This window comes from Cryptomeria japonica, chromosome 9 (assembly GCF_030272615.1).
Source record: "Cryptomeria japonica chromosome 9, Sugi_1.0, whole genome shotgun sequence".
Taxonomy (NCBI): domain Eukaryota; kingdom Viridiplantae; phylum Streptophyta; class Pinopsida; order Cupressales; family Cupressaceae; genus Cryptomeria; species Cryptomeria japonica.
In genome coordinates this window covers 474,449,068-474,737,425 of record NC_081413.1, presented here as the reverse complement: position 1 = coordinate 474,737,425, position 288,358 = coordinate 474,449,068, and the positions used below count along the sequence as shown (strand labels likewise).

General features: G+C 36.9%; 2 protein-coding genes across 3 annotated transcripts; one reads left to right on the top strand and one right to left on the bottom strand.

Moving 5' to 3' along the window:
- Positions 1-115,267: 115,267 nt before the first annotated feature.
- LOC131075963 (uncharacterized) lies at positions 115,268-243,804 on the bottom strand. 2 transcript variants are annotated; one of them, XM_059211135.1, is made up of 7 exons: positions 243,464-243,801; positions 243,086-243,295; positions 204,132-204,390; positions 203,937-203,973; positions 203,714-203,819; positions 178,877-178,987; positions 115,268-116,012 (listed from the first exon to the last, which is right to left on the bottom strand). In XM_059211135.1, exons 2-7 carry the CDS (start codon positions 243,236-243,238, stop codon positions 115,872-115,874), a joined length of 807 nt encoding a protein of 268 aa, XP_059067118.1. In that variant the 5' UTR covers positions 243,239-243,295; positions 243,464-243,801; the 3' UTR covers positions 115,268-115,871. The 2 variants fall into 2 exon arrangements, with proteins under 2 accessions (XP_059067118.1, XP_057868943.2); XM_058012960.2 differs by lacking the exon at positions 243,086-243,295 and having other exon boundaries at positions 243,464-243,804.
- On the top strand, positions 141,398-144,525 carry LOC131858126 (uncharacterized). The gene is made up of 2 exons (XM_059211134.1): positions 141,398-141,494; positions 141,781-144,525. The coding sequence occupies exon 2, from the start codon at positions 141,802-141,804 to the stop codon at positions 144,118-144,120; it is 2,319 nt and encodes a 772-aa protein (XP_059067117.1). The 5' UTR covers positions 141,398-141,494; positions 141,781-141,801; the 3' UTR covers positions 144,121-144,525.
- Positions 243,805-288,358: the final 44,554 nt, after the last annotated feature.

Genomic DNA, 288,358 nt, shown 5'->3' with positions numbered 1-288,358 from the left:
TTCTTCTCATTCATATTTTTCCCCTTTTTTTCTAGGTTCTTCAAGAGTTCATAGGTCCATCTGTCATAATCCAGTCTCGCCTTGGTAAGTTTTTTGAGGTTATCCAGGAATAACCCGTTATCCACACTTTCCTTGTCCTCGCTTAAACTATCCTTAGTCATATTCTTCTTAGGTTCCTTGTTCCTTTCCCTCTTAGAATTCGCATCGATTTCCTCATTATCCTTATAATCCACATCCTCCATAGGATGGCTATTGTCCTTCCCAGAGCATTCACCGTGGATAGGGCTTTCATTGTCAGACTCATTATCACCACTTTCCTCTTCAATACCCACCTCCTCATCTTTCCAGTTGTCATCACCATTAGAATCATCCATCTCCATTTCGCTGCCTTCTTTTTCAATTTCCTTTGTTTCCATCCCAGGGGTACTCTTTCTTTTTTTGCTAGAAGATGCCTTCTCCTTGCTGGAATCGCCTCCCTCCATCTTTCTCTTCCCCGGGGAGGTGGATAACCTCTTATTTTCCAGCAGGGCGAGGGTTTTACAGTGCTCATAGATGAGTAGCAAGAGCCCGCAATGGAGAACCAGACTAGAGGGATTCTTACTGTGTTTATTGAGGGACCTAGAAAGGGACTTGAAAAGGTAGTAGGGCAGGGATACCTTTTTGTCATGTCTGAAATGGTTTAAAAGAATAAAGTGGTAGGTGTGGGCCCTGGATAATCGACCCTCAACCGTGATATATTCCATTATAGCATTCAAAACCCAGCCCCATATTTTCTTGATATTAGTAGCTTCATAGTAACCTCCTGTGGCTTTGCTAATTCTATCCCTCTCTTTTTCCTTCTGCGGGAACAAATTAACTGCATTGTTGGAGACTTTAAGGTCTCTAAAAAAATTAATCCCAGTATGGGGCATGCCAGTCATAGTAGCTATGAGGCATGCGTCCAGCTTGAACTTAACTCCATAGATTTTAAAGGAACCATTACACCAATTTTCAAAAATTTTAGTAACGGCGAGATTTACCCTACCTTTATCATAATCCACTAGCTTCTCCATAAAGCTTGTGAGCGATCCTTTTTCCAGTTTCACCCACACCTTCGACATCGCTTTCCATGTTGACGTATTATCTAGTTCCTCCCTCCTTAAATCTCCTCCCATCTTTGAATTCGGATTATCAGCTCTATTCCTCTGCAAACTCAACACTTCTTTCCTGTAGTTCCTTGAGATTTTGAACTGGGTGACCCACAAAGCGTGCGACGTATTATAAGAAATGGTTGGGGATCTGTCGCTTTGCCAGGTAATAATTACCTTTCCATCAAGGCATGACTTATTCATATGCTTTGTCATGATTATGCGGTCCTTCCCTTCCCATAGACCTGTCCCTTCTAAGGAGCTCTTTAATGTTTCTGTTGACATCTTCCCCGTGCCAAATCATTTGGGAATCAATATTAACCCCTAGGTTTGCCAGACAATCCGCCACCGTATTTTTTTCTCTAAAGGCATGTTGAATTATAATATCTTTAAAACTAGCAATAATTTCCCTAGCTTGCAAGATAATATTTTTAATTGACCATGATGGCTCTGACTCCCCCTTCAGACACTTAATAATATTAAGTGAGTCTCCTTCGAGCCATAATTTATCATGATTAATATTCTTGGCTATAATTAAGGTGTTCAGGGTAGCTGAGACTTCGACAAAATGACTTGTTTGACTCCCTAAAGGACCAGCCACCGCCACTAAGCAACTTCCAGCAAAATTCCTGACAATGCCCCCATATCCAGCTTTACCTGGATTCCCCTTAGAGGCCCCATCAAAGTTAGCCTTAATCCAACCCTGATGAGGAAAACACCAAAAGAGACCTTCTCTTCCCTTCTCCTTGCTAGTGGTAGTAGTGGAGAGGTTCCACCTGTCTTTGAAGTCATCTTTAGTAGCTGGTCCATAATCAGTGCCATAGATACATTCAAATATACTCCTGTAAATTTCATCCGCCGCCACTTTAGGAGTAGCACTTTTATCCCTGAAAATGCTATTATTGCGCTCTTTCCAAATATTCCAGATAACATTCAGAAGAGTAAGTCTCCGAGTCTCCACAATCTTAGAATTAGAATTGGGGCAGTGCTATTACTGCCAAGTTTCCCCTCGGGAGTTCAGAAAAACCCAGCTCAAGTTCCACCTACTTAAGATGATTTTCCATATATCCCGACTAAAGGTACACTGATTAAGAATATGGTAGGCAGTCTCTTCTTCCCTGCAACAAAGAGAACACCTATTAGGAAAAACAAAACCTCTCTTTTGAAGGTTGTCTAGGGTTAAAACCTTGTTTTGGATGAAAATCCAAAAAATGATATTAACTTTAGGAACTAACTTCTTGTTCAAGACTTTAGCCCAAATAGGAATATCTTCCACAGATTCATTATGGATAGCCACAACTGAGGAGACGGAGTATTTCCCATCCGAGGTTTCCCTCCATATTAGTCTGTCATCTTTGTTGTCTCTAGGAACTTTAGCAGAGAGAGCAATTTGAAGGAACTCAAGCCCCGGACACTGCTAGCTGAAATCAATCCAATTCCCATTTCTCCAGTAGTCTCTGACCAGCTCCCCAAACCTAGTTTTGAACCAATCTTTCCATTCATTAATGATTGGAACATCCTCCAAAGGTTTGTCCAATATCCACCTATCTTCCCAAAATCTTATTCTCCTACCATCCCCAAGGTTCCAAGTTCGTCCTGTAGCAGCCCAACTTTTAGTAGATTGAACAACATTCCATATAGCTGAACCTTCAACAATAAAAGAATCATCTAAGAATTTTTCCTCAGAAGGTTGCATATAGAGATATTTGTTATTCCAGATGGAGTTCCATTCTCTTTCCTCCCCTTTCATTCTCCAAATTTGTTTGGCTAATAAAGCCTTATTCATGGAACTAATATTCCTTAAACCCAACCCACTTGAGGCCTTAGGAGAATAGATTTTATTCCAAGCAATTGGAAGAATTCTATTTTTGACTTCCACCCCCGACCAAAGAAACTTTTTTTGGATTCCTTCAATAGCTTCCACAAATTTTTTGGGGATTTTGAACAAACTGAGAGCATAGACAGGTAGGTTTTGGAGAGTGGCTTTAAGAAGAGTAACTTTGCCCACTTGACTAAGGACAACCCCTTTCCATCTAGCAAGTTTTGAGTTAAATCTATCCACCAGCTTATTCCAAAAAGAATCCTCAGGCTTAATACACAGAGGAAGCCCCAAATAAGAAGAGGGAAGCTCAGAAATTTTGCAACCAAGAATTCTTTCAATCCTTAGTTGCCTTTGAATAGGGGTGTTGATGAAGAACAAAGAACTTTTATCCCAATTAATTTTTTGACCAGAGGCAGATTCATAAGTCTTCAACACCTTCTTCATGTTTTTAGCTTCTAAGATGGAAGCTTCCCCCATAGCAATAGAATCATCAACAAACTATTCATGGGAGCAAGTGACATTGGATGAAGATGGTTTCAGACCCTTAAGATCGCCATCTTCCACATTTTTAAGAATAAATCTACCCAGGCATTTAACTAAAATAGTAAACAGGATAGGGGATATGGGGTCCCCTTGTCTAAGTCCTCTAGAGCTTTTGAAGAAACTAGATGGGGAGCCATTGACAATAATAGCAGAAGAGGAGGTTTCCATAAGTTGAGAGCAAAGCTGAATAACTTTTTCACCAAAACCAAACGCTTTCATGATCCTTAGGAGAAACTACCAGTTCACTCTATCAAAAGCTTTAGCCATGTCTAACTTCAGGAAGAAACCCTGTTTATTTGCCACTTTCAAGGAGTGGATATTTTCATGAATAGATATGATGGAATCCAGAATCTGTCTATCAGGGACAAAGCCATTCTGCTGGATAGAGATAATTCTTGGAAGAATTTCCAGCAACCTGGAGGTCAGAACCTTGGATAAAATCTTGTACACAGAGTTGCACAGACTAATGGGTCTAAACTTATTGAGAGAGTCAGCCCCTGGGATCTTCGGAATAAGGACAATGAAGGTACCATTCAGTTCCTTTAGGAGCCTTCTAGAGCCAAAGAAGTCTTTAACACCATTGCAAATGTCTGTCTCCATGATGTGCCAAAATTTTTGGAAGAAAAACATAGGAAAACCATCCGGTCTAGGGGATTTATCTCCCTAAAAAGAAAACACCGCCTTTTTGATTTCCTGATTAGAGGGAATACAGGATAAAAAGTTATTATCATCAACAGTCAGGGTAGAAGGAATAGCTTGCAAGAGGATGTTTTGATTACTGATATCTAGGTTATCCACTTCTCCCAACAGGGTGCCAAAATACTCCATAGCTTCCTTTCTAATATTATTATCCTCCATTAAGATCCCTTTATTATAGGATAATCTAGAAATCCTGTTAGCTGCCTTATGCTTAAGAGCAGCTAAGTGAAAGAACCAATTATTTTTATCACCTTCCTTCAAGAACAAGGCTCTTGATCTTTGTCTCCAGAATGTCTCTTCATTAGAAATAATGGTGTGGTATTTAGACAAAAGAACATTTTCCGCCACCCTGAGTTCTTCAGACAGCCCAATCTCTTGGATTCTATCCTGAACATCTTTAATTTCAGTTTTGATTTGAATTTTACTCTTGAAAATGTCCCGAAAAATCTCTTTGTTCTAGATTTTGATGTTGGCCTTTAAAATATTGAGCTTTTTAGCTATTCTAAAGAGAGTCATACCCTCAACCTCAAAATTCCACCACTCAGCAATACAAGCTTCCAAAGAGGGGTGGGATAGCCACACTTTTTCAAATCTAAAAGGGAAGTTTCTCTTAGCCGAAAAAGAGTTAGCAGTAAAAGAGATAGGATAATGGTCTGACCCAATTTTGATAACAAAAGCAAGGGAGCAACTATACTTGGTTAACCACTCAGGAGAAATTAAGGTTCTATCTAATTTTACTTGGATTAGGTCAGCTCCGGTTCTTCTATTAGTCCATGTGTAGTTAATGCCTTGAAGATCCACATCCATAAGAGCTTGATCATTGATGAACTCCATAAGGTCTTGTTTCCCATCAAGTTGCAAGGGGAGACCTCCCATATTCTCTTCCTCTTTTAGCAGAGTGTTGAAATCTCCCATTATAATCTAGCTTTGATCAGCAAACTTAAGTCTGTCATCGGCAAAGATTCTCCAATATTTAACTCTCCCGGTTTTGGTGTTAGGTGCGTAGACATTAGTTAACACCCACACAAAGTCATCCTTAATATGCTCAAGCTACACTGAGTTCCTATTAAGAGCAGAGATAATTTCCTTACCTTTGATGGTTTTCTGGTTCCAAAAAATCGCAGTTCCTCCAGAAGCTCCCTCTGAGCTAGATCCTATGACACCATTATTCTTAAAAATTCTAATCTTTTCCACTTTTTCCTTGGACATCTTGGTTTCCTGAATGAGGACCACATCCGGTTTATGATCTCTTATGATGTTTGTATTTGAGATATCATTTTATTCTTACCCTAGTTTACCTTACAACCCCGTAGACAACTTAGGGGTGGGTTGAGAATCAACCCTATGATTGGGAGGTGAGATCCCTTTAATAAAGGATAAGAGAGCCTTCTTGTTTGTGTGTGTAGGTTTTGGGACATATGAACAAATTTCCACTCCTTGTGATAGATTTGTGCTTACACAAATGTTTGGTCAAAGTTGTACCTAGTGTAAACTCATGTAAAAGTTTAGTAAATATATTTGAATGTTTTTCTCATAAGATATTACTATACTATTGAAAATAAGTTAAAACTATGCGGTATATCACATCCTTGGACAATCTTTCTATGTGGTACAATCTTGAACATCAAATTAAAGTAGGTAATAAAATTTTTCATATTCAACTACTTTGGGAAATATATAATCTTGTGCATTATGATTTTTGTTAAAATTCAAGAAACAATATATTATCTTTTATTCATTTGTAAAACATAAATGTTATATATATACACACATATACATGAATGTGTATAAATGATATATATAGACACACATATATGTATTAATGTATATATGTGTATACATACAAATATAGGTATGTGTATGTGTATATATGTATATAATATCTTGGAAAAGTTAATGGCAAAAAAAAATAATTAATATGTTTTTGTTTTGTTGAATGGCACTATGTGAGGAAGGAGGTCATGTCCCTTCCATGGGCATGACCTCCATTGTGGAGGTCATGTCCACATGAGGGTTGTGACCCCCATAATGGGGGTTATTGTCCATGAAAGGAAGACATCCCCCATTAAAAACCAAACTAAAAGAAATATCTTTTTTTATTATACATTCCTTCATTTTTATACTTGCAACAAAGAATGGTTAAAAACAAAAAAAAGTTGTGGATTTCAATGGTTTAAATTTAAAAAAACTAAAAGATGTAATATCCTCTACTAGGAGTAATCCTATTTCCCATAATTAAAAATAAATCATCATCACTTATCATGCCTTCAATTAGGTTATGAACAATTAATTATTCATAAAACAATTAATAATTATTATATTTTGGCCTCATCCTTACTTCTTTCCTAACCCTAACAAAGGATGGGGATTCATTGTCATAGAGTGCTTGGAAACTAGTCTACAAGTAGGCTCCCTCAAGGTTTCAGGACTACATTCATACCCCATCTTGGGCTTACCTATCTTGTGAGGATTTACTCCACCTCTCCCTACACACACCTACCTATCCTCTCAAAGGCAATATCAAATGATTAAAGATTAGGCCATTAATATAATAATCTTTCATGTATTATGAATGCATATGCACATAAATGCAATTAAGTATAAATATGATCTCCCTATTATTAACAGATGCAAATCTTATTGACACTATTGCTTTATACCTATTCATACAAATAAACATAATAACTTATATTACAATTATATATAATTGCTCATTATTCCTGATAGAATGCATACATAACATAACATAATATAAATGTAAACAAGAATATGATCATAAGTAAGGTACAATATGCCAATCTTCTATTCTAATAATGATAGTATTTAATCATGACTTCTTCTTTGATGCAGACTTAATGTCTTTTTCCCTAATCTCCTTTGATATATCTATTTATATGTCCCTTCTTCCCTTCTTGATATCACTCTAGTCTTCTTCCTTTTATATCTCTAAATCCCAATGAAATTATACATCCCTTTGGATGGAGATCTCCTTTCTAAGAGACATGTTATACTAGGTTGAAACCACATTAATGGTTCTAGATTTTACCTGCAAAGTAAATTCATGGGTGTGGGAAAAAAAATCGTCTAGTTCATACGAACTGACATTGTTTGCTTGAACTACCCCCACAGGTCTGAGAGAACCTACTGACAGGGGATGCTTTGAGCGAACCCTATTTCAAAAATAAGTTTACAAAAACCCCAAAAAATATTAATTTTTAGGGGGTTCCCTCGAACTTCCCCCTTTGAACGAACCCCTGATGGCCAATTTTTTTTAATCGACTATATAAACTGAAAAATGATAGTTGAACTATCATTTTCAACTTATCATCTGGGCTCCACTGAGGTGGTTAGAGTGAACCCTATGTGGATATTTCATGAGCGAGTCTCGTCAGCACCAATCAACGCTCCTCAATAGTCGTCATTTGACCTACGTTGTTCTAGGTGCACAAAATTATCCTTATTCTTGTTTAATAATTTTTTTTTTGTATTTTTTTTTATTTTTTTGTTAAATTCATTAAAAAAAATAGTAAATAAAATAGTTTTTGTTTGTTAATTTATTTTTTTAATTAAATAATTGTATATTTATTATTTTTCTCAGCATTTTAAAAAAAACGTTAGGAAAAACTTAGAAAACTTAGACTCTAAATTAAAACTTAGAAAAATGTTAGGAAACTTAGATAATAAATTAAAATGTTAGAAACACAAATAATAAAATAAAACTTAAGAAAAACATTAGAAAAGTTAGATAATAAATTAAAACATTAGAAAAACTAGAACCTCTATAACCCCTTTTAACATCCTAGTACACAACATGACCCCTTAGGACACCATATCAACCCTTAAGACAATATGACCCCTAAGGACCCCATATGACCCCTAACAACACCATAAGACCCCTTAGGATCCCATATAACCCCTAACGACACCATATGACCCCTTAGGACAGTATATGACCCCTTAGGACACTATATGAACCATTAGGACCATATGATGTCCTAATGGTTCATATGGTGTCTTGAGGAGTTATACAGTGTTCAAACACCATGTGTGACCCCTTAAAACCCCATATGACCCTTAATGACACCATATGACCCCTTCGGACACCATATGAACCATTAGGACCATATGATGTCCTAAAGGTTCATATGGTGTCCTAAGGGGTCATACAATGTTCTAACACCATGTATGACCCCTTAGGACCCCATGTGACCCCTAACAACACCATATGACCCCTTAGGACATTACATGAACCATTAGGACCATACAATGTCCTAATGGTTCACATGGTGTCCTAAGGGGTCATATGGTGCTCTAACACCATGTGTGATCCCTTAGGACCACATATGACCCCTAACGACACCATATTCAACCCCTTAGGACACTATATGAACAACTAGGACCATATGATGTCCTAATGGTTCATATGGTGTCCTAAGGGGTCATATGGTGTTTTAACACCATGTGTGACTGCTTAGGACCCCATATGACCCCTAATGACACCATATTCAACCCCTTAGGGCACTATAAGAACCATTAGGACCATATGATGTCCTAATGGTTCATATGGTGTCCTAAGGGGTCATACGGTTTTCTAACACCATGTGTGACCCCTCAGGACCCTATATGACCCCTAACGACACCATATTCAACCCCTTAGGACATTATATGAACCATTGGGACCGTATGATGTCCTAATAGTTCATATGGTGTCCTAAGGGGTCATACGGTGTTCTAGCACCATGTGTGACCCCTTAGGACCTCATGTGACCCCTTAGGACACTATATGAACCATTAGGAACATATGATATTCCAATAGTTCATATGGTGTCCTAAGGGATCATATAGTCTTCTAACACAAAATGTGACCCCTTAGGACCCCATATGACCCCTAATGACACCATATGAGCCATTAGGACCATATGATGTCCTAATGGTTCATATGGTGTCCTAAGGAGTCATACAGTGTTCTAACATCATGTGTCACCCCTTAGGACCCCATATGACCCCTAATGACAATGTATTCAACCCTTAGGACACTATATGAACCATTAGAATCATATGATGTCCTACAGGTTCATATGGCATTCTAAGGGGTCATATGATGTTCTTACACCATGTGTGACCCCTTAGGACCCCATATGACCCATAACGACACCATATTCAACCCCTTAGGACATCATATGAACCATTAAGACGATATGATGTCTTAATGGTTTATATGGTGTCCTAAGGGGTCATACAGTGTTCTAACATTATGTGTGACCCCTTAGGACCCCATATGACCCTTAACGACACAATATTCAACCCCTTAGAATACTATATGAACTATTAGGACCATATGATGTCCTAATGGTTCATATGGTGTCCTAAGGGGTCATACATTGTTCTAACAATAGGTGTGACCCCTTAGGACCCCATATGACTCTAATGACACCATATGAACTCTTAAGACACTATATGAACCATTAGGACCATATGATGTCCTAATGGTTCATATGGTGTCCTAAGGGGTCATACGATGTTCTAACACCATGTGTGACCCCTTAGGACCCCATATTCCCCCTAACAACACCGTATTCAAGCCCTTAGGACACTATATGAACCATTAGGACCATATGATGTCCTAATGGTTTATATGGTGTTCTAAGGGGTCATACGGTGTTCTAACACCACATGTGACCCCTTAGGACCCCATATGACCCCTAACGACACCATATTCAACTCCCTAGGACACCATATGAACCATTAGGACCATATGATGTCCTAATGGTTCATATGGTGTCCTAAGGGGTCATACGGTGTTCTAACACCATGTGTGACCTCTTGGGACCTCATATGACCCCTAACGACACCATATGACCCCTAACGACACCATATGACCCCTAACGACACCATATGACCCCTTAGAACCCCATATAACCCCTAATGACACCATATGACCCCTTAAGACACTATATGAACCATTATGACCATGTCCTAATGGTTCATATGGTGTCCTAAGGGGTCATACGGTGTTCTAACACCATGTGTGACCCCTAAAAATATCACATGACACCTAACAACAGTGCCATATGACCCCTTAGGACACTATACGAACCATTAGGACCATATAATGACCTTATGGTTCATATGGTGTCCTAAGGGGTCATACAATGTTCTAACATTATTTGTGACCCCTTAGGACCTCATATGACCCCTAACGACACCATATGACCCCTTGGGACACCATATGCCCCCTTAGGACCCCATATGACCCCTTAGGACACTATATGAACAATTGGGACCATATGATGTCCTAATAATTGATATGGTGTCCTAAGGGGTCATACGGTGTTCTAACACCACATGTGTGACCCCATATGACCCCTTAATACATGTTTGTACTATAAATATATTGTTTGAATTAGTATATTATGATCTAGTCATTTTCTCTCTTCCCTTAATTTGGATGCTCTTCATGTGTTTTAATTTAGTGATTTTTAATGATCTCTCTCTTTCTCTTTAATAACATTTTAATTTAAATTATGCAAGTTGCATGTTTTAATTTAATGCTCAAGATTAATGATCTCTCTCTCTCTCTAGATCTCCCTCTCTCTCTTTAATATTAAATAATTAAAAAACAATCTAAATTTAACAATTTTAATTTAATGTTTAATTTGAATTTTGTTCATGTGTATGTGTGCATGCTCACGTGCACTTATGTAAATTCTTAACTTTATGGTCCACCTAGATAGATGGAGGATCAGGATCCTCATACATAGTCTGTACAATAGGAACATCCATATACAGGTACCATATTTCATCACAGTGACCACGAGATGAAAAAATTGAGATCCATTTTAGATGATCCACAAATGGATGGCATGTACAAGTGTACATGCCAATCCATTTATGACAGTTTGGAGAAATTGAGGGATAGTCTAGGGAGCCACACATCATATTCCCCATAGGTTATTGATTCCATTTTTAGATAGTTGAGGGATGAAGTGTGGGGTAGACATACCTTAGAGGATGTGCAGAAGACAACCCCCAAGAAAATCATTAAAGAACGTTATTTTCCCCAGTATTAGGAGAGGAGCAAGGTGAGAGCATACCAGGTGAAACGATGCATTGATCCACTAGTGGCAGTGCATATATACCCACGTTTCTTAGCTGCTCATGGTTTTTATCCTAATAACAACCAAATACCATTATAATTTTCTTAGTAGGTGTACGTTGAGGTTCACTTGGGTACGAAACCCAACTACCTTGACCCTTCAGGATATTATAGACATGGGAGGGGTAGAGTTGCTGATAGAGATTTATATCGTAGGGGCGATAGAAAGGCACCCACACTCTTGCCCCTACAACTAATCATGTTGTGATTTCTTCTCAGAGAGAAGCAATTGATACCATTGGAGATATTGCATCAACAACAACCATGATTTCTTCACATAGGCTGGGTAGATATATGATGACTCGACCACGTTCAAGATCATCCACATGTGCATCTTCCAGTCACTAGGTGGCTGATTTGGATCAGTATGTTATTGCTGGCATCCCCTCACCAAATGATGTAGCAGCTATATTAGGAGGTGCTCAACATATATAGATGTGTCATTATTTATTTGAGGACCTCTTACCTGCATACCATTTCATTTCATCCTGACTTTGGAAACCATTGGCTGATGTCAAAGATGAGATTCTTAGAGACACACATGCTACTGCATCGACTCATACACCGAGACATTCTTAGAATTCACATCACTTTATGTATTCTCTCGGTGACCCACCTACAAATTAGTATGTTGCCGTAGAGGAGGAGATACAGGCTGGTCATGTCCATACCACATATGACGACTTGGATTCATTTGAGCAGCAACTTCGGGATTTGGGCCAGACTAGTTATATGGCTATGCTACTAGAATTAGACACTTCATCTGTAGTACCCCTACCGTAATCGATCTCTAACCTTGGTTTAATCTTGATCAGTTTATCGTGATATTATGATTATAATTAGATGCTGATTTTATGCATAGCTATTGATGTGGTTTTCTCACTAGTGGTATGCAGGTTATTCAGTGTACCTATTTCGTGATTTTAGTATTGGACTAACGCTTTCATTAGATTTTATAAATGTATGCATGTATGATCTTTTGTTGCAGGAGATTTCAGGTACGAAGTCGCATGAGTGCGAGGTTCGTCGTCACCTGGTTTTGCAGGTTTGAGTGTACCCCTTTTAAGCCTTAGAGTTGGTTTAGGTGGTCGTCAGACCCTAGTCGACCTTAGTCGTGCTCAAGTGAGCATCGCCAGTCGTCGTCGGTAATCCCTGTTTGTTTGGGTTTGCGAGTCGTCTGTTTGGTTGACCTTCTCGGTTTGCATGCATGGTGTGATTGATTAATTTGGTTATTAGTCTTTAGTAATTATCTTGATTAAATATGCGTTTGTGCATTGATGATTAATGGATTTAATTAATCAGGTATTCGTTATGCGATTTTCGTTGTTAATGAATTGCCTGTTTTAAATTTGGAGTAAGTTTGATTAAATTACCATTTTCGAATATTTAATGCATTTTTATATGCTGTTGAAAAGAAAGTCTGATATTTTATCGCAATAGATTAATTGTATTTCGTTAGATTATTAATTTGAAAGGTTAAATTGATCTGATATGAGAAATCGATTGTAAAACTGAAAAGAAAGTTGTATTGTTGATATTGTTGAAAAGAATTAAATTTTGAGGATTATTTTTAAATAAAAGTTTTTATTCCAAAAAATGGAATTTTTTGGGTCAACTCCTCCATATTACCCAAAATTTGGGGAAATTGGAAGGATGGACAAATATGGAAAATTTTTTTGGAGAAGATTTGGTTGGGAAGAAAATTTTGGAGGTTTTGGGAAGGAATGATGCTGGATCTGGGCTCTCCTTCAGCCATTCCAGGATTGCGTGTTAAGGTAGGATTCTGAACTGCTTATCTGGTTGCCAAATCCAATCTTGATTGCTTTCAGTTTTAATTTGGATTGTGGGTTTAAATCCATGTTTTGGCTGTGTTCTTCAAGGAAATGCATGGCTGTATCATTATGTCAAAATGGATTGTTTTGCCTTGATTAGTTTTCTCTTTATTGAATAAAAAAAAATAAATGAATGAGAGACACTTCAAACTGTGTTTTTTTATGTCTTTTTTTTTTAAGCGCTGTGTTAAGCGCAGATCGTTTAAAACGAACTTTCAATTGAACCTGGGCGTTGTTAATCCAAAAATTATTAGCAAATTTTAGTAGGGGGCGTTATTTTTTTTTAATGAGTTCGGGCCTGGGCGTGTTGGCGTTGGAAAACCCTTTTTGTTTGGGGTTGGAGGGCGGGGAGCGGAGCTCCACCCGCTCCTCCCCCCTTCTCCCCCCGCACGTTCCCCCCCCGCATGCTTCCCCCGTTTCCCCTGGTTCTAGCATTAATGTGCGGCTGTGGCTGCGGCCCACGGCGGTGGCCGCAGGGGCCGTGGTGGCCGCAGGGCGCCGCGGCACCTGCGGGCACCACCGTGGCGCCGCCCACGAAGCCTCTCCCTCTGCGTTGCGGCTAGGGCATAGCCCGCCCTCGCTAGGGTTTTCTTTTAAAATGTGTTTTTCTTTGCTTAAGGCAAAGTTTCTTTTTAAAATCATTTTTTTTAATTTTATTAATGTATTTAATTAGTATTCAAAAAAATAAAAATAAAGAAGCTTATAATATTTTTAAATATTATTTAAAGGCTAAGATTTAATTAGATGCTTAATGATGATTAAGGGGCATAAAAATGATAAACGTAATTGGGTATGGATTAACTTGGTAATGGAGTTTATAGGTGGATTAATTATTCAAACTTCATTTCGTGACTTTGCCCCTTTCTAATTAAGTTTTACAACTGTTATTTCGCAATTGAATATTGTGTTTTTATTCTTATCATTTGAGTAATTGAAAAGTGGTGAAACCTTTATCGTTGGGTGTTTGAATTGAACGATGTGCTTTTGGGAATGATTAGCTTCTTTAGTTTCTCCTTCTACATTTTTATTTCCGTTATTCGCATAATGCATCTGGAAGTGAAATTATGAATCTGTAGAGATTGATTTTTAGTCCAGTATGTTTATGACGTTTGGGATGGAGATTAAATATCTTATTTTAATCGTTTAAACGGTTGTCTGAATTTTAATAATATGATTTGGTTAAAACTCCTTACGGCTTAAATTGCCTGTTCAATGCTTGAACCTTAGGAGTTAGAAAACCAAGAACAACTTAACCCTTGATGAGATAGATAACTGTAACCTGTTTTTAGAACATGTAGAGAACTTGATCGATTTTAATGATTAAATCAATTTGAGGAATATTGTCCTTTCTGATTATTGCCGTGCGAGTTTAATTTTCTGTATTCGCCTTTAATTATGAAATGGCATGTTTTGCTTTGTGTAAAAGGACCCTGTCGTATGGATGATTTGGTGTTCCTGTTTTAGTCCTCGATTTTCGAGTTGACTGTTGTATTGTGATGTTGTCATAATTGGTCATATCCTCTTTGAGTGAGTCGAATAATGATTCGTGGTTAACCTTAGTTGTCAGGTCTCTAGTTAGAGCACCGTCAGTAAGTGATTACCGTTGGGTCGTGTTTGACCAGATGATTGTTCTCCTTCTTGAACTCCGTTCGTCTTACCATGTGTATTCCGTGGTTTGAGTCCGTCTGAGTTAGTCTAGTGTCGTATGGGAAAGTGGCTTTCGATTGGGGGTCGCGCCCAAAGGGGCTGCTGGATAACCCGTCGAAAGTGAGTCTAATAAGTGATAACCTAAGTAGATTAGAAAATAATCTCTAAATAAGATAATGTGCCTCACACATGGGACGAATGCTATCATAGATTCGGCATGCTGTGAGAAGGCCTGAAATGGCAAACCATCTTCCTTGTCTTCACGAGAGGATGTGTGGGTCCACATGAGGCTTGGATGGGCCGGAAGTTCGGATTAGGTTGCCAGGGTTACCAGTGTATGGGCCGGGACCTATGAAGACTTGCCATGGTATCCATACCAGGTCATGTGATGACACTTGTCCCTACGTTCGCTAGTGTGTTGTTGTTTTGTCCTGTTTTGAGTTCCTTTGAGAGTCGTCCCTTGTCTTTGCTCTTGTGAGTGTTGGTTTCGTATTAGACCCTTGGGCGGTGATGGCTCAGTGTTATGGATGCTCTCTTGGACCTCTTGTTTTAGCTTTGATTATGCTCAGCTGGATCCTGTTCCTTGTAAGGATCATTTATGTATTTATTGACCGATGTGGTCGCTTGTATAATGTTTATGTATCGCCTTGATGGCTGGATTGTATGGTGTAACCTCTTGTACTCTTAACCTTATTATTTATCCGAGGGGGTCTTGCAGTTGCGCAGACCCGGAGATGTAGCCCTTTAGGGGTGAACTCCGAGATCATTATGGTGTCATGTGATGTATTCTCTTATGGTTCCTTTATTCAGCTTTTCATGTATGATTAATTTATGTAAAATGGTTAAGTGGATAATGGAATTAACTCTAAATGCTTATATTCAGTTCTATCTTGAATTCCATGTGGATCGAATGCATAATTGATTGAGATGCGATTTATCGTAATGCATGTGTGAATTCGTCCTTTTAATGCAATAAGTTGGAATATGGAATAATGTAACTTAGAGTAATGAATTATACTCAGTTGTTGTTAAGAAATTAAATATGCTTGGAAAGATCTCGGGCTATGATGAAATCCTAATGTATTAGATTGTTAGATGTATAGTTTGTAATTTTAAATTGAAAGCTTGAATGAGGTTGATGAATGGAACTTAATGGATGAATCTTTGTTATGATTTATATTTCCGTCTTGTGAAGAAATTATCTTGATTGTCATTATCTCGTTATTAAGATATTCAGCTTTTGGATTAATTGTGTGTGTTAAGTGTATTGTGAAAATTTAAGTAATCTCGTTGGGAAACTCTTTAGGAGATTGTCGTTGAAGTCTTCCGCTATGTAATCTGAATCTTGTTATCTTGTTGCATCTTATGTGTTGTAACTTTAAAAAAAAAATTTTGCACTCTATTCTTGTTTTTTTAGCATATCCCTTCGGGGTTTCCTGGCGGGGCATTACATCATCAATGCCCAATCATCTACATATCCCCTTACACTCCTCACTCATCCTTACTGCCAAAGAGATATGCAGATGCAAGTGATGTGGCTGATATGATCCCAGGAGATGATCATACTATACCTCCTGACACATAGCTACATGTGCACATATTTTTTGATAAATAAAAATGTCGATATATGTATGTATATTTTTAATGGATACAATTTTTATAATTTAACTCTGAGTATCATGTATTGTTCAAACTAATCCTAAAATGTGTATGTAACAGTTACCTCATGTCACTCCTAGCTTGAGCTTAGAGCGTGTGCTCAGGCGAGATTCTTTCGATGCTACACCTGCTAGAGGACAGGTTGGTTATGGATTTTGCAGATGTACATTACAATATATTTTAATAGTCTATTTGATTTAATATCCATACATGTAGAGATATTTAATTTATATTCTACTTTTGTAGGGGTCGATTGGACATCCATTAGACAATCAAGACTCTCACTCAGAGGGTCGCTTCGTTCGTGGCCGATGTGATTCAGACCCATCTACCACTTTCTAGCATGTGTCGAGCTGTCGTACACATATTTATCTTTATACATATATGAAATTTCATAGACATATTGTTACATTAGACTTACTTTATATAGACTTTCCTAGACATGTGTTGTTTGTTCACCTTTATATATACATTTGATATACTTTATATGTTTGACATTTATATTATAGAGATACCATGTTTGTAGATAGATTAGATGTTTACTTTGAATATATATCATGAACTCATATCCTATAGATTAGATGTTTGTACTTTGAATATATATATATGTCTAGATTAGATGTACATTTACCCATCCAAATCCATTTATGCATGTCGATAACACACATGCACTGTAGTAACCCTCCTCGATTGAACTTGTTGGACTCATGTTATACCGTTGTTTACTTTTAGTGGATACATTACCACTATGTGTTATTCAGACTTATTTGACAGTATTTCATGCTTTAACTGGATATGGGATGCATGCTTTATTTACGATATTTCAGTACTTGTGATTAGTATTATTTTATGGATTATTGTTATAGACTGACATTTTTACTTTACATATGCGATGTGTATTTATATGTTGCATGTTTGCAAGTGTATTGGATGCAAGGAGATGATTTTTATTCAATCATTCTGGCGAGACAAGGAACGCCACGATTCTCTTGCATCGGTGTGTGTGTCATGTATTCTATATTTATATATATATGCATGCGTGGTTCGATGGTGCAGGACATTGCAGGTACAAGTACCGGGTATCGTCTCCACCTGGCTTTACAAGTCCGAGCGTGCCTTATTTGTCCGATGGAAGTGGAGGAGATAGTGGTTGACCCTAATTTTACCCCAGTTACACTCTTATGAGTGTCATCAGTTGGTCATCTTTCTTGTATGTTCGACCTTAGAGTTTTGTTTGTTTGACTTTTTCAGAGTCTTCGTTTGGGTCTTCTCGATTTGTGTGCCCTAGTGGATTAGATTAATTATTTGAGTTTATGGCATCATTTCATAGTTACTATATTTAATTTAGGTATTATTATGCGTTTGTGATTATGGATTTAATTAATTAAATGAAGTAATTAAATTTAGTTTGTAAATTGCATTATATTAGAAATATAATTTTATTTAAATTTAGTTGAAAATAAATAAAATTAATTGCATTTATTGTTCTCTAGATTTTAAAAATAAAATAAAGAAATAAAATAGAGTGAAATTACTTTCCTTAATTAGTTTTTTTAGAAAGTTAATTAAATGGGCATGAGAAAAGAAAAATAAGGAAAGTAATGATTTTTGCAAATTACATTCCATTTACCTTTTTGAGGAAATTAGAAAGAAAATAAAATAAAATCCTTTTTATTATTAAATTAAATATTATATTTTGGGGGGGAAATATTTTCAACCTAAAAGTTGATGTAAAATATATATTTTTTCTTCATTATTCCGGGGAGTTCACAGGAAGGAGGCGACAAACTTTTGGAAGAATTTTTTTTATTTTCTTGGATGCATGTTGGGGAAGTAAGAATCAGAGGTTGGTCGGAAGGAGGGATTGGCTTGGGAGGCTGGTTGCAGGGCTGAGCTCTTCCAGGAAAGCTTCAGAGGTTGGATAGCCTTTGCTTGGTTTTTATTTAAAAGTAAAAGTAAAATAAAATTTAGGATGAATCTCCAATCTCTGTCTGTGGAGATTCTTATGTTTTATTTATTTCCTTTCTATGTATTAAAATAGTTTTGTTGTTTGTGAAATTGTAGGGGTTATGCTGGCAAAATTTTGCCAGATTTACCCTCCATTGTTCCAAATAAATTCTTCCTGTGCATTTTTATGTTCTTCCTGTATGTGGAAAAATTTAGAGATCTGGTTTAAAAATCCTTCCTTATGGTCTGTGTAAGAAGATTTTCCTTTGTAAATAATTTTGGTTTTTTTACCAATCTCTGGTTTGTCTCAGAGATTTGAGTTTTATGATAGATTTATTTACCAGTAAATTTCTATGTTTGGACTATAGTTTTATGGAAGAAATTTTGTTAAATTTAAAAATAAATAAATAAATTTTTATGCTGTGATTTTTTTTAGACTCTGTTGTCTCAGAGTGGGGAAGTTGAGATTTTATTAATCTCTATTAAAAAAAAATTTAAATTTTAAAAATAATTTTTTTTTGAATTTGGGGGGGGGGGGGGGGGGTCGGTAGCCTACTACTGACGGTAGCAAGTGCTATCGTAATTATATATCTGTGTGTGTGTGTGCGTGTGTCTGTATTAATGTGAATATATTTATATGATATATATTCGGTGGATATATAATCATATATATATGTATATATATACATATATATATACATATCTATATATATATATATATACATACATATATATATATATATACATACATATATATATATATACATACATATATATATATATACATACATATATATATATATACATATATATAGATACATATATATATATATACATATTATATAGATACATATATATATATATACATATAGATACATATATATATATGTATATATATATATATATATGTATGTATATATATATATATATGTATGTATATATATATATATATATATATATATATATATATATATATATATATATATATATATATATATATATATATATATAATTCAGAATTTATTTTATCTTCATAAAAGCATATATTTTGATTCTTTTATTATTTAATCATGAATATATGTTAGGGGATTAATTTTTATGTGGTTAAATTTAGCCTTATTGGACAAATGACAACTCTGCTATTCTTTTATTAATAAAGTTGTATTTTCCATTTTTTTGGAATATATGTATTTGCAAGTCTTTAATGCTTTTGACTGTTTTAAAAAGATTGTCTGTTATAGGATCTTTAGTATAAATGGTAGTTTTTGGTTAAAGCATATTTACGTTGTTATCCTGATTTTGAGTTGTCGTCATGTCGTAATGGTTGTTTATACTCCTTGGTCAGGTGTTGTTGTGTAACCCTGTTGATGTGAGCCATTGTGTGTTTTGTTCCATATGGCCAATCTTGGGTTATTGGTTGTGTATCCTTCACCTGTACTTTTGTCAGGATTTGATATGGCTGTCAGTTTCGCCATAGAGTTCTCGTAGAGAGACCATTCCTATTAGTGTCCTATGAGAGAGAGTGGCTTTCGAGCGGGGGCCACACCCAAAGTGGATGGGAGGATAACCCCTCGAAAGTCAGTTAAGAAGTGATAACCTAATAATTGATTAGGGGGTGGGTAGCTGAAATATTAAATTAAGATAATGTGCCTCACACATGGTTAAGTACTTGTATAGGCTCAGGATGTTGTGAGAAGGCCTGGAATGGCAAAACTACCACCTTGTCTTCATGAAGGGATTGTTAGGGTCTGCATGATGCTTAGATGGAGCCAGGGGTTTGAGAGAGGTTACCAAGATAACCTAGGATGGGGGCCGAGACCTATGGAGGCCTACCTAGGTTAACCACCTTAAGCCATGCGATGACACTCTCTCCTTAGGGTCACTAGTGTTTGTGAGTTGAGTCACATGGGTTTTGCGGAGTCATTTTGTACTATCGTACTTGTCTTGTTTTCTTGCTTGAGGGTTTGCTACTAACTCCTAGCACGATGGGGTGGTTCCATATTGGAATCACATGGTCGAGTGGTAGTGCCACTTCCCATCAGATATTTTGGTTTGTACCTTCAGGTGAGGATTGACTTCACTGGTGTTTCTTGGCTCGTGATTCTTGTATCCACTCATGTTCGTGATTATTGTACACTTGAGACCCACATGGTCATTGTATCAGTAAACTATGTAACCTTGGTATTGTAACTTATGTATTTCATGTGTACTATTGGAACCCATGTAATTATTGAATATTGTCATATTAATTCATTTGAATGTATGTTATTTCAGTTATCTTTATTCTTATGTGTAAATGAGTCATTGAAAGCAAATATATTGTAAAACTTTAAATCTTTCATTATGGGATTTAGTTTTATGATTATGTTTTAATTAAAAGCAATTAAGTTCCTAATTAGATGGATGATTTAGTTTTATGATTATGTTTTAATTAAAAGCAGTTAAGTTTTTAACTAGATGGATAATTGGATTAACCTTGATGTTATTATTATTATTGTGAATTAATCTTCATTGGTAACCCTTAAGAAATCAGGTGTTAAACTTCCATTGTGTTAATAAACGTGCAATGTGATAATTAATGCACTTAATCCTTTAAAAAAAAGAATATTTCACCCTTTAGTTGCCTAGTTGTGTTGTTTTCCTTTAGGGTTTCTGGCGGGGCATTACATTTGGTATCAGAGCTCAGTTTCAACACTGGGTACTCTAGGTTTATAGTGAGCCCATTCAGCTTGACCTTTTTGCTTAGGTCTTAATGTTTGTGTTTCCCTTATTTTATCCTTGCCATAGATCTGAACCATTTTTTCTTTTGTAGTGTTAGGTCATGGCTAGGAAAGCCAGGGGAGGTGGCCATGCGGGTGGTCACAATAGAAGTAGAGGTGGAGGAAAGGGCCGAGGTTCTAACCGTCACAGTCCTCCACCACCACCCACGTATGTGAGTGTCAAGCCAAAACAGTCTATTCATCAGGATGCACAACATGCAGGAGAGTAGGTTCCCAAAAGGGAAGAGCTAAGACAAATGTTTCAGGAGGTTCAGGCCAGGTTAGGCCCCAGGCCTGAGGTTGATCAGCCTATTCATGCTCAGGTTGAGGGGTCGCATCAGCAGGTTCCAGAGGAGAGAGAGAGAGAGAGAGAGAGAGAGAGAGAGAGAGAGAGATCAGAAGGAGGAAGATCCCAGCTGATTGGGATCCAGCTCCCATGGGTCATATAAGGGACTTGATGAGGTCCAACCCTCCCTTCTTTGATGGTAAAGGTACCAGTCTCGAGGCAAAGACCTAGCTTATCAGTTTGGATCAGTGTTTGGCCATGTTCCCATATAGTAGCAACACCAAGGCGAGATGTGCTATCATGCATCTCGATAGTTTTACTTCGATCTGGTGGAGATTAGAGGAGGAGAAGATCAGTGTGTGCATTAAGACTGTATCATGGGAGATATTTCTGGAGAGATTCAAGGCATGATTTCTCTCACCCCAGTGGAGGCTGACTTGGACAGATGAGTTCTACACTTTGCATCAGTATGGTATGTCAGTAGATTAGTTTGAGCACAGGATCTATGAGCTTAAACAATATGCCGGAATCGGTAATGATGAGGCAATGCTTGTTCAACACTTCTTTAGGGGTCTAAATGACCACATCAGTGGAGGAGTGAGAGTGTTTGAGCTAGCTTCAGTTGAGGTAGCCATAGTGAAAGCCAGGTTGGTAGAGCAAAACCTTAGCCATGCACATGGTGGTCAGTCAAGAGTGCAGATTGGGAGTGTACCTTTTAGTGGGCCTAGAGTTCGTGGGAACCAGTCCCAGCCAGCTGCACCGTTTAGGAGTCCTCAGGCACCCGCTAAGGGTGGACAACAACAACAACAACCGTCAAGACCGAAATAGTTCCAGGGCCAATAGGGTGGCAATTCTCAGCATAGGAGGAATAGGAACTGGCAGAGGAGGAGACAGGGTCCTTAGGACAATCCTCTCGGGGTGCATCTCACGCCCCTAGTAAGGGAAGCTTCCAGTTGTCTAGTGGACCGACGGGAAGTAGAGGACCAAGTAGGGTAGCTTGCTTCTCTTGTGGGTAGTTTGGTCACATAGCCACATAGTGCCCTCATCATTCTCACCAGATAGGTAGTCAGAGGCCAGCAACATCAGAACCTACAGTGGGAGATGCAGGTAGGTCCCATAGAGTTTTTGTAGTGGTGGATGACTACAAAGATGATCATCAGGGTACATTTATTGAGGCAATAGATGTGTTGTGTGGAATTCCTATCTCTGTACTTTTTGATTACGGTGCTTTAGATTCTTTCATTTCTTCATCCATTATGGAGCGGTGTGGACTCCCATTTGCTAAGCAGACGGATAGGTGGAAAGTAGAGTTGGCTACAGGTGTGCGTGTTTCTGTAGATGCCATTATTCCCAGTTGTGAGTTGAACCTAGGAACCATAGTTACTTCAGTTGACCTTTGGGTCATTCCTTTGGGTTCTTATGGAGTTGTGTTGGGGATGGATTGGCTTTCATCTCTCAGTGCTCATGTAGACTGCCACAAGAAGACAGTGGAGTGTTTAGATGACCTTGGCAGGGAAGTGGAGATTGTTGGAGTTCAAAGACCAATATCCCTACGTATGATTTCCACTATGCAACTTAAGAGGTGTATACGTAAAGGGTGTCAGCTTTTTATAGTTACTCTAGAGGATGTGGATGAAAAAGAGAGTCGAGAAATATCTCTTCATGGTCACCCTATTCTTCAAGAGTATGCTGATGTGTTTCCATTGGATATTCCTGTATGCCTCCAAAGCGAGACATAGAATTTCACATCGACTTGGTTCCTGGTGCAGAACTTATTTCGAGAGCTCCATATTGGATGACTACTCAGGAGTTGAGTGAGTTTAAATTGCAGATGGAAGAATTGTTGGCCAAGGGGTTCATTCATCCTAGTGTTTCCCCTTGGGGTGCGCCTGTTATCTTTGTTAACAAGAAGGATGGATCTCTTCAGTTATGAATTGATTACTGACAGGTGAATAAGGTGACCATCCAGAATCAATATCCATTGCCTCGTATAGATGATCTATTCAATCAGGTAAAGGGAGCCAAGGTGTTATGTAAGATTGATATGAAATTTGGGTATCATCACTTGCGCATTCAGGATGTAGATATTCATAAGATGACATTTTGTACTCGTTATGGTCACTATGAGTTCACAGTGGTGCCATTTGGGTTGACAAACACACCTTCAGTTTTCATGAACCTCATGAACGGGGTTTTTCGCACCTACCTTGATCATTTTTTCCTTGTATTTTTGGATGACATACTAATTTATTCTAGATCTATGGAAAGGGTCACTTGTGACAGGTGTTGAAGTGCTTGAGAGAGAATCAACTTTATGCCAATTTGGCGAAGTGTGACTTTTTCGAGTCAGAGGTGAACTATCTTGGTCATATGGTTTCGGGAGAAGGTGCATCCATGGATCCTTCAAAGATCCAAGCCATTGTTGATTGGCCAGCGCTGACCAATGTTTCAGAAGTTCAGAGTTTTATGGGTTTGGCTAGATATTACCGTCACTTTGTTCAGGGTTTTTCTCGGATAGGTCACCCGATTACTTCTCTTTAGAGGAAAGGGAAGAAGTTTGTTTGGTCAAAGCAGTGTACGTCAGCTTTTTGTACCTTGAAGGAACTCCTTGTCAGTGCTCTGATTTTGGCAGTTTCTGATCCATCTAGAGATTTTATGGTATGCACATATGCCTCTTTAGAAGGTATAGGTGCAATTCTTATGCAGGATAGACGTGTGGTTGCCTATGAGTCTTGCAAACTCAAGAACCATGAGTTGAACTATCCAGTTCATGATTTGGAATTGGCAGTTGTAGTGCATGCTTTGGTTAGATGGTGGCATTTTTTGTTAGGGCGTCGATTTGAGCTGCATAGTGATCACTGCAGTTTGCAGTATATCTTCACACAACCGAACTTGAATGCTCGACAACAAAGATGGATGGAATTCCTCTATGAGTATGATTTTGATGTTCCTTATATTAAGGGGAAAGAGAACATGGTGGCAGATGCTTTGAGTCATAGGCGGCATGAAGTTACAACATTGTCCCTTGGAGTAGACTTGAGAGGGAGAATTCTTGGAGTTCTTCCTCAAGATACTTGGTATCAGGATGTTAGAGCCGTGATGGAGTCCAGAAGGCCTTTAGAGGGTAGATTTTCTGGATATAATCTTGAGGCAGATGGTCTTTTTCATCATCTTGGACGGATCTATGTACCTCCTTTGGAGGGCCTTCACATTGTGATCATGACTGAGGCCCATCGTGCACCTTATTCGGCACATCCAGGTGCCAAGAAGATGCATGCAGATCTTAGATAGATTTATCATTGGGCCGGTATGAAACGTGACATTGCTGATTTTGTGTCGAGATATTTAGAATGTCAGCGGGTGAAGGCAGAGCATCAGCACCCGATAGGGCTTTTACAACCTAATTTGTTACCAGATTGGAAATGAGATATCATTTCCATGGATTTCATTGTTGGGCTTCCTGTCTCTTCACATCGTCATGATTCCATCATGGTCATTGTTGACAGATTGACCAAGGTTGCTCATTTTGTTCCTATTCGAGCTTCCTATACGACAATAGTGGTAGCTCGGGTTTTCTTGGAAGATGTGGTGAGATTGCATGGGATCCCAAGGCGGATTATCTTTGATAGAGATCCTATTTTTTACCTCAGCCTTATGTACCTCACTTCAGCATGCTTTGGGGACTCAGTTGAACTTTAGTTTAGCTTATCATCCAAAGACTGACGGTTAGACTAAGTGAGTGAATCAGGTTTTGGAGGACATGCTTCACATGTATGTTATGGACCAACAGTCGCACTGGGAGGATTATATTTATCTAGTGGAGTTTGCTTATAACAATGGATATCATAGCTCCATAGGTATGTCTCCTTTCTAGGCATTGTATGGTCATCCTTGCCGTACTCCTTTGAGTTGGGATCAACTAGAGGATAGGGTGCGTATAGGACTGGATATTCTTTGAGAGATGGAGCAGCAGGTTGAGCGGATTCATGAGCATTTGGTAGCTGCACAAGATAGGCAGAAGAAGTATGCAGATGCTCATAGGGTAGATCATCAGTTTTCTATTGGCGACCATGTGTTCTTGAGAGTGCATCCACAGGAGAGAGATCCATTATGGAAAGGGTTCTAAGTTGGCGCCTCATTTTGTTGGCCCTTTTGAGATCTTAAGAGGATATGACCTATTGCCTACCATCTTGCCTTACCACCGAGTCTATCCCGCATCCACGACATCTTTCATGTTTCAGTTCTTTGACCTTATCATCATGATGTAACACATATTCTTGATTGGAATGCTTTGCAGGTCGAGGACGGGCAACTTTCCATGGACCCCATGTACATTCTTTAGCATCGGGATTTGACCCTTAGGGGTCGAACCATCGACCAGGTAAGGGTCCTATGGGACCCAAATGATGAGACCTCGGCGACTTGGGAGGATGCAATGAAGATGAGAGAGCTCTATTCTTATCTGTTTTAGGCTTCCAGGAGTAAGCCTAGTTTTGGGGGGGAGGAATTTAGTAACCCTCCTCGATCGAACTTGTTGGACTCATGTTTTACTATTGTTTACTTTCAGTGGATACATTACCACTATGTGTTATTCAGACTTATTTGACATTATTTCATGCTTTAACTAGATATGGGATGCATGCTTTATTTACGGTATTTCAGTACTTGTGATTAGTATTGTTTTATGGATTATTGTTATGGATTGACATTTTTACTTTACATATGAGATGTGTATTTATATGTTGCATGTTTGCAAGTGTATTGGATGCGAGGAGACAATTTTCCTTCACTCACTCCGGTGAGACAGGGAACGTCATGATTCTTCTGCATCGATGCGTGTTCTGTGTATTCTATATTTGTATATATGCATGCATGGTTCGATGATGCAGGACATTGTAGGTACAAGTATCAGGTAGGTATGGGGTATCGTCTCCACTTGGCTTCATAGGTTTGAGCGTGCCTTATTTGTCCGATGGAAGTGGAGGAGATAGTGGTTGACCCTAATTTTACGCTAGTTACACTCTTATGAGTGTCATCAGTTGGTCATCTTTTCTATATGTTCATCCTTCGAGTTTTGTTTGTTTGACTTTTTCAGAGTCTCCGTTTAGGTCTTCTCGGTTTGTGTGCCCTAATGGATTAGATTAATTATATGAGTTTATGGCGTCATTTCATAGTCAGTATATTTAATTTAGGTATTATTATGCGTTTGTGATTATGGATTTAATTAATTAAATGAAGTAATTAAATTTAGTTTGCAAATTGCATTATATTAGAAATACAATTTTATTTAGATTTAGTTGAAAATAAATAAAATTAATTGCATTTATTGTTCTCTAGATTTTTAAAATAAAATAAAGAAATAAAATAGAGTTAAATTACTTTCCTTAATTAGTTTTTTTAGAAAGTTAATTAAATGGGCATGAGAAAAATAAAATAAGGAAAGTAATGATTTTTGCAAATTACATTCCATTTACCTTTTTGTGGAAATTAGAAAGAAAAAAAAAAAATCCTTTTTATTATTAAATTAAATATTATATTTTGGGGGGGAGGGGGGGCGGGGGAATATTTTGAACCTAAAAGTTGAGGTAAAATATATATTTTTTCTTCATTATTCCTGGGAGTTCACAGGAAGGAGGCGACAAAATTTTGGAAGAATTTTTTTTTATTTTCTTGGATGCATGTTGGGGAAGTAAGAATCAGAGGTTGGCTGGAAGGAGGGATTGGCTTGGGAGGCTGGTTGTAGGGCTGAGCTCTTCCACAAGATTCTTCCAGGAAAGCTTCAGAGGTTGGATAGCCTTTGCCTAATTTTGTTTTTAAAAATAAAAATAAAATAAAATTTAGGATAAATCTCCAATCTCTGTCTGTGGAGATTCTTATGTTTTATTTATTTCCTTTCTGTGTATTAAAATAGTTTTGTTATTTGTGAAATTGTAGGGGTTATGCTGGCAAAATTTTGCCAGATTTACCCTCCATTGTTCCAAATAAATTCTTCCTGTGTGTTTTTGTGTTCTTCTTGTATGTGGAAAAATTTAGAGATCTGGTTTAAAAATTCTTCCTTATGGTATGTGTAAGAAGATTTTCCTTTGTAAAGAATTTTGGTATTTTTACCAATCTTTGGTTTGTCTCATAGATTTGAGTTTTTTGATAGATTTATTTACCAGTAAATTTCTATGTTTGGGGTATAGTTTTATGGAAGAAATTTTATTAAATTAATTTTTTTAATTTTTTTATGCTGTGATGTTTTAAGACTCCATTGTCTCAGAGTGGGGAAGTTGAGATTTTATTAATCTCTGTTAAAAAAAAAATTAATTTAAAATTTTTTAAAAAAATAATAATAATAATAATAATTTTTTTTTTGGGGGGGAGGGGGGGGTTCAGTAGCAAAGCTACCATATGGTAGCAGGGCTACCTTAGGGTAGCAATGCTATCGTATGGCAGCATGCTACCATATGGTAGCAAGGCTACACACACACACACACATAGATGTATACATACATACATATATATATATATATATGTATATATACATATATATATATATATATATCTATATATATATATATATATATATACATACATGTATGTATACATATATATATATATATATATATATATATATATATATATATATATATATATATATATATATATATATATATATATATATATGTATGTATGTATGTATTAAACTATGATATTTTATTATTTGAGAATTAAGGAATATTGTGGAAATTAGTTTATGTTTTAATATATATATATATATATATATTCGGTGGATATATACTCATATACATATATTATATTATTATATATATAATTAATTCAGAATTCATTTTATCTTTATAAAAGCATATATTTAGATTCTTTTATTATTTAATCATGAATATCTGTTAGCGGATTAATTTTTATGTGGTTAAATTTAGCCTTATTAGACAAATGACAACTCTTCTATTCTTTTATCAATAAAGTTGTATTTTCTATTTTTCTGGAATATCTGTATTTGCAAGTATTTAATGCTTTTGACTATTTTAAAAAGATTGCCTGTTATAGGATCTTTAGTATAAATGGTAGTTTTTGGTAAAAGCATATTTATGTTGTTATCCTGATTTTGAGTTGTCGTCATGTCATAATGGTTGTTTATACCCCTTGGTCAGGTGTTGTTGTGTAACCCTGTTGATGTGAGCCATTGTGTGTTTTGTTCCATAGGGTCAATCCTAGGTTATTGATTGTGTATCCTTCACCTATAGTTTTGTCAGGATTAGATATGGCTGTCAGTTTCACCATAGTGTTCTCATAGAGAGACCATTCCTGTTAGTGTCCTATGAGAGAGAGTGGATTTCGAGCGGGGGCTGCACCCAAAGTGGATGGCAGGATAACCCCTCAAAAGTCAGTTAAGAAGTGATAACCTAATAATTGATTAGGGGGTAGATAGCTGAAATATTAAATTAAGATAATGTGCCTCACACATGGTTGAGTGCTTGTATAGACTCAAGATGTTGTGAGAAGGCCTAGAATGGCAAACCTATCACCTTGTCTTCACGAAGGGATTGGTAGGGTCCGCATGATGCTTAGATGGAGCCGACGGTTCGGGAGAGGTTACCAAGATGACCCAGGATGGGGGTCGGGGCCTATGGAGGCCTACCTAGGGTAACCACCTTAAGCCATGCAATGACACTCTCTCCTTAGGGTCACTAGTGTTTGTGAGTTGAGTCACACAGGTTTTGCAGAGTCATGTTGTATTGTCGTACTTGTCTTGTTTGCTTGCTTGAGGGTTTGCTGCTATCTCCTAGCATGGTGGGGTGGCTCCATATTGGGATCACATGGTTGGGTGGTAGTACCACTTCCCATCAGATATTCTGGTTCGTACCTTCAGGCGAGGATTGGCTTCGCTGGTGTTTCTTGGTTCGTGATTCTTGTATCAGCTCATGTTCGTGATTATTGTACACTTGAGACCCATGTGGTCATTATTTCATTTGTACTATTGGAAGCCATGTAATTATTGAATATTGTAATCTTAATTCTATTGAATGTATTTTATTTCAGTTATCTTTCTTCTTATGTGTAAATGAATCATTGAAAGCAAATATATTGTAACACTTTAAATCTTTCATTGTGGGATTTATTTTTATGATTATGTTTTAATTAAAAACAATTAAGTTCCTAACTAGATGGATGATTTAGTTTTATGATTATGTTTTAATTAAAAGTAGTTAAGTTCCTAACTAGATGGATAATTGGATTAACCTTGATGTGAATATTATTATTGCAAATTAATCTTCATTGGTAACCCTTAGGAAATCAGGTGTTAGACTTCCGCTATGTTAATAAACGTGCAATGTGATAATGAATGCAGTTAATCCTTTTAAATTTTATTTTTTTTACCCTTTAGTTGCCTAGTTGTGTTGTTTTCCTTTAGGGTTCCTGGGGCATTACATGCACCATAATAGTGATTTCCTTTGAAAAGTAATACTCTGATTGAATCTCTTTTTGATATTCAAAAGAGTAATATTTTGTGAAGTCCACTACTGATAGAATAGTTCCAAGTGGGAAAGTGTCTCTTAATGTTTTAAATTATTTTTCTTGTCACTTGGAAAAAAAACCATGGCATATGTATGGTTTTATCAACTTATGATTTTTTTCATAAATGTTCCAATAGGTATCTCCTCTTCTACATAATCTAACGTTGTACATTCCTTTCCAAATTTTGTTTCAAACTTTTTGTACTTGTAAGTCTTGCAATTTACAATCTTCATCATGTCAGTATCTTCATCTCTCAAAGGCAATTTAGCCAACTCCCCACATGTTCCACAAATTCCTTTTATGCAATCTATTTGACCAGCTGCATTATCATCTGATTTATCACATAAGATGGATGCTATGAATTGACTTGTTCATTTAGGAGGAGCATTTTCATAACCATTACTATCTTCTCTAATATTACGAAACACCTAATAGTACAAATCAAATTCAATGTGATAACAAAAACAACAAGTTTCAAAGACTTTGTTTACCTTTACATAATATGGCCTTAACCTTTCAAACATTGTTTGTCCAATCTTTATATGAAGGTTTGATTTAGTAAATGACACATACAATTCATGTTTTGTTGTGTCTAACAAATGTTTTACATGGAGATTATAACGATCAAGGCCAATCTTATGCTTGATAAAATCTCTACTATTTGATGAAGGACAAGTATTATCATTCCAAAAACTTGTCACCGAGTTCCTAACAACATCTTCAATCCTATCATAATGAGGATCTCTACACATAATTGCCCAATTCTCTTATGAGGTAGTATCATCCAAAGTCTTTCTCATTTTCACATAATTTGGTATTGTCCTTCTAATAAACAAAACTTAGATGACAGTGAAGAGATTTGTCTTCTTTGAGGCATTCTTTCATTTACTAAAGATGTCAACATCACTCTTCTTGAAATGGTCTTATCTATTGTTTGATGTTTTTTACCAATGATCACCAAACCTTTCTTAACATTTTCAACAATAGATTTTTGTAGCTGAGAATTTTTCCTCTTTTTATTTGTTGTATCTATACCCAACAATTTTAATGGATCTATTAACTTATTACGAGTAATTACAATTGATAACAATTGAGCTTTCTCTAGTGTAGCATCAAGATTATTGAAATGAGACATTATTTCTTTTGCATTTTTATTCATTGACCTCCTTTTAGTATGTCTAGGTTCTTCACTGAGACGTTTCAACTCATTCACATCCATTTCAAGTAAATGATCTAAATTTTTATAAGAAATTTATCTTCACCTTTTTAGCTAGATCCACAATATACTCATCCATACCGGTAGGAGGTAAGGAGCCTAACCCCTCTCCTTCAACCTCCATTAATTCAACTTGGGTCTCCTCCCTATGTTCTTCAGCTATAATGTGTTCTTCAACCTCATTTGCCTCAACTCCCACTTGAGAACTTCCTTCTTGTTGAGCTCGTTCTTCACATGCAAAAGATGACAAGTGTATATATAGTAAGATAAAGGTCCTAAAAATATATCCTAAAAAAGAAGAGATCAAAAAAAGACTTAAGGGTCGAGAGAGAGAGAGAGAGAGAGAGAGAGGTAGAGAGGTAGTCGTAAGAAGACTTAAGAGGGGAGAGAGGAGACCTAAAGATTTAATTTAAATTAAAACTATCTATTTTAATCCACCAAAATTTCAAATATATAAATATCTAATCTAGAGAGAGGTCCTAATGAGAGATCCTAAAAAGAGAGGTCCTAGAAATGGACTTAAAGGGGGAGAGAGGGGTACTAAAAAGAAATAAGAGAGAAAGAGGTTTGCAAGAAAACCAAATGGGGCCCTAAGATGATGGATCTAATAAGGGAACCACTTAGTTATATGTTATAGTAATAACTTATTATAGGTTTGTATGTTAATTCTTTTTTGTGTATGGGTAGTACCTCTAAGATGAAGATTGAGTTTAAAAATTTTATGGTTCAAATAAATTTGAAATGAAAGATCCAGGTATTATATAATATTTTCTAGGAATGGAGGTTTATCAAAGTAAGGACGAAAATTTTATTTGCCAAACGAGTATGCAAAGGATATGTTGAAGAAATTCAATATGATTGATTGTGATGGGCATCATCTCCAAGTGCTCATGGGGTTGTGTTGTGTAGAGATAATGGTGCTAAAATATTTGATGAGACAACTTACAAAAGTAAATTGTTTGGAGTTTCATGTTTCTAACCCACACAAGATCTAATAAATTAATTAATCTAGTGTGTTTGCAAGATATGTGATTAGGACAACAAAGAAATCTTTTATGTAGGAGGGATTGTGAATGAAGGAAAATGATTGACGGTGGGACCAAGACTGGTTTTACTGAACATAGACGTGGTTTTTGCTGATACTAACAATGTTTGTTTGAATTTTTTTTGTGGCAAGAAGACACAACAAATAATGAAGACACAATATCTGAAGGTGTTTTTGTCAAAATGATCATAATGTGAATGTTCTATAGGCTGAATCAACCCAAATTTCCACGGGTCTAGCACAATTTAAAACACATCAAACACTTGCTTAGCAAAAGTACTTTGTTCTATGGTGGTAACCTCAACCCACAACCTGGAATCTTCGTTGGCTCAAGTGTAGGGAAACCTTGAGGGGTGTATTCACTAATTTTTCCTTTTTTGTGAGCAGACAGCTAGGGGCCTCCAAGACTGGAAGGATGACCCTACCACCCTCTCATTGGAAAGCTACAAGTAGCTTATGCTAAGCCAAGGATTTATGTCTCATCCCATGAGATCCTTATGGTGAGTATCTTGGGGGGAAAACCAACTATTCCCTTACACTAAAGCTATCGTGATGTTCAGTCAAAAAAGGGTGGGCCACTAATCTAAAGGCGTCTAGTCATGTTTTGGGGCATTTCGTGGCTATATGTGTGGCATTTCACTCATGTTAAATAAGGCCTCCCAGTCTATAGAGGTTACACTCTACATGTTTTATCACACCAAATGGAACTAGAGGAGACAAATGTCAGTATAACACATCGGCACTAGGTGATAAGGGTCTTTCATCCAAAACTACAATCTTTTGTATAGCGGACCAAAACAAAATACCGCTTGGGTCATTCCCTCTCACAAGACGAGAGGCATGCCCTCTAAATATAATAACAATTTCTCTTACACCCAAGATCCAATGGAAGACGAGGGGAGAGGATACTTTTGTTATCACCTTGGGTTCTAAACTAAACACAATGTGCCAAAGGCACAAGACACACCAAACAAGTTAATTACCCTCAACAAACAAAGAAAATGTCGATGAAATTGTGTGAGCCTAATTAGACTAGGAATTTAAAAATCAAAGACACACATTATTTCAAATTAAAACAAGTTTCTTTTTAATTAAAATGAGATTACTTTTAATCCAATCATTTCCAATTTATGAACTTATTACTCTAGATATAAAGGTCCTAATTTAAAGACATCCTAGAAAAAGAGAGGTTGCAAAGAGAGAGGAGTTATAAAAAGATTTAAGTAGAGCATCATAGACTAATTTCAAATTTGATTATTTTTAATTCATTTGGTCAAAATATCTCATAATTTAAAAAAGCACAAACACATGTAACAATGTTTAAGATGGAAGAGTTTGGGGGATTAGGAAGCGACAATGGGAGAATTCAAAATTCAAATTCTCTGCAAGGCAGGAACTCTGGTTCCAATGGTGGGAGCGGCCAGATCGAAGGAGCTGGCCCCATGGGAGAGAAGGACAAGCCTCCGGACATTTTGAAGGTTGTTGAAATTCCACAGACTGGAGGTACTCTGCCAAAGAAGAAAGAGGGTTCTGGGTTTTTGGGGGAGGGGTCCAGCAGGGGGCCCAACCCACGTGAAGAGACCTTGGAGATCGGAAATGAACCTAGAAAATGGTCATCCCTTTTTGGAACAAAACCATCTGGTAAATTCTCTTTACCTCCTGTCAAGAATATTTCTGATCCTTCTGGTGGAAAATTCGCTATCTCTATTCCTGATCTGGTTTTAGATCATAATATAAATAGTATGTCGAACTCCTTGGTAGGAAAATTTATGGGTTCGCATCCAAACATCGAAGTTGTTAGGGCGTATGTCAAACAAAAAAAGGGCTCTGAAGGGCAATGTTGAAATCTCAGCTTTTCCTAAAGGCCTCCTATCTTTTACTTTTTCATGTGAAGAAGATAAATTAAGGATACTTTGTGGAAGTCCCTGGATGGTAGGAAAAATAGCTTTGGTTCTTCGGAAATGACACCCGAATCTGAACATGAACGACTCTCTTTTGGCACAAGTCACATTATGGGTGAAGTTACCAAGTTTTCCTCTTGAATATTGGGAAGAAAGAATATTCTCAGGAATTGCAAGTTCCTTTGGTGAATTCCTCTCTATAGACCCAGTCACAACTTCAAAAAGAAGACTTACTCATGCTAGGTTTTGTGTAGGGATAGCCCATGATGCAGATATGCCAGAATAGATAGATCTAGTTTCAAAGTTAGGAATATGGAAACAACAAATTGAATATGAACCTATCCCCTTTGCCTTCTTCCATTGCAAAAAACTAGATCACTAGGCAAAATCCTATCCATTCAAGCTGAAAGTAGAGCCCAAGCAGACTAAACCTCGGGTTGAAAGTAAAAAGTCTCCTAAAAAAATGGTATGGCAAGTTAAAAAATCAGAGAATAAGGAAGCTGACTATAATTATTTTAAACCATTGGGGGAAAATAAGGAAGTGTCCTCAACTTCTATCTCTAATCCTCCAACCTGGGAAGTATTGAGAGATGAAGCTACCAAAGTAAACATCTTTGTTACAGAGTAGGTTCGAAAAGCGGAACTGAAAGAATAGATTGAATCTTCAAATGACACAACTGAAGTGGTAGCTGACACTTATGCAGGTAAGGAAATGAAAAAGATAGAGGATCAACCTGAGGAAGGGGATATCCCTCTCTCCCGAGAAGAAAAGACTAACTCTTCACCACTCATGACAATTTCTGAAATGCAAGAAGCCCAAAAATGTGCAATACTGGGTATGAACCTTTCAGATTCAAACCAAAATTCAAAAACTATAAACAGTGATTCAAATGGTTTCAGAATCCCTAACTGGGGTAATGAAGATGAAATTTCTAGAATCCTCAGTAGCTTGAAAGTGGCTCTAGAGAAAGAAGTTGACTAGAAAATACCAAAATACAAGAATAAGAAAGGAACCACTCCCTCAGCTTCTCAACTAAGGAAATCTAGCAGAATAGCTCAAGTTGATGTTGGGTATATCTCCTCTTCCCTAGGTTGACCCTCTAACCATAAAGTTAGAGACAAGGAGGCCAGTAAGAACATTGCAGATGGGACCCAGAAGACTCTTAAGGAGTTAGGAATCGGTAAGTAACTATGAAGATTATCTCTTGGAATACTAGGGGACTTAATAATCTATTGGCATTATGTGAACTAGTATGAGGACATGATGACATTGTATGTTGTCATTGATGTCAATATGCTGAAGAAGAGAGAACCAATATAACATTGTGAACTAGTATATGTGCCAAAGTGAAGCGGTGTGTTTGTTCAAGGTGAACCGACATGTGGTTATGGGAACCGGTACATGGATGCTTTGTATGACTACCGGTTGGTAGTCTCAACTTCAGGGTTTCCAGTTGAAGTACTTCAAGCCTGTGTGACTCAACCGGTAACTTTATGTGATGAGTTAGCATTGTAATGAAGAAAATATCATGTTTCCACACCATCCTTGTGCGTGCGAAGGATCTTGCATGAAGGAGATTGTCCCTATCTACCTCGGGAATGTGCAAAGTCTATAAACGGTGATAACGCATGATGGGTTATCAGCCGCCATGAAATCGGTGGAAAATGAACGATGGAGAATGTCTTGAGATTGGTTCAAGACTATTACATTTAATGCAATGTGCTCAACGGTCAGGATTGAACCATTTGAATTGCTTAACCTAACAGGTTTAGGGTTTAGGGTTTATGCTACCGACCTATCTATTTCCTATAAGGTCGATGTTGTGTTTCTTTCTGAGGTTGTTGGCAAAAGTTGTGTGTGTGTATCCAAGTGAAGAGATATGTGATTCTTGCTAGACCAGAAGAGAGAAGTGATACCTGCAGAGTGTAAGTGCAGAAGGTGAAGAGGAGCTAAAGCGGATCTGCATTGGCATTGAGTGCTGTTATCAGATCATTGTAATACCTGTTGATCTCTAACCACTTCAATAGTTGGGAAATCCCTTAAAAGGGTAGCTTTAACTGGCTTACTGTAAATCCTTTAATAGGGTGACTCAAAACCATTGAGTTCTTGAAATCCTCTAACAAGGTTTAACCCTTAACCGGGTATTCTAGCCATCCCTTAACCGGGTGATCTCTAACAAGATCGGTTCCTAACAAAACCTATTGTATTAGTCTTTAACCTGACAAGGCTCCTAACATAGCGGACTTCTAAAGATTTCAAAAATAGCTTGTGGGTATTCATCCCCATCGTGGTTTTTCCCAGTTGGGTTTCCACGTGAAAAATCTGTGTGTCATGTGTGGTGTTATTCATGTGATGGTTTAAGTGATTTGTGTCTGAAGGTAAATCATGTTGATCTAGCTGTTTATATATATCTTTGATGATAGATTACCTGTTCATGCACTAGGGTGAAATGGAATGAAGTATTAGATTGTATGAAAAGATAAGTGTCAACCAGTTTATGCTTGTCTTAGTTATTCTGGGTTTTGCCGATTGTACTCTGTTTAAGATCGGTGTTACTGTTTGTCTGCCAAAGCATAGTGTCTGCTAACAAACCAGTTTAGGATTGTGTTTTTGTCTATACTGATTCACCCCCCCCCCCCTCTCAATACCAGTTTGGTACTATCCATTCATCATTGAGTTATCAATTGATATTAGAGAGTCCTCCAGGTCCTCTGTATTATAAGCTTAACCACTTGAGGAAAAGATCCCAGTCTAATGATGAAGAGGGAAGGTCCAAAGTTCAATAGAGATAATTTCAATATATGGAAAGATAGAATGAATATATACATCAGAAGCATGGGTGCTCAACACTGGAGCTATGTCAAGAATGCTTATGTTGTCCCTACCGATACTCTCACTGATGACCAAAAGAGAGAGATGCAGGAGAATGGGAAAGTCATGGAAGCCCTAATTTGCAGTTTATCTGACATTGAGTTTATTGATGTCCAAGATAAAGTAAATCTCAAAGAAGTATGGGATACTCTTGAAATTATCTATGGTGGTGATGAGCATGTAAAACAAGCTAAGGAAGAAAGCCTTAGAGGGAAGTTTGAAGACATGCAGATGGTTGAAGGTGAGACCATTCAACAGTATGGAATAAGAATTAAAACTATTGTTGGAGATATCAAGAGTGGAGGTGGTAAAATGGAAGATTCCACCGTGGTAAGAAAAGTCTTGAGATCCTTATTACCGCTCTATGCAATAAGGGTTGCTTCTATTCAGGAGTTGAGATCAATAGACAAGACTAAGGTATCCCTAGACTCCATCATAGCAAAGTTGATAGCCTATGAGCTAAATAGTTTTGATGGCAGTGTTCAAAAGACTGAATCAGCTTTTAAAGCTTCTGTTGTACCATCCAAAAAAGGAAAAGAAGCTAGCAATAGTGGTGAACCAAGACAGAGTAGAGAAATGGATGATGAGGAGATTCTGATGGCATTTGAAGCTCTTCTTGCTAGGAAACTTCCTAAAGGAACCAGTAAATATAGAGGTAAGCTCCCTTTGAAATGCTTTTCTTGTAACCAGATAGGACATATTGCTGTAAACTATCCTAATGGTGACAACAAGGACAAACCGAAAAGGTTCAAGAAATTCAAAGGAGGAAACCGGAGAAACTATTTTGTGGCAGTTGATGAAGGTGTCACAGATGAGGAGTCGGAAGATGAAGAAAATGAAGATATTGTGTTTGTTGTTGTCAAGGAAGATGTGTCAGACAAGAAGGTTCTTGTCTCCCACTTTGATAATTCCAATGAGTGGATTATTGACAGTGGCTATTCTCACCATATGACTGGTGACTGGAGCAATTTTCTATCCTTGGAAGAGTATGATGGTGGTGTGGTTTGATTTGGTAATGATGCACCATGTATGGTCAAAGGCAGAGCGTCCATCTCTCTGAATGGAAAGAGTAGTGCTGACAATGTGTATTGGGTTGATGGTCTAAGACACAACCTTCTGGGTGTTGCCCAGCTGAATGATAGTGGTCTCACTCTAGAATTCAAGAATGGAGTGTGCAGAATCAAAGGAAAGAATGGTGAATTAGTGGCCACTGGCATGCAAATATAAGTACATGTCTTATGGCTAAATTTGATGATAGCTGGATATGGCATAGGAGACTCTGCCATGTAAACTTTGATAACATTGTGAAGGCTAGTAATATCAAGGCAGTTAGAGGGTTGTCGGTGCTGAGCAAACCGGAAAATACCTTGTGTAGAGAGTGTCAACTAGGGAAAATATCTTCCTCAACCTTTAAAGGTAAACCTTTCATTGCTGACAATTTGCTTGATCTTGTGGATACTGATTTGTATGGTCCTATGAAAACTAGGAGTGTGTAGGGTGGTAGGTACTTCATGATTCTCACTGATGACTACTCAAGAATGATGTGGGTCACATTCTTGAAAGATAAGTTTGAAGCTTTTGTAAAGTTCAAAGCTTTCAGAGCATTAGTGGAGAAGGAAAGCGGTAAAAGGATCAAGTGCCTGAGAACTGATCAAGGAGGGAATTCACTTCCAGTGAATACAACAAGTACTGTGAAGAAAATGGCATCGAGAGGCAACCGGCTGCCCCCCGGACTCCATAGTAGAATGGCCTAGCAGAGAGGAATAATCGGTCTATGGTTGAAGTAGCTAGAACTATGTTGATTTAAGGAAAGGTAGCTCACACCTTTTGGAGAGAAGTGGTGAGCACTGCAGTCTACACAATGAACTGGGTACTCATCAAGAAAGATAAGGATAAAACTCCTTATGAGTATTGGACCGGTAAGACATCTGTGGTTAGCTACTTTAGAGTGTTTGGTAGCAAATGTTACATCAAGAGGAGCGAACACCAGAGAAAATTTGACGTGAAATGTGATGAGGGAATATTCCTAGGGTATTCCACAAAGAGAAAAGCTCTCAAATGTTTCAATAATAGGACTCAGAGAATTATGGAAATCATCAATGTAAGAGTTGATGAAGCCTCTGAGAAAACTGAGGAAACTGGCAGTGAGAAAGCGGTAAATGAACTGGTTGTAACCTTCTAGGAACCAGTTGTCAGTCAACCAAGTACCAGTACCAGTATTCCTACACCGGTAGATGTAGATGTTGATACTGATGGAGATGAGGATGAAGAAGAAAAACAAGAGGAATCTATCAAGACCATTCCTCGGTATGTCAAACTGAATCATGATCCTAAGCAGATCATAGGAGATAAGGATGCAGGAATCCTTACAAGAAGAAAGGTTAGATAAAACTCATGTATGATCTCTGAATTTGAGCCTAAATCATTCAAAGAGGCACATAAAGATGAAGACCGGTTCAAGGTAATGGAAGAGGAACTTGACCAGATAGAGAGAAATGGTACATGGTCTTTGGTACCCAGACCGAAGCATAAAAATGTCATTGGTACCAAATGGGTTTTTAGAAATAAGCTGAATGAGGATGGCACAGTGATTAGAAACAAAGCCAGACTGGTGTGTAAAGGATATGCTCAAGAAGAAGGAGAAGACTATGGAGAAACCTTTTCTCCTGTAGCCAGATTGGAAGGAGTTCGTATGCTTCTTGCATATGTAGCTTTTAAAGGATTCAAAGTATATCAAATGGATGTAAAATCTACATTCCTAAATGGTGTACTTGAAGAGGAGGTGTATATAGAGCAACCGGATGGGTTTGCCCTATCTGAAGATAGTGACATGCTATGTAGGCTACATAAAGCCTTATATGGTCTAAAGCAAGCACCTAGAGCATGGTATGAATGCCTGCACTCCCATCTTGTGAAGATTGGATTTGAGAGAACAAGATAAGATAGCAATATCTACTTGAAGTCTAAAGGAGATTAGATCCTGATCTATGAGGTATTTGTTGATGACATTATCTTTGATGGAGATGACAAGATGAGTCATGAGTTTGAGATGTCACTCATAGGGGAGATTAAGTTCTTCATTGGACTGCAGATTCATCAGATGAAAGATGAAATCTTTATCACTCAGTCCAAGTATGTCAAAGAGGTGTTGAAGACCTTTAGCATGGAAGATAGCAAACCAGTTGGTACACCGATGGTGACCAGTTGTAAACTATCCAAAGAGGATGACTCATCATTGGTTGATGAGAAGGAATACTGATCAATGATTGGTAAGTTGCATTATGTAGTGCATATCAGACCAGATATTGCACATGTAGTTGGCATTACTGCAAGGTTCTAGAAAAGTCCAAGAGAATCCCACTTGGTTGCAGTCAAGCGGATTCTTAGGTATTTGAAGGGAACTATTGATTATGGATTGTGGTATCCATATAGCAAGGATTTCAACTTGAAAGTATTCATAGATGTTGATTGGGCAAGTAATATGGACGACCGGAAGAGCACAACCGATGGTGCATTCTTTCTCGGTGGTAGACTGGTCTCATGGATGAGTAAGAAGCAGAGTTGTATCTCTCAGTCTATAGCAGAAGCAAAGTATGTTGCAGCTTTCATGAACAACACTCAGACAATTTGGATGAAGCATGTATTAAATGGCTTCAAAGTTCCTCTATCTAAACCAGTAAGTATATTTTGTGACAATACTAGTGCAATTAACATCTCCAAGAATCTGGTTTTACATTCTAGAACCAATCACTTTGAGCAAGTATCATTTCTTGAGGGAAAAGGTTCAGAACAAAGAGATTGTACTGGAACATGTTTCCAGTAAGGAGCAGTTAGCAGACATATTCACCAAGCCTCTCCCAAAGGCTACATTTATGTACTTAAGAGGTGAATTAGGGGTGCTGCCCCTTCAGGAGGTTAACTAAAGGTATATGCTACACATCAGTCAGGTATTGCATAGTCAAATTTTTCTTCAGGATTGATGTGTTGAAGGATGCTACTCCTCAGGGGGAGTAGCATAATGGAACAGGGAAGCTTGTGCCTCTACTTTGGCATTGTTGTCAAAGGGGGAGAAGAAGTGAAGTGGAGAAGATATCTGCAAAAATTGGGGGAGAAGATGTGAAGCGGAGAGATATCTTTGTATATTGCCATCAATGCCAAAGGAGGAGATTGTTGGCATTATGTGAACCGATATGAGGACATGATGACATTGTATGTTGTCATTGATGTCAATATGCTGAAGAAGAGAGAACCGGTATAACATTGTGAGCTAGTATATGTGCCAAAGTGAAGCAGTGTGTTTGTTCAAGGTGAATCAGCATGTGGTTATGGGAACTGGTACGTGGATGCTTTGTATGACTACCAGTTGGTAGTCTCAACTTCAGGGTTTCCGATTGAAGTACTTCAAGCCTGTGTGACTCAACCGGTGACTTTGTGTGATGAGTTAGCATTGTAACGAAGAACCGATCATGTTACCATGTTAGCCTTGTGTGCATGAAGCATCTTGCATGAAGGAGATTGTCCCTATCTACCTCGGGAATGTGCAAAGCCTGTAAACGGTGATAACGCATGATGGGTTATCAGCCGCCATGAAATCAGTGGAAAATGAATGATGGAGAACATCTTGAGATTGGTTCAAGATTGTTGCATTTAACACAATGTGCTCAACGGTCAAGATTGAATTGTTTGAATTGCTTAACCTAATAGGTTTAGGGTTTAGGGTTTATGCTACCGACCTATCTATTTCTTATAAGGTTGATATTGTGTTTCTTTCTGAGGTTGTTGGCAAAATTTGTGTGTGAGTATCCAAGTGAAGAGATACATGATTCTTGCCAGACCAGAAGAGAGAAGTGATACCTGCAAAGTGTAAGTGCAGAAGGTGAAGAGGAGCTAAAGCGGATATGTATTGGCATTGAGTGTTGCTATCAAATCATTGTAATACCTGTTGATCTCTAACCACTTCAACAGTTGGGAAATCCCTTAACAGGGTAGCTTTAACCGGCTTATTGTAAATCCTTTAACAAGGTGACTCAAAACCATTGAGTTCTTGAAATCCTCAAACAAGGTAACCTCTAACAAGGTTTAACCCTTAACCGGGTATTCTAGCCATCCCTTAACCAGGTGATCTCTAACAGGATTGGTTCCTAACAGAACCTATTGTATCAGTCTTTAACCGGACAAGGCTCCTAACAGAGCGGAACCGGCTTGGTACTATCCATTCATCAATGAGTTATCATAATCCTCATAAACATGATATCATTAGGAATATAATAAGGGATAGTAAACCTGATGTTTTTCTTATTCAAGAGACCAAAATGAGGAGAGAAAAAGTTGAATCTTTGAAGTTTTTAAAAAATGGTAATATCAATGGTGGTAGTTTGGAAGGTGCTTTAGGAGACATAGCTACCATTTGGAACCTTAATAGTGTCAAAGGTCATGTTCTTATTCAAGAAAATTTTTTCTCTTGCATTAGAATTGAGCATTTAAAAGATGGAACTTCATGGGTTCTCACTAACATTTATGCTCCCAATACCTTAAAAGCTAGAAATTCCTTCTGGAAAAAACTAATAGAAGTTAGAGATAGCTTCAAAAATCTTAGCTGGATGGTCATGGGAGATTTTACTACTCCTTTGAGAGAGGAGGAAAAATTTGGAGGAAGCCCCTCTCAATTGGAAAGTAGGCTGGCCCTAATGGATTTTATTAACACTCAGGCTCTCAATGATGTGGAGATATAGGGCTGTAATTACATGTGGACTAATAGGAGAACTGGCAATGATCTTATCCAAGTTTGCCTTGACAGGACTCTCATCTCGGATGACTGGTACAAACCTTATTTATGTTCTATGTCTTCCCACATTCGGGTTGGGTCAGATCATTTTCCTATCACCTTCATTGCCAACCCTATTAATAAAAGGAGACACTATCCTTTCAGATTTGAAAAAATGTGAACTCATCACCCAAATATCATCTGCAATATTCAGAAATGGTGGAGTATCCAAGTTGAGGGAACTGCTATGTATAGAGTTGTTAAGAAACTTAAAAGTGTTAAGGACAATATAAAACTCTGGAATAAATCTAGCTTTGGGAATATCTTTGAGGCTAAAGGTAAAGTTCAAGATGACCTTAAAAAAATACAGGCCCACATTTAGAAGGATGGTTTCAGTACTGTGTCCATTGCTGATGAAAATGAGACTCTTAAAAAATACCATGAAATCATTGCTAAAGAGGAAACTTTCTGGAAGCAGAGATCAAGATGCATTTGGCTTAAGGAAGGAGATAGGAATACAAGATTTTTTCATATGTCGACTATCAAGCATAAAGTGGCTAATAGAATAACCAAACTTATTGTGGATAATGGGGAGTTGGTCAAGGAGGAAGAAATAAGGAATGAAGCTAAAAGGTACTTTTCGGATCTTCTTAGGAGGGATCACAGTTTAGATGCTAATGCTCAATCTTCTTTCCTTCAAAATATTCATTGTCTCATTGATGAACAGATGAATGTCTCCCTTTCTTCCATTCCTTTGATCTTGGAAATAAAAAATGTTGTTTTTTCCTTTGATGGTAACAAGCTCCTGGTCCAGATGGTTTCCCCATGTTCTTTTTCCAAGATTTCTAGGACATAGTCGGGAATGATGTCTCCAATGGGTTCAAGGAATTTTTTGGGGCTAGAAGACTTCTGGAAGAAATTATTGGTACTTTCATTTCTCTCATTCCCAAAATCCAAGGTGCAAACTCTATGGACAAGTTTAGACCAATCAGTTTATGCAACTCTTTTTATAAGATTATTTCCAAGGTTCTTACAACCAGAATTCTGACTGCCCTTCCTTCTTTGATTAATCATCAGCAAAATGGTTTTGTCCCTTGAAGACAAATTCTTGACTCCATTATAATTTTCCATGAGAATATTCATTCTCTTGTTAGGGCCAAGAAGCAAGGTCTCATCCTTAAGCTTGATCTCTCCAAGGCCTATGACTGGGTTGACTAGCCTTTTCTTTTGAAGGTTCTTATGGCTTATGGTTTTTCCACTAAATGTATTGGCCTCCTAAGCCAGCTCATTACTTTAGCCTCTTTTACTATTCTTGTTAATGGTTCCCCTTCCCCCTTCTTCCAAGCTTCTAGAGGACTAAGGCAAGGGGATCCCATTTCCCCTATCCTCTTCATCATTATGGCAGAATGTTTTGGTAGGTCCATGGAAAATATGGTTATGCAAGGATCTTTTAAGGGACTCCAACCTTCTTCTGGTGACCTTATTTGCTCCCATCAATAGTTTATGGATGATATTATTGTCATGGGGGAAGCAAGTATCTCTGAAGCTAGAACCCTAAAGAATACTCTTTGTAAGTTTGCCTTAGCTTCTAGTCAACTCATTAATTGGGTCAAAAGTGAAGTTTTTTTCATCAATACTCCAGAGAGAAGACAACAAAGAATCAATAGAATCCTAGAATGTAGGATTGTTGATCTTCCTGTGACCTATCTTGGCCTCCCCATGGGCATTGCACCTCCTGATCCTTTATGGAGCTCATTAGTGGATAAATTTTATAAAAAATAGCAGGTTGGAAAGGAGTCCTTTTGAGTCAAGCTGGAAAGATACAACTTCTAAAAGCTTCCCTTCAAAGCATACCAATCTATTCCCTAAGCCTTTTTAGAATTCCAGTTAAGTATGCTAATGCAATTGAGAAAATTCAAAGAAAATTTCTTTGGTCAGGGGTTGAGGACAAGAAAATAATGTTTCTTGTGGCTTGGGATCAAGTATGCAGACCGAAAAGTAAAGGAGGTCTGGGCCTGAGAATAATCCAGACCTTAAATGAAGCTCTCCTATCCAAGAAAGTCTAGAGAATGTTCCATTCAAATACTAAATGGTGTAAAATCTGGTGAAGTAAGTACTCTCTTCTATCCTCTTTTCTTTCTTCTTTTATCAATTCAGAAATCAGTATTAATGGGTCCCATATATGGAATCATGCCTCTAAGTGCAGAGAAAGCATTGCTAAAGGAGTTATATGGAAAGTTGGAAATGGAAGGAGAGTTGAATTCTGGGAAGACCCCTGTCTTTTTGATATACCCTTGACTGATTTCCCTGAATGAGCCCCTCAAGCTCCCCCTGTATTAGAATTTTTGGCGCCTTAGTTGAAGGGTATTGGACTAGCAATAAATGGCAAAACATTGAAAGTATCCACCCAAGCCTCATAAAGCTCAAGATCCACCTGTCTTTGGTCTAGTTGAACAAAGAGGAAGACTCCCTCATCTAGAAATATGAACCCAAAGGTATCATTACTATTTCTTCAATGTATGGTGTTCTCTCTCTCACCCCTCTTGTTAATCCTTTCTGGTCTAAAGCTTGGATTAAGGGTCTAACCCCCAAAATCAAATTTTTCTATTGGACTATACTTCAAAATTAAATCTTGACCCTAGATAACCTCAAGGGTAGAGGTTTTGCCTTTCCTAATAGATGTGCTATGTGTCTTAAGAAGGAAGAGTCAATGGACCACCTAGCCATCCATTGTTCCTTTTCTGCCTCGGTCTGGGAAAGATTTCTTAAAAGTTTTAGTATTGATTTGGTGTTTCCTAAAACTATCAGTGAGTTGTTCTACTCTTGGAATATCCATTGGTCTAACTCCTTTTTGAGATCTCTGTGGCAGCTATCACTTCCTCACATTCTGTGGGGATTATGGAAAGAAAGAAACAATCGTATCTTCAGGGACACATCCCTCAATTAGGATATTGTGTTCCAGAAAATACAATGGGCGATTGTGGAGAATATTGGGATCAATGGGGGTCCCTATTTTTTGACCAACCCCCTAGAAGCTAATATTTTATGTTCCTGGAATTTGAAGAATGCTGGTAGCTCTGACCCTAAGTAGAACAAAAGACTTGAAGCAAGATAGCAAACTCCTCCTCATGGTTGGTTCAAAATCAATTTTGATGGTGCTGCAAAAGGTAATCCGGGCCCTGCAGGTTGTGGAGCTATTCTTAGAGATGATAAAGGTATATGCAAGGAAATGATTGCAGTCCCAATAGGGAGTCAAACAAACCACAAAGCAGAAGCAATGGTAGCTCTCCAAGGTATTCTCCTTTCTAAAAGATGGAATTGCCCCTTCATATGGATTGAAGGGGATTCAAACAACATCATAAAATGTCTCAAGGGGATCTCTAAGCCCTCATGGTCAATCAGTAATATTATAAAAGCTGCTAGAGACCTCATTAGCACTTTTGAAAAAAGTTACATATCTTATATCTACTGTGAAGCCAATGGGTCTGTTGACTGGGTATCCAACGCGGCAGTCAATAAAGATGAAATGATTACGTGGACAGGAGAACAAGGACTCCTTGAGGATGTCAGACTGATCATTTTTAAGGACTGATATAGTAGCACTCCAAAGATTTTTGATGGACAAAACAATAATGAAATGGACTAAATGGAGTACTTCGAGTTATTATAATAATGTCAACATCATTTATTATAATACTCATTTTATCAATTCCCACGCTTTCTGGGTAAATTTGGTAGCTCCTATAGGATTTGAGAAATACAACCCCACAGTAGCTTGAAGATCTTCTGCAAGCCGAATAACCTGTTACAAGGAGAAGCAATGAAGCAAAATCTGAAGAACATACAAAACACAAGAAAAATATTCTTGAAAAAAAAGAGCTCCAATTCACCAAAAATGTATTGTGAAAAGATAATACAATGAAAAGAAAAAGTAACCTCTAATAGGTCAAGAAACCCTAAAAAGTGAAAACCCTAAGCTTCCACATAATAATTAATTAAAATAATTAATTATATGCATCTAATGTTAGCTTAAGTGTAAAAAGATAATTGGAAACTTAAAGAATTAAACAAATATTGTTTAATTAATCAAGTAAAGACCCAATTAATCTAACAACTCCGAGAAACTTTCTGTCTAAAACTTTGCAAGTTTCATTTTTCTACTCTGAACAACGAAAGCATGGGTGGAAACAGACGTTGATACGAACCTAACAGCTGTAAGGAATGGAAGCAGAAAGAGGAGGTCTGGAATATTCTGCAGAAGGGTGGGTTTTTGAAATTCATGGAGAGATTCCATGGATAGGATGGCATGGTCACCAGTTTCTTCTGCAAAAACTAGAGAAAGGGCACTTTGAAGATGGGAGACCAGTCCATTGTCATAGATGAAGATGTTATCACCCAAGCCACGGGTCTCCGAAGGGAAGGAAGAAACTTCTATAGAGACAGAAAAGTGAGTAAGGAGGCCATTGACAGATATCCTAAAACCGACAAGGAGAAAAAATGCTTGGTGAAGTTAAGTAAAACTTACTATCCCCCTACAGCTTTTGTTAAACCATGGCGGGAGGTCCTCTTTGTTATAATGTGCTATATTACATTGGATGGTAGATTTACTAAAGTATACGGCTACCATTTTGTTTTGCTGAATCATTTTAGGCATGACGAGAAGGTTAATTTTCCTTGTTTTCTGTTATGCTCTATGAATGCCACCATTAAGGCCTATAAAGAGAACCCTATGGGGGACACTGCCATGCATCAAGGCCTAATGGTTCTTATTTATGACCATCTCAAGGCTAATCAGATTGCCCGCCCGCAGCCCTCTATTGATTCTGAGGAGGATGGGTCAGACTCTATTTTTTTTGTGGATGAGGGTTCCGATAGTGACCCAAAGAGTGACTATGAGGAGAGTTTGGATGACTCACAATTTGAAATTGGTAAGAAGAGGAAATATATGCAAACTAGACCTTCTGCCTCAAAGGGCAAAAAACCTAAAGGCAAAAGCCTCCATATTAGCTCCTCCTCCTCCTCGGAGGTCTCCGAAGACTCAAAGAAGGAGAAACCCGAGGGTTCTCTGAAAAAGAAAACTAAAGTCCATACTCAGACTAGAAACAAGCATAAGAGAAAGGTGGAGAATGTGAGGAGCTAGAGGCTCATAAGTAGGAAAAGATTTCAAAAGCTGATCAGAACCTGGAGAAGGTGACCACTGGAGAGGTTCATAGGGTTGATGACATAGTTACTGTTGGTGACACTCCTAAAAAGGAACAAGACAACTCTGATAAGATTGATCTTCCCCCGAACCCTCCTCCTGAGGGCATGAAAGGTTTTATGGATACCATGGAGTGGTTAATAACTAGTTACAAGAAAGTTGTGGATGACAACAAAAAGCTCAGCCACAGAATTCAGATTCTGGAAACCATCAACATTGGGGAAGGGAAGACTATGGCTGAATATATTGAGGATCTAAAAAACACTATTGCAAAAGCTGAAAAATATAAGAGACTCCTTCAACCCCAGATTTCAGAAAATAGAGAAAGAACTGCTGGAGAGGAATAATCTTGCTAATGCTATGGATCAAACTATATCGGGCACTGTCAGTAAAGTCAGCAAAATTGAGGATTGCCTCATGAGTATTGTAGAGAAAAGTTTAGACATCCTGAAGGTTTCTGCTGGTAATACTAAAACTCTCATCAGCAAATTGGACGAGGAGAAGGACACCCAGGATATTGACCTTGACACTGAAGGCACAGGAGATGCTCAAGGACCCAGAACTAGAACCAGAGTTAAAAAGAAAGAAAAGAAGCCTAATAAGGACCTAGATGATCTCAAAGTTGTTGCGGCCACCTATGACCAGTTAGTGAAAAAGCCAGAGGACCTTCTGAAGACTATAACTGTGTAGAGCCTTCCTAGTTTCTTTGTTATTTCTTTCTTTTGCTATCTTTTTGGTTTGCTGGCCTTTTTTCCAGTTGTTTTGTAAGCGGTTTCTATGCTCTAGACTCTTTTATGACTTAAATTTGTTAACTCCATTATAATTGTATGTTAAAGGTTTCGGGTCCTGAAAACCTATTTTTCTTAATTAATCAGAACAATGTTTAATAAAAATAACATAATTTAGAAATAATTAAGACATAATTATTTTAAAAATTATTAATTAAATTAAATTAAATTTATTTAAAATAATTTTCATAGCATTATTATATAAAAAATATTTAAGTACTCAAATAAATACAATTTTGGTACGTAATACATGTAAAATTAATTAGAAATTAAGTAAAGATATATACGTGCATAATATCTTTTCATTCTCAGTTCTCGATATCTTTGTTCTATGTCGGGTGAATACTTCCTTGAAGTCTTATTTTGCCTTCTCTTCTTGTTCCTTGTGCCTTTAAAATAACCTTCATATATCTTCAAATGACTTAAATTTTTCGCCCACAAAATGACCTTCAAATTGTCACCCTTAAAATAACCTTTAAATGTCTTCTTCCATTAAAAAATATGAAATACTTTAATAATTTGTGTTTGAAAAAATTAAATAAATAATTTCTATTTCTAGGAGATTTTTAATTGTAAAAAAAATATGATTTTGCATCAGCCTGGGTTCGTACAAATGTCAGCCGTTACAAAAGGGCATGTTCACATGAACCAATTTTTTACATGGTTGTTTGTGCACCATGTGTTTGATCAAATAGTGGTTCGAACGAATAGCCTAGGGTTTGAACGAACCCCCTTCATACGAACCCGTGTTTGCACGAACCAACTTCCTAGACATCTCTCCCCCAAATTCTTCAAAATTCTAAGAAATTCTAGCCTTGAAACCTCTGGTTCAAGGCTCAAATGAAATAATCTTGACAACCCAAAAATATAGGATGGTAGTGCTTGAAGCAAGCTTTCCAACAACTATAATTTTATTACATTGTGAGTTTATTATGATCATATTTTTTAAATTTTACGAAATATTATTTTTTTAATGAACATGAACTTCTCTGTTCAACACATTGGGAAAAATAGTAAACTAATTCAAAAAAATTATGAAAAATATCTATACCCTAGGTATTGATGTCTTCTTTCTAACAAAAAAATTAAAATTGAATTTCGATATATATTGAACAAGTTACGTGTTCAAACATACATCTATGTCTAAAATATAATTAGTTGGACTTCAAAACTTAATAAAATGAAAAATAATCAACATATCACTATCAAACTAGCTCCATACCTTGGATATTGATGTTACAAACCAAAATTCAAAAAAATTGAGTTTTTATCATTTATAGAAAAAAAGTTATGCGTTTCGGGAGGCACAACACTCTTAAAAAATGTTGTTTGCTTTAAAAAACTACTTTTCGAGGGAGATGGAAAAATTAGATAAAAACATTTTTTTTCAAAGAAAAAATTGAAAAAACAAATATTTAGAATCTACAGACAAGATTTTACAAATCACTAATTTACATCATCTTCAAATTCTTAATGGTTTTAAAGTTACAGGTGTCAGAAAGTGAAGATTATTATAAAAATGTTTATCTCATTGTCAAAGTTGGCAAACAAGTGGGAACCATTATTGTGAGTTCATCCAATAGTAAATCACTACCTTCATTAGTGAGAGGCGTGTCATTCTATCCAATTCTAATTGTTTCCTTCATTAGTGAATATAAATTACTATTTAGTTATGTTGTTATCACTGCTTAAGATACTTTAATTGCTAGGGATCCATTAATTGTTGTTTAGCATGATTTAAATGTTGTCTCTTAATCATCGCCCCTTCTAATAAAATCACGGCCTATGTGTTTGTTCCAAAATTAGCAAGACTTTTTAGTGCAATACTTATCACCTCCTAAATAATTACTTAGATTTCTTCTTCTTATTTTGATTCGTTCTTCCCCTTGATTGTAGGGAACTAGGTTATTGTTAATATTAATGTTATTGATTGTTGCCTTAGTGCCTATTCCTCTAGCCCTTTTAGGAGAACCGTTATCCAAATGAATTTGTGGATCGATGCATCCTCTAGCTTATTCACATTCTTGTCTGTTTGAATTCGATTCAAAAAATTGTGTAGTCTTTGAAAGGATATTTTTCTTTTATTATCATATTTATTGTCAAGGTAGAATATTAATAACATCTAATAAAATGATTATCTCAAGATTTCAGAACTCTACTATCAAGGTTGGTGGCCATTATTATTTGCATTTCTTGTAAATAATCACTCAAAAAATTTAGTAAATAGAATACAAGATTTGGAAAAATAAAAACTTAGATTTTCCAAAGGAAAATTGTGGGTTCTAAAGTACTTTTTTCCTTTCAAAATTTTCAATGCAAATGATCAAATATTCATATAAAAAACCTACAATAAAAAACTAAACAACATAAGAAATAATTCACATTTTTAAAAGAAGGCAAAGATGGTAAATATATGAATAGGTGAATTTAGTCAACAAGGCAACCATGGTGATCATGCCAAATTTATTGTGAAAGCTACCTCTTGCTCTTCCATATTCTTCCACTCTCAATTTTTCAATCACACTCAAATGACAAAATTGAAGAAGAAAATCATTTTCCTTCTTGTTGAGAAGTTAGGGTTGTTTTAGGAGACCCTAAGGATCTAAGGGCTCTCATTGATCTTCATCCAATGGTAGGGATTTAAGGCACAATAAATTATAAATTCATTAAGTATTATGTTTTAATTGTCCCATTTGATTAGAAGACATAATCCGTGGTGGGGTTCCATGTGACTAGGAATCCTCACTTGACTTGTTTTAGATTAAATTTATTTCAATATCTTTAATGAAATATAAAATATTTTATTTGATATTTTATTCAAAGCAATTATTAATTAGGAAGCACATTTATTTAATATAGTTAAATGTTTTTTATTAAGGCAAAATAAAGTTTTGAAGGGACCCGAAACCCTTCACAAATAGATTTTGAATGGATCTAGAACCCTCAACCATAAATTTGTCCTAACATAATGAACATGAAAGCACCAAACAACCATGGGTGAAAATGGCACTCAGAACCAATACATGGTTTATTTTTTTGGTTTTTTTTTCTAAAAGGCTCCCACAACCTAAAACAAAGCTGCAAAAAGAACAACCAACAACCAGCCAAAAGCATCCCCCAACCAAGAACCATCAAGAATTACATTTAGAGGTACTCTTGTGGGAACGAAGAGTCATGTCAAAAGAAGGCTTAGATAACTTAACTTTCTTTCCCTTGACAAAAATCCAACCCTCTTCCACTTGCGTTGCCTTATCATACCAATCCTGCACACCATTATCCTGAGAAATAATGTATGCAGCTATTGTCTCAGAGATATCATCAGTATTCCTCCCTGCAAACATAGCCTTATCAAAAACACCACCAGATTTGACAGCCAAAACACTATCACCTAAAGTAGTAGCCTGAGGCCATATCACTCTCTCTTTAGAGGTTGCAACATGATAATCTTTGACAACTTCAGCACCCCCACCATTTATGACATTCGGAGAGGATGCCCCAAGATCTTGTGATTCCATCGCAACCACCTCAGAAAAACTCCTATGTTTCTCTGATTTCTTCTCAACCGTATAATGCTATTGAGAAGCACCTTCCACTATGTAGTCGTCAATGCCTTTTTCTCAAATCCACATTGTGTAGTCTCATGACCTATTTTATAACATCTTCTACATCGAAAGGGAATCCCTTCATAATCCAAAGACTAAACCCAAAACCCTTAGAAGATTTGAGTAAAATCTCAGCATGCAACCCTTTTTGAAACATCCATTTCAACCAAAATGCGAGCAAAGGTGGTGTGAAAAATATCAGAGGATTCATCATCCACCATCAAGAAATCTCCAAGGGCATCACCCACTTCCTCTAAAAGAGGATCAACCCATAAGTGAAGGGGAAGATTAGGAAGCTGAACCCAAATCAAGATTTTCTTAAACGTTTCGGAAGAAGGGTTGAAATCAGAATGCCAAGGCTTAATTATCAACAAAAATCTGTCCTCCCAACTAAAATTAATGATTACATAATCTTTTGTTTTTGTCTTGAGCAATATCAAACTTGTCAATTAAAAACTCCTTAGCCATTGGGAAAATATGAACTTTACCAATAATATAATTAAATGTTGAACATTATTTTTATAGAAAAATTTATAAATATCTCTTATTCAATTAAAAAAATGGTCTTATTAAAATTTAATCATTTTTAATTATTTATTCATGACTATTAAATTTAAATCAATTGCTAGTGACAAAAGCATCTCTAATTAATACTTCTTTAAAAATAATTTGAGTCAATAATGTAACTAATTAAATATTTTTCAACATGGTCTCATCTTGGTGACTCACACTTGTCATTTAGTTAAATCGATGGGAGAATTATAGAATAATTATCTTGTTTTATTTGGCTTGGTGCATACCTAATCCCAGTAGGTAGTCCTCATCATTAGAGTTTGTAGTAGGGAATTCTTAAACCAAATAGTTCTTCCCTCTCCCCACCTACTAAGTGGTGTGCCGATGATGCCACAGTACATGATGTCACTAGGTGTGCATATAATATTAGTTGGAATTTAATTTATTTTGTACCAATTATCAAAAAATTAGGATTATGTCATCGTTCACAAATGTTAAAATTGGGCATGACATTAGGTATTCGAGGATGGTTTCACACCAAAAACTTTGGGTTTCATTATTGGATGTTTAATTTTTGTCTAATTTATAAATTCTAGATGTTGTATAAATAAAGAAGAGTCCTCACTCATGGTATTGCTTCAAGTGGAGCACATACTCATGATACCCTTCTTGAGTCTCGTCATTCAAAGGTTAGTCACAATTTAGCTTGGTTGGACTTAGGGCCATATATTCTTAACACACTACAAATTTTAGGAGTCATTAAAGAGAGGATGTCACCAACAATGGGAGAACATCCCAATGACCAAGTGTTACCTTCTACTGAGGAACATGCATCCACATGATGAGAGCATTGTAGGATTGCTTTGTTGGAAGTATGTGTTGTTGTGGCTGTCATTGATGTCAAACTTGTTGTTCCAGATAATGTTGTTATGAAAGTCTATGGTGCAGAGATATCTTGTTGTATTGGTGTTGCATCTATTGTATTTGTTGTTTTGGAAGTGTTCGGGTCCAAAGATTGTTATTGATGTTGTTTTATGTGGTTATCTTCATTGGCTATGTTTTGGCAATATGGATAAGTTAGTTTTATGGTCTGGAAATATCTTTGTGTTCTCCAGATGTTGTAGTATGATTCATAGCTAGATGTGATATTATGTGTTGATCCTACCTTTTTGGTCCCAATATGATTTGTGGAAGGTAATTTGATGTGTTATGGGTCTCACCATAGCATATGGAGATCCAGGTAAGAGTAATTTGCAGTGGAGAATATGTTTTAGCTTGTTAATTATTTATATGAACATGAAAAGCTATGGGTAACATTTTGGTGTTTGCGAATTGATGGATTGGACTAAGAAAGATGTGTTTTGGTTCCCTCTTTCTCTTGAAATGGATCAACGTGTGTGCTTTTGGTTTGAAATGTTTATTTTTTCTTTTGCTTGACTTTGCTCAAGCCTTGATGATCTATCTTGTATATAAAGAATGTATGTGATTGAGTTGTGTGAAGGGGGAAGACATAGTGTGTGATGTAGATATAGACAATGTAATTCAGTGAAGAACGAAGAGGAAGAGTTGTGTTTAAATGATATGCAAGTTGTTTGAGACTATAGCACAAATATGAGATAGTGTGTTGACAAATAAGAATTAAGTTGTGTGTGTTGATGTTGCTCGTTTGATGCTGAGTTAAAGGACAACCTCATGATCAAGAGATCCTTCTTTTTAAATCAATTTGTTGTATCTTTCCTTGTTGTAGTTAGCATCGGGTTTGCAATTCATTTTTGCATCTTGCCCCAAGAGAATTTAACCTTGGTCAGCAAGTCCAGAGTAGTGAGCTCTTTCATTGTAATCTGATATACATAGTCGATATATTTTGTGAGCAGGTGCTCACCATGGTTTTTCCCTGTTTGGGTTTTCCACCTACAAAATTCTGGTGTTGATGTGTTGATTATATGATTTTGTTTAATTGATTAAGTGTTGTGAGCTACTACATTAATTTTTTATTCAGGACTAATTCAAACCCCCTCTCAGTCCTGCCTTGGGTTCAACAATTGGTATTAGAGTTGTCAGTGGATATTTTGAAGAAGGTGATGTTGTTCAAAATATCTTGTTGATCCTGCCTAAATCCTACAAAGCAATGAGGTGTGCTATACATGAAAGTGATTAATTAAGCAAGTATACCATTGATCAACTTACTGGTACCTTGTGAACTTTTCCGATTTCAAAAATGGTAGAAGAGGAAAGAGAAAAGAAAGAGGCAACATTTAATGTTTCAAGACATGATGATCCGAAATACAATGGAGACATGGATGAAGTTGAGGAAAACTTTGTGAGAATATTGGAGCAAGGCATTGGAAGATATAAAAGTAAGTCACGTCTAAAATATTTTTTCTTGTGATAGAATTGGACATTATTCTTTTCATTGCACTTACAGAGAGGACTATAAGAAACCAGATGATAATGAGAAGAAAATCAAACCTAGAAGATGTAACTTTAACATAAGAGAGAAAAAGGACTTATGTTCAATAGAGGAGCACTCATCTGAAGATGAACTTGATGATGAATCAAATGAAGAATCCTATTTTTTTCACAATTGAAGAAAAGAAGAATGTGTCAAAGAAACCAGAATAAGAGGAAACAATCAAGACTACATTGCACACAAAAATAGAAGCAAATACATGGATCATTAATTTTGGATGTTCAAACCATATGACCAGTGACAAAGACAGGTTTATTAATCTCAAGAGATATGATGGTGGATTGATGAAATTTATCAGAGAAGATGGTGCAGCTATTCAAGGAATTGGAATTATTTCTATTGATGGTAAGCATAAAACTGATGATGTTTATCATGTTGAAGGATTAAGATATAGTTTGTTAAGTATTGGTCAAATGTGTAGAAAAGGCTATGAAGTTTTATTTAGTAGTACCAGATGCATGATAAAAAAAGACTTGTAAAAGGGTTGTAGAAGGAGTTAGAACGAGTGGAAATGTGTACTACATCAAGGATAAAAGAGAAAGAAAATGTTTTCTAACATAGAGTAATTAATGTTGGTTCTGGTACAAAAGAATGGGGCATGTCAATTTTGATAATATGATTAAGATTTTTAGATCTAAAGTAGTTAGAGACTTACCTAGACTTGTGAAGCCTATTGATATAGTATGCAAAGAATGTCAATTGGGGAAGCAGGAAAAGACAAGATTCAAGATTAAGGAGTATTCCACTACAAAACCACTATAACTGATTCATATAGATCTGTGTGAACCTACAAGGATAAGAAGGTTAAATAGAGAGAGGTATTTCATGTTACTTATTTATTATTATTCTAGAATGAGGTGGGTTACATTTCTAAAAGATAAATCTAAGGCTTTTGATAGATTCAAAATTTTCAAATCCATGGTTGAAAATCAATTAGACGCTAAGATTAAGTGCTTAAGATTAGATAGAGGAGGAGAATTCACTTCATGTGAGTTTGATAATTTTTGTAAAATACATGGGATTATAAGGCACTTTTATGCTCCAAGGACCCCTCAGTAGAATGTTGTTGTGGAGAGAAAGAATAGGACAATTATAGAAATAGCTATGACTTTGTTAAAGGATGCTAACCTAGCAAATGTGTATTGGAGAGAGGAAGTACATATTGTTGTATATCTTCTTAGCAAGGTACAAATTATGAAAAATCATATTAAAACACCTTATGAACTGTGGAATTGAAGACCGCCTACTGTAAAATACTTCAAAATTTAGGAAGCAAATGTTATATCAAAAGAGATGAGGATAACCTTGGGAAGTTTGACACTAGAGAAGATGAAGGGACCTTTTTGGGATATGCTACAAAAAGAAAGGATAAATAGAATAGTAGAAAGTATGAATGTGAAAGTGTGCAAAGAATGGAATCAAATTGAACCTAACACTGAAACCAAGGTTGAGATTGTTTCAAAAATTATAGAGTTGACAAGTGATTCAGAAGAGAACAAGGGGAAGGAAAAAAATGAAGAAGAAGAAGAGGAAGACGCAACAAAAACTCCCACTAAGCATGTTTGGAAGCATCATGCAGAAAATTGGATAATTGGAGATAAGGCAAAAGGTGTTCAGAGAAGAAGGAAAATTGCAGAAGCACAAGAACAAGCCAACTACTATTTTTTATTGATGACTGAGCCGAACACTTATGAGGAAGTAAGTAAAGATTAAAGTTGGGTAAAAGAAATGGAAGAATAACTAAACCAATATAGAAGAACACGACGTGGGAGCCGGTACCCAAATCGGTGGACAAGAATGTGATAGGAACTAAGTGGGTATTCAGGAACAAACTAAATGAGCAAGGACAAGTCACAATAAATAAAGCAAGACTAGTATGTAAAGGATATTCACAAGTGGAAGGCATAGATTTTGAAGCAATTTTTGCTTCGGTAGCAAGGATGGAAGCTATACATATGTTTCTTGCATTTTCTGCCTACAAGAACTTTATCAGATGGATGTCAAATTAGCATTTTTGAATGGAGACCTAGAAGAAGATGTATATATTGAGCAACCATATAAGTTCATACTATCAGAAGATCCAAATATGGTGTGCATACTGATGAAAGCATTGTATGGGCTCAAATAGGCACCCAGTGTCTGGTATGCAAGATTAGACAAGTATTTGCTACAACAGAACTTCAGGAAAGGTACGACATATAGTAATATTTATTTCAAGATTGATGGAGATAAGTTACTAATTGTTATAGTTTATGTTGATGACATTATATTAAGAGGAAATGATAACTTTAGGAAAGAATTTGCTAAAGAGATGCAAAAAGAATTTGAAATGTCAATAATTTGTGAGTTATCTTTCTTTCTTTCTTGGATTACAAGTTATTTAATATGAAAATGGAATTTTTATCTCACAAAGAAAATATGTGAAATAAATGTTGAAGAAATTTGAGCTGGATGGTTGTAAACTTGTTACAACTCCTTTGATTGTTGGATGCAAGCTGAGTAAATATGATGAGTCTTCGAACGTTGATTAGAAGAAGTATAGATCAATGATTGGTGAGTTGTTGCATTTGTTTGCATCTAGACCAGATATCATGCAGGTTGTTTATTTGGTGGCTAGGTTTCAAGCTAATCCGAAGGTGACACATGAGCAATCTATGAAAAGAATTTTTAGATATTTGACAGGGACTGTAGATGTTGGAATTTGGTACAAAAAGGGTGGAGATTTCATGTTGAAGGCTTATACTGATACAGATTGGGCTGGAAGTGTGATGACCAAAAGAGAAATAGTGGTGGTGCCTTCTTTTTATGGGACAGATTGGTCTCCTAGGTCAGCAAGAAACATAATTTAGTTTCTCCATCTACTCCCAAAACAAAGTACATTACACCAACATCTTGTTGTACTCAATTAATATGGATGATATAGACACTTAAAGGTATCAAGGTAACATATGATGAAGCAATTCTTATTATGTGTGACAATACAAGTGCAACAAACATTTCAAAAAAATCTAGTTATGCATTCAAGAACAAAACACATTTTAATCATATATCACTTCTTAAAGGAGAAGGTTGTTGAGAAGGAAGTTCAATTAGAATATATTTCTACAAAGAAATAGGTTGCAAATAGTTTCACTAAGGCATTGGAAAAGGATACATTTGAGTTTCTTCTGAAGAAGCTTGTGGTTATTGCCCCTCCTTCTAACTAGGTGCATTATGAAGGTACATCTTTCCAGGGAGAGCTTTCATGACTATTTCTTTTCCTGGATTGATATTGTGGTTTCTTTTAGAGGGAGAAGTGGAGTGTATGATGGTTTTTTGGCCTTTGTATTTGATGGCAAAGGGGGGGAGAAAGAGAAAGTTACTTGGGAGTGGAAGAGAAAGCAATTTCTGATATAGCAATATGTTTTGTAGTTTGGTCAAGTGTTTCTATCATTGACAAAGGGGGAGATTGTTGCAAGTATGTGTTGTTGTGGTTGTCATTGATGTCAAACTTGTTCCAAATAGATGTTGGTCTAGAAGTCTGTGGTGTAGAGATAACTTGTTGTATTGGTGTTGCAACTATTCTATTTATCGTTACGAAAGTGTTCGGGTCCCAAAATTGTAATTGATGTCATTTGGTGTTGTTACCTTCATTGGCTATGTTTTGGCATTATGGATATGTTAGTTTTGTGTTCCAAAAATATATTTGTGTTATTTGGATATTGTAGTATGATTCATAGCTAGTTGTGATATTCTATGTTGATTTTACTTTTTTGGTCCAAATATGATTTGTAAAAGGTAATTTGATGTGTTGTGGGTCTCACCGTAGCATATGGAGATCCAGGTAAGAGTAATTTGCATTGGAGAATATGTTTTGGTCCATTTGTTGTCTATATGGACACGTTACACTATGTGTAACATTTTGGTATTTGCGGATTTGTAATAAGCCACCATGTTTAACCCAAAATTTGACCATTCTTTTTTTGTTTGTTTAATTTAATCATTTGTGTTTGATTCAATCACATACTCTAGGCATCCATCCATTAGGATTAGGCATTCATCCATCCAGGATGAGCATCTAACCATACGAGTTAGGCATCTGTCCATACGGGGTAGGAGGTTTCATCTATCCAATACGAGATAGGCATCTACCCATACAGGGTAGGCATCTAGGATAGGGGGTGCTCTGGCGAGAGACTTAGACTCATCGGGACCATTCGGGTCCTGAGCCACTCACTAAGTACCACACTCTTCTAATAGGAGTGCACTAAGGTCGCCATCCTTAGGAGTAATTATATAACATAATACAAGCTTGAATTTCGCCTCAGAATTTGGCTTAAAGCCTTAGGAAGTCAAGCGAATCCATACGGGATTCCTTCCGAGTATGCATCAAATTAATTTTTCCTTTTTAATTACACTTATCTTCCAAATAGGATTCTACTCAATCCTTCTTCTTACCAAACCTAGACCCACCCATGAATGCCTGAGTACTAGGGACAACTCCGTCCCAAGACTGCCTACATACCTGTTTCGGCACGGGCTCAAGGCGTTAAGTATGTAGTTCTATTTTTTACTCTAAGGTTTGGTGTAAACTGATTAGTGGGTATGCAACCCTTTCTAGGGTCAATGTCCCAGACAGTTTCTCTGTGGTTGCTACCCACGGTGGTAGCACTTAAGCAAAGGCTCAAGATGGCCTATTGCTTGTAGCCTAAAAACAACTAGCTAATACCTATCATAAGCGTCACCCTTGACCAAATTGCCAATCGCCAATATCTCTTCAAGATTAAGTCAATTTCATAAAAGTATTTCATTCAATCAACCCTAACAGGGGTTTACTATGGTTTAACTCAGCGAATGTAAAATCATTTAAGGATTATCTTATTAGATTATCGATCCAAGGGGGATTACCCGCCCCTTGGATTTTAGCTTCGAATTTTCCCTTATTACTCCTCGACGATTTATAGGGACGATGCCACATACGTCGTTGATGCATCTTTATTAGGCGTTAAGTGCAGTAGTTCAACATGACGGCATTACCCGTAAGTGTGGCCCAGAGGCACTGTATATACCGAACACTGCTAGGTTTTGGTTTTCCAACTTCCTTTATTTAGTTTTCTTAACTAAGAAACTTATGAAAACATCATGCTTGAAACAATTATGACTTGAACATGCGTAATTAGACATTGCAAAGCTCAATTAATCGAAACAACTACTTGATGCTCTACGTGGAATAAAAAAATAACTAAAATTATTTAATATTCAAAACTTGAAATATAACTTACATAATAATGATAATTATGAACTCGCATATTTAATAATTAAACGCGTAACTTACATGGAGATGATGAAGACGTCAGTAAATGCAATAAATGTATAAGTACTTTGCATGATGCAAAAATAGTGCAGCTTACATGCAAGATTAAGCAATGATTTATTCCTACCACGGGAATAATTAGTTATAGAGTCACCAGTTCCAAAATAGTAATTAGTTTAGACAGACAAATTTGGGGTCAAATCATAATAATATGACTTAATTGTTTTAAAAGAACCTAAAGTTACCGACCAAGTAACCCAATAAATTCCAAATGGATTGAGAGATTCCAGTTGTATTCCTTAATTTAAAATTACAAATTTATTAAACAAAAATCCTAATTATTTATGAATTTTATTTTTCTAGGTTTAATTTACTTAAAATTTAAGCTAAGGCAATTATTAATCCCTAAGTTTAATTTTACTAACTTAAATTTATATCAAATAAACTTAAAATTTAACTAAGCAATTATTAATATTTCTTAAATTGAAATTTAAATAAAATAAAAAACTAAATAACTAAAAAGGGGTATGAGGTTTGTTGAATTTAATGGGGAGTGGAGGGGGGCCCACGGGTCCCATCATCACAGCGGACCTGCGGGTGCAGGCCCACAGTGATGAGTGGACCGTCGTGGTCCCCTCCACTACCCCGCGGTCACTGTCGTAGCAGTGACCATAGGGTAGTGGGGGTTACCACTCCCAGCGGTTACCGCCTCCCCTGCACGCTTCCCTATTCAAAATACGTCTGAAAATGCTTTGTGATATTCATTTTTTTATTTTGGTATAAGTTTAATAATATGTATATATATTTATTTTGGTATAAGTTTGATAAAATGTGTGTGTGTGTGTGTGTGTGTGTGTGTTTATATGTGGGTTTTTTTTTCTTATTTCCAGTTTATTTAAAAACATAAAGAGATATAAATATGAATAAAAGATATATGTACAAAAGGAATATTAATATGGGGATATGAATTTAATCACAGAGATGAAATAACACAGAGGGGTTAATACTTTTCAGCAATGTACAGATAACTGAAATATAGATGATTATGCTGAGATAACAAAGTTTTCAAGAAGATTTCCAGGAGCTAATATTCACGGAGGGATTTATATTTTATTTCCACAGAGAATAATGGATACATCGAAGTTTATTTCTAGATGTTTTCCTATTCACAGAGAAGTAGGACTGTTCTTAAGGAATTAAGATTTATGATCACATCTTCATTCAAAGAGAGAAATGGATTTTTACTCATAGGAAAAAGAAAAAGAAATATTTAATTAACTTTATATGCAGAAGATCAAACTTGTATTTGCACAGAGGTATGATTATTCACAGGGAGGTAAGATTCAATTAAAGAAAATGATATTTACATTCTGTTTTCCAATCCAGTAATGAATTTAAGAGAAGAATAACAAGGATAAGATTCATACACAAATGGCTATCATTTAATCACACAGGGAATATTTTTTTTAATCTTAGAAAAAGAATTTTAAATAAGGGAAATATGATCTTTGCACAAATCTAGAATCTTTGAAAAGAAAAAGCAAGATCATATGTATATTTTTCTAAAGGAAATAAAATAAAAAATAAAGCTATCTTTTACATGCATTATGTGAAAGTATTTTATCAATATTTATTCCTAAATAAGAAGAAAAGATTTACAATAAAGGAAGATCTAGAAACTATATTAATTTGATAATGCAAATTTCTCATATGTAAATGAGAGATGACAAAAGGAGAGAACCTGGCTTATCGAAGCTTGATGTTGAATCCTCTAGCTATCCTTTTTAGATCCTACATTGCAACTTGAGAGAAATCTTTAAGAACAACTTAACAATCCTGTGACGAAAAATGAGACTACCAAGAAGATCCTACTACTAACAACAAGGAAACTTGGAATTTTTTTTCAAAACATAATCAACTCCCTCTTTTGAAAACTTACATACAATATATAGAAAAATCCTTAAATTCCACTATCTAGAGAAATTAATTAAAAATGAGATTCTTTTCCCATATTGGACTCATGCAAATTGATTAAAACTTAGTGGGGGAGTTACATGCAAGGCATTGAAGATTCCTCTAGAAGCTTCTAATTCCTCCTACAACATGTGCCATAATTGAGTGGAAAAATAAAAATAAAAATAATTATATTCTCCAAGTGTGTGTGTGTGTCCATTTTTATTCTTTTATATTATTTATTCAATCATTTTCAATAGCTCAACCAAAAATTATATAATAGAATTGTATCAAATCAAAAAGTGATAAAGGAGGGTTGTGACAGGATCGATCGATTGGACTTAGGAAGATGTGTTTTCATCTCCTTTTTCTCCTGGGGTGGATCAATGTGTGTGTTTTTGGTCTAGAAAGTTTATTTTTGCTTTTGGATGACTTGGTTCAAGCCTTGATGTTGTATCTTGTATATAAAGAATGTATGTGATTGAGTTGTGTTAAGGGGGAAGATAGAGTGTGTGATGTGGATATAGACAATGCAATTTACTGAAGAACAAAGAGGAAGAGTTGTGTTTCAATTATATGCAAGTCATTTTTGTATCTTGCCCCAAGGTAAATTTGCCTTGATCAACAAATCTAGAGTAATAAGCTCTTTCATTGTAATCTAATATACATAGTGGATATATTTTGTGAGCGGGTTCTCACCATGATTTTTCCCTATTTGGGTTTTCAACGTACAAAATTTTGGTGTTGATCTGTTGATCTGTTGATTATGTGTTCTTTAATTGATTAAGTGTTATGAGTTACTGCATTAACTTTTTATTCAAGACCCGATTCACTCCCCCCCCTCCCCCAATCCTACTTTTTGTTCAACACCCTTCTTGTATCTACGATGTCCATGTTGAGGATGACGTGGATGATGGAATGATTTCTTCAGATGTGATGGGCAATTTTGGTGATTTGGGTGGAAAAATGAATTGTTGATGCACGTTGTGTAAAAACATCTTTATTTAGTGGCTTCTTGTAGAGATTTAGGCGATGTACATTCATCATCAATGAAAAGTGAATTGAATCTATGGATGTGAGTTGGATAGCTCCATTTGGAAATATTTGTTTGATTTCATGAGGAGCTAATCACCTTGTCTATATTTTACCTTTATGGTCCTTATAATTGGAGTCATATATCAATGTGTTGTCACATTCATGAAATTCTTAAGTTTTTATGAACCGGTCATGCCATTTAGTCCTTTGTTTTTGTATGATCTCTATATGGTGGATTTCCTCTAACCTCAATTCATCTAATGCATTGAACTAGTGCAACCTGTTGGTTCCCAAATCAATAGATCCACAAACCCTAAAGATTTAGCCACTCTCTCATCAATAGGTTCAAGGCTAGATTTGGCCAACAAACGAGATTCAGTCATAGGACTGAAATCTCCTGCACTTTTGGCTCTGTGAGACCAAGGCAGGTGTACCTATGTAATGCCTAAACAACTTACAACTTCCCACACTCATGGCATTACAAATTACAACATATATACCAATATGTATATGCCAAGGAAAGTGTATGAATCTTCAGATTTGGCTACAATCCTAGCTTCTAAACTCTCACTCAACATTTGGGATGGGTTTCTATACTAAACCTACTCCTAAAACTAACCCCTACAACAAAATAAAAATAACAAAAAATACAAGATACTTTAAGAGAATGAATTGATTCTGAGAACTAGATGCAGACCCCATTACCAGCGCCTTCATCAGGGCAACAGAGTCAAGTTGTAACTAGTAGACATTAAACCCAAATAGACTAACTATAACCAGTGAGTTCTCAGTATTGATGCATTACATCAATACCTCCTATTACAATTCTATTGCAACCATTCTTACTTATCCTACATGCATACAACACCATCTCATTATCTTGTAAAAAACATTTTAATCTCTTCCTTGAAGAGAAGCATAAACAAGATAAACACCTGAGCTTGCAAGGACAAAACAAAAGGATCCTTAATCATCTATTTCATAAAATAGTGAAATTGCATGTTGGAGACAGTTACAATTATAACTTTAAGATTTACATGCATTCTAGTTATACAATATGGCAAAATGACTACAAACTAAAAAATGAAGCTCTAGCTAACTCCTAACCTTCGACTATACATGGAAGGCCTGCCTCCTAGACTTTTAAAAAGTCACCTTCAGAATCCCATCTCATTGGCCCTGAATTATCTTTTATAGCACAAGGGAGAAAAAACAAGCTACATGCCAAATATGACACTTGTCAAAATCAGAATGCCTAATATTACAAAAAATCCTGCAAAACCATCATGGGAAAGCTTCTCAGGCAGTGAAAAAAAAAGTCCTTCTATTGATTGGACACCATCATTAATTCCCTCAACTACCATCTTGGATCGGTTCCTAAGAGAAGATTATTGTATTTAGTCATTTGCATCTATCTATAAGATCTAATATCTTCTTAGTTAATAATCTCAAGCTGCAAAATAGTCTGCAATAGGATCTTCATTAATGCATTCTCCATCCTTTGTCGACCTTCTCAGATTAGATAGAAAACTCCACACATTTCAAAATCCACCATCTTTAGGCACCCAACTCTACATATTAGATCTCATATTTGACCACCTGGAAGCCACGTGTCTTCATATTCATCATCTAGATCATTTGGTTAAGCCTAGTCAATAACCACATTGACAATTGAGCCTATCGACATGTATGCTGGAATGTTTGATAGATCAGATAACACGCTCATTATGCGTGCTCATGACAACAACCCTCCTACGGATTGGTAGGATGTATATCCTCATTTGCCTTTTGTCTCCTTGAGAAACCATTTCTTTTCACCTTCTCACAGTGCAGGATAGCGGGGACACCAACTCTCCCCATGCTCCTTTTACCCCACAGGAGCACTTGACCTTAGCTTCAAATGTTGCGGGTGTTAGGCCCAATATGGAAAGCTAATGTACTGAGAGGGGAGGGGTGAATCAGTACTTCAAAACTTTTCTTCAATAAGAACTTTACTGTTATGCATAAACTGAATAGTGCAGTAACATAATATAAAGCTAAAACAAATAGCTAACAATCATACATGATTCACTCCATAACACATATATTTTGGTTACGTAGAAACTCTTGGTTGGAGAGAAAAATTGCGGTGGGGATTGTTGGCATTATGTGAACCGACATGAAGACATAATGATATTGTATGTTGTCATTGATGTCAATATGTGACATGATGTGAACTGGCACATGTGATAGGTGAATGATAGGTGAGAAGAGAGAACCAGCATATGTATGAACCGGTATATATGCCAAAGTGAAGCGGCATATTTGTTCAAGATGAACCGGCATGTAGTTATGGGAACCAACACATGGAAGCATTATGTGACTACCGGTTGGTAGGTAGTTTCCACTTCAAGATTTCTGGTTGGAGTACCTCAAGCCTATGTGACTCAATCAGTGATCTTTGTGTGATGAGTTAACAGTATAACGGGGAACAGATTGTGTTGCCACGTAAGCTCTGTGTGCGTGAAGGATCTTGCATGAAGAAGACTATTCCTATCTACCTCGAGAATGTGCGAAGTTTGTCAAATGGTGATAATGTGTGATGGGTTATCAGCCACCATGAAATCGGTCGATAATGGACGATGGAGAATGTCTTGAGATCAATTCAAGATTGTTGCATTTAATGCAGTATGATTCAATGGTCAAGATTGAACCGCTTGAATTGCTTAACCTAATAGGTTTAGGGTTTAGGTTTTTTGCTATCGACCTATCTATTTCCTATAAGGTCGATGTTGTGTTTCTTTCTAAGGTTGTTGGCAAAAGTTGTGAGTGTGTATCCAAGGGAAGTGATACGTGATTCTTGCCAGACCAAAGGAAAGAAGAGATACCTGCAAAGTGAATGTGCAGAGGGTGAAAAGGAGCCAAAACGGATCTGCATTAGCATTGAGTGTTGTTACCAGATCATTGTAATTCTTGTTGATCTTTAACCACTTCAACAGTTGTGAAATCCCTTAACAGGGTAGCCTTAACTAGGTTTGATGCAAAATCCCTTAAGAGGGTAGTCTTAATGGGCTTGATTCAAATCCTTTAATAGGGTAACTCGAGGTTAATGAGTTCTGAGAAGCTGTAGAGCTCTAGAGATCCTTTATCTATTGAGTTCCTAAAATCCTCTAACAAGGTAACCCTAACCGGGTTTAACCCTTAACCGGGTATTATAGCCATCCCTTAACCGGTTGATCCCTAATAGGATCAGTTCCTAGTAGAACCTATTGTAACGTCTTTAACCGGACAAGGCTCCTAACAAAGCGGACTTCTAAAGAGTTCAAAAAGCAGCTTGTGGGTATTCATCCCCACCGTGGTTTTTCCCAGTTGGGTTCCACGTGAAAAATATGTGTGTCATGTGTAATGCTTTTATCTTGTGATGCTTTGTTTTTACCTGTTGAGCATATGATGGTTCTATGTTTTATGCCTGTCTATAAAACATATTGAACTCACTGTTACGAAGTTCTGATGTTAGTTTACCTATTCATGCATGAGATTGTAATGGTACTAAAGTATTGAGCTAAGAGGAAATCTCAGTGAGTGACCGGTTCATGATTATTTGAGTTGTTCTGGGTGTTACCGGTGGTACTCTATTTTAACCAGTATCCCTATTTGCCAGTCATTTGGAGTATTTGTTGTCAAACTGGTTTTGGACTGTATTTGTGTTTGTATTGATTCACCCCCCTCTCAGTACCAGTTTGGTACTAGTGGTTCATCATTGAGTTATCAATTGGTATCAGAGCACTCCAAGTCCTCTATGTTGTAAGCTTAACCGCTTGAGGTAAAGATCCTAGTCAAATGATGAAGAGGGAAGGTCCAAAGTTTAACAGGGAAAATTTCTGTATATGGAAAGACAGGATGAAGATATTCATCAGAAGCATGGGTGTTCAACACTAGAGTTATGTTGAAAATGTATATGTTGTCCCTACTGGTACTCTCACCGATGACCAAAAGAGAGAGATACAAGAAAATGGGCAAGTCATGGAAGCCCTCATTAGTAGTCTATCTGACATTGAGTTTATTGATGTTCAGGACAAGGAAAATCCCAAAGAGGTATGGGATGCTCTTGAAAATATCTATGGTGGTGATGAACATGTAAAACAGGCTAAGGAAGAAAGCCTGAGAGGGAAGTTTGAAGATATGCGGATGGTTGAAGGTGACACCATTTAGCAGTATGGAATAAGAATCAAAATGGTTGTTGGAGAAATCAAGAGTGCAGGTGGTAAAATAGAAGATTCCACTGTGGTAAGTAAAGTCCTGAGATCCATGTTGTCAGTCTATGCAATAAGGGTTGCTGCTATTCAGGAGCTGCTCGATCAATAGACAAGTCTAAAGTATCCTTGGACTCCATCATAGCCAAGTTAACAGCCTATGAGCTAAATAGTTTTGATGGTAGTGTTCAAAAGACTGAATCAGCATTTAAAGCCTCTACTATACCATCCAGAAAAGGAAAAGAGGCTAGCACTAGTGGGGAACCTAGTCAGAGCAGAGAAATGAATGATGAGGAGATTCTGATGGCATTTGAAGCTCTCCTTGCCAGGAAGCTTCCTAAAGGAACCGGTAAATACAAAGGTAAGCTACCTTTGAAATGCTTTTCTTGTAACTGGATAGGACATATTGCTATAAACTGTCCTAATGGTGAAAACAAGGATAAACCAGAAAGATTCAGGAAATTCAAAGGAGGAAATCGGAGAAACTATTTTGTAGCAGTTGATGAAGGTATCACAGATGAGGAATCAGAAGATGAAGAGAATGAAGACATTGTGTTTGTTGTTGTAAAGGAAGATGTGGCAGACAAGAAGGCTCTTGTCTCCCGGTTTGATAATTCCAATGAGTGGATCATTGACAGTGGCTGTTCTCACCATATGACTGGTGACCGGAGCAAGTTTCTATCCTTGGAGGAGTATGATGGTGGTGTGGTTCGCTTTGGCAATGATGCACCATGCATGGTCAAAGGTAGAGGGTCTATCTCTCTGAATGGAAAGAGCAGTGTTGACAATGTGTACTGGGTTGATGGTCTCAGACACAACCTTCTAAGTGTTGCCCAGCTAAATGACAGTGGCCTCACTCTCGAATTCAAGAATGGAGTTTGCAGAATCAAAGGAAAAGATGGTAAATTGGTGGCCATCGGCATGCAGACCAAAGGTAACCTATTTCATCTGAATGCAAATATAAGTACATGTTTTATGGCTAAGCTTGATGATAGTTGGATATGGCATAGGAGACTCTGCCATGTAAACTTTGATAACATTGTGAAGGCTAGTAAGATCAAGGCAGTTAGAGGGTTGTCAGTGCTAAGCAAACCAGATAATACCTTGTGCAGAGAGTGTCAATTGGGGAAAATGTCTTCCTCAACTTTTAAAGGTAAATCTTTCACTGCTGACAACTTGCTTGATCTTGTGCATACTGATTTGTGTGGTCCTATGAAAACTAGGAGTGTGCAGGGTGATAGGTACTTTATGATTCTCACTGATGACTGCTCAAGAATGATGTGGGTCACATTCTTGAAAGACAAGTCTAAAGCTTTTGTGAAATTCAAAGCTTTCAGAGCATTAGTGGAGAAGGAAAGTGGTAAAAGGATCAAGTGTCTCAAAACTGATCAAGGAGGGGAATTCACTTCCGGTGAATTCAACAAGTACTATGAAGAATTTGGCATCAAGAGACAGTTGTCTGCCCCCCGGACTCCACAGCAGAATGGCCTAGCAGAAAGGAATAACCGGACTGTGGTTGAAGCAACTAGAATCATGTTGATTCAAGGAAAGGTATCTCACACCTTTTGGAGAGAAGCAGTGAGCACTGCAGTCTACACTATGAACCGGGTACTCATCAAGAAAGGTAAGGACAAAACTCCTTATGAGTATTGGACCGGTAAGACACCTATGGTTAGCTACTTTAGGGTTTTTGGTAGCAAATGTTACATTAAGAGGAGTGAACATCAGGGCAAATTTGAAGCTAAATTAGATGAGGGAATATTTCTAGGATATTCCACCAAGAGTAAAGCTTTCAAGTGTTACAACAATAGGACTCAGAGAATTATGGAAATTATCAATGTAAGAATTGATGAATCCTCTGAGAGAACTAAGGAAACCGGCAGTGAGCAAGCTGTAAATGAACCAATTACAATCTTCTGGGAACCGGTTGTTAGTCAACCAAGTATCAGTAACACTGTTCCTGAACCGGTGAATGTTGATACTGATGAAGATGAGGATGAAGAGGAAAAACAAGAAGAACTAGTTAAGACCATTCCTCGGTATGTCAAGTTGAATCATGATCCTAAGCAGATCATAGGAGATAAGGACGCAGGAATCCTTACAAGAAGAAAGATCAGAGAAAACTCATGTATGATCTTTGAATTTGAGCCTAAATCATTCAAAGAAGCTCATAAAGATGAAGACTGGATCAAGGCAATGGAAGAGGAACTTGACCAAATAGAGAAAAGTGGTACATGGTCCTTGGTACCCAGACCAGAGCATAAAAATGTCATTGGCACCAAATGGGTGTTCAGAAACAAGTTGAATGAGGATGGCACAGTGATTAGGAATAAAGCCAGATTGGTTTGCAAAGGATATGCTCAAGAAGAAGGAGAAGACTATGGAGAAACCTTTTCTCCTATAGCCAGATTGGAAGGAGTTCGTATGCTTCTTGCATATGCAGCTTTTAAATGGTTCAAAGTATATCAAATGGATGTAAAATCTGCATTCCTAAATGGTATACTTGAAGAGGAGGTATATATAGAGCAACCAGATGGGTTTTCCCCATCTAAAGACAGTGATATGGTGTGCAGGCTACATAAAGCCTTATATGGTCTAAAGCAAGCACCTAGGGCATGGTATGAGCGCCTACATTCCCATCTTGTGAAGATTGGATTTGAGAGAACAAGTGAAGATAGCAATATCTACCTAAAGTATGAAGGAGATCAGATCCTGATCTATGAGGTTTTTGTTGATGACATTATCTTTGGTGGAGATGACAAGATGAGTCATGAGTTTGCTGATGAGATGAAGAAAGAGTTTGAGATGTCACTCATAGGGGAGATTAAGTTCTTCATTGGACTGCAGATCTAGTAGATGAAAGATGGAATCTTTATCACTCAGTCCAAATATGTCAAAGAGGTATTGAAGACCTTTGGCATGGAAGATAGCAAACCGGTTGGTACATCGATGGTGACCGGTTGCAAATTGACAAAAGAGGATGATTCCACACTGGTTGATGAGAAGGAATACCAATCAATGATTGGTAAGTTGCATTATGTAGTGCATAGCAGACCGGATATTGTACATGCAATTAGCATTACTGCAAGGTTCCAGAAAAGTCCAAGAGAATCCCACTTGATTGCAGTCGAGCGGATTCTTAGGTATCTGAAGGGAACAATTGACTATGAATTGTGGTACCCATACAACAATGATTTCAATATGAAAGTGTTCATAGATGCTGATTGGGCAGGTAAAGTGGATGACTGGAAAAGCACAACCGGTGGTGAATTCTTTCTCGGTGGTAGACTGGTCTCATGGATGAGTAAAAAGCAGAGTTGTATCTCTCAGTCTATAGCGGAAGCAGAGTATGTTGCAGCTTTCATGAACTACACTCAGACAATTTGGATGAAGCATGTACTGGAAGGCTTCAAGATCCCTGTATCTAAACCGGTAAGTATATTCTGTGATAACACAAATGCTATCAATATCTCAAAGAATCTGGTTTTACATTCTAGAACCAAGCATTTTTAGCTTAAGTATCATTTCTTGAGGGAAAAGGTTTAGAATAAAGAGATTGTACTGGAACATGTTTCCAGTAAGGAGCAGTTAGCAGTCATATTCACCAAGCCTCTCCCAAAGACTACATTTGTGCATTTAAGAGGTGAATTGGGGGTATTGCCCCTTCAGGAGGTGAACTAAAAGTAATTGTTCCACATCAGTCAGGTATTGCAAAGTCAAATTTTTGTTGATTGATGTGTTGAAGGATGCTACTCCTCAGGGGGAGCAACATAATGAAACAGAGATGCTTGTGCCTTCACTTTGACATTGTTGTCAAAGGGGGAGAAGGAGTGAAGCAGAAAAGATATCTGCAACAAATGGAGGAGAAGATGTGAAGCAGAGAGATATCTTTGTATATTGCCATCAATGTCAAAGGGGGAGATTGTTTGCATTATGTGAATCGACATGAAGACATAATGATATTGTATGTTGTCATTGATGTCAATATGTGACATGATGTGAACCGGCACATGTGATAGGTGAGAAGAGAGAATCATCATATGTATGAACCGGTATATATGCCAAAGTGAAGCGGCATATTTGTTCAAGATGAACCGACATGTAGTTATGGGAACCGACACATGGAAGCATTATGTGACTACCGGTTGGTAGGTAGTTTCCACATTAGGATTTCCGGTTGGAGTACCTCAAGCCTGTGTGACTCAATCAGTGATCTTTGTGTGATGAGTTAATAGTATAACGGAGAACAGATTGTGTTGCCACATAAGCTCTGTGCGCGTGAAGGATCTTGCATGAAGAAGACTATTCCTATCTACCTCAGGAATGTGCGAAGCTTGTCAAACGGTGATAACACATGATGGGTTATCAGCCGCCATGAAATTGGTCGATAATGGATGATGGAGAATGACTTGAGATTGATTCAAGATTGTTGCATTTAATGCAGTATGATTCAACGGTCAGGATTGAACCACTTGAATTGCTTAACCTAACAGGTTTAGGGTTTAGGGTTTTTACTATCGACCTGTCTATTTCCTATAAGGTCGATGTTGTGTTTCTTTCTAAGGTTGTTGGAAAAAGTTGTGAGTGTGTATCCAAGGGAAGTGATACGTGATTCTTGCCAGACCAAAGGAAAGAAGAGATACCTGCAAAGTGAATGTGCAGAGGGTAAAAAGGAGCCAAAACGGATCTGCATTAGCATTGAGTGTTGTTACCAGATCATTGTAATTCCTGTTGATCTTTAACCACTTCAACAGTTGTGAAATCCCTTAACAGGGTAGCCTTAACTGGGCTTGATGTAAAATCCCTTAACAAGGTAGTCTTAACTGGCTTGATTCAAATCCCTTAACAGGGTAACTCAAGGTTAATGAGTTCTGAGAAGCTATAGAGCTCTAGAGATCCTTTATCTATTGAGTTCCTGAAATCCTCTAACAAGGTAACCCTAACCGGGTTTAACCCTTAGCCGGGTATTATAGCCATCCCTTAACCGGGTGATCCCTAACAGGATCAGTTCCTAGCAGAACCTATTGTAATGTCTTTAACCGGACAAGGCTCCTAACAGAGTGGACTTCTAAAGAGTTCAAAAGCAACTTGTGGGTGTTCATACCCACCGTGGTTTTTCCTAGTTGGGTTTCCACGTGAAAAATATGTGTGTCATGTGTAATGCTTTTATCTTGTGATGCTTTGTTTTTACCTATTGAGCATATGATGGTTCTATGTTTTATGCCTGTCTATAAAACATATTGAACTCACTGTTATGAAGTTCTGATGTTAGTTTACCTGTTCATGCATGAGAGTGTAATGGTACTAAAGTATTGAGCTAAGAGGAAAGCTCAGTGAGTGACCGGTTCATGATTGTTTGAGTTGTTCTGGGCATTACCGGTGGCACTCTGTTTTAACCAGTATCCATGTTTGCCAGTCATTTGGAGTATTTGTTGTCAAACCAATTTTGGACTGTATTTGTGTTTGTACTGATTCACCCCCCCTCTCAGTACCGGTTTGGTACTAGTGGTTCATCATTGAGTTATCAGGGATGGCACCCACAACTTCACTACTTCAATAATAAAGAGTGCTCGGTTAGAGCTACATGTTTAGCTATTTCTGATAGCTTACCCTGTTAGGAGTAATAAGATCTGTTAGATCTACCTTGCTAAAGGATTTTACAACACTTAAACTAAATTCTACACCTGGTTAGAGGCTTTACAAATTATAGACTTGATTAGAGTCTTTTACCCTGTTAAAGGTTTCTCTCACAACTTCAAAATATTACAATAAAATCATTACAAATATCTGCAACTTTACATCTAGAATATTATAGCAGATTCTATGTGCTCAGAATATGATTACCTTGCTTATAGCATACCTCGGTAACCCATATAGTAACTCATTAAACCCTTCTGTTTACTTTGTTCTTTAACTGTTCTCTGAAATCCTTCTCGGTGACCTCTGTGTCTCTATAACAGTCTTCTTACACTCGTGCACACACCTTGCTAATTCTTAACTCATGCTGTATAAATAGATATCTTATGTCGGTGATCCATTCATTGCTTCGATCTTACAAATATGATTTATCGAATGAATAACCATGCAATATATTTCATTGGTTAGATGACCTCAAAATCATACACAATATTTAAGTGCAATTTCCAATGTGATAACGGTTAGATGTTCCTCGATCTTGTAACACGTTTTCATATGTATGTCCAGGTTCAATGAATCTGGTAACACGTTTAACTCAATGTGTCATCTTTGCTGCTCGGTAGACATGGAATGATACTCGGTAGACAACTCGGTGTAAACTATGCTCTGAGACTACTTTCTTCTGTAACTGACTAGACTGTGCATATCGACTGAATATTTTGGTAGTAGTAATTGACTAGAGTATATAGTATTATTTTGACATGAAACTAATAGCAACTTGATAAGTAGTAATAGCGGGATAGTGGGGGAAGTCCCTCACTATACCTCCATGTTACCCCGCAACTCATCTTCTTATCGCATTTCATACTATGAGGTGGCAAGGTCCATATTCTTCTTTTGTATGTTATCTCGCACTGCACTTTGCTTTACCTTGGGTCCTTGTGGGGTAAGTATTTCATCTTCCTCAGCAATACTTTGTTATCTCACATGACCTTCATTTTGTACCTCTTTATTCCTACGAACTGGTGATAACCCTTCATTGGCCAAACAGTTTCTAAGTTACACCAAAAGGAATCATCTTCATTGTAACTCCCATAGGTAGACACAAAGCACTTTGGGTCATATCAAAACCATATGTTATATCAAAAAAGAAAAACCATGTGTTTAACCTTTATCGATGTGACAATAAACGTGTCACATTGAAAACTCCTTGTCGCTATGTCTCTAAGGTTTGCAGAGGGAAGGAAATCATCTTGTTGAAAGGGCAAGTTTGGCTGAAAAGAGGAACCATGCCGCCATGACACCTTTTCTGCTACACCGAAAAGATCATATTGGTGTATCGGGATTTGACCAAAATTTAGAATCTTGGAACTTTTTTTTGAGGTTTTGAAAGAGGGTGATATCCCAATAAAGCATCTTACCACATTCCAACTCAAGACCCACACAAACTTCACTTGGTTAGACTAAGCCAAAGAACTACTGCCACATGTGTGCCTCTGTGTACATAAATGGAGTGGGCCTGATTATCGGGGGTCAAAGATCAGGTGGAAACTCAGAATGAAAAGAAAAACCACTTCCTCTCTTCTATTTGGGCACGATAGGTCGCTACAAGACTAAGGCACCCTGGTGAGGCTCACTATCAGAGGTCAGAGGTTGACAAGAACAAGGCTCGATAGACCAACATAAGCCAATAACAACACATCCATTGAGTGACAAGGGGGTCAATAGACAACAAGTTAATGAAGCAAGAGTGGGGACCATTATTGGATATCGGGGGATCGAGCAAAATGAGAGTCTTGAAAACAACACAAAATAATGTTGCTCTTCCATTTACGGGCGATGGCCTAATATTAGAATGAGGTCGATAATACATGGGTTTCTTGCTGCAGTATTTCTTGCGTGTGTCATCCTCGTACAGTTACCTATCCGAGTAGAAAATCCCATGCTTTCTCTCTTCACCTTCATGAGTGACTAATATGTTGTTCTCAAACTGACTACTTGCTGAAGTTGCAATATAACACAACTTGTCATCCTACAAAGGGGATTTTGAGTGCAAAATCAAAACTTTGAACCTAGGTCTTCAAAATTTGACAAATTTTTTGAAGTCCCAACACAACCGGTCATTTTAAGACTCGCTAAGATTATTTCTCAATCGTATTATTGCCCTTAGTATTTTGTATTCAAACTCAATTGGCATGATAACCTTCTTTTGACAAACTAACTCATAGAGTGTAAATCATGTAGTTGTTTTCCATGTTGTCCTATATGCCCAAACTACTTCTAGTAATCAAGATGTTCAGTCTCTTATGTTTAGTTGAACTATCTTAGTAAGGATTGATTCAAGTTCTTTGTTTATAACCTCAGCCTCAACTTTTTGTGTTTGATTTCATATTCCTTTTAAACTAATTGTTGAATCAAAAGTAAAGTAAATTGGGGTCTTTGGTTCATAAATATCTCCCTACGCACACCATATCTTATGAATATATCTTCATATATAAGAATGTGGATACCTTGGTATCTATACCAGTATTTAAAGCTTTGACTTCAACCCACTTAGTCAAGTAATTTGTACATACTAGAATATATGTCTTGGTGTTGGATGTTGGTTCTATTGGCCCAATGAATTTGAAGCACCATTTGTCAAAAGGTGAAATTTCTATCTATGATTATAGGAGCATTTTATCACTTATGGTAGGTCTCCCCATCCTTTAGCGAAAATCACATCTTTTGGTATATTGTTTCTCATACTTATGTATTGTTGGCCAATAGTATCCTATGTCGAGGATCTTGAGTGCTATCTACTTGGTTGCAAATTGTCCTCTGCAAGGCTCATAATGGCATGCCTTGAGGATGTCATAGAATTCATCCTCTCTTATGCACATATTCATAACATTATCGAGACCTATGTAAAATAAATAACTAGCTACCCAAGAGTATGGAAAGTTATGTTCAACTAATTGGTGTCTTTCCCATGGTGACAAATGTGGTGGTTTTTTGATGTTTACATACCAAGTTGTATTCACCATTAAATCAAATGAGTGTTCATCAGGAAAGGAATCATCCACAATCGATTCCTTTGTTTTAATACTTAATCTAGATGGAAAATCAGCTACAACATTTTTTTCCCTAGCTTATCCACAATGGTGATGTCAACTCTTGTAGTAGTAGAAGTCATCTAACAATTATTCCACTAACCATTGGTTTGTTCATCAAATATTTGATTGTTGTATGGTCAATATGAACAAAGACAGGATAACTAGGGATATAATGTCTAAATTTATTGGTTGTGTATATAATAGCTACCATCTCCTTTTCTGACACTATATAGTTAAGTTCAACACCAAACAAATTTTTACTGATGCAATATATGACATATTCCAAGTTTCCCTAAAACAACCCCAATTGAAAAATAAGAGGCATATTTATGATTGTGAAAAGGAATTTTCCAATTATGTCCTTTCAAAGCAGGTATTTTGTAAGAGATGCTTTTAATGTTTCAAAATATCATTAGCAAGTTGGTGTCCATTCAAACTCAATATCCTTAGTTAACAAGATAATCAAGGGGGTTGCTATCTTTCTAAAATCCATAATGAACCTTATGTGGTAATCTGTATGGCCAAGAAACTTCTCACATCCTTCTACTTATTTGATATTGGTAGAGTGGATATTATTTCTATTTTGTTGGGATCCACTTCAATTCGCTTGTGTGACATAGAGCAGCCTAAAACAACTCCCTCCTCCATCATCATGAAAAATTTCTCATGACTAAGAGAGAGGTTATGATCTTGTCATATTTGAAGGACATTTTTTATATTTGTCAATGTTTCTTCGTAGGAATCCCCACAAGTGGTAAATTCATGCATGTATATTTCCATAAAATCATGAGAAAAGTCTAAGAATATGCTCAAGATAGCTCTTTGGAATGTCATTGGAACATTACATAATCCAAATGGTAGAACTGAGTATGCATAGGTACCCCATGGGCACATGAAGTTTGTTTTGTCTAGGTTTTTAGGATATATTTTGATCTAGTTATAACCACTAAACCCATCCAAGAAAAAAAAGTATCTTCCTTGCTAATAAATCTAAAACTTGATGAAAGAAAATGAGAGAGAAATGATCCCTCCTAGTGGCTACATTTAGCTCGCTATAGTCAACACACAATCTCCACTTCCCTGCTTTCTTGGATGTTGTGACCAATGGAGAGACTCACTCACACTCTGATATAGGATATATGAACCTTGCATCCAATAATTTTTGTAGTTCATCCTCCACTATATCTCTAACAACTAAGTTCATTCTACACTATTGTTGTCTCATTGGTCTACATCCTTCAATAATGTATCATATGAAAACAAAGGTTAGGATCTATGTCCTTCAAGTCATGGTAATCCTAGGAAAATACAAATGTGTGAGCTTGTATCATGTGCATCAATTTAGAATGTTGGGATGTTGTCAACCCATTGCTAACATTAAGTGTCTTACTAGGTGATACTTCCATCAATGTTGCAAATGTCAAAATAGAAGATATATATACATCATGTTGGCATTACAGTAAGAAAGATTGTTGATATTCAATAAGGATATTGAGAAGGTTGTTGAAGATTATTGATATAACTGAAGAAGGATGATAATAATCTTTATAACATTATTTTGTCATTGATGTCAAGAAATTGATTATCTGATTCAGTATGATGTTGCCATATCTTGAGAAGATTGATTAGAAGAGAATTAAGATGTCGGTAAAAGACACAGAAAGAATGTGATGAATAAAGGGAGGAATAAGTTATTCAATGGGCAACTAATTACTGAGTTAGACAATGATGAGATCATGATGTTTAGATTGTTTTGATATTCTACATATGTTGCGGATTGTAAGGTTAATACTATACTATGCAACCGAGCAAGGAACCTAGTCGGTAAACCCTAAGGAACCTAGTCGATAAACCCTAAGGTTATCGATATCAGTTAATAAAGGAAAAATGTCTACTGAGTAAAGTTTAGTATTTACCAAGTTGCAACCGAGTTATGACAGTGCGCATTGGATGGATAAAAGCATTATTTAATAAAGGACAATGATTAGCTGGAAATGTATAAATGATTGGTATGACGTGCATGAAGTTTGTTAAGGATCTATGGCAAAGGAAAATCGGCAGGAAGATCTACAGCGCAGATTGAACTGCAATAACCTTGTGCAAGTTCCTAGAAAGGACTACAAGTCCCGAGGCAAGGTAAAATGTTTTCAGATCGAAAGGATACATTGAACCTAGTCAAGTTTGAAGATATGATGGCTAAGATTGATCATGGGAAATGTGATCAAGGAGATTAAGTGGTTAGAAATTGTTTATAAATAAGGAATTGTTGATAAACAATGTATGTGGGCAAGTGTATGCATAGGGGATGCTACATAGTGATTACCGAGCACAGAAGCTTGAAGACCTGTTTGAATAACAGAGTAAAGAGCCTAGCAGAGAGACAAGATAAGTCCTATGACTAGATTGTTTTGAGCAAATAAGAATCTGCTTTAGCATTTTAGATGTGAAGTTGCAGATAGATTTTTATTACTGTTATTTTGTAAGTGACAGAAATCTCTTAACTGAGTGGACTTAATAGTCTTATTTGTAAACCCTCTAGCAAGGTAACATTCTAGTTGAGTGTTTCAAATCCTTTAACAAGGTCACTTCTAACAAAGTGAAGATCCTAACAGATCTGAGGGAAATCCCTTAACCGGGTCACATCTAGCAATGTGTTTGTAATCTTTAACAGGATTTTCTTTTAATCGAGCATACTCTAGAAGAGTCTATTTCTTAGTGGGTCTGAAATCCCATAGTGGTTTTTCCCTATTTGGGTTTCCATGTTAAATCTGGTGTTATGAGTGTTATGATGATTATGTGTTTGTGAGTTTGCATGTTTAGCAGTTTTGGTTAAGTTAATGAAGTATAAGTTACCAAGGTTGAATCTATTGTTTTTTATGGAAGATTAAGTTTGTATGATTCAGCCCCCCCCCCCCACCCTCTCTCATCTTGTTAGCTATTGGCATCTGTACTTTACATTAAGTATCAAAACTATCAATTGGTATCAGAGCTTTGGACTCCGGAAGAAAATTTTAAAGGTACTTGAGGCAAAGATCTGAAGATGTATAAAAGGGATGCACCGAAGCTGAACAAGTCAAGTTTCTCCACATGGCAGAAAAGGATGAAGCTGCATTTATCAGGAATTGGAAAATATGCAACATATTATCTAGAGAATGATTATATTGCACCAAGCACCAACCCTATGACCCTGTAAGAGATAAAGGCAAAGAAAGAACATATTCAAGCTATGATTGAAATAACATCAGCATTGACCGACTCTGAATTTAATGATCTAGAAGGCTATAATGATGCAAAAGCAATGTGGACTAAGCTCATATCTGTGTATGGAGGTGATGAACATGTTCAAAGAGCAAAAGTAGATAGTCTAAGAGGACAACTTGAATCCATGAAAATGAATGAAGGTGAGAACATAACACAATACAGTACAAGACTAAAGGAGATTGTTAATCAAATTAAAGGAGCAGGTGGAACTATTGAAGAAAAGGATATAACAAGTAAGTTGTTGAGAACCCTTCTACCAACCTATGTTATTCGAGTCTCTGCAATCAATGAATTGAGGTATGTACCTAACATGCCAGTTTCTTTAGATGCTACTATTGGTAAGCTACATGCATTTGAGTTAAGTAATTTTGATAACAATGGGTCTTTGTTAAATAAAGTTGAATCTGCATTCAGTTCTTTTCATATTAGGGAATCTGATGATTACAATGATAGAATGAGTAAGTACTCTGAAGGGAATCACAGTGGAGCAAGTGAAAGATTTCATAAGAACATGGAAGAAGTGCACAAACTGTATGAGGAAATCAAGAAACAAGAAGAGTTTGAAGCATTATTAGCCAGAAGGTTACAAAGAGGAAAAGGTAAGTATAAAGGGAAGCTACCTTTAAAATGTTTCAATTGTGATAAAATAGGACATATGACTTCTAACTGCCCTGACAAAGAATCTAGTGAAAAGAGAGAATACCGAGATAACAAGCAGAAAGACTACCAATACAGGGGACATCGAGACTTCAAAAGGAGAGATAGAAAGACATGTCTAGCAGCTGATGAGGAATCCAACGATGAAAAATCTGATGAAACTTATACTGAGGAAGTTGTTTATGTGGCTATTAAGGATGGATCTGATGAAGAGAGGTATGAAGAAAAATCTCTAATATCTCACATAAATAATAATGATTCTTGGATCATAGATAGTGGATGCTCACATCATATGATAGGTGATAAACACAAGTTTGTTAAATTAGAAGACTATGATGGAGGCTATGTAAGATTTGGTAATGATGCACCATGTCCAGTGAAAGGTAAAGGATCTATAACACTTCTTGACAATGCTAAATGTGATGATGTATACTAGGTTGAAGGTTTGAAATACAATTTGTTGAGTGTAGCACAGCTAAACAATACAGGATACCGAATAGAATTTCAGAAAGGAATTGTCAAAGTTCATGACAAGCATGGAAAGTTAGCTGCTACCAGGACACAAACAAAAGGTAATACATTTCATCTTGACTCAACTCGGAACAAGTGTCTTTATGCAAAGATAGATGATACCTGGTTATGGCATAAAAGGTTTTGTCATGTAAATTTTGATAATCTGATCAAAATAAGTAAGAAGCACCGAGTGAGAGGTCTACCGAGTCTTGAAAAACCTGAGAATGCTATGTGTCGAGGATGCCAGATGGGTAAGATGACAAGATCAAGATTTACAAGTAAGTCCTACACTTCTAAAGGAATTTTAGATCTAGTTCATACTGATCTTTGTGGACTTATGAAATTTCAAAGTTATTATGGTGATAAATATTTCATATTATTTGTGGATGATTACTCAAGGATGATGTCAGTCATGTTTTTAAAAGAAAAATCAGAAGCTTTTCAAATGTTTAAATGGTACAAGGCAAGAGTTGAAAATGAAATAGGAAGACAACTGAAATGTCTTAGATCTGGTAGAGGAGGAGAATTCACTTCTGATGAATTTAACTTATTCTGCAATGATCATGGTATAAAGAGGCAAGTGTCTGCACCGAGAACACCTCAGCAAAATGGGATAGTCGAGAGAAGAAACAAATCAATTGTGGATTGTGCAAGAACCTTGATGATAGAAAAGAGGGTACCTCAAACATTTTGGAGAGAAGAAATCAACACTGCAGTTTACACCCTGAACCGAGTTCAACTGAAGAAAGGAACTATGAAGACACCATATGAGATCTGGTATGACAAGAAACCTAATGTAAGTTATTTTAAAATCTTTGGAAGTAGATGCTATGTTCACAAAGATGACAGAAATGGAAAGTTTGATCAGAAAAGTGAAGAAGGAACATTTCTTGGTTATTCTTCTAGAAGCAAAGCATTTAAATGTCTGATCAAATCATCTAACAAAATAGTGGAAAGTGCAAATGTGAAAATTGATGAATTTGCAAAAATAAATGATGAAGGAAATTCCAAAGAACCAAAAGATTATGAAGAATTTGTTTATGTTCAACCGAGAAGTCCTATTGAGAAAGCTGCTGAAGAAAATAAAGATAATGTTCAGTTACCGAGTGATGAAGAAGATCATACAGAACCTACCGAGCCTATATTAGCCAAATATGTCAGAAGACATCATGCATCAAGTTAGATTATAGGAGATAACGATGATCCAGTGATGACAAGGAACAAACTGAGACAGAACACATGTTTGATATCTGAATTTGAACCGAGAATAGTGAAAGAGGCATTTAACAGTGAAGATTGGGTAAATGCTATGACAAAAGAGATTGATCAAATCAAGAAGAATGACACATGGACACTGATCCCAAGACCGAATGACAAAAATATAATCAGTACTAAGTGGATTTTCAGAAACAAGCTAAATTTAAAAGGTGAGGTCATTCGCAACAAAGCAAGACTAGTTTGCAAAGGTTATGCTCAAGAAGAAGGAATAGATTATGGTGAGACTTTTGCACCTATGGCTAGACTTGAGGGAGTAAGAACATTGTTGGCATATGCTACTTTCAAAAACTTCAAGGTATATCAAATGGGTGTTAAATCTGCATTTTTGAATGGTATACTAGAAGAAGAAGTTTTCATTGAACAACCTGAAGGATTTGTTGAAGACGGGAGTAAAGATTAGGTATGCAAACTGAACAAAGCTTTATATGGTCTGAAACAAGCACCTAGAGCATGGTATGAAAGACTGCACTCTTATTTGATCAAGATTGGTTTTATAAAGACAAGTGAAAACAACAATATGTACATGAAGAAAGATGAGGACAATGGAATATTGATCTCAGCCATATTTGTTGATGACATTATATTTTGTGGAAATGATTCTCTATGCAAGAATTTTGGTAATGAAATGTGCAAAGAATTTGAGATGTCACTAATCGGTGAGATAAAGTATTTTATAGGTTTACAGATACTGCAAATGAAAGATGAGATTTTCATTACTCAATCCAAGTACATAAAGGAAATCTTGAAGAAATTTAGAATGGAGGATTCTAAACCAGTAAGTACTCCTATGACTACTAACTGTAAATTATCAAAGAATGATGAATCTACATCTGTTGATGAGACACTTTACCAATCTATGATTGGAAAATTGCAATATGTTGTGCATAGTAGACCGGATATAGCACATGCAGTAGGTATTGTAGCAAGATTCTCTGCAGATCCCAAGGAAACCCATATGACAACAATCAAGAGAATTTTCAGATACCTGAGAGGCACTAAAGATTATGGCTTAGTATATGAAAAGAGGAATAATTTTGATTTAAAAGTTTATACTGACGTTGATTGGGCAGGCAACATTGATGACAGGAAAAGCACAAGTGGTGGAGCTTTCTTTTTGGGAGAAAGACTAGTAAGTTGGCTTAGCAACAAACAAGGATGTATCTCACAGGCAACGACAGAAGCTAAATATGTTGTTGCAGCATTGAATTGTACCAATATAGCATGGATCAAACAACTATTGGAAGGTATAAATGAGAAAGTTACCGAACCAGTAACTATATTTTGTGATAATACTAGTGCCATTAACATTTCAAAGAATCCTGTGATGCACTCTAAGACAAAGCATATATCTATAAAGTATCACTATCTCAGAGAAGAAGTTCAAGAGAAGAAAGTTGTGCTAGAATATATCAGTTCAAAGGAGCAATTAGCAGACATCTTCACCAAGCCATTGCCAAGGGACACTTTTGAGTATCTCAGAAGCAAGTTAGGGGTCCTACCCCTATCTTCTACTCACTGACCGAGTTCGGTGAAAGCATCAATTCGGTGAATCTATAGAATATTATGTGTGGATTGATGTTGATTTACGCACTTTAGGAGGTCACCTAAAGTTGTGTAGGAAAAAGTGAATAGAGACAAGTTGATCTGACCAAGACTGAGATGTTACACAGCAAGGCAAATCAATTCATAGAGGAAGAAATCATGATTTAGTTCTTTTACTTTTTGGCATTGTTGTCAAAGGGGGAGAAGACTAAATGGTTGAAAGACTAAATGGTTGACTACATGGTAAAGCCCTGAATGATGGAAATAACAGAAGACTAATGACAAGGGGGGTAGATTGCAAAAAGGGAGAAGACTTCAGAAGATTTTAACAGCTCAAGGATAACAGGAGAAGTCTAACAGCAATCTGAATCCGAATCAATTTGAATATCTTGTTGGTAATACCATTTAATTGTTGGTTTTGCCATCAATGCCAAAGGGGGAGATTGTTGGCATTACAGTAAGAAAGATTGTTGATATTCAATAAGGATATTGAGAAGGTTGTTGAAGATTATTGATATAACTGAAGAAGGATGATAATAATCTTTATAACATTATTTTTTCATTGATGTCAAGAAATTGATTACTAATTCAGTATGATGTTGCCATATCTTAAGAAGATTGATTAGAAGAGAATTAAGATGTCGGTAAAAGACACAAAAAGAATGTGATGAATAAAGGGAGGAATAAGTTATTCAATGGGCAACTAATTACCGAGTTAGACAATGATGAGATCATGATGTTTAGATTGTTTTGATATTCTACATATGTTGTTGATTGTAAGGTTAATACTATATTATGCAACTGAGTAAGGAACCTAGTCGGTAAACCCTAAGGTTATCGATATCGGTTAATGAAGGTGAAATGTCTACCGAGTAAAGTTTAGTATTTACCAAGTTGCGGCCGAGTTATGACAATGCGCATTGGATGGATAAAAGCATTATTTAATAAAAGACAATGATTAGCTGGAAATGTATAAATGATTGGTATGCCATGCATGAAGTTTGTTAAGGATCTATGGCAAAGGAAAATCGGCAAAAAGATCTAGAGCGTAGATTGAACTGCAATAACCTTGTGCAAGTTCCTAGAAAGGACTGCAAATCCCAAGGCAAGGTAAAAGATTTTCAGATCGAAAGGATACATTGAACCTAGTCAAGTTTGAAGATCTAATGGCTAAGATTGATCATGGGAAATGTGATCAAGGAGATTAAGCGATTAGCAATTGTTTATAAATAAGGAATTATTGATAAACAATGTATGTGGGCAAGTGTATGCACAGGGGATGCTACATAGTGATTACCGAGCACAGAAGCTTGAAGACCAGTTTGAATAACAAAGTAAGGAGCCCAGCAGAGGGACAAGATAAGTCCTATGACTAGATTGTTTTGAGCAAATAAGAATCTGCTTTAGCATTTTAGATGTGAAGTTGCAGATAGATTTTTATTACTGTTATTTTGTAAGTGATAGAAAATCTCTTAACCGAGTGAACTTAACAGTCTTATTTGTAAACCCTCTAGCAAGGTAACATTCTAGTTGAGTGTTTGAAATCCTTTAACAAGGTCACTTCTAACAAAGTGAAGATCCTAACAGATCTGAGGGAAATCCCTTAACCGGGTCACATCTAGCAATGTGTTTGTAATCTTTAACATGATTTTCTTTTAACCAAGCATACTCTAGAAGAGTATATTTCTTAGTAAGTCTGAAATCCTACACTAGTTTTTCCCTATTTGGGTTTCGATGTTAAATCGTGTGTTATGAGTGTTATGATGATTATGTGTTTGTGAGTTTGCATGTTTAGCAGTTTTGGTTAAGTTGTTGAAGTATAAGTTACCAAGGTTGAATCTATCATTTTTACGGAAGATTAAGTTTGTATGATTCACCCCCCCCCTCTCATCTTGTTAGCTATTGGCATCTGTACTTTACATTAAGTATCAGAACTATCACATCAAATATATAGTTAATTTGAAAAGATTAATTTATTTAATTCATTTCTTGTTCTTCTATTAATTAATTTAATTGAAACATTTTATTAATTAATTCATTTAGCATTTCTTCTAATCAATTAAATATCTAATATTTAATGACTATTCCTTTATCCATTATGCTATAGTCTCATTAATTAAATAATTTCTTAATTATTTAATCCATTTTCCAACTCACATCATTTCCACCTCATCTCCACTTTGCCAACTCATCCATCATGTGGCTAAATTAATTCAAGAAAAGAAAAGAAAAATAAAATCATTTATTAGCCACTTATCTTCAACTTCCAAAATAAATGAATAATTTGTACGTACACATATTTCCCAACCTTCTTCTATATTCTCTCCAATATCCCTATATCATAGGAGGACTTGAGTCCACTTGTCCTCTCATTCTTATATCTTCTCCAACCTAACCTATATTCTCTCAAGTCTTCAACCCAGTCAAGGTGAGATGAGTGACACTTATCTTCTCCTTCCCCCTTTCTCTCAACCTTCAACCTCTTGCCCATAGCCATTCAATCTACAAGATTTGATCATGACCATTGATCTTTGCCACCTAAGCTCATGCACTAAAAAATTATAAATAGAGGTCTTCTAAGCCATTTATGAAACTAATAGTCTACTAGGAGTCTTTATTTTGCATCCGTGAGTTTGAGTTTTTGAAGCAAATAGCATTTTTAGAGTTTTTGAGCATAAATCATTTTCATATCATAGTATCGGTTAACTAGAAGTCCATTCTTCATATTCAATCTTGGAAGCTACTTGTCCTTGTCCGCGAGAAAAATTATTTGCAACCAAGAACAATGGAGTTAGGACACAATGAGGTGTAAATAATGGAAGGTATAATCTTGTTTATTTTATTTACTTCATGTTACTTCATTGGTTGAAGCTAAGTTTTTCCTATAGCTTTCTTTTATATTTTATGATCGACTAACAATTTTTAGGATATTTCTTTGGAGTTCAATTTTAGCCTTAACATTTATGGTGCCTGCCGTGGGGCTCAGGCATCACACAAACTTCTAATATCATGTATTTTTCTTGCTAAAATCATGTTTAACGCATTTGTAACCTGTTTCACGCTTGTGTGAAATAGGACAATTCTTTTGTGCAGTACGTTAGTGCTTCCGTGCAGTAGAATAATGCTTATGTGTAGTAGGTTAACACATTTAGGAATTAGCTTAGCGCTTTGGTTGAAAGATCATACATTTAGATTCTCAAAGCAGTGTTTTCATGCATCAGGTTTGCACATTCGTCATTTAGGTTAGCGTTTTTGAGTTATAGCATAGCACATTCACTAGATTGGCGCTTTTGTTCCATTCCAAGGCAATAATTTGAATTTTCATTATATGCTAACAAACTTTTTTGCAGGTTCGAATGTCCAAGAACTGAGAATTTAAAAACAACTGACATATGTGTGTGCAGGGTTTATTTTGAAGCAAATTTCATGCATTTACACATCTAATTAATTAGGAGTTATTTTGGAGAGTAACATATTATATCTTGCTCATCTAGTCTAACTAGGACGATAATCAACAACATGCAACTTGCATTTGAGTGTCTTCTTGAAAGTAGTTGCATGTAGATTTTAGATGGCTTAAAATAAACCTTTGTCCTCCATGCCTATTGAAGTAGTAGGCAAGTATGCTCTCACCCTCATACGATGATCAAAAAAATAGACCTACTTCCTTTATGTGTAACTTTTAGAGGGTCTCCCTTCCTCAGTTGCCTTGAGGGGGCTAGTGAGAGAGGAACGACCCAAGTAGAAACATGCTAATATCGAGTCCTTCTGATCCACTCTAAATAAATTGTGTCTATGACAAAAGTCATAGACAACATGTACTTATTAGTTCATACCGACACTATGTTTCCCCATAAACCCTATGGAGTGTAACCTCTATAGGTTGGGAACCTTATGTATTTACAGTGTAGAGTGTTGCATGTATGGCCACATGACCAGAAGCCCTTACTAAAACCCATTTGTATTAGCTGCCAAAATCTTTCTAATTGTTGGCGTAGGAGGTTGAACCTTTAAAGTGGCTCACACACATACAGTTCTTAGTAGAGATATGAAGTTTTCCATGGGGAGTTTTCATGGAAACTGGTGCTTGGCCACCCTAGAGATGTGAGTGCCAAGGGTGGAGCCAGTGGGTTCAAGCACCTAAATATACACTTTGAATAGCGTATCCTCGCGAGAAACCCCATGTGAGATTCAACAATTATTTTCTCGACCTACCATAGGATTTGTGCTTGCTTGTGCACTCTGTTTTCCAAACATTGTGTCTTTTGTGTTTGCAAAACATTCTCAAAATGGTCAAAAACTTGAAAAATCATCATTCTGAAATGAGTCAAAAATCTGACAACTTGCTGGAAAATTGAAAAATCTTCTTAACACAGTCAGAATCATGCATTTGTTGCGTATAACAACGCTTTTAATCCCTATAATCATGCATTTGACTATCAAAACAACGCTTTTGCACCATAGTTTAGCACATTTATGATATAGAGCAACACTTTTATCCCACAGAACAACCCATTTCCCTCGCAAGTTAGTGCTTTTGATCAATAGGTTAGCGCAAATGTTTTCTCGCATCTGAAACATAGAGCATTTTTGCATATCAGATCAAAATTTCAACATTATTTCTAGATACCCTTTTTTGAGTAGATTTGTCTTCAACTATCATAGGTCTTCAAACTAGTCAGATAATCAAGTTATCAATCAAATAGGCTATTTTCAAAGGTTTTCATAAGCATAAAACATCCAACAAGTTAGTGATTCAACCATGTCAAGTGCAAAAATCAACATCATTATTAGTTTCTTATCAGGATACATCAAATCCTCTATCACGAAACTAGATCTTATCAACCTTTGTTCATTATCTTGGATATATCACTCCCATTTGGACCTAGGTTCTATCAAAATCAAGATTGCACTCACATTGGAATAAAAAAAACTTGTAAAGCATCATATGCTTAGATGGCTTTTAAAAAATCCCCAAGAAAAGAAAAGCTAGTTATAAGGCTACTCTGAAGAAGGCAAGATCCTTGTACATCAATCGCAAAATCTTGTTAAAACATAGGACATTCCTACACCATTTTCATCACTATTTACATGCTTACGAAACATAATTTAATGGAGAACTTTTGCAAAGATGTGTTTTTCAACAAAGAGACGCTTTATCACAATGCACTAATAACAGTGGTAAAATCAACTAAGCTTATCTTCCTAAACCAATAATCACTTATTGAGTTGCATTTAGAAGATCAAAAACTTAGGAAGTTTTGAAATCAACCATATGTTGGTTTGGACTAGAGCTCAACATGAGCAATTCAGAAGAAGACAAATGGAAGAGGAAAATCCATTGTTTCGTCAATTTGGATAAACAAATGTTGATGAAGCAGTCAATAACACCATTAGAGACCTTGAACAAGATTATAAATTTGACAAACTGATGGAAAAGTTATTGGAAAAACAAAAGGAGAAGTACATCCTAATGTTGGAAAATTCAAGAGCTAAATTGCCACAAGAATTTAATGTATAAAGTTTGAAAAAAGATGCAGGAAAAAGTAACAATCAAAACACTGATGATCTCAATAACAAGCATGTAAATCGAGTAAATCATAAGGAAACAAGAGAAGATAGAACAATAAGAGATCATGATAATGAAAGGAACCAAGGTGAAAGAAGAAGAGAGCATGGTGACATAAGAACTTATGAGGATGCAAGGAGAGCCCGTGTTGATAATCCTTTGTTAACCCTCGCTCAAAAAATGCAAACCTTGCAACAACAAATACAGGATATGCAGAATGGAACAAGTTCTCAAAAATATTCATTAGAGGACATCTGCCCATATATTTTTTTGACAAGAGTTTAAACATGATACCATTCCCACAACATTATGAAATCCCTAAATATGATAGGTATAGTGGAAAATACGATCAAGATCACATTAGGGAATTCTGCACCATCAGTATGGAATTTGCACGTGATGAAACTTACTTGATGCGGCTATTCCCTAGAAGCTTAAGTGGACAATCAATGGAATGGTTCTCAAGACTACCATCTAGAATTAAATCTTTTGAAGAACTTATGAACATATTTAACTTACAATACTCCTACAACATAAGAAATGAGATAACCATTCTAGATTTATGTAACGTCAAGGAAAAGAATGGTGAACCATTCATGGTCTTTTTACAACAATGGAAACGAATGTTCAATAGATATCCAAGAGATGTACCCGATCAAGAGAAAATGGACATATTCATTGACAACCTTACCAGTGAAATGAGTTACCATCTTTAAATGCAATGTCCTCCTCCTTTTGCTAAAATGATTGAAAATGGTCTAAAGATAGAAGATGCAATGGTAAAGAAAGGAGAGTTAAAACTCTAAAACAATTCCTACAACAACAACAATCACAACAATCACAATGACAACAACAATGGTAACAATAACAATGACAAACCTAAATTTTGGTCGAAGAATAGGAATGTTACCAATGGAGGAAATGATGACAGCAATGCTACCAAACAACAACCAATCTTCAACTTATCAGGTCAAGTACCAGACAATAACAATCAAGAGAACAATAGATCTAAGTCTTTGTTTTCCAATCCTCGCAAGAAATTTACAAACATTGGGGAACTATTGGAATTAGATTTAAAGACTCTTCTTGCAAATAAATTGATTATCTTACCAGAAGCAAGAAACTATGAGCCTCAAGTCAAACCTAATTTGTGGAAAGACAATCATTTTTGCAATTATCATCGAAACAAAGGACCCCAAACAAATGATTGTCAAAGATTGAAGCACCTTATTCAAGACTTGATTGGTAATGGAACTATCATAGTGGGCGGTTATAAAATAAATGAATCACACTTAGCATTCAAAAATCCACTTCCAAATTATGAAAAATGGTGAACAATCCAAACCAAAAGATGACAAGGGCAAAACTAAAGTAAACTACACTTATACATATGACGATGTGGTAAATGTCATCATTGTTAAAGACAAAACACATTCAGAACCAATCAATGTTATCACAAGAAGCTAAGCGAAGGTTACATTTCCAGGAATAACAAATGAATCAACATCCACTTCAAGACAATACAATTTAGTGGAAAAATTACAAAAGATACCTGCTCAAATTTCAATTTTGGAGATCCTAAAAGTTTCACCTATGCACACGAAAATATTGGAGAGATCTCTAACAGAAATAACGGTCTCAAAAGACCTGGATGTAGATCAATTCCAAAACATGGTGGGACACCTCATAGCCCCTCATCGCTTATCCTTTTCTGAAAATGATGATGCATCCTTGCAGCACCCTCACAATGCTCCCCTGCATATTGAAGTCACCATTCACACAACCCATGTCAAACGCGTACTCATAGATGGCGGAGTTGGCTTAAACATTTGTGCATTAAGTTTAATAAAGGCTTTGGGATATTCAGAAAATGCAGTAGATCCAAACAAGAAAATAAATATCAAGGCTTATGATGAGGAAGATCGTTCTTCTAAAGGGACTATAGTGCTACCAATCAAAATAGGACCTGTGGAAAGAGATACATTGTGTCAGGTTCTAGATTTTAATTTATCTTATAACATTATTCTGGGAAGACCATGGATTCATGACATGCAAGTAGTTCCTTCTACATATCATCGATGTGTTAAGTTTTCTCATAATGGACAAGAAATCATTATAGTCGCAAACTCTAGTCAATATTGCAATAATTTGAAACCAACACAAGATGCAAGAGTTCCACATAATAGAGAAGCAGTCTATCCCACCAAATAAACTCAAGAAAAATTATGGGAAACCTTTGAGAAAAAACTAAAGCTAATGTAATGCCCCGCCAGGAAACCCCTAAGGGTTTAAGTTAAAAACACTCAAATAGAGTGTAAATTTTTATTTTTTTTAAATAATAATTAAGAGCGTTAATGAAAAGTTACAATATTAAGATAGATTGAAGTTATCTCAAAATTATCCCTAACTAGATAACACAGCGGAAGGCTAAAACGATCCTAAGGAGGTTTCCCAACGCGATTACATAACCTTACACCTAACTCAACTTGCGTCAAAAGATCCATTAAACTGGATATCTTAATTATGAGATGATGCATAGATCTTGATTATATATGTGTTCAATGGTTTGACATCTTATAACTTTAGGGAACGTTCATTTACTTTGGGTGGATTGGAGGCCTTTGATAGGTTATTTGTTCAATGCACTTAAATTCATAATTTTCATTTAGAGGCCTCCAAATAGGTTCCAAGCGTTTAATATAATGAGGTTCATTCATTAGGTTTTTAAGATAACCATCCACCCTTGACGTCATCCTTTAATGCTATAAATATGCTTAACGAGATTCATTCATTTTTAAACTACGATTAATAAAACGAGGATTCCTTCATTTGATCTTAAAATATTCACCCACATTTGATATCTCTTTTAAAATATTAAACAGTATGGTTAATAATAAAAATTCGTTTCTTAAGGATTAAACTTCCATTAGTAGAGTGAGGTCTCTTCATTTGTTTTCATGCATAGCCAACTAATGAGTTGTAGATTCTTCTGTGAAAGATAAAATGTGAGTAACCATAGAATTCATTTGAAGTTTTGATGATGCAAATAATTGGACTAATTTTCATTAAGGTGGGTGTGTATTAGGGCACACGAGAGCATCCTTTAAATTAAAATATCATTAGCTATATGAAAATTCTTCATTTCAAGATTCGAATAATAAGACCATAGTGATGTTCTTCCATTAGGATTGAAATACAATTATCTTGTTGCATACCATTTTTTTATTGTTAAATGAAGATAATATGAGAGAGATTCTTTTACTAGATTTAATGTATCAACAACTAATTGAATCCCTTCTTTTTCAGTTCATCTTTAGCAATCATAAAGAAATTCATTTATTGGGGTTATAAATATCGAAGACTAGTTGAGATAACCCAATTTTAAAATTAATCTGGTGGGAATTATTGATTATAATTACAACATGAATTATTAAGTATATTCATCCAATATACAACATGGATGCCTAGTTGAGTCCACACGATTATCAAATTAATCTGGTGAGGATTATTGGTTATGATTAAAGCGTGAAATAACTTAACAAATTCGTCCAATATAATGAAATATAATTAACATGGCGTGATACATTTACTAAGGTAAGAAGTAGATATTTATATGATGTTTATCCTTTAGAATCCAGCTTAGGAATTATAACATTAATTCTATCTTTATTTTCCCCTACTCATTTGGTCAATTTACATGCTTAATAACAAGTTAATTCATTGATGTAACCTAGCAAGATTCTTTCCACTATTACCACGTTTAATTAACCTTATCAAAATACTTCTTTCCACAACTTTAATTACAATATTTTATATACTTTGCCATAATCATAATTCACAATGTTTTATGAACTTAAATAACTACATTTATCCGGATGAATAATGTTATGCACCTAGATTTTGAATTTATTAAATTTCCACCATACACTTATGCAAGAAATACAACCATCCATGATAATTTAAAACATAAAACAAAGTAAACTAAAAACATCGCATAACACAGATATGATCTCACAGTTCACCCCTAAAAGGGCTACATCTCCGGGTCTGCGCAACTGCAAGACCCCTTTGGTATTTAATATAGTTAAGGTTACATATTTACATGTCTTTACAATCTTGCCTTTTAAGCGATCACAACCATACTACAAATGACCATTTCGGTCAGTAAATACATCTCTACAAGTTTTCCGACTAAGTTCACATAAATGTACGCATTTCTCGTTCGGGTATTTTACTTAATCCTTAGATAAACATTACTGACATGTTGGTCTAAAACTATACACTAGTGCCCTCCCCAACGATTTATAAATCCCTTGCATATATGTAAAACAAGTATATGTGAATCTCAATTTATATCTAACCGATTAAAATTATCGTCTGAACACTAAGGGTTAATTCACGGACTGTATATGAGTTATCGAATTTTCAATATTCACATTTAACCATAGTTTATGATTAGTAATTATTAATGCCAGTTATATAAATCAGAGTGTGGCAAAAACATATATCTCTATATGAGTTATCAAATTTTCAATATTCTAAATTCCATATATTATTTATTACTCAACTTAAATAATATTAAATAAATAAGGAAGAAAAGTCTAAATTTAAATATAAAAAAAAAAAAAAAACTCCATATAAAATCAATATAATTTCTTTCTCCCTTTTTTTTTAATTTATTTATTACACATATCCTTAATTTATTATTTTATTGTTTCTTTCGTTTAAAACAATTAAAAAAAAAAAAAACTAATTAATAAATAAAAAATTTTAAAAAAGCACATTGAAACTGGGGTTACCCACGTGGAACACCACGTGGGCCCCCTTGGTAGCCACGCTACCATTGGTAGCGCTGCTACCAAATGGTAGCAGGCCGCTACCCTTGGTAGCGCTGCTACCATTTGGTAGCAGTTCTACCAGAGGTAGCGCTGCTACCAGCTGGTAGCAGTAGCTACCGTGGTAGCCACGAAACCTCCCAGCAATGGGGTTAATAAAATATCCCTTTTTTTTAATATTTTTATTTTATTTTATTTTATTTCATTTTTAACAGAAATCTCTGGTAAAATGGCATTACCAGACCCAGACCAAAACTGCCAGAATGCACTCATAAATTTACTAGATGTATATATATATTTTTTTAAAAACAATATATGTAAGCAATACAAACAAAATGTATGATTATCTCACCAAAACACAGTCTGAAAACACAAACTCAAAGTATTTTCCAGCAACCCCATTTTTTGAAAAAACAAATACAGTCACAGCCATCTCTTCTCCATTTTTTTTGTTTCTTTTTTTTTTCCAGATTGTTTAAACTAAGAATGGAGAAGATTTTCTCTTTCTCAAAATATCCCAAAAAAAACATGGCCAATCTTAAAACCAAGAACAACCAAGCCTTCAAACAAACTGAAAACTAAATCTTAAAAAAAACACTCATGGGTAGCATTCCTTTCTATTTTTCCAGCATTTCATGGAGAGCATAACAATAAACAAAAGGTTAGATTAAAATTCCTACCTCCAAACGCATTCCAGGAAGAGATTTCTTTGATGAAGAGCTCCACCTGCAACTCCCATGCAAATCCCCCCATTTTTCCCAAAAAAAACTCCCAAGCCAAAGAACCCCCAAAATGCTTACAAAACTAGGTTAAAAAGAGAAACCCTAATTTTGCCCTAATTTTCAATTTCGAAATTAGGCATTTATTTTTAAAATAAAATGAATGAAAATGAAAATGGAAGTCATTCATTTACATTATTTAATACATCTTATTTGTTTTCCTTATTAAAATTATAATGCTTCTATTTCTTTTTGAGTTTTAAAATTTTAATTCCTCAATATTAATTTTAGGCCTACTTTTTTATTTCGAAACTATTGACCGGGTAAGGCATTTGATTAATTTAATTTTCTAAAAATCAAACTTTTATACTATATCGACTTTACAAGTAAAAAGGAAATAATTTCGTTTAATAATAATAATTTACCCCTTTTTTCTTCCAAAATGCGGAAATGAGTAATTTATTTCTATCTCCCAAATGACTTTAAAATTTTTCCTTTCTAAAACGCATAACTCAATAAATTCGTTATTTTAAAATTAGCTATTAAATTAACTCGCTATAACATAATAAAGCGACATTTTTAAATAAATGACTAATCTAATGCAAGAGTTTTATTTATTCTAATTTCTCAACTACAAATGCGTAAATGTTACAAATGCGTAAATGAGCACGCTAACCCAAGTTAAATACCTTAAGCTTGCTACATTAATAATTTAAGGCAATCTCTTAAATTAATGATTAATCATATAAAGGAAACTACCCATTTAAATTTCTAAATTACTAATGTGCACGTCTACTCATAAATTTGAATTTAATACTTAGAACAACAAACTCCGCTTACCTCGTGCAAGGCGCGCAAAACGAGGAAGTCCTCCAAATCTCTCGACACGCATCCCAATGAAAAGCAAGCTCCACAAATCCACGCACGATGCTCACCTAACCATGGCTAAGGCAAGACAAGAGTTATATGACCACCAAATCCGAATTCTAAAGATGAAAGAGGCATACTCAACCTTTCAAAACCCAAAGGAGATGAACCTTGCCCTAAGCGGTGTTGCACCTGCCATCTCCTGCACCCATGAATTCATACAAGCATGCATATACATATACATATTAAATGAAGGCGTTAGCTCAAGATTTATCACAAGGGTTAGGAATAGTTGCATTTGCACGAGAATCGATGCAAAAACACAATAGTAAGCATGCACAGTTATTTATATTACCTAAACTACACATTTCACCATGGTTAACCTACCTTTCAAGAATGCCACATAGGAAGTCAATCATGGTCAAACGGGTTTTACAAGTCTAACTAGGGTATGGGCATTACAGCTAAATGATGAAGGAATGGGAAAATATTCTTTACATAACTTGCCACTTTCACCTAAATCATATGGAAAACCTACAAATTCTCAACCATGGATTCCAGAAAAATCAGTTGAAATGTTTGATGGAGCATTTGTTAAAGTTAGGACACTTGCAGAAGAAACTAAAGACAAGGACATTGTTAGCTGGATGTACAAAGATGAAAATGAAACTATAGCAACAACTGCAGAAGTTAATATTCCTAGAGAACAATATGGCAATGGTTACAAGATCATGCAAAAGATGGGATATGAGGGAAAATGACCAATTGGCAAGCGACAAGAAGGTATTTAGGAACCTATCTATCCTCACACACAATCTAAATAAGATAAATCCAGACTTGGGTATCCTAAATCAAAGAAAAAGCAACATAATTATCAACATACAAGGTGGAGAAAGAAAATAGTCCCTAAAGAAGAACCATGACACGAAAGACTACATCAAGCAGCAAAGACAATAGCGAACAAACAGAAACAAGAAGAATATGAGAAACAACAGGAAGAACTTGCTATCAAAAGAGAAGAAGAATCTTGCAAACAAGTTCAAGGAATACAAGCAAACACAGAAGTTGATCAAGATATTCTAGATACAGTAAAAGACAGATGGCCAAAATTAAATAACTCTTCTCACCATATAGCATTCATGTCAGTTATAGTGGTGTGATTCTAGACAATGATTCATAAACATATTCAAATGAATATAAATGGGTTCAGATCTATCATCTAATATATCAAGTGAAGAAAAGGATGAAGGACAAGTAGCTATTACAAATGAAGACTCATCTTTCACAAAAAAAAGAATAGAGTTGGAAAGAAGACAAGAAGAAATCAGAATTCAGAGGAAAGAGGCATATGCAGGACAACAAAGGAAAGAGGATGAGAAGGATCAAGAAATAACACCACAAGAAACACAAACAGTCATCAATCAATCATCAAAAGATCAATAGAATATCAGATCTATATCAAATGTTGAGAAAGTGATACCAAGGTATGGAAGAACCATAGAAGAGCTAATAGGTAGTCAAGAAGGACTGACTACTAGTCCAGAAGAAGTTGAGTTCAAGAGAAGACATAAGATAGCAAGAGAATCCTCTATGTCATGTGCACAAGTATGTCGACTTCAAGCCACAAATGAATATATTGAAAATGATCAAGAGGGAAACTATAATATCAAGGATGTATGTGTTAATATAATCCATTCATTTGAGGGACAAATGCCAGATGATGAGTCACTTGAGAGCAAATCACAAAATACTAATCATGATTTCGTTAGAGCTAACTGGAGAGAACTTAGGAGAGATTGTCCTCAAGAGAGTTATATCTATGGCATTACCTATTCTACACCAAACTATGAATATTACATCATGAACCTTGAAATATCTAATAATGATAACGATGCCTATGACCTACCCTTGCCTCATCCAAAGCTAATTGATTGGGATAACCTAGAGAACCTTGAATTGGATGTCTTTTCCAATGACCATGACTTAGCCGTATATCTTAATGTCGTTGAACCAATAACACCTAAGATATCTTTCAATGGTGAATCAAGTAACACTTCTTGCAGTCAGGAGAGTGCCAAACTTTCCAGTCGCAAAATTAAAATAAAACAAGGAAAAAGACCTAGTGTTGAAAACCATTTCATGGCAACATTAGATCAATTAAGAGGAAAAATAAAGGACGTATCTAATGGTGAAAACCTCCTTGAGGCGCCAAAAGATGGAAATTTTTACATCCTCCCTGCATATTTTTCAAGAGAGATCTGCTATTTTAATAGAGTCAACAAAAGCAATAAACATTGACACATCAAAATATCCCAAGGGCCTTCATTCTACTGCATCACTATCAGATGAAGAAAAGAAAGAATACATGGAATTATTCAAACAAAGATAGATAAATTTTCCTTGGTCCTATGCGGACATGCCAGGACTTGATCCAGATCTTATCATGCATCATCTCAATGTGGATCCAAAAGCAGAACCAGTTAAACAAAAGCTAAGGAATATGCATCCACACATCGCTCTCCTTGTAAAAGCAGAGCTAAAGAAACTATTGGATGTGGGTTTCATAAGACATGTTGCCTATCCAGAATGTGTCTCAAGTATTGTGCCAGTGTCAAATCCAGATAAAAGCATAAGAGTCTGCACCGATTTCAAAGATTTAAATAAAGCATGTCCAAAAGATTATTTCCCACTACCCAACATTGATATAATTGTAGACTTATCAGTAGGACATGAGATGTTTTCATTAATGGATGGATTCTCGGGGTACAATCAAATAAGAATTGCTCCTGAAGATCAAGAAAAGACAGTATTCACTTGTGCATGGGGTACTTACTGCTGGAATGTCATGCCATTTGGGCTTAAAAATGCAGGAGCAACTTATCAGAGGGACATGACAACAATTTTCCATGACATGATGCATACAATATTGGAAGATTATGTAGATGATATACTTGCAAAATCCCATACAAGGAAAGAACATTTGAATATCTTGGCCAAGATCTTTGACAGGCCTGAACAATATCAGTTAAGATTGAATTCAAAGAAATGTGCATTTGGAGTAACCTCTGGAAAATTTATTGGGTACATTATATCAGCTCATGGAATTGAAGTAGATCCTGAAAAAGTCAAAGCTATCATGAAAATGGAGTCACCTAGGAACATAAGTCAATTGTGTTCTCTACAAGGGAGATTGCAATCAATCAGAAGATTTGTCTCTCAATTAGCAGATAGATGTCATCCATTCACTCATCTATTACATAAGAATGTTCCATTCAAATGGGATCAGAAGTGTGAAGAAGCATTTTTGCAGATCAAGGAATATTTGGCAAATCCTCCAGTGCTTGTATCACAAATCAAAGGGAAACCATTATTGCTTTACATTTTAGTAACAAATGTATCACTAGGAGCTCTCTTAGCACAACATGGTGAATAAGGGAAATAAAGAGCAATGTATTACATAAGCAGAACACTTGTAGGCTATGAATTGAACTATACATCAATTGAGAAGACATGCCTAGCAGTTGTATTCGCAACTCAAAATTTGCGACATTATATGCTGACTCATTCTGTGAAATTGATAGCAAAAGTAGATCCACTGAAGTATTTGTTAAGCAAGCCAAATTTGACAGTCAAATTGGCTAAATGGGTCATGATACTAAGTGAGCTTGATATAGAATATATTGATCAAAAATCTATCAAATGACAAGTCATTGCTAATCAATTGGCTGAAGTACCCCTGCAAGATGACACACCATTGCACATCGAATTTTTTGATGCAGACATTATGACAGTTAGCACAAATTTTTGGGAGTTGTATTTTGATGGCTCCTATACACAATATGGATCAAATGCTATAATTTTGTTCATCACACCTCAAGGACACACAATTCCAAAATCATATAGATTGTGGTTTCCATGCACAAACAACGCTACAAAATATGAAGCATTGGTTATTGGGCTCAAAATGGCTATTGAATGGAACACCAAGGAATTGCATTTTTATGGTGATTCACAACTTATAATCAACCAAATAAATGATTCTTATCAAACTAAGGATGACAATTTCATGCCCTATAAACAGTTGGTTGAAGATTTTAAAGAGCACTTTCAAGAAATATCATTCACTCAGATCCTAAGAAATGAGAACAAAGCAGTAGATGCAATGGCTACAATAGCATCTCTTTTGCAGAATCAAGAGAATCAACAACATTATGAATTCCTGGTGGAAGATATCTTGAATCCTACTGGATTCCCAAAACACCCACATGATTTGCCATATATCCAAAACCAATCAATCCTTACAGCCAAACTTATCAATACCTAAAGGAGAATATCCTTCCTCCCGATCTATCCCGCAATCAAAGAAGGAATTTTATCCATCAATCATCCTGCTATACTATCATTGTTGATACCTTATATAGACAAGGTCTAGATAGCACTCTACTGAGATGTCTTGAACCAAAGAAATTTGAGAAAGTTCTTACAAGGTCCATGTAGGTATTTTTGGCACGCACTCAAGTGATTTAACACTGGCTAAGAAACTTATTCGCTTGGGTTACTATTGGCCTACTATGGAGAGAAATCCATTTACATATGCCAAGAAATGCAAACAATGTCAAATCCATGGGAATCTCATCCACGCACCGGCACAAGAACTACATCCTATGGTAGGATCATGGCCATTCTCCTAATAGGGTCTTGACTTGGTAGGTAAGATAAATCCTTCATCCTCTAATGGACATAAGTTCATTTTGACTGCTACCGAGTATTTCACTAAATGGATTGAATCAGTGCCTTTGACAAGAGTGACAGGAAAGCAAATATCATCATTCATTTTTAACTACATAATTTGTCGCTATGGAGTCCCTATGACCATTATCACTGATAATGGGAGACCATTTAAAAATCAAGACGTAAAGGAACTATGTGAGCGATTTCATATCCAGTATATGTTTTCTATACCATACTATTCACAAGGAAATGGTCAAGCTAAGGCATCAAATAAAACAATCTTGAAGATCCTAAAGAAAACAGTTGATGAAGCTAGTAAAGACTAGCATATTCAACTAAACCCTTCTCTATGGGCATACCGAACCAGCATTCGCACACCAATGGGGGAAACTCCATATTGCTTAGTCTATGGATTAGAAGCCATATTACCAGTAGAAGTAGAGATACCTTCTCTACGAGTGTCCTTGAACGATCTTATACCAGAAGAAGAACAACGAGTCTCTAGACTTCAAGAACTTGAGCTGATTCAAGAACGTCGCCAAAATGCTATAGATCACTTGAAAGAATATCAATAGAGAATGGCAAGAAGTTACAATCATAGAGTTAATCCACATATTTTTCAAATTGGAGATCTAGTTCTAAGGGAAAATCCAAGAAATCAGCAAGATCGAGAAAAGAAAGGAAACTTTGAACCGAACTGGTTAAGTCATTTTGTCATAGTTGCAGCATATGGCTCAGGAGCATACAAGTTATCTATGCCTGAAGGTGATTGGTTTGATGAGCCCATCAATTATATCCATCTCAAGAATTTATATGCTTGAGATATATAATCCTGAAAAAATCAGTACAAAGCATATAAAGTCTTGAAAAAAAAAGTCTAAAAATTAGAAAAGCAACAAAAGTCCCTAAAAAGCAGAAAAAGAGAAAAATACAAAAACAATCAAAATCAAACAAAAAATCAAATATGGAAAAAAGCAATAAATTTAGATAGTGAAAACCTGGTAAACAGGCGCTATCTAAAAGTGAGTTCTTCCATCTATGAGATCACTTCGCTAATCTATCCATCCTATCACATCTATCACTTCCATCTATCCTAGTCTATCCATTTCATCTTTTGCATCCATTGCTCTGAACCATTAGTAGGAAATATGTAGCTTATCAAGAGTTATCAGCCTTTGACATACTTAGCCTAGTTACTATATTTGATCTATCTGAGAATCATATCTGCATCGCATCCCACCATGGTTTGGATCATTTTTCATACATACGTAATAAAGTTTGTTTCCGCTGGGGGCAAAATCCTAAAATCTTTTGCTAAGGTGATCTTTTAAATCTTTGAAAATCCGAAAAACTTATAAAAACCAAAAACATAGGATTTTTTGAAATAGATAACGAGCAACAAGACAGTGAAGATCAAGGCATTTTGTAACAACTGAATCGTGAAGCTCAAAATATAAGGAATCAACCAGCAAGTAATGAAGGATTATCAATGATTATTCATCAAGTTGATTATATCAGTTAATGACCATGAGAACATGTGTATGACATACAAGATTTAGTGTTTATATCTTGATTTTTTCTAATCATGTACTCTATGCAACTCAAGGATGTCCATGACTAGAGTAGCTATGATGTGACATGATTATTTTCTTTGTTTGTTGTATGTGTTTTATCTCTTAGTAAGGTATGTACTCATCGAAAGATATGATCAACAAAAGATCAAGGAGGACATTCTGAGTCATGCATGAAAGGGGATAATCCTTGTTTGTTCTGCAAGAAATACTCAGGTCAACTTGATTCATCATATCAAGTTGCTTGTATAAACTTGTTATATCAAAATCCATGTAAGAAATACTCAAGCCAGCTTGAATCATTATGTCAAGTTGCTTGTATTTTTTTATAACATTTAAAAGCTCAATGATGAAATCAAGCACTTTTATAAGACAACATATGAGGATTGGAAGTATCATTTTAGTTAGATCATTCTAGATTAGCTCATGATCATCTGCATTATAAGCATTCATTATCAGTTATATTATAAGCATTTCATCCCATTTCATTTAGAGATCAACAGTCAAAAAAATAAAAGATTGAGTATACTTGGATAAACAAAAAATAATTTGCATTTGATCATATTAGGTTCATTTTAACTTTAGAATCATTAGGTTTTCATATTAATTGTTTGCATTCATTTCATTAGTTTGCATTAAGTGCATTTCATTGATCATGTGTATTATATCAATATTATTTGCATTAGGTTCATTATCATTCTGGTTCACTTTATCCATTAAGGTCATTTGATTGCATCTTTTGCACTTAGATTCATTTATCATAGCATTATAAGCATCTCATTGCGATCATAACATCACATCTATAAGCATCACAATACCATCTCATTAATATAAGCATCTGCATCATAATATAGGCATTCATCACATTAGTTTAATCAGGCATATCATTTAAGTTAGTATTATAAGCATTTACATCCATAACCATCATATTGCATTTTAAAATCATAAAAATTGAAATCAAATACATTTCATGTAGATCATTTCATCATTTCATTATCATATGCATACACATCAAGAGAATAGAAATCAACATTCATTTGCATACGTCATCATTATTAGCATTTTCATATAGATCATTGCATTCACATAATTTAAGTAAAACATTATAGAATTATTTTCATTTGCATATAAATCATGTAGACATCGCATCATATAGATCATCATCATATCATCAAGACGTATAGATCATCATGAAATATACAGGAAAGGAAAGATCATCATCATGCTATCCATGAACAAAGATCATCATAACATCATCCATCTAATCACTACATAAATAATCTATGTAATCAATGCATATAAGCCATCATCATCATCAAAGTAGCATGCATAATAAATCATGAATCATCAACATCATATAGAGTCCATGTCTGCATATCATCATAAAACAATTAAAAGTCCAAGTATACAATGATATCATCATAATCAATAAAGTACAACTGTCTCAATGATACAAGATGAGATCAAGTCTAAAAATCATGGCTGCCCTATACCACTACCAACTGACTCTTTCCGTCTCTGTGGTTGTGGATGAGAAGACCCACCAGATGGCCTTGCTCCTTGATCCCAATCCCTCTGAGAAGGCCCCATAACCCCACCACTATTTGTATCCATCCTGACTGTAATCGCATAGCTACCTGCTCTCTGGCTCTCTGAGACCAGATCCTCATATAACCGCCACCAATGCATTGTCTCCTTCCTAGTACGGACCAATTCTCTAATAGTGTCGGCTGAGAGTGTGCCAAAACCAAACCCCTATATATGATCAAGTGTATCTCGTACATCTCATCATCTCCTCAAAGCTATGTCCCTCTCAACAGTGAGTGCATGTACCTGTGTCCTGAGCTTCTCTATCTGTGCTCTGAGGTCGTCTATGGTCTCCTGTTGTGGCACATCCTACTGGGGTACATCCTGCATGCCCTCATCCCCACCTATCTCTCAACCTACCAGAGTCTCCACCCGAGTAGCTCTCATGATCCGCTATTGAATGAGAAGCACATGATCCTCTGAATCCTCCTCTCCCTCATCCCAACCACCCTGAGCTGCAATAACCCCTAGATCTAGACGAATCTGACCAAAATCAATACCTCCCTCGGCCCCTGTCCAATCCTCCACCTCTGCCTAATCCTGGAGAGGGTAATCCTCTCACTACTCCCATCCCTCCTCTGCTTGTATCCTAACCAATCGACCCTGCATCTCGGCTTGTTGGAGGAAGTTCTCCTCCTAACCTCCCAGCCCTGCCTGCATCTCTCCCTACCATGGGAAGTGGTCTCCCAACCTTGCCAACATGTGCAAAAGGTCCTCCTCAGACTCTCACCCACCCTCCCCTCCATCCTCGTCTCCCTCCTCTCCCATCTCCACCATTATCCCCCTCATCTCCCCTGGCTTCTTGTGCAGCTCTCAACTCTCATCTGCATCTCTGTCAACAAACAATAGGATCATTTGAATCCTCCTCCTCATCCCCTGAGTTGGGAAGAGGGTCTGTTGGATCAGTGATGCATGGAAAAGGGTGTACAAGCATATACTAAGCATAATCTGCTATAACCTTTGCATCCAAAATGTGTAATCTCAAATCATAAGCAACCATTGGAACATCCAAAAACTCTGCATGTCCTATCTCAAAAGATAAGGAAGGGCCCCAATCTCGCCTATCCTTGTATCGTCATGCATACATGGCGACACCAGAAGGCATGTGTTGAATAATCCCGAACTATCTCAAAATGCGACCAAATAACCGTCACTCAATAATATGAGGAGTACAACCAATCAAGTACCTGCTCTGCAAAATTAATGGCAAAGTCTGTGTGTCCTCCATCCAAGGCTCACACTCAATATAAGGTCTCCAAATCACAATGTCCATGGAGCCTAGAACCCATCGCCAATACTCCATCTTACCCAGCTTCGGCTGAGTAAGGATACCTCCGTATAAATATACATATGGTTGTCCATCACCGTGAACTCTATGATGAATAGGTTGGGTAATAGAAATGTACTCCCAACACCAAACCTGTAGAAGTGTGCATCTAGTTGACAAACTATCACTATCATCATAAACAACCTGATGAAGATCATGATATAAAGGAGCAAGCATACAGACAACCCAAGCATAGCGAGTCCGATGTTGCATCATTCTCTGTAAGATCCCACCCCAACCAACAACAAAACCTCGAGATCTCCTATCAGGACAAATAAATCCGCCAATCAAGCTTGCAAGAATCACTGGGAGAGTCTCATAGTGCATAATCATATTCTCCCATCTAATCTCCCCTCCATCAATGCTCTCATCACCAAACATGGCTTTGCAAGCCTCTGTCCCTCCAAGATCTTGGTAATCATACTGGACTAACTCACCAGTCATGGGGATGTGTAAGATCTGGTAGACATCCTCGAGCGTCACACTAATCTGACCAGTGGGTAGGTGAAACGTGTTGTGCTCGCTATGCCATGTCTCAGCTAATGCAGTCAATAACCCCCTGTTATGCATAATGTCAAGCATATCCAAGAGGTGATGCAATTCACACGCATCTATATGTCTAATCTCATCCTGTGTCAGCTCTAGAACTAAATGGTGCATAGCTAGGAATTTCTCCTGACACTGGAGAACATCAAGTTTCTCCTGTTTAAACAAGAGAATTTGATCTCTATCAATCATCTATCTATCAAATCTAAGAGATCACTAATCTATCAATAAATCAATCAAACAGTCAATCACATCAACAATCAATCAAATCTTTTCTACCAAGCAAATCAGGCTATCAAATCAAACCTAAAACCATCAATTATGGTTTTCTATCAATCAATCAATGCGTTTAATCAAATCTATCATGCTCTTCATCAAAGACTGAATTGGCCTCTTAGAGCTATCAAATTAAATCAAACCATCAATTATGGTTTTCACTCAATCAATCAATCGATCATCTATCTTATTGATCAGATTTATCAAATCCTTTATCAATCAGACATCAATTGTCTATCAAACTATCCAATTACACATCAAATTTCATCAAATTGAATTTTAAACATTGACAAAATCAAACAGATTTAATTTTTAACCAAATGCACTATCAATTCAGTCAAATGCGCTATTCTATTCACCACAAGCACCAACTCATTCAAATGCACTATCCAACATTGCAAACGTGCTAAACAAATAGCCACAGGCGCTAAACTATAAATATGCACTAACCCATTTATCAAAAGCGCAGCCAAAAAGCACAAAGGCATTAAACCTTCAAATGCACTAACATGTTAATAAAAAACATGAACAAATAGAGCATAAGCGCTAAACGAACAGAAGCATTGACCAAATTGACAATAGCACCAAACTACGATACAAATGCGCTAAACCTAAATGAAAAAATAAAAAAAAATTGAAACTAGCCATAACGCGTGCGAAAAACATGAAAATTTGTACGAAAAGATGCAAACAAGCTTGGGATAGGTCACTCAACGGTGGGCCATACTCAGGGGGTCTCTGGTAACGTCACACGCGCTCCAATCGATGGCTCTCGAAGGAGATCACCATTTTTCCGGCTCAACACCAATTTCTTTTCTCTCCCAAAAGCCGACAAGAATGCAAATGAGGATAACATTAACTTAGGTTAATTTTATTAATACCCTTTTTGATTTTGAAGGGGTAATTAATGTTTCAAGTGGGGCAATTTTATTTATTTTTTAAAAATGAATTTAATTGAGGGGCCTATTTTCAAATCTTTTTAATCAATTATTGTGAGATTAATCGCTCAATCAAATTCTTCAAAAATTTCATGATCAATCTCCCGAGGGGGCAGACAATCAAGATTTTTATCTTCGTCAAGTGCATTATCAAGACTTGATTTAATCTTTGAAACAATGTTGTCTCAACATCATTTCAAAGGGGCAAAATGTATACACATAGAATTGGCTATGAGCAATTAAATAAATACTTTATATTTATTTAATCATTATTCTTCTATTAAATAGTTAATTTGAAAAGATTAATTTATTTAATTCATTTCATTTCATTCATTTCATGTTCTTCTATTAATTAATTTAATTAAAATATTTTATTAATTAATTCATTTAGCATTTCTTCTATTCAATTAAATATCTAATATTTAATGACTATTCCTCTATCCATTATCCTATAGTCTCATTAATTAAATAATTTCTTAATTATTTAATCCATTTTCCAACTCACGTCATTTCCACCTCATCTCCACTTTGCCAACTCATCCATCATGTGGCTAAATTAATTCAAGAAAAGAAAATAAAAATAAAATCATTTATTACCACTTATCTTCAACTTGCAAAATAAATGAATAATGTGTACTTACACATATTTCCCAACCTTCTTCTATATTCTCTCCAACATCCCTATATCTTAGGAGGACTTCAGTCCACTTGTCCTCTCATTCCTATATCTTCTCCAAACTATCCTATATTCTCTCAAGTCTTCAACCCAGTCAAGGTGAGATGAGTGAAACTTGTCTTCTCCTTCCCCCTTTCTCTCAACTTTCAACCTCTTGCTCATAGCCATTCAATCTGAAGATTCAATCATGACCGTTGATCTCTTCCACCTAAGCTCATGCACTCAAAATCTATAAATAGAGGTCTTCTAAGCCATTTTTGAAACTAATAGTCCACTAGGAGTCTTTATCTTGCATCCGTGAGTTGGAGTTTTTGAAGCAAATAACATTTTTAGATTTTTTGAGCATAGATCATTTTCATAGCATTTTAGCTTAATATCATTCGCATATCATAGTATCAATTAACTAGCAGTCCATTCTTCATATGTCATCTTGGAAGTTACATGTGCTTGTCTGAGAGCAAAATTATCTACAACCAAGAGCAATGGAGTTAGGACACATTGAGGTGTAAATCATGGAAGGTATAATCTTGTTTATTTTATTTACTTCATGTTACTTCATTGGTTGAAGCTACGTTTTTCATGTAACTTTATTTTATGTTTTATGATGGACTAACAAGTTTCGGGATATTTCTTTGGAGTTCAACTTTAGCCTCAACAGTTGCAATTGTGTTGAAGTGCTTTGTGGAATATATTGAAAGTAGACTCTGAAGCATTGGATAACATGCTTTGTAATGTACAAGTTAGACATGATAAGAATTGGTCTCGTTTCAGGTCCATTCCATAATAATTATGTATGATGTTGGCTATAATTTCATCCTCATCCTAAATGGCTATCATGGGACTCCTTTCAATGGTCATGAGTGTTTGGAGAGAATATTGGTCTTCATATTCCAATTTTAGCCATATAGACTGATCTACATAAGCATGAAGTTGGATAGGGGATAAAGGACCATTTTCTTTGTTACATTTCCATTAGAAATAACCATATTTCAAAACCCACAACCAATAAAGGCATTTCTTGTGGCCAACCATGGCCACCCTAATACCAATAGGTATCCTCCTACATTGGTGTTGGGTTGCAGGACAATGAATTTGGTAGGTATTCCCATGAGTCAATTATAATAACCAAATCTTCAATTATTACTCTTGGTTTGATAGTTGACCTATTTGCAAGTTGCAACACTGTGGGTGTAGGCTTTAGGTTCATCAATTGCAGATTGTTCATTGTTTCCTTGGTTGTTACGTTAATGGCTACTCCAAGAATAATCAACGTGTTTTTAATAAGTATTCCATTAAGGTGCACGTCCACTACAAGGCTAGCATGATTTGAATATTTAGGGACAACTAATTTTCCTACCATAATGTCAGCTAGTAGTCCTATAACAAAGATTGTTTGGGGATATTTTTGCTTCCTCGTTGGTTTCTTGAGACACAATTCCTCGATAGCATTCGTGTAGATTAGCACGTCCTTCATGGCACGGATAAGAGAAATTTTAACACAACCATTTTTTAGTTGGCCTAAGAGGTCAAATTAAGGTTTAGGATGAAACATTTGTGTGACCAACCTTTTGGGAATGGTGGTAGCTTTCTCATGAGATCTTCATGTGGTTTGTTTTGTTTAGGTTACCCATTGTTAGTAACTTCAATGGCTAGTTTCTCATCAGATAATTTTGTAACTTGTGGGGAAGCAGAGCTAGCAAAGGTTTTTCCTGAAACATAAATGAACATCACTAAACTACATAGGTTTGATATTAGATGGTATCATTAGTATAAGCTTGTTGAACATGCTTGTTGTTAGGATTTGGTGTAGGTTGAGTAGACAACTGAGTTGCTTTAGGTTGTGTGGGGGCTAGTGTACCTAGATTATGCATAATTGTTGGTTGTTGTAAAGGTCGGTGTGGATGTGAGTAAGTTGCATTTAAGTTTTGCCACTATTGGTTTATTCGTCATTGTTGTGATAGTGGATGTTGAGGAGATTTCCATTGTCGGTTTAAACGAACTAATATGGTTGTTATTGCCACATCCCCTATTGTTGGTTATGGCCATGGTTGGTTAGGCATAGTATTACAAGGTGGACTATTCCAATAAGAGGTATTTGTATTGATCCTATGGAAAGAAGCATTATAGGATAGGGGGTTTTCAGACACTGTCTTCGCTACTAGGGTTTGCACTGAGCAATGTAGAAAACTTGCCCTTCATCCTCCAAGTTGTAGAACTTTGGTCCTCCTTACTTTCCTTCAAAGATGATAATTTCTTCTTGATGTGCAAAGTGTCCTGTGAGTCGTGAGATGGCTTACAATATCTTCTTTCATGTTTGATAGAAGATTTCTAAGATCCACCCTAGAAGTTCACCAATAGATGTTTTGGTGGTAGGATGGATTCTATAGCTCTTAGTTTTCTTCAAATTTGATCGTGAGTTCCTACAAATTTAACAAATTCCATTGAAAGATAATGGGGAGATGTCCCCAACTCCAATCAAGTTCATGGCATCGATGTAGTCCTCATTTACTCTTACGAAAACCAACTTGATAGACTCTAGGGAGATCTTATTTTGACGTGATTTCATCAAACAAACCTGAACCTCTCCACATAAATTTCATGTGGTTCATCCTCCTTTTGTGATGTTTGGTAGATGTCATCTCTCTTCATGTCTTTCCCATGTCAACAGTCTTGTTATTTGTAGGAGAATTTTTCTTTCATTGTGTCCTAGCTTGTGATTGCATTCTTACCTAGCCCCATAAACCACTACAAAGCAACATCTTTTAGATTGGCTAGAAAAACCTTTAGCCTATGGGCATCCATTGTATAATCATAGCTCTAACACAATGAAAAAGAAAATAACTAGTTTCTTGATGAAATGGAAAACTAAGGATGATATGGCAAAGCTCAAGATTCCACAAGAGGTAGTGATAACCAAGTTGGTTTACAAAGGGCATGCAACCCTAATACAAAAAGAAACTTTCTAAAAATTATAATAAGAGGGAAACCATTCATTGAATCTTTTAATCACAAAAAGTCATTGCTCCTCCTCATGCACATGGTAGACTCATTAATTTGGATCCCTGCCATCATAACAATTAATCTTCAAGATTATCTTATGGGTGGATTCTCTATTGTTTTAATTTAATTGTACATAGTAATATGCCAATAAATCAAGTCAACAAAGTGTCTTGTGGGTAGGAGACTACCTCACCAAATTTTATTTGACAAAAAATTGACAAGCCCCTTATATCATTGTCCTAAGGTATAATAACACAGTTTTATGAAAAAATAATATTATTGTTTTCAAATTATCGACAAACCCTTATATCATTCTCATAGGGTATAATAAACAAGAATTTGTAAAAATTGTATTATTGTTTTCAATGAAGCTCAAATTTTTGTTGTAAATTAATTGTAAATTCTATAGTCCACCTATAAGTAGATTGTGTTAATTTTTCTATTTTGGCATTATGTTTAGAAAACTTGTAGTTACCAATCAAAATTCATATTTCATAGAACATACAAATGCATAGAGGAGATGAAGAAAAGGCATTGCATCCTTGTGGAAGCACTCCTTCCACAAAACCATGCCTCCCACTCCTAACAACCTTAGGCTATACTCCCACATGTTTCACCCTTCTTATCCCATATAATTTTATCACTCAGATATTTGTCTAGTAATTTGGGAGAAGCTACTAGTTGTTCCCTTTCAAAGATGCAAGCATCCCCATTTGTAGTAGAAGCTACATAATATTAAGATATCAAGTGACTTGGAAGGCTTCAAAAGATTTTCAAATCTACAAAACAATGTGCATTTAGTCTAAGTTTCCAAACCATCCAAACACCTAGATGATTCTAGATTTGATATGCTATAGAATTAGAATTAGAATTGATTTACCTATGGATTTGGATAAGGCACAATTTTTTTAGCCAAATTCATTTGGAATTGTGCCTACTCATACTTGGGCAATTACAATTGTGTCAAGGTGATTTGGGGGTAATTCCAAGAAATGCACATCATTTCCAACATCTTTGGACCAATTTCGCTTTTACTTTCGACCATCAAAATGATGCTTTGATCCCTAAACCAATGTTCATAAATAGTACAAACATAAACAAAAACACATTTTTAGCTGCTCATACTTTTCTATGCCATAACTACCAATATTACATCCTAATTATATTTATGTTTATATCATTGCCAACTACACAACCTTGTTGCTACTATCTTTACATCTTACCGCTTTCGTACTTTGATCTTATTGCTTGCTAAGTATATTCCATTCTTGTTGCTTCTATGATTCAAAGTGTTAATAAGCCTATATTTCTCAAGTGGAATTCTAAATGAACAATTCAAGTAAATAACTTCCATCTAGAAAATATTTAGCCTCCAAACTAAATTTTCTTTAATAATTTCTCAAAATGGCAAACTGTTTTTTTCATTCTTGTACATTAGAAGTTTGAAATTTTAAATAGTTAAATGATTTAGCTTTTAGAATCTATTTCCAAATTTTCATTTGTTTTGATTCTACAATGTGTTGTTCAAGCTAATTTTTTAAACTCATTATCTTTGGAATCACAATGACACCCAAATCTAGCTTTGTAAGCCAATTTCCTTCAAAATAAACTCAAGTTCACATTTGTCGAGACATGTACACATGTCTAGTTATGTAGTGACAATGATCAAACATATACAAAGTCATACGTGGAATGAAAATGCATTGCATTCATAGCATGGGAATCAAAACTTGCACTAGAAATAATTGTGTACTTGTGGCAACTCACAAAATAATAGAATATATCAAAGAGGAAGAGAAAACAAGTGTGGCGTTGCCCTCAAAACAAGTCATCTATTGAGAAGATTAAGAGAGTCTTGAAGGCCCCCTACTTTCTCTATCTCATAGTGGCATCCCTAAATTTGTTTTTGGGAAAGAATGGAGAAAAGTTTGATAATGCAAAAAGAACAAAAAGAACATTAAAGAGTGCATTTCAAAATTATGTTGGAGAAATTGTTGATCAACTATTACAAGAATGCCTCTATGCAGTTAGTTTTCCCTTCAAAGTTGTTTGGTCACCATTTGGCAACATATGATGAGAAAAATAAATCATATTCAAAAGGATACATGGGCCAAGCTAATTATGATTAGGTGAAGAGGACAAAAATATTGAAACTTAATATTCTCACATTAGGCTTTGGTGAAAATGGATGAAAAAAATGTTAAAAATTAACTATTGACCAATGCGATTACAACGTGTCCTAACGGAACAACGTTCTTGAAAATTGCAAGTTTTGAGAGACAAGTGAAGGATGCATAAATTATTCTTAACATGCTTTTACAATGCATTGAAGAAATAGGTGATCAAAATGTTATTTAAATCATAACTAACAATACAAAATTACAAAGCAACTAGTATGTTGATTGAGGCACGATATTCACATATATTGTGTGCCTTATGTTGTCAATTAACCCAACCTCATGCCACAAAATATGTTTAAAAAATAAAATGAATTAAACAAATCCATATTAAAGTTGAAGAAATTCAAATGTTCATCACAAATCACTGGATGTTGTAGTTCTTTTTTGGATAGTTGGCACTGCTAAAGTGCAAAATTTAAAACTTTATATTTTACTTTAATAAAATAATAATAATAAATGTAAGTATATTAACTTTTTTCTTTTTTATTTTTCAAATAAATAATCGATGCCTTACTCCCTCCAACACAATCCTCTTAACACAATTTGTAAAAAGACACTTGGTCATTAACCAACCTTGGTTTGTATGGAAGCAATCCAACATTGACAAAACAAATAATGTATAACAAATAATCCTGGATGACGCTTGGTTGAATCATGTGGATTACCTTCTTAGTTTCATCATGCTCATTATGAATATTATCTATTTTATGAGCATGGATAAGTCATGTTTGGGACAAGTACATGATGCGTTGATTAGAAGATTGGGAAGATGAAGTTGATCATAGATACAAAAAAAACTAGATCTTCAAGAAATAGGTGCAAACAATTTGTGTTGAGCAATGGAACAAAATCACCAACCCACTATATCTTACCTCTATATTAACTCCCAAATATTACAAAGATGAGATCCTTTCTTTGCTAATGAAGGTGAACATATATATTGAGAATGTGTTTACAAATGAGTGTTGTTTTTGTTGCCTCCAATGGTCAAAGTGTGTGTGCTTTCCATGCCAAGTGTAGGAAGGATGCTTACTTTGGGTAGTTACCTTAATGGCCATAAATTGCCACAAATCAAAATTTTATAGTATCTTTTATATTGCAAACTCTTTTAAATTTGACTTGTTTTCATTTTTGAAATTATTGTTTTCAAGTTTGGAAGTTTGATTTACAATTTAATAACTCTCTCTAAGTTTAGTTCAATATATTTCTAATTCCTCTTTGTCTAAGCAGAATTGGAGCACAGTCTCCTTCATCCACTCAACAAAATGCAATGAATTAACATCAAAGAAGGTTGATGAGCTAATTTTCAGACAATGGAAGTAGTTAGGTGGTCTAAGGTTGTTTTCAATGACATGAGTGAAAGAAACATGGATGAAATAAAACAACAAATGGATGTGCAAATTGAATATTTCCTTGACTGCATGCCCCACGAATACCAAAGTGATAAAGGCTTTTGTTATGGATAAGTTTTGCAAGCAAATATGGGAAAAAGTGCTAGGGAAAAAGAAGAAAAAATATCTTGAGGAGTTCAACCCCACGTGCGATCATAAAAAAAAAACGGGGGCTAGTATTCCATGGAGAGCCAAGATTTTGATTGCTCAACTAAGAACTAACTCTCATCAACTCCAATGTGAAACAAAGTGGTGGAAAAGACCTAAAGAAGCATGGGAAGAAATGGTGTGTATTGTTTGCAATACCAGGGCAGTTGAATCAGAAAAACACTTTATGGAGCATGATACCTTTAAAGACATTAGGGACAAACATGCCAATATCATGTCAGTTGTTTCTTGGTACAATTTATTCAACGAAGAGACTGTTGAGAAGTTGGGGGTGCTCATCATCTCCTTGAATAGAAAAATGATCGTCTCATAGACTATTTTAAGCCCCTTGGACATTAAAAGTTATTCTTCTTCTACATTCCAACTTCAACCTTCTTTCACACAAACATAATGAACACAAGGGGTAATTATATTATTTCTTTATGAAACCTTGGATATGATATGGCTGATTTACAACAAAACAAGCACAGTCTCCATAAAACAGAATAAATTCAAAATTAAATTCATCAACTCGATACATAATTGATAGAGACTATTACACGTCTGGCCCATTTCCACATCAGGCATAAAGGAAGGACTCACACCTCTATCTCCAAAGAAATGTCAGAATACTTTCATAAGCAAGGAAACTTCCATCCATGATGTAAATAATGATGTATTGTTTTAATGAATTTACAAACACATCCCACAGCCATATCCATTCCCCATCTTTCCTGCGCTCTTAATGCATATTAGGTTAGAGGTTCGTGTATCCAGCAACAAAGTCACAACAGCATTCATTTTACAATATGACATCACAAGGTGGCTTACTAAGTCCATATGGTATTTCACATTCAAAAACGTGTTATATATCCCTGGGAAACTTGAGCGATGTACATTTGAATGATCTGATGCTCTAAAGTTATTGTGTTGCATTACAGATACATTTAACTTAAAGTTCACAAATTAAAAAACTAATCAATAGAGAAACAATACATAGAGAGCATATATGCGGAGGAACAATTACACTATAGGAGAAGCACTAACAAGATAAGAGCTTTGGTGCATTATGAAGTACCCAGAAACTGTCCTGAAAATGAAGCAAGACAAGAAGCTTCTGGAGATTACTATACACCATACACCGATTGCATTTAGAACAATTACAGGGGCACACAAATATACATCTTTAGGTTAACCATAAGAATTTGCATGATGATGGAACTTCATTATTCATATAACGGTGCACACAAATCTTCTTGTTTCATGTTCTAAATCAATTAAATGTCAAACAACCCAATACCAATTACTGGCACAAGATACAGTTCTTCAATTAAACTTATTTTATCTTTTACTATTATTGGAAGAAAGTGAATTATGAAGTAGAGAATCTTAATAGTCATTCATTCTCAAGGCGACATCTTACACCAAGAAGATTTTGGAAAATGATGATATTGTTTGAGATTTTTGAGCTCTGAGATGTCAAAATGTAATATGCAGGAGATGCTACAGTACAGATACAACAATGGAATTGTAAACCAGCCAATGCCAGCGTCTGTAGTACAAGCTGAAATTTTGTACTACAATTCACATCTATGGTATGATGTGAAACATTTTATTGCTTTCCCAAACCTGAAAATATGACGACTATTAGTTTGGAGGCCAATTTGGTACAACAGCATCCTGAACTGGTACCAAGGGCAATCTACCTCCATAAATTTCAGGCAGTTGGCTTTCATCAATATCATTCAACAGAGTTGTTTTTATGTCCTTGTTATCAATCATTAATATCTGAACAAAAACAAGAAATAAAAAATTATCAAAATGTCCCTGCAATTATTCCAATTGAAAATTGAAAATGGAATAAACAAAAATAGAAAATATGCATGCGTTTGTAGTGGGTAAGCCATCCATGTAAGAACTACCAGCATAAAAATCCTTTTCATCCTAGTCCTCTTTAACATATACTTGAGTCTTGAAACGATGACTGTCAAAAGATCTTGATTATATGCAATTAGATTTTATGATTTCGGAGTTTAAACCATTGATTATTCCTCTCTTGCTCTGTCTTTGCTTTAGTTTTGTGTTTAGTTAAAAATATAGCCTTGGGTCCCTTCACCACACTTCGTATCTATAGTAGTAGGTGTTTTTAAGTCCCATTGACATATTTAGTCACTTGCAGTTATACACGGACATGTCCCTGAGGGTTTGCTGGGAGTTCCCTTCCCCTGGGCATATAAGAGATGTAGGGATGGCCAGGAATCGCCCTCTGGACTGTCCCCGAAATTCCCTACAGCCTGAAACATCCCCAGAATGGTATTTCTGTAAAGGTAATGCCACTTTTGAAACCCCCAACTCCTATCCTTTAGAACACTGTACATTTTGATATAAAATATCCTAGATAAGGTTAAGTTGTAGAAGGTCCACTTGTATTTTTTATATCTTAGATTTTGTAGTCTTTGGACCTTCTGCCGTTGTATATTCATAATGAAAACGATCAAAAATTTCATGTATAAATATACCTGAATCAATGAATCTTTATGTATTATGTCTACACTTGAATATTAATCAATTTAAGATTTTCATGATATCGTATACTTGAATTAATGACAGTTTTAATTTTCATGGAATTATACTAGTTTTTGGCGTTGCCATAATTTCGTATATTTTGAATTCTATAATTAATTTATTCTCCGTATTGCATAAGCTGCCATTCTCTACCATTCTCAAACAAATTATCACTGCCCTCCCCAAAACACATCCCCCTGTTTCCTGCTGTCCCTGTCTCAGAAATGCCATCGAACATAGGTTGTTAATAGACACTGATATAATATTTTTTCTCAAAACAATGCAAGATAGACACAGCATGAAATTTATTTCTATTTATTGTTTCCCTATTTCATAAGTTGTCATCCCTTAGCATCCAGCAAAAAGGCCTCATCAATGCCAATCCCTAGACACATCCCCCAATTACATGGGGCCTGCATCTCAGAAATGTCATGGAACATAGGTTTTTTGTAGACATCAATATAATTATCTCTCTTTCTCGAAGTAATGTAAGATACACACATCATCAAATTTATTTCTATTTACCCCCTATAATCTTTTATTATATGTGCCCTGTGCATCATAGAATTTTCATGTCATCAAATTAAACTCCAAAGCTGAATTTGATTTCTGTAATTTCCATGCACAAGAACGCTCCATTTATGAGGATAATAGATCAAGAAAAAGCTTCCTTCATGTCTTTCCTTAATATGTTAATTAATGTTTCAATAATGCAACTCATAACAGAGATCCCGTTCAAGAGAAAATTAAAGCAAGCATGTTTAGGGAAGAGTTGAGATGACAGATTCCGAGAGGTAAAACTGAATTTTGATGGATCTGGTTGTGTGTTATGTAATAACAAAGATGATTTTGTGCTAAACTGTTCTATCTTCCTAGGGGAGCAAACCAATAACTGTAGAATGAGAAGCATTGCTTGCTGGTCTCAAAGCAAACTATGGGACAGCTTTTAGAGAGGTGGAAGTTGAAGGTACTCTCAAATTGTTGTTAATGTGATAAAGAAGGGTGAATATCCCAATTGAAAATTGATAGCATTCTTCGAAGTGGTGTTATTGTATCAATTGAAATTTCTTTCTTTTCAGATTTCTCATTGCTATAGTTCTCAAAAGAGTGTTCTGGATTTATGACTTATCAAGGGGCAATGCTAAAGGATTTTATCTTGTTAGAAAATGAGGAGATTAAAGACTAGGATAATTTAGCTTCTATCCTAGAATTGGATTGACCACCATAGGTTGTTATTAAATAATAAATATGTTTTATGTTATTGTGATAGGATGGGCTCGCGTCACAAGCAGAAGAGCAATTATAACCTTGTAGGCAGCTCACACACTGCAGTACATGATAGGAGATATGAGAGGTGCTCGATTATAATGTTTTGTAGTAACATGCTAGTTATTGGTGCTTGTTGCGGTGGTATTATAGAAAGTATGTTTGGCTATCATGGATTGGCTTGGGTTGTTAGTGCAAGGCTCCTGGTCTGATCTGTGTGAGTAATCTCCTTACCATGGGAAAGGGTAAGTTATATAGAGATCCATTAAGGCAAGGCCCAGTCTCAAACCACCATATTGAATGAATGTTTAACTGTGACGAGGCAGCTAGTGAAGGCTACCTTTGGTGGGGAGGATTTGGCTGATGATGGCCATTTCAGATCACATGCAATGATTCTAGCAGATTATAAGCATAAGTTGAAATAGTCAGCGAAAAATGCGGAAACAAGGATGGTATAATTAAGATGTTAGTCCAGGTTGAGGGGAATAATGAAGTAAAGGAAAGTGAGATGTCTTGGTGAACCTACATATGCATCTAGAAAGCATAGGCATCAATCCCCAGGTTTTGTGCTCCAAGCATCAATAATGTATTTTCAAGAGGAGGTGAATGATTTCCAAATGGATAATAAGATCTTGGAGAGTTCTATCAGGATTTGTGCATGGGCATAATGCATACGGTGGATCATTTTTACAATGACACTCTGGAATCACTAATGAATTCAAAATGCCAATGCTGCAGAATGGATTGTTGTCCAGGACCGTGAGGTGAACAGAGGTTATTAAAAGGGGTTAAGGTTCATGAAGAAATGACAGATACTAGAATGTTTGCACCCATGTTGGACATCATAGCAATTTCAGTAAATGATGCGGCATAATTTATGTTTTATATCATTCACCATATGATAGTGATTGAAAGACTTTGTGGACTCAAAGTATACGCAAGGCTGATGCGGCATAATTTATGTTTTATATCATTCACCATATGATAGTGATTGAAAGACTTTGTGGACTCAAAGTATATGCAAGGCTCTAAGATATTGATATCCTGAGGTTAATTTATTTCTATCTTGTAATGCCATACCATTGAAGGTATAAAACAAACACCCGTTCCACTTAGGAATGTTTTTTACATAATTTGTATGTACCTCTATTTGGTTCACACTACAATTTCCTAATGTTGTAATTTTCTATTAATAATAATTAAATCTATTTTGAAATTTGTCCTGTACATTATTTGAATTGTTCGTTGTACTATTTACCATTGTCTCTAAAAAGTGGAAGGTGGCACATACGGGGAGCTCCAAATCTTGGGAGCATATTAGTCTTTATGTTTATGCTTGGCAGTGTCAGATGCTGATGGTGGTTTATATTGGTCTTTTTTCTTTTTGTTTGTAAGTTTTTGTTGCTTTGTATGCCCTGCTATTTGGTCATAGGTGGCAGTTTATGTATTAGTTTCTAGTTGTTTTTAGCAGTAGTTTCAGGTTGTACAGGTGTGTATCTATTTTGCTATGCAGGAGAGTGGTTACTTTTTGCAGCATAGTACTTGCTTGTGCATTAAGGTTAAATGGTGTAAGGTATGTTCTTTATGTCGCTGGGTGGGGACCTGTTGGTGTACGTTTTATCATTTACTGAACATTAGAATAAAATATCCAAGGATACTCTACCCTCTTTTGAACAAAATCACTACGTGTACCAAGATTGCGAGAAAGACCACATGGCGACTCCAAGGTTTACATGTGCGAACGGGCGACTTTGTGTTGGATAGCTACCTTGGTTATGTATGCTGAAATACAAGGGGGACTTATGCTTGGCTTGTTCAATTCACAATGAAGATCCATCGTTTGGGTTTTGAACCATGGACTTCAAGAAAATTGAAAAGGAGATAAGGGTTAAGAGGTTCTAATCTATTCCTAAGAATTCAAGAGACGGTATTGACTAGGTGAACCCAATAACAACACTTTGCTTTGCCACGCTAGGACAACTACACAAAGTGGGTGCAATCTTCAAGGGATGTGCTTATGCTTTTCATGTCATGAATAACTACCATCAAATCGAACAATTTTTATCCAGACAGAAGTTAAGCATCCACAAAGTAAGCTCAAACTAACTTTACACAATGAACAAAAATCATCTGTTCATCAAAAGTATGAGTGGAAGATTAACCATAAATCAATACTTATCAAATCTTGCATTCATATAACATACATGAAATAAAATCTAAACTATGATGAAGGATAAGAACCATGCAAACTCCAAAATTAGAGAAGTAATCACCATCAATTTGAACAATGCATTACTTATTACTTTGGTAGTCATAAACAACAATTTGCTTATCTCAACATGTTTTGCAACATGCTCCTATGATTTACAAATGAGGGGAAAGCTCAATTTATAGGCTCCCCAATTACAATTCAATGGTCAGGATTGATTTCAAATCAATGGTCGAGATTACAAAATAAAACCCTAATTAGGGTTTGCTACAACTAGCTACCCCTCGACCAATGAGAAAATTACATTTGGGGACACTTGTCCTTCTTGCTAAATATAAACCAATAATAAATAGAAGGTTGTTACATTGTGAAGTTTGCCTTCTAGAAGCTTTTGGATAAGTGAAAGATCCCTGATAGATCTTTGCTATTAACCTGCTGTAATTTTTTTATTTTTAATTCTGTTTTCCTGTTTATTTAAGTTTTTCTTACAGAACTAGACAGAAGTGCAGAAAGGGTTGTTTACTTTTGTGTTTTTGATTGTTTTATAGCATAGGAAGGAATAGATAACAGCAAATATGAAGCCATACTGAAATAAATGAGTTATACAGCAAAAGTCAGAATTATTGCAAATCGTACCAGGCAGATTTGTCTGAATTACAAAGCCAAACAATGAATCCAATGTATTTCCCAAGCTCTCATACAAATTCGAAGTCAAACTGGAAGATGAAGAATGTTCTCCAAACCCACATACACTGGAAGTGAATACAAGCAATACCCTATACACCACGTGGTGTATTTGCAAATGGCATTCCTCCAGCTGCAATGAACCACGTCTCCACTGGAAAGATGGTAGGCTACGCTGAAACCCTACTGAGAATTGATGCCTCTGTCCTTAATCACCACGCACAATGCCTTATAAGTCCGGTGCCAAAGATTGCTGAGGGCTACGTCCCAGCCAATCCTAATCCTGGGGTTTGCGTCCCAGTCTAGAAATCGCTCTCCAGAGCAAATTCATACAAGTTGTCAAATATGCAAAAGATGATCATAGAATGAAGCTCCTATCCCCTTATAACCCCTCTCAATTGCAAATCGAACCCTAATTATCTCCAAGTGGCATGGTCTAGTGGAAATGTTATAATTTCTTATTTTAAAGTGGTCATGTTACTAGAAAATGACCTTTTTCCTCATAGACAGAAATCCGCTCACTGAATTGCCCTGAGACCAAAGAGAAAGATTTAAAGAATTTCAAGATCTTTCCAACGAGCTATCACACAATAGGGTGCGCATCCAGATGAGGCCAAAAATCCCCTTATTACTCCAAAATGGCTAACAACTTAGCCTTATTTAATTATTAAACGCTAACTTAGGAAATATTAAAAATATAACCCAAATAGCCATAAAATGCCCAACTGACATTACAAACCCTAAAATCATCCTGTCACCTGTCTGTGACTGAAGTCGGAAATCAAGGATTCACTGGTAGTCTCATCCCTAAAATCTAGGGATGCTCCTAAAATTTAGGAAACAAGCCCAATCTCTCTGAAACTGAACCCAAAGAGGCATCTCATGGAGACCCAACCTTGGGCATGATCAAACCTCCTAAAAAGTAGGAACTGCCTCCTAAAAACAAGGAATGTCTCCCAATTGATCAATAACTGCTAGAACACCAAGTCTCCAACACTGAATAACCATACCGGGTCTCTGTCCAACCCTGTCAGCCTACACGACCCCATAATAAGCTGACTCACATGTCTCTGCTAGACAGAGCTAAAGAGGGGACATGACAGTCCTCCCCTCTTGGAGATGCTTGCCCACAAGCAACTGAAACACCAATCCTCCACCATCCCAAATAAGACGTAAACAAATCATTGCATGTAACTGTTGCTCATCTCTGATATAAACAACATGCAATACCTCGATCTGGAATGGCTCCTCAAAATGCTGAAGCACCTGTGCTGTCAAATCAACACTGCTTGGGTCCCAGAGCGAAACATAGCTCCCGCTGAATACCTCAAGTGAGCAATGGAAAACTATATCATCTCCATAGATCAAATATCCATAAATTCCAAGATCACTAGTGTGTCGGTGATCACCAACATGCATAACATCTGTCATAAGATCTAATGAATGCCAATCCATGGAAGACCCTCTATGATCTGACCCCATTTGACACAAGTGACACACAACTGCCACACACTGCTGCTGATGTGCTGGAAGATCTAATGCCAACTCACTAAACAATATATAATACTGACTAAAATCATCACTGTCCAGACTGGCATCTAAAAATATGTAATCACCAACCAGCAATGAAACAATCACCCTGTCTAGAGAATCAGGTGAAACTGCCACATCAACTAGCTCAAAGTACTCACTAGGAGTAACATCACATAACTCATCCACGTTAGCTATCTGATGACAATCAACCTGTGGATCAATTGTTGTCCCACTCTGCTCGATAAACTGAGATGGATAGTGGGTAAACTCCAGCTCCATCCTCATGAAATTCCGAACATACCGTCCAAGTGTCAACAACCACTGTACACCCATGACTACATCTATACATCTGAAGTGAAGCAACCCATGTAGGATCCACGAAAGAAAGGTATTACACATGTCTATACCATGATCCCACACAAACCACCTGTAGGACATAAACTGCTCCTGCTGCTCTCCTCTGATATAAGTGCCATATAATCTTAATATTTGGAGCAACATACTATAATCCCTATAAGATGTTTTATCAAATGAATCAACACCTGGATCCCAAATAAAACTAAATCCACATCCATCTGTCATGAAGAGACAATGATAGTAAGAGGCATCCTCGATACCGTGTCTCTCTACAGCCACTGTGAAACTCTCACACCTGTGATAACCATCCACAACAACACACCTGCTAATCCATGCATCATCCTTCCCCCATGATCCTGGATGAAGTCTCTGTGTCAAGGAGATGAAAAACTCTGACGGTCGCTGCTCATCATAACGGTTGATTGTTTGCTGATCCTGCAAACAATCCATCCCAAACTGCTGGATCAGGTGCCTGCAATCAATAACTCTATCCTCTGAAGATGGGAGAGCACTATCGCAACACGGATAGTATAAGTCCCGAACCAACTCACATCTGCGAGCCATCCAATCATCTACAATTGGACTAAAAGAGAAATGAAGTGCACTCCTCACGAGGTAATCTAAATGGACTCTCGTAGGCTCACTCAATGGCTCTGTGTCATAATCTTGTCCATCAAACTCATCATCACTCCCACTGCTCTCAAACCATGAATCCGAAGACAACTCATATGTCTGAGATCCAAAATCGATAATACACCTCAACTGAGCACTGTGGCTCTGCAGTGTAACATACTGGTTTCCCTCGTCAGCTGTAAGAGGTGTAAAAGAAGATTTGCTTTCCAGAGAAGGAAACAAGTCAACAGGAGTATCATACTCCCAACCAGCTGACAAACTGCTAGTCGCCTGTGAAAACAATGATGGAGTAATATCGTGAGTCAAATCACAACTCTTTGGTGAATCTCGTAGTGTCACAATAGAACACTGTACTGTATCTATCGCTGATGATGTCTGTGCCACTCTCAATCTATCAGAAAGCTCCTCCAATCTGGAGTTCGCTTCTTGAAGGGACAACTGGGTATCCTCCCATGCAACAACAGTCGCCTCAAGCTCCTGAGAGAGGATATCAACTTCCTCCTCTTCCCTCAACAAAGCACCATAACTAATAAAATCCCTCTGAAGGAGATAATCTCGGTCAGCCACTAACTGTAAATACTCATGCTTCAATATCCCAATGGCTCCATAAAGAGCCTGAAACTCTGGTAAGGAAAAATCACTGCTGCCCTGCTCATCAATCATGAGGGTGCTCCAACTATGTGTAGCCAACAACTGGCGAGTGACATCGAAATGCTCAATAACTGTGTCTATATGCCTGTCATCAACCTTGAGTTGTCCAATCAGGTGATGAGGAGTCCGAAAATGTTGGCTCTCCTGTAACTGTACAAACTCAAAATCTACATTGTGGAAAGAATTTGTATCTGTATCCTGTACCTCTCTGTAGTCAACATCATGTATGCACTCGGCCATGGATACAACCTCATCCAAAGTACTGCTGCTCTGTGCCTCTGAGAACACCACATCTATCAATGATGATACTGCTGAAAATGCACTGTCATCACTCTCTTTTGCATCCCATGTGTCCGCACAACCCACTGGCTCACGATCCTGGGGTCCAGTGCTACTAGGAGAACATACTGGGCTGGATTCTAAGGTCTGATCTATAAAATCAGAATCATGATGATATGAGTTCTCAACATTCCAAGCATCATTGGTACCCGAATTTTGAATACCTTCATGTGACAGCCCATTGGCACCATCTTGCACAAGTGTAGACATTGATACCTCAAGCTGATGCAAAGGTACCTCACTGCTGTCATAAAAATCAGAATTGCTAACCTCTAAATCAGTTGCCTCTTGGGAAATCCCCTGCATGGAAGGTGAGGACAATTCATTATCCAAAGCTGTCCTAATGTCTCCTTGAGTTGAATCCACATGTCTAACAAAATCATCACATAAATTCTTGTCCCACTCATCGGAACTTGAGGGCACCAAAACATTCTTATGTAGAGGTATATTACCCCTAAATGAAAGTTCTCTGTCCATTCCTAATTCCTGCACCCTTGATTCTTCTTTCCTTCTTTGCCACTGACCTGAACTTGTAGCTACCAAGTTATTTTCGTCTGCTCCGGGTACACCCATAAATTGTGTGAAGGAAAGGAGCTCACGTATCATCTTAGGAAGAGAACAATACTGATGATAGCTGCTCATAACTGTATCATTAAATATCTTGGCAGGAGGCATCCTTCTTTTACGTGCTGGAGAAGATGAAACTTTTGAGTGCCCAATTTTAGTTCTAGCCATGGTATTTACCTGTAACTAAACTAATATCCCAACGGATCTTGAAAGTCGAAATAAAAGTTTGTTCTCAACAATTTTGGGACTTTGGCCAACGTATTGTCTTACTAGCTGTCGACTGTAAGCATAAATGTGTAGGCTGACAACTACCCGGTTGCTGATATGAATTATCAAAACCTTTTATCCAGTATCCAGATGCTGAAATGAATTATCAAAACTTTTTATCCAGTACCCAAATGTGATAATTTCTCATAAACCCTACAGGCTGGCAGGATGCAGGCTCTGATACCACTGAAAGATCCCTGATAGATCTTTGCTGTTAACCTGCTGTAATTTTTTTATTTTTAATTCTGTTTTCCTGTTTATTTAAGTTTTTCTTACAGAACTAGACAGAAGTGCAGAAAGGGTTGTTTACTTTTGTGTTTTTGATTGTTTTATAGCATAGGAAGGAATAGATAACAGCAAATATGAAGCCATACTGAAATAAATGAGTTATACAGCAAAAGTCAGAATTATTGCAAATCGTACCAGGCAGATTTGTCTGAATTACAAAGCCAAACAATGAATCCAATGTATTTCCCAAGCTCTCATACAAATTCGAAGTCAAACTGGAAGATGAAGAATGTTCTCCAAACCCACATACACTGGAAGTGAATACAAGCAATACCCTATACACCACGTGGTGTATTTGCAAATGGCATTCCTCCAGCTGCAATGAACCACGTCTCCACTGGAAAGATGGTAGGCTACGCTGAAACCCTACTGAGAATTGATGCCTCTGTCCTTAATCACCACGCACAATGCCTTATAAGTCCGGTGCCAAAGATTGCTGAGGGCTACGTCCCAGCCAATCCTAATCCTGGGGTTTGCGTCCCAGTCTAGAAATCGCTCTCCAGAGCAAATTCATACAAGTTGTCAAATATGCAAAAGATGATCATAGAATGAAGCTCCTATCCCCTTATAACCCCTCTCAATTGCAAATCGAACCCTAATTATCTCCAAGTGGCATGGTCTAGTGGAAATGTTATAATTTCTTATTTTAAAGTGGTCATGTTACTAGAAAATGACCTTTTTCCTCATAGACAGAAATCCGCTCACTGAATTGCCCTGAGACCAAAGAGAAAGATTTAAAGAATTTCAAGATCTTTCCAACGAGCTATCACACAATAGGGTGCGCATCCAGATGAGGCCAAAAATCCCCTTATTACTCCAAAATGGCTAACAACTTAGCCTTATTTAATTATTAAACGCTAACTTAGGAAATATTAAAAATATAACCCAAATAGCCATAAAATGCCCAACTGACATTACAAACCCTAAAATCATCCTGTCACCTGTCTATGACTGAAGTCGGAAATCAAGGATTCACTGGTAGTCTCATCCCTAAAATCTAGGGATGCTCCTAAAATTTAGGAAACAAGCCCAATCTCTCTGAAACTGAACCCAAAGAGGCATCTCATGGAGACCCAACCTTGGGCATGATCAAACCTCCTAAAAAGTAGGAACTGCCTCCTAAAAACAAGGAATGTCTCCCAATTGATCAATAACTGCTAGAACACCAAGTCTCCAACACTGAATAACCATACCGGGTCTCTGTCCAACCCTGTCAGCCTACACGACCCCATAATAAGCTGACTCACATGTCTCTGCTAGACAGAGCTAAAGAGGGGACATGACAATAAGTCAAGTTCATTGAACTTGGATATGTTGACTTGGAACAATCTGATTGTTGGATGTCCTCCTTGGTTCCTTTGTTCTTCTTCCACGTACTTGCCTTAGAATATCTTTCCTTGCAGACGACTCTGTCCTTTGCACTTGCTTCTTTCTAGCTTTGATCTTGGTTTTTTGATATTCCTCTTAATTCTCCAATTTGTGTCAAGAAATTGTCTAAGTATGGATATCTGTTTGGAATGCTCTTCTTGTCACCATTTGATTTTGATTGGGAGCTTGTCTTTAATTCTTTAGGAGATGAAATCCTTCGAGAAGTTGCCCTGATTGCTTCAATAGGTCTGGGATTGTAAATGAAATCCTCCAAGGAATTTCTTTCTACATTTTTGCCAAGTTTGAAGACTTTCCTTTCTTGATACCTTGAAATTCTTTTATTTGCCCTGAATTTGGAGAACTCCCCTGTGCCTATGCCACAATGGAGGAAATTGGAACTTTCTTTGTGAAGTATTTCCCATAATTGGCCAAATTTTGGCTATTCAATTTCATTTTGTAACACCTTCATGTGGACCTTCCAAGACCTAGCCAAGATTTTGGCCATTTGTATGCTCGGATGCACTTTGCCTATGGATTTGCCCTCTATTTTGAATTTGGCTTGTGCTAAGTAGGACAAACTCCACCGTCGGAGAAGGATTTTATTCATTTCCTCTTTACTTTTCCTCTTTATGCTTCTTCTTTCTTCTTGTTTTCTTTCCAACACTTTGTCAAAATTTGACTCTTTTGTTGTGGAAAACTCCACACTTAGCCATTTTTTAATTTTATTTTCTCCTGGCAAATTCCAACACTTGGGTCGAACTTTGGAAATTTCTTTCCTTCCTTGGGTAAGACTTTAGCTTTGGTCAGCCAATTCACACTTAGCCAACTTGTCCTCATCTTGGTCATGTATTCTAAAGAATTTCTTAAAAATTCATGTGTTCAAAAATTTTCTAAGTGTTGGGCAAATTTTGAAAAATAATTCTAAGCGTTGGATTGATTTTTCCAACCTCAAACTGGATTGATCCTTGGCCAATGGCGGATTTACCCATGTATTCTGCCATTTTCATATGTTCTTTGGCGGATCTGACAACTTTGTCATGTCATTTAACTTCTCCTTATGGCATGCTTTGATTCATATGTTAGGCCAAATTGCCTTGTCCTAGGCGAAATTCACCTTCTTCATGTCATGGGCGGACTTGGTAGCTTGTTTGCACATTTTCATGTGTCTAGGCACACTTTGGCAATGTCATGCCACTTTTCACATGGGCGGACTTGAAGACTTGCATGCCATGTTTTCCTTTCCTTGGGCGGAGTTTGCTCTTGATATGTCATGTGGAGGGTGGACTTTGCAGCTCTCTTGCCATCTCCCCTTGCTTTCCCTTGGGGCAGACTTCACCCTCTTTATGCCACTATCACTAGACACTGAATTACTTAGTGTAGGTCAGACTTAACCAATGTTTAGGTCGTGCTTTCTTTTTGATAGACACTCTCTTTGTCCTATCTTTTTCCAAGATGGACTTTAGATAGTCTTTGCCAGACTCTTCACCATGCTAGGCGGACTCTGCCTTGTGCTAGACGTTGTGCTACTTGGGTAGGGTGGACTTTACCCCCTCTTTGGACATATTTTTTCCTTTTGCTTGTGGGCAGGCCTTAGGCTACCTTTTCTATGCCTTCCTTAGGGCGGACTTTGAGCTCCATCTGCCACGCATGTCTAGGGCGGACTTTGAGGCTGTTTGGACATTGAAACAAATGTCAAGGCGGACTTGGCCTTTCTCCTACCATCTCCTTCATTTCTCTAAGGCCAACTTTGTCTTGGTTTGGACATTGCTAGAGCGGACTTCAAGAGTGTTTAGCCATTGTCCAATCTCCCTTGGGTGGACTTTCTCATCATCAAGCCATAGGTGGGAGGCCTTTGCTCTTGTTGTGCCATCTTTCCTTTGCTTGGGTAGACTTCCATGCTTGTTGGACAATATTTTCATGTGGCGGACTTGAACTTGTGCCGGACAATCAACCTCTTGAGGATGGCGGACTTGATGGCTCCCTAGCCAAGGTGGACTTTACCTTCCTCTTGCCATGCCAAACCTTAGGTAGGGTGGATTTCAAGAGTGTTTAGCCATTGCCCAATCTCCCTTGGGTGGACTTTCTCATCATCAAGCCATAGGTGGGCGAACTTTTCTCTTGTTGTGCCATCTTTCCTTTGCTTGGGTAGACTTCCATTCTTGTTGGACAATATTTTCATGTGGCGGACTTGAACTTGTGCCGGATAATCAACCTCTTGAGGATGGCGGACTTGATGGCTCCCTAGCCAAGGTGGACTTTACCTTCCTCTTGCCATGCCAAACCTTAGGTAGGGCGGACTTGATGATTGCTTAGGCCAAGGAGGACTTTGAAGGTGTTTGGACATTGCTTTTTCCTAGCCTTAGGCGGTCTTTGAGGTTGCTTTGCCATTCTTCCTTAGCTGCTGGTCGAACTATACCTTCTTCCTGCCATCTCCCAACCTTTCTTCCATTGCCATGCTCAATTTTGATCTGCCATGCTGATGTTTGATCTGCCACATTTTTATCTGGATCATCTAGAACAAACCCCTAGCCTAGGGTTTTTACCATGCTTTTTACACTTAGAGACATAATTTTTTGATTCTGAAGACATGGGTGTTGATGCCATGACCCGAGGGACCAAACCCTAGGTCTACTTTAAAAAAACTAGAAAAAAGCAAAAAACAAGCCAAAAAAGTTGCTTCTCCGATTGGTCCCAAAGTGTCAAAAATAAAAAAACAAAAAAGCAAAAAAGTAGAATTCCTAAAAATAGGAAGGTGTTAGAATTGACTCAAAGCAATTGCGATTTTCGTCCTTCGGGCCTTCTGAGTGCTTTGGTGATGTCCAGACACTAATTGGGGCATGATTTCTCTATTTGGCTCGGATGACTCCTCAAAAACTCTAACTCTTCATCGTAAAAAGACTGGTGATTAGTAGTTGCGACGCCAAGGCAAAACCCTAAAAATAAAAAAACAAGGGGGCCCCATTTGCAATGAGGCAATGTGTGAAAAAGGTCACAACAGGACCCTTATATATTTTCCCAATAATGTACCTAAAACTTAAACCAGGGATGATCCTGTGTTAATGGGGTAAATATAAAGCTTCTAAGCATAATGCTACCTATTGGACACCTCCTAAAGTTGATATTTACAAAATGAATTTCAATACTTTAGCTACAGGTAACTAGGATGGCAAGTGCAGTAGTGTTTCAATCCTCTTTGTGAAAGGTTCCTTTTAGGAATCAAAACCAATAGCAGAACAAAAATTTTGGCAGTTTTGGAAGGCCTTTGACAAATGGAAGTGTAAGGGGAACCACTGCTAGTAATTAACAGTTTGAGTAAGAGCCTTTTTAAGGACTGGAGATTAAATATTATTATTGAAGATGCTCATATGGGCTGGATGTAGCTGTGGTGATTGTGTGTAGAAGTGCAGGAACCCAGCTGTGGAACTCTTTACCATCCAATCTAGCATCTGGGTGGCAATGTAATTAGGTATGCATTTCGAGAAAACCCTATTCACATTTTAATTTATTAGCTATCTTGGTCTTTCTAGAAAGTTATTGGTATAGCTTGTTTATTATACTTGTCTCACAGTGAAATCATTTGAGACCATAAATTGGGACAAGTACATATTTATTTTGAAAATAAGTATTGTGCTATTGGTATATAGCTGTTGCTTGCTCATTTGTATATCAAGCTGAACCTGAGCATGTGTAAGATCTTTATTTCATTGGAAGCCACGTGCATACTTGTGCTAAATTTTGTGTGATTTGGAAAAGGGTTGTCAGCTATATCTAATCTCCTGCAAGTGCTTGATTTGCTTAGTACCATGATTTAATGGTTTATGAAACACTAGTAGCTATGTGTTATTTCTTTGTTTACTTGTGAATTCTTATTGGAGTAAACTTAAAGTCTCATATAAGCATACATGTGGAGCTCACTCTGTTTTCCTTCACCGTGCATGCTCTGCATTCTTAAAAAAGGATTGAAATTTTATATATATAGTAACATCCAGACTTATTCATTTAACCATTACAGAAGTCACCGTCTTTTGCTTGCAGGGGCATTAATGCATGTGAATTCAACAGCGAGTCTTGTAACATGCAAGGGTATGAAATACAAATACATGTGAATTCAGCAGCCAGCCTTTTGCACACAGGGTTAACATTACTTGTAAACACAACAGTTATTGTCTTTTTATGCAGTAGTATGGTTTTGAGTTTGTAAGCTTTTGCATTTGCCATGTAAGAAGGTTTAATCACAGAATAGTATGTACTATGTATCACAATCTTTTTTCCCTGTAAAAGTCATGAAAATCATCAACTGGTGAGTTTGACTGATTTTAACCCCATTTTTTTGTGCAATTAAACACATTTTAATTTTTTCTCCATACAGTAAACTTTATGCATGATTTCTACAACTTTCTTTACAGATTTCAATGACTTTTATGGGTCCATGGGCTACATTATCCACATAAGTTAGGGTTTCAACATTTTTTTAACTGCTTTCAAGGGGTTTTTCTTCCACAAGAAATATTATCCATGCATGCTATGGTTTACATCTACACAATAAACTCCTTAGGTAAGTGAGTGCATCCCAATTTTTATATCTCTGGTTTTTTATTGTGTAGTTCTGGTAAGAGAGCCAGACCAATGCCCAAGGGTTTAAACTTTAGAGCCAATTTGGGGTTGACACCTTTGTCAAATACAGGATAGCCATTTTCTCGAGGATTTTATATCTTATATCTTTATTTTTCAAAAGTTTGTTATATATTTTGATTTTTATAAAATATTACCGTGTTTTCTTAATAATGTGAGGGAATTTTTTATAGTTAATTAAGATTAAAAATGATTAGTTTGAATATATGATTAATTATAAAAAAATTAAAACATTTTAAAAATTAATCTAATGAAACTTTCAATTTTAAATTAAAATATTTTTTCAAATTAAGTAATTTTGACACACCCAAACTCATACTTATACTTGAGGCCCCGAATCCATACCCATTCCCATATTAGGGCCAGCAACTTATTTTTGTGGTTTGTTTAAACTTTAAAGTCATTTTACCTTCTTTGGAAACCTCTACAACTATTGAAAAAATTTCAGGTGAAGCATAATTGTAGGATTTATATCTACTTAGGATTGCATTGACTCTAAATGTTTCATTTGTAGGTTAACTATTAGGTTTAGGATCTTATCTATTTCTAATATTGTAATTGAAAGTCATAATTATTTTATTATATTAATATCATATAATTATCAATAAAAGACTGAATAAAAATTTGATAACAGTGAAATTTAAAAGTGTAGAAATCAAGCATTTTTTCAAAGGTTTGAGGCAGTCTTAGATCTTGGTTAAAAATGATAAAATTATGAAAAATAGCATGCCCCATGTAATGTCCCCTTCTCAAGCATAAGTTGTTGGTGACCCTTAGCCTATTTTCCTAAGTTCTTCTTGTAGGCTATTGGGTGTTGGAAAAGGGAAAATAAGTTAAATAATTAAATTAAGCTGTCGAAAAAGGTACCTTTGATTAATATTTTGACTTGCATATTAAATCTAATTATTTTTAAAAGTGTTTTAAAAGTGCAAATAAAATGTCACTAGGCTCAAGGTGCTGAAAATGGCCATAAATTTTTTTTATCAAATAAAAATGTTTTTCAAAAAAAAAAAACCAAAAAGTGTTTTGTCGAAAAAGCAGCAGAAAAGAAAAAGCATTTTTTCAAAGCAAGGAAAAAGCAAAAATATCTTTTCCTAAAACAACTCTAAAAAAGTTATAAAAGAAGGTTGGATCATAAGACGGGTTACTGCTTATTCATTTCATTTTCTTTGGTGAAAGAACGCGAGTTCTCCCTATTTGCCTAAGGACAAAAGCCTTGCTAGTTGGTTAAGTGATTTCATCCAGATTTCACCACTGTGTTGCATGCTGATTTTTTGTCCAATTTGTTATTGATAATAGAGATTTTTTGTGTTTTGAGAAATTTTGGTATGCAAGTTGTTAAAGATAGAACCAAAAAGGTAAGACACAGAAATCTGAAACTTAGAAAATCTCACAAGAACAAGTTACACAGAATTTTATCCTAGGAAAACCCTCCACCTAAGGGTGAAAAACCCAGCCACACCAAAAATCAACCTTTATTATTGGCACAAATCTGATACAATGTTTTCACTTTGACAATCAACAGTATAAGCCAAAAACTTCTGAAAATGATGGCTTCTACCATATATACGACATTATCTTGCAGAGTTTGCTTATTATAAGATTGTATTTAGTAGTATTGGAACAGTCCATTTTCATACTGCATTATACTTTCTTGTATTGCCCACTTCATTTTGTACTCCAATACTCCCGCTGAATAAGTGGTTGAGTGATATTTTGTTATTCCCAGTCCTCCCACTGAATAAGTGGTTGAGTGATAGATTTGATATTCCAAGTCCTCCTACTGAAAAGTGGTTGAGTGATTGTCATTTATTAATTTCAGATTTCTTGGTTTGTAATTTTCCCCACTGATAGTGGAAGTGGCTAGTTATACCGCCACGTTGTTGTTAATTTCCAGCATTTCTTTATCCCGCTGAAAAGTGGAAGTGGCTGGTCCAACCGCCAATATGTATTGCTCTCAATATTTCATCTTACTAACGCTAATGGGTGAAGTTATTGTGTTTAGAAATTGAAAAAAATTGTGAGGGGACATTTCAGTGGTATCAGAGCTGGTTTTCCTGCCAGCCTGTGTGTTAAGTTGACCAGAGCACAAGTTCTCCCTGCCATTCTATTGGGTCGTGGTTTTTTGGTTGCATATCAAAGTTTGGAAGAATGTCTACCTCAAATAAGTTTGTGTGAGTTAATGCAAGGATTTATTAATTTGATGAAGGATCTAGATATTAGAAGGGGGTTGGTAAAGGTTCTTGCAAAATCCAAACATAAGAGTCTGAAAATAATATCTTTAATACAAAGACAAATGATGGAGTTGGTGCTTTGACACATAACTTTGAGACACTACTTCATGAAGACTCTTTGGTGATGCATTCAACTATTGTTGATGAGGTTGTCATTCAAGAAGAAGAAAAATCAATGGTTGAGGTTGTGCACGATGAGTTTACTAATGAAGAGCATGTTACGGATGATTTAGGTGGCATCATTGAACCAGCTTATGACCAGTACCAAAGTGATGATGTCGGTGATGATTCCAATGCGCTTGTACATAATCATGTTGAAGATTTGGTGATAAATGGTTCTCCTCTCATTGCTGCCCCAACTTCCCAAGAGTTTTCACAAGAAGACCTCTTTGGTATGCATGTGACTACTAAATATGAGATCAAAGATACACCTATAAACGGTGGGCTCATTGAAGGCAAAAGGGATAAAATATTCAAAACGGCTAGCATTGATGACTCTTTGCTTCATTATAGTGTTGGTGGTATGGATGGTCTTGGGTTTGATTATCAAACTAAGCTTTTGGAGAGAGATACTTATGAAGATATCAGTTTAAGTGAATTGGGAGGTGACTTATTCAATGAGTCAAGACTCCATAAGTATGATAAGCACTTTCCCTTTGATCAGAACAATCAGCCCTTTTGCACTTGGGATCTGGGTGTGATGGCACCTAGCGATGACAAGGAACCTGTGTGGGATGAATTTCCCTTTGATCCGGATGATGAAATGGAACTTGATGAGGATTCTATATCAGCAAACAATGGTGACGTTACACTTGATCTTGGGACTGCCTTCTCGTTTGATCAAAGTGACAATGAGGTGGAAGCCGATTTAAAAGTCTATAAGGCTCCTGATATTGATGGTTTTGATGGTGTTCTTGAACATAAATCAGATTTATTAGTGCACAAAGCTAATCATCATCTTGGTGTTGAGCAACGTTATCACAGGGACGATGTGGGTTGGACTAGGGGCAATCAAGGAGTCGTTGAAAACAAGAATGAAAATTTTGATTGTAATCAAAGGCTTGAAGAATTAGTGGAGTCTAATCCTATTTATGATATTGAGCATTTTCAGCTAGTTGGTGGAGTTAGACAAGAGTCTTGGAGCAGCCATGGGGGCAACGATTGCAAGAAACAAAGTTCTGATTTTTTCTTGCTGCCTATCAGCAGTACACCATCTCTGCATTCTTACGAGTGGAATGGTCAATTCAAGGTGTTTGTTGAAAAATAAATGCAAGCTCTATCCCAATTTGATCACACACATAGTTTGATTGAAGAACTCTATTGGAAGGCTCAAATGGATGAGAGACAAAAAGCGGTTAAGGATAAAGTTACTCTCCCTAATCTGCAACTTATCAAAGACTCTTTGGATATATTGAAATCAGATTACATACATTTGATTGAAAATCGAGACATGCCTTCGAACTTGCAAGGAAGACCACTAGTGCATCCCAAGGTAAAGCGAGAAAGGTTAATGAGCTTACTCTTGAGCTTGAATCAACAAAGGACATGTTAGAAAACATTCAGTTGGCTCTAAGGGAGGTAGAAGGTTAGTTTGTTGATTTCAAACATTTTAGGGAGCAAGAGAATCAAGCAAGTAATTGGTGAGCTTGATAGTCTTCGAGAAGAGTTTGATCTCGAGAACTTCACAAGAAAAACAAAAGTTGCATGTGCAGATTCGGATTAGCAAGATGGAAGTGAGCAAGGGGAAAGGGATGGCTTCCAAGTTCTTGATAACCCTCTCTTTGAAGTGGGTATCGAGAAAAGTTATGAAAACCCTCTCTTTGTGATGGATGATAAAACATATGGTGAAGCGATCGAACATGAGACCAAGTATGGTTTCTGGTGTATGGATGATGTGATGTCAAACCATGAGGGTGTGCCACGTTTTGTGAATAGTAATCTTCTGAGGCTACTTGATACTGAATGCATAAGTGGGGTTGAGGATGAGGACTCCACTTGGGAAGTGTTGTATCAAGATGATTTCAACATCTTTGGCATCAAGGTGTCGTCTAAACACTGTTTAGTAGCCGTCTATGGTTTCATTGCAGCAGCAAGGAGTGAAGATTTCAGACTTGTTACTCATGAAGTGGGGGAGAAAGAACGACCAGAACGTGGTGATTGCATGCTTGATAACCTATTCCTTGGGTTGAATAATAATAAGGCTCATACTAGTCCACTTTGGGAGTTGGATTTGAGGACAACATTTGTCCCCTACTCCAATGTTGTTGAAGCTTTCATGGTTAGGTTTCAAGGGTTTGCTAGAGGAGACATCAATTTCTTAAGTATGCACTTGGTCCTTACTAGCACTTGGGGATGTGTTGAGATTTATTTTCAGTGTGTTGAAAATCACTTTCGGTTGGGTATCCAAGCTCGAGATTGTCAACATGGTCTGATGGAGCTTATCACATGTGGAAAGAAGGATCTTTAGAGGGATAAGGAACAAATTTTCAGTCTTGATGGCGTTGTTTCCTTCTTTACCAACCATTTGCTGGTTCCTTTTGCTCATCAACTAGTGGATTGGGAAGATATTCTGAGCAAAAGATGGTTCCATGTGGAGTTGGAGTCACTAGAGAGGATATTTCCAGCCTTCGACGTGAGCAGATGTGTTGTTTGGGATGACGATTTCTTGTGTTGCAGTAGCTGTTCATCTTCTTGGATGCTGATTTTCCCGAAATCATATCTCAAGTCAATCATTTCAGACTTGGTGGGCTGCTGGTGTACTTTTTTTCAGACTTCACAGTCTCCTGGCAGGACGGGTTTGTGTTCTTAGATGAGAGGTATGGCGAGTTGGGCCAATCAGTATCCATGTATGGGAAGTGTTCAAGCTCTAACTAATGGTTATCCTTATGCCCTCTCTTCTTCTTATGGTTGGGACAACAAACCTTTGCTTTCTTTGGTTCACCATTCTGAAGTGCTTGGAGTGGGAACTGTTAGAGTTTTTAGAAGTCTCCATGGTTGTATTAGAATAATTCAATTGAGGCCTAGTAGATTTATGTGGAGTTATCAAAATGAGTTCCTTGAGCTCCTGCAAAGGATTGTTTTCCTCCTTGCAAGGAGATTTGGAGAAGTCACATTTACAGTCATGGCACTGCTTGACACCTTGGGGAGATATATTGTGGAGTTTGATTGTGAGTTAAGTAGACTTTATTTCCTATTGCCCAGGCTTGTGATAGACAGTGGCATTGTTGATATTGATGACTCAGAACTTTATGGGCATGAGATGCTGCATAATATTGATTTCAGTCCTTCAACATTTTTCAGTTTCAGTATCATGGATGGTAACATTTTGGAGTTACAAGGGAGGTTAGTGCAGTTTTGGCGTGATGTTTTCACCGATGTGATCAGCCTGGCATAGCATCAACATGGTGGGTTCTCCCTGAGACGGTCATGGCACCTTGGGATCATACTTGCTTTGGTGTGGATCACATTAAAATTTTCTAGAGTTGTGGTGGCATTGCTTGAGGACAAGAAATTTTGGGAAGGGCGCAATGTAATGTCCCCTTTTTCGCTCTAGTTTGTTTTGGGGACAGTTGGCCAATTCCGAGACCCGTTGGTCAGTCAGAGGCAAAATTAGGGTTTCCTTTTTTCTAGGACGATGTTTTGACATTTTTGGTGGCTTGCATGTTAGATTTTTACAGTTTTGATTTTGGATTCCTTCTGGGTTTTTTGAAAGCTTCACAATGATGGTACATGTGTAGCAATCAATGGAGTTTGGTAAACTTACTATTTTTAGTAAGTGGGGGCGAGGCCAGCTTAATTTGTTGGGTATTTCTAGGTTTTCAGAGAGCTTTGTGATGGTGTAACATGCAAATGAATCTAAAGACTTTTCCAGACTTACTATTTTTAGTAAGTTGCGACAACTGCTCAGAATGTGGTTAAAATGCATTTGGACACACTATTTTTAGCAGTATGCTATTTTTAGTAAGTGCTTTTTTTGGCAGGTTTCAATGGTCCAATTCAAAGGCTATTTCTGGCAATGCAGTTTTCAGTACTTTTGGCCTTCAATTCACTTTGGCAGTTATTTAGCACATGGAAAAACTATTTTTAATATTTTTTAATGCCCCCCTTGGCCTAGGCATATGACTTACGTATTTTTGATTATGGCTTAAGAGGACGATTTGAGGAGATAAAGTATTATTTTATGTCATAAGGTTTGGGCGATTCATTGTTGAGGAAAAATATTTTATAGAGTGAAATATTAATAAGGCAAGATGGACGGCTTATGGAGAAATAAGTTAATTTTATAATATGTTTCACTTAACTACCTTGGATGCAACATTATTATTTTATTGTCATTTTTAATAAAGTATTTTTGCTACCTCTTGAAGGTCGATTTGGGAAGAAAAGGGAAATGAAATGCAAATTTCAAATTAATGTAAAATGATCTTGCATTTGGGTTTGGCGTCCATTTGGGGGGAATGTGAATTTGAATTTGGAGGCACCAAGGTTATAAATAAGAGTGTTGGGCTCTTATTTTTGGGATGCTAAATTTTGATAACGAAGTGCTACTGAATTGCTTTCAAAGTCTTGGCTTCGGGGTTGCATGCCCTCCTAGCTCATCTTCAGTTTCGAGTTTGAAAGATAACTCCTAGCTGACAGAGTGATCTCATTCAGAGATTACCAGTGGATTTCAAGAAGTTTGGTGTGATAAATTGGTGAAGAAACCCTATAGCTGATCCGCTTTTCTGCTCATTCTGGTTGGAGCTTTCATTCAAATTTTGTGGGCATGGATTCAAAAGTTTCGTATGCTCTTGGCACCCATTTGCTCGGACTTTGGTGGAGCAGTTGATTTCATATTTCAAATCGAACTTCTTGTTGTTTGCCCTAGTTCGATTTTTTGTTTTGGAGAGTGTGCCCTCGCTGAGACCATTTTGGTGGCGTGTTTCCTTGTCCTTCCTTGGCCGCCTAGCTCTTGTGCTTCATCTGCAATTTACTGAAGCTCATTCAAAGGTGTTTCGATGGAGATATGGACTTCATAGTGCTGATGGTCTAATTTTGGTGATGCTGGTGTGTTATTTCAGATTTGGTAAAGTGTTCATTTTGGCTTGTGTTTTCCAGTATTCTTGTTTGTAGCTTCTTGGAGTACCTTCTTGTATCCATTACAGGTTGGAGCTTCAATGTACTGACAGTATCTTGCAGAGTTTGCTTATTGTAAGACTGTATTCAGTAGTATTGGAACAGTCCATAAATTCATACTGCATTATACTTTCTTGTATTGCCCACTACATAAGTGGAAGAGGCTTTCTTCGCCGCCTATCTCTATTTCATTTTGTACTCCAGTCCTCCCGCTGAATAAGTGGTTGAGTGATAGCTTTGATATTCCTAGTCCTCCTACTGAAAAGTGGTTGAGTGATTGTCATTTACTTAATTTCAGATTTCTTGGGTTTGTAATTTTCCCCACTGATAGTGGAAGTGGCTGGTTATACCGCCAAGTTGTTAATTTCCAGCATTTCTTTATCCTGCTGAAAAGTGGAAGTGGCTCGTCCAACCGCCAATATGTATTGCTCTCAATATTTCATTTGGCTAACGCTAATGGGTGAAGTTATTGTGTTTAAAAATTGTGAGGGGACATTTCAGAGTTTTTTTTAACAAAACCCATTACGAGGGCTATTTTGTTTTCAGAATTCCAAATCTAATTCTAAATCTTTGTGTATTCTCTTTTTTTTTTTTAAATAAGAAACTAATTGTTTCAATACTTTATTAAATCTTTTTTTGTTTGTGGAGGTTGTCATTGTTTCATTGTTAAGTTGCATCTCTGGTTGCTTGCAGGTTTTAACACATCTTTTCTTGCAGTTTTTTTTCATAAAAAGAGGTTTCATTTTGATTAGTTCATTTAATCTCTACGTAATAAGTATCTCTGGTTTTTTCCAGCTTTATATATTTCAGGATTTTGTCACCAAAATTTTAATTATTTAGTTCTTCAGATATCAAATCTTGATCTTTGCGTTAGCATTTTCTATTTCTTGATTGAATAAGTCTCGGCTCTTTCTTTCTTTCGTTCTTTTGGTTGGACTTTCTCCATTTGTAGCTGGTTGAACCAACACCTCTCCACCTTGCTATGTATCATCTCTGTTTGAATCATGCACTAAATTTGCATCTTTGCCCATTTTTCAAATTGTTCTTTCTACATCGTTCTATTTCTGCACTTTTCTTTCAGTCAGCTTGACCATGTTTAATTGACATTAAAGTATTATATATATATATATATATATATATATATATAAAATATTTCTACCGTATCCTTGATTACCGTTTTTCCTATTTTCTCTCCACATTTCTGCATTCTTTCTATCATTTCAATAAACTTTTATCCTCTGCATTAAACCTCTTTTGTAGAGTATCCATATTAAGTGAGCCTTCATGGTGAAGTGTATCCACACAACCTTGCCTACGGCTCTGCATTAAGCATCTTCCTTTACGTTTTTTATTCCCTACGTTGACTTGTCTCTAGTGCACTTTCCATTTAATTTTTGCTGCCTCCCACCATTTTTTTTTAAATATGCCTCTATGGTCTCTGTGGATTATCATCAACATAACGTTTCTTCTGTTTCTGTCTCTGTCTTCATTTCGTTTCTATCTTTTTTGGAGGTTCTTATTCATTATAAACCTTTCTTTGTATCTGTCCTATTCTTTCTCATTTCGATAATGTATTTTTTTTTCCTTTTGAGCCTCTGAGCTCTCGCCGCGCACCTCATCCATTCCTGCCTCTTATTATTCACTTCATAATACGTTTTTCACGGCATTTGTTATAATCCCTTTCTTACCGTTCATGCATTTTGATTCATTAAAAAGTTTTTTAAAACATTCACTCATACTTAGTAAAGTTAGAAAAAGAAATTTTAAAAACCTTATATCATTCACGTAGTAAAAAGTTTTAAAGTTTATAAACTTTAATATATATTAAAAAAAAAAGGTTTATAAAATTTAAAAGTTTATTAATTTTATTTTATTTTTAAATTTAATAAGTATTTAATATAAATAGTTTTATTTTATTAAAGAGTTAAAGTTTTTTTTAATATAGAGTTTGTTTAAATCAGTGAACCACGGGGACGCGTCCCCCCCATTTTTGGGCGCGTCCCCCCGTCAGAGACGTCTCGGGGACGCGGGGACGGGGACGCGACGTCCCCCGCCGTCCCGCCACCGCCACCCAAACTCCGCCGGGACGGGGAGACGTCCCCGACGCGGAGACGTCTGGGCGTCTCCTGGGGGACGTCTGGGCGTCTCCGTGGGAGACGCCTGGGCGTCCCCCCGTCCCTCGAGAGACGCCCAGACGTCTCTCGAGGGACGGGGGGACGCCCAGGCGTCTCCCGCGTTCGCACGGGATAAAAAGCGCAGTTTTCATTTTTTTTTTAAATTTTTATGACATGTGCTTTTTGGGGGGGGTTAAGGGGTAACCCTAATTGGACGTGGGCCCCACCCCACCCCCCAAAACAACACAAAAACATGTTTAGTTTGGATTTCACTCTCATTATGCAAAACTGATTTTTTTTCCAGCAGCTTGAAGAGGAGGAACAGCTTGAAGAAGATTGATTGAAGACGTGAGAAAAGTGACTACAAGTGTGATAGGAGCTAGAAGAAGCAAGAAGAAGAGGAAGAAGAAGATTCTTCTACATTTTGGAGAGATTTTTCAAGCACAAGGTAGGGTTTTTCAACTTCTTGTTGTTTTTTTTTTGTTTTACTTTCTGATTTTCATTGTTCTATGTCATTTTTGGTTTTTTTAATTTTTTTTCCCTATTCATCTTAAGACTCAAAATGAGGTTTGATGTTGAATCTTGAGGGCAAAATGATTCATCATTTTGCCCTCAAGATTCAACATCAAATCTCATTTTGAGATGAATAGGAAAAAAAATTTAAAAATTTAAAAATATATTGTTAAACAAGGCTGATTTTATTTTTATTTTTATTTTTATTTTGTGAAATGCAGTGTCAATTTGAAAATTTCACAATGAGCTCCCAAGGCACGAGTCAAGATAACATGGAAATCCATTCTCATAGTGAGAATGATTCAGAATATGAACCTGAAAATGAGGGGGGTGACCATGGGGCTGATCCTGGAGCCCAATCTAGTTCTATGGCAAGTGCAGCAGCTAGTACAGGTTGCCCTTCAGAGTTGTTGGCACCATATGCTAGGGGTCATTTTGATCCTAAGTCTCCTCTAAAACAGTTTGCTTCACAAATATCAGTACAAGGCACTACATCACATTCAAGTGGGGGAACAAGGAAGTGGAAGTGCAATATTTGTGACAGAGAATGGTTCGGTAGCATTAGCAGGGTGAATGCACACTTTCTATTTTGGAGAGGAAAAGGCGTGAAACATTGTAAGTTTTTGGAGGAACCCAAAAATTTACAGTACAGAATTGAGTTTAACAGGCTTTGGGGGGTTCCAGATGACACAAATATTTCAATGCCTACTACTTTGTCTGCTAGGGCATCACTTCACGACAGCCGGAATGTGCCAGTGCCACATACTTATCATGCTTCGCAGGCGGGAGGAATGATGTTTGGATCTCCATCTACTTCCACTTCTACTGTTGCCAGGACTGGGAAACGTAAGTTGCATACACCACAGAGCAACCCCATTGCTGATATGTTTAATGTGCAGCTGAGAGATGAGATAGATGAATCCATTGGCAATTTCTTCTTTGCCAATGGCATTCCATTTCATGTTTCACGGTCTCCTTATTATAGGAAGATGATAGATATGGTGGCCAAGGGAGGACCATCTTATGTGCCACCAGGGGAGACGAAAATGAGGACCTCGATCTTGGATAAAAGCTATTCCAAGATCAATATTTTGATGGAGAAGATGAAGGCATGTTGGGTGGCATTGGGGTGCAGCATAGTTATGGATGGGTGGACGAACATTAGCCATCGTCCACTCATCAACATCATGGTCACATGTGCAGAGGGCCCATACTTCCTTAGAGCAGTTGATTGTACAGGGCATCGTAAAGATGCTGATTTCCAGTTTCAGGTCCTCAGGGAGGCTATTGAGGAGGTTGGGCCACAAAATGTGGTCCAAATAGTGACAGATGCAGCATATGTGTGTAGAGCAGCAGGGAGACTCGTTGAGGCAGCCTATAGACACATTTGGTGGACCCCATGTTGTGTGCATGCCATGAACAATGCACTCAAGGACATGGGGAAGATTGACTGGATTAGAGGAGTGGTCACCGATGCGAGAGATGTGCAGATGTTTATCTGCAACCACCACATTTCACATGCACTATTCAGGACCTTCGCGAAGAAGGAGTTCTTGAAACCAGTTGAGACTAGATATGCATCCTATTTCATTCTCTTGGAGAGAATGATTGAGTTGCAAGAGGCATTGCAACTCATGGTTATGACTAATGAGTGGAATAGGTGGGCTGAGGCCAAGACAGAGCAGGGGAGAAGGGTGAAGGAGATAGTGAAGAGTGATGTGTTTTGGACTGATACGAAATACATTGTCTCCATCATTTCTCCAGTATTCCAGGTGATCAGATATGGGGATGGGGATGCACCTAACCTTGGAGAGGTGTATGAGTGCATTGACTCTATGCTTGGCCAGATGAGGGCTGCTGTGCGAGTGAAGGACCCCTCTCTAGCATTCTACAATGAGCAAATCCGGCCTATCATTCAGAGTAGATGGGACAAGTTGAACACTCCTTTGCATATGGCTGCCTTTGCCTTGAATCCTAAGTGGTACAAGGCTAGACCGGGTAGAACGACACCGATTGAGGATGATGAGGTGAAGGCAGGTTTCTTTAGGTGCATAGAGAAGATGTTTGATTCCAGAGATGCCGGTACAATACGCACTGAGTGGGGAAGATTTGCCACTCTTAGAGGTTATTCAGATGCAGCAAAGATGGATATAGACATTATGGCACAGGAGGACCCACTTTTGTGGTGGAAATGTCATGGCCCGAAATCTTTGACCACCACTCTAGCCATCCGTCTGCTATCCCAGGTTTCCAGTTCTTCAGCTGCTGAGAGGAACTGGTCTACATATAGCTTCATCCACTCTCTTAAGAGGAACAGACTTACCTCTAAGAGAGCAGAGAAGCTTGTGGCTGTACATAGTGCTTTGCGTCTCATTGACCGCAAGACACTTATGTACAAGGAGAGTCCAGCGGCACGATGGGATGTAGAGCCAGAGGAGCCTTCACAGATTGATGAGGATGATCCTACCACTTCAGATGCAGGGCTAGTTGGTGTGAGCTTGAGGGACCTTGATCCTCAGGAGTCCAGCAGTTCCAGTGAGGAGGAGTTTGCAGATGATTAGAGGCCTCCATTAGCTACAGTTTGAGTTTTCACTTTTCAGTTTTGTCATTTTGTATTTGACTCGTCTCTTTTGTAATGCTATTGCTACACGTATTTGTATTTGGCTACTCATTGTAATGATGAATCATGTAATCATCTTTATTATTATAGACTTTGCAATGGCATCAGATATTCATATTTTTCGTTTTCCTTTTTCGATATTCATATGATAGAAATGAGAAATCTCCAATTTGACAATTTCATTTGTCAAATTTTATTTACTTTTAGTTTTAGCAATTAGCAATTAGTTACGTATCACTAATCTAAGTAATCTTGGTATTTCCTATAGTTTCATTTGAAATCTAATTCTTATACTGTTATACTGTTATACATCTTTTCAAAACTAGTTTTTCAAGTACTATATGTATATATATGAGCACCACCCCCCCGCCGCCGTCCCCCCGCCGTCCCCCCCGCCGTCCCCAAATTTAGGCCCTTGGTCCCCCCGTCCCCGAGACGCGTCCCCCTCGTCCCCCCGTCCCCCCGTCCCGGACACCCGTGGAACACTGGTTTAAATAAATTTTAAGTTTTTTTTTTAAACAATTTAAATTTATTATTAAGGATTTGAAAATAGTTTTTTTTGATAAATAGTTTTTTTTTAAAACAAATTTTGTTATTTTATTTAGAACTTATTATTGAAATTTGGTTCAATTTTAATCAAGGAGGTTATTTTTTTCGTCTATTAATCAAAGGGAGTATTTTTCTTCCAAAGCAAATAAAATTGAATTGGTAAGCTTTGTCAAGATTATAAAATTTAATTTTATAAACATATGTGTCATATGATTGATCCAAAGCAAATAAAATCATTGTTAATGCTCAATTATAATTTGTTCAAGTATTATGAGTTTACTCACAATTTTGCCTTGTGAGTTTTATTATTGATTTCAAGGATTAGCATGTAATGCTATCTTTTTTGCCTTGTTGCAAAATTTCTAATATGGTACTATACCATCTATTTTTATGCACATAGATGCATGTTTTTCGGTAAGATGTGTAGGGAGCCCTTTCTATAAGGTTAGCCATGAAGAGAAACTTAGTTGCACCTTATTCATAGTAGCCTTTTTTTGGGACCCATGGGGAATACCTCCATCCAGAGCATGGTATGCACTTACATTTATTGATGATTATGAACTTTGATCTCTTTCCTTCTTCGTAAGGATCATGTTCTTGATTTTATTACACTGACTTTCTTATATTTGTTGAAAGGCAATCTAATTTTAAACTCATAATTCTTGGAGCTAAAAATAATAAGGCATATTTCAATTATGCTTTCAATGGTTGTTTAAAATATTTTGGTCTTCATCATGACCTATCCATTCCCTATACAACTCAACACATTGGTGTAGCAGAAAGGAAGCATTTGGTATTGGTATAGTTTATCAATTCATCTCTAAACCTCATCAATCTCATTTTGAGTGACAAAGAGAATTCTAAAATTTGTTAAAGGTGCTCTTCATGTTGGTTTGTTTTATTATGCAAATTGTGGATTTATTTTAAAAGGATATTCTAATGCAAATCTAAGGGGAGATCCCAATGTTGGGGGATTCACTTGTGGTTTTTTGTTTCTTTGTAGCATCAGATTCAATCTCATCGAATTGTAAGCAATATCAATCTACTTCTCTTGGATCTACTGAAGTTGAATATAAAAGTTGTAAAAGTTCATTGAAAGAGATTTTATGGTTAAGAAGATTACTTGAAGACTTGTCTGCAACCTCATTTCTCTTCATTACAAATCAAATTTGAAGACAAACAAGTTTCACTTCTATATTGCAAGGGCAAACATCAAGTTGTGGATGTTCTATCAAAACCACTTTGTAAAGAGAAGTTTCAATTTCATTGTAAACTTCTTGCTTTGCAACCCATTGAAGGGTTTGATGTAAACTCCCGAAGTAAAGCTTAAGGGGGGGTGTTAGATTATTTAATCTTTACTTGGCTTAGGTTTATTTGTACTTAATTTGGGATATTCCTTTGGAATCCCTACATGTAATTTGTCCTCTTGTACATGTGTGAGGACAAGTCATTTCTTTTATTTTCCTTTATTAAGGAATATTAGTTTTTCCTCCTTATGAGGATTGTGACACATTGCACACACATAGGATGATAGATGGCATCCTTAGACTTGGGAGTTACATTTGAAACTCCTCTCTCACCTCTATATATTTGAGGTGCCTCTCTCACTTCTTCTATGGAAGCATTCCTATGCTAAGCTCATTCTCTCTTTCTCTCATTGTATTTTCTTAGATTTTATGACATCTTCATAATCATGGGGTTTTTATCTTATCTTTTTCCCCTTTACAAATCTTGCATCTTCTTCTTGGATTATAGTGTGCTTGCTTTTGGTTTTGGCTTCTCATTTTATGGTAATACTCTACCTTCAAACAATTGCTCATTGATTAGTTCTTTCTTGATACTTCATGTTATTTTCCTTTCAATATGACACAGCTAAAGCACTGTGTGGTAAAAAGTAAAAGTAATTTGGTTTGTAAATTGAAGAGCACTATTGATAATGATCGTTACATTATTCTTAATAATCACTGAAAAACAAATGTATTAGTATTGTTCTTTATAATTGTTGTCTCATCTTTTGTTGATAAATTCATTGTTATTAAGAACTGAGTCATTGTCTTTAAGTTCTTGTTTATAAAATGTTCTTTGTTCAAAACAGATTGCTTGCTAACTATGCCACCTGATCATGCCCCTCAATCATGCCAGGCATCATGGATGATGCAAATGCTTACAGATTACTTCTTATTTATATATATGCATTATCACTATCTTCCATCAATTGCTATACTTCATGATATATTCACCTTTCATGCTTAAATTCATTCCACAAAGCCTAATGCCAAAACGACAGCCTTGCATGGTTTAGTTCCTCCAATGAAGTATCCAAATTCATTAACATCAAATGCACATAGCACTTTTGGAATCGATGACTACATTGTCTTCTCACTTTCGACATCAATGACAACATCCAATAATCTACCTTTGACATCAATGACAATATTTCCAAAAATCTCCCCCCTTTGTCATTGATGGCAACATAATCTTCTCACTCTCCCCCATTCTATTTCTCTCCCCCTTTGACATCAATGGCAAAGGGATGTTCATCAAACTTTTGTCCATGAATGGATCATAAGAAACATCTAGTTGTATACTCACATTAAATGCACAAGATATACTTCTCCCCTTTTCGGAGATTCTCTAGTGCTCCCCCTTGCTTTAATGCTCCTCTTTCTCTATCTCTTGATCTTTTGTGTTATGATTTGCTTGGGTCATCATTTTTTCTTTGTTGTAGCTCTTATTGAAGCTTTCCTCTTTTATTAACTTCAAGGCAATATACTCCTCTCTAATGCAATTATTCACAATAGGTTTGGATTGTTCATGTGACACCTTGATTCACTTGAGCTCTTTTCATGCTTAAGTTTCTCTTGAAGATTTCTCTAGTAATTCTTGACATCAATGCCATCATTCTCTCTTTGTGGTAACTCTCCTCCTTTGATATTTGTGATGAAGGAATACACATCATACCTCTATCCATGTCTTCTATCACTTCTATGACATCATTATATCAATACAAACTCCTTTAATGTGAAGTTGAACACAAGCATCCAACTTTCCTCTATCAATCTCATATTCTTTTGCCAACACATGATCGTCAAATGCAAATATTGTTAGAATCACTTGTCTATGTTGTCATTGATGTCAATTTGCTAGTCCGGATTGGTCCAGATTGATGTGGAAGATAGTATGTATGTTGTATTGCAGATTGTGGAAGATAGGTATGTATGATGCAGATGATACAAATTGTTGTATTGGCAGTACGAGAGTTTTGGTTCTCCGGAAGTCTATGCAGTAATCAAAATATTTGACATTTGCAAAGGTCAAGACTGCTCCGCATTTCATATTTTCTTGTTGAGCGTTTGAGATTATAATGTTCTTACATGTGTCTATGCTATTTTGTCTTGGCACGTGTTGTTGTTCTCTGGAAATGTGTTTCTGATCATGATGTTTCTTGGTTCGAATTGTCCTCGGATGTTCCATCTCTTGGTCCGGTGATTGTGCTGTTTGGTAACGTGTTGTTGCATTGTGGTGTTGTCCAATTCTCATTCCTTTCCACCGCAAGAATACTTAGTGGAGACCTACTCTTTTGAATTATGGATTATTGTCTCCTTGGCCAACTGGAATGATATATTTTGGAGATCGGTATATATAAAGATCACTTGTAATGAAAAATTATGAAGAAGGTTTTCGCAAAAGGAAGTTGATTGTAAAAGGAAGATCTATCTCTAGCAATATGAAGTGGTTGATCAGTGTGGTTGTTTTCTAATGCTATTTGGTACCGATGGCTGTGAGCCTAAGGTTTCTTCCGGCATTGCAACAAAGTGGCAGTTGTGCCTCTCGTGGTGGATTCTTTCTTTCTTTCTTCCTCTGGGCAATGAGCCCTCCTTTTTCTAACGATTTTAGCCCACCTGCAGTGAGAAATTCTTGCAGTGAGCCATCTTGTAAAAATCACCTTAATTGGTGTCACCCTAACAGGTGTTTTTATATTGAGAACTAACATTCTCCGTGGTTTTTCCCTTCTTGGGTTTTCCACGTCATATATGGTGTCTCTTGTGTGTGTTCTTTTCATGACATCATTTGTTCATGGTTTTGCATCAGAAATCTATATTTGTCAGATTTGTTGCTGTGAAAAAATTAATAAGTTTAATTGATAACTGATTCACTCCCCCTCTTAGTTATCTAGGACATTCAACAATTGGTATCCGAGCTTTGGTTCCTAGAAAGTGAGTCTAACCACTCGAGGAGATCTGATGGCACATAAATTGACTATCCCTACCTTTGAAGGATGGAACTATAGTTTCTAGAGAATAAAGATGAGAGGATATTTGATTTCTCTAAGTTACACGACCTAGAAGGTTGTGGAGAGTAAGTATTCAGCACCAACAAATGGTCTTATTGATGTGTTTTTTACGACTACGTCGAACATAGAATAAAGTTACCAATGGCCACCTTACTCTCTTGATCAAAGTACGATTGTATGCTAAGATTGCAAGAAGTTCAAACAATCAACTCCAAGGTCTCTTTATGCTTTGAACGTGACTCAGTTGGCTGATGTGATATATTGGTAATTCAAGGGGCCTTACGTTTGGATCGTTCTTTCACTTCTTTGCTATGGCATGGAACTTCATCATCGGATATGGCAATTCTGTGATGCTTCTGCTTCGAAATCAACTGAAACTAAAAGGGAAAGGGTTTAGAAGGATCTAAATCTACTTCTAAGGGCAGTGATATCAATAGATGGTGCTCTAGTGGACAAATTCCAAATAAACCAAGCTTTGCTTCGCCAAGATAAACTACAACTCCGCAAAAACTGGTGCAATCTTCTGAGGATGTTAAAGGATTTTCATATTGAGAAAGTGCATTTGAATACCCAACACGACGCAATCCAAATGACTATTCACTATCAAACTTAGCACAAATTTGGGGGCTCGAGCTAACTTTACACTACAACTTACAATCAACAAGATGCAAAAAGTATGAACCATGGAAATTCATCAAACACCATTACATTCTCCATTGAAATCAAAGCACTATTCTATCTCTACTCTAAGTGAGGAAGGTGAAACCATGCAAGTTTTGAAAAAATAACTTAAGTGGACACCATCAGAGAACAATGTTTCATTGTTATTATCTCAAAAAACTTATTGCAATAATTTCATACAAATCTCCCTCTTTTACAAATGAGGGGGGTCACCGCTTTATATAGGCTTCAAATCTTGGCTACATGCAAAACCCTAATTAGGGTTTTCCCCTAAAAGATTCCCCACACATGATGCAACAAAGGTAGGAATCAGCAATTAATGACCCATCATGCCCATATACAATTAATTTTACGTGCCCAAAATGGCATCCATTTTGCATTAAATGCACCATTTCTTTCAAATTCGCCCAATGTGTAATAAATGCTCCATCATCTCCTAAACACGATAGTTACATGCAAAAGATGCTCCACCACTACATTAAGTATGACCCACCATGGTCAAATATTCCAGCAATGGATGCACCACTATGCCTTCAAACGACGGCTGCATGCAAAAAGATGCTCCATTGACTCAACATGCCTTGGCCTGACTACCACTTGGCGAGAAACCCTTGGAGAGAGAAAACTTCAGGAGAAAATTTTGATCCATGACAAATTTTCTTGAAGTTTTTCGAACTTTCCTTGCCCTAGAGGAGATTTTTAACACTTTTCCACCATCTCCTATTTTTTAGGAACTTTCCAAAACTAGGGTTCCAGGTTCCATGAGAGAGAAAATTATCTAACAAATCCAAATCTGAAAGAATTTTGAAACTTGGATATGATTTGATGCCCGAAAATGGATTTTTCAAAAAATTTCACAAGGGGGAATTTCTTGTTCAATTCATCATTGATTCCTTCCTTGCCTTGGAAATTTTATCTTCAATTCATCCTTGGGTGTGATTTCTTCCTTGCTTGGAATTTCGTCCTGAAGGAAGGGAATTTCCATCACTTAGCCAAATTTTCACCTTTCCTATTTTTTAAGGAATTTTTCCATTTTTAGCTCTGGGATTCAAGTTAGAGAAAACTTCTCTCACTTGGTCAATTTTTCTTCTCGTCTTGAAATTTCTTTATTCTTTGACGAATTTCCATGCCTGGGAGGGGGGTTTTGAATTCTTCCCTGAGGGGATTTTCCTTCTCTCAATTTCTTCCTTGACCTTCAATTTCCTTTCCTTGGAGAATTTTCTTCGATTTTGACTTGGGCATGGAAATTTGACTTCAATGGACGAATTTTCATCTTCTTCAAATTTTCATGATTCCATCCTTTTGGCGCCCAATTTCATCACATGGTGGAATCTTCAATGCATGTGGAATTCCCCTGATTACCTCAATTTGGCGCCCCTCTCTGTGCATGGGCATTGTTTCTCCTTGGTGAAGGAATTCAATCTTCAAATGCATTTTCCTTAATGCTATGGTTTTGGTGCCCCTTACTTGACTTGGGCACCATTCACCCTTGATGGAGGAATTCTACTTTCAAACGTTTTTCCTTGCTCACCTTACTTTGGCGCCCTTCTTTGCGCATGGGCACTATTTTGCTAGTGTGAAGGATTTTCATCATTTTTAACATTTTCCATGCCAACATGAATTTGGTGCCTTTCTCCTAACTAGGGCATCGTTTTGCCTTGGCCAAGGAATTCTTCAACTTTGGGATTTTCTATGATACTCCTTGTTTGGCACCCTTCTCTGACCTTAGATGCTATTTTCACTTGGTCGGGGAATTTGACCTTCCTTTGTCTGAACAAAGCCAATTTCAAACTTCTTCCATATTCAGAATGCCATTTCGGGGAGTTGAAGTGATTTTCCACACAAAGAATATTTTCATGTTGCTTTCCACTTTTGGAATGGATGCCCACACTTAGCCATTTTTGATCCATTTCGCCTTCTTTTTTACTTTCTGGATTTAGGAATGTTCATGAATATTCAATCTCCAGTGTCTGCCTGCGAAAAACCTACCACAAATAGACTTTCCAAAAATCGAAACTCTTTCAAAATGTCAAAGTTAGGGCAAAACAGGAGGCAGAGACACTAAAAATAGTAAGTTTGATTTTCGGCGAAATTAGACCAATCCGGAAGGCAATGAAATCTCTAAAAAATAGGAACTTTCTAAAAGTTGCTTAGAATTCACTCAAATTTCACATGTAGGTTTCTTAAAGGGACTTGATTTCAATGCAACACTCAGTTTTCCTAAAATCCTAAAGGAAAGGCCTCAAAATCAAGTCCGAAGATCAAAACCCTAAAACAAACAAAACAAGCTCCAAACTTGACCAAATTTGCTCAAACGAGTTGTAGACTTGATCAAACTAACCCCCAGACACTTGCAAATTCAAAGGAATAACGAGATTGCTAAGAAAAGACCCAACAACCAAAACCAAAAGACCGAGAGGGGCTAAGAAGTAGGGGGTCCCCATTTGCAAAGGGATGATGTGTGAAAACGTCACAATAGGTCCTACTACACCGGATGAGATTGAAGCTTATGATGAAAATGAGGGAGCAAGGTATGTTATCTTTAGTGCTTTTGTGATACAAAAGATCATGAGAACCTTACCAAAAAGCTACAGTGAAAAGATATCAGCTATTGAGGAAACGTATGATCCAACAAAATTCACTAGAGAACAGTTGTTCGGCACCTTGACTATATTTAAGATGAGGAAACTGGGTAGAGACAAAGCAAAATCAGAAACAACCTTTAAAGTATCAAAAGTTGCAAATGAAGATTCAGATGAGAGCATGGATGAAATGGAAGCAAACTTTGTAAGAAAACTAAAAAGAGCAATTGGGAAGTATAAAGGTATGTTACCCCTTAAATGTTTTAAATGTGGAAAGATTGGTCATTATGCATCTAGATGTCAGGAAAGAGGATCAAAACAAAAATTTAAGGAAAGTAGAGCAAAATTCAATAAGAAAGCCTATTATGTTAGAGATGATATTGGTATTTCTGATGATGAGTCAGATTATGAGGATGATGATTGTTTGTTCACAGTAGAGAAAGATGGACCTAAAAGTGATAACTCTAAGATTGTTTAGACTGTTGCTTCAACATTGCATGTTAGGAGAGATAGAAATGAATGGTTGATTGATAGTGGATGATCAAATCATATGACTGGTGACAAAAGTAAGTATGTAAAGCTTGAAAAATATGATGGTGGTTCTGTTAGATTTGGAGATAATCAGACTGCTCAAATTGTTAAATTTGGTTCTATCACTTTTAATGGAAAGCATAACACTGATAATATTTACTATGTAAAAGAATTACATCATAATCTTCGGAGTGTTGGACAAATGTGCGAAAATGGTTACAATATTGTCTTTTAGGATGGTGGTTGTGAGATTTGGAAGAGATCAAGAACTGTCATTGCTACGGGGAAAAAGATTGGTCGAAACATGTATCAATTGAAAGCCGCTATAGGACATTGTTTGTTATCACAGATCAATGAGAGTTGGCTTTGGCACCAGAGGATGTGTCATATAAACTTTGACAATTTGGTGAAGATTAGTATGATAAAAGCTGTGAGAGATTTACCAAGATTAACTAAACCGGATATTAGTATTTGCCGAAAATGTCAAGTAGGAAAACAAACAAAAGGAACATTAGAAAAACCGGATTGTTGGATCTGATATACATAGACTTGTGCAGTCCGACTAGAACTAGAAATCTACAAGGTGAAAGGTATTTCATGCTCCTAATTGATGATCATTCTAGAATGACGGGTTGCATTTCTAAGAGAAAAATCAGAAGCATTAGAAAAGTTCAAGACATTTAAAGCTAGAGTTGAAAATGAAGCAGATAGAAAAATTAAGTGTTTGAGATTTGATAGAGGAGAAGAATTTATTTCTGATAAATTTGATACTTTCTGTGAGAAATATGGAATTAGAAGGCAATTATCAGCTCCTAGGACACCCCAGCAAAATGGCGTAGTTGAACGAATGAACAGGACTATCCAGGAGGCGACAAGAACTATGATCAAGGAAGCAAACCTACTGAAAATTTACTGGAGAAAATCTATACACATTGCCGTGTATACCCTTAATAGAGTCTTATTCAGAAAGAAATTTGGGAAGACATCATATGAACTACGGTATGGAAGGATCCCATCTATGAAGTATTTCAAAGTTTTTGTAAGTACTTGCCATATCCAGAGAGATGAAGGAAACCTTGGAAACTTTGATAGCAGAGCAGATGAAGGCATATTTCTTGGTTATTCTACAAAGAGCAAAGCTTATAGATGTTACAAAAAAAGATTGAACAAAATTGTTGGAAGTGCAAATGTGAAGGTTGATGAAAACATTTCAAAAGAAGTTGTTATTCAAGCAGGGTATGAATCTGATGAAGGAGAAGAGAAGAATAGAGATGAAGAGAAGCAGAAAGAAACTCAGATTGCTCCGACAACTATATCAAAAATCCCTAGGTATGTGTAGAAAAATCATTCTGAGAATCAAATCATAGGAGATAAAAACAGAGGAGTCATTACAAGAAGCAAAGGTGTCGAAGAACAAGTTTTTATGTGTTTACTTTCTGAGACCGAACCTAAGACTTTTGAAGAAGCCTGCAAACATCAGAATTGGATGAAAGCTATGAAGGAAGAACTGGATCAAATAGAGAAAAATCAGACTTGGGAATTGGTACCTAGACTGGCAGAGAAGAATGTTATTGAAACAAAGTGGGTATTTCGGAACAAGCTGGATGAAGATGGTTAAGTCGTAAGAAACAAAGCAAGGTTGGTATGCAAAGGTTACACACAGATTGAAGGCATTGATTTTGAAGAAACTTATGCTCCTTTTGCTAGAATGGAGGCTATTAGAATGTTTTTGGCTTTTGTGGCATATAAGGATTTCAAAGTCTATCAAATGGATGTAAAGTCAGCATTTCTGAATGGAGAATTAAAAGAAGAAGTCCACATTGAACAACTAGAAGGATTCAAGTTATCAGATGATTAGGATGTTGTTTGCAAATTGAAAAAGGTGTTGTATGGATTGAAGCAAGCGCCAAGAGTTTGGTATGGAAGGTTAGATAAGTATCTACTGAATCAAGGATTTCTAAAAGGGTCTGCTGACAGCAATCTCTACTTCAAAGTTAAATTAAGATCTTAATTGTTGTTGTTTGTCTGGATGACATAATAATTGGTCGTAATGATGATATGTGCAAGGAATTTGCTAGTGAAATGCAAATAGAATTTGAAATATCTATGATTAGTGAGTTGAATTTCTTTCTTGGATTGCAAGTAAACTAGAGCAATAAAGGCATTTTCATTTCTCAGTCAAAATATGTTAAAGAACTATCGAAGAAGTTTGGATTGGAGAATTTCAAACCGCCAGTATGTACTCCCATGACTACCGAATGCAAGTTGACTAACTATGACGTATCACCTAAAACTGATGCAAGCAAATACAGGTCAATGATTGGAGGATTGTTATATTTGACTACTACTAGACCAGATATCATGTATGTTGTTTGTCTTGTAGCAAGATTTCAACAAGAACCAAAAAGTCACATGTTATTGCAATAAAAAGGACATTCAGATACTTGAAAGGAACAAAAAACTACGGATTGTGGTACCCCAAAGGATCAAATTTCATTTTGAAAGCTTATACTGATGCAAATTGGGCAGGAAGTATTGATGACAGAAAAAATACAAGTGGTGGACCGTTTTTCCTTGGTTCCTGGTTAGTGGCATGGCTAAGTAAGAAGCAAGATTTGGTATCTTTGTCAACAGTAGAAGCTGAGTTTATTGCAATTGCTTCGTGTTGTACTCAAGTGCTTTGGATGAATGTGAAGACCCCAAGGCCTTCAATTGAGATCTTCTGGAATGTATCATTGAGTATTGTATGGTTTTCTAAATTTTTGGTGTTTTTTTGTTTTTTGCAAGAATATTAAATGCATAGGAAACACACTCAATGCTGGTAACTAATAAACTCAATTTGATTGCATTCAAGAACAGTGATTACAATGCTAATATGCTGAGCTAGCCAATTTATATAGTTCTACTAGATTATAGAATCAAAAAAAGCAACTACAATGTTGAATTATGAACCTGGTATAATGCAGCAGCAGACATAATCTTGTTCGATTTTCCCTTTGAAGAGCTTGTATGAACTTCTAAAGTTCTGTGCTAGCTTCCTTGGCCCTCCAAGTCCACTCTAAAATAAATTCAGATTTTTAAAAGCCTCCTTCCTCAAAATCGCAGTAACCCTAGGGCGCTCAGCTCAATGAAAATTTGGCATGTGCAATCTGCAGCTCTACGGCCTGGGAAAGATTATCAAAACCCTGCAAAGGCTGCTTTTGTCCTGCTCTTTGATCATAACATTAAAATCCTTCCACTTCTGCCTGAAACTTTTATGATTTTTTTCAAATTTAGCACAAACAGAACCTCTGTGTGAAGTTCTCTAGAATACCACTTTCAATGGATATCTCACCACCTCGATATGGCTGCAACACTAAAGAATTTATCGTTCTCCAATGGCTGGCTAGAGACAAAAACCCTTGGCTTCTTTTCGCAAAGAAAATTCTTGAAATAAGATGCACAATAAAATGAATGGATCGATTCCCAAGGCATTTATGTCTCCAAGAAAAGGTTGATTATCCTCAAAAAGCACATTAAATGCTCATTAAAATGTTATAACATTTCACTTTAATATTTATTGTTTCTCTACCTTGGAATAGGTGCTAATAATTAATTGAGTATTTGGCCCCCTTTTAATGACAATTAGACCCTCAAGTTATAACTTATTAATATCTCCTTTTAATAATTAATATCATTTAGACCATTAAAACATTAATAACTCCTTTAATATTCATTATTTCTCAATCCAGTCCGAACTAGGGGGTCAACCACTGTATCCACTGTGCACCTAACTATCTTACTAAAAAGAGTAAAGGTCCCTCTCAAACATCCTTTGACTTACTATAAATAGTAAGTATGAGAAACTGAGCCCTGAAACCCATAAAAATGCCAAATCTGAAACCACTAAGCTCAAGAGAAGAAGAAAAACCCATTCACTGACTAGGTCTCTGCCCCAAAGGACCCTCTATCAAACACCATTAGCCTACGAGGGTCACTGATAGGCTAATTCTACGAAGTAATTGATGTCTAACTAGGAGGGGGCATCACAGTCTGCCCTCCTTGAAATTGCTTGTCCCCAAGCAATCTCAACTCTGGATGATGCAAGATATCCTCACTCTCCCAAGTGGCATCCTCTACTGGCAAATACTTCCACTTAATCAGATATCCCCTGATGAGCTGCCTCCATAACTAACTCTCTCTGAAATCCAAGATGGCCTCAGGAATTAGAATCAACTTCCCCTCATCATAAGGGTGGTAAAAATGCAGAAGGAACAACATGATGTCCTAACGCCTTCTTGAGGCGTGACACGTGAAAAACATTATGCACTTTGTTGTCAACCGGTAAATCCAACTCGTAAGCCACCTCACCCACTTGTCTAACAATCCTGAAAGGACCATACTAGCCTGGGTTGAGTTTCTTTGCACCACTCTTCCTGAGAGTGGACTGACGATAGGGCTATAGCATCAAATACACCATATCCCCTACCTCAAAGGATCGCTCAACCCTCTTATGATCCACATACGGCTTCTGCTGGATTTGAGCCTTTTGAATATTCTCTTTAAGAGCCCTCATAATGTCTTGATTCTCTTGTAATAGATTGCCAGCACTAGGCACTCTACTGTCAATCAACAATAAATCAAGGAAACTAGGCGCCTCATACCCATACAGCGCCATGAAGGGTGACATCTGAATCGACATATGGTGAGTAATGTTATAACAGTACTCACAAAGATAAATCCATTTCACCCAAGCTTTCTGCTACCCAGCTATATAATTTTTGAGCTATCCTTCCACCTATTTGTTTACAATCTTCGTCTGACCATCTGTCTGTGGGTGGTAACTAGTGCTCGGAGTAAGCTCAATTTCACAAAGTCTGAATAATTCCTGCCAGAAGTGACTCGTGAACCGACTATCTCTGTCCCTGACAATACTTTGAGGTAAGCCATGTAACCCGAATACCTCATAGCTGTATATGTGGTTGTAATCGAAAAGAAATGGCCATACTTAGTGAGCCGGTCAACAACCACATATATGTAGTCCCTACCTTGGGCGATCGGCAAGCCCCTAATGAAATCCATAGACAAACATTCCCACTTCCTATCAGGAATTGGAAGTGGTTGGAGTAACCCTGCAAGATAGGTATGCTCCTATTTATTATGTTGGCAAACAGCGCATTCTCTCACCTATCGAAGAACATCCGACTTAACACCTTTCCAAGTGAAACGCTCCCGTACCTGTTTGTAAGTCTTAAAATATTCAAGATGTCCTGCCATGGGCACAAAATGAAAAGTCCTCAACACTCTATTCTTCATCTTCGATCCCCAGGTCAAGAAAATTCTTCCCTTGTAAATGATAAGATCATTTACAACTGTGTATCTGCTATCCTATACTGACCCCTCAACAATGCCAGAGCCCAAGTGTCTTTGGCATACTCTGCTATAATCAGATGTCTCCAATCCTCTGAAATCTCAACTATGGAGCTCAAATGTGATCAGCGAGATAAAGCATCAGCAACAACATTTTGTCTCTTTGACATAGACAATGTCAAAGTCATATGAGTGTAGCTTACTAACCCACTTTTGTTGACGATCATTAAGATCTCGCTATCCTAGGAAATGTCCCAAGCTGTTATGATCTGTTTTAATGCTGAATTTACTACCAACAAGATACTACCTGAATTTGGCCAATGCATGCATGGTAGCCAACATTTCCTTATCATAGATACTGAAGCTCCTCTCAGGTCCTCTAAGCTTCCTACTATCAAATGCAATAGGGCGCTTATCCTGCATAAGCACTACACCAATGCCCTCACTCGAGGTGTCACACTGTAGCTCAAAGGGCTTAGTGAAATCAGGTAATGCGAGGACTGGACAAGTAGTCATCAAGCATTTGAATTTCTCAAAACACTCGTGCCTCAGGAGTCCAAACAAACGCCCCTTTTTTCATCAGATCAGTAAGTGGTGTTGCATGTTGTGAATACCCACAGACAAACATGCGGTAGAAGCCACACAATCCCAAAAATTTGCAGAGCTGAGTGAGGTTCTCTGGAGTAGGCCACTCAATAATAGCTTGAATCTTATCAGTATCCATCCGAACACCCTCCGCACTAAGAATGTGGCCCAAATACAACAACTCCACCATACCCAAATCACATTTGGATTCCTTGGCATACAAGGATTCCCGGTCAAGAATTCCTAACACTATATCCAAACGGCCAAGGTGCTCCTCCCACGTTTTGTTGTACACCAAGATATCATCAAAGAAAACAAGTACAAACTTCCTCAACTGAGGTTGAAAGATCCTATTCATTGTAGCCTAAAATGTAGTAGGAGCATTGGTTAGCCCAAAAGGCATAACCACAAACTCAAAATGGCCACAGTGGCACCTGAATGCTGTCTTCTCAATGTCCTGCTCTCTGACTTTGATCTGGTGATATCCCGACCTCAAATCTATCTTCGAAAAGAAACAAGCACCATGAAGCTCATCAATCTATGGGATGGGATATCTATTCTTAATTGTTCTCTTATTTAGGAGCTTGTAATCAATGCACATCTAAAGGGTACCATCTTTTTTCTTCACTAGAACCACCAAAGAAGCAAAAGGAGGTTTGCTAGGCCTAATGTGCCCTATAGCAAGTAGCTCCTTAATTGTTTTTTCAATTTCATCTTTCAGCCGCTTTGGGTGTCTGTAGGGAGTAATCATCACGGTTTTTGCACCCTCCTCCTATTCAATGATGTGCTTAATCCCTTTGTCTGGAGGTCTACCTGGTGGAATGTCACTAAACACCTTAGCGTGCTTAATTCTCAATTCCTATATATCTGGATGGTAAACTGGTTTTTGTTGTCCCTCCTGTGATGGCACCAACATACACTCTACTGCCCACTCAACCATGTCATGGCGCATAAGTCTCTCCATCCTCCTGAATGATATCATCCTGAAACTACTATCTCTAATGGCCTTCAACACATGAGTCTTGCCATCTATCTTGAATCTCATCTCCATCTCTCGAAGGTTAAGAGTAAACTCCCCTATGTCATGAAGCCATCTCATTCCCAAAATTACATCCATGTCTCCCATAGTCAAAACATAAAAAATATGCCTTAAATTCATAGTTATTGACACACAAAGGGAACCCTGAAATCATCCCGTCACACTTAAAAGTGTAACCATCTGCAACTCTTACCCTTATGCCTTCAAATTCCTCAGTCTGAATCCCAGGTCTCTCAACCAATCTAGCATCAATAAAATTATGAGTGGCACCTGTATCTAGCAAGGTGATAACCTTTTGACCAACAAACACCCCAGGCATCCTAAATGAGCCCTCCTGCTGAACACTAGTGAGACGTGCCCTCTGTAATTTTACTTCCTCTTCACGCACACCCATTTTTTCTAACTTCTCAAGCTCATTTTCAGACCTTTCTAGCTCGGATTCCTCTTGATCAAATTGCTGGTCTAAATTTTCAAATTCGGAATCCTCATAAAATGACCACATTACACGATTAGCCTTGCCCTTAGGCCTCAAGGGACAATGATGATTTGCATCATAGGGGCCCTTGTAGTAGAAACACATTTTTTTCTTACACAAATCATTGAATGTTTCCCGGTCAAATGGTGCTGCTGATTTCCCTTTTTGATCCCCCTTAAAATCTGATTTTCCTTGTTTCTTAGGAAAGAACTTGTTGTCCCTGGATGATGAGGATCTCTTTGACAAGAACTTGCTTAGCGAAGCTACAAGTTCCACGCTTCTAGCCTTCTTCATTGCTTCCTGTAGTGATGGTGGATCAAAAGTCTTTACCCATCCTCTCAAAGGTTCCAATAGGCCCTCAACAAACAACACAACTAATCTCTGCTCAGAAATGTTGGAAACCATAAATAATAGCCTCTGAAAATCTCCAATATAACTCTCCAGACTCCCAACTTGTTTGAGCTTAGCAAAATCTCTGAAATGTGACTTTGGATCCTTCTTATCAAAGCGAACAACCAACCTATCAGCAAACTCTTGATATGATATTATGAAGTGATGAGGTTATGTTGCAAAGTAACCATTCCGTTGTGCCACCGATCATGAGCCACTCCATCTAAATACAATGTAGCAAATTTAATTGCATCCCCCTCTGTCATAGGACGTAAGTTGAAGTAAGTGTCCAACTTATGTATCCATGACCGTGTTGTGACCTTCCCACTTCCATCAAATAGTGGTAGGGTAAGTTTACTAGTAGCATGTTCCAAATGCTTGTTCTGATTCCTTGGTCTTCCATCTTGTCTAGCTCTAGTGTGCTCCCTCCTTTGACTCATGTAGCAGTCAAAGTTTAAATGTTCCCTTACATCAGGGGATAGTAAACTCCACTCATCATGCACTGTCATGACATTATCAGCAAATATAGCATCATCATCTTCCCCAACACCTTCTTCTGGTTCATTCCTCAAGAAAGTGGGTCGGGTGGGCTGATCAATGGTGTGTGTAGGAGTCCTACGAGCCCTGGGACTCCCAAGCACACTCCTATTATCCTCCTCATGATTCTGTCTTCTAGGATTAGCCAACTGTTGTATGGATGCGGTGAGCTGCTGCAATGTATCAGCTACACGCTGATGTCCATCATATAACCCTCTCAAGGTTTCCCTTACTTCTATAGCTTCGTCTTGTGGTGGACTATTCTCTCTTCTGTCACCCATACTTGCAACCTGTTCAAAATTCCCAGAAGACTCCTGATGAGTACCAATCAATCCAGATACTATTTTTCCTTCAGGTACTTGCAGTGGTTGCCAACTTTTATGGGCTTCCCTCTGATAATACCTTCTTTCCCTGTCACTTGGTTGCATTAACAATCTGATTTAAACCCAAAGGATGGTAGGAAACAGCTTTGATACCACTGTGAAGACCCCAAGGCCTTCAACTGAGATCTTCTGGAATGTATCACTGAGTTTTGTATGGTTTTCTAAATTTTTGGTGTTTCTTTTTGTTTTTTGCAAGAATATTAAATGCATAGGAAACACACTCAATGCTGGAAACTATTAAACTCAACTCGATTGCATTCAAGAACAGTGATTACAATGCTAATATGCTGAGCTAGCCAATTTATATAGTTCTACTAGATTATTGAATCAAAAAAACCAACTACAATGTTGAATTATGAACCTGGAATAATGCAGCAGTAGACATAATCTTGTTCTATTTTCCCTTTGAAGAACTTGTTTGAACTTCTAAAGTTCTATGCTAGATTCCTTGACGCTCCAAGACCACTCTAAAATAGATTCAGATTTTTAAAAGCCTCCTTCCTCAAAATTGCAGTAACCCTAGGGTGCTCAGCGCAATGAAAATTTGGCATGTGCAATTTGCAGTTGTACGGCCTAGGAAAGATGATCAAAACCTTGCAAATGCTACTCTTGTCCTGCTCTTTCATCATAACATTAAACTCCTCCAATTCTGCCTGAAAATTTTATGGATTCTTTCAAATTTAGCACAAATAGAACCTCTATATGAAGTTCTCTGGAATGACACTTTCAATGGATATCTCACCACCTCAATATGGCTACAACACTAAAGAATTTATTGTTCACCAACGGCTGGCTGAAGACAGAAACCATTGGCTTCTTCTCGTGGAGAAAAATCATGAAATAAGATGCACAATAGAATGAATGGCTAGATTCCCAAGGCAAAGTATTTATCTACAAGAAGAGGTCGATTATCCTCAAAATGCACATTAAATGCTCATTAAAATGTTATAACATTTCACTTTAATATTTATTGTTTCTCTACCTTGGATTAGGTACTAATAATTAATTGAATATTTGGCCCCCTTTTAATGACAACTAGACCCTCAAGTTGTAACATATTAATATCTCCTTTTAATAATTAATATCATTTAGGCCATTAAAACATTAATAACTCCTTTAATATTCATTATTGCTCAATTCAATCTGAACTAGGGGGTCAACCACTGTATCCACTGCGCACCTGATTGCCTTACTAGAAATAGTAAGGGTCTCTCTCAAACATCCCATGACTTACTATAAATAGTAAGTATGAGAAACTGAGCCCTGAAACCCATACAAATGCGAAGTCTGAGACCACTGAGCTCTGGAAAAGAAAAAAACCCATTCACTGACTAGGTCTCTACCCCAAAGGATGCTCTATCCAACCCCATTAGCCTACAGGGGTCACTAATAGGCTAATCCTGCTAAGTAACTAATGTCTAACTAGGAAGGGACATCACAACAAAACAAACATTGAAGGATATTGGCGTATCATTCTGTTTTGCATTCCAGAACAAAGCATATTTTTATTCAGTATCATTTCTTGAGAGAGAAAGTAATGGACAATAAAGTGAAACTTGAATATGTTCCTACCAAAGAGCAAGTTGTAGATATTTTAACAAAGGCGTTGTGCAAGGATACTTTTGAGAATCTTCGATAGTTGTTAGGGGTTATTCCCCTTCCTTGTTTGAACTAAGTGAATTTGACAGTGCATTAGTCCAGGATAATTCATGCACATTTTTGTCTGGGCTAATGTTTGGGGCTTCCTCTCTAGAGGAGCAGAGTAGTTTCTGAGCTGTGTTGCTCTCTACCTTTGTCCTTGATGTCAACAGGGGAGAAGTTTGAGAAGTTTGTGCTTGAGAAGGTTGAAAGTATAGTTTTTCCTTCTAAGGAGGAGAAGTGTTTGAGAAGTATTTTGAACATGTTGTTAGAGAAATTATTTGTCGTTGATGAATGTTGCCATCAATGACAAAGGGGGAGATTGTAAAAATCACTTGTCTATGTTGTCATTGATGCCAATTGGGTGGTCCGGATTGATGTGGAAGATAGGTATGTATGTTGTGTTGCAGACTATGGAAGATAGGTACTTATGATGCAGATGATACAGATTGTTGTATTGGCAATATTAAAGTTTTGGTGCTCCAGAAGTCTGTGCAATAATCAAAATATTCGAGATTTGCAGAGGTCCGGATTGCTCTGCATTTCATATTTTCTTGTTGAGCGTTTGGGATTATAATGTTCTTACATGTGTCTATGCTATTTTGTCTTGACACGTGTTGTGCTCCAGAAATGTGTTTCTGATCATGATGTTTCTCGGTTGGAATTGTCCCTGGATGTTCTCTCTTGGTCTAGTGATTATGGTGTTTGGTAACGTGTTGTTGCATTTACATGTGGTCCACTTCTCATTCCTTTCCACCGCAGGAATGCTTAGTGGAGACCTAATCTTTGAATTATGGATTATTGTCTCCTTGGCCGACTTGAATGATATATTTTGGAGAGATCAATATATATAAAGATCACTTGTAATGAAAAATAATGAAGAAGGTTTTCGGAGAAGTAAGTTGATTGTAAAAGGAAGATCTATCTCAGGCAATATGAAGCGGTTGATCAGTGTGGTTTGCTAATGTTGTTTAGTACCGGTGGCAGTGAGCCTAAGGTTTCTTTCGGCCTTGGAACAGAGTGGCAGTTGTGCCTCTTGTGGTGGATTTTTTCTTTCTTCCTCATGAAGTTCTTTGAATTAGAGATTGTTTTTGTATAGTGTATCATAGGTTGAATCCATATTTAACGAGATTGGAAAACTTCTATTGTGTTTTGACGCTGACATCATTTGATTATTATATTTTACACATTAATTTTATCCAAGTTATTATAAATTCTCAGGTGAAGCTGCAACTAGTGAAAAATCTATATATCCTTCTTCAATGCCATTATAATTCTCGAACCCAAGTAAGTTTATTACTTACGAGCCAAATGAATTGACGGAATTTGAAAGTACGCAAAAAGTGAACTATCAAAAGAAAAAAGAAAAGAAAGAAATGCAAAGAAATGAAATATCTAAATTGGCTAGTGGGAATATGCGAGTAACTCCACCGGGGCTATAGACGCCTGGTCGGCAGTGGAGCAATATTCGTGAGGTTATAATCGGCCGCTTGCGAAGTATGGACATCTTACGTAGCTAGTCTCACTGGATCCTTTGACTTTACAATATTCTCATGAAGGTAATGAACCCAATTGCACACACCTGGATAATCAATGACTAAGTAACTTGATACAATTCTTGGATTCCATCTTTTCAAATGAGTTTTCTGACCTTTTTGCTATGTTATGCAAGGATTAATTGAAGATTCCAAGTGTCGGATTGAGCTTTGTTCTTGAAATGTTCTGGAACATTTCCTTAGTGGAGTCGCCAGATGTTGTGACCTTTTCACACATCGCCCCATTGCTAACAGGGACCCCCTCTTTGTCGGTTTTCTGCGTTGTTAGGTTAGGGTTTTGGCTGCTTAGTGGGCAATTTTGCGTTTCCCGTGCCCGAGTCTCGGAGTTTTGATCATACCTAGTGTCGTCTAGGGTTTTTGAAGTTATAGGATCAAGTTGTAAAACATTGATATATTAATGATCCTAAGTTTTTGCTAAGTGTAGACCTATTGAACGTTAACGTGTTTTTAAACACGCGCATCAGTGATTTTAAAGTGCCAAGATATTCACAGACCTTTTAGAGTTGTTTTCTCGCTCCTAAGGTATTATTTAAATTGGTTTCACACTTTATTCCAATATTTTCCTAGCGTTTCGCTCATTTTTTTGGAAAATTAGCTTAGTCCAGTCAAATTTAATGTTTCTAAGTGATTTTGAGTGATTTAAATGATAAAATCCTAAGGGAAATTCATATTCCAAGGGTTAAAGGGTCAAAATCCATGCTAAAGGTGCTTTTCCCCTCACATTCTAGACTACCCAACCCATTCCCCCACTCAAAATCCATACTACACATGGGTTTCCCCTTAAATCCATACTAGCTACTATTTTCCCCCACTGTTTATCCATACGCAAGTCGAATTTCCCCTGGAAGTGCTAAAATTTGGCTACGTGTTAGGATTTATCCAGACTGCCATCGATTTTCCACCAGGACTGCGGACTGGAGTGCGGACTGGAGTGTGAGGATGATTCCATGCCTGGGTCGATTTTCCACCAGGATTTTTGTGACAACTAAGTGCGGATTTTTGTTCGGATTTTCATCCAGACAGAGGTTGATGTTCCCCTGAGAGCATTTGTAAGGATTTTTGTCCGGATTTTTATCCAGACAGGGATCGATTTTCCACTAGGAATATTTGTAAAGAGTTTTGAGTCCGGATTTTCATCCAGACTGAGGTCAAAATTCCACCAAGGAGGTTTTTTCCAAGTCAAGTGAGTTTTGAGTGTGGATTTTTGTCCAGACTAATATCGAATTTCCCCTGGGGGTGATTTTTTGCAAATAGAGTGGATTTTTGTCCAAACTCATATCGAATTTCCCCTAGGAGGTTTTTTGTGTGCATTTTGATGAAGTTATGCATGGATTTTTGTCCAAGCATGGGTCGAATTTCCCTTTTGGGGTAAATTTTGACATTTTAATGATTTTTGAAGGGATTTTTCAATCCCAACCTATATCGATTTTCCCCTGGAGGCTTATTTTGGATTTAATTTGCAATATTTTAATAGATAAGCCCCATTTAATTGCTTTTAAATAATTATTAATGATTATTTAAAATTTAAAAGCAAAATTTAATAACTTGCAAATAATCATTTAATATTTGAACCTTCTAGAAGCAAGTTAGGTTTTCACCAAGCAAGTATTTATACAAGTGTTTTATCCCACTTTGCTTGTGTGGTGAAAGTGAGAGGTGAAAGTGAGTATATGAGAGGAGACTTAGCATTATTTTATTATTATTTCTACCAGGTGTCTCCATGAAAGCGATTTTTCTCCAAGTTGGGCAAATTTTTTTTAGCAAGGTGTTTTTGTGAAGTGTGGGATTGAGGATTTATTTTCCTCCAATTTTTCCAGCTTGCTAATCTATTCCTCTTGGCTGCCATTAAAGACCAGTTTCAGAATTTTGATTTTTGCTAAGTTTGGCGATTTTTTCAAACTTTAGCATTTTTTGGTAAAAATTGGCAATTTCATGTTTGGAGACTTAGGCGATTTTTCCTCCATTTTGCTTGTTGTCCAGACCTTCATTGCTGCAGATCAAGGCTGCCATTAACAACATTTTTCAGAATTCTGAAAATTTCGATTTTTTGCTAAGGAAGGCGATTTTTTGTGTTTGGGGTATCCAATCCCAACTTGGGCGATTTTTCCAGATTGCTGCCATCCTTGCTACTGCAGATCTAAGCTGCCATTGACATCATTTTCAGATTTCCATTTTGGCACCATACTTGGGAAAATTTCAATTTTGCTTGGGAAGTGATTTGGTGCCATATTTTGGTGATTTTCATGCATTCTTGGTGGCTGCCATCATTTCCAGCCTGCTGATTCGCTTCAGATCTGAGGTTTGCTTCAGATTTTGACCTCCATTAATGGCTGCCATTAATTTTCAGACTTAAGTTTTTATTGCCCAGCCAATTCCAACTTAAACATTTAGCATTCGGAGGTACTTTATGGAGTTTTCTATGCATTTTTTAGACCATTTTATCACTGTTGCAGGTCTGAAACTCCATTGTTAGGCAGTTGTCCTCAGAAATTTTCATTTCCAGCCACCTTACCATTTTTGGCGAATTTGCTTGGGGCTGTTTCCTTGGCCATTTTTCATCATTTTCAGGGATTTAAACCACTTTGCAAGGTGTTGGTAAGTCTGAAGTATCCGATTTTCAGACTTGTCCTCAGAAATAAATATTTTACCAGCCATACTTACATTCCAGAAAATGATTGTTTTGATCATTAGAACAGATTTCTATCAAGATTATGCACATTTTGAAGATTACAGTATGTTTTAAAAGTCTGATTTTTAGGTTGTCTTCAGAATTGTTGACCTCCATTGTTGACTGCGGAAGGTGTCTTCAGACATTCGTTGTGTGAAAGCACAAACCTTTCACACCTTTCCTTAGTCCTCATCAATCCGGTACTCCTTTGCATTTTAGCTTGTATATTTTCTAAACATAAAGAGGTATAAATGAATTTTATGAAAGGCTTCCATGCCTTAGTGTTGTCACACTTTGAACTTAATTGCTAAAATTTACCAAGTGTATGGATTATTTTCCTGACTCCATGCTCTGAATTAGCTAAATCTTTAGAAAGTCAAGAATTTTATTAAGAACATTATTTATTTTCTTGTCTAACTTCGAGCTTCGTACAGGTGCGATGTCAAAGTCGGGATACAAGAAAAGAAAAGAACCATTGAAGACGCTGGAGACTAGATTTTATCAAGAGTTTAAGATTTCATCCAGATGGAAGGAGATCGTTGACACAAACATACATTTCCTGGACTTCGACCAAATGCAGCGTCGGATGTTCGGAGTCAGAGATCAGGTTCCTTCCCCAGCATATGCGAATATTATGAAGAGTGGCATTTTCCATGCCGCTGGATTTCCACAGTCCATACAGTGCAGTGAGCTTATCCTAGAATGTGCACGATGTTACGATCCACTTACAAGAATGATCAAGAGTCCTAAGGGCGTTGTCATCGCCTACCTTGCTGAGGATGCCATTGCAGAGGTGTTTGGAATTCCACGCGGAATAGACATGAAGGATGTAACCAAGGAAGATTATGCAAAAAGATACACGAAGAAGATGGGTGTATGCAAGAATTTAATTAACAAAGAGTGGATGATTGAACCTAGGTCTCATCATTCCAAGGCTCCCAAGACACTCATGTGCATAGATTTTGAGGAGTATAGTGATTTGATATTCCTACTCAATAGAGTGATGGGGATGCCGCAGGGAGCAATATTTGATGGATGGATGTTCTACCTCATCCAGGATTGTCTTAGAGGAACACTAGTGAATTGGTCCAAGATTATAAGTGACAATCTGGATTTTCAACTGAGGAATGTAAAGCGGTCCAAGTCATTCGCCATGACTTCTTACCTGGTATACATGCTTGCACAGTTCGTTTCATACAGAGGATTAATATGCAAAGGTGAAGTCGGGAATGGGCAAGGACAGTTCAAGAGTTACGAATGCTACCCCCAACTGAGCATGTATAGAATTGAAGACTATAAAAGAGTGAATGATGCATTCACTATGTACATCACACGGATGCTGCAAGGCGGAATCCACAGAAGATTGTCCAAAGAAGCAACAGAGTTAATAGAAAAGTATGGATCGTGGTATATACAGTTTCCCACTTTCACATACCTCGGGATTCATGGGTTTCAATCTGAACCCTACAGACTTCCTAGGTATCCTACCGAAAGAATGATATTGTTGGAAGTGATGAGATAGCTTCTAGAGTTCGATGTTATCCAGAGAGAGAAGCACAGGACAGGAATGACATTCCCTATTTCAGTTGGGAAGACGTCAAAGGTTTGCCAATCCGCCATAGCCGCCAACACTGCGAGTGAGGAGCTTGCATTCTATCGATTTGCTACATACGAGAAGAGAGAAAGATTCGATCCAGACAAGAAGGTCAAAAGGATCAAAGGAGAGAAGTTCACTCATAAGATTGACATAGAGGATTATTGGGCTAACCTGATGGACGAGCAAGCAGTGAAGAGAAGAATGTGGTCCAGAATGTTAGTGGATTTCATGAGGAAGTGTGAACTTTTCCTCATTCCTGATCAAGTATTAGATGATAGAGATCATACACATCCACAATATGAGAGTGAAATGAAGAAGGCAATCCTATTGCCTAATTGGTCAGAGTCAGAAGAGATTGACCTGAATACATTGATGAGAGAGATCTTGAATTTCTCCCGCCTATGGGTAGATATACAAATGAATAAGTTAGTTGACATGGGTGTTCCCTTCACTTATAAAAAGATGAAGTTGGAAGAGTCTACTTCCGAGGATGATCAGAGGACTGTCAGTGATGTCAGGATTCATGCAGACGAGGAGAGTCAAACTCCCAAGAGAAGGAAGAACACGCCAGGAGAAGTCAAGGCCAGAGGGAAGAAGATTGAGGATGTGAAGAAGAAACAGAAGACTATGATTCCACTTATCATTCCTTCACCCCCTCCCAGTGTCTCATCAATCGAAGTGATTGAAATAACAGAACAGAATAAGGAGACTCAGCAGTGTTCCAACACAGCGATACTACCAGAGAATATTCAGGAGTTCCATGCCACAGCGACATCTGCACCTCCTCATGAGAATAATGATCAGACGGATTCCCCTAGTATCCTTTTGGAAGTTAGCTTGGGAAATGAAGTATATGATTGGACCAGGCGTAATCCTGATGATAATGAGGATATTATCTCGGCATTGAAAGGGCTTGATCGAGAAATATGTCTTGATGATGGTATGGAGATGGCCGCTATTCCTGAATGGCTGAGGAGAAGTATGGAGAAAAGTAAACAAATGATAGAGGTACAGCCTATTGATGATATTGATGACTACCTAGCTAGGAGTGCTAAGGGGAAGGAGCCCAAGAGAGCGGAGATTTTGTCGCACATAGCTAGAGATGAGACAGGAATGCGGATTGCACAGATTGTTGTTCCTATTACAGGAGTGACAGCGGACATTTCTACTCCTATGGATTTCCAGATCACTTCAATCGCCCTTGGTCGTTCATCCAGAGAACAGGAATTTTAGGAGATTGGTGAAAACCTCCAGGCAATCAATGCAAGGTTAGACAGAGCGGTTGCGGAGAATGAAAGGTACAGAGAAGAAAATATTAGACTCAAAGAGTATATTGCAAGGACAAGGCGTGGAGATCCCACCCTTATTTCCCCTATTGCAGTTGACCATGGAATACATTCACACTGCGAGGTAGCGAGAGATACACACTCAAAGGTGGAAAAGTGGATTGAAAGCACAAGAAAGCAGGCAGATGATTTTCTTACTCAGTTTGTTCATGCATATGACAGGACAACAGGGCTTATATTCAAAATCTAGTATTTTGAGGGAGTTTGGGAAGAATTCCGGCCTATTCAAGACAAGACTATTCCACGCCTCCAGGCATTGAAGAAGATTCCTAATTCCACCTTGGTCAGCGAGAACATTGTGCACAGTGGAGACAGATACGATTTCCATGGCTGGTATTGTGCATTAGCTATGAAGAAATCAACTTATGAGAATGCCCAATTGAGTTGTATGGAGATGGAAGGATTAATTCAGGACATTCAGATGAAGATCCTTGCCTCGATTGAGGAATTATTGGGTATTGATGTTAGTGATGCTAGTGGTTTACACTTAGCCGAATTAAGAGACAAGATGAAATTTATGTATTTTTGCCAGTTGGACTCTTTGAAGAAGAGTCAGATAGATGACTTGGTCTCTTTGTTGATTCACGTTCATAGTTTGCATAAGCTCATGCCAGAATGGGAGAACACTTTGAATGCTTGCTTGGATTCACTGGACGTGATTGATTTACAGCAGGATACCTTACCTAGCATTTCCATGGAGGAGTTAGATTCAATATTGGCTAGATTATTGGAGTATGCTAGGAGAGAGAGAGATGCAAGGAGGAATCTTCTAGAAGATTCCCTATATGATGACTAGGTATCTTTTCATTGGGCCATATGTTGGTGGCGCCATTTTTTATGTAACCCTAATTAGGGCAATTCTAGGGTTTTGATGGCATGATCTCGGCTGTTGATCTTAGATCAATCTGGGCCATCCATTTTTGTAAGAGACTCTATATATGCCTCCTTGTCTCTCATTTGTAAGACAGAGTTTTTGTAGAATTGTTGGTATATGCTGCAACTATTTGAATCCTAATCATTGTTCAATTGTTGGTGATTTTGCTCTTCAAATGTTGTTTTTGCATTCATGGTTCTCAATTCCTCCAAGTTAGATTAGAATTTAGATTAGAATTTATTTTCATGTATGTTAGATTGAGTGGAAGATTTGTTGAATTCATTTGTGTGGAATCCTTAATCCATACCACTAGCCTCTTGTCGCTGGTAAGTGCGCCTTGTGTGGTCAACTGGAATTTGAGTAAGCATAACTTCAACTATTACGCATCCGTTGACAAGTATCAACTTGGATGGTGTCTACGTTTGATGGTGATAGCCTGAAAATCTTTAAGTATACCTTAGACGATTGCACTAAACTTGGGTCAATACTTGATTGTGAGACTTTGCCTGGTTTGATTCCACTAAATCCATTCATCATTTCCTACATTCATAGTCTTAGAATAGATTTCCTGAACCCTATTCTTTTTTCCCCCTTTTTTAGTAAGAAGTAAATCCAGAGCCATATTGATAAATCTTAAGTTGTCAGCACACCTATATTCCGCATCATTCATGATAATCCAAACATTTGCGTAAGTCCCCAAGTGAAACACGGCAATTCACATCAACCACTGAACTTACCCACTCGTCAAGACCTAACATGTAGAAACCGTAGAATCATTTTAGTTGATCTCATTCTTAGCATCTGAGGTGATTTTGTTCAAGAGAGGGTAAATTATCTTGGTAATTTATTCTGTATTGTTATGTGCATAAAAAACACATCAACAGGTAGCAAGATCTGACGCAAGAGAATAGGGAATTGATCATTAAAGGAAGGCGATTTTCTTTGTGTTCGACTTAAGCCTCAACAAACTCATCTTCTGTTGCAGCTGAAGGTTCATATTCATCAACGGTGCGGCAAAATTACATGATACATAAGCAAAAATACCATAGATGGGGGAAAACTCATTTGCGTGAAGTATAGGCAAGGATGCGAATAGTAATGGTAGCGATCAGATTCTCATTCTGATACAAAGCAGTGAGTCGTAAAAATTAAGATATCATTCATAATTGAGATTCCTTTGCAGATCACGGAGTCTATAGTGTCCTCTGGAATCGAAAAACAGAAAGAAGGGCATTGAACAGTAATACAAGAGACTGCAGCGACTAAGCAAAACAATTGCTTGCCGAATACATCAGAATGTCAAGAATGTGGTGCTGACTAAATTAATATCAGTGATATTATTACCACAGCAGCAAAGAAATAATATTGGATATTTTCACAGATGGTGGCTTGCATGGAAATCAGTGTATTGGAATCGGGAATACTTGGCAAGCACACAATCTTCTATCAATCTGAATAATGTATCGAATTTACCGTTGAGAGCAGCATGGAACCTAAATACTGTCTATAGAGAACAACCATAGCATTGCCAAAGCAAGATTACTCTGGTCCGTTAAATGTCAAGGTTCGAGTAATGCCTAGCAAATATTACGTAGCATGGTAAAGTATATACACAGAAAATGGAGTGATTATGAAATGATTAAAGGTGTGACTATCGACTATGCGGTGTTAAGCATATAAGGTGCAATTAGAATCCCTTACGAAAATCGTGATTCTTTTCATTACCGTAAATAAAGAAGTTGATTAAAATGGTTAACAAAAGACATAGTCATTACAATCGTTTGGTTGTAGGGATGCAAACCTTTCATGAAAAGCCATGTAAAAGCTATATAAGGAAAATAGAATCAATTTGAGGGTTTGTAGTGTGTGTGGACGTGTGTATGGAGTGAGGAGCAATTAAAAATAGTATGTACGCATGAAAGAACAATTCTAAGATCATAACTCAGAAAATAAAGAGTTCTCAGTAGTGTGTAGAGTATGAAATAAAAATAATCTCTGAGAAAACAGTAAGTATATGGAATAAAAAGAATATCAAGGTGTGCATAGAGTGTATGTCATATAAATGGCATATATATGAAAAAAAATATACAGGTGTTGATGAAAGGAATATGCTGATATCATGCAGAAATAAAGGAAAATATTTGTGTGAAAGATAAGGCAGAATTTGTGCAGAAAGAGTATGTGTGTTAAGATTTGAAAAGAAGATTTAGAGCTATTGTGAAGACATTTTAAAGATAGGTGATGAGTGATGGCGAGAGCCGAACGCCACGCAGCCATCAGATCATCGTTAGATGCTTCAGTGTGATCAATTCAAATGGATGGAAATTTCAATGCTGAGCGAGTTTAGGAAAGAACGTTGGTAGAGGAAGACTAACCAATTAAGAGATAAGTTCTCATGGTTGAATAATGTTCATGATTTTTTCATATAGTTATTAATTCATGCTACAGCAAACTATATATGATTCTAGCATTGATATTTCTCTTCGAGATAGTCATGGACCATTATTAATCTCTCTAAATGCCTTCAGGACGGAGATTGCATTCAAGGGTGGATGAGCTTGATACATCCTGTGAGGAAGCATCACAGGCTACTGCCATGAAATTGAGTTGGTGGTTGGAGACGTCTCTTCAAAGAGGAAGAATCAACAATTAGAGGGAGCCTAACATTTCAGCTTCAGAAGCAACCTTGGACAAGAGGTCAAAAGGTTGATATCAGGTTCAGAGGGAGTCACATCAATTTTTTTGATAAGCTTGGTATGGTGGAGAATGAAGCCCTAGCTGAGATTGAGTCTCAGCATCATTGATCTATTTATATAGTAATGCATTCTTCTCTTTGAGAGAGAAGTTTGAAGTGTAAACTCTTGTTAATGCATTTCTCTTTGAGAGAGACTTGAGGTGTAAGCCCTTATGTCCACCCTCTAATATGGTTCATGGTGGATGTCATGTGTGTGACGCCATGACAACACCACGTGAGAGAGTCCATGGTGGTTTTTTATTTGTACTTGTGTGTTTACCCTCTGGATAAGCCATGGTGAATATCATTGTGAGGTGACGATCTCACAATGATGAACACTTGTGCATCTTACCATCATTGTGAGGTGACGATCTCACAATAATGGTTGATATCTTGTGAGGTGATATCTATGGATAAGCCATAACGGTGGATATTATGTGAGGAGATATCTATATATAAGCCATAATGGTGGATATCACGTGAGGTGATATCTATGGATAAGCCATAATGGTTAATATCACGACGAGGTGATATCTCTTCTTTCACCATCTATGGGAGTAGCCATGCTGGTCAAACATCACAATGAGGTGATATGACTTGTAAATATCAAGAAGGATTCCTCCCTAGCTAAGAGGGAGTGTTGAAGATGTTATAACTAAAGTCGGATCCTTCAAAGGGCCAACTCTAAATATGCAAGTAGTCATTTGACTTTGCATATTTAATATATGCCTCTCTTGTCCATGTTGGATCTATCCTATGAGAGTAGCCATTGTGGTTGACATCTTGATAAGGTGATATGTCTTGTGCAGCTGGAAGTATCCTCCCTAGCTGAGAGGGAGTGTTGAAGATTGGTAGCGTCAATCATCACTTCCAGCCTTAGGAAGACAAATATGTAAGTGGTTTAATCGGCCTAATCGGCTTAGAGGGAATGTTGATGCCATGGTCGGATTCTATTGTAATAATATTATTATGTGATAATATAGTTATATTATCACATAATAATAGTATTATATGTTAATATAATAATTATTATATTATATATATATATATATTATAATTGGTGCCACTTGGAAGAGTGGCATCCCTTGGTGAAGGAGCACCACAAACGGTATAAAGGAAGATTAATCTTCTCTCTTGAATGAGATAGAGATATAACACACAATCTGCTATATTAAGAATAAGCAGTGCTCGGGTGAGACAATCGTGTATTGTCTATGGCTGGGAGGGCAAATCAGTGTCCGTGGTTAATCAAGCACCCTAAATTCAACAATGCCCAACATCATGGATGATGCAAATGCTTACAGATTGCTGCTTATTTATATATATCTGTAATCACCGTCTTCTATCAATTGCTATACTTCAAAATATATTTTCTGTATGCATACACCTTTCATGCTTAAACTCATTCCACAAAGCCTGAAGCCAAAACAATAGTCTTGCATGGTTTAGTTCCTCGAAGAATGTATCCAAATTCATTAACATCAAACGCACATAGCACTTAGAATTATCTATCATTGAATGAAATTAGTACTGATATATATGAATGTGATTAGGCTTTTCATTTTTTGTGTTATAATAAGACAACATACTTTGGAAAGTGATTGAGTTGTGAGTTTAAATCTACATTAGATCTCCTATATGTGCTAATATCAGGACAGTCAAGGCATAATATGGTGTTAAGAATAGGATATTTATGGCATTTTTCTAGACCAAGACAATTTATAAGGATCTAAATCTCTAATTAAACTTACTATATAAGATTTGGGTATGCGTTTTTGGGCCAACTATGTCTAGTAATTTGCATTTCCTTGATCAAAGATAATTGATGTTAGAACTCTGTTCTTTTGTCCCAAATAATTTAGGATAATAATTTCATTTTTTCAGAAAGAGATCAATAAGGTTGAAGTATTGATATTCATAAGTCTAGTCAAATGTTTATTTCTTCCCAAAATCTTTAAGAGTCTAATGCTAGCAACTTCTTTAACCACTTTAGAACATCTTCATAGTTTTTTTTCTCTCCTACATTTATTGTCCATAAATCATGCACATGAAATTTGCTTTGATACGTTTGGAATAGAAGCAACCCAAGATGATATGACACGAGATGAGGTACCTGGCTATAGATGGTGGATGAGCTATGGAGCACAAAATCCTAAACTACAACACTTTGCCATTCGAATATTGAGTGAGGGAGTGAGTTGATCAGCTTGCGAGAGGAACTGGAGTTGATTTGACCACATCCATTCCAAAAAGAGGAACAAGTTGCTGTCCGGAAAGTTGGGAGATCTTGTCTACATTCGGAGCAATTTAAAATTGTTCATGAATAGATCAGCAAATGACTCCACATCTTCTTCACAACAATGAATTTCAGAAGACATGGTAACTGGTGTTGTAGATGAGCCTGACTTTGTGGATGATGAATTGGGCAGTGATACTGATGATGATGATGCTACAGCAGCAGCTCACCCATGTGCTCTTGATGACCTGGAGATTTTTTGAAGCTCTCTACTCTTGAATTTTGATTATACCTTTTTGACTAAAAACATCTTCGCAGTCTTGATGACTTGTAGCTTTTCTAAAGTCTCAACTTTTGATTGTATCTTTTTGATTAAAAAAAACTTGACAATCGTGATATCACATGTTTCCTATAGTTTATATTTTAAGAATGTTGCATCTTTCGATAATGATTTTGAATCTATTCTACAATCTTAAGTATATTGATAATTTGTTGGATATATCACTAATATTTTTTAAAAAATTATATAAGGAGAATTTGATGCGGATTTTTTTTTCCGAACTTTTTGCCCTTGCCGAACTTCATCCGAACTCGAACTCGAACTCAAACCTTGTGACTTAGCTTATGTTTATGGAAAAATCGTATGATCTCCTTGCTAATAATCATCAGATTATCTACAATCAAATTGACTATATTCTAGATTTATGTGGAATACTTGCAAATGACAAATACATATAATTAATCATGGTCTTTATTATTCCTACACCAATAATCAAATTTACCTAATTATTGTGTTATTGACTATTATAGGGATTCTATTAATTGGAAATCTACCATAAACTATGTCATCAAAATAAATGGTGCAGATGTTATTCCATGGATGCAGTAATATTTTAAAAAAGGTATCTTCTATGGTTTATTAATCAAAAGGCTAAAATACAAAATTAGCTTTAAAAGAATCGATGTAGCTTTGAAGATTTATGAATGAATTTCAACTGGATACTAGTAAAAGTACCATCTTACCCTTTGATAACTAGAAATATTTTAATCTTTGCAAAAAAACTCTCATTTCCTAAAAAAAGGAAAGAGATAAAAACACATTGAAAATCAGGGCACTTCACTCAAGGGAACTCATACCATCATAAATTTTCAGTCTAGTTCTATTCATATAATTATCAAGTGGTATACTATGATCAAGAAGAAATAGATTGGAATCTCAGACATCACATATCAAACCTTTGTGTAATGATTGGCCTTAAGGTGATGACATTTTGGGAGAGTGTGTATGTCAACAACACCACCTAGTGGCTAAATCCTAGATATAACACCTAGAATAATATAATACCTTTAGGCATTATATGTTCCAAATTCATCAATTCTTGGCCTTAAGTGATGCCATTAAGGGGGAGTGTGCATGTCAATGACACCACCGAGTGGATAAATCCTAGATGTAAGACCTAACATGTATAACATAAGACCTCTAAGCATTATTTTTATAAGTCCTTTGGACATATTGTAAGTTCTTCTCTCTATAATCTTCCACTTGTAAAAGAATTATATTATATAAGACCTATGGGCACTAGGTAATGAACCTGGGGAGGCTAGTTTGAGGAGTCTTGGGTTCCAATAAAAACTTTATAAAGACTCATATAAAGCATCATTTTTAAAACATTGGTATTAAATAAATTGTGACAAGAAAACTTTCATGTAGTCTGGAATACATACTCTTCATTTTGGCATATATTTGTGTCCTTGTTTATAACTATCAAAGAAGACCTACATTATTGGGGTACCTCATTTTTTCTTTTATGGAAATTGACTTGTGATGCCCCCTATTGACATTAAGGGGGAGATATGAGAACAATAATAAACCTTATATATCTTTAATGAACATATCTCATTTAAAATAACTATTATTATGAATCGTGGTTTTGGATAGGTGTGACTAATACCCTTTAAGATATTTTGCCACCCTTTCTCCTATATTTAAAGAGGTTCCCTCTCATTGAGAGGGTACGAATTTGGAGATTAATAATGAATTATGTCATCATGCACAAAAGGTGTTATTGACCATGTGGAAGTATGTCAAGGAGTTTCCCTAGGTTCAATCTATTTTTTAAAATACTATTTTTTGTAAGTGTTTTTATAACATGATGCTTTATGGGGATTTTTATCCAAAAGGGTTTTTCACATACATATCTTGTGTAATGTGTAAAATCTATGATTGTATGATTCTCATTTTATTTATTTTATATTTTGTTTACAATGATTAGTATCTTGAGATTCTAATTTCTAACAATTGGTTCCTTGGCTAATTAGCAAGACCAAGGAGCAATGTTAGCAAGGAAAGAGCTGAGTGCTGTATTTATAAGGTTAAGGATGGAAAATGGGTTGAAGCATTGTCATGCTATGCTAGGATATTAATGTCTTGAAAAAGTAGAAGGCTAAAAGCCACTTACTATTTGGGAGCTAAAATTCACTCCCAAGTTTCTAATATTAATGGTAGTTTGTTTAAAGGGATTAATTATTTTTAGTCAAGGTATATATTTAAGAGAGAGGGAGAGAGAGAGAGAGAGAGAGAGAGAGAGAGAGAGAGGCTCTTAGAGCAATGCTATGATTATCACTGAATTGCACAGTTTTGAGTAATAGGTACCTTTTGCCGTGTCCTTTTGTCAATAAAAGGACATACTATATTCCATGCTGCCCAGAATATATATGGGAGATGAACAAGGTACAACTTCCCTAAGCGCTCTGGATAATAATCCTGCCACATTTCAGGTTCATTAGTTTAGAATCAATGAATGCCTAGAATGGCATGCCATATTTTGTCTTTCTAATATTTGAGACAATAAAGCTAGAGTAATCTTTTTTTAGTACATGCCATAAATATATACAGATCAGGAAGCAAAAATTGTTTCATTAAACAAAGAGATCAATTCCTTATTGCCTCTGTTTTTATAAATGAATGCAATTGGTTTTTATGCATGCAAATTGTTATAATCAGAGACAGTACACTATTGCTCACATTATATTTCTATGATCAATGGGCTCTATCCTTTAAACTCATTTCAAGCAGTTAATAACTTTTTTAGATGTACTCCCAGACAATATTTGAGAAAACAGCAACCTTGCTATTGCCAAACATGTCATATGATAACACTCACAAATCATCTCGTGCAAAATTGTTTCAACTTACAATATATAAGAAAAGTATACTTAATTTTAATAAATCAAGGCTCATGCACGTAGAGATGTGCAGAAATAAGAAACAGCAACATAGCACATATCTACGATAAACCCACATGCAACTAAGAAGTCCCTCACAACATTAAACAAACCAGTCTTAGGTGAACTAAACATAACCTTGCATGATGCTACCCAGCACAGATACAAATTGTTGAATAGATAAGTCCCTTAAATAGCAAAGAGTTGTTACAGCCTCAACAATAAAGAAGAAAAAGAAAAGTAGAGGGTTCATTTAACACAAAGAAAGAGGGCATCTACGGCTTCTGGATTACACTTCTGCTTCATTTCATTTCATTGACAAAATGATGATCAAACTACACTTGTTAATTACACATTATACCATGCTACGATTGTGCTTTTCTTCATAAGAGTATTATCCCTTTCAAGTTTTGTGATGGCTTGCAGTTCTTCAAGCTGTTAAATTTTGGGATCAGAATTAAAATTGCAGAGGTGTGGAGCAATATCTCTGATATTACTGTTCTAATTCAGAATTAAAACTGAAATATTTGAAGATATTCATTGTTCTTACAGCAGATATATATACAACTGATTTCACACGTATAACAATGGCATAACATTCATCGACTATCACACATATATGAACAGAATATAACTCCTTACAGATAATGCGAATGTGCACAACAATATCTTCACGGACAATACACGTACATATATACAGCAGAATCTTCGACGGGTATTACACGAATATATACAACATAATCCACAGAGAACAACATAAGTACACAGCTATATTTTATATGCACCACACAGCAATATATATCATAGGTATTGCACGTACAGCATTTAATTCCCCAATCATCAACTCTAAGGCCCCCAATTGAAGGAGTAAAATACCCATCCAAGAAAGGTGAAAGGTCATGACTCCAATCGGGGTGACACATCATACAAAGGGGGTGCAACTCATACAATAGCCTGATAGAAAACAATCTTTAATCATCTATTAAGGAAAAAATAGAAATTATAATTACATGTTGAAAACTAACACAGTATTAAATAAGGAGATCGCAGAAGTTAGTCGGCAATAAATAGTATTAATAATGATTAATACAGTAGTCAGGGGAAAGATATCTCCTGCTGCTATAACATCAACACTCCCTCTTAGCTAGGGAGGTATGATGGTATCTTTCCATATATACATGTCATAGAGTCTCTCAACATGACATCCACAATGGTTACTCCCATTTGTGAAAAGGGTTCATCATGGAGTCACTCAACCTGATGTCCACCATGGCTACTCCCATGTGTGGAAGGGCATATGTTCACAAAAGCTCATCACGGAGTCACTCAACGTGATGTCATCATGGAGTCACTCAACATGACATCCACAATGGCTGCTCCCATGTGTGGAAAAACACAAGTACAAAGGATTCATCACTGAGTCTCTCAACGTGATGTCACGGAGTCACTCAACATGACGTCCACCATGGCTACTCCCAAAGGGTGGATAGAACCACATCTTTGTCTCAGAGATGGACAAGAGCTTTCACCTTAAATTTCTCTGTCTCAAAGAAAAATGCATTAAAAAGGGCTTTTACCTCAAATTTCTCCATCTCAGAGAAAAAATGCATTAACAAGGGCTTTCACCTCAAATTTCTCCATCTCAGAAAAAAATGCATTAATAACAAATAACACAAATTACTAATGCTAAGCCTCCCTCTCAACAAGAGCTTCAAGTACTAGTATCAACCTCCTGACCTTCTCATCCAAGGTTGCCTCTATTGGTTTGTCAGACTCCCTCTAAATGTTAATTCCTCCTCTTCGAAGAAACTGATTTGACTTTAGAATAAGAAACCTTCTGAATCAACTTTAGAGCTTGGCTCCTTCTAAGATGTCCCCATGGCAATTTCCGAAGTAGAAGCAAGTTGTGTAGGTCTTAATTTGCAATCTCGAGCAAAGTGACCATACTTGTCACACCTGAAACACTGAATGTGACATAAATCCTTCTTCTTCGAATCTTGGGCAGAATCTGAATCTCTGTCTCTATTCCTTTTTCTTCTTTTGCCTCTTTCTCTAGAAGTATGTGTAGCAAGAACTTGATTTTCTACATCATGATGGTTTCACCCAATTCCTCTTGCTGCCAACCTGGACTCTTCTTGAATACAATCAGCTCGAAGACGATCAAACTTGGGCAACTTTGATCTCCCACTGATGCTTTGGATGAAGGGCTCCCAAGATTGGGGAAGACCATTTAGTGCCAACATAACAAGATCTATGTCTGCAATTATATCCCCAATAGCACTCAACTGATCTCTCAAATCAGCAATCTTCATAAAAAATGAGATGACTGAATCTTCTTTATCCATTTTTACATGGTGAAGTTGTTGTCTCAAAGCAAGGGCTTTGTTGGTGTTGTTGATCTCATACATGCCTTTTAGAGTATCAAACATTTCTTTAGCTGGCTTCGACTTGGAGATGATCAGTACTAGGTGATTCATCACAAAGTCTATCAAGATCTTCCTAGCTTTTGTGCCATTCTTCTTCCATTACGTTTTATCAGTCTCATCGGAAGGCTCGGGCACTTCTTTCTCCACAAACTCGAGAATATTGTTTTCTTCTAATGCAATTAGAACTCTAAACTTCCAAGAGGTGAAGTTAGAGGCACCATCAAGTCTATCTTCGACCTTGAGTCTGTTCACCATTCTCGATGCTAAGATAGATGTCCTCGAGAAAAAAGAAGAGTATTTTGGTGTTTAACTAATTCTGATCACGATCTTTTCTTAAGCCTGCTCTGATACCATGTTAAATTTTGGGATCAGAATTAAAATTGCAGAGGTGTGGAGCAATATCTCTGATATTACTCTTCTAATTCAAAATTACAACTGAAATATATGAATATATTGATTGTTCTTACATCAGATATATATACAACTGATTTCACACGTATAACCACAGCATAATATTCATCGACTATCACACGTATATGAACAGAATATAACTCCTTACAGATAATGCGAATGTGCATAACAATATCTTCACGGAAAATACACGTATATATATACAGCAGAATCTTCAACGGGTATTACACGAATATATACAACATAATCCACAAAGAACAACGTAAGTACACAGCTATATTTTATATGCACCCCACACAGCATATATATCATAGGTATTGCACGTACAACATTTAACTCCCCAATCATCAACTCTAAGGCCCCCGATTGAAGGAGTAAAATACCCATCCAAGAAAGGTGAAAGGTCATTACCCCAATCGGGGTGACACATCATAGCAAGGGGGTGCAACTCATACAATAGCCTGATAGAAAACAATCTTTAATCATCTGTTAAGGAAAAAATAGAAATTATAATTACATGCTGAAAACTAACACATAGTATTAAATAAGGAGATCACAGAAGTTAGTCAGCAATAAATAGTATTAATAATGATTAGTACAGTAGTCAAGGGAAAGATATCTCTTGCTGCTATAACATCAACACTCCCTCTTAGCTAGGGAGGTATCTTTCCATATATACATGTCATAGAGTCTCTCAACATGACATCCACAATGGTTACTCCCATTTGTGAAAAGAGTTCATCACGGAGTCACTCAACGTGATGTCCACCATGGCTACTCCCATGTGTGGAAGGGAATATGTGCACAAGTGTTCATCACGGAGTCACTCAACGTGATGTCCTCATGGAGTCACTCAACATGACGTCCACGATGGCTGCTCCCATGTGTGGAAAAAGTAAAAACACAAGTACAAAGGATTCATCACGGAGTCTCTCAACGTGATGTTGTCATGGAGTCACTCAACATGACGTCCACCATGGCTACTCCCAAAGGGTGGATATAACCACATCTCTGTCTCAGAGATGGACAAGAGCTTTCACCTCAAATTTCTCCGTCTCAGTAAAAAATGCATTAACGAGGGCTTTCACCTCAAATTTCTCCATCTCAAAGAAAAAATGCATTAACAAGGGCTTTCACCTCAAATTTCTCCATCTCAAGAAAAAATGCATTAATAACAGACAACACAAATTACTGATGCTAAGCCTCCCTCTCAATAAGGGCTTCAAGTACTAGTATCAACCTCCTAACCTTCTCGTCCAAGGTTGCGTCTATTGGTTTGTCAAACTCCCTCTAAATGTTAATTCCACCTCTTCGAAGAAACTGAATGACTTTAGAATAAGAAACCTTCTGAATCAACTTTACAGATTGGCTCATTCTAAGATGTCCCCATGGCAATTTCCAAAGTAGAAGCAAGTTGTGTAGGTCTTAATTTGCAATCTCGAGCAAAGTGAGCATACTTGTCCCACCTGAAACACTGAATGTGACATAAATCCTTCTTCTTCTTCGGATCTTGGGCAGAATCTGATTCTCTGTCTCTATTCCTTTTTCTTCTTTTGCCTCTTTCTCTAGAAGTATGTGTAGCAAGAACTTGATTTTCTACATCATGATGGTTTCGCCCAATTCCTCTTGCTGCCAACCTGGACGACTCTTGAATACAATCAGCTCGAAGATGATCAAACTTCGGCAACTTTGATCTCCCACTGATGCTTTGGATGAAGGGCTCCCAAAATTGGGGAAGACCATTTAGTGCCAACATAACAAGATCTTTGTCTGCAATTATGTCTCCAATAGCGCTCAACTGATCTCTCAAATCAGCAATCTTCATAAAGAATGAGATGACTGAATCTTCTTTATCCATTTTTACATGGTGAAGTTGTTGTCTCAAAGCAAGGGCTCTGTTGGTGTTGTTGATCTCATACATGCCTTTTAGAGTATCAAACATTTCTTTAGCTGGCTTCGACTTGGAGATGATCAGTACTAGGTGATTCATCACAAAGTCTATCAATATCTTCCTAGCTTTTGTGTCATTCTTCTTCCATTGTGTTTTATTAGTCTCATCGGAAGGCTCGGGCACTTCTTTCTCCACAAACTCAAGAATATTGTTTTCTTCTAATGCAATTAGAACTCTAAACTTCCAAGAGGTGAAGTTAGAGGCACCATCAAGTCTATCTTCGACCTTGAGTCTGTTCACCATTCTCGATGCTAAGATAAATGTCCTAAGGAGAAAAGAAGAGTATTTTCGTGTTTAACTGATTTTGATCACGATCTTTTCTTAAGCCTGCTTTGATACCATGTTAAATTTTGGGATCAGAATTAAAATTGCAGAGGTGTAGAGAAATATCTCTGATATTACTATTCTAACTCAGAATTACAACTGAAATATATGAATATATTGATTGTTCTTACAGCAGATATATATACAACTGATTTCACACGTATAACCACAGCATAATATTCATCGACTATCACACATATATGAACAGAATATAACTCCTTACAGATAATGCAAATGTGCACAACAATATCTTCACGGACAATACACGTATATATATATACAGCAGAATCTTCAACGGGTATTACACGAATATATACAACATAATCCACAGAGAACAACGTAAGTACACAACTATATTTTATATGCACCACACACAGCATATATATATCATAGGTATTGCGTGTACAACATTTAACTCCCCAATCATCAACTCTAAGGCCCCCGATTGAAGGAGTAAAATACCCCTCCAAGAAAGGTGAAAGGTCATGACCCCAATCGGGGTGACACATCATAGCAAGTGGGTGCAACTCATACAATAGCCTGATAGAAAACAATCTTTAATCATCTGTTAAGGAAAAAATGGAAATTATAATTACATGTTGAAAACTAACACACAATATTAAATAAGGAGATCGCAGAAGTTAGTCAGCAATAAATAGTATTAATAATGATTAATACAGTAGTCAGGGGAAAGATATCTCCTGCTGCTATAACATCAACACAAGCTATAGATACATCTCACCAATAGAAAGAGCAAGAGAAGGATTCTTAATTTGCACAACCTTTGGTTAAGCTTCACACAAAAATTCATAATATTTACAACAAATTCAACACACTTTGTGATCATTATTAAGTGCCTCATTCTTACCAAATAAGTCATCTTGTAAGGTTTTCCTTGGATAAATGGAGGTTTCACAATAAACAATATAACAAGTTAAATCCCATCAGATACAAACCTTATAATAATATCTAAGCAACTGGGAAAAATCCCTTCAGCCTTAATCTGCCTCCAAGCTCAAGTTGCATGAACCATAGTTGGACTACTTGGCAAGACAAACACATAGTGAGTTTTTGCCATGTTAAGTCGCTGATTTTTTGGCAAGTTTTCGCCAAAAACTTGGCAAGTCTGCATTAAAAATTCCCCGAATACAGCAAAAAAGGCCCGCGTGGCAAAAAGAGTCATTTTACATTAAAAAAACACATGCTATTTTTGTTTTGCAAGGCAAAAAACTCTCGCCAACAAAAAAAGCACAATTTGTAATGCTTTTTCCATCGAGGACGGAAGATCTTTTGGTGAATTTTGAAGGCAAATTGGAAGCACGTGTAGGTTTTCTGTTTTTCTTTTTCTTTTAAACATTTTACTTCATTTTGGCTGCATCTAGGTTAAAAAAAAGTCATCAATGCTAAAACTAAGTAGTATATTTAGATTTAAATTCCGCAAATAAAAATTCATCACCATTTTTTGTCAATTTTTTCTGATTTTCTCGCTATTTTTCCATACCCAATCTTTTATTTAAATCCTTCTTTTCTGAAGGAAATGTTTAGAATCTTTAGATTAGAGTAAATTTTTACTGATATAAACTAATTTATGCTAATGTTTTAGTAATTTATGTATAATTTAGGTTGGTTTTTAGTATTTAAAACTAAAATGTTGTGCTTTCAATTTGTATGTGTACGTTAAATACTTCATAAAATGGCAAATAGAGAAGCTTCTGCATCAAGTTCAGCCTTGGGCTCCACAACATTAGTGTCACCACCACAACAGTTTGTAGGCACTTATCCTGCAGGAGCTAGAGACCCTACTTAGAAATATGCCTATTGAAATCCAAAACTTGGGTTAGCTTATTGCATAAACCGTCTCAAATACCATCTTGTAGGCATTAGTCATTGTGATTCCAAGGCTTGTCCTAGGACCACCGAAAAGAAAAAGAGTTGAATAGCCTAATTTCAGCCACAAAAGAGGGAAAATTGCAAAGGGAGAGGGCAAAGGCAGCCATGGTAGCATCCATAGGTGCTGGTTAAGGTGCTCTAGTCCAACTAGAATCAAATGGAGATACATGCCAGGGCATAGTGGGCTCTCTTCATAGTCCATGCATCCAAAACAAATGCACCACCACCTCCACTTCATCCACTTCTAGTGAATGCCAATAGCAATGCCTACACTGACATGCACACCTAATAGGTTATTTTTCCTACCCAGGAACACACCTGGAGCACACCATCATTGGAAGCTATTGGGTGGAACAAGGAGGTGCATGAACATGTAGATATTGCATGTGTTATTTTTTGGTAATTTAAACATTCCTTCCAATGTGGTGACTAGTCCTTATTGGGGCAATTTGGTTACAACATTGATAGTTGCAGGAAAAGGCTACAAGGTGTCTTATTGCAAAGACTTGAGTGGAAGGTTAGTTAATTTAAATTCTATGGTAATTTATACTTATAGTAATTTATGATGAATTTTAGACTAAATTTATGTTCTTTGATTTATAGTAATTTATGTTGAATTTATTAGGCTCTTTTAAAAAAAATTAAAATTGTGTACTTAATTTCACATTGTACTTTAGGTTGCTTGTGAATCCAACTCAAAAGGCAAGGGTAATGGTGGAAGAACAAACAAGGAATGGAAAAAATATGGCTACACTATTCTTTTTAATGGGTGGACAAATGGAAAAAAGTGCACCATTATCATTTTATTGGTAACTTCAAAAGGTGAGTTTGGTTTTTAAAAATCAATGGATGCCTCCAACAAAGTCAAAAATGTAGAAACATTGTCTCAAATGTTGGAGTAAGTTGTCATGGAAGTGGGCATAGAAAATGCAGTGCAAATCATAATTGATAGTGTAGCAGCATATGTGGCGGCTGGGATAATCCTCCAGGACAAACATAGAAAACATTTTTGGCTACCTTGTGTAGCACATTGCCCTAACCTTCTTTTGGAGAACATAGGCAAACCTGATTGGGTAACACACAATGTAGATGATTCAATGAGTTTCACAAAATTTATCTACAATCAACCTCGGGTTAATCATTTGATGAGAGATCACACCCAACGGAAAGAGTTGGTAAGATCGGGTGTCACAAGGTTTGCAATGGTTTTCTTCAAATTGCAAAGCATTATTGGTTCACTGATGACTTTGAAACAAGTGTTTCTGAGTCAAGAATGGCTAGACTCATTTTATTCAAAGAAGCCTGAAGGAGAGAGGGTTGCAAGCATAGTCTTTGACAACCTTTTTGCATAAAGAGCTACAAAGACTGTGAAGGTAACTTCAAAACTTTGAATCTAAATTCAAATTGAATATTTAATTTTTTTTAATTTAAGTCTTTCATTATAAATATGTAACTTTAATCTTTTTGTATTTTTAAATCGTAGGTGTCAAACCCTTGGCTCCATCTGGTAGATGGGGATCAAAAGCCAATAGGGTATATTTATGAGGCCATGCATAGGGCCTGTTGGCTTGATGATGATGTTTTGATGTAAAGAGTTGATTGGTGACTTGTTTTATGTTGTCATTGATGGCAACTATGTTTTTATAGTCACATAAGTCTTGTAAGCCAACCGGTAGAGAAGACAGTTTAATAGTGAAATGGCAAATAGGTCTTCAACCGGTAAACAGGAACAAAGTTGCATTCAAGCAACCGGTATAGGCGATTGATGAAGAGTTGGATGATGCGGTTTTACAGGAGTGATGGAGATAAGTATTTGGTACTATATTTATGACTGCATTAGCAGATTCAACAGGATGATAGAGATTTGATGTACAGAGCAGGCTACCTAGAAGAACACTTAACCGATAGTGATAAAGTCACTAAGATCGGTAAACCGGTACAGTTTTTGTTTTATTTTTGGTTTGTTATGTCGGTGGCCGACATAAGGCGTGTAATGTAAGTTTGTCTAGATTCATTGAACCTAGGAAATTGTTCCAAGGTTATCAGCCGACTAAGTTGATGTCTATAAAAATGTGATGAGTTATGAGATCATTAGCAAAGGATGCGAACTTGATTGTGCGTTGATTAGTGAAGCTCTGTATTGATGTGTTGTTGAAGTTTTTGGAGGAATTGAAGCGGATCCTATCAGACACAGAAGTGTTATATGAAGATCATTGAACTGTTGTTATCCTAACAATTGCAGCAATCAAATCCCTTAACCGAGTAGGTCCTAACAAGCCTTAATTTGTAAATCCCCTAACAAGGTAGCTCAACATCTGAGTTTAAATCCTCTTGCGAGGTTGCTCCTAACAGGACTCATCATAGAAAATCCTTTCACCGGGTGACTCCTAACAGGGCGTATTCGTAAGATCTTAACCGATCAGAGATTTCTATTCTGCAGATAGTGAATCTTGTGGGTACTAACTCCCACCATGGTTTTTCCCTTTTGGGTTTCCACGTATAAATCATTGTGTTATGATTGGCATGTTTTATGTAGTGTTTTCTTATGTGATTATTTTCCTTGCATGCCTATTGATTTTAAAGTTGTTAAGAGGTGTAATCAGATTCTTAAGGTTTTTGCTTGCACTGATTAACACCCCCCCCCCCCCTCAATGCCTTATAAGTTTATCAAGGCCAAACAGTCTATCGGAAATTATTATAAGGGGGCTCGCCTCAAATTTGAAACCATATGGGAGATTATCGATAGGATGTGGAACAATCAACTCCACCAACCCATTCATGCAGTAGGATACTTCCTCAACTCCCATTTTTTCTACTTAGATTCCAATAAAGAGGTTATGGAAGGTCGCACTGTTGATGTATGTAGCTAAGTCTGAGCCCTTCTAGGGCCGACCTAGCACACCTAGCACTTTTGGATGACTAATGGGCCCGTGGCCTTAGTCATGTCCCATAATCATATCTTGCTTGAAACGTGTAAGACTAATTCAGTTTTTGGCGCCAACATTATTCATTGAGTTGTAAATAAATGTATTCTTCTTTCAAGTCGACTTGGGAAAGTTAAAGGGCTAAGTCACCTATAAATACAAGGCATCAATCATTGTTCAAACACATCATCTCACTCAGCGAATATATCCTATCAGTGAACTACTTTTGTGATCAGCGAATCATACTTGAGAGCAGCGAATCACTCCTTAGTAACAACAAATCAATCTTCAATGTGACCGAACCATAACACAAGGTCAGCGAACTGTTGCAAAGACAGCAAATTATTTCCCTAGGACAGCGAACTGGTTTCAGTAGCAACGAATCTTACTGTAGGGTCTGCAAACATCATCTTGAAGACAGTGAACAGTTGATAAGATCTGCAATTCACCTTCCAGTGACAGCGAGCTCTAGCGAACTCCCCTGTGGCAGCAAACATCTTGTGTTTTGCAGATAAGTTTATCATCTGTGTGTTTACCCTAACTTGCAGACTTAATACTATTGTGCTGATGTTAAATGCTTCATGTGCTGAAGCTAAATTGTAAAGATACCTACTAATTATTGAATAATAAGATCTGAGAATTGTTGCTAGGTTTTTCACCTCCACGAGGGAGGTTTTCCCAGGGTATATTGGTGTTCTTTGTGTGCTTAATTTGGTCATCTGTTCTATTATCTAATTTTCTACAGTCTGATCTAAAACTAACATGGTATCAGAGCTTGGTCATAGGTTCGAATCACGCAGGCCGCAGCGAGTGACGCTAGGAGGGGGGGGTTGTTGGCGGTGGGCCAACGTCCCTCATAGGGATTCGCAACATGGTTTAACAGCCTCCTATGGATTCTATAAGTCTAGTGGTTGTTGGCGGTGGGCCAACGTCCCTCGTAGGGATTCGCGACATGGTTTAACAACCTCCTATGGATTCTATAAGTCTAGTGGTTGTATCAGGCATTGATAGGTTGATCTTTTGGTGCAACAGCAACCCTAGTTTGTAACAAGTGGTATCAGAGCTTGGTTCGAATTGATTGTGATCAGATTGTTAGCATCACTTCACCTTCTTCTTGCCATTTCCAGCATTGAAGATGGTGACCGGTTTAAAAGTTGAAGATAGACTTACGGAGCTTTGAACTTCACCTCGTGGAAGGTTAGAGTTCTTATTGCACTTGAAGAGAATGATCTACTTCAGTTTGTAGAAGGAAAAGAGCAGCCTGAGCCTAAAGATCAAGTGGAAAAACTCCAATTCAAGAAGAATACATTTAAAGCCAAGAAGATCCTGATTGACACCGTGAAGGATCATCCTATTCCTATCATCTCCAAGATGTCTTCAGCCAGAGTTATGTTCAAAACATTGGAAGGGATGTATGAGATCAACAACACAAGTAGAGCACTTGCATTGAGACAGCAACTTCACCAAGTCAATATGGCAAAGGGAGAATCGGTCATATCCTTCTTCATGAAGATTGTAGAATTGAGAGATCAACTTAGCGCCATTGGAGATGAAGTTGTGGACAAGGATTTTGTCATGCTAGCGTTGAATGGCCTTCCTCACTCTTGGGAGCCATTTATCCAAGGCATAAGTGGGAGATCTAAATTTCCCAAATTTGATCCCCTTCGTGCTGAATGTATTCAAGAAGAGTCAAGGTTGATTTCAAGAGGAATTGAGTATAATCATTATGATGTGGAAAATCAAGTCCTTGCTACACATACTTCTATGGAAAGAGGCAAAAGAAGAAAGAGGGATAGAGACAGAGGTCCAGATCTTGTTTCGAAAAATGACTTATCTCACATTCAATGTTTTAGGTGTGACAAGTATGGCCACATTGCTTGAGAGTGCAAATCTAGGTCGACTCCTCTAGCTTCTTCTATGGAAGTTGACATAGGGACACCTCAGGAGGAACCAGGTCAAATATCAACTCAAAAGGGTTCTTGTTCTAAAAGGAGGAAATGTCATTTTCAGCTTCACAGGGAGCCTGACATTTCAGCTTCACAGGGAGCCTGACATTCCAGCTTCAGAGGGAGCCTCGTCATCATGAAGATTTGGTTAATGCATTTTTCTCTGTGATGGAGAAATTTGAGGTGAAAGCCCTTGTTAATGAGTTCTTCTCTGTGAGGGAGAAGTTCGAGGTGCAATCCCTTGTTAATGCATTCTTCTTTGCGAGAGAAGTTTGAGGTGAAAGCCCTTGATCCGCCCTCTGTGAGTAGGCATGGTGGTAATGCACTCATCTCTGGGAGAAGTTTGAGGTGAAATCCCTCTTCCACCCTCTACGAGTAGGCACAGTGGATCCACCCTCTGCGAGTAGGCATGGTGGATGTGATGGAAGAAATTCCATGATGTACTTGTGTTTCTCCACCCTCTGCGAATAGGTATGGTGGACCCACCCTCCGCGAGTAGGCATGGTGGATGTTATGATTTAGCACTTGTGCTTGTTCATCCTCTAGGAGTAGATATGGTGAACCTCATCCATGGGAGTAGCCATGGTGGTTGTATTCATTTACATTTTCATGGGAGCAGCCATGTATCTCGGACCTTGAGAAGGTCTCCTCCCTAGCTAAGAGGGACTGTTGATGTATGTAGCTAGGTCTGAGCCCTTCTAGGGCCGACCTAGCACACCTAGCACGTTTGGATGACCAATGGGCCCGTGGCCTTAGTCATGTCCCATAATCATATCTTGCTTGAAACGTGTAAAACTAATTCAGTTTTTGGTGCCGACATTAGGCATTGAGTTGTAAATAAATATATTCTTCTTGCAATCCGACTTGGGAAACTTAAAGGGATAAGTCACCTATAAATACAAGGCATCAATCATTGTTCAAACACATCATCTCACTCAGCGAATATATCCTATCAGTGAACTACTTCTGTGATCAGCGAAGTATAAATCAAGGACAGCGAATCATACTTGAGAGCAGCGAATCACTCCTTAGTAACAGCGAATCAATCTTCAATGTGAGTGAACCATAACACAAGGTCAGCGAACTGTTGCAGAGACAGCGAATTATATCCCTAGAACAGCGAACTGGTTCCAGTGGCAGCAAACTTTATTGTAGGGTCTGCAAACATCACTCGCTGCATGCATTTAGAGGATGGCACCCCAGGTTAAGGTGACAGACATCATTGTCGATGAATCGCAAAGTTACAAGGAAGGGGTAGGCTCTTTTCTTTGAAGGTAGATAAGCGAGGAAGAACCACTCAACACCAAGTATAAAAATTGGAGTCTTTCACATGCATCTTACAAGTTACAAATTTCAAATTTACAAGTTTACAACTATTGATAATTTGATAAAATATGTTTTGACTTTATAACTCTTCAATATTTTATTTTGTAGAGTCTTGGTGAACAAATTGGGGTGGAAATACACCAAATCTCCAAAGATGTGTCCTCCACATCTTATGCCAACCTTGTAGTGTATCTAAATTGTGAATACAATTGGAGCTTGTTTGAGGCCATCCATACAAAGAAGAGGAACAAATTAGCGCAAAAATGCCTCAATGGCCTTGTCTATGTGCAATACAATCTTCAACTATGCACAAGAAAGGTAGAGGACATATCAAATGATCCAATTGATTTAAATGAGATAGATCCTTATAGTGATTGGACAAGGTAGGATGAGCAACCTCCGTTGTTTACCAAAGATGAGATGCTTGATTTGGAGAGGCAAGCATTGAAGGAGGTGGGTGCAGAAAGAGATTTGGGATTGGATGACAATAATGAGGCTGAGTCATTGCCATAAACATCTACATCTAGGATGGAGGTTGAGCCACAACTTGTCATGCCAAGCAAAATGGAGGAACCACAACAAACTCCAAGGAGAAAATCCTCTATTTCTATCTCTCCCCTAGTTTTTAGTAGATTAGGGAAGAGTAAGATGTAAAATGTTGTATTTACTTTTGGTTTAAAAAAATCCAGTTTACTATTTTTCATTTTGTTTCAGTCTATCAGCCATCAACACTTTGTATGAGGATGGCATTTTGTACACAATTTGGATTCAAATCAATCAAATATAATAAAAATCACTTTTTTAATCATTTTTGGACTCATTGGATGCATCCTCTCATTGAGTTTTGCAAAACAAAATATATTTCTAATTAAATTTAAGCAATATTTTAAGTTGTCGTGGCTTTTGTTGAGTTTTTACTGAGATTTTGCCGAATTTTTGCCAAGTCAAATCTTTCGGGCCTAGCGAGCTTTTGCTAAATCCGTGTTTTCCAACTATGGTATGAACCATCTCATTTTGAGGTGGTTTTTATCAATCATCCTACAATTACTATTCATCCTCTCATTGAGTTTTGGACTCATTGGATGCATCCTCTCATTGAGTTTGCAAAAAAAAATGTGTTTCTAATGAAATTTAAGCAATATTTTAAGCTGTCGTGGCTTTTGTGAAGTTTTTACTGAGATTTTGCCGAATTTTTGCCAAGTCAAATCTTTTGGGCCTAGCAAGCTTTTGCTAAATCCGTGTTTTCCAACTGTGGTATGAACCATCTCATTTTGAGGTTTTTATCAATCATCCTACAATTGCTATTCCCATTTTTCAACAAATGTATAGAAGATATCACATGCTCGGTTTTCAAACTCAATCACAAGAGGAAAACAACTGCTTACCTTATTGACTACAAAGGTACTCTACCAATAGCAATCACAAAGGCAACCTACTGACAAAGACCATGTGATAATCTAATTCAGCTTTTCCTAAAAGTTTCCAAAATCATGTACAAATTAGGGACAATTTCTTCTAAGTAGGAAGTAAATGATAAGGACAAGTGGACAACTAAGATAGTATACTTCCTACAAGTATTTATTAGCTTATGTAAGTGGATTAGTTGAGTTATTCTAAGTGTAGATGGAAATAGATTAAAAGAAGGTGAAGAATTGGATGTTTGTAGATAGGAGTGGCAAACATTAGATATCAATGTAAAAACATTAACCTATAAATAGGCCTATCTCATGTAAATTGGCATTTAAAAAGGGAAATCATTCTCAAAATCATGTTGAATAGAAAGTAGGAGAACTCTTAGGAAATGAAATTTGTACATGATTGAAGAAACACAAGGGAAGTAGGTTACCCTAGTCCCTATTGACAAGCTGAAATTTTAATCCATGTCAATGAGTCCGTATAGGAGAGTGTTAATTCATACAAGAATGTTAATCTCCTAACAAACCTTGAGATGGAGGTGTAGGAGAGCAATATAATTGTGAACGATCAAAACTATATAAGAAACCTAACAAAAGGAATCTAAGGATTTAGAGCAGCATAAAGAAAGCCAAATGAGATAGCTTGAAAAGAAAATGGTTTGAAGCAAGCCACACACTTAATTCATCCATCATGCAAATTCTAGATTGAAAAACTAAGAATGAAGAATTTATGACTTAACCACATACAAATTACAAAGTTATGATGAAAACTATATAGTGTTTACCTCACTGGGTAAACAGGAAGAATACAGAAACTGAACAGCAATGCACAATGCAAATACAAAAGAAGTGCCAGAATAAGCTTGCCATTAATGTCAAAAGATGTTCATATTATAATCTGTCGTCAACATTACATGTCCTCCAACACCCGGAGGTGGTACAATATATGACAGCCAAAGGGGTGCAACACAACCGTCGCGACTCCAACTACCTACCCGTCGGCTAACTAACTTACCGCTGTAACTCATTATTACCGACGACAACATAAACATAATATAACAACATAACATAATGATTATTCCCGACAACATCATCCCCCCCAAGAAAAGAAGTCGAATCCAACGACTTAATACAAAATAGAGATGAACGGCAGGAACTACTGACGCCAATCGGGCCCGGATCTTATACACTTGCTGCGTCCTCGCCTGAAAACCCTTTTCTGCTACCATCTGATGCTCAAGTGCGGATTTCACCAATATTGCTTCCTTTGCCATCACAGTTCTCCTGGGCCTAACCCAAACTTGTCTGCAAAACACGTTTTTCAGTCTCAGCTTCCACCAACTGCTACTCAATTGATACTATCTCCCTAGCCAATTTGTCCTCAATGGCCACCCGTGCTGCTCTCCCGGCATCCAACTCCTGGGTACGCTGAACTAAGTCTCACGCGACTATTGCCTCCAACTTGGTGGTCAGCTCCTCCCGAGCCCTCTGTGCATCCACCAAGGCAACCTCACGTCCAACCGAGACATACTCCGAGTTCCTCAAAGCGTACCAGTCATGCCTGGAGGTGGCCACAATCCGTTGGCACAAATGCTAGGAGCCAACTCAAATCCTCCATCACACTCCCCAAAGGCTAAAAACTAAACTGAATAACTCCCTGGTGTCATACAACTGCACAGACTTGCAATGCCTTCCATCAAACTCTGTTTGTTCCCAACCTCCAAATCCGTCTCCCTCTACGGCTTATGGCTTCCCTGCCAATGCTTAGCTGCAAGCACAACACTTCCCGTGGTCTTTTGTAGCTCAAAATAAACTGGGGGTCTGGGGGCAACGCCCCCAGCGGGGTCGAGGGGCAGCGCCCCTGCGGGGTCTGGGGCAGCGCCCCAGGCAACCGCCAACACCAATTTACAACCTTCAGAACCCCACGAAAGTCCATGGCGCGAATCATTTCTGTGATATTTTATGATGTCAAAACCCTTCTTCTACACTCCAATATTTTCAGTGTCTAGGCTCCAGATGTCATCGAATCATTTTTCAATCCGTCGTCGTTTTTTTTTTTTTTTTTTAAGGCACTGTAATGTCCCGCCATACCACCTCCAATCGTGCAGCTGCTTGGTCTACCTGTGGCGATCGTTTTGCCCTTACGTGGCTGTGTGGAATTGTGCGAAATCCCGCTCTCCCTAAGCGGCGGATCAATCTGTAGGAACCCTCGACCCCATCCGTCCGCTTCACTCCCTGCGGTAGCTCGTGGGCTGTGTGTATTGATCCGACCGTGCGGTGCATCCCTTTCCCTAGCTGCGCGGTGATGTGCCTTCGGCCGTGTTCGGTGTCTTCTTCCTCCGCGGGGTTTTATTGCCAAAGTCGGCTGTGCGGTGTGGTCGCTTCTTCCTTTCCTCGGCGGTGTGCGGCGTTTTATTCTTCCGCGGGCTGCTTGGTGACTGCCTTCGGTGGCTCCCACCGCACGGTGGTGTCACCGTCGGTGGTTCCACCGCACGGTGGTGCCACCGTCGGTGGTGTCACCGCACGGTGGTGTCACCGTCGGTGGTTCCACCGCACGGTGGTGCCACCGTCGGTGATTCCACCGCACGGTGACCATTTTCCCTTTTCTTTTTCTTTTTTTTTCTTTTCTTTTTTTTTTTTTTTTGACCATACAGTCGCTGTCGTACGACCGTGCGATTTTTTCCAAATTTTTTTATTTTTTATTTTTTTCAAGTTGTCTAGAGAGTCTTCGGCTCGAGTCCCCTGTCTCTGGGATCGCTCTTCATCCTTCTCGGTTTTCCTCGCCCAAAAGTCTCCTGCTTTTGTCCCGTGCCTCTCGAGTCGCTTGCCCGGCCTCTCAGGTCCACTTCCATCCTCTCGAGTCCCCCTCCGGACTCCCGGGTGTCCTTCCGGCCTCTCGGGTCCCCTATGCGCCTCTCATGGTAGGGTTTCAATTTGAACCTATTGGTGGCAAGTTTATTTTCCATGGCCATCCGAAGACCTGGAACCACAAATTCTACAGGGACCATGGTCTCCTTCCCGTACATAAGAAGAAGAAGAATAATAAGGATTTTGAAGATTGCGGTCTTCCACACAGGGTTCCAATCGTTGCCAACACTCTTCGGATTATTTACGTCGCCAGGGTTTGGGGCGTCTCCCTTCCAATATTCTTTGTATTCCGGCAGGTACACCTCTATTGGTTGCTCTGGTTCCTCTACTTCGAGCCTGTAGCTTTGGAACATTTCGTAATCCTCCATTTGCCAATGGAAGAGCCCGTTAGTCGAGCATACCTCATCTTCAGAACATCCCTCCAATTCTAGCACCCCTTCACTATTCGGCTCCATCGGGTTCTTGCCCTTACTTTCATCGGGACCCCCTTCCCCTTTATTAGAGTCCTCCGAGTCGGAAGAGGCGAGCTCTTCACCGACATTTTGGGTGTGTAGGTCAATGGTATATTTTCGCCCTCCCTTCTCCATGGAAAGTGTATTTTTCTTCCAGTTGTGGTTTACCCTTGCGTTGATCAACCACTCTCCCCAGGATGGCGTCATAGCCTTTCTTCTTCGAGGGAATGACCACGAAATCTAACAAGAATGGTTGCGTACCAATTGTCACTTGCTGGGCCATCAACAGGCCGAGTGGCTTAATGTCGTGTTGGTCCGCTCCCACCAGGTTGAATGTGGGTGGCCATAGGGTGGGCTTCCCCAGCCGCTTCCATGTTTCTTCTGGTAGTACATTCACCCCAGATCCACCGTCCACAATGGTGTCCTTCAGAATGGTCCCACGGATACCCATTTCTACCACAGCTGGGTGTCTACCACTGCTCACGGCTAGTAACATCGGGTCAGTCGAAGGGCTGACGGAAACCTCCACCTGTGGTGTACTCTTCGTAGTGGTGGCGGGAACCCCTACCTGTGGTGCACTCGACGATGCGGTGCTTTGCACATTGGTGAGGATGGCAGTCCTCAATTGTGGCATAGAGTCTAGAAGGTCTTTTACCTTTATCGGCACCTCTATCTGCAAGATTTGCTCAATGATGTTATTTTCCGCTTCCGTACGGAATGATGTACTCGCCACCTCGTTGTCCCGTCGTTCGGTCGTCATCTCACGTTCAATATTGGCCTTTGCCTCCCGTAATCTCTCCTTCTCCGTACGGGGGTCGGGATAAGTGGCTTTTTTCGTCTGGGCGCGGGTGATCGCTAGTACTTCTTTCTCACCAATCTTCTCAGCCTTCTCAATGTTGAGGAGATTAACCCCTGCCTGCAGGCAATTTGCGTCCTCATGGTCGCCTGGCCCACACCAACGGCAGAGGTGCTAAGGGGTGGCTTCCTTCGTGCAATCACGGGCGAAGTGCCCCCACTGATTACAGGCCCTACATTGGATAATTGGCCGGCCCTTGGCGTCATACTGGAGACGGCTTCTGTTATTGTTCGTATTGTTATTATTACCTCTTCCTCGCCTGTTGTTTCGATAGTCGCCAGACGAGGCGTTGTTGCTCGCAGGCTGGGACGTGTCGGCTGACGCAGATGGTTCTGTAAAGAGAACCTGTTGGTTACGGGTCCTCATATTGTACGGACACTCCTTGGTAAGGTGTCCGGCAATCTGGCAAATATCGCAAAATGCTTTTTTCGGACAAGACCCCTTCGTGTGTCCGTCGGTACGGCAGTCCGTGCACCATAAATCCCCTTCGTCGCCTTTGCTTGTGCTTCCTTTGGTTGCCTTTATCTCTCTCATCATTCGCTCCATATCTTTCTGGAGAGCCCGTACCTTCCGATTAGAGTCGTCATCACTGCTATCACTTTTGTCAGAAGAGGAATCATCATCCGACGAGGATTTATTTTTCTTCTTCTTGGACGTCTTCTGTTCACTTTCTAAATCCATTGCCCTGTTATAGGCGTCGGAGTATGAAGAGGGAGGTACTATCTTCATTTTTCGTCTAAGGGATTTCTTTAGACCTTCCACGAACCACCCTTTTTTCAGTCCGTCTGCTGGTTGGTTCTCCATCTTTCCTAGCAGCTCTTTGAGCCGCCGGTTGTAGGTTCGAACAGTCTCGTCCTTTCTCTGTTTCGTGCCGTAGATTTCGGCTACAATCTCATTATTGTCTCTTAGGAGACGAAACTCTGCTTGAAATTCCTTCTTCAAGTCTGGCCATGTGCCAATTTTAGCCTTATCTGTATCCGAAAACCAGTCGATGGCTACGCCCCTCAGGGTTGCAGGAAACTGTGTTACCCACTCGTCCTCATCGGTAACACCATTCGCTCCCCAAATTGTTTCACAAGTGCGACAATGGCGGACAGGGTCTTCTTTCCCATCCCCATGGAACTTTGGAAGTTTTTGTTTTTGTGCCATGCCTTGTCTTTTTACTACTGGTGGTTGTTGTCCTACTCCGGATGGGTCGGATTCTATAAGGGGTGCTTGACCGCCGTGCCCCGGTGTCCCTCCGACACTCCTGGCAGCCCCGGTGTCTTCTCCCTCTCCTGCCTCCTCCCCACTCCTTGGAGTTTTCCTAGCCTCTGGTGTGTGTGGCAAGTCCCTCAAATCCCTCAACTGAGTTTTGGTATACTCTATCCTGCGGCGAGTTTCCGCAAGTAACTCCTCCCAACTCCGTGGGTGGCCGCTGGCCTCATCGTCCCCTTCGGAGCGTTCCTCCTCTCTTCGCTTATACCTCTGTCGCCTTTCCGCTTGCTATTCAAGGATCAAGGCACGTTGGGCTACTGCACGTTCATCTATATATTGTGGCTTATTTTTGTCTTTATTCAGTGTATTGGGCATTAATTCCCAGACAGCTTTCTATATACTTAATGGCATACTTTTATTCATTCATAATGTGGAAGACAAGTTTATGCCAACAATATGACATAATTATTACAATAAGTGTTTTTTATTCCACCCCATATGGCTCACGGTTCAAATGCCCCTGACCTGGCGCCATCTCGTTCTGCTTCCCGTTCCTCGTACTGTTGCAAAATTTCTTGGCGTCGCTCCTCCCGGGCAATCTCCTCCAGGCGAGCTTGTTGTGCCAACGATGCTTGTGCTAGCAATCGGGGGAGATGGTTCATCAACCGATTTACCTCCGGACTCACTTCCAACGCTGTCCAGACGGCACTTGCGCCTCCGCCGCCTCTCGTCGAACGTAGGTCTGAATGGCTACTTGGAGTAGAATTGAAAATTCTCTCGTCGCGGTGTCTTCTCCTACATAGAGTTCTGTTTGGGTATCGTCAACTTCTGGGTTTATTTCAGCAACGGGTAGGCCCATTGGGTTTGTGCGCCATCCGTGTCTTCCATTCCGAGTTCGTCTAGGCAACGGCGCCAAATGTTTACCTCACTAGGTAAACAGGAAGAATACAGAAACTGAACAGCAATGCACAATGCAAATACAAAAGAAGTGCCAGAATAAGCTTGCCATTAATGTCAAAAGATGTTCATATTATAATCTGTCGTCAACATTACATGTCCTCCAACACCCGGAGGTGGTACAATATATGACAGCCGAAGGGGTGCGACACAACCGTCGCGACTCCAACTACCTACCCGTCGGCTAACTAACTTACCGCCGTAACTCATTATTACCGACGACAACATAAACATAATATAACAACATAACATAATGATTATTCCCGACAACATATAGTTCACCAATTTTTGGGACAAGGATGCAAAGGAACAAGGAATTCAAGTGAAAGGATGGCTAGAGGGATCCCCAAATTCCAAAAGCGACACATGGAGGGCTACTAGGGATCAAGAAATAAGAGACCCCCTATAACATATTAGGAATGTTTTGAAAATTGTTGGATTTTTACATGGCAAGAAGGTGCAAACAGATTGAGGAAGCAAGGAATCCCTTGATTCTCCCAAGGTCACCTTGACAGCCTCATCAAAGTTTGAGGTGTCTCAAAGAGGCCCAAATGCCCCCCACAAGGGCCAAGAACATCACAAAGAGGCATGAAAATCCTTGACAACATCCCAAAGATGCCTAGATGTATTACCATGAGAGACACAAAAGTGCCATAGAACAATCAAAAAGTTCCTAGCTATCCTCCCATTCTAAACAAATGATGAACTTAAAATGCCCTCCCAATGTCCCTCCACCCCTGCCCATCCTTCCCATCTCCACCCCAACAATTTAGCTCTATCTAGGAACATCCTCACAATTTTTTCAAATCACAAGGGGAAGAAACTGAGTCTATGTTCCCAAAAATTTGCATATCCTCAAATAAGGGTAGTCAAAACATCAAAGATCCAACAACTATATAATACAATAAACCAAGCCGTGCATATTTTTGACAGTTCCTTGTATCAATACTACTTGCATGTAATCCTTTTGCAATTTCCAGAGCATGACCAATTTCTCTTATATGGAGTTGGTTGCTTTCTCTCCTATGGTGTTTGCAACTTTTACTATGGTGTTTCCCAAATTAATATCTTGGCTGGGATTGAATTAGTAATGCCTTAAAACTCTGATTAAACCTATTTCACTACAATTCAAATCAAAAACTATTCAAAGATATGACAACTCTATACTACAATAAACTAAGCTATACAGCTGTTCAAGTTTCCTATACAACTACCACTTGCACCTAATTCTTTTGTAGTTTTCCAAACCATGACTATTTCTTCTCCAATGAAGAGTGCAACTTTTTTTGTTTCCTAACCCCTCTCCACCTTTTGGCAACATTCATCCCAATACACTTAAAATAGAAGATTACGATGCCAAGTTGCAGTGCCCAAGCTATTATTCTAATAGGGATTGAATTTATATTGCCTTCAAACCCTAATTATACCCATTCAACTACTCTCCAATCAAGACTACTAAAACCATCCTCCACAAAATGTTGATAGGCATAGATTAAAAACCTGAAAAGAACTCAGCTAACTCGCAAAAAAAAAATTGCCCCAAAAAGTTAATTGTACCCATGTCACTCACCCAAAAATCTCAGGAGTACTTTTTTGCAGAAAATAAATGAGTTAATAGCCAAAAACGTGACAAAACTCATCAAAAGACTCGTCCAAATCTGTGAGGACACTGAAGGAGTCACACTATGTGAAGACACCCTAGACCATGCACATGCCAAGTACCAAAGAAATGAAATGACATAGGCACATTTTCCAATCGCAGCTCCTTGAGGGCACATCTTCCAGTCAAGGGCACATTATCTAATCATGTGCAGGTGATTAAACATCTATTGTTTGTTTGAGCGAAGAAGGATGTTGAAAATTTCCAGTTATGCAAAGGCAGCTTACGGTCACTTGCCAAGTTGCTGAGTTCGGGTCAAATTTTGGCCTCCCAAGTTTTGCAATTCATGAGGTTTTAGACTATAGTAATTGGTATAAATCAAGATAATTTTACATAATGTGGATGGGGCAATCAATGTCCTGTTTTCACTCAATGAATTCCTATTTCTTGGCCAAATATGGTCAAGCATCAAGGAAATATGTCACCTCAAGTACTCTCAAGTAATACCTAAAAACTGCCAGATTGCACTAAAATGGAACCTTGGCCAATTGCTATAAACATCCATCTATTCACACCCAGACCACAACCAAATTGGCATGGGTGGGGAAAACTAAGTTGCTATAATGATTGCACACTAGCCTTGTGACCCCCACGGTTAGGAATTTTAGCCTTGTGAAAAGTGGCAGTGGCAACTTCCTATGTCTAGGTGACAATCTAAATTGCCACCACCTTTATCTCTAGAAGTTGTCAAGAGTATGATAGTCAACTTTTGCTTATGCCTACACTGTTGGGTTTGTTTCTCAATCCATAATACAATATTCGACATATGGGGGATTGATGTAGACAGCTTGATATTTGTATTTGTGGTGTTTTATACAAGTTTGGCCATGCATAATTAACACTAGTAATATTCTTTTTTAAAATACATGCATACGTATGTGCATACATGCATACATACATACACGCACGCACACACAGACACACACAAACATGCATACTTATGTATGTATGTACACACACACACACACACACACACACACACATAAACATGCATGCATGCATTAATATGGTGGGGATAATTAATTCCTAGAAACACTAACATATGATGTTCAAGCCATTCCTCCACTCAACCTTGCATGTCTGCTGCATAATGTACACTCTTCACTTTTCCTTTGACTTCCACCAATGATTTATACAGATGGACCAAGATCGAAATCTAGTCATCTATTCAATTGGTTTAACTTCTCTTATACTTTTCTTCACATATAATATAATCATGTGGTAAATTTTTAAGCATGTATTATTCCTTATGTACATTGCATGATATAATCGCTACAGAATGACTAGTTTTTGTTTTTTCTGATTAAATATAATGAAGCTAGTGCAATAAGAAGGTGATGGATGAGCAAAGTGTCAATAGAATTGCCCCACTACAACATTGTGTTTTGAATACAAAGTTTATGATCTTGGCATCATGTTTATGAACTTTATGGCTTCAATACCTTCTTAAATTTAAAACACGCATGCACGGGAAGTAATTACAACAAGAACATGTAAAATAAACAAGTTAGACACCAGGCAACACTGTGGCATTAGTTACACCCCGTAAAAACATACTATATACAGGTGTTTGGCAGAGGAATCTCATTATATCTTTGACAGAATAAAAACCTCAGAGCACAAGTATAAAAAATATGAGCATTTAAACATCTGCAACACAACCTGTAATGTGTCCACAGCTGCCAGGGCTCCACGAATGTCTACATGCTTGAACATCCAACCATCAAAATCTCCTATGATGGAAAATTTTTCCTGTCCTCCTTGTGTACTGTAATAATTGCTCAAATATAAATATCTTATTAAATATTTAAATGAAAAATGGAATAATTTAGTTATAAATTCTTTAATTGACCAACAGAAATAAGTTACTTTAAGGCAGGAATACCTAGAAGACATTTTATCAAGAGTATAGACGAGAAGACCTGCACAAAATTTATGAATAAGTTAATATTATACAGGAACAATATCATCAAATGACTTAAAGAATTAGAGCTTAAATTTGTTTTAACCATATATTGGAGATCTTAAAATTGTAACTAGCCAATGAACCAAATTAACAGCAATTGAAACTGTGACCTACGTTTAAAATCTTCTATAGTCCTGTGGCAAGGTTTATGCCTTGCCAAGTGAACAACTGCGATTGGCCTTCCTTTTTTGTCGAATCCTTGCATGGATACAAAGTTCTTCTTAAGTTCATTTGAGATCATTGTCTCTGAGACATAGCCAAGTGGTACAAAAGTCTGTCTCCATTTTCTGTACTTCAGATATAGCTCGCTAGCTTTTTGCACATTCGATTCTCGAGCATTTAAGAAACGCCGAAGAGTAGCATCATCCACAAGCTGCATGGAATTTAACACTTATGAGATACATAAGTGATGCATGAGAGAAATAACATGTCAAAATAGGATAACATTTAGGTAAGAACACATGAAAAATACAGTTGTAAATAGGAAAAAGGTGTCATTTTTTCCACAGAAAACAAAAATTTGAAATAGATAGGCAAATGTAGTCATTCCATTAAGGCAGGGAAATTAATCTTAGCATTGATCATAATTCAGAGTAAAAGATTAATAAAGTAAACCAGCTCTGAACTAATTAGAGGCAAGCCCAACCAAAATGGAGGCAAGATCTGCATGAAGGACAATTGGCATGACATCACAGGTTCAGAGCCTTGAAAAAGAATTTATTTCGGAGTCCAGACCATACAAGTGAAGCTACCATTCTCTTATGCTAGCATCAATGTGCAGTTTTGCTTCCCCTATACTTGCATTTCTAAGATCTCATAATACTGATTAATCCTTGAATTTGCAGATCTGGAACTTCACATTAGGCAGAGCTTTCACATCATAAGGATATCATAAAGTTGCACTCTTAATTAATATCACAAATGAGGAAGGTAGCTTGCTTATATATGAAATTCTAACTTTAGATTGATAAAAGGCCAACTTAAAATAATCATTTTTTCACATTGAATATAGGTCTAGAAATAGCAAGACCAACATATTATCCTCTTGACATTTTGGCCAAAAAGCATGGGACGCTATTCGTCGATTGCCAGTGTCCCAACAAAATAAGCCCAAATTTTTAGGGTCGCAAGATAATAGAATAGCGATACTAGATATATATTTTATATGAAAATTATGATATTTAAGTGGGATAAAAAATGTTTTGAAATTTGAAATGGGGCAGGACTCATAATGAATTAAAATGATAAAATATAAAGGGCACACTTTGAAATAAGGGCCCAAATAAGAGTGTGATGAGATTTAAAATAAGAAAGGACTCATATTCTTGAGTTAAATATTAATTTAATTTTAGAAAAGGTCCTATAATGCATAAAGGAGTGGGAAACACTAGAATGAGTGCTAGGAGAGTGTGGAATGGGCCCCATAATTAAAGGAGTACAATTTACGACAATACAAGTATTTTGCAATTCATATTATTGATCTCTGGTGAAACCCTAGGGGTTTTGGAATCAGACTTGGTTCAAAACAGCCTGCCTACTCAAGGACGGAAACCTTGGATAAGAATAAGCTTAGTGGTGAAAGATCCAACCTAGTTATTGCAGTGTAGCTCATTTAGAGTTGCAACTTGGGCAAAAAGGAGTTTGCGGGATTCAAAGTTGAAAAGTTTGATCATTTGCTCAGTTCTACCAAGTTTGCAGTTGAGGTTTGTGAAGTCATTCTACGCAGTGTTGTGTGAGCTGTAAGCAAAATGATTGAATAATTTATGGTAAGCTTTGGATTCTTTTTTCCAAAATGCAATAATATCCACATTTTGGTGATTTTCTACCATATTATTATTGCTGGTCAGTATATTCTTAAGTATGAGTTGGGCTTTGAATTCATATTAAAGCAAAGATACTAAATAATCTATGATGTATGCTCTAATATAAGGAAATTTGTATGTTCAATTTAGTTAGAGCCCTTTGTCATTAGAAAATTTAAGCAATATTGGTACACATTGTCTTTTTATATGATTTTTTAAGTAAAAAGCAAAACAAAAAAATTAAGAATTAGAAAATATTATCCATTAAGATGAAGAAGATTATTTTATCTTATAAAATGATCAGTTTGTTTCTTTTTATTGTAGTGACATTATTAGTTCTACCGTATAAATTGATCACAAGATAAACTATACAAAAATCTTTTAGGTTGTACATATGGAAAAAACTAGTATTACATATGGTCCAAAAGAAGTTGCTATCTTAAAGCATTATTTAGCAAAACATGTAAATTCAACATTTGATAGCATAGAAGGATCAAGCAAATGAAACCCATCTACAAATAGAAGTTTAGTATACTAAAGGTCTAGAAAAGTGTTTTCATAACATTTGTATGTTGGGGAAAATAAATGGAAGGGGAGCGTGGATAGAATTTTTTTATTTAACTATGAGATAGATATATAAGCAAATGCTTATTTTTTACCAAGTGGTGAAGAATCTAAAAGCACACTTTTTAAAGAGAAGGATGTTACAAGCGATACAACAATTATAATTTTAACTTTTATCTTATTTTATACAATATTTATTAAATATATTTTATCATTTTTAACTAAATTAAATATTTATGTTCTTAAAATTCTCTCTCTCTCTCTCTCTCTCTCTCACACACACATACACACACACTCCATGTTTCTCTCTCCCTATCTCTAAATTTATCTCTCTCATTAAGACACACACAAACACTCCATATTTCTCCCTTCTTATCTCTATCTCTATCTCTTTCTTTCCATCTATCCCTCTCTACCTATATCTTTATTTTTTTATCTCTTTTTCTCCCCCTCTCTCATTGTCTCCCTCTTTCTACCTTTCCCTCTCTCCTAAGTTATAGCTATCTCTCCGTTTTACCACTACCTTTTCCTCTCCCTCTCTAGATAAAGTTATCTCTCCCTATATATAATGAACTATTTCTCCGTTACTCTCCCTCTCAACTTTTCTCTCTCTTTACTCTCCTTATATGTAAATATGTAAAGACAAACCCATTATAGACAAATCCGAGTAGTCTAAGGCCTATACTATATATGTCAACAAAATATTTGGGAAATTTTGAACCAATGTATTTGATAGTAGAAAGTGTCAAAGGTTTAATGATAGACATTACTTCTAACTATATTTGAACGTAGTTTATGAACTTTGAATCTCTTTTATATATTGTTTATACTAGTGTATAGCTAAATGTAAAGAGGTCATCTTTAGATATACACATATATTTGACCTCCCACACCTCTTCGGCGTACCATTGCACACTGAGTTGCAATTGCTAGTGATATTTAAGTGGGATAAAAAATGTTTTGAAATTTGAAATGGGGCAGGACTCATAATGAATTAAAATGATAAAATATAAAGGGCACACTTTGAAATAAAGGACTCATATTCTTGAGTTAAATATTAATTTAATATTAGAAAAGGTCCTATAATGCATAAAGGATTGGGAAACACTAAGATGAGTGCTAGGAGAGTGTGGAATCGGGCTCCATAATTAAAGGAGTACAATTTACGACACTACAAGTATTCTGCAATTCATATTATTGATCTCTGGTGAAACCCTTGGGGTTTTGGAATCAGACTTGATTCAAAACAGCCTACTCAAGGACGAAAACCTTGGATAAGAATAAGCTTAGTGGTGAAAGATCCAACCTAGTTATTGCAGTGTAGCTCATTTGGAGTTGCAACTTGGGCAAAAAAGAGTTTGCGGGATTCAAAGTTGAAAAGTTTGATCATTTGCTCGGTTCTACCAAGTTTGCAGTTGAGGTTTGTGAAGTCATTCTACGCAGTGTGTTGTGTGAGTTGTAAGCGAAATGATTGAATAATTTATGGTAAGCTTTGGATTCTTTTTCCAAAATGCAATAATATCCGCATTTTGGTAATTTTCTACCATATTATTATTGCTGATCAGTTTATTCTTAAGTCTGAGTTGGGCTTTGAATTCATATTAAAGCAAAGATTCAAAAAAAAAAGAATGCGCTAGAAGACAGAAAGAATAAGGATAAAATTTGATAAACAGCTGAGGCGTGTGAATATTTCTTGCTTGTCAATCCTTGCAAAGGACAAAGGAAGAAGAGAATTTAGTATACTAGAGTAGAACTAGGAGTATTTAGTATGCTAGCCAATTTGATAATGGAAATAGGCGGTGAGATGAGCAAAAGGACAAATCTGATCAAGTCATGGGTTTTATGAGAGTGTGTGCAAGTTAATGTGTGAATCAATTTGATGACTTTGGGTAAGGGTTGTCAAATCTATTATGGTGTGGCTACGGTAATTAGATCATAACTATTTATTGAGGAATTCTGGTGTGATAATTTTAGCCGCTTCATCATTGTAAGTTGATTCCTCTACTCTTATTGTTAATTGACTTGAGGGGAGGTTGTTGTTGGGACTTGTTGTTGCTAGTTGGTTCTCCTATCTTGCCGTTGAGGAGTATTAGAAGGACGTGAGAATTTGTTAGTAAACGGATTTGTCATTGCGAACGTTTCTTCAAAATGACCCTGTTTACCCTAAGCAGCAACGAATGTTTACAATAGTTGGAAGATCATTGTGGAATGTCGATCTCCCTTTGCATTTGAGAGGGGCAGCTCCCTCATAAGATAGGTGTATTTTGTAGTTTTGGGGTTTATAAACAAAAATGCGTAAGATAAAGGAATAGGAAATAAACTATCTTTCAAAGTCCCACATATTCAAGTTGAGATACCAAAACTCGATATGATAATCTTGTTCACATACATCATTAAAGGAAGCAAAAGCTATTATTGACGAGACATAAGAAGCATTAACAATAACACATGAGAACGAATTGAACACACATCCAAAATTTGTTCTCTATTTGCTTTTCTACTTGAATAATACTATTCAAGTCCTTCATACAATGCCTTATGAAAAAGTGGAACCCCAGTTACATCTTATTGAAGCATATATATAAGTGTGGGAGAGTTAACCACTAAGGATAACTACCCAACTACTTTTCATAACCACTTAAAATAACCAATTAAGGTAACCACTTAGCGAAACTACCCAAGTTGGTCACTTAAGGCAATTACTTAGAATAACTACCCAAAGTAGTTTCTTAAAATAACCACCTAGGTTTGCACTTAGAATAACTACTAGCTTAGAAACAAGCTAGGGTAAACCTAACTTTTACAATGAAACAACCCAAAATCCAACTTTGATTATGAAAAAAAAGTACAAGTCATGTTACATTAGTTATAATCAATCAAAATCATGACTTGAAACCAACCCAAAAACTATACAAAAGACACTATCAACATTCCATAACCCCTCTATGTTGGTTGATGGGATCCCTGATATATTTGCTAATGCTGATGTCTGGCCTTGCTGAGGAGGGGACTTTTCCTTGAGGATCCTGAAAAGTCTGACAGCAAGAGCAACTAGTTTGTTCTTTGGAATGATGACACTAGATATCCTCATTCTCCAAATCTTCAAACTCTTGTGAATTCCTTCCAGTTCAAGTTGTGAATCCCGTATGTGAGTGACAGAAAGCTTCAAGGCTCCAAAAATATCACTAAACCTTTCCATTGCGCCTTTGTTGAGAACTTCCCCACCCAAGAGTTCCTTCTTTATCATATCCTGGTAGTTCTTTTGTATGGTTTGAATTTCTTCCATCTGTGACACATTGGGATAAACGGATGAGAGCTCATTTGAACCTTGACTTGTATCTGATCACAAGTCACTACAAGCCTTTCCTGGTCTGCTAATACCTGGCTAATAACTACCAACTTCCATTCAATGTGCTCAAGCCAAGTTTCTGAGTAATTTTCACCAACACTTGGGAATATTTTCTCTGCCACTAGGATTGGGAATATTTTCTCTGCCACTAGGATCCTAGCATCTATTTGTATCATCTCCCTGAGTTCCCCAAGGATTCCTTCCCAAATTGCTTCTTCTTTCTTGATATTGCCCAAATCCTTCTCAACGGCCTCTTTCCTAATTCTTGCTTTGTCATAGATTGCCTTCACCTTTATAAAGAACTTGGATGCATTTGTTTTCACCTTTTCAACCCATTTTTTTGTTGCCCTTCCATAAGACTGGTATTTTTGGAGGCTTTCTATAACTCCTCTTTCAATTTCTCCTTCTGGCCCTGTGATGACCGACGGATGATCTATGTTCAATGGCAATGTAGTTGTATCCACAATAGACTTCAAGTAAGAAGCAAGGCTCTGCACCTATTGTTTCAGCTGATCTTTAGAATGCTTCTCCTTTTTAGTCCTTTCTACTAATTTCGCTGCAACCATATTGAAATTGTGTATATCACCTTCATGGATAGAAGGTCCCACGTCAACTTTGGTCATGAAAAATTCACCAGGAGTGGCCCCATTCACATTCTTTTCTGAGCTAGGTTGAGCTATCTCCAAGCACATGTTCCCTGATGTTGGAAGTGTATTTATCCTCGAGGTAGCTTTTATCTTCTTTTGCTTCTCGGGCCTCTGGAAAAGATTTGAAATTGTATCAAATTTTGGAACAACCAACTCTGCCATTTTCCTTTTCTTCATCATCAAGCTTTGTTCGACCCATGAAAGAGAAGGATCTTGGGAAGACTTGGGCATGTCATTATGTTGAGGATGTTGTGGCACGAATGAAGTATAAACATCTTGTCCTAAGACATCTTCTAAAGAAAACATTGTTTTTGTAAAAGATGGGGGTGGCATATTCAATACAATGTCCTAAATTTCATGTTGAGGGGAGTCGATGAGGATAGAAGGGGACATGGTGGGTATCCCTTCATTGACTCCGATGTCATCCCGAACTTCATTCAAGTTTATTGTCCTATTCTCTTCTTGTGTAGAGCCCATTATTTTTTCTTTAGACTTAGATTTCTTCCTCTTTCCCTTGGGGTCATCGCTACAGGTGCTTTGGAGATTATTCCTCCTTGGTAGATCTTCATCACCGCCATCTCCTTGAGCACTTTGTTGAGAAGAGTTGCTTGCAACTGGGGTTTGAGATGGCACTAAAGAGGTAGTGTCTCCTTGATGACTACTCTTTCTCCTTGAAATCTCTTTCACAATTGGAGGTTTTGTCATAGTCATCTCAGCTATCTTCTTTTCTATGCAAGCTTCTAACCTTTTGATCACAAAGGCTGTCCTCTCACTGATCACTCTGGCTTCTGGATCTGCCCAATTGATAGTCGGGAGGGGTTGAGCTTGAACTTTCTCAAAATAGAGAGGATCTACTAAGTCTGATCCATCGTCTTCTATCTCGTAAATGACCCAATCCATTCTGAATTCTCTCATCTGACTTACAGTTAGCCTTGTCCAATCTCGTCTTCTAACTTCAAAGTCATCTTCACAATCCTCCCAAAAGTCTTCAATATTAGGGAAGTGGATGTATCTAGGGCCTAACTTCAAGTTATCTCTGACATATCCCTTGCTATCAAAAGAGAATCTCATTTTGTAACCGTACAAACTGATTTTGACTAATGCTCTCTCCACACTTTTTGCATCCGAGATGGACCTACAACTGTTGATGTGTTTTTCACGCACATGTGAACACAGAATAAAATACCCAAAAGTATCTTATCCTCTCTTGAACAAAGTTACTCAAATGTTGAAGATTAGCTTAAGGATCACTTGAGGCAACTCCAAGGTTTTGGTATGTTGGGTCACGACGTGTGGGTAAGCTGAATGGTTTGATGCGATTATGCTAGAATCACAAGGCGACTTACACTAGATTGTTGAATGTTTGAATTGTTCGAACTAGATCATCTGATGTTGCAATCTTGTAATGCTTTTTGTCCTAAACTAGCTTGAGTTGAAAAAAAGAACAAAAGAGAAAGGGTTGATAAATTCTATCTTAAAGCCTAGAATGAAAGAGGATGGGTGAATAATTAGATGGAATCCTACTGGGCAAGGTCTCACTATCAAATTGAACGATTTGACACCAGCTCAGTGCAATCTTCTAGGGGATAATTCAAAGATATTCAAATCATTACCATCAAACATTGATTACCATCCAAGTTAATGCATAAACAAGGGACGCATAACAATTTGAAGTTAAGCTCGTATCATTCCAGTTGACCACCCAAGGCACACTTACAATCAGCAAGAGGCTAGTGGTATGGACTAAACGAATTCCACACAAATGCATTCAACATTCCTCCATTCAATCTTATCATGAAAGCTAAGATATCGGTTCTTGGCAAAATGGTCTGGGTCCGGGTCCTAGTTCTTGCCCAGTCCTGGTTCTCCCCAGGTTCTCCCTGTGGAAGGATCCACAGAGAACCCAGCCACCTGGGCAGGACCCGGGAGGAACCCAGGGAGAACCCGGGCGGACCCAGGAGAACCAAGGCCCGTGGGTTCCCAAAAACGGGGCCCACGGGTCATAAAAACACAAAAAACAATAAAAAAATACCCTTTTAAATATTTTTCAACATCTAAACCCTAATTTTGCCCCTTATGATGCATGAAATGCATCAAAACATATATATAATTTTGATGTTTGAACATATATATAATATATGTATGCATATATATATAAAATTAGAATATATATATATATGTGTGTGTGTGTGTGTGTGTGTGTGTGTGTACGGATGTACCCATACCTATCCCCAAGAAAGAAAAAAAATTGTCGAACCAGCGAATATATACCCGAATCGGTAACTTACAATGAAAGCAAATGAATTGAGAAGTAGAGACCATGCAAATTGTTGAAATAACACATTAATCCACCATAACTTCAATGAAATCAATTGTTCTTTACAACAAGGTTTAGGCGATAATCTTTGCCTTCTCCTAATCTAACTTCTACTCTAATTGCTCTCTGCTATTGAACTATTCTCTATTCTATTCTTCTATTAACCTTTACAAATGAAGAGCTTGAGCTTTATATAGAGAGCTCATTACAATGAGTGGCCGGGATTGATTTGAGATTAATGGGCGAGATTTTACAATGAAACCCTAATTAGGGTTTGTTACAACAAACTCAATTCTAGCCAATGAAATAATTACAACACTTTGACACATGTCATCTCTGGAATATTCAACCAATAGATAATAGGGGTAGGTGCCTCGAAGTTTGTGCCATCATGGACGAGTCAAGTTCATTGCATCTCGATGTGCTAAGGTGGAACTTCTTTGATTGGTGGAGTAGTGACTGGGATGATGACTAGGATGCCACTTCAACTTGCACTTGTAGACTTGATTCGTCATCATGAAGGGATGTTGAGAGATATCTCTTGATACTCAACATTTCAAGTTCGCCCAATATGATGATGATGGGAAGCATTGATGTAGTCGAGTCATTCCCCCATCCTGACCTGCTTGCCTTGGGGTGATTGTATGATTTCTCCTTCGCACTCCTTTGATCTCTTCATGTCTCCATGGTGTGGTGAGAGTTGAGATTCCTCTTAGGCGTTCTCATGCTCGTAAATGAAGTTCCCCCTTTACATGGTGGTGTAGATCTTACAATCTTTCTCCTTTTTGCTTTGCAATCACCATCCTCTCCCATCTGCAAAACAAAACAAACATGATATCAAACACAATATATAACCTTGATAATTCTTCTAGCTTGATATATTCTCTGGTTTTATGTGATTTGCAGATTTGATAAGAGGATTTCGCTCCCAATAAGGGGCAATAGAAGTTCTCTCAAACCTAGTCCAATTCTGCCCTTCATCACTTCAGGTTTGAATACTTTATCCTTCATGCAGGTGGAGGCATCAAATTAACTTGGAAGAGGGCTCTACAAGCAATTTCACTCCTAAAGTGGAGCACTTGAAGTTCGCTCTAGGAATGGTGCACATGAAGTTCGCTCCAAAGATGGTGCACATGAACTTCACTCCAACCTTGATGCACTTGAAGTGATCTTCAAACTTGTCATTGAACTTGCTTTCACTCATTTCCCCTTATTCTATGGGTTCTAACATTGAGTCCTTCAACCATTTATTGATGAAAACATGACAAATTAACTTTATCAAAGGTCTCTAGAGGAATTTTGCTCTAAGAGTGAAGCACATGAAGTAAAACTCGCTCCAACTTGGATGCACATGAAGTTCATTCGAATGAAGTGACCCTCAAACTTGCCTTTCATCATCTTAACTCAAAATTATTCTTTTCTAAGAATCAAATTGGCTCAAGGCAATGATTTTATAAGAAATCTCACATCATCTCTTGGGAAAATGAGGCAAATTTGCTCTTAATTAAGAGCACCCGAAGTAGAATTCGCTCCATGATCCATGCACTCGAAGTTTGCTCCAACTCTCATGCACCTGAAGTTCGCTCCTGAAGTCATGCACCTGAAGTTCGCTCCTGAGGCCATGCACTTGAAGTGAATTTCAAATCAAAATAAACTTGCTCTCAATCATTTACTTGCTTCATCGACTCAAACCTTGGGTTTTAAAACATTCATTGATGAAAACATGTCAAAACTCACCTCATGGAAGGCCTAAAAGAAAAATTCACTCCTATCAAAGAGCACTTGAAGTGAAATTCGCTCCTCTTGAGGAGCACTTGAAGTTAATTCCAAATCAACACTCTAACTTTCCTTCTCTCACTTACACTCACTTTCTCAATTCCAACACGTCATAGCATGCTCAACATGAGGTTTTAGGAAGAATTTCACTCTGAGTCTTGAGCAGATGAAGTTCGTTCCAAAAGGGGTGCACATGAAGTGAAGTTCGCTCCAAAGTGGATGCACATGAAGTGAAGTTCGCTCCAAATCTCATGCACCTGAAGTGGATTGAAACATGACACTTAGTGTTTTCTTGCTCATTCCCTTTCATCGCATTCATTCAAGCTTGTTGAAACTAGGCTCATGGTGTGTTGTAGGAACAACTTTGCTCTCAACTAAGAGCATCTAAAGTAGCTTGAAAATGCACTTTTGAGTTGAGTCTTATTACTTTATGCCTTAGTTTATACCTCTATATACTATAAGACCTCAAAACTCACCTTGAATATGATTTCACCTTCAACCTAAGGCAATAAGAGTGAAATTCGCTCTGAGAGAGGGGCACTTGAAGTTGCCTATGTACTTAACCCAATTGATGTTTCCTTGCATTGCTTGATTGAGCTTGATCTTGAAGAGTTCTTCCATCAGACCTCTTTCTCTTTATGTTCATTTTGACCTCATTTCACCCCCAAAAGAAGAGCTATCCTCCTGACTCCAGGCCCCTCGACCAACTATGCCCCTTCAACATAAAGGCTAATAGAAAAGGACTCTAACACTACCCTGCAAAGCAAAAAAAAGTGGGGATCCCCATTTGCAATGGGGCGATGTGTGAATACCTCACAACAAATTCTCTCTCCACATTTTCTGCATCCGAGATGGACCTGCAACTGTAGCAATTGAGCCTGACAGGGAATAGGATACCAATCTTCTTTTTATCTCTGCATTTCTTCTGAACTGCAGCTAATTGCCTACAAAGCTTAATCAAGATGAGCTTGTCATCAACATATCTCGGCAGCTTGAATGGGTAGCAATCGAACCCACCTACCCGTAGATATGTGAATTTTGGAAACTGAATAAAGAAACTCCCATACTATTTCACCAGTGCAGTTGCTTGCGTTGATATCCTCATAGTTTTATTTCCCTGGAGTAGCCTTACTGCTAACATTGCGAAGGCATTGTTGACTCTCCTGAAATGAATGTAGCTTTCCTCCAACTACAACTATTTATAATAGTCATATACCTGTGTTGTTTGGTTGAGCACATCTCTAGTGCTAAGCCTTGGCCAAGGTCTCAAATTAGCAATTGCATAAACAAGGTAAGAAGACATATGGAAGTGTTGACTTTCTTTAAAGTGGACCAACTATTCATGCAAGCTATCACTAATGAGACTACCCCAATCAATGAATTGCTTCCCTTCTGAAACAACTAAGATGAAAAGGTACATCCATATTTCAAAATTTATTGAATCCACACTTCCCATCAATCGATGAAGTAGTACTATCAAATTGGAGACTTCTTTGATGAAGAGGGAACGATGAAGCATCTTAGGGAGTTGAGACTTCCCTCCTTTGGGAGATACCAACCAGTTTTTAGCTAGGTTGTTTAAGCATTTACTTTTGTTCTCACTAAAATATTTGAGGGCCTTTTGTTGATCAACGTAGTGAAACGTTTCTCTATATGGTAACCTGAGGACTATGGCCATAGAGATTCCATCAATTGGCCATCGACAATCCTAATTTCTCTGGCTTCTGGGTTATACCCCTTTACATACTCCAATACCAAATCAGGAGACTGCACTGCTACTGGAAACCTGTTGTGACATATTCACACATCGCCCCATTGCAAATGGGGACCCCTACTTTTTTGCTTTCTAGGTTTGGTCCTCTTAGCTTAGTTCTAGGTTAGTGTTGAGTCTTTCGCTATGAGCCTTTGCATTGAAGAGGTATAGTCGGTCAAGAGGTCAAAAGTTGATCAAGTTTGTCTCTTTAAGATGAACCGAGGTTCAACACTTCCTTCACCTAGCCAAGATTTTATCACTTCCACTTCTCCCGACACTGCCCGTGGGTGCCCAGGCCCGATCACTCTCATTTCCATTCCTCACCTTCGCCATCACCATTCCACCCTTTCATCCTTTCATCTCTCTCTTCCTTCCATAACCCTCCATCTTGACGGCTTTCCACTTCCCCTTTCCTACCATCACCATTTCACCCTACCCTTTCCACTTCCATATCCCTTACCTTCTATCTCTCTTTATCTTTTATCACCTTCACCTAACATACTCATCTACTACCCTTCACCTGCATTTAGTCCTACCACTACACCCTCACCTCCCTTCGCTTAACTTTAACCTACCCTTCCATCTTACACCCTCACCTCCCTTCACTAACTTCCTTTCCACCTTACCCCTACCCCTATTTTATCCTAACATCTCCCTTCCCCTCATACCTTCTATCTCACACTCCCTTTAGCCTACCATCCACACTAGCTTCCTTTCCCCCTTTATTCCCCTAAAATCACCTATTCTAACCCACATCCCATAAGTCTCACTTCCTTTATTTCCCTAAGCTTACCTCTACCCCTACCCCTAACCTTCTTACCCATCTATCCCACCTTCCTTCCCCTAGTCTAAACCTCATCCCATTATAACCTACACCCCTCTACCCTTTCATTACCCCCTCATACCTCCCATTACATTTTACTCCCTAACCTTCCCTAACTCCATCCACTACCTCTTATACCTCCTAACCCGACGCATCTCCTACTTCCATCATTTATATCCCTTATGTCCCCCTTTCCTCCAACATCCCATTTCCCCTCTTTCTCCACGTAGCAGCTTCCCTTACCGCTTCCCTCACATTCCTCTCATCACCTTTTTGGGCCCCACTTTAAACTCAAAATGGAGAATTGAATTAACTTTTTATTGAAGACTCTTGTTGGGACCGACCAACCACTGGTTTGGGGAATTTAAATGTTTTTTTTGTCTTTGATATTAAACGGGCCCCACCAGAATTTTTGGAATGAAAGAAAAGTTCTTTTTTTTAATAGAATTTTTAAAAGGGAGAGCATCCACCTCACTCTACCCTTCCACCTTATTCCCCCGTGGCACTTCCTTACAACATCACCCCATCCTCTTTGCCACCACATCCTCTTTGTTGTTACACCTTTCATCCCTTCTCACATTCGTGGCATGTTTTGGACTTCACTAAGATTCAGCGGTAAAAAATATAAGGCAATTCACTTCAAAGTTGATTCAAAACTTCTAGGTTTGTACCTACAGATCCACCTTGAAGGGAGATATTAATCACTGATTGGCTCCAAAGGAGAGAAGATCTTCAAGCAAAAATGAGGTGACTTATAAGGGATAAGCTGTGTAAGAAGAAATTCAAGCAGGCTGGTTCCTAATCACGGGAAAATTTGTCAGATCTTCAAAAAGAGATCAGGCCTCATTCACTCTTGGTTAAATGCAATTTCCAGTGGATTAATTTCTCTGAGTTTAGACCACAATCAGATCTAAGTATTATTTCATACTCAGAAATATGATTAATGTACATGATAATTAATTCCAGTTTTGTGTCTTTGCAGGTATGGTTGTAAACAAATAATGGAGCACAAGGAATATAAGATGATGATAAACCAAGAATGGGGAATCCTCCACATGAGGGAAGAGATCTGATCTGTGCATCTCCACATGAAGAATGCACTCAGATAGAATTAATCCTGCAAATGCAGAAAGTCCTAAAATCAGACCAAAGCTTATGAAAATCAGGCCTGATTCAATTGTGCAAGCAAGTGAATTTGATTGATCAATCATCTGCTACAAAAGAACCTCTGATGGCCGATTCAGTGAAGAAGGTTTTGACAACGAAAGATGAAGTTTTGACTGATGTAATGACCGATTTGCCTTAGGGATTAAAATTTGATGAACTTAGTTTCTAAATCTGGATGAAGCTTTGGAAAGCAAATGGATTTCAAAGGTCTTCTTGAGGTTAATCTGCTATGGATGACTAAGACTTAGGATCTGAGTTGATGGAATGAGTTTCGTCAAGTGAAGAAACTGTCCAGTATTCCCAATTTGAAGCGAAATCCCTCCTAAGGCCTTCTTTAAAAGGTTGATTTGATATTTTTCACATTGGAGTGACAGAGACTTGTTTGAACGAGTTATTGATCATGAACAATGAGGAAAGTGAGCAAAGAGAGAAATTTCGCTCCTGACCCCTCCAAAGGTACAGGAGCGAATTTTCTTAGAACACCACCTTGCTCCTTACTTGGATCCAAACTCACGCTTTCAGGGCTTGATTGAAAGAAATTTGAGTTATGTGTGCCTTTAGAAGTGAACTCAAACCAAGTTGAATGATGAAGTCTGGAGAAATTGAACAATATTGCCAATTTCGCTCCTGACCCTTCCAAAGGTAAAGGAGCGAATTTTTCTTAGAGCCCTCCATTGCTTCTAAGTTGGACCAAAATCCTTGCTCCTATGGCGTGATTGAAGAGGAAATGATGTATGCATGCCTTGAAATTGAATTGAAACAAGTTTGAATAGCAAAACATGAGGAATCTGAGCCAAGAAGCAAAATTTCGCTCCTGACCCTTCCAAAGGTACAGGAGCGAAATCCTTGAAAGGTCCTAATTTCTCACTCAAGCAATTGAACGAATCTTATTAGGGAACAAACTGACTTGATCATGATGGAAGAAAGATTCAAAAGCTAAGTTCAAGGTGAAGTATTGAGGAATGGTGAAGGAATTGAAACAAAAGAAGAATTTCGCTCATGTCCCTCTCTAAGGGTCCAGAGCGAAATCTCTTGGAAGGACCTCCTATCTCACCTAAAGCTCTAAGAGGATCTTGTTTTAAGCAAAGTTGGGAGTAGATCGACTTGAGCACGATAAGAAGAGAATCTGGAAAATCAGGTCTAACGCAAAGTGAAAAGATTTGAGTGTGAAGTGAGCAAAGAGAGAAATTTCGCTCCTGACCCTTCCAAAGGTACAGGAGCGAATTATCCTAAGGGTCCTATCCCTCTCTAAGATACCAGAGCGAAATTGTTTTCAAGGACATGTACCTCTTGAAGGTACAAGAGCGAAGTTTGTTGAGAGTAAAGTGCTTTGTGATAAACCGAAAAGATCAAGAGAAGACTAAGTGCAAGTCAACCTAGAAACATTTGATGCATTAATAAACCAATCTCACTTTAGCGGCAAAAGCAAATTCGAATTTTTAAATAGAAGTCGGCCAGCACTAAGAGGGATAATTTACAATTTTGTTTACACTAGATCAAGTCGGCCTTGCATCCCAAAGACATGTCTCTACCCTAGGCCACATATATAAAGGATTTCATTAGATCATTCTAACATCAAAACAAAACAGCATCTTTTCCATCAGCGAATTTTGTAAGCAGCTCCAGCAGTCGGCGAAAAGAATTCAATCATTAGCAAGGCGAATTTACCAAAGAAGCAATAATATCATTCTCACAAAGGCAAATCAGACTTTGAAGGTGTAGACCTGATGATCAAGGAAGACAGATCTCATCATTAGACAGCTCAAATTCACCCTTAGACAATAAGGATACTTCATGGATAGTGAATTCACTTATCGAAAGGAGGAATCTCCCCTATAGAAACACATATCAGACCTGCAAATGTAGAATAAGAAATCAAGTCAAAGTGGGAGTGTATATAGGTTATTTATCATGTGAGATTGATACCCATTTGTTTGTTTTGCAGGAAGCAAGGAAAGAAATCAAATGGACCAAGTTAGAGGAAGATTGGAGTAAGGATCTAAAGGAAGAGATCATGCAATCACCCTGAGGCAAGCAAGCAAGGATGGAAGAAGGGCCCAGCTACATCAATAATTCTCATCATCATCATTACATTAAGCAACTGAATAATGTTGAGTATCAAGAGATATCTCTCAACATCCCTTCATGATGATAAATCAACTCAAGTCTACAAAGTGCAAGATTGAGGTGGCATCCTAGTCACTACTTCACCAATTCGAGGGTTCCACATCAACATGTCTAGATACAATGTACCTGACTCACCAATGATGACACAAACTCCGAGGCACCTACCCCCATTATCCATTGGTCGAATATTCCAGAGAAGACATGTGTCCAAATAATGCAATTATTTCAATGGCTAGAATTGAGTTTGTTATAACAAACCCTAATTAGGGTTTTCATTGTAAAATCTCAGCCATTGATCTCAAATTGATCTGAGCCATTGAATTGTATTGAGAGCATTATAAAAGGCTCTAGCTCTTCATTTTGCAAAGGTTAATAGTTAGTCAATAGCTAGAAGGTGAATAGTTAGTTGATAGAGGTTAGAATAGCTAATGATTAATAGCAAATAGAATAGTAGTTAGAGTAGAATAGAAATAGAAGGCAAAGATTGTTGCCAAGATGTTGTTGTAAAAGACTTGTAAACTTCATTGAAGAAATGGTGAATTCTATGGGTCGATTCAACAATTTGCATGGTCTCTATACTTCTCAAATTAGATTTCATGTTATTAGATGAGAGGAAGAAATGTGTTTGATTGATGGTGAAATTTGTATATCCATACTACTAGCAATTTGTTGATTGCAAACTTGCCTTGTGTGGTCAACTGGAATCATTCAGCTTAAGCTGAACTTCAATTGTCGCTTCTTCACTGATATGCATCAGCCTGATGGTGTCTATGCCTGTAGCAATGATCTGAACATCATAAAGCTTTCCTCCGAAGATCGCACTACCTTGTGGAGATGGTCTTGGGATGTCAAAACAAGACTTAGTTAGAATTTCATCAAAGGTCATTCATTGCTCCTACATTCTTAGTGTCAAAATTAGATCCTTCCCTCGCCTTCATCCTTTTTTCCTTTTTTCAAAAATCTAGGCTAGTGAAATCCTGTGTTCCAGTAGCATTTAAAGCAAATCAGACGTTCAAATCATCGAGTGTAAGTCCCCTTGTGATTCCAGCAAAATCACATCGTACCACAGAGAGCTTATCCACGAGTAGAGATCCTACATACAAAACCTTGGAGTTACTCCGACTGATCCTTCGGCGAGATCTTCAGCAGTCGGAAGCTTTGTTCAAGAGAGGATAAGGTACCTTTAGGTATTTTATTCTGTGTTTGGTTGTGTACAAAAGACACGTCAACAAAACCCTGCGGCAATGAGCTAGCCCACTATCATAGATCCTGCGTGCCAATGTTGAGCGGTTTTCATCTGTCACTAATTCCCAAAAGCGCTGCAAGCTAATGTGACCAAGTTTGGTGTCGAGGATATTTGAAATGGTTGTATCAATCATGGGAGCATACTCATACCCTTGGTAGTCGGACTTCATGATGCTGATTTCTGATATTCAAGGCTTTACTTATGATGTTGCAAACAAAACTTGGAACATTATGTGGCTCACTTTCTAGAAGCAATTCGTGAGTCTGGCTGATTAATAAACACCCTATGTAGATCCCGTCTCCATCGTATTCAATGAGATAAGCTCTTCTTTTAATCATTGGCTATTCAAACAAGTTACAGAGCTTGTCAATGTTTTCAACTTGCACACACATAGGGTTGTGAGGGGACTTGAATCAAAATCTTTCCACCCTTGATGTTTTAAAAACTAGTTATATCCTTTGTTCCAAAGTTCTTATTATTCACAGTCATAAGAACATATTGTTTCTTTATTGAATTGTTAAACAATTCACATCCTTGTATATGCTTCTACATTCTATGGGCTATGAGGGTGTTACGAACTTGTTTTCACACCTGTCAACTGCATTTTCTTGAAAGTTCCTGGAGTTATCTCAACAAATCTATTTCGTTCCCAGACTGCAATCATTTCATTTTGTTCTTTCAAGCGACAACTCTTCTATCAAAAAAACATGTGTTATTTTATGGCTTTTGATCTAGTTACAAAAAGCAATATCTTTGGAGATATTTAGCTTTTATTCATACATGATTTACAATCACCAAGAAAATACATTCACACAGCCACAATAACTTTGTTTGGAATCTTCTTAAGATAGCTACCATAAGTATGAAGATTTGTTTGAAAGTTCCTAAAGCCTCTCAACAAATATATCTTTCGCATATTCTGCAATTACTGCTTTCCATGAGATGTCTCCTAGAGATAATCTGATAAATAGTTCATGCACCGCTTGCGCTTCACATTTTTCATGCATGTTCACTGGAGCATCTTGTTGGTTGAAAATTTTGTACACTTGGGGAAATATACAAAATTGTGGTTTCAACCACAGCACACGAGTAAAAACTCTCCTAATATAAAGAAGGCTCCCCCTATCTAACTAAAACTGAAATAAAAATAGGATGGTACAGCAGTCTTCCTTCTTTCTTCAAGAAAGACAATATCCTTTTCTCTTCACAGAAAAGGATAGCGATTGAATATGAACAGCAGTAACTACTTTCAAGTGAAATGAGAGAAAGGAAATGAAGTTTCCTGAAAGCGCAAAGACTTTCGTCACTTCCTTCGGGACGGGACAGCAATATCAAGCTCAAAGACTTGACTATTGGAAGTCCTATCTACCCTTTGCTATACTAAATTTTATAACGAATAAAAGATAACAGCTGAAAGACTGGAATAATCTGTTCTTTCAACACAAAGACAAGAACTAATGCAAGCTCAAAGACTTGCTGCTATTTCTTATCAAACAGTAATTTTTCCTCAAGAATAGACGCAAGCTCAAGACTTGCTGCTCCTTCAAGAGAGTTTCCTATTTTAATTAATCTTCTCTACTTGCAGCTCAAAGACTTCAAATCAGATTGGACTAAGCTCCTTTAGAAACACTTTGCATAGAAGAAATAAAAAGATTCAAACTCAAACATGTAGCTCAAAGACTCAAAACTTGAGTAATCCTTCTTTATTATTCTTCAAAAACTTTCAATCCACATACATAAACTCAAAGACTTCTTGTTGTAAATTTGGCAGAGTTTTTGCTTGCTTCCCAAAAGATGATAATTACAATGGACTCCTCAAGTATTTATAGAAGAGGAGCCTTGAAGAAAAGGTGGAAGGATCCTAACTAACTTGAGAGATTCTCTCAACCACCAAGACTCATTCAATAACTAACTGAGACTTCATTAACTAACTAAGAGTTACTCCAACTAACTAAGACTTATTCCAACTACAGTCCTAATCGGACACAACTTGTAGTTGCCTTACATGTAATTACAAAAGTGCAAGTAATGTGTAACTTGCATTTTACAAAAAATACTTTTACATGCAACTTGTCAAAACTAAATTACAACTAAAAATTACAAAAAAGGGAAAATTCAACTAAGTGTTAAAAAACACTTAAGTTACATTTTGTGAAGACACAAATCCTTGAAATTTCCGGATGCTCGCTTGTAGTTCCTCAGGATTCGGTTCATGGGTGTTCTTGGCAACAACCATAGTCTTCACAATAGTGTTGTGACAGCGGAGGAGCACAGAATTGTTTTTATCCAGGATAGACTGGATTTCATGCAGAAAGGCTTGGTGTTTCATCAATGCTTGAATCCAAGTTGCCGGGAATTGTTCGCTCCTCCATTCATTATGAATCCTCATTTGTAAATCAGCAAGAACTTCTTCTTTTGGAATCAGCTCTCCATCCTGACTTACTATGTTGCAAGAGGCCCTTTCACAATGTGAGACAATACCTTGGTAAACTTCACCCCGGAATCTCCTTGCATCACCGATCTCCTCAATGAGGGATTTAAGAACAAGGGTCTTATTTTCCATGAGTTCTTCAAATTCCAAGTACATGACCCTGGAAGAGATGATGGCATGCTCCTGCAAAATACTCAGCTGTTGTTGGGGCATGGTACGCCAGATTGTCAAACTTTCTTCAACACTTTCCAAGTTCTTTTTGAAAGTATTAGAAGTCTGATCCAGTTTCTCCTCAATAGTCTCCAACTTAGACATTATCTGAAAAATGTCTTTCATTACTTGTACACATTGATCATGAAGATGATCAACCGAGGAATCCAGTGCTTGTACTTTCTGAGCAGCCCTTTCCACTCCACGAATCGATTCTTGGGAACCAGAAGAACCTATGGAGTTACTCCCTTCAGCAGTAGGTTTTGTGATTTTATGAATGGCTGCCATAAGCTATCGGTTTTCCTCTTCTAGCTTGTCTTTCTTTGCTAGAAGATCATCACACCTTTGCACCAATGAAGCAACAGAAAACTGAGCATCATGTTTAATGACCTCATGCGTTTGCTTGCCCAACTCTATCCTCGTAACCTTAAAATCAACAGTTGACATCTCATCAAGTGGCTTATCTGCAATAGGTTCCACAATTTCAGCTACTTTCATCTTGTTGCTATCAACAGTTACCCTAGAGATAGTCTTGGCCTTCTTAGCAACTTTAGATTTGGACTGTTTCAATTGCTGATAGTCAAAGGCATCAGGTGAGATCTCTTGCTTCTTCCTTTTCGGGGTGAAAGAAATAAGCCATGGAGGCAAAGTCATCAACTCACTTCCAGTAACAGCCGTAGGCAAAGGAGAAGCAGTTTCTGTTTGAATTACTGTGGTCACCCTGGGAGGAATATCAGTTGGGACAGCGACCACGGTTTGCTCAGTTACCAATGGGCATGAAGATTGCCTCATGAATTCTTCAAAACCAGAAGTGGAAGTATCAATTTCTGATAACTGGATGCCAGTAGGAATATCCGTAGGAACTTTCAACACACTTTCTTGTTGATGATCAGGAGATGGCTCGTATGCTGAAATGGGAATTGCATTCTGAGGAGACTCATCCACGAGCAAATCAGGAGGAGAAAGAGGCGTCTCAATGGAAACTGGAGGAATGACCTCATGAGGCGAGTCTGAAACTGGAGACTTAAGAGCATCGTCAGATTGCTGCCCCTCTTCTGGATTATCCAGATCGATCACCTGAACATGGAATCGTGATTTTTCCTTCCCACGAATAGTCGTCTCCTCAGGGGGAAGCACTACTGCATGACTGACTCGTAACTTGATCCTTGTGCCCGAAGATGAAGCACCCTCCTTGTTGTCGATCTGAATCTCAGATTTCCGTCCAAGAGGCCCCGTAGAATCATCTTCTTTACCAAACTTGATTTTAATAAGTCAAACAGCATTACTTTTTAGCCACGCGTTAGTGTTGGCCAAGATAGGCTAAAATCTGTCAAGGATGGAGATGCACTCTTTGTGTGACCATTGGATCAAAGGAAGTGGAGCTTCCTCAACCCTCCATGAAGTGTATTCAGGATCAAGTATATGCCCGTCATCAATCATCCCTTGTAGGATATCCGCCAAGTTAAAGTCAACAATTTGCTCAACAGTGAGCCTACAATAATCCATCTTGAGGACTTCGGCTTCTATGCGGAGATCTACCCAGATGTCTTCAATGCGATGAACATGCACAAAAGATTTCTTGATCTTCTCCTTCATACCTCTATAATCAAAATCAGCTCTAGGTTTGAACCTTTTAAGCTTGATTTCCTGCAATTCAACCTCCATGGCTTTAGCCTTCACAGATGTGACCAGGGAGTATCGACCAATTTTCAATGGGTATGTGGTAGAGATCCCCATTCAAACCTTGTGTCTAGCAGACTGAAAAGTGTGAACAGCCATGATTTGTCTTCCCAACTCCATAAGAATTATCTTATCGGTTGGGTATCTTGGAAGCATATATGGCTGTCCATCATAGCATCCTATCCTCATATAGGTGAAGGTGGGAAATTGCAAAAACAAACACCCATACTCAGACACCTTGACCCATGCCTCATCTGATACTCTTTTGTTCCTGAGATCCCTGTCAAACTGACACATGAAATATCCGAAGAATGCATCTTGGACCCTTCTAAAATGCAGTCTGCTGGGTTTCAATGGCAACTGGTCATAATATTCCCAAACTGGTATAAGCGAGCGATCACCCTTGGTAGAAAGACCTGGAAAGTGTCTAAGTGATGCTGCTAAATATACCAAATAAGAATTCATGAAGAAGGTCATGGTGGTAGGAACTGCTGCAAGTTGTTCGCACAAGGCATCACGGATGACTTCCCCCCATGAAATGTGATGTGACTGCTGTATGAACATAATGAACTGATACATCCATGGCTCAAAGACATTGGAATGCTCAAGGCCCATCATCCTGCTGAGAAGAGTGATGGTGTCTCCTATCTCCCACTTGAAATCACAACGGTACAACTTTGCCCACCTTGAGAAGGAAGGACGTGGCTCTTGGATCCACCTATTGATGTGCCACTTGCAATCTTTTTCCCTCTTCACGTAATATTCCGCTGCACTTTCTTTGGTGATTTCCATATAAACAGGAGCAGGAGGTATTCTGAAGACCACCTCGATTGTATCCGCATCAAGACAAATTATAGCTTCACCATCATCATTTTTGATGACTCTTGATTCCTTGTCATAATGATGGGCGCACGCAAAAACAAACTCAAGTTCTAGGGCAGCCACTGGGAAGGAAGATGCATGATGGATATGGCTGTCCAACAGCCGCTGCAAGTTATTGTTCTGTGGATCTTCTACCGTGTTGATGAATTCTGTCATATCAACGTGCCCTATCTCCGTGTCTCTGATGCGATCCAAAGGAGAAGAAACCTGGGAAGGTGCGACCTCATTCTGATATTTGTCATATTTGTATTTCATTTTCTTTGGAGTTGGAGATGCCGGCAAATCTGACATTGATTGTGAACCTGGAATACTGTGATGAAGACTTAAAAGAGTTAAGGCAACATCATAGTCAGCTGCAAACATCATTCTTCTTTCTTCCAATGGGTGAAACTTTGATTCTTGAATTTCGCAATTTTGTGAGAGGAAGAGGGGAAATATGTAGAAATGGGAAAATCTTGACTTTGACCAATTTTGGATCTTGGGAGAATTTTCGCAAGTATACAAGTTGGAAAGGACATACATGCAATCGGGGTTTTGAAACCTGAATACAAGTACACTTGTAAATTCGAAAATGGAGAAATGGACGAAAAATGAGATTTTGACTTGCGGGAAATGATGGAAATGGAAAGTATGGATATGGGGAACATGAATGGATAGAAATGGGAAAATCCGAGAAAGTCATTTTCATGAAAATGGGAAGAACTCTTCAACATGTAATCCGGTTTTTAAAACCCGAATTTGCAAGGGATGGGTATTTCACACTTTTAGCTTGGAATTTTAACCAAAAATGGTTAAATTCCTTAACCGTAGGGGAAGAACAAGAATTTCCAGCGAACTTGTAATCGAGATTAAAAATCCCAAATACAAGTAAAGAGGGAATTTTAGGAAGAACAATGCAATTCAAAAATTACATACCAAGGGGAAAATTTCTCTCACAAAAACCGATTTTTGGGGGGAAGAACAACACATGCCAAAAAAAAATGCAACTAAGAACGAAAATAAAGAAAACAAGAAAATAATAAAATGAAGGAAAGAAAGGAAAGAGAACATACCTTTCTTGAAAATGCAAATGCTTCTCCAATAATGCAACAATTCTTGGAATGAAGAAGCAAAACCGAAAAAAGGAGCAATCCGTAATGCCAAAACCCTTAACACGTTTTTGTAAAAATGCCCCAAACTGATAAATGTAGCAGCAATCCCAAATTTGGAAGATCAAATTGCCAATGAGGGAGCACGCCTAAAAGGATTGGAGCAAAACGCCTAAGGAGGAAGTAGAAGGAATGATGACAAATGTTGCAAAACGTAGCCAAAGGGGGTCACGTGGGAAAAACGTGGCCACCATTTCAACCTCCAACGGCATCATTAAATAGCTCAACAAACCTCCTAAACTTCACGCCTAGATGGGAAAAAGCAAAACGATTTAGGAGAGTGAAGTTTGTTGGAGATTTAATCCCTCAAAAAATGGCATTTATGAAAAACGTGGTTGCTGATTTAGGGCGAAACCCCAGTCAATGCAACCTCCATTTGGTGTGAAAGATGTCCATGAATGCATGAAAATAGGGTAGAAGCAAAAACGCCTTTCATCCCTAAAAAATCTCCACAAAAAATTGCTTTGAATTCTTCAAAAACCGTTTTTTTCTTGCATTTCGGGTTTTTTGAAATGAAAGACAAGTTCGATTTTGCATAAGGGAATGCAAATCGGGTTTTTTAGAGAGAATAACAAGTTTTATTTTCACTTTTTCCACTTACAAGCCAAAATCGGGTTTTTTTAGACAAACTGCAAGTTTTATTTTTTACTTTTTCACTTACAAGCCAAAATCGGGTTTTTTTGGACAAATGACAAGTTTAAAATTGTCAAAAATCCACTTGCAAGGCAAAATCGGGTTTTTTGGAACAAACTGCAAGTTTTAATTACTTGTAAAAGGGAAATAAAATCCCTACAACAAGTTAGAAATACTTGCACACATGTAATGGGGATTTAAAATCCCTATTACATGCAAAAACCATTAAAGTAGGGGTTTTTTGACCAAACTGCAAGTTTACTTGTAATTGAGTCAAAAAATCCCTATTTTAACTAAAAAAGACCAAAAAACAATAAAAAAGACAAAAACAAGAAAGGGAAATTTAAAACAAATTGCAAGTAACATATTTTAATAAAGATGCACATGTAATAAGCTAAAAATTCCCCTACAACATTCAAAACAATGAATATCATTAAAACTTGCAGTTTGAAGAAAATTCTCCACCTGCAGTCGAGGTTTTAAAACCCGAAATTGAAGGAAAGACATAGCAAACGAACCCAGAATTTGACGAAATTCGAAACGTAGTTCGAGGATAGACTGAGAATTAAGCCAGTCCAAGGATTCGTCAAAATTCTGCCTCGAGAAGCATGCCATAGAGTAAAAATTTTTATTTTTTTTACAAAAATTTCATGTAGTGGTCCTTCATTTTTGGAAACAAAAATGAGGACAACACATCTCCAACTATAATACCTGCCTATAAACCATTCTCTTCTTTTGCTTTGGTGAATGTAATTTTTTCTGCACCTACCAATTCACATTTACTTGATGGATTCAGTCAGAAAGTTAGCATTCCTCGTCAAATGCTCTCATTTTCTATAGGCAAGGAAGTTGTTGAGAAAGGCTGTGGAATTTGATATTACCCTTGCGTATTGCATCTTCTTGAAAGATTCTAGAGCTATTTCAGCGAATATATTTCGTGCATATCTTGAATTCGTAGGATTCGATGAGACAAGGTCTCTTTGAGGCTGTTTGCAAAATGTTTCGCATGCTTTGTCTTACAATTTGTGTTTTGCATGCACTTCAATACTCTGCACTTTGATGCATGTTCACAACTTGGTGCAAAGCTTACATTTCCACGTGTAAATGAAAGAGATGTATTTGCTTAGTTTTTGAGATAGTCACAATAAATGCCTTATCTTTTCAGCTATTGGCCCTTTGCAATGCTTTCCAAATTGTCTAAAATGGCCAACAAACTTCAATGAAAACTCGAATACATCGAGCCTTTTTTGTTATCGGGCCTTTGGAGACATCCATCGAACAAGCCATGGACGAGCTTTCACATTTCGAATACATATCTGTGTGGGCACTTGCAACATATAACATTTGATAAAATTCCTCTGCAACTTCATACTTTGGTGGACGCCTATAGCCTGTTCCCGAACAACTTATGTGCTTTCTCTACGATGCGCATGCATGCCATCCATGGCATTCCAACCACAGTATTTGATGAAGCCTACATGAGTAATTTGCCAGGTTGTGAATTTACTTTTCTCGCCGTTCATCGCATTGGCTGAGGATTTACAAAGTTTTTTCAGCTACACTATTTCCTGCGAGCCATCAAGTTAAACAAGCAATGCATAACGGTTACGTAACCGTTTAGTTTTATCATTGCACATGGACTCGCTCTTTGGTTTATCGGTTATTTGGCCTAGTTTGTTAACTTGTCGATAAAACTAAAAATATCTGATTGATATTTGAGGGATGACACAACTGCCACTTCTTTTGTCGGCTATTTGAAGAAGAATCTGATATGTATGCTTCTCGGTGACTTTCGAAAGAGTCACAACTTGCCGATGAGGAACAGCCAGTTAAGTTGCCGATAAACATGGATGATGGAGTGACTATGTTGAACTAATTTTAATCTCATCGGTAACTTTCAAAAGTGCCACAAGTTGCCGAAGCTTTGAATGAACAACAAAACAAGTGCAATCTTCACTCTATTGGTGACTTTCGAAAGAGTCGCAACTTACCGATATCAACATTATAACCTCGCTTACTCATTATTAATCACTTAGCATGTGTTTTGTCGGTGTTTTCGCTATCTTTTCAAAGTTACCGATAAAATACAAATTTGTTTTCGTTTTAAGATCATATCGATGTTTGGAGAAGGTTAAACAAACCACCGATAAGGTGTGTTGAATTCTACCAACAACTTGCCTCTAGACCAATGCATCGGGTCCTTTGTAAACCAAGAAAACTTGTCAATAGACCAATAAAATCATGAATCTTAATGCTTACTTCACGCTTCGAAGAAGGTGATGTGTCGGTTATAAAAACTACCTTGCTCTCATGCCATCGGTATTTTAAATCACTTAGGCAATTAAGAAGGCTGATTGATATTTCATCACCGTCAATTCAAACATTTTGATAAATCCTAGAAGGTGACCAATGCAAAACATTTATATTGGTAAAGAGGTTATTTAGGTCACTTTGACAATTACTTTGAAAGTCTAAAATAAGCATTATCATTCCTTAATTGTTACACTAGCCATCTTATCCAACTTTTGATGGTCAATATGGAATTAAAACATTGGATTTGAAATCTTTCAATCTGCAAGTAACTATCAAGGTGAACACCAATTATTTCGACACTTTGACATGAGTGATCAAACTAGATGTTACCATTGATAGTAATGGATATTAATTTTCACATAATTTTTTACGCTTGTGACCACATGAGAATGCCATAAAATCCTCTTTGTCAATGCTTTAAAACCATTTGAGTCACTTCTTGATATGAAAAACGAATATCATCCATTACCTTTGTTTTGCCAACATATTCAACTACAAAGCCAGATTTCGATCACTCTGAGGGCTTCGGCTGGAATGAAGGATAGCCTCTCTTTGAACTATTATACCTTCCAAAGTAAATTGAGTCAACAATGATCATCTGAAGATTCATGAAGACAATGAAAACCATGCGAAACACATGCGAGTATCTTTTGACAACTTGTGAAAATTTTCAATGGCTGACCATATTTATCGTTTTGACACCAAAAGTTTAAATTTTCACTAATTCAAAAATGGGGCAAACAGAATTGAAACTTCTGTTGAGACACCTTAGTTGCTAGTTGGTTCACCTATCTTGTCATTGAGGAGTACTTGGAGGGTGTGAGAATTAGCTAATGCTGATATACTTCCTCTTCCTTGGTGTGGCTTCCATTACTTTGGTGTGGCCTTCTTTTCCTTGGCATTACCTTGGCACAAGCTTCCTTCACCTTAGCATGATGTTCCCACTCTCTTGGCATGTGGTTATCTATATATGGATCACATTATTACTAATTCATTGAAGCTGCTATGTACTTTGGAAGGATTAGCACTTGCTTGGAAGGTCAGCATTTTGTATTTCTATTCTTACAAGTCTTTAACAACTCTTCAATATTAAAGTACATAGTTCTTTCAATTGTTTGCAAATACACAACTTAATTGTTCAATCATCATATCTTCGGGCAAAGAAATATGTTCAAATGTATTCCAAACATTGCCTTATTCTTTCAAACGGAAAATTACTATCAAGCAAACTATTTGACAAAATTACTCAGAGGGTAAGAGTAAAAAATTGGGCAAAAATCCAAAGGGGATCTTACAATCTTATGCTCTCCAAGAAAGTTGGAGTTCTCCCTTGCTCACAATTAGCCTATGGGAAAACTCGGAAAATAGGCTAGTTGTTCTCAAACTGATTATGCTTGAGAATGGGACATTACAATGAATGATGATAAATATAAGATTTGTACTTGATGACCTTGAACATATGTATCTCCTACTTCTTTGGAGGTTGCAAGAACCTAAAAGGGCTGCATACCTACAAATCAATGACTTTAGGTTAGGTTGGAATTGAAATTTACATATATTACCAATTGACAGATTGTTAACAGTCATAGATCATTAATTTATTTTGGGGAACTACATGCCTCTAATTCCTTGGATGGGATAATAAAGGAGTCTGTAGTACCCCTCCTCGATCAGACTCTTTTTGGACTTATGTTTGACTTCAGTTGACTATTCTGTGGATACATTATTGTATACTGATTCAGACTTTATGCGATGTTATTTCATGCTTTTACTGGATATGCGATGTATGCTTTCTTACAGTATTTCAATACTTATGATTAATGCTATTTTTATGGATTATTGTCATGGACTGACACTTTTACCTTACATATGCGATGTGTTATTTTTATGTTGCGTGTTTGCAAGTGTATGGGATGCAAGGGGATGATTTTCCTTCACTCACTCCGTTGAAACAAGGAACGTCACGATTCTCCTTCATCGGTGTGCGTATCGTGTTTAATTATATATTTGTATATATGCATGTGGTTCGTTGATGCAGGACATTGCAGGTACAAGTACCGGGTAGGTACAGGGTATTGACTCCACCTAGTTTCACAGGTCTGAGCATACCTTATTTGTCCGATGGGAGTGGAGGAGATAGTGGTTGGACCCTAACTTGACTCACAGTCGCACTCATGTGAGTGTCGTCAGTCGATCGTCTTTCACGTTTGACCAGTATGCGAGTCGTAGTGTTTTAGTATTTTTGCTTTGTGAGTCGTCTTTTGATCATTCCTCGTTTTGCATGCTTTCAATTATTTAAATGGTTGTTAAATTGAGTGAATGATGCTATTTTTGTGTTGGCGTAATTAGTTGTTTAAATATGCCTTGAGTAAATAATTTAAATTAAATAGATAAAGTTGCTTGAATTGAATGTTAAAAATGGCTTAATATATTGTGTTAGATCGTATTAATAAATTGGGCAAATTAGTAAGTATATTCCTTTCTATTTAAATTTCAAAATGTCATGTTGAGTTAAAATCTCTTAGAAATGGTAATGAGAAAAATAAACAATAAAGTTTTTTCCTCTCTACCTTTCTTTTTGACTTTTGGTATTGAATTGTTGGAAGAAAAAGATTAATTCATGAGAATAAAGTAAATCAAATTTCCTTATTTGTTTAATAGCTTTATTTTGATTGGTTGGGGAAAAACTTCTCAACCTAAAAGTTTCGGTTGAAATATTTTTGTATTTATGCCTGTGAGTTTCTGGGAAGGAGAGGATTCATTTTTGGAAGGAAAAATTTGAAAATTGTTTTGGAAGAAAGAACTGGGTTTGAGAATTTAGTTGCAGGGTTGAAGCTCTTCCACAAATTGCTTCCTGGATAGCTTCACAGGTTGGATAGTCTCTGCTTGTATTTTCATCGAAGAATTTAAATTTCTTCCTCTTCTTCTTGTGTGTTGTTTGAAATTTTTGAAAATGATTATAGTTGTTTTGGAGTAGTTGCTATGAGATTTATTGGAAATTTCAGTTCATTATTGATTTAGAATGCTTCTCCAATCTCCTTCTTTGGTTATTTCATGTTTATATTTTAGCTTGAAATCAATTCCTTCATTTATGTCTTATGGATGGAATTGATTTTCTGTGTATGTTTTAGTTTTGATTTGTGAAATTGGGGGGTTTATGCTAGCAAAATTTTGCCAAAATTACCCTATTGTATTTCCAATCAAATTTCTTCCTGAGTGTTTTAAATTTAGAGGAATGAGGAATTTGAGTTAAATTTCCTCTTTCTCCATTCTTATTATATGGCCCAAAAATTTATTTGGGGTTTGCCAATCTCCTTAGTTTTCAGCCAATTTGACTTTGTGGAAGAAATTTTTTATTAAATCTGAATTTTACTACTCTCTGTTTTGTCACAAAGATTTTGGGTTTTTTTTGTATTTTTACCAGTCATAATTTTTTGGGTTGTTTAAAGTTTTATTGAAATACTTTATTAAAAAAAAAAATGGTTTTTAAAAAGAGTTTTAAATAAAATATAATTTATTTTTTTGATTTGGGTTGCATGGCGGGGAGCCGGGCTCAACCCGGCCACGCTACCCCAAGCAGCGAGCTGCTATCACAAGCATGTGGTATCAACACGAAGCTGCTACCACATGCTTGTGGTAGCAGGCTTCATTGCCCTGCTATCACAAGCATGTGATAGCAGTGCAGCGCGCTGCTGTCACATGGTTGTGATGGCAGGCAGCGGACCCACCGCCATTCAATTTTTTCTTTTTTCTTTTTTTTTCTTTTTTTTTTTTTTAAATTAATAAATTTCGAATTAAATTTTATAATAGAATTTTAATTAAAGTATTAAATAGTATTTTAATTCTTTTGGGTAATTAAGTTTTTTTCGTTTTTGTCTTTTTTGTTTTTTTTGTTTTTTTTAAATGAAAAAATTTAGTTAATTTAATATTATTAATACGTATTTAAGTATTAAGTAATATTGCCAGTTCGTTAGTGTTGTATTTTTAAATTGGCAAATTATTAATTATTAATTATTAATTGATTATAACAATTATTATATACATATATATTTTGTTATATATAATAATTGTTATTAATTTATTAATAATATAATAAAGTGGTTTTATTTGTTGAGAATAAATCAATTTTAATTGGAAAATATTTGTCTATTATTTTCGTTATGATTTTTACTATTTCAAATTAAACGAATTTAATGGATTATTCTGATTAGTTAGATCCTTAGCCCTATCAGTACAATGATGACTTGATTTTCTCGTAGTTTCATGATGTTGATGATTTGTTTAATTTGATCAATGAAAATTGCAAGTTTATATATGATTGTTGTTCTTTTAAAAGATTGACTGTGTTGGGTCTTAGTGATCTTAGCTCTTCTTGCAAGGGGGTTTAATTGGTTGTTATCCCTCGTTTATGTCAGTCAACCTGTTGTGACATATTTTGGTATTCCCTGACCAAATAATGTAGTGTGACCTCGTTGTCGTAACCATGTAGTGCTTGATCCTTATGGTTGGTCAGGGGTTAGAATGTCTTTGTTTTGGCCACTTGTATTTGGATAGTGGTGTTATGGCTTTTTGTGTCGCCATAAGGTCCTCGTAGAGTGACCATGTTTGTTAGTGTCCTATGAGAGAGTGGATTTCGAGTGGGGGCCACACTCGAAGTGGTTGGCAGGATAACCCCTCGAAAGTCGGTTAAAAAGTGATAATCTAATAATTGATTAGGGGGTGGGTAGTTGTAATATTAATTAAGATATTGTACCCCACACATGGTTGAGTACTCGTATAGGCTCAAGATGTAGTGGGAAGGCCTGGAATGGCAAACCTACAACATTGTCTTCACGAAAGGTTGGTAGGGTCCGCATGAGACTTAGATGGAGCCGGGGGTTCGAGAAAGGTTACCAGGATAACCCAGGATGGGGGTCGGGACCTATGGAGACTTACCTAGGGTAACCATCTTAAGCCATGCGATGACACTCTCTCTTTAGGGTCACTAGTGTATTGTGAGTTCGAGTTACATGGAGTATTGTGGAGTCATTTTGTATTGTCGTCCTTGTCTTGTTTATGCTTGCTTGAGGGTCCTCTGCTATCTCCTCACACGATGGGGTGATTCCATTTTGGGATTACATGGTCGAGTGGTAGTGCCACTTCCCATCGGATATTCTTGTTTGTACCTTCCTGCGAGAATTGGCTTCGTAGGTGTACCTATGGTTCGTGATTTTGTTCTAGCTCATGTTGGAGTTTATTCTTATGAGACCTATGTGGTCAATTGTATCATTAAATTTATGTAACCTTGTAATTGCTATTGATGTTAACTTTAAATGTATATTGGAAGCCATGTATTTTTTATGGTCAATGTAATCCTAAGAGTGGGAAGTTATTTATCAGCTTTCATTATGATATGTATAAATGCTTTATTTTAAAGGAAATTATATTGTTACTCTTTCAATCTTTTAATGGTGTAATCCGTGATTGTATATGATTAGTTATGTTAATTGAGTAATGTTGGATTAATTGGATTAATCGTAATTGTTTAAATTAACTTTTAGTTTTTATCTTAGTTGGTAACCCTTTAGGAATTCTAGTGTAAGTCTTCTGCTTGTGTTATTTTGTGCAATGTAGTAATTAATGCACTTAAGGTGTTTTATACTTTTTTAAAAATATATATTTCACCCCTTTGTTGCCTAGTTTTGTGGTTTTCCTTTGGGGTTCCTGGAGGGGCATTACACAGTCCATGTTGGATGGACTCAAAGAATTAGATTGAGTCTAGGGGCTTGGCGTGATATCAAGCACTTCCGTTATTTAGTACAAGAATAAAAGTTTGAGCACGCTAATTGTTTATAGAATGATGACAAGTGTAACATATCATAGTATAGTATGAATTGGTTTTCATAAAGAAAAAATTATATGAGGAAAGTTGACATAAAACAATGTATTTATTTACCCATTAGACCAGATTATCATGTTACTTACACTAGATCCATTAGACTAGGTTACCACATTACATACATATCATAGCATAGTATGAATGGTTTTTCATGAAGAAAGATATATATAAGAAAAGTTGGAATAAAACAATGTATTTATTTACCCATTCGACCGGGTTATCACATTACATAATACAAACATTATAGGCACCTCAAAATTAATCTCTTAGTGCCTTTTAAATAAATGTATGTAAAATAACAGTGCTCATTTATAATTTATTAATCTATGATTATTATAATATTATTTATTATATGTAAATTAATTAGTTACAATTATAATATATAGATTATTTTATTTTCTATTAATCATTATGATATATTAAATAACTATAATCAAATTAAATTCCCTAAATTTATATTTGAATACTATAATTATGTATTCACTATTAATAATATTATTAGTTTGAAAGGGTATTTAGTGTTTTATATTTAAATTTTTTTTATAGTTTTAAGTAGATTTTAAAAAAATTAATTGTTTTAAGTTTTATTAGCCAACTACTGAATATTTAAATTTTTCGTATGTCCACAACAAAGGGGTTTTTTGTGAACACACTACTGCCATTACAATCCCTTAGCTGTCACTGTAGTTATGCTTCTTGGTCTGATGATATTTGTCAAGAGCTTGTGCAGAAGTTGGATCTAAAATGTATCCCATATCCAAATCTATAAGGTTAGCTGATTACCAAAAAGCAATCAAGCATTGATGATTAAAGTTTAAACAGTATAAGGTGGATTTCCATATTGAGAGTTACTAGGAAAAAAAAGTGTGTGATGTGGTAGCTATGGATGGATCCAGAGTGTTGTTGGGAAGATGCAGGCAGTACAACAAGAAACTACAATGAACTATGTAAGATAGAACACCTAAAAATTCTCCATTTGTGAGAATAACTTGGAAATGTTTCTCTTGAATGAAGTATTAGGAAAAATTATCGAGTTGACGTTACTTTAAGGGAAAAAAGCGCCTCCAAGAAGCTGAAACATCAGAAGTTCTTTGGAAGCAACAGGAATCTAGAATGCAAAAGAAGGCTCCAATAGAAGTCGACCCCTTGATGGAATGCAGCATATAGAGAAGGCAAACAGGCAACAGAAAGACTTGCTGGATATAGGTGCGATCAGGAAGGAAGAAGAGTGGGGCATCATCCTTAATTTCAAGTGTATTGTGTAAACTTTAAAGAATTATTGCAAGATATGGATAAGATGAAAGACATCTTGGAATAGCCTAACTAAAAGAATATTGCAGAAATGCAGTTTGAGAAACAGCTGGTGGAATTGTCTAAAACTTTAACGGAATGTAGAAGCCAAAGTGTAAACAAAGTACATACCAAAGGTGCATGAGAAAGTGATTGCAAAGTGAAAGCATTTACTCTTGAAGATGGAGAATTAATAAATCTCAAAAAATATAAATTTTCTCAAAAAATATAAATTTTCTCAATAGTATAACTAGAAAGTAAAAATAAATGAAAGTTATCTCCCTACAAAATGAAGTTTCAAAATTTGACATTGCCCACCAAGAAAATCAGAATAGAGATATAGGAAAAAATGTTCGAAGATATAAAAGATGCTGGATAAAATACTTGGTAGAAAAAAATGGCGATAGGAAGATAACAGATCAAGAGAAACTACTTGGATGTTAGAAATTGAACATGGCCAAGATGGTTGGCTTTCTCATTTTAAACCAACTATATCTGTTAGCTCTTCTTATAAAAATGATCTCTCAAATGCATTAACTACCAAAGGTTACACCACAAGAATCGTGAGAAACATCAACAACAACTTCATCAATGCAATGCTCCCTCATACATACCAAACTTAACTTTGCATCATTTGGTAACCTCTAACTTCACTCCTTGTTTAGATAACTCAATGAATAAGTACTAAGAGCATATGTAACCAACCCAAACTTGTCCGCCAACTCTTTGGAAATCAAATTTATTTATGATCAAAAAACAAAAAGAGCATCAAGTTTCATCTTCTTAATTTGAATTTTGACATGAAAGAATTGGTAAGAATATGGTACGTTTGTTTTCTTGTGAATCTCATTGCTAACTAAGCATACCTCTCTTTGCATAGAAGTGCACAAATCCTCCAATCCACATCGAAGTTGCTCCCTATTTTCCCCCCTCCATAGAAAGTTGTAGCCTTCTTTCAGTTTTTATAAGGAAGCGATTCGTCTCATGTGGATCACTATCATTGCCACAATGCAGACAATATTTATTAGATTCTTTCTTTGCATAAGTATTAGTATCATTACACTTACCTTTCCACTTGCCTTCCCCATTTGGCTTGAAACTACCTTGCTATATATGTCTATGAAGAAGATGTTTGACTCCGTGTTAATCTCAAGACAGCCACCTTAAATGCAAATGGAGTTCTCCAATACAATTCATCACCATTTCATAATCTTCCACATCTTTATTTATTGGGACATCCTCCTTACAAAATTCACTTGTTTAATCCTGAATGCTTTGGCCTTATTTTGTCTAAAATATTGTCAATTAATAGACTTCTACTATTCATTGTGATAAAAAATAAAATTGCTTCACAATCAACTTCTTACATTCATCCCATTCAGAAATTGAGGGAGGATTCTAATAGCCAATAAATAAGCATAACTTCCAAACCAAGTTGAAGCATAACTACCAATTTGAACCTTGCAAAAGAAATTTGTTTTTCCTCAAAGTTGATACCAACTAAAATTTACTTCAAGTTGGGTTAGCTAAAATCACATTTTTTGTGCTAAAGGCAGAATTTTCATCTTGGATTCCCTTCTCATGGGTTTAAGATTGCTCATTTGTTAATTCTTCATTTGCTTTGGGAACCTCCACAGAAATGCCTAACTTCCTCATGTGATCTTCAATGATCTTCTCCTTCTTACAAAAAGCTTTTTGTTACAAGCATTTCCCAATTTGTTTATAATACTAAGAGGACAGTGTTTATAAACAACTCAGCTGTTTCCATTTGAAATGGGATTCATTTTGGTGACGTGGCTATTTAATATATTTGCTAATTACTGTTTTGTAGATTGATAACCATGAGTAGAAAATCTTGTGCAAGAAGAGATTAATTACAACAAAGGAAGATCTTAATTTTCTCAATAATACTTGCTCAAAAACTTTAGATTGTCCCTTTCCAAAGGATCCAATATCTCAATCCTAGGCACAGTCTAATTGCATGTCAAAAGATATGAACCTTCTTCAATTTGTGTGGCATTTATCCCTCCACTAAAGTTTACTTCTTTTAAGTCAAATTCAAGCTGTAATGCAGCTGGTAATGCTAAAATCTAAATAAGAATGGTTAAGAGTTTCCTACAGGAATATGATACAGTTGTCTCACGCTTCAGCAACTGTTGCTGACAAAGATTCAAAACAATCTGCAATAAAGTGGTGCAATACAAGATAAAAAAATTTACCTATTGGCTATTATATTTCTAGAACCTGCATTTGGAAACAACCATTTAAAAATTCCCTCAGAAATATCACTACACGAGCTACAATTCAAGGGGGGTTGGGGAACCTCTCTACAATTTCAGCAGCCCCCTGACAGGATTTCTCTATGGTCAAAAGAATATAAAAGAATATAATTAAATATTAAAAAAAATTAAATTAAAATATAAAAGAATATAATTAAAGTCCCCTGACAGGATTTCTCTATGGTCGAGATTTTATTTAGTACTCTTTTCAAACCTGTAGTAGACTTCTGTAATGTCCCCACTTTGAAATAGAATTTAAAGGTAAATAATAATAATAAATTTAAATACAAAAGAATAAAAATAAAATTTAAATCAAGATATAAAAGAATATAATTAAATATAATTAAAATTTAATTAAGTTTTTGAATGGTCAAAAGACATGGAAGGAAAAGTTGCGACTCCCTCAAACATGAGATATAAAAGGGAGAAGAGAACCTCAGGGCATAATTTGGGAATCAGAAGTGCAGATCAGATTTAAATAAGAAGTGCAGATCTTATTGTGAAAAGTTGTGTCCCTTTCAAAGGGCAGAAATAATGAAGAGTTGCACTCTTTCAAAGGGTGCTAATGGTGAAATGGTGTGTCTCTTGCCAAAGGACATACATGATGAAGAGGTGTGACCTCTCCCTCACACTGAGAGATATAAAGGAGAGGTATCAAAAGCCTCCAGTGACAACACCATCAATCAGATCAGATCAGAACTGTTGTTAAGTTACAGGCAATAACATCCTTGTTCTTGGTGGTATGCATGGGGATGTGCTTAATATGTATGCTTTATATGTGAAGCCTGATAATGTTCTTATGCAGAATTTAAGAGTAATATTAATATAGACTGCAATATGTATAACAGTCATACTTAATTTAATATACATTCATAGTACAACAAGATATTGACATATTTACAATCCCAAGCTCTTAACCAGTTCTAATTCCTTTTTCCTGAGGCTGTGATGCTATTAGGGAGAGGCGGAGTAAAACCATCTCTCAGTAGATGAGCCCCAAGGGTTAATGGACTGAGGTTCTGGTAATCTGGGCTGCATTAGGGAGATGGTATCATCGCGCCCTAGACAAGCAAGTCTCCCATCCAAGATTAGAAATTAGAAGGGGATTAAGATTAGACCTGAATAAGGACAATGCCTAAATGTACTATGAGCAACCCTAGTCATTATTTTGTAATTACTGTAACATGGTAGGTAGTAATGTATGTTACCCTTTGGGAATTGACAACCTATAAATAGGGAACGTTACAATTTCATTTAGTACTTTTTTCAAACATTGTAGTGGACATTCTGCATATAAAAATAAAGAGCGATCACTAGATCCATGGATCCCAACATGTAAACTCAATTTATTTCACTTCCAAATACAGAAACACCAAATGACCAAAAGGCGGATTTTCATTGAGGCACATATAGCTTCCAACTGCTATGTTTTTCTTAATATTGAAGTTTGGTTGACATGGAAAAGTTTTCAACCGCTGCTATGCTTTTTGTAATGTCGAATTTGTTGGTTGACACATGTAACCATAGTTTCCAGGTTCAAAAGATTCAATTTATTCAGGAAGTCAAGAAACTTGAAGTCCGAAATTTTCAATAACATTTGGCAAAATTTCCAAGGGAATTGATCCGGACCAAATCGTACAAATTCTGCCAGACCACAATACCCACATCTGGCAGGATTTGGTAACAACGAATGTAAATAGCTTAAACCCCGTATAAAACTGCAGTTTAAAATTTGCCTTAGCACTCGACATTTTCAAATTTTCACACAGTTGTTTCTGATATTCAAGCAAAATCTACATGATGCCGAAACATTATTTTTAAGAATGTTTAAGCTTACACAATCCACATTTTTTGTTTAAGCGAATTCACAAAAGAACATGTACCGACATTTGCTGCAACTATCTGTGGCTTATCAAGAAAAGCTGCAATTTTTATGCTAAGTCTATTAAACAATCCTTTCTACTCTCAGCATAACATAAAGATACCCAAAAACATCGTTTCGTATTTTCGAGCAAGACCTCAAATGTTCCAAAACACTACGAATGATGCTTATGGGCAAATTTCAGACCTTTCTTTGTATGGTCAGAATTAGTTAATCTATTGTAAACCCTCTAAAAACGAAAGTTTATATTTACTAAAAACACCAGAGCATTTGTGAGGCGAATAAAAAGTGATCAGCCACTACATGGACCCCAACAAAATGTAAGTTCGAATCATTTCAATTGTAAACATAAATCCATACCAAACGGCCAACCCATGATTTTCAGAGACCTAAAAATGTTAAAAGAAAAATTTGGGCTTCAACCCCGGAATGGGCATATAACTCATGGGAAAGTCCCGAGTTCGAGTATTAGCTTATCCATCCAAAACAACAGACAAAGGAAGGCTTCACCCATCTGTGGATTTTCCTTTATAATTGAAGGTTTGGCCAGCATTAATAACTAACTCAAACCTATAAATACCCATCTGAAACTTGCAACGTCACTGCTATCCCTTTTCTCATTCTGAAACAAATACATAAAAATCCTAGGAAATTGTACCTATTGAGAAATTCTAAACATAAATTTAAACAGATAGAACCAACTAATTTATCGTATGTTTTAAATTTACAGAAGCGCTTTGAAATTGAATCCTTTCAATTGTAAAACTATGTATTAGCCATTGAGTTTCATTAATTTTAGAGCCAATTTCCAATGTGGTTGAAAAAAGAAAGAAATTTCTATTCAGACAAAGCGCCAGGAGGATAGAAGGACCTGTGAGTCGGGAACCTCTCCCTCGATCATGTCTCTCATCGACATTATCAATATCCTGTCTTCATCGGAAATGGATTGAGTAAGGGTTTGATCTGAGTTCCAACTCCCGTGTACCCCATTTTGGCTTGGGTTTGAGCTGGTTTCCATTTGCATTCTCTACTTGGCAGATGGAGCGACATCGCCAATGCCGGGGCAATTATCTTCACGGCGCTGCGTGTTCGTTGGAGAAAATTAATTGTCTTAAAGCTACTGATTATTACAGAGAATGGTGTTGCCACAGAGAACATTTGAAGGTGAGATTGGGCATTAACTAGGTTGATCACAGGCCACGGCACATTAATTTACCATAATTCAACTGTCGGATGAGAAGAATTTTACCAGGAATGACGTTTGCTGCACAGAGCATTTGAAGGTGAGATTGGGCATTAATTAGGTTGACAGAAGGCCACGGCACATTAATTCATCATAATTCAACTGTCGGATGAGATGAATTTTACCAGGAATGGCGTTTGCCACACAGAGCACTTGAAGGTGAGATTGGGCAATAAATAATTAGGTTGATGGAAGGCCACGGCACATTAATTCATCACAGTTTTCAACAAAAAGTGTCAGATTGCGATTGCAAATAGAAGAACTGAAATTTACCAGGTCATGGGATTACAGAGCTTGACATACAAGTTTTCCGATTTGTTGATTTTTGTAAGTTTGGCGAGGTTTTTATTTTTCAATCATGTAATTAACAAGTGTCACGTAGAGGCTGCCTACAGTAATTGAATAATTATTTTTTTCAAATAATTAGTAAATAGAAGAGATTATTAATATATTATATTAATTATAATCAGTAAATAAATAATCAATCAAATTAATACATATCAAAAATTTCATTATTCATCCAACTAGTCATAATCAAAACATTTTTATATCGTATTTTCATTATTATATTGTTATTAATTTATTATAATTATAATATAATATTATTATATAAATTTTAATATATAATATACTATATTATTGATAATATTATTGTATTATATAATTTTTATATTATTAAATTATATGAAGATAACTAAAATAATACTATTAGTTCATGTTTTTAATATTATATATATGTTTATTTATATATATAAAGTTTTAAAAGATATAGATTCTAAATAATTTGAAAAGAAAATTTAAACATTCTAAATATTATTTTATTGTACCTAAAAATTTGTCTAAGAAATTTCATTTATCAAATTGTATTCCCTCTTTGAATCCTAATTTGAACTATAATCATAATTTAACCCTAATTCAAAAATTTATTTTATAAAACCCTACTCCTAGTTAAACTCTAACACTAAACTAATTGAACATAAATCTAACCCTAATTGAATTATAATCCTAACCCTAACTATAATTATATTTGAACTATAATTATAATGAATGTATTTGGTAATATCCATTTTTAAATTATTCAATTCGTCTTATTTAAGTGGAACATATTTGGTAATATCCATTTTTAAATTATTCAATTCGTCTTATTTAAGTGGAACATATATAAGATAGTAGCATCCACACGCACAAGTGAGAAGAAATTAAATAAAGAAACATTTATTAATTTACAAGTATAATAATTTATTTAAATATTGGAATTAGAATGTATAGTCCTTAAAATAAACTTTTAATAAATCAAATTGAACACTAAAACAAATCTTGATAAATTAAATTAAACTAAACCAAATTGAACACTAATAAAATTTGCATTCAAGATTAAGGGTTAGAGTTTAAATAACACTATTAAGTAATCAGGATTAGAATTCAACTAAGGTTAGGGTTAAAGTTACAATTTTGGTTATGGTTCAATTTGATTTAGTGTTCTAGTGTTCAATTTTATTTATAGTTACAGCTTAATTTGGTTTATTGTTATGGTTAGGATTTCATATGAAATTAGAGTTATACTTGGTATTAACACATTAATCTTACTTTAATAATAGTTTTGGAATAAAGGGGTAAAAACTTTATTGAAGAACATAATCAAGAATTACAACAAAGAACCAGAGTCTCAGAGCCTCATGAGGGGAACACAAGCCCAACCCAAGAGAGAACCATAGTCTCAAGGCCCCAGGGGGGATGACAAGCCCAACCCAAAATCAATCGGCTTCGTAACTATCCATATCCTCAGCAAATATTTTATGCAGGTCCTAACAGTAATCTGGGGAGAGTAGCTCCCAACCTTCAACTTTCCAATCATCATTATGTTATGAGGCCCACTTAGCCAAATAATCAGCTACTTTATTCCATTCACGAGGAATGTGGATGAAAGACACCTTCTCCATCATAGAACTAATTTCAAGAATCTGGTGAACGATCCCTGCCAACTGCCAATGCACCCCACTCACCTTTTGCTCAATCAACAAGTTAACAATAATTTGTGAATCCGATTCGCAGATAACTTGTCGCCACCCCAACTCCAAGGCCCGCTGCAGGGAATAGAAAATTGCTAATCCCTCCAAAAAGTTATTAGACTGCCACCCTTTATGCACCGAGAAGAAGAAAACCACCTCACCCATACTATCCCTACCAACACTGCCAATCCCAGCAGAGCTCCGATTACCCCTAGAGGAGCCATCAGTGTTAATCTTGATGGATTCATCTTGAGGGGGCATCCACCTTCCCATCCTTTGAACCTTCTTCATCACACATCTACTTCTCCTGACACATGTCGAGGCGGGTGTCATCTCCTGTAGACCCAACCTACTCACAATATCAGCCTCTCCTCTATCCAGAGGAAAATTCACCACACATTTAGCTTTCACTGTCTCCTGAATCATACCAATGATTCTATTCCACACTTGTTGAACTAACAATCTGACCTCCCTAAAGATCCTCCTATTCCTCTCCAGCCAGATCTACCACAGAATGAAAATGTGCCCAATATACCAGACAGTGTGGAGAAAAGAGGACAAGATAGGAGGCCTACCCAAACTGCTCCAAAACTCCACCAAAGAATCTGTGTGAACACAAGGATGCTTCCACACCCCCCTCTTACGAATGTTGTCCCAAGTTAGACATCTATTCAAAGCCAAAGTCCAAGCGAAACAGTTACACTTCGGCCAAGAAAAATTATTCCACACTTGTTTCCACCAAGACACCTCCCTCCCCTCCAATCTTCGGGACAACAGCTCCTGGTAACCACTAGCAACAGTGAAAATGCCCTTAGGATTCAGGGACCAAGCAAGTCTATCCCTACCCTAAGGGAGCTACAGTGTCTACTTGCCAAAATGCCATACAGCTCAGCACACTCTTCATCCATACCAGCAATCGACCATTCATTAGGAGACTTCCATCGCTCCAACTCCAAACACCCACACCTATAAACAGCCTTAAAGTTGCTCACCCTAGACCATACTGCCTCCAAGAACCTTTGGAAAAGGTTCCCAAGACTGGGAAATTGATCAACGATGGGGGGATACCCATCCCAAGCATCGAACCAGAAAAGCACCTCTTCCCCCCTCTTACATATCCAAAAAAGTCATGCCTTTATAAGAGAAGCCCCTTTCTTGAGAGTACTCCAAATAGAAGAACCTTTTCCCTCAAGTGGATGCCTTGGGATTTCCTCCTTCGGGATCCTCTGCATGTATTTGCAGGCCAAAATCCTACCCCAGCCTCGATCTTGTTCAACACACCAGCTCCAGTACAATTTAGCCACCAAAGCCTCCCCAAATAAAATAGATTGCCTTAAATCAAGCCCACCCGACTACTTCGGGATACACACCAAGTCCCAATTGACAAGACACCATTTGTAGGAGGACAAGTTGCCTACCCATAAGAATTGCCTTGCCAGAGAATCCAATCCCTTTAGGAACCACTTAGGAGCCACTTGGAGCATACATCGACAAATCGGAAGAGCTTGAACCACCGACTGGATCAATTGAACCCTCCCAGCAAAGGATAACCATTTGTGTGTCCAGTGTTCAACCTTCATGCAAAATTTGTCCAAGATACCCTGCCACGAATCCCTGGGAGGGTTACTAGTAGAGATAGGAATACCCAGGTAAGTCAAGGGAAGAGAACCAACCTGGAATCTCAGGATATGAGCAATCCTCCTCTGAATATTTCCTAATGTGTTGAAAAAGAGAATGGAAGATTTATCCTCATTGATCAACTGCCTCGAGGCGACAAGATAAACATCCAAAACTTTGCACAGATTTGAGGCTTCTCTAATCTGGGCTAGTCCCATCATGGTCGTGTCATCGACAAACTGCGCATGGGATTGAGGATGCAAGTCATTTCCCCAATTCCAATCTTGAATAATACCCAAACCCACATTATGCTTAATCAACCTCCCTAGACACTTAGCTAGAAGAATGAATAAGTATGGGGAGAGGGGGCTCCCCTGACGAAGACCCCTAGAAGCACCAAACAACTCTATATGATCTCCACTGATTAGCACAGAGAAGGAGGTAGACATAACACAACTCATTACCCATTGAATCCATTCATCAACAAAGCCAAAGGCCCTAAGGATCTTTTGGAGAAAGGACCAACAGACTCTATCATAAGCCTTAACCATATCCAACTTAATAAACATAGCTTTTTCCTTGAAAGCTGCCATAGAATGAATGGTCTCAGTAGCAATGACCACACCATCCAGGATTTGGCGACCTTCCACAAACCCACTCTACTCCTCAAAGATGACATCCCGAGCCAGTTCTTCAACCTCTCCGCTATCAATTTAGATATGATCTTATAGATCACATTACAGAGAGAGATAGGACGGAACTGGCCTAACTGGTCAGCCCCATCACACTTGGGGAATAGTGCAATGAAAGTCGTATTCAAAGCACGAAGCATCTGCTTATTCCTTTTAGACTCTTGGACCACCTCCAATAAGTCCAATTTGATAATGTAGTCACATAAATCTGTCCACTTAATTAAATGAATATTTAATATTTATTTGATTATTTAACCATCAATCAATAATTAATTAAATTAATATATTTAATTAATTCATCTTAACCCTCTTCTCTTATTAATTAAATAAATTATTCAATTTATTTGATTTAATTCACTTAACAAATTCAGACCATTAATTAAATAAATAAATCATATTTATTTAATTAAATATTCTCTCACATTTAAATAAATTAATATTTATTTAAATCCCCTAAAATCCCACCTCTCACATTTAAATAAATTAACATTTATTTAAATCACCTTTATCCTCCACCCACTTGTATTTTCCTACAAATGCAAGTTGCACAACTATTTTAAATAAATCATTTATTTAAATCACCTTTATCCTCCACCAAGTTGCACAACTATTTTAAATAAAAAAATTATTTATTTAAAATCCTATTTATCCTCATCCACTTGAAACCTTTAATGGTTTCCCTTAAAGTCTTCAAACTTAATGGCTTCCTTCTAGAGTCTTCTTAAGTCTTTAATGGTTTCCCTTAAAGTCTTCAAACTTAATGGCTTCCTTCTAGAGTCTTCTTAAGCCTTTAATGGTTTCCCTTAAAAGTCTTCAAGCATTTAATGCTTTATCTTCCTTTTTCCCATTTAAATAAATTAATATTTATTTGAATATTTATCCAAATGCAACTTACACCATTTAATTGAAATAAATGATTTTATTTTAATTGAAAATACCAAAATTCCTCCCACTTGCATTTTCCTACAAAATCCACTTGCATGCCTAAACCCCTTCTAGATTCTCCTAAACCCTTCCTAATTAACCTAATCCATCCCCTAAATATTGTCACATTCCTAAGCAAATTGAAGTCACTTCTCAAAGACTCCAAAGTCTTTGAAAAGTAATTAATGCTTTGTGTGTTCAACAAATTAACCTCTAAAGTCTTCCAAACCACGTATGGCTCTTACATGACCATTAATGGTTAATTCCACTTGCACCCATGGTTAAGGACTTTGACCCCTAACTTAACCCTCATATAACCCATGTGTCTCTTCAAAGCATTTATTTCTTTGACGAGGGTAACCATCATGTCCCCTCAAGCATTTAATGCTCCTTATCTCTCCTCTCAAGCCTCCTCGTGGTGACACTTGTCAACATGGGATTGGGTTGAAAGTCTCACATGGATTGAATATCTTTCAATCCTAACCCTTGTTAAGATTGCTCAATCTTAACCCTTCATTTCCCCATTTCTTCTATAAATAGAACCCTTCTCCTCAAGCAAAGAAGGAAGCATTAGAGTATTGTTGTTATATTGGTATTAGCATAGAGTTTTTTCATAGCATCACTATCTACACTTGCATAGCATTTGCTTATCATATTCAACCATCTTGAATCTCTATATGGCATCCATGGCTAGTGCTAAAAGCTGAGAGCTACACTCATTTGGGACTTGGAAAGGGGAGAAACAAGGGAGAAGCATCAAAAGGCATCATGGAAGCATCTTAGGGAGGCTCTTATCCTTTCTTTTATTTTGTTAAACTTCTTTCATGCTTTTTGAAATCTTTTTTGATATGTTTGGAATGGTTTTTAGTTCTTTGTTTTATTTTTATGGTTGAAACTAACTTATTAACATTGAACTTTGTTGTTGCCTTGTCCCCATTTCCATGACATTAGATAATATCCCAAAAATCTTGAAAGAACTCAATTGGGAACCCATCTGGACTAGGGGCTTTTCCTTTCCTCATAAGAAAAATAATCCTCTCAAGTTCTTCCAGCAAAATAGGACCCATAAGTTGCTCGTTCATTTCCCTAGTAACTATAGAAGGAATACAAGCAAGAACCTGATTCTCCTCTTCTGATTCCCCCTCAGTATCCTCGCTAAAGAGGGACCAAAAATACTGTAAAGCCTCCCTAGAGATCTCCTGCAAGGACAAACAATGCTCACCTCTATCATTGACCAGAATAGTAATAGAATTGCCATGTCTTCTTGATTTCACTGAATTGAAGAAGAACACAGTATTCTTGTCCCCCGCTTGAAGCCAATCAATACAAGCTCTTTATTTCCAATAGATTTCCTCCTTAAGCTCCCATTCCTCTAAATCTTTGACAACCCTCTCTTCCTCCCTAAGCAAGGCTTCAGACAAACCATGCTCTCTTATTTCCCTGGTAATGTCGTTCAACACTAATTGAGCAACTTTCTTAGCATGAAAATATTCCAGAAATACTGGCAGTTCCACTATTTAAGTTGAACCTTAACAAATTGTAGTTGCTTGGCAAAAGTGTACATAGCAATGCCAAAGGCTAGCCTCCCTTTCCTCCACCACCCTGCAACATGTTCATGCAAAGAAGGATCCTGCAACCACATAAGCTGGAATTTGAATGAAGGAATGCGAGCGACCCAAGCCGAAGAAGACACCAACTTTATGGGCTAGTGGTCCAACCCCATCCAGTCAAGAATCTCCGAACATGTGGACCACCCCCCACCAACCCAAAAACTAGAAACCAGAAAGCGGTCCAACCTCTTCGCAATCCAATATTCCCCTACCCTCATGTTGTTTCGAGTGAATAGACCATTACCAATATTAATGTCAACAAGATGCAATGAAGATATACTATCTCGGAGAAGGAAAGAAGAAGGTTCCAAACGCATAACACCACCCTTCTTCTCACACAAATCTAAAATGGCATTAAAATCTCCCGCCATAATCGAGGGATGAAAAGGGGATAGCCCTCGCATAAAAGAAATGTGAGACCATAAATTATTCTTACCCTGAAGATCAGTGGGGGCATAAATGATAGTAAACAAGATATATTCCCCAGTCTCAAGACTAGAGGCAACCCCAGACAAAGAAGATCTGGAAGCAACCCACAAAATAGGACGAATCCTCAAGGGGTTCCAAAGGCAGGCCACCCCTCCAGAGGAGCCACTTGCCCCAACACACTGACACTCGCCTTGCCCCCATAGCTTCGGCACCACACCCATCATACTTTCCACAGAAAGTTTAGTTTCCTGCAGGAACAAGACATCAGGAGAATGACTCCTAATCAATTCCCAAACAACTTTTTGTATAGGGCCACTGTTCAAGCCCCTTACATTCCATGATAGCACAATCATTTCGAAAGATTGGAAAAGTGAGAATCCAGAGTCTTTACTGACTCTGACTCAACCAAATTCTCCCCCATCAATTTGATCTTATCCAAATCCTTCTTTCTACCAACCTTTGAATTCTTCTCTGAAGCACCTTTCTTAATATCTTTCTAATGAAGACCTAGGTGTACAGAGGTCTTATTACTTTTAACCCCAGCAAGTTCCAATTTATGAGCTGCCGAAGAACCCTCCCCCAAAGCAAAATTTACTTCCACACCAGAAGTGGTTCCCAACTGGACCACTACTGGTTGATTCATCTCCATTTGTTGGCTTCCAACCACTTGCAGAGCCTGGGTAGAGTCCTTGATCACGCTTCCCGAAACCACCCCTAAAGCACCTTGATCCAAAGGGATTAACCCCAAATTCACTTCCTATTGGCTAAGGTCATCCAAGCCTTCAAATCTGTTAAAGGTATCCTCCTCCTGTCTCTCCTGCAAGGACCTCTTTTGTCCTCTATTCCTATTCTTTGTCTTAACTGAGACAAAACCATCAACACTCACTACCTCATTCGACATAGCAGCCTTTCCATTATCAGCCCCATCTAGGTTATGGACCGGTTGCTGAGGTTGGCGGACCACTAGTTTATATCTGGGGCACTTGCATTGTAGATGACCATACTCATGACACAAACAACATCGAAATGGTAAAGTCTCATAATCCAACTATTGAACCCAAGAATAAGAGCTCACACACATATCTATAGCATCTGGCAAAGGTTTACTAAGGTCAATTTCAACACAGATACGAGCAGAAGTCATTACCTTTCTCCCCAGGGTTTGCATTGAAGATCCCACTGGCTTCCCAAGCAGTGAGGCAAGCATCCATAGCACATCCTCTCGGCAGCATTCCACTAGAAAACGCGGTAAATGAACTCACACTAGAACCCTATTCAGGAGCTCCTCCGAAGGGTTAAACCCTGCATGCCAAGGTTTGATGAACAACCCCACCTGGTTGTAAAAATACGGGCCTCCTTCAAAAACCCTATTGCGATCCTCCATGCAGTTGGAAGTAACCATGAAGTAGTTGTTTGCCAGCAGCATAATCTCCATTTCCCCTTCTGGTGCCCAAGTCCTCTGCGCCCAGTTTTCCAACCACTGAAGAGAAACACTCATCCCCAAAAATTTGTAATATAGTGAGTGTTTTGAAAAGTATTCAACATCTTCAGCTATCATTTCCAGAGGAATAACCAACCTCAGCCTCTCACTGCATCTCTCTAGATGGCCATTAATCTTCGTAATCCAAGAGCCACCAGCACTACCAGACCCTAAGTCTGAGGAAAAAATATTATTATTAAAAGTATTCATACTTTGGGATGGGGATTTTGGACCCACCGCAGCATGAAAATCCATGGCGAGAAGTGCCTTTGAGGCCTCTCCACCAATACTCGACATTCGAACTCACACAAAAAAATAAAAAACCCACACCCCAAAGGGGGCAAGCAAGAAGACCCGACAACCAAGGCCCCACTCCTCCCAAACACCATTGAAAGACATAGCCAACCGTAGCCCCCTGTCCCACTAGCCAACCACAGACCTGCAAAGAAACCCAAACCCCAGTCGCGCGCAACACAACCCCCCGCCCGTAGACCACCGTTCGACCCCCAGCTCCCGCAACTCCACCCCTCCTTGCATAGCCTCCACTGCCCTCCCCCGACGCACCAACAGACTATCGGCCCCCCACGAGCTAGGGCATCGGTGCCCTAGCTCGACAACCTGCAATCTCTCGCACGCACGACATCCTCTCCATAAAACATAAAATCTCACTGGAGTAGGAAATTTGTACTTTAATAATAGTTACAATTGAATTAGGTTTAGTGTTTAATTATATTTAACGTTGAGATTCAATTTTGTATAAGGTTAGGGTTAGGGTTATTGTTAAATTTGGTAATGGGTTAATTTTGTTTTGGGTTAGGGTTAATTTTGGTTATGGGTCGAGATTAAGATTTTGTTTTGTTTTGTGCAAGGTTTGGATTCAATGAGCATTACTATTAGGCAAAATATTATGTATAGATTATGTAACTTGACTTAGTTTTAAATTATTTTTTAAGTTAGTTCATTTAATCTTAACTATAATACCTATAAATATGTGTAATCTTATTGAATACTAGAGAATCCATTTTTAAAATTATAATTAATTTTATAGTTTCCATAATAAAGCCAAAATTTATTTGTGATGGTAGTAACATATATCAAATTAATGAATTTTTTATATTATCAAATTATATGAGGATAACTAAAATAAAGATCTAAACAATTTAAACATTTACATATTCAAAATAATTTGGAAAGAAAACTAAAACATGCACTAAATATTATTTTAGTGACCTAAAAATTGGTGGAAAATTGGGTGCAACCGATTGCAATAGTAGTACTAACAAATATTTCTTTTTAAAATTTGCATTAATCAAATTTTGAAATATTTAACATTCATATTACTAGTCAAATTCTAAAATAATTAACATTCATATTACTATTAACAATAATTAAAAATATATATAATTTAAATTGGTTTCACTTAAAGATTTAATTTTTTATAAAGTGTAGACACCTAAAATTGTCCAGTCTAATTAAATAAATATCTTTATTTATTTAATTACTTTAGCCTAATTCTTCTATTAATTAAATAAATCTTTATTTATTTAATTAATTCATTTATCCTCTTCTAACCTTATTTCTTATTTAAATAATTACCTTTATTTATTTAAATTATCCCTTTTCTTAAATTAAATAAATATCTTATTTATTTAATTGATCCCACTTCTTCTATTGATTAAAAGAATCTTTATTTATTTAATTAGTTCATTAACCTCTTCCACTCATGACACATGTCATTCATCTCTTAATTCCTACACTACCTACCCTCTCATTATTTTCTTATTTCCTCTACCTACCCTCTAATCATAGCCGACCATTTATCTTTTACACCTCTCAATTTTATCCCTCCATTTCTTATAGTGTCTTCTATATAAGGAGATGCTTCCTTCATTATCAAAGCCCCTGGACATATACATTCTAATCAAGCATCCTAGCATTCGAACTTACATAGGCGATCCTACTTTCAAACACATTTCCGTTCTTTGTTGAGCTCTTGTGCACATATAAAATCTGAGAGCAAATATATCAAGCAAGATCAATGGAGATAGGAAGAATGGAGATCAAAACCCTATTGGACATATGATGGTATAATCTTTGTGATTTCATTTGATTTGCATTGTCTTAGGTAATCTTCATATGTTATGGTGGATCTTTGTTGTTGTTAGGCTAGGGTTTTGTGGTTGAATTCATTCAGTTTTTCAACATTGTTGTTATCCATTTTCACTGTATACATTTTGGCATGCCCAGTGGGACTTGTCCCTTTTTGCATTTAACATCTTTTGTTGCAGATTTTGTGTTTTTGAAGTTGTAGATCTAATATTTCCGACAATATTCTGATATTTCGCGTCTGCGTACTTTCGGATTGCGTTTTTTATTTTCTGTCACATCTGTGACATCTAGAATCGCGTCTGCGCCTTTGATAGTATTTTTTTTTTTGCAGATTCCAGGAAACGCGTCTGTGTTCCCTAGTCACATCTGTGAAGTCTTCAGGCGCGTCTGTGTTCAGGAACCGCGTCTGTGTCAGATCTAATCACGTCTGTGTTCACAAACCACGTCTGTGTCAGATCTAATCGCATTCGTGTTTCTAGTAACCGTGTCTGTGTGCAGTTGTTGCATTTTGATTTCTTTGATTTGGTTTTTCGTCATTAGGATTTCAAATCTGGTTTATATTGAGCTAACATCTTCAGATCTAGGTAACGAAATTGGTGCAGCTTGTCTTGAAAGCAAAAGAAGAAAAGAAATCGTTTTGTCGAAGGCCCCTATTTCACAAAGTCTTTTGGATCTAAAATTTACCTAACTTGTGTGCTTGCAGGAAGGAGTGATCATTTGAAACTACTAATAGATCTTTGTTGCAGAGCCTTGGCAGGGGTTTTTATTGTGTGCCTTATTTTCATAGATTAGCAAACACTTCAATTGGTGCACTAAAATTGAACCATTGTCTTTTGTGTCTTGAGAAATAGGCTCTTTTTGTTTCATCTTTAGAGGGCCTGTCTCCCCGTGTGGTCATTAGGACTACTAGTGAGGAGAGAATGACCCAAGTGGTAGCGAGGAAAACCCACCTCTTCCGAACCATTATAAACAACTGTATCCATGGTGAAAACTATGGATAACGTGTGCTGATTAGTTCATACCGACACTATGTCTCCCCATAAACCCGTTTGGTCAAATTTATTTGATCAGTTGTAGGGCATAACCCCTACCGGCTGGGAGCCTTTTGTATTTACAAAGCTGAAAGTGCCACATGTATGGTCACACGAGTGGATGCCCTTACTAGAACTTTTTTGTTATAGAAGCCAAAATCCTTCTAGTTATTGGGGCAGGAGGTCGAACCTTTGGAGCGGCCCACACACATACGGTTCTTAGTAGAGATACAAAGTTCGCCACGAGGAGTTTTCATGAGGACTGATGCTTGGCTGCCCCGAGAAGTGAGTGCCGAGGGTGGAGCCAATGGGGTCAAGTATCTAAGTATCCGCTTTGAATAGCGTAGCCTCGGGGGAAACTCCATGTGGGATCAACAACTATTGTCCTGGCCAACCATAAGAATTGTACTTGTCTTATTTTGAACAATCAAACATTCAAGACCAAACATTGAAACATTGTGTCTTTTGTGTCTTCAAGTGTATGCAATTTTTTTTTACATCAAACAACACACTTTCTTTGAGTCATTTTGAGTCTAAACACTTGCAAACATTGAGTCCTCATCAACATTGTGTCTTCTTGTCACGGAAAATAATCAAACATTTAGATTTGGTCACAACAAGTCACTTCACAGATTAGAAAAATTGCACAAAGTTTTCAGAAACGCGTCTGTGTCTGACAGACCCGCGTCTGTGAAGGGCGAAAACGCATCTGTGTTCTCTTGAGCAACATTGCACTTACAACATCTCAGAAACGCGTCTGTCTCTGACAGAACCATGTTTGTGTCATTTAAGCACGTCTGTGTCTGATAGAATAGTGTTTGTGTCATTTAAGCACGTCTGTGTTCAGAATTGAAAACTTTCATAATCCAGCAAACAAAGAACAGTCAGTTTCAGACTTATTGAGCTTCCTTGATATCTCTCTTGGTTTTCATCTAGCATTCAACCTGTCTTTGGGTTTCACAAAATCCATCATTGCTTTACACCTTACATTACATTCACATTTGTCCAAACTTGAGTCAAAAGATCACTTGCTTGTCCTCATCTTACTTTGTCAACACACTACATACAACAACATTTTTCTAATTGGTCCTTCATCAAGGTCTATCACCTTTGGGTCTCATTTGGTCTTACTTAGAGTCAAGGTCAACTTACCTCATCAAGAGAAACTATCATCTCTTTGGAAGTCACACCTACTCTACTACATACATACTTGGTCTTACACTTTGGACATTGCAAGTAAACCTCATATTCATTTACATTACATCCAACTCTTGGTCTTTCATATCTTTCCATTTTCATCTAGTCTCACACATCTTGGTCAATACCTAGTTCATGGTTGAAACCCGTTCCCAAAAATATAGGAGAGAAACTAAAGAGGCTCAAGAGTCCGCAAACATGAGTTCCTATGAGTTTGACAATGATATCTTTTTCAGTTCTGATCATACTACATTACCTGACATGGTTTCTTATAGAAACATTCCAAATGTTGAGAACATGGACACTACAAACAACAATGATACACACAATGACAATATGGACAACATTTTCGTACATTCAACAGAAGTGGAAGACACCATTATGGATCCCCGTTTCAATCGATTGGTTGAGGAAATAATGAGGAGAGATAGACAATATTTCTTACAAGTGATGGCACAAAGTGGAGCCAAGATCCCTCATGATTTTGACATGTCTCAAATAATGGAAAATCAACCTTTGCAACAACCTCACCTCAACATGGATCAAAGGAGGCCTAATAGTGGAGGCAATAAAGGACCACATATGGTGCCTGAATCACCATCATCTTTGTTTCAAAAACCAAAGGTCCCATACACACATGGTCAAGCATATGATACTCACCTTCGCAGACCATTATGGAAGTCTTATGCAGAAAAATATACTAATTCACATACCAATGCTAAGGATCAACCACCAAAGCAATTGGATATCCAAAGGCATGTTCAAAATTTGGACACAAGGAAACCCCGTGTCAAATTTGGGGGCAACACATTTGAACAAACTCATGACATTCCTATAGAGTATGGTATACAAGGACAAAGCAGATATTATATTCCTCATCATGACTCTATACCAAGTGGTCCATATACGCAGCATCATTATAGACCTCCTCCACATGAACATGTGTATGATCAATATCATCCATATATGCAACATGCTCCTCCTCCACCCAGTGGTTTAGGCATGGGGTTTGGTCCAAGAAGTCGATCTCCACCTAAGAACAATTTGGAACAGCAAATCAAGGACTTACAAAAGAAAATAGAGGACATAAATACACCGAAGCCAACGTACACAATTAGAGACATATGTCCTTATCCAGTTGACAAAAGCATTCCAATGCCTCCATTTCCTACACACTTTATGACACCTAAGTTTGATAAGTACAGAGGAAAAGGGGATCCTAAGGCACATATAAGACAATTTTTCACAGCTTGCATTGAGGTAGCAGTAGAAGAGACATATTTGATGAGATTATTCCCACAAAGCTTAGGTGATCAAGCTATGGAATGGTTCTCCCAACTCCCACCTGGAATTAAGTCATGGGGTGACTTAGCAGAGGCATTTATTCAACATTTCTCATACAACATAGAGACAGATATATCAGTCACTACTTTGTGCAACACCAAACAAAGGGATGGAGAATCTTTTTCATCATTTTTACAAAGATGGATAAATTTGGCCAGCAGATGCTCTTGTGAAATTCCACAAAAACAAATGGTAGAGATGTTCACTCAGAATGTTAACAAAGACATTGGTTATGACCTAAGAAAATCTTGTTTGTCCACCTTCAAAGACATCATTGAAAAAGGCTTAGCAATAGAGAAAGTACTAATTGAACAAGGAGTCATTAAGATATTCAAGGAAAACAAAGATGACTTTAAAGGAAAAGATAAGCCAAGATTTTGGAATAAAAACAAGAACACAGTCAATGATGGTGTTGTGGATGCCAATACAGTACGACCCAAAATCATTTTTTCTGGATCAAGTTCTACAAACAATCAAGTGAATACTCAAACAACTGGAAAGTCATGAAGGAAGTACACCCCATTGGGAGAACCACTAGAATCAGTCTTCAAAAAGCTAGTGGCAAACAAAATAATAACAATTCCAGATTTTCCTCCATATGAGCCAAAGGTCAAACCAAATTGGTGGAATGATGATGAATATTGTAAATTTCATAAGAGCAAAGGTCATAAAACAGGAAATTGTCATCGACTGAAGAACATCATACAAGATCTTATTGATAGAGGTGACATTGAGTTTGAAGGACACTCATTCAATCAAGAACATGAGATGTTTAAAGAACCATTCCCAAAACATGACAAGGGAAAATCTACAGCCACAGATGACCAAACCAACTATACCAGAGCATCTTATAACTATGATTCAACTATCAATCACATTTCGATGGACAATTATGTCTCTACCATTATCATCAAGGACAAAATGCCTGAGAATTCTACCCAAAGACCCAAGATTGTCCTAAAAGGAATTGGATCTTCTTCCGAACCTACCTCTGAATGTAATGTTACAACTCATCAAGGTAAATTCACTTTGCAAGATGCTCCAGCTAAAAAAACTGCTTCCTCATCAACCAAACCTGAGTATGACCTTGTAGAACAGTTGGGGAAGACACCCGCACTTATCTCAATCCTTGATCTCTTACGCATATCCCCCGCACATAAAGCCATTCTTGACAAAATCTTGAGAGACACTTTTGTCCCTACTGATTTGAACGTGGACCATTTTCAAGCCATGGTGGGATACCTTTCTGTTCCACACTCCCTTACATTCACAGAAGCTGACGATGCCTCCGTAAGTCAACCACATAATACACCATTACACATTGAAGCCTTCATACACAAACATCGAATAAAACGGGTCCTGATAGATGGAGGAGCAGGTCTAAACATTTGTACATTGAGCACTATTAAACAATTGGGATATTCTGATAAAGCTGTGAATTCTACATACAAAATTACCATTAAGGCATATGATGATGAAGAGCGCTCATCCAAGGGAACAGTCACCTTGCCCCTTAGAGTTGGGCCAGTTACAAAGGATGTGGTTTGTCAAGTCCTAGACCTGGATCTCACATACAATATATTACTAGGACGCCATTGGATTCATGAAATGAGGGCAATTCCATCTACATATCACCAATGCATTAAGTTTCCTCACAACGGAGTTGAAATAACAGTTAATGGTGATCCTAATCCATTTATATATTGCAATAACTTGAGACCGAAAACTGAGACGATTATTCCAAGTAATAGGGAAGTTGTCCCTTTTTCTACATACATTGATCCTAAATCATTAAAGCCTTCGACGTCAAAACAAGGTGAGCTTAAAGGGAAATTTCAAGACAAGGGCATGGGTGAATACACTTTGAATCAAACCATGTGCTTACAACAAGTTATGAGTTCACCAAAAGAATATGGAAGACCACATCCTAATAAGCAGGTGTCTATCATTATACTCAAATGGGACCCTACTATCTTTCAAAGATGGGGTGAATTGGAAGAAGAAGACTAATACAAAATGTTCTATAAAGACCCTGAAAATGATACACAAGATCACATCAGCCTACCATGTGAAAAGTATGGCAAAGGATTCAAGATCCTACAAAAATTTGGGTATGATGGCAAAAGTCCTCTTGGCTTAAGAAAGGAAGGCATCATTGAACCTTTACAACCTGAATTGACATTCAAAAAGGAATGCTCGAAAGGACTTGGTTTCATGACTTCCAAGGTAAACACTCAAAAGATAGAAGAAGCATTACAAATCAAAGCTCCCAGAAATTAACAAGAGAATTTCTATTCCACAGACTCTAATGAATGGGAATGGGATTCAGACAAATCCTCCAGTGACTATGAACTCACTGAGACATTTAGAGAACCAGGTAAACCCACATAAGAAGAAGGATTTTATAGAAAATTCAAAGTTGGTCAAGAAACAACCCCTGAGGACCCCATACAGTCCTTGCCTCTAGGTCAAAATGTGAGAACACCTGTCCTAGAATGCCCTACTAGTGATGATAATTTGGATTCATTCATGATCGAGACAGATGAGGAGAGTGCCAACGATGGCCTCGATGATTACCTCGACATACCTGAGTATAACTGAATTTTCACTCTTAGCCCCGCTAACTTCGAAGACATTAAAGGCCTTGCCCTTGTTCGCCACCAACTTATTGACTGGGACCATGAAGGACTTGCACAGTTTGAAACATTCCAAAATGATGAAGCCTTTATTGATTATCTAGGCATATGGGATGATCTTCCCCTTGGGGACCATAAAGCAGGATACACTATAGAACTCAACAGCGTGGCATATTTTGGTGAGGGTGTTAGGCCTTCCAGTCGCAAAATAATAAAAATAAAAACAAATCAAGGGTCTTATGGTGAAAACCACCTTGTGGCGCTGTCTGACCCCAAAAATGTAAAAAAAAAGGACGTATCTGAGGGCGAAAACCTCTCTGAGGCACCCGAGGATGGAAGGCTCAACATTCTCCCAACATCCTATGAAGAAAAATCATCTATGTTGGTAGAGGAAACCATCAAAACAAACATTGGTATAGAAGAAAGTCCACATAACATATTCCTGGCTCAAACTTTGACAGAGACAAAAAGATCAAAGTTCATAAGTTTCTTCACAAAGCAACAAATCAATTTTGCATGGTCATACGCTGATATGCCTGGATTGGATCCATATTTGGTAATGCATCATTTGACAGTTAAACCGGGGGCAAAACCAGTGAAACAGAAATTAAGAAAGATGCATCCACAAGTGGCATTATTAGTCAAGGTAGAGCTTGAAAAATTATTGGATGTCGGATTCATATGCCCAATTGATTATCCTGAATGGATCTCCAAATTAGTGCCTGTCAATAACCAGATCGTAGCATCAGAATATGTACAGACTTTAGAGACATCAACAAAGCTTGTCCTAAGGATGACTTCGCATTACCAAACATAGATTTGATTGTAGATCTCACAGCAGGTCATGCAATGTTATCTTTGATGGATGGATTCTCTGGTTATAATCAAATAAAAATTGCATCTGAGGATCAACACAAAACAACATTCACTTGTCCTTGGGGAACTTTATGTTGGAATGTCATGCCCTTTTGGCCAAAAAATGCAGGCGCTACATATCAAAGAGCCATGACTATTATCTTTCATGATCTCATGCACGTTACTGTGGAAGATTATGTTGACGACCTCTTGAGCAAATCAATAGACAAAGATACACATTTGGACATACTTTCAGTCATCTTTGATTGGTTGGAAAAATACAAAGTAAGATTAAACCCCAAGAAATGTGTCTTTGGAGTAACCTCCGGGAAGCTCTTGGGATTCATTGTATCAAAAAGAGGAATCGAAGTCGATCCAACAAAAGTCAAGGCCATCCTAGAGATGCAACCACCACGAAACATCAGACAACTTTGATCTTTGCAAGGGAGACTCCAGTCCATACGAAGAATCATAGCATAACTTGTGGATAAATGTAATCCTTTTCAACACTTGCTACATAAAAACATCAAATTCAAGTGGGATGATAATTGTCAACAGGCTTTTCAAATACTCAAATATTATCTTCTGAATCCGCCAATATTGATGCCACTAGTTCCACATCAACCTCTATTACTATACATATCAGCTACTTCAACAGCACTGGGGGCACTCTTAGCACAACAGGTTGCTGAGGGCAAAGAAAAGGCAGTCTACTACATCAGTCGCACATTGGTGGGATATCAGCTAAACTACACACGAATCGAGCGTGCGTGTCTTGTTGTGGTCTTTACTTCACAGAAATTATGACATTACATGTTAACTCATAAAATTAAGTTGGTCGCAAGGATCGATCCATTGAAATACCTTCTCAATAAGGCAACGCTTACTGATCGACTAGCCAAATGGGTGATGCTCCTGAGTGAATTCGACATTGAGTATGTGGATAGAAAAGCAATAAAAGGACAAGCCATCACAGATCAATTAGCGGATGCTCCCATGATAGATGATGTCCCTCTAACTTCAAAATTCCCAGATGAATCCATCTTGACAGTGTCACATGCAAAGCCCTGGCAGTTATACTTTGACGGCTCATACACACAGCATGCGGCAGGAGTTGGTATCCTCTTCATAACTCCTCAAGGGGATTCCATACCAAAATCATATCGATTATCATTTCCCTGCACTAATAACATAGTAGAATACGAAGCATTAACAACTAGATTATGGATTGCAGTTCAGTGGAAGATCCAGGAACTTCATGTTTTTGGGGACTCTCAACTTGTAATTCATCAAGTGACTGATGCCTACCAAACAAAGGATGAGAAATTAATGTGTTACAAAAGAATGGTGGATGACCTGAAACAACATTTCATGAAGTTAGACTTTGAGCAGATACCAAGAGAGCAGAATCGAGCCGCAGATGCTATGGCTACAATTGCTTCACTAATCGATCTACCACATAATGAGACCCACTATGAGTTCTTGGTGGACAACCTTTTAGTTCCCTCGTATGAGATCACTCCTACTGAGATGATATGTGTCGTCGGTCCTAAGTCTCAGTTATATAGTCCCATTTTCACATACCTTCGTGTCAATACCCTTCCTCCTGACCTATCCAATAACCAACGTAGCACTTTCATTCGCCAGTCTTCTCGATACATCATTTTAGCCAATATCTTATACTGTCAAGGTCTAGATGGCACTCTTCTTAGATGTTTAGAAGGGGACGAAGCTCAGATTGCGTTACGTGAAGTTCATGAAGGGATATGTGGTCCACATTCTAATGGTCCTACCTTAGCCAAGAAACTCATTCGAACTGGGTATTACTGGCCCAATATGGAAAAAGACTTATATCAGTTTGTCAAGAAATGTAAGAAATGTCAAATTAATGGAGACCTCATTCATGTGCCAGCACAAGAACTTCAGCCAATGGCGACTCCTTGGCCCTTTTGTCAGTGGGGACTCGATCTCATAAGCAAGATTCACCCTCCTTCCTCCAATGGTCATAAGTTCATCATCACTGTCACAGAGTATTTCACAAAATGGATCGAAGTCGTGCCTCTTACACAAGTCACTGGAAAACAAATTGCTACATTCATTCTCAACTATATCATTTGTTGATACGGTATTCCTATTTCCATCATCACCGATAACAGGTGTCCCTTCAAAAATTAGAATGTTCATGAACTCTGTGACCGCTTCCATATTACCCATCATTTTTCCACACCTTATTACCCCCAAGGTAATGGTCAAGCTGAGGCATCTAATAAAACAATCCTTAAAATCCTAAAAAAGACAGTCGACGACGCTGGCCGCAATTGGCATATCCAACTTAATCCCGCACTTTGGGCTTACCGCACAAGCGTCCGAACACCTACAGGAGCCACACCCTATTCACTTGCTACGACACTAAAGCTATCTTGCCTATTGAGGTCAAGTTACCCTCTTTACGAGTATCTTTGCAAAACATTATCAGTGATGAAGACTACAGGGTCTCTCGCTCACAAGAACTTGAACTATTGGATGAACGAAGACAAACTGCTTTTAATCACCTCAAGGCTTATCAACAACGAATGAGTCGCAGCTACAATCATAAAGTCAAGCCTCACACATTTGAGGTAGGTGACTTGGTTCTCAGAGAAAATCCTAAAAATCAGCAAGACAGAGAGAAGAAGGGCAAGTTCGAACCAAATTGGCTTGGTCCTTACATCATTATAACAACCTATGGATCGGGTGCATATCAGCTCTCAACCACATAGGGCGAACCTTTGGAGGATCCTATCAACAACATGCACCTTCATAGGTTTTACACATAGTTCTTCAGAGTATCCTAATTCAAAAATAAATAAATCAAAAAAAAAATCATAAAAATAAAAAATCGTTACTTGGTGAAAACCTGGCAAACAGGCACCTTGTGACAACAAATAAAATTGAAAAAATAGAAAAACATTTCGTCCAATGGTGAAAACCACTTCGGTGGCGCCCTGGGCAAGTACCATGGTGAAAACTGGGTCACCAGCGCCATGTGTAGAGACATCGCTCCTCCCTCCTTCAAGATTCACTTTTATCCTTCGCTTTTCACACACTCACAACCTATCCATTCATAAAAAACTTACCTATTCCCATCATGGCTTGTTATTGATCTACCTAAGATTGGTTAGCCATTCCTAATAATCCCTCCTTTTCACCCCTTTCCATCCATAATAAATCAGCTCCTATATGTGGCTAAGGCAAATCCTACGTCTAGTGATGGGTGTGAAACTAAGAGCATCACATGTTTTGAGGAGTACAATTTTTCCCAACTTTCTTCAGTCTATCCATGCACAATCCGTAATAAAGCAACATTTGCATCGCCAATCCACAATAAAGTTTCATCTTCTTCGCAATAAAGTATCGGTTGCATAGATTCAGTCATTTTCAAATGAGACAAACAACAATGGGCTTCAACAAATCAAATATTTCGACAGACTCAGACAACACATGGTTCAGTGCTATCTATCCTTTTTGTGAAAGTAAACATTGTGACCACAATCAAATAAGACTTATACAAGTGACAAGAGACACTAAAATTGAGGACTACAGTGAATGTTGGTGTCGAGTCTTGGTTTTCTTTTGATTTTTATCTTTTGGTGACATGTCTTTTAGCTTTTCCGGGATGTCTTTGACTAGAGATTCTATCTCCAGGATGTCTTTGACTAGAAAGGCGAGGATGGGGTATTGTCACCTATTTTTCTTTTGTTGTCTGCAGATTGTCTCTTAGTAATGCTATGACTTGTCCAAGGATATGAGGACACTGTGAGTCTAGTATGAACTAGGTTATTCCTTGTTTGTGTCTGTCTTATCTCCATGCAAATGGGTACAATGACTTTCTAGGTCGAACATATGTCTTGATTGTCATAACCTATTTGCCATAATAAAGCTCAATGATGATAACGCACAAGAGGCTCTTCCACTTTCATATCTTCTATCTTCCATCCCCCTTTCTTGATTGACTTCCATCATCCTTCTTGAGTCCGTGTAGCCTGCTATAACATGACTGAGTATAATGACACGCCAAAAATATTTGCATTTCATGTAGTTGCACCTGCATTACCACATATTAGGCATTTCATACATGCATATAGATATCACAATTGCATCACATCCTACACACAACACATGTTCGCACATTTTACATTTGCATTATCATATTCATCTGCATTATATACATTCACATTTGCATCATGCATTCACATATAAAACATAAAAGAACAAAAAATATATATATTGCATCATATACATATTTGCATCCATATCATAACCATCACATAGAAACATACATCATGAAACATCTCATCACATAGGTACACATGCATATAGCTACCACAAGGATGAATCATCTCATATATATCAAAATCATAAGTGTCATGATACAATGATGTCAAAATCATATGGCTACAATCACCCGAAGGTGTCTACATCATCATACAAAATGGTACAAAACTGATACATAGGGAGCCCTCTAAGGCTATGATGAACTCCCTCCCTCAAAGCCGCCTAGCCTCGACGGAGTCTGAGCCCTAGAAGGACCCACCCTAGCATCATCTCTCCTGTCCCCTCTATCTAGTGGTGGTGGAGGACCCATAACCCCACCGCTGGATGCCACTCTCCTGTCCCTACCTCCAATGGTCGTCGCTGTCTGCGATGGTCTACGGAAGCTCCTAGCTAGCTGCTCTGGTGGCACAGCTCCATAGTATAGGTCTCTCCAGTAGCCTATCTCCTCCTCGGCTCGCAAAACATAAGCATAACCAGCTCATGTGTCCTTTGTTGCCTGCCTCCCTGCCCTCACTATCGTCTCAGCCTCTGTATAACGCTGAATGACCTGATCCCGCTCCCGCTCAGTGTCCCTCAACTGTCTCCTGCTCTAGATCCTGGATCTCATCTGCCTGTCCCTGGCAGACCTCTCTCAACTCCAATAGCTCATCCTGCTCCTCCTCCTCTCCCCCCTGTACCTATGGCTGCTCATACCCCTGTACCTGTGGCTGCTCTTGTGGCTGCCCCTGCCCTTGTCCTCGTCCCTGTCCCTGTACCTATCTGGGACCCTGTGCTGCTGGCACCTATAATGGTAAACCACCTCGACCTCTCACCACCCGAGCCTGTCTCTCCTCCCCACCCTCTCTCCGCAGAGCCACTCTCCTCTCTCCTATCATCCCTTGCCTCCTCCATCGGCCTCTACCTCTGCCATCTCCATCATCATCCTCATCCCCCCCCACCATCTCCATCTATCTGCTCCCCTGGGTCTGTCAGTCGTGGAAAAGGATGCTCAGCCAAATATGCAGTATCTCTACATCCATCCCTGCATCCTCTATCTCTGGCCACATATCCCAAGGCATGGGCACCATCTCTACCAATTGCATCATTGTTTGATCATATGACAATAATGGCCCGAAGTGTGCCTAATGCCTCACTGTCCGAGCATACATCCCGAAACCCCATGGCATCCGCTGAATCTTGTCGAACTGTCTGCAAACCCTGTCAACCAACTGCCTCTCCAATACATAGGGCGTCCGCCCAATCAGATACCTACTCCTGAAGGTGTATGGCAGCTCCACTGCATCATCCTCCCACTCCTCGCACTCTCGGTATGACCTCCATACTATAGTGTTAATCTCATCAATGACCCTGCACTAGTGCTCCAATCTCCTGATCCGCGACTAAGATGTAATCATGTCATATAAGTGAACAAAATTGCGCCCATGGCCCCTACCTCTGAAATGAATCGGTCGGGTAACCAGCAGATGCTCATAAGCCCATACCTGCAGTAGTGTCATTCTGCAACCCAATCCTACGGATCCATGGTATACAAACTGATGAAGCTCATATTACAAGTGTGCCAGCACGCACGGTCCCTAGGCATATCTAGTATGTTGTGTCACTAGTGTCTCCAATGTGCTCCCCCAGCCCACAACCAACCCTCGTGTCGCCCTATCCGGACACAAGAACCCACTGATCACTCCTACCAGTACTGCTAGTAGTGCCACGTGTCCTACCCTCATCTCCAGTCTGGGATCCTGAAACACTCGTCTCAGAGCGTCTCTGTCTCTGTCTCAATCGTAGGGAATCAACTCCCCATCGATCGGTATCCTCAGTATCCTGTACACATCCTCCAAGGTGACTGTCATCTCACCCATCGACAAATGGAACGTGCATGTCTCAGAGTGCCATCTCTCAGCCAAAGCAGTCAGCAACCCCATGTTCGCTCGAAACTCAGGCACATACAAAATGAATCACAAACCTATAACCTCAATCACGGCTCTGTCCTCAAATGTCAGCTCTGGTTGTAACCTCTGAGTTGATGGGAATCTCTCCTGTGACTCCAGTATAGGTAGGTACTCTTGTAGTCAAACAAATCAGCTGTGTCAGTTAAAGTGGTATTCCTTGTTCATCACAAAATGCTGCTTTTTATCTCAGTGCTTATGACACTCTATCCTAGTGACACTCACTGTTCACCACAAAGTGTTGTTGTTTATCCTAGTGGTACTCCCTGTTCATCACAAAGTACTACGTGTTTTTCACTCCCTGTTCATCACAAAGTGCTGCTCATATTTGCACTCCCTGTTCATCACAAAGTGTTGCTCATATTAGTACTCCCTATTCATCACAAAGTACTATGTCTTGGTACTCATTGTTCATCACAAAGTGCCTTGATCTATCCTATCCTAGGGCCTCTGCTTGAGTGTATCCTCTTGAGTAGTTTCCTAATTGGCAATGTATGTTCTATCACAAAATTGTCAATCCTAGCCCTATCTGCTATTCTAGTCTTCCCTAGAGGACCTGCTTGCGTGTATCCTCTCAACAACTTATCCAATCGACAACGTATGTTCATCACAGAACTATCAATTTGTCCTAGAAGACATAAATGCACATTTTAGACACAAACGCACCTTCATGACATAAACGTGCTTACATACTACACAAATGTGTCTGCTCTGCACAGACGTGCCCACATAGCATAGACGCGCCTGCACAACGCAGACGTGCTCGCATTTGACATAGATGCCTTTTCATTCACAGACGCGCCTCGATGTTTTTTGACCTTGTTTGACATACCTAAAATGCATTTATTGTGCTACCTAGCATGCATTAATGACAACATTTATTGTGACAAAGTACAAGGAGGTTTTGTGGTACTTACCGGCTCTCCTGCATCTGCTGGCCTTTGATATCGGCGAACGCGATCGAATCTATGAACCATTGCCATCGCTACTGACTGCTACTGCTCTATTCTCTCTCTACACTCTGATCTCTTGGATGTGTGGATGACAATGAGGATGTATTCCCCTCATGGTCTATTTTATAGACTGCCCTAGCCCTAGCCCTAGCCCTAGTTTTTCGAGTCAGTCTTCATTATCCCGTGACTCTATCACTCTAACCTATCTGGTCAGTCCATTCTAGCCTTTCTTTCTTATCAAGAGATTGTCTACGATCTTTCCAGATATTTTCATCCAATCTCTCGAGGGGGCATATCATTCCCATCTTGGGACAACTTTGTATCAGTTCATCTTATCTTCTTTGAAACAACGTGACAAGCTGCATTGTCTCAAAGAGGGGCAAAATGTAGACACCTAAAATTGTCAAGTCTAATTAAATAAATATCTTTATTTATTTAATTACTTTAGCCTAACTCTTCTATTAATTAAATAAATATTTATTTATTTAATTAATTCATTTATCCTCTTCTAGCCTTATTTCTTATTTAAATAAATACCTTTATTTATTTAAATTATCCCTTTTCCTACATTAAATAAATATCTTATTTATTTAATTGATCTCACTTCTTCTATTAATTAAATGAATATTTATTTATTTAATTAATTCATTAACCTTTTCCACTCATGACACATGTCATTCATCTCTTAATTCCTACACTACCTACCCTCTCATTATTTTCTTATTTCCTCTACCTACCCTCTAATCATAGCCGGCCATTTATCTTTTACACCTCTCAATCTTATCCCTCCATTTCTTATAGTGTCTTCTATATAAGGAGATGCTTCCTTCATTATCAAAGCCCCTGGACATATACATTCTAATCAAGCATCCTAGCATTCAAACTTGCATATGCGATCCTACTTGCAACCACATTTCCGTTCTTTGTTGAACTCTTGTGCACATATAAAATCTGAGAGCAAATACATCAAGCAAGATCAATGGAGATAGGAAGAATGGAGATCAAAACTCTACTGGACATGTGATGGTATAATCTTTGTGATTTCATTTGATTTGCATTGTCTTAGGTAATCTTCATATGTTATGGTGAATCTTTGTTGTTGTTAGGCTAGGGTTTTGTGGTTGAATTCATTTAGTCTTTCAACATTGTTGTTATCCATTTTCACCGTATACATAAAGTACAATTAAAAAAATAATAGATCAATTTGATTTCACATAAAGATTTTATTTTTCATATTTGTTAGGTGATTCATTTATGATTAAATTACTAATATTTCTAAACAACGTAAAAAAATTGTGAACTTTTCAATTTTATAAATATCTTAGAATGGTTAGATATAAAATTAAAGTGCTTTTATTATTTGAAAATGAAGTATTCCTAAATTGGTGTTACTTGTTGAAACAACTATCCAATCCTTAGGATGTACCAAAATATTAATACCCTTCATTCATTATTAATACATTGTAATAGATGTTTGGTGCATCCTAAGGGTTGTATAGCCATTTTCAAACATGTTTGAGATAAAGGTGATCTAGTAGTTTGGCAACAATTGTCATATGAAATCACACACACACACACACACACACACACACACACACACATGTAGATGCATGCATATTGCATATAGATTGTTTTCTAACATAAATATAGTGTGCGTTATGTCTTATTATATGTTCAATTGTGCATTATATCTTACCATCGGTTAATTGAATTGTGCATTATGCATTATGTATTATGTATTATGTATTATGTATTATGGGAAATTAACTTATGGATATGCATTTTGCCTTATGATTATTTAATTATGAAATTTATTTTAATTAAAAAAATAAAGATTTGTCTTTTGTTAGATAAAATTAACGTTTTTAATATATATATAGCAATTAATTTTATTATAAAATTTTTAAAATTAAATATAAATATATCGATATATATTTAGCTCTTAATATAAATTATATGCAAGATTGGCTTTTATTTAAAAATGGGTCATGTAAAATTGAAAAGTGATATGCATAATTGAAGTAATACCTCAAAAATTAAAATTAAAACAAAAAAAAATAAAGCCTTGAAATGGACTTGCCCAAGGTGCATGAAAAAACTTGATTTTGCATGAGCCTGAGAAGCTATAAACATTAACACAAGCTCAATGGTTAAGCACCTAGTAGAGATACTTCCTTCCATTGCATAGGAGGTCAAAGTAATTGGAATCAATCATTTACAGAAGGTAAGCAAGGAGGTCCTATAGGCAGCTAAGGAGGGCACAAGGTGTAGGTGTGTTATATCCTTGTGCAATCCTCCTCAGCGTAGTAATACCTACTATCATAGTCTTGTCTTTTCTTGGGGTTTGTTGCCATTTTATTCAATTTCCACTGAATAATGTGATGCATTTTTTTCAAACTTCCAATAATAATATATAATTCTTACTTTCCTTGTGCAATCGTAACTACACACACACACACACACACTTTTATGTATATTTATAAACAATGTCAATTACATAAATAGGTATGTACCTATGATTATGTGTGTGTGTGGTTATATGTTATGTTTTTGTTATGCCCTTAACTCTATAGTGTGTATTGTGTTATGAGTAGTCGGTTTGTGGCTACCATAACTCTTAAATAAGCTACGTAATTATTATTATAATCATATATATGCATTTAGGTCATCCTAGGAGTTATATTTGAGTATTTAAGTCGATCTAGGTGGTATCCAAGGCATAAGTATGGTATATATTGGAGGTATAGGTTAATTATTATCATCATGTTGAGTTTTAAGTTATTACTGAAAACTACTAGAGGTATCACCCTCAAAGTGGATTAGGAGGTTGCCCCCTCAAAGTGGCACATTATTATCAAATATTTGTAGCATATTTCCAATTATTCTTGCTATTATTACAAACGGTATTAGAGCATCATCTTGGCACCATGAAAGCAAGACTTTTTATCAATTTTGGAGGTCATTTTGGAAATCACATATCTTTCAAATATAAGGGGAAAAAAATTCTAATTTTTGAAGGTTTTTTAGGAACATATTAAATCATCTTCAAGCCAATTTTTATAGCAATTGGAGCAAAAATGTGAGAGTTATTACAAACTTAGTATTTCTACTTTAATTTTTTGTAGAACACATATCTCATAGATCAGAGAAAGTTTATTCTTAATTTTTAAAGGGTTTTTGAGGTCATCAACAAAGAACTTATATAGTCCAATTTGTAGATAAATTGGAGTAGACATAAGTGAGTTATTGCACAATTTGGTTTTCCATCAATTTCACTCTCGGGGCTACAAATCTACTAATTTCTTGGAGATCTTTTGTGGAAAGTGATATATAGGCTTTACAAAATAAGAGGAAAAATAAAAAAGAACAAGTGCAAGAAGTAGAAGAAGAAGAGCAAGAGAAAAAACAAAAGAAAGAGCAAGAGCAAGAACAAAAGAAAGAACGAGAAAAAGAAGGAAGGAGAAGAAGTAGAAGTAAGAAAAGGAGATGAAGAAGAAGAAAATGAAAAAGTTAGCATTGAGGACATTGCTTTTGTAAAGGGGGGCAATGTTATGCCCCTTTTCTGCAATGTGTATTGTGTTATGAGTAGTTGGATTGTGTCTACCTTAACTCTTTAATAAGCTACATTATTATTATTATTATTATTATCATATATGCATATTTAGGTCATCCTAGGAGTCATATTTAAGTATCTAAGTCTTCCTAGGTGGTATCCAAGATATAATATGGTTTATATAGGAAGTATAGGTTAGTTATTGTGAGTTGAGTATTGAGTTCTTATTGAAGATATCCCCCTCGAAGTGGACTAGGAGGTTGCCTCCTTGAAATGGTATTTTATTATCAATTATTTGCAGCATATATCCTATTGTATTCTTATGCAATTTATTTCATTGCAAGAATGTTATGCCCCTAACCCTATAGTGTGTATTGTGTTATGAGTAGTTGGATTGCGACTATTTTAACTCTTTAATAAGTTACATAATTATTATTATTATAATATATATGTACTTAGGTCATCCTAGGAGTCAAATTTAAGTATCTAAGTTGTCCTAGGTGGTATTCAAGGTATAATATGGTATATATAGGAGGTATAGGTTTGTTATTATGATCATGTTGAGTATTGAGTTCTTATTGAAGACTGTTGGAGGTATCCCCCTTGAAGTGGATTACAAGGTTTCCCTCTTGAAGTGGCACATTATTATCAATTATTTGCAACATATATCCTATTGTATTCTTCTTGTGCAATTTATTTTATTACAAGTGGTATCAGAGCATGATCTTGGCACTGTGAAGGCAAAGAGCAAGAAAAAGAGCAGGAAGAAGAGAAAGCGCAAGAACAAGAACAAGAGAAAAAGAAATAGTAAGAGCAAGAGCAAGAGAAAAAGAAAGAAAAATAACAAAAGAAAGAACAAAAAGAACAAGAAACAAAGAAGAAGAAGTAGAAGCAAAACAAAAGAGATAAAGAAGAAGAAAAAGAAAAAGCTAGCATTGAGGACAATTCTTTTGTAAAGAGGGGGGCAATATAATGTCCCTATCCCTATAGTGTGTATTGTGGTATGAATAGTTGTCTTGTGGCTCCCCTAACTCTTAAATAATCTACATAATTATTATTATTATAATCATATATATGTACTTAGGTCATAATAAGAGTTATGTTTAAGTATCTAAGTCGACCTAGGTGGTATCCAAGGCATAAGTATGGTATATATAGGAGGTTTAGGTTAGTTATTATCATCATGTTTAGTGTTAAGTTATTATTGAAGACTATTGGAGGTACCCCCCTCGAAGTGGATTAAGAGGTTGCCCCTTTGAAGTTGCGTAAATCATTATCACATATTTGCAGCATATTTCCTATGATGTTCTTGATGTGCAAGTTATTTCATTATAGTTTTATCTGTGTTATCAATTAATAGAATTCAGCCCGTAGCTTGGATTTAAATGTTTTTTTGTTGTTATGTAATTCAACCTAAAGTCGACACGCATACACACACACAATTTCTTATATCATATGTTGTGTATATCCCAAAGGCAAGAACCTTCACATGGGCAACCTTACAATAGAAAATTTTGATGACAAATAAGTTTCAAAGGATAGGCTATCAGGGTTCATCTAGCTGTGTTTTCTACAAATCCCATTATAAGACAATTAATTATCTTTTCCTAGAGTGTCCTTTATCCCAGGCTCTTGGGCAGTGGCTTTGTGCGAAGGTGGGGTGGTTAGGAACTATTCCAAATGACAATCTAAGCCTCTTCAACTCTTGGCCATTGATCAAGAAAAATGTTGCATTTGGATGTCTCTAAGTGACATACCCATCTCTTCTACTTTGGGACCTATAAAAAGAGAGAAATGGGAGGCTATTCCAAGAAAAGGAGATGAGCCTTTCTTCACTCTAGAATAAAGTGGACGTGTAAATTGTATAATTGGTAAATAATAGAGGAACTCAACTCAAGTTAAAAAATCTATCATTCATAGACTGGGATGCTAAAATGAGAATGAATTGGGATGTGCTCAAGGTCCCACTTTAGATTGGCACTAGTAGCACTGATTCTAAAATTACCAAGGAACAAGTTGTGTGGATGCCTCCACAACTTGGTTGGCTCTATGTAAAATTTGATGGTTCTTTGCATCGCAACCTAGGCAAGTCTCAAACTGACTACATCATTAAAAATTGGTGGGGTGAAATAATTAAAAGTTCATCAAAATTGCTCCCAAATAACACTAACAATAAGGCCAAATTTCAGGCACTCATTCTTTTCTTCATCTATCCTTAAGTAAAGATTTAGGTATCAAGCGGCTCAAGATTGAAGGTGATTCAACTATGGTGATTAATACTATGTGGGGTGGCTCACCACCTAATTGGAAATTGAGAGCATTCTTACATATGGCTCAAGAAATGATCAAAAGCTTTCTTTGACTCAATAATTTTAAACCATACCTACAAAGAAGGTAATGTGGATGCAAACAAATTGGAAAACATGGGGGCCGATGGCATGAAGAGTTTATTTACTATTGATAACTTCTTAACAATTGATTGGTCCCAAAGTATGGATGCTCCATTTCCATACCTTTGTCTACCTAGCACCCATATTGTATCAATGATCATGTTTTTTAATTGATTAATAATTAAAATATATCAAATATTTATTTTTTAATTAATTATTAATATGATCAATGGTAAAATATGGATGCCCATACCTATATTTTTTGCTTTAATTTTGGATTTATCCCCTTCCCGTGGCAGCTTTCATTGATGCGACTCTTCGTATGATAGTGATGGAGTAAATAGAGCTTTCTTGCATCAATCACAACTATTAAAATTAAGCATTAAAAGAATACAATAGAGATATATTTTCCTGTCGATTCCTTTAATGTGCTAGGGTTGCATGGTGCTTTATCCTGCACGTGCTAGGTAATAATAAGCATTGGGATGATAATGCTCTAAAGAGGGATTGTAATGCTGTTACGAGAATTATTTTCACTTTTTTCAGATATTTTAAAATAAACTAGGAAGTTTTAAAGTGTTTTTGTTTTTGTTTTTTGTTTTGTTTTGTTTTTTTTTTTTTTTTTTTTTTTTTTTTTTTTTTTTTTTGTGTGTGTTTTTCAAGTAAGAAGGAATATTATTATTAAGATTGTAAATTGATATTATAAAAATAATAGTTTTCTTCCATTTTAATTTTTAAATAAAATTATTTATAAATATAATGTATACTTAGTAAAAGTAATTTATATTTATTCAGTAATATTATTAAAAAATAATTAAATTTATTTTATTTTTAATTTTTTAAAATAAATTATTTATAATTGTAATAATATTTAGTAGGAATAATTTATATTTAGCAAGATTTAATTTTAATTGTTTTAAAAACTTTTAAGTAATTGATAGTTATTAGAAATAAAAAAAATTAATTGTAAAATTATAAATAATATATTGTTGTGGGCAAGCCTAAAATTCAATGTTTTTGATAATAAAAGCAGCAAAAAACGAGGGGGCTGATCCATGGGTACAATTAAGAGAACAATGGAAGGACCATTGTCCACAAACAATGGTACAATTATAAATAATATATTGTTGTGGGCAAGCCTAAAATTCAATGTTAAAAAATTGTATATTTCAACTTTAATTAGTAAATCTTAAATTTTAACTTTAAATAAATATATTATGGTATTCTAATTTATAATATTAAGATATATAACTTCATAATATTAATTATAAAATATAAATTGATTTAGAATATTTTTAAAAATTAATAAAATAATTTCAAATATGAAATTAGAAATCTGAGTAATTTTATTTTTAAACTATTGTTAATAAGATTGTTTAAATATTTTTAATATGAATTTAAAAACATCCTTCTAATAGATACATTATGGATTTTGATATACATTATTATTAGTTATCATCCTTTTATATCAATATATATGATTTATGATATTTATATTTTAAAATAAAATTATATATTAGTTAGAATGTTATCAAATAACCTCATGGAATTTTCATATGATAGGTGGGTGAAGCATATCTAACATTAAAAAAAATCTATAATTCTATGAAAATAAATAATTGTGAACAACTTTTCATTATTTTTGTTTTATTATCTTTATTATCTATAGGTCATACCATGCATACCATATATTATGCTATGATTACTAACTTGCCCTTTATTTTGAATAGATAACTCTCTTCACCACTTAAATATAAGACACCCAGAAGTATAAATATATGCCAAGACACTAAGAGAAGATGGCTCAAAGTATCTAGATGATGTCAAGGATGTAGTGATTTCTTTGCTTAGATCATGTCTTTTTTGAGTAATTCATGAGTATGGGTCTATCTTACAACTTTACAATATTTGCCAAAATGACCAGCTTCTAATAAAATCATAAATCATGTTGTCAAAATTTGAAATATCAAAATTATAATTTTAAAAACAATTTTAAATAATTAATAATTAATAATAAATCATTTAAATTATTATTTAAATTTAAGCTCTAATTACTACTTTAATAATATTTTTCAATCAATTTTTTATTTTTAATAATTATTGATTACATAAATGTCTTAAATATAATTAAAACTAGCAATCACAAGGTAGTATGCAATCAATTATTCATCCTTCTAAATACAATAAAAAAAAAATCTTCAAATCAAGAAAATAATGATGCTAGAGAGGGGGGGAGATATAAAAGAGAGATAAAAAGATAGATATAACTTGAGAAAGATAGAGGAGGTGTGAAAGAGAGATACACATATAAAGAGGGAGAGATGAAAGGAGATAGGACAATAGATAAATAGATATATAAAACTCTAACATGAGTTAGTAACTTCTTATTTGAAACATCAAATGTGTTAAAAATAAAATTGGGGTGAAAAATCAAGGCTCTTTTAGAAAGCTTAGGTTAGATTGAAGAATTATAGAATTAAAAAGATGCAATAAATATTTTAAAATTTAGATTATAAACAAGGTAAAAATTCTAAATGTAGATTTAGATAGAAGTCCATCAAGTGGAGGTGGTTATTTATGTCTCCACTCATGACCTCTCTCATTTCTTTTTCTGTTTGTGGCTTCCTCTCTACCTCTATCCTTCTTTATGTCCATCTATTTCGTTTGCTCTACATCTATGTCTATCTATCTCTCATTTTCTATTTTCCTTATCTTTCTTAAAATAGTATCATGATTTTATATATGTATGTATTTATGTATATTAAATTGAATAATAAATATATCAATATAAATATAATATTTTCTTTTTTTTAGGCAAGGTGTCAAGCCACATATATATTAATATATTTAATAAGATACAAAAATATGGTTCGACAAGCATACTGATAGGAAAGAACCAGAAAAAAGAAAACCTCCGGTTATAGCTTCAATTACAATCGAAATCCCCTAAATAACTAATGCTAACCTAATGAAACTAAACTAATGATATGATATAAATATCATTTTTACAAAACCAAGTTTACCAATTTTTGCAATTGGCTGGAAGACAACATATATGTCTTAATCTCACTACAATCTAAATATTAACTTGAATAACAGTTAATACTATACATAAACTTATAAGTTCGCAACCTGGCCATCCTCAGCAAGTTTTGAAATGTAGAATCATCAATCATCCATATTTATACTCATCAAAATGGATAACAAAATTTTACCCTCTGCCTTACTCATCCATCGGTTGGACGTTTTCATCTTGTTGTTCTTGCATCGTGCCCCTCTCAACCGTATGTGGAATTTGAACAGATCTTGTAGCTTTATTAGAACCCTGCGATAACACAGGCCCTAGGGCAACATTTAAATCTGGCACTAATGGTTGTGGGTGTGGATCACCTCAGGGAGTTCCGCATTCAATAGAATTAACAAGGCATTAGTCCTTTTCTTGATCAAGGTAACCATTTCCTGCTCAATTTCCCTACGATGCCTATCCAAAGCACTTTGGATATATGAAAAGTTTTGCATCTCCAACGTGTGTTTAATGTTGTCATAGATTGATGCGAAGACATGCCTGGATAGAAGAAAATGTCTTGGAAAAATAACCCCAATATGAGCGTTACCCTCCCATAAATCATATCTTTGAACTACTAGCAGAAGTTTATTACCAGACAGAAATTCATATTTGACAACTTTGGCAGCAATTAATTCAAGCATTGAGAGAGAATGAAGAAAATCAAATGCATTGGAAAAGAAAATAGAGATAGGTTGTGAAGGGAAAATGACCTGTCTTGCCTAAGGAAACAAGATTTCTTCACCAATCACTCGCTTGATGCTCCTCCTGATTTGGTATGATTGAATGTAGAAGACCTGTCCCAGAAATACATATGCGATGTGCTCTGAGAAGGGTCTCTCCCACCACTAAGAGGACTCTGTAATTGCACGGCATATACTCTATGTGCTCTCTGCGACATGTTGCACAAGTAGTGTCCATCTGCATTCTTCCTTTCGTTGAAGCCAACGAGCCCTATTCTATTGTTTTGATTATTTTTTCCTTACTCTTCAAAACCTGTGTTGTGCACAAACTATCTTAGGTTGCGAGGGAAGAATGCCTTTGAAATGGAGGAAATGATGCTTAAAAGTCGGCTCATCCACCTGTGTTTTAATTACAAAATCTTAATCGGCTTGCAAATAATGTTCGCATGTGGAAACTTTGCTTAAACAAGTACGAGAGGTCCTCAGTTTACATCTCACATGCGCCAAGGATGTAAGTCATGTATGCAAAGATGACAAATGACTTATTTAAGACATATCACACATGCAACCATGCTAAGTGATTAATTCACCTTGGTTCGTATTCATTCTTGCAAGTATAATTATAATGACAACTTAAATGATTAAATATGATGGTTACCATATCTCATCACACACGAAATCTCATAACATAGAATGTTTTTTAATAGTGGAAATTCTTTTAAGTCATGTTCATCCTTGATCGATTCAATTTCAAGCCCATCGCAACCCATGTTTGCAAGTATGTTCGCCATATTGTTACCTTTCCTGTACGTGTCCGAGATATGAAATTTTTCAAATGAATCTATCAGATTCCAAACTTGTCCAAGAATATAATTGATCCTCCAATTTAATGTTTTCCTTTGTATGCATGCATTAATAACAAGAAAGGAGTCCCATTCAACATGAACTTTTAAATATCCCAATTTCTTTGCGAGGATCAATCCTTCCAATAACGCTTGCACCTCTACCATATTGTTAGTTCCTAGAGGCAAAACAAAAGATTTGAATGCTTTTAAATTGCCCAGATGATCCCTAATACAAACTCCAGCCCCCGAGTCACCAAGATTCCCTCTTGATGACCCATCAATGTCAAGTTTGACAAAATCTCGATGTGTGGGTTGCCATAAAACATTAGATCTATCAACCTTATTAAATTTATTAGAAGATGGCAAGCTAGAGTTAGACAGTGATAAAACATGCTTCCAATTTTTTATAATGGAAGAGTCCCATGATGAAAATAATGAAGAAATGTTATAATAGGATTGAACATGAACATTAAATAGATCTGAAACTGATTTCTCTATAACTTCCAAAACTTTATCAATAGTCAGAGACACTTTCCTAAAGACTCTTTTATTTCTTTCCCACCAGATGGACCAAATGACTGTTGCTGGAATGATGTGCCAAATACAAGAAAATATGGAGGAGGTAAACATAGTAGGCCATGACTGAAACAAATCCCATACTGTGTTTGGCAAAGGCAATGAAATTTGCAATCTGTTCAAAATGAAGAGCCAACATTGTTGAGCAAATGGACATTGAACAAACAAGTGGTCAACTGTTTCACTTTCCTTATTACACAGAACACAAAAAAATGGTTGTGAAATTTGCAGCTTGACTAATCTGTCACTAGTTAAGATCTTTTTTTGAATTGCCAACCAAGAGAAACAACCTGCTTTAGGCAAGACTTTGTTATTCCAACAAAATTTAAATGCTTTTTGGTTCTGTTGTTGATCCATCATATGTTGTAAAGTTGTATATCCATTTCAACTGAGAATACACCTTGTTTGGATGGAGCCCAAAAAACTTTATCTGAATTATCTGAAAGAAATACAATCCTCTGAGCCAAACATCTGCTTTTGATCGTCATTAGTAATAACATGCGAAAAATATTTCCAAATGGCTTTTCTTGAATGTAATTCAATTCCATTGATATAATCAATGAGTTTCTCACCCCATGCATGAGTAAGAATAGGAATTATTCCTTGCAAATGTTGACATTGTGCTAGTGGAGGGTGCCCATTCTATGAGTCGTTCCAGAAATGAATTGACTCTCCATTATTAACTTGCCAAGAAATATACATGGTGACCAGTTCTTAAGAGGACATCATGAAGTTCCACATTACAGATCCATTTGGAGGATTAGCAATGGTGAGGATTCTCAAAGGATTTGAAGAATCTAGATACTTCACTTGCATGATTTGACACCATTTCGCATTAGGTTTGGAGTACATTTTCCAAACTAATGCTTTATCTCGTTTGGTGAGATCATGTAGTCCTACTCCTCCCACCGTCTTTCCATGTGTCATAGTGGTAAGTGAAATTAATGGAATTTTCTTTTCTTGAGAGAGATTACCCTTCCGTAAAAAGCTTTTGATAATTTTATGAATCTTCATGACAACTGATTTTGGTGCCTTAAGAACAACGATATAGTAGTTAGGTATGGAGGCCAAAACAGTTTTGATAAGAAGGATGCGGCCTGAGAGAGACAACCATCTAACTCGCCAAGCTGAAATTCTAGACTTAATCCTTTCGAGCACATTTTCTCAATAAGTTGATTTATTAGCCTCCATAAAAAAAGGAACAACTAAATACGAACAAGGTAAATCTTCTAGCTTAAATCCCAAAATTTTAATGATCTTTCTGCTAATTGCAACTCTTGTGTTGAAAATAAATACCTTTGATTTCTGAGCATTAATTTTTTGTCCTGATACTGATGTGTAGGATTCCAAAACTTTCTTAATTTGATTAGCCTTTACTATAGTAGATTTACAATATAAAAGAAATATAAATATAATATTAATTATATAAAAGATAAATATATAATACATAATATTAGAATGACCACTCACTCACTATTAGAAAATATAATATGTAAATATTATTAGAATTAGACATATATCTAATTGAAATATTTATAACTAGTTTATAATTATTATAAATATTTAAATTATATTTTATATTTTATATTTTATATATCTTCCAATCTTAAAATTGAATATTCATATAATTAAAATATAAATATATAGTTTGAATTATAAAAATTAAATATAAAATAAACTAGTTAAATATATTCCAAGTAACTATAATTTTAATCATAATTTATTTTAATAATCTATAAATATAATTGTCACTTAATTTTTTAATATCTATAATTATAATTATAATAATAAATTTAATCTTATTAAAGAAATATATAAATAAAATATATTAAGTGGCACTGCCACCTTTCTATTAAAATAAATAAATAAATTCAAACTTTTTTTTTTTTTTTTTAATTCTATCATTTATGGGGATAGCTCCCTATATTGCTTGAAAATTTTAGGAATTACATTGAAGTTGACCATCATGGACCCAGTAGACCAGATACATCTTTAAATTCAATCTTAAATATAATTTTAATTATAATTATTTTTAAAAAATTATAAATAAATTTTGATTATTTTTACCTTTAATTTTAATCTTATTTTTTAATTAATTATTCTTAATATTAATATTAATCCTCATTAATTTTAATTCTAGATAAAATTAATTTTTTAAATATAATAAAATAAAATAAAAACAAAGTAAAACAACATGATAAAAAAAAAATTAAAAGTAAAATTTAAATTTAAATATTCTTAAATTTTTAAATTTATTCTTACAATTTTCAATATTAATTATTACAATTAATAAATTATAATTTATTAATAATTTTAAACAAATAATAATTACATTTATAATAACTGCTTAAAAAAGACAAAACAAACATCGCATATTCGCAACTAATTTAAAATAAAAAAAAAGGCATTAGTTGTTATTTTATAAGTTGCATAAAGGACATTACATGGTCCCCTTTATTGCATTGCAGGCATTAGCTCCCGTGCTTATTATCAACAATCACGTGTCGCATAAAAAATGGAGAGCAAATAAAATAGGTGGAGTCAACTCAACGGAAATGGGAAAGGAAACGATGAATTCAAAAATGGAAACAGAGGTTTACTAAGAGATGTGGGCCTGAGCACCTAATATATCAGGTTTGAGTGTGCTTGTTAAGCCGGGTCATTGTGGTTGGAAAAGAAAGGAGGAAGGTGGGCATTGTTGTGTAGCCTAACTTGTAGTGGATGGACACCTTTGTAGAAATCATTCTTTCAGAGTCTTTCTATGAGGAAGATTAATCGTTGACTGGTTCTCTTTTTTGTACTCTCAACTACATCACTGCTCTCGTCTTCGACGTGCTAGTATGGATGGGATTTTGGGGCTTTGTGTGAGCCAACTTATTTTGGGGAAACTTTGTATTTTTTGTATACAAATACCAATATTTTGTGGGTGCAGGTCATATTTTGTAACTGATTTAGGACCTCCTTTTTGGCTTTGTTTGACATTGATGGCTAAGTCCTTTTCAGCTATTAGATGTAATGTTTTGTTCCATGTCTAGTCATAGACAGTTTGGCCCCAGATTTGGTTTAATCTTGTTCTGGCTGGGTCTCAATTTGATGGCTCTTGAATTTATTTATTTTTCTGTTGACTGGTTTACTTACTAGGAGGAATGAGTGACATTCTAATGTTGATCTAGTCTGGTCAACCTTCCTCATTTTGGTCGACTCGTGTTTTTTTCTAATTAATATACTCTTTGCAACCTTGGGTTGTGTATTACAAATAAAAAATGATAAATAGAAGATCATAATCAATGTTCTCAGACACCACCAATCTACATGGTCATGTATCAAGTCGAAGGATGAGAACATGGTTCGAGAGCTTTTCTACCCAACCACAAAGCTACACTTCTCTAGAGTTATTCCTACTTTGAAGAATACATGACCCTTCATGAGATGCCTGGCTACCTGGAAACTATGGTAGGATAGAAACCTAGTGCAACCTGATATATCTACATGCTTACCTAAATCATGATCATGCAATGCCCTACTATCAGGATATAGAACAGAAACATATTAATATTTTTTTCTAGCCTAATTTCATCTATTTCAATGAACACATGGCTTTGGCCAAAGCACTTAGAATTTTTTATTTTTATTTTCTTGAAAAGATGATCAACCTTTTCTATTAGCCCATATTCGGCACCCATTCCTGAAAACACGTCCCAAAACACACATGGAGAAGTAAACTACTTTTATTGAAGTGAAAGCAACTGGAAAACATGCATATGCTCAAATAATTTATCTTCTCACTCTTTCCTTATTATGAGATCAATAAATGTTTATGTGACTAATTATTATTTTTTGTGCAAATTGAAAACTACATGCCTTTTCATGCATTTGATCATGATAATTTATATGTTATTCTTTTCCAATGCAATTGCAACAAAATTCACATCTCAAGAAGCGTGTATATTTTATAACAGAATTATACATATTTCAACCATAAACAAGATTATGCAAGTATTTATTTAAGAAGGTATACCACATGTATGTATGTAAGTCTACATATACATATACATACACACACGCACACATACATACATACATATATATATATATATGTATGTATGTATGTATGTATGTATGTATGTATGTATGTATGTATGTATGTATGTGTGTGTAGTACCCCTCCTCAATCAGACTCTTTTTGGACTTATGTTTGACTTTAGTTGACTATTCTGTGGATACATTTTTGTATATTGATTCAGACTTTATGTGATGTTATTTCATGCTTTTACTGGATATGTGATGTATGCTTTCTTGTAGTATTTCAGTACTTATGATTAATGCTATTTTTATGGATTATTGTCATGGACTGACACTTTTACCTTACATATGTGATGTGTTATTTTTATGTTGCGTGTTTGCAAGTGTATGGGATGCGAGGGGATAATTTTTCTTCACTCACTCAGGTGAGACAGGGAATGTCACGATTCTCCTTCATCAGAGTGCGTGTCGTGTCTGATTATATATTTGTCTATATGCATGTGTGGTTCATTGATGCAAGTACAAGTATCGGGTAGGTACGAGGTATTGATTCCAACTGGTTTCACAGGTTTGAGCATACCTTATTTGTCTGATGGGAGTGGAGGAGATAGTGGTTGGACCCTAACTTGACCCACAGTCACACTCATGTGAGTGTTGTTAGTCGGTCGTCTTTTCCGTTTGACCGATATGCGAGTCATAGTGTGTTAGTATTTTCGCTTTGTGAGTCATCTTTTGATCATTCTTCGTTTTGCGTGCTTTCGATTATTTAAATGGTTGTTAAATTGAGTGAATGATGCTAGTTTTGTGTTGGCGTAATTAGTGTTTAAATATGCCTTGAGTAATTAATTTAAATTAAATAGATAAAGTTGCTAGAATTGAATGTTAAAAATGGCTTAATATATTGTTTATTAATATATTGGATATATTAGTAAGTATATTCCTTTCTATTAAATTCCAAAATGTCATGTTGAGTTAAAATCTCTTAGAAAAGGGTAAAAGAAAAATAAATAATAAAGGCTTTTCCTCTCTACCTTTCTTTTTGACTTTTGGTATTTAATTATTGAAAGAAAAAGATTAATTCATGAGAATAAAGTAAATCAAAAAAATTTATTTGTTAAATAGCTTTATTTTGATTGGTTGGGGGAAAAAATTTCAATCTAAAAGATTAGGTTGAAAATATTTTTGTATTTATACTTGTGAGTTCATGGGAAGAAAAGAATTCATTTTTGGAGGGCAAGATTTGAAAATTGTTTGGAAGAAGGATTTGGTTTGAGAATTTGGTTGCAGGGTTGAAGCTCTTCCACAAATTGCTTCCTAGATAGCTTCACAGGTTGGATAGCCTCTGTTTTTATTTTCATAAAAAAAAAAAAAGATTTCTTCCTCTTCTTTCTGTGTGTTGTGTGAAATATTTGTAAAATGGTTGTAGTTGTTGTGGAGTAGTTGCCATGAGATTTAATGGAAATTTCAGTTCATTATTGATTTAGAATGCTTCTCCAATCTCCTTCTTTGGTTATTTCATATTTATATTTTAGCTTGAAATCAATTCCTCCATTTATGTCTTATGGATGGAATTTATTTTCTATGTATGTTTTAGTTTTGATTTGGGAAATTTGGGGGGGTTATGCTGGCAAAATTTTGTCAAAATTACCCTCTTGTGTTTCCAATTAATTTTCTTCCTCGGTGTTTCAAAATTTAGAGGAATGAGGAATTTCAGTTAAATTTTCTCTTTCTCCATTCTTATTTTGCCCAAAATTTTATTTGGGATTTGTCAATCTCTTTGGTTTTTAGCCAATTTGACTCTATGGAAGAAATTTAAAAAAAAAATTGTGTTTTCCCAATCTTTGTTTTGTCAGAGATTTTGGGTTCTAGTATTTTTTTACCAGTAAATATTTTTATGTGGGTTATAGTTTTATTTGAATTTTTTATAAATTAAAAAAAATTGTATTAAAAAGGGGTTTTAAATAAAATAAATTTTATGTTATGGGTCGTCTGGCGGGGAGCCAGGCTCAACTCGACCATGCTACCCGAGCAGCACGAAGCTGCTACCACATGCTTGTGGTAGCAGGTTCACTGCCCTGCTACCACAAGCATGTGATAGCAGTGCAGCGCACTGCTATCACATGTTTGTGATAGCAGGCAGTTGTCGGCGGTGGGCCGTGAACCCATCGCCATTCAAAGTGATTTTTATTTTGTTTAAATTTTATTTTATTTTTAATTATTTTTAATTATTTTATTATTATTAATACATTTTAAATTAAAGTTTATAATAGTATTTTAATACTATTTGGTATTAAGTAATTTAAAATAAAATAAAATTTAAGAATGAAAAAATAGATTTAGTTAAATTAATATTATTAATACGTAGTTGTTGTATTAAGTAATATTTTCAGACTTTGAGTGTTGTTATTAAATTAGAAATTTATTAATTATTAATCAATTATAACGATTATTATATACATATATATTTTGTTATATATAATAATTATTATTAATTTATTAATAATATAATAAAGTGGTTTTATTTGTTGAGAATAAATGAGTTTTAATTGGGAAATGTTTGCCTATTATTTTCGTTGTGATTTTTACTATTTCAAATAAAATGAATTAAATGGATTATTCTGAATAGTTAGATCCTTAGCCCTATCAGTGCAACGATGACTTGATTTTCTCGTAGTTTCATGATGTTGATGATTTGTTTAATTTGATCGATGAAAATTGCAAGTTGTGAGATTTTGCCAAGATCAAGGGCACAATGAAAAGCATAAAGAGAGATAAAAGAATGACAAGAACAAACTATATTCTCATTAATATACAAATGATCAACTGGATTCACCAATACAATGAATATGGGCCTACTTATATAGGCAAGGCCATATGGATATACGAGCACACAATCATGACATGTGGCTCAATGGGAAACAAGGGTAGGTAAGAAATACTAGGGGTAGGTAGGAGAAATAATATAATATTCCACAAGAGGTGGATGATCCACTGAATGTGGAGGGTAACAGCAAAATAAGACCACAAAAGGTGGAATTTCTCCTACAAGCTATATCCCTATGTGCACACTTCCCTAAGTGTCTCAAATACAAACTACAAAGAGATGCATTATCCTAAGTTAACTCAAGTAAAGTGTAATAATATCCATGATGAATATTTATTTACACCAACACAAGTTTATATATGATTGTTGTTCTTTTAAAAGATTGACTATGTTGGGTCTTAGTGATTTTAGCTTTCCTTGCAAGGGGGTTTATTTGGTTGTTATCTCTTGTTTATGTCAGTCATCCTGTTGTGACGTATTTTTGTATTCCTTGACCAAGTACTGTAGTGTGACCTCGTTGTCGTAACCATGTAGCGCTTGATCCTTATGGTTGGTCAGGGGTTAGTATGTGTTTGTTTTGACCACTTGTATTTGGATAGTGGTGTTATGGATTTTGTTATGCCATAGGGTCCTCGTAGAGTGACCATGTTGGTTAGTGTCCTATGAGAGAGTGGATTTCGAGTGGGGGCCACACCCAAAGTGGATGGTAGGATAACCCCTCGAAAGTCAATTAATAAGTGATAACCTAATAATTGATTAATGGGTGGGTAGTTGTAATATTAATTAAGATATTGTACCCCACACATGGTTGAGTGTTCGTATAGGTTCAAGATGTAGTGGGAAGGTCTGGAATGGAAAACCTACCACCTTGTCTTCACGAAAGGTTGGTAGGGTCCACATGAGACTTAGATGGAGTCGGGGGTTCGAGAAAGGTTACCAAGATAACCCAGGATGGGGGTCGAGACCTTTGGAGACCTACCTAGGGTAACCATCTTAAGCCATGCGATGACACTCTCTCTCTTTAGGGTCACTAGTGTATTGTGAGTTCGAGTCACATGAGTATTGTGGAGTCATTTTGTTCAGTCATCCTTGTCTTGTTTATGCTTGCTTGAGGGTCCTCTGCTACCTCCTAGCATGGTGGGGTGATTCCATTTTGGGATCACATGGTCGGGTGGTAGTGCCACTTCCCATTGGATATTCTTGTTCGTACCTTCATGCGAGGATTGACTTTGTAGGTGTACTTGTGGTTCGTGATTCATGTTCTAGCTCATGTTGGAGTTTATTCTTATGAGACCTATGTGGTCAATTGTATCATTAAACTTATGTAACCTTGTAATTGATATAGATGTTAACTTTAAATGTATATTGGAAGCCATGTATTTTTATGGTCAATGTAATCCTAAGAGTTGGATGTTATTTATCAGCGTTCATTATGATATGTATAAATGTTTTATTTTAAAGGAAAGTATATTGTTATTCTTTCAATATTTTATTGGTGTAATCTGTTATTGAATATGATTAGTTATGTTAATTGAGTAATGTTGGATTAATTGGATTAATCGTAACTGTGTAATTTAACTTTTAGTTTTAATCTTCATTGGTAACCTTTTAGGAATTCTGGTGTAATTCTTCTGCTTGTGTTATTATTGTGTAATGTAGTAATTAATGCACTTAATGTGTTTTATATTTTAAAAAAATAAAATTATTTCACCCCTTTGTTGCCTAGTTTTGTGGTATTTCTTTGGGGTTCCTGGCGGGGCATTACAATATGTATATATACATGTACATACATCTATATAT

Excerpts from the sequence above, each read along its gene's own strand:
- LOC131858126 (XM_059211134.1), top strand. The coding sequence starts at position 141,802 with ATGAGCTCCCAAGGCACGAGTCAAGATAACATGGAAATCCATTCTCAT.
- LOC131075963 (XM_059211135.1), bottom strand. The coding sequence starts at position 243,238 with ATGCAAATGGAAACCAGCTCAAACCCAAGCCAAAATGGGGTACACGGG. Across the intron at positions 203,974-204,131 it reads GACTATAGAAGATTTTAAAC|GTCTTCTCGTCTATACTCTT; the intron begins GTAGGTCACAGT and ends AATTTTGTGCAG. Across the intron at positions 178,988-203,713 it reads CAGCTGTGGACACATTACAG|GATTATTATCCAGAGCGCTT; the intron begins GTTGTGTTGCAG and ends GAAATGTGGCAG.